The 286,941-nt window shown below is 42.3% G+C and overlaps 13 protein-coding genes, 2 long non-coding RNA genes and 1 other non-coding gene across 31 annotated transcripts in view; 7 read left to right on the plus strand and 9 right to left on the minus strand.

Annotated features, from left to right (window-relative positions):
* Nucleotides 1-12,298: 12,298 nt before the first annotated feature.
* Nucleotides 12,299-29,489, plus strand: LOC100136237 (ubiquitin-conjugating enzyme E2D 2). Of its 2 annotated transcripts, XM_021559483.3 has the most exons (8): nucleotides 12,299-12,620; nucleotides 22,385-22,448; nucleotides 22,532-22,563; nucleotides 22,653-22,730; nucleotides 22,870-22,975; nucleotides 23,089-23,182; nucleotides 23,362-23,411; nucleotides 28,664-29,489. In XM_021559483.3, exons 1-7 carry the CDS (start codon nucleotides 12,597-12,599, stop codon nucleotides 23,408-23,410), a joined length of 447 nt encoding a protein of 148 aa, XP_021415158.1. In that variant the 5' UTR covers nucleotides 12,299-12,596; the 3' UTR covers nucleotide 23,411; nucleotides 28,664-29,489.
* A 2,876-nt stretch (nucleotides 29,490-32,365) lies between these two features.
* On the minus strand, nucleotides 32,366-67,844 carry LOC110488722 (nuclear factor NF-kappa-B p105 subunit). Of its 3 annotated transcripts, none has more exons than XM_090198299.1 (24): nucleotides 67,058-67,844; nucleotides 66,490-66,530; nucleotides 60,927-60,999; nucleotides 56,047-56,087; nucleotides 55,807-55,905; nucleotides 48,065-48,213; nucleotides 46,082-46,245; nucleotides 45,785-45,943; nucleotides 42,834-42,938; nucleotides 39,241-39,332; nucleotides 39,010-39,148; nucleotides 38,680-38,823; nucleotides 38,369-38,467; nucleotides 38,175-38,291; nucleotides 37,847-37,988; nucleotides 37,511-37,625; nucleotides 37,205-37,406; nucleotides 36,950-37,119; nucleotides 35,555-35,657; nucleotides 35,288-35,415; nucleotides 34,955-35,024; nucleotides 34,661-34,827; nucleotides 33,996-34,134; nucleotides 32,366-33,856 (listed from the first exon to the last, which is right to left on the minus strand). In XM_090198299.1, exons 2-24 carry the CDS (start codon nucleotides 66,523-66,525, stop codon nucleotides 33,777-33,779), a joined length of 2,733 nt encoding a protein of 910 aa, XP_090054425.1. In that variant the 5' UTR covers nucleotides 66,526-66,530; nucleotides 67,058-67,844; the 3' UTR covers nucleotides 32,366-33,776. The 3 variants fall into 3 exon arrangements, with proteins under 3 accessions (XP_090054425.1, XP_021416720.3, XP_090054426.1); XM_021561045.3 differs by having other exon boundaries at nucleotides 66,490-66,548; nucleotides 67,058-67,553; XM_090198300.1 differs by having other exon boundaries at nucleotides 66,490-66,565; nucleotides 67,058-67,290.
* A 568-nt stretch (nucleotides 67,845-68,412) lies between these two features.
* LOC110488723 (diacylglycerol kinase theta) lies at nucleotides 68,413-91,526 on the minus strand. Of its 2 annotated transcripts, none has more exons than XM_090198297.1 (24): nucleotides 90,921-91,526; nucleotides 90,407-90,634; nucleotides 88,790-88,863; nucleotides 88,510-88,609; nucleotides 88,140-88,225; nucleotides 87,216-87,341; nucleotides 86,949-87,102; nucleotides 83,683-83,745; nucleotides 83,265-83,365; nucleotides 82,599-82,810; nucleotides 79,614-79,698; nucleotides 79,198-79,252; nucleotides 78,993-79,054; nucleotides 78,748-78,898; nucleotides 78,508-78,546; nucleotides 77,851-77,966; nucleotides 77,566-77,717; nucleotides 75,535-75,683; nucleotides 75,232-75,410; nucleotides 74,900-75,000; nucleotides 74,665-74,811; nucleotides 74,348-74,459; nucleotides 72,164-72,316; nucleotides 68,413-72,032 (listed from the first exon to the last, which is right to left on the minus strand). In XM_090198297.1, the coding sequence occupies exons 1-24, from the start codon at nucleotides 90,949-90,951 to the stop codon at nucleotides 71,931-71,933; spliced, it is 2,778 nt and encodes a 925-aa protein (XP_090054423.1). In that variant the 5' UTR covers nucleotides 90,952-91,526; the 3' UTR covers nucleotides 68,413-71,930. The 2 variants fall into 2 exon arrangements, with proteins under 2 accessions (XP_090054423.1, XP_021416724.2); XM_021561049.3 differs by having other exon boundaries at nucleotides 88,784-88,863.
* Nucleotides 91,527-94,033: 2,507 nt separating this feature from the next.
* Nucleotides 94,034-99,618, minus strand: LOC149978281 (uncharacterized). Its single transcript, XR_016486264.1, has 3 exons — nucleotides 99,468-99,618; nucleotides 94,234-94,270; nucleotides 94,034-94,154 (listed from the first exon to the last, which is right to left on the minus strand). It is a non-coding gene; the product is annotated as an uncharacterized LOC149978281 (long non-coding RNA).
* Nucleotides 95,356-97,168, minus strand: LOC149978282 (uncharacterized). Its single transcript, XR_016486265.1, has 2 exons — nucleotides 96,220-97,168; nucleotides 95,356-96,125 (listed from the first exon to the last, which is right to left on the minus strand). It is a non-coding gene; the product is annotated as an uncharacterized LOC149978282 (long non-coding RNA).
* An 8,056-nt stretch (nucleotides 99,619-107,674) lies between the features above and the next one.
* LOC149978283 (uncharacterized) lies at nucleotides 107,675-109,661 on the plus strand. The gene is made up of 9 exons (XM_090198301.1): nucleotides 107,675-108,016; nucleotides 108,313-108,383; nucleotides 108,471-108,647; nucleotides 108,738-108,799; nucleotides 108,882-108,968; nucleotides 109,056-109,097; nucleotides 109,166-109,339; nucleotides 109,419-109,454; nucleotides 109,553-109,661. Exons 1-8 carry the CDS (start codon nucleotides 107,859-107,861, stop codon nucleotides 109,452-109,454), a joined length of 807 nt encoding a protein of 268 aa, XP_090054427.1. The 5' UTR covers nucleotides 107,675-107,858; the 3' UTR covers nucleotides 109,553-109,661.
* Nucleotides 109,662-111,919: 2,258 nt separating this feature from the next.
* Nucleotides 111,920-114,588, minus strand: LOC110488724 (tubulin beta-4B chain). Its single transcript, XM_021561052.3, has 4 exons — nucleotides 114,477-114,588; nucleotides 113,640-113,748; nucleotides 113,365-113,475; nucleotides 111,920-113,123 (listed from the first exon to the last, which is right to left on the minus strand). Exons 1-4 carry the CDS (start codon nucleotides 114,531-114,533, stop codon nucleotides 112,063-112,065), a joined length of 1,338 nt encoding a protein of 445 aa, XP_021416727.1. The 5' UTR covers nucleotides 114,534-114,588; the 3' UTR covers nucleotides 111,920-112,062.
* A 1,720-nt stretch (nucleotides 114,589-116,308) lies between these two features.
* On the minus strand, nucleotides 116,309-124,401 carry LOC110488726 (lipid droplet-regulating VLDL assembly factor AUP1). 2 transcript variants are annotated; one of them, XR_016486266.1, is made up of 12 exons: nucleotides 124,130-124,397; nucleotides 123,648-123,785; nucleotides 122,326-122,476; nucleotides 121,549-121,736; nucleotides 121,054-121,126; nucleotides 120,686-120,754; nucleotides 118,110-118,176; nucleotides 117,769-117,874; nucleotides 117,490-117,633; nucleotides 117,142-117,290; nucleotides 116,907-116,995; nucleotides 116,309-116,790 (listed from the first exon to the last, which is right to left on the minus strand). XR_016486266.1 is itself a non-coding variant. In XM_021561053.3 (12 exons), the coding sequence occupies exons 1-12, from the start codon at nucleotides 124,168-124,170 to the stop codon at nucleotides 116,700-116,702; spliced, it is 1,311 nt and encodes a 436-aa protein (XP_021416728.2). In that variant the 5' UTR covers nucleotides 124,171-124,401; the 3' UTR covers nucleotides 116,309-116,699. The 2 variants fall into 2 exon arrangements, 1 of the variants encoding a protein (XP_021416728.2); XM_021561053.3 differs by having other exon boundaries at nucleotides 120,681-120,754; nucleotides 124,130-124,401.
* A 13,080-nt stretch (nucleotides 124,402-137,481) lies between these two features.
* On the plus strand, nucleotides 137,482-153,746 carry LOC110488727 (synaptotagmin-like protein 4). 7 transcript variants are annotated; one of them, XM_036942872.2, is made up of 18 exons: nucleotides 137,493-137,683; nucleotides 143,762-143,866; nucleotides 144,351-144,526; nucleotides 144,812-145,027; nucleotides 145,375-145,484; nucleotides 145,782-145,899; nucleotides 146,031-146,186; nucleotides 146,289-146,394; nucleotides 146,558-146,663; nucleotides 146,806-146,903; nucleotides 147,044-147,130; nucleotides 147,541-147,719; nucleotides 150,952-151,054; nucleotides 151,396-151,557; nucleotides 151,716-151,818; nucleotides 151,927-152,053; nucleotides 152,225-152,433; nucleotides 152,973-153,746. In XM_036942872.2, the coding sequence occupies exons 3-18, from the start codon at nucleotides 144,408-144,410 to the stop codon at nucleotides 153,113-153,115; spliced, it is 2,142 nt and encodes a 713-aa protein (XP_036798767.1). In that variant the 5' UTR covers nucleotides 137,493-137,683; nucleotides 143,762-143,866; nucleotides 144,351-144,407; the 3' UTR covers nucleotides 153,116-153,746. The 7 variants fall into 7 exon arrangements, with proteins under 7 accessions (XP_036798772.1, XP_036798767.1, XP_036798769.1 ...); XM_036942874.2 differs by having other exon boundaries at nucleotides 137,551-137,683; nucleotides 144,348-144,526; XM_036942873.2 differs by having other exon boundaries at nucleotides 137,562-137,683; nucleotides 143,694-143,866.
* Nucleotides 153,644-163,314, minus strand: LOC110487723 (sushi repeat-containing protein SRPX2). The gene is made up of 11 exons (XM_021559635.3): nucleotides 162,728-163,314; nucleotides 159,292-159,372; nucleotides 158,929-159,120; nucleotides 158,061-158,237; nucleotides 157,952-157,978; nucleotides 157,726-157,786; nucleotides 157,417-157,538; nucleotides 155,145-155,324; nucleotides 154,885-155,018; nucleotides 154,604-154,716; nucleotides 153,644-154,240 (listed from the first exon to the last, which is right to left on the minus strand). The coding sequence occupies exons 1-11, from the start codon at nucleotides 163,221-163,223 to the stop codon at nucleotides 154,072-154,074; spliced, it is 1,752 nt and encodes a 583-aa protein (XP_021415310.3). The 5' UTR covers nucleotides 163,224-163,314; the 3' UTR covers nucleotides 153,644-154,071.
* Nucleotides 163,315-166,238: 2,924 nt separating this feature from the next.
* On the plus strand, nucleotides 166,239-175,254 carry tspan6 (tetraspanin 6). 2 transcript variants are annotated; one of them, XM_021561055.3, is made up of 8 exons: nucleotides 166,239-166,800; nucleotides 170,052-170,240; nucleotides 170,360-170,434; nucleotides 170,733-170,828; nucleotides 171,218-171,373; nucleotides 171,584-171,667; nucleotides 171,822-171,906; nucleotides 174,485-175,254. In XM_021561055.3, exons 1-7 carry the CDS (start codon nucleotides 166,546-166,548, stop codon nucleotides 171,888-171,890), a joined length of 924 nt encoding a protein of 307 aa, XP_021416730.2. In that variant the 5' UTR covers nucleotides 166,239-166,545; the 3' UTR covers nucleotides 171,891-171,906; nucleotides 174,485-175,254. The 2 variants fall into 2 exon arrangements, with proteins under 2 accessions (XP_021416730.2, XP_036798775.2); XM_036942880.2 differs by having other exon boundaries at nucleotides 166,249-166,800; nucleotides 171,822-171,909.
* Nucleotides 175,255-190,426: 15,172 nt separating this feature from the next.
* mid1ip1l (MID1 interacting protein 1, like) lies at nucleotides 190,427-192,689 on the plus strand. Its single transcript, XM_021561058.2, has 2 exons — nucleotides 190,427-190,656; nucleotides 191,191-192,689. Exon 2 carries the CDS (start codon nucleotides 191,281-191,283, stop codon nucleotides 191,767-191,769), a length of 489 nt encoding a protein of 162 aa, XP_021416733.1. The 5' UTR covers nucleotides 190,427-190,656; nucleotides 191,191-191,280; the 3' UTR covers nucleotides 191,770-192,689.
* Nucleotides 192,690-204,583: 11,894 nt separating this feature from the next.
* bcorl1 (BCL6 corepressor like 1) lies at nucleotides 204,584-245,696 on the minus strand. Of its 3 annotated transcripts, none has more exons than XM_090198303.1 (12): nucleotides 245,464-245,696; nucleotides 213,359-213,449; nucleotides 210,577-213,231; nucleotides 210,055-210,191; nucleotides 209,450-209,904; nucleotides 208,764-208,972; nucleotides 208,239-208,496; nucleotides 207,793-207,959; nucleotides 207,444-207,589; nucleotides 206,877-206,954; nucleotides 206,461-206,620; nucleotides 204,584-206,255 (listed from the first exon to the last, which is right to left on the minus strand). In XM_090198303.1, exons 2-12 carry the CDS (start codon nucleotides 213,362-213,364, stop codon nucleotides 205,925-205,927), a joined length of 4,602 nt encoding a protein of 1,533 aa, XP_090054429.1. In that variant the 5' UTR covers nucleotides 213,365-213,449; nucleotides 245,464-245,696; the 3' UTR covers nucleotides 204,584-205,924. The 3 variants fall into 3 exon arrangements, with proteins under 3 accessions (XP_090054429.1, XP_090054430.1, XP_090054428.1); XM_090198304.1 differs by lacking the exon at nucleotides 245,464-245,696 and adding an exon at nucleotides 222,783-222,934; XM_090198302.1 differs by lacking the exon at nucleotides 245,464-245,696 and adding an exon at nucleotides 222,651-222,889.
* Nucleotides 245,697-248,189: 2,493 nt separating this feature from the next.
* trnav-uac (transfer RNA valine (anticodon UAC)) lies at nucleotides 248,190-248,262 on the plus strand. Its single transcript has one exon. It is a non-coding gene; the product is annotated as a tRNA-Val (tRNA).
* A 4,482-nt stretch (nucleotides 248,263-252,744) lies between these two features.
* cstf2 (cleavage stimulation factor subunit 2) lies at nucleotides 252,745-280,569 on the plus strand. 2 transcript variants are annotated; one of them, XM_021561065.3, is made up of 13 exons: nucleotides 252,835-253,101; nucleotides 253,574-253,652; nucleotides 253,809-253,978; nucleotides 262,643-262,779; nucleotides 262,916-263,035; nucleotides 263,248-263,370; nucleotides 263,996-264,095; nucleotides 265,239-265,298; nucleotides 273,878-273,977; nucleotides 274,096-274,433; nucleotides 274,620-274,744; nucleotides 274,825-274,899; nucleotides 279,742-280,569. In XM_021561065.3, exons 1-13 carry the CDS (start codon nucleotides 253,023-253,025, stop codon nucleotides 279,862-279,864), a joined length of 1,629 nt encoding a protein of 542 aa, XP_021416740.1. In that variant the 5' UTR covers nucleotides 252,835-253,022; the 3' UTR covers nucleotides 279,865-280,569. The 2 variants fall into 2 exon arrangements, with proteins under 2 accessions (XP_021416741.1, XP_021416740.1); XM_021561066.3 differs by lacking the exon at nucleotides 265,239-265,298 and having other exon boundaries at nucleotides 252,745-253,101.
* LOC110488731 (NADPH oxidase 2) overlaps nucleotides 280,092-286,941 on the minus strand; it is an 8,820-nt gene continuing 1,970 nt past the window's right edge. Inside the window, exons 2-13 of the mRNA XM_021561062.3 lie at nucleotides 285,840-285,935; nucleotides 285,491-285,601; nucleotides 285,160-285,244; nucleotides 284,086-284,231; nucleotides 283,693-283,874; nucleotides 283,159-283,285; nucleotides 282,961-283,053; nucleotides 282,608-282,849; nucleotides 282,205-282,367; nucleotides 281,852-281,998; nucleotides 281,618-281,742; nucleotides 280,092-281,287 (exon numbers count right to left, since the gene is read on the minus strand). Coding sequence (XP_021416737.2) covers nucleotides 281,161-281,287; nucleotides 281,618-281,742; nucleotides 281,852-281,998; nucleotides 282,205-282,367; nucleotides 282,608-282,849; nucleotides 282,961-283,053; nucleotides 283,159-283,285; nucleotides 283,693-283,874; nucleotides 284,086-284,231; nucleotides 285,160-285,244; nucleotides 285,491-285,601; nucleotides 285,840-285,935 — 1,644 coding nt within the window. The 3' untranslated portion in view covers nucleotides 280,092-281,160. The remainder of the gene's footprint in view (nucleotides 281,288-281,617; nucleotides 281,743-281,851; nucleotides 281,999-282,204; nucleotides 282,368-282,607; nucleotides 282,850-282,960; nucleotides 283,054-283,158; nucleotides 283,286-283,692; nucleotides 283,875-284,085; nucleotides 284,232-285,159; nucleotides 285,245-285,490; nucleotides 285,602-285,839; nucleotides 285,936-286,941) is intronic.

Here is a 286,941-nt window from a genome sequence, read left to right on the forward strand (position 1 = left end):
CCCCTCCGCTCCCATTCCGATGGAGTTGGGAGGGGCTGCGCCGAGGGGTACCGGAGGAGGAGGCCTTCCCTGCACCAACTGTGGTCGGAGAGGACACACGTCTGATCGGTGCTGGGGGGGTCCGTCTGGGAGTAGAGATGGCAGGCGGAGCGCTTCTCGGTCACCCCAGGTGAGTCAGCATCAAACTCACCCAGAACCCCCTGTTGGCCACATGTTTGTCTTAACTTTTTTCCTTCGCTTTTTTCCCTCTTCCCAGCATAGGGCGCTCGTCGATTCAGGCGCAGCTGGGAACTTTATGGATCGCGGACTCGCCCTTAAATTAGGGGTTCCGCTGGTGCCGATAGATTCTCCTTTCCCCGTGCACTCCCTAGATAGCCGGCCATTAGGGTCAGGGATGGTCAGGGAGACCACGGTCCCACTGGACATGGTGACGCAGGGGAATCATAGGGAGCGTATCAGTTTCTTTATTATTGACTCGCCTGCGTTTCCAGTGGTGCTGGGGACTCCCTGGTTGGCCCGGCACAATCCTAAAATTTCGTGGAAACAGGGGGTTCTCCAGGGGTGGTCAGAGGAGTGTTCTGGAAGGTGTTTGGGAGTTTCCATCGGTGCCACGTCGGTGGAGAGTCCAGACCAGGGTTCCACGGTGTGCATTCCCCCCGAGTATGCCGATTTGGCAATCGCTTTCAGTAAAGTGAAAGCGACTAAATTACCACCTTATCGACCGGGAAGGGATTGTACGATAGATCTCCAGGTAGACGCTGCGCTTCCCAAGAGTCACGTGTACCCGCTGTCCCAGGAGGAGACGTTGGCAATGGAGACATATGTCACGGAGGCGCTGGGACAGGGGTACATTCGGTCCTCCATTTCACCCGTCTCCTCAAGTTTCTTTTTTGTGAGGAAAAAGGAGGGAGGCTTGCGTCCGTGTATCGATTATAGAGGTCTAAACGCCATCACAGTGGGGTATAGTTACCCTCTACCTCTCATCGCTACGGCGGTGGAATCGTTCCACGGAGCGCAGTTCTTCACAAAACTGGATCTCAGGAGCGCGTATAGTTTGGTGCGTATTCGGAAGGGAGACGAGTGGAAAACCGCATTTAGTACTACATCAGGCCACTATGAGTACCTCGTCATGCCGTATGGGTTAAAGAATGCTCCAGCCGTTTTCCAATCCTTTGTAGACGAGATTCTCAGGGACCTGTGCGGGCAGGGAGTGGTGGTTTATATCGATGACTTTCTGATCTACTCGGCCACTCACACCGCGCATGTGTCTCTGGTGCGCAAGGTGCTTGGTAGACTGCTGGAGCATGACCTATACGTCAAGGCTGAGAAATGCGTGTTCTCTAAACGAGCCGTCTCTTTTCTGGGATATCGCATTTCCACCTCGGGGGTAGTGATGGAGGGTGACCGCATTAGGGCCGTGCGTAATTGGCCGACTCCGACCACGGTAAAGGAGGTGCAGCGTTTTCTGGGTTTTGCCAACTACTACCGGAGGTTTATCCGGGGTTTTGGCCAGGTAGCGGCTCCCATCACCTCACTGCTGAAGGGGGGCCCGGTGCGTTTGCAGTGGTCAGCAGAGGCGGACGGAGCATTCAACAAGTTGAAGGCGCTGTTTACTGATGCGCCCGTGTTGGCGCATCCGGACCCCTCTCTAGCATTCATAGTGGAGGTGGACGCGTCCGAGGCTGGGGTGGGTGCCGTGCTATCACAGCGCTCGGGTACGCCACCAAAACTCCGACCCTGCGCTTTCTTCTCAAGGAAGCTCAGCCCAGCGGAGCGTAACTATGATGTGGGGGACCGGGAGTTGCTAGCGGTGGTTAGAGCTCTGAAGGTGTGGAGACACTGGCTTGAGGGGGCTAAACACCCCTTTCTCATCTGGACCGACCACCAGAATCTGGAGTATATTCGGGCAGCTAGGAGACTTAACCCACGTCAGGCAAGGTGGGCCATGTTCTTCACCCGGTTCCGATTTACTTTGTCTTATAGACCGGGCTCCCAGAACGTGAAGGCTGACGCACTGTCCCGCCTTTATGACACGGAGGATGGGTCCACCGAACCTACTCCCATCCTTCCCGCCTCGAAGCTGGTAGCCCCAGTGGTATGGGAGGTGGACTCGGACATCGAGCGGGCGTTACGGGCTGAACCCACGCCTCCTCAGTGTCCAGTGGGGCGAAGGTACGTGCCGCTTGGTGTTCGGGACAAACTGATTCGGTGGGCTCACGTCCTACCCTCCTCGGGTCACCCTGGGGTGACGAGGACAGTGGGGAGCCTTCAGGGGAGGTATTGGTGGCCTACGTTGGCTAAGGACGTTAAGGGTTATGTCTCCTCCTGTTCAGTGTGCGCTCAGAGTAAGGCTCCTAGGCACCTTCCTAGAGGGAAGCTACAACCCCTCCCTGTTCCACAGCGGCCATGGTCACATCTGTCCATAGATTTCCTAACCGATCTCCCGCCGTCTCAGGGGAACACCACGGTTCTGGTAATTGTGGATCGGTTCTCTAAGTCCTGCCGTCTCCTCCCGTTGCCCGGTATCCCTACAGCCCTACAGACTGCGGAGGCGTTATTCACCCATGTCTTCCGGCACTACGGGGTGCCGGAGGACATCGTTTCTGATCGGGGCCCCCAATTCACGTCCCGGGTATGGAGAGCGTTCATGGAACGTTTGGGGGTCTCTGTCAGCCTGACCTCCGGTTATCACCCCGAGAGTAATGGGCAGGTGGAGAGAGTGAACCAGGAGGTGGGTAGGTTTCTGCGGTCGTATTGCCAGGATCGGCCAGGGGAGTGGGCACGATACATTCCCTGGGCTGAAATGGCTCAGAACTCACTACGCCACTCCTCTACTAACGTGTCCCCCTTTCAGTGTGTGTTGGGGTACCAGCCGGTCCTGGCACCATGGCATCCGAGCCAGACCGAGGCTCCTGCGGTGGAGGAATGGGTACAGCGCTCCAAGGAGACCTGGAGGGCCGTCCAGGAATCTCTACGACAAGCGAGTGGACGGCAGAAGAGGAGTGCTGACCGCCACCGCAGTGAGGCCCCCGTGTTTGTACCGGGGGACAGGGTCTGGCTCTCGACCCGAAACCTACCTCTCCGCTTGCCCTGCCGGAAGCTGGGTCCGCAGTGTGTAGGGCCCTTTAAAGTCCTGAGGAGGATAAACGAGGTGTGTTATCGATTACAACTCCCTTCCTATTATCGTATTAACCCCTCGTTTCATGTGTCTCTCCTCAGGCCGGTGGTAGCTGGTCCCCTGCAGGACAGTGAGGTACCGGAGGTCCCTCCCCCCCCGCTGGACATCGAGGGGTCCCCGGCGTACACGATCCGGGCCATTCTGGACTCAAGACGCCGGGTGAGGGGCCTGCAGTACCTCGTGGACTGGGAGGGGTACGGTCCGGAGGAGAGGTGCTGGGTACCGGTGGGGGACATCTTGGATCCCTCCATGTTGAGGGATTTCCATCGCCTCCATCCGGATCGCCCTGCGCCTCGTCCTCCGGGGCGACCTCGAGGCCGGTTTCGGCGCGCTGCGGGAGCCACGCGTCAGGGGGGGGGTACTGTCACGAGTCCGACCGAGGGTGTTTCCCTTTCCCGGGCGGGTGGCGCTCGGCGGTCGTCGTCACCGGCCTATTAGCTGCCACTGATTGTTTTTCCTTCCCCTCCTTGTATGTTGAGTGGTAGCACCTGTGAATGTTTGATTAAGTTTGTCTTTATTAGACAGCCGGCCCGCCTGGTTGTTGTGCGGGATTATTTCTATGTAAACCTTCGGCTCTGTGGTATAGGCACGTGTTAGTGTCCGGTCGGGATTGTTTCCCATTGTACATTTTGATTTCCCTGTGTTTTGGGAACGTAACGTTTTTGTGAGCACCCTGTGGTGCATTGGTGCGATTAAAAGACGCGCAGCATTGAACTCTCTGTCTCCTGCATTTGACTCCACACCCACGACACCCGGAGCATTACACTACCAGCGTTTTGGTAGCTTTCAAGGATTTTATGTAATCTATCATAAGCAATCTAGTGGTCCTTTTGGGTACTTCAGATTTTTTAAAGGTGTGTGTAAAATATCACGTTTCTAAATAAGATGATTTCCTAATAAAAAATGTTAATGACAATGCTGTAAAACAATATCCTAAATATAACCCATCAGCTTAGTGTATGCCATTGGTGTTTAATATGAGGGTTTCAATATGAAACATCCTTTATATATTTTTAAACATTTATTTATTTTACTATGTCAGTATGTATTTGTTAGTGCCGTGTCCTCAGAGCATGCGCAGAGCAGCTGGCTAGTGTGTTTACGGACATATTCAATCAATCCCTTTCCCAGTCTGCTGTCCCCACATGCTTCAAGATGTCCACCATTGTTCCTGTTCCCATGAAAGCTAAGGTAACTGAACTATCGCCCCATAGCACTCACTTCTGTCATCATGAAGTGCTTTGAGAGAGTAGTCAAGGATCATATCACCTCCACCCTACCTGTCACCCTAGACCCACTCCAATTTGCTTACCGCCCCAATAGGTCCACAGACGACGCAATCGCCATCACACTGCACACTGCCCTATCCCACCTGGACAAGAGGAATGCCTATGTAAGAATGCTGGTCATTGACTACAGCTCAGCATTCAACACCATAGTACCCTCCAAATTCTTCTTTGAGCTTGAGACCCTGGGTCTCGAACCTGCCCTGTGCATCTGGGTCCTGAACTTCCTGACGGGTCGCCCCCAGGTGGTGAAGGTAAGAAACAACATCTCGACTCCACTGATCCTCAACACTGGGGCCCCACAAGGGTGCGTTCTCAGCCCCCTCCTGTACTCCCTGTTCACCCACAACTGCGTGGCCATGCACGCCTCCAACTCAATCAAATCAAATCCAAGTTTATTTGTCACGTGCGTCGAATACAACAGGTGTAGACCTTACTGTGAAATGTTTACTTTCAGGCTCTACCCAATAGTGCAAAATAGGTGTTAGGTGAACAATAGGTAAGTAAAGAAATAAAACAACAGTAAAAAGACAGGCTATATACAGTAGTGAGGCTATAAAAGTAGCGAGGCTACATACAGACACTGGTTAGTCTGGCTGATTGAGGTAGTATGTACATGTAGATATGGTTAAAGTGACTATGCATATATGATGAACAGAGAGTAGCAGTAGCGTAAAAGAGGGATTGGCGGGTGGTGGGTGGCGGGACACAATGCAGATTGCCCGGTTAGCCAATGTGCGGGAGCACTGGTTTGTCGGCCCAATTGAGGTAGTATGTACATGAATGTAGAGTAAAAGTTACTATGCATATCTGATAAACAGAGAGTAGCAGCCGTGTAAAAAGAGGGGTTGGGGGGGGGAGGGCACACAATGCAAATAGCCCGGGTAGCCATTTGATTACCTGTTTAGGAGTCTTATGGCTTGGGGATAAAAACTGTTGAGAAGCCTTTTTGTCCTAGACTTGGCACTCCGGTATCACTTGCCATGCGATAGTAGAGAGAACAGTCTATGACTGGAGTGGCTGGGGGTTTAAATTTTTTTTTAGGGCCTTCCTCTGACATCCCCTGGTGTAGAGGTCCTGGATGGCAGGCAGCTTAACCCCAGTAATGTACTGGGCCGTACGCACTACCCTCTGTAGTGCCTTGCGGTCAGAGGCTGAGCAATTGCGGCACCAGGCAGTGATGCAGCTCTCGATGTTGCAGCTGTAGAACCTTTTGAGGATCTCAGGAACCATGCCAAATATTTTTAGTTTCCTGAGGGGGAATAGGCTTTGTCGTGCCCTCTTCAAGTCTGTCGTGCCCAATCATCAAGCATACAGTGGTAGGATTACCAACAACGAGACAGCCTACAGGGAGGAGGTGAGGGCCCTCGGAGTGTGATGTCAGGAAAATAACCTCTCACTCAATGTCAGCAAAACAAAAGAGATGATTGTGGACTCCAGGAGTCATCATTCAATAAAGTAGAGTTTAGCTACTCGTTGGATAACTCCATGTCTGTAAGAATTGTAGTCACATATTTGAATCCTCTGCAGCACATCTGTCAGCATTGGAGTGCAATTGTCACAACTGCATCCATTCTGTTGATCCTGGGGATGGGACTTCCGGCTGCTGTTGCGGCCTCAGTTTCTAAAACAGCGGCTGCCATCTTAAGCTCAATTTTCCAATATTTTTTGGGTAAGAATCAAATAAATAAGGTTCGACAACATCGACACCCCTCAAGTAAGATACTCTTCCTCTTGTCTCAACTCTTTCGTCGTCAGACATGTTCTTGGTTTGTAACGCATACGCTGGGAGTCAGGAAGCAGGTGCAGAAGGTGAGTTTAATCATAAGAAAAAGGCAGATAAACAAAACAGGATAAGCACCCTGAATGTGACAAAACCAATACTGCCTGATGAATGAGGCTACTAAGGAGCTGGATTAGGCGTGACAGTAACCACCTCCTAACGTCTGGCTCCAGCCACAGGACGATGCCGGCCAGGAGGATGGCCTCGAGGGCGAGGAGTGGGCTGGTCCTGGCAGTAGAGATGGACATCTCTGACAATGTTAGGGTCCAGGATGTTGGCCGCTTGGACCAAATAGCACTGCTCTGGGCCTTACCCCTCCCAGTTCACCAGGTACTGGAGCCGACCCCCATGACGTCGGGAGTTCAGGAGGGACCTAACAGCATAGGTGGGGGTCCCATCGGTGTCCAGGGTAGACGGAGGGGTGTTGCGGGGGACGGCACCAGCCAGGGGACCAGGAACCACCGGCCTGAGGAGTGAACATAACATAAAAAGAGGGTGAGATCCAGTAGTTGATGGGGGAATTGTAAACGTATATATTACCTCATTGACCCCCCAGAGGACCTTGAATGGCCCACAAACTGGGGGCTCAGCTTCCAGCAGGGCAGGTGGAGAGGGAGGTTCCTGGATGAGAGTCAGACTCGATGCTGGAACACGGGAGCCTCACTGCGGTGGCGGTCCACCTGCTCCTTCTGGCGGTGGACGGCACTTTGGGGTCCACCCACGCAAACAGTGTGGTGAAGGAGGCTCAACATCGCTTCTCAGAAGGCTGAAGAAATGTGGCTTGTCACCTAAAACTTTTACAGATGCACAATTGAGAGCACCCTGTCGGGCTGTATCACCGCCTGGTACAGCAACTGCACCTCCCACAATTGCAAGCCTCTCCAGAGGGTGGTGCGGTCTGCACAACGCATCAGCGGGGGTAAACTACCTACCTGCCCTACAGGACACCTACAGCACCCGATGTCACAGGAAGGCCAAAAAGATCGTCAAGGACAACAACCACCCTAGCCACTGCCTGTTCACCCTGCTACCATCCAGAAGGCGAGGTCAGTAGAGGTGCATCAAAGCTGGGACTGAGAGACAGAAGCTGTTTTTCAATCTCAAGGCCATCAGACTGTTAAACAACCATCACTAACACAAAGAGGCTGCTGCCTACATACAGACTTGAAATCATTGGCCACTTTAATAAATGGATCACTAATCACTTTAATAATGTTTACATATCTTGCATTACTCATATGTACAGTTGAAGTCAGAAGTTTACATACACTTAGGTTGGAGTCATTTAAACTCATTTTTCAACCCCTCAACAGATTTCTTGTTAACAAACTAAAGTTTTGGTAAGTCGGTTAGAACATCTACTTTGTGCATGACACAAGTCATTTTTCCAACAATTGTTTACAGTTGGTCTGAAGTTTACATACACTAAGTTGACTGTGCCTTTAAACAGCTTGGAAAATTCCAGAAAATGTCATGGCTTTAGAAGCTTCGGATAGGCTAATTGACATCATTTGAGTCAATTGGAGGTGTACCTGTGGATGTCTTTCAAGGCCTACCTTCAAACTAAGTGCCTCTTTGCGTGACATCATGGGAAAATCAAAAGAAATCAGCCAAGACCTCAGAATTTTTTGTTGTTGACCTCTACAAGTCTGGTTCATCCTTGGGAGCAATTTCCAAATGCCTGAAGGTACCGTGTTCATTTGTACAAACAATAGTACGCAAGTATTAACACCACGCAGCCGCCATACCGCTCAGGAAAGAGACCCGTTCTGTCTCCTAGAGATGAATGTACTTTGGTGCAAAAGGGCAAATCAATCCCAGAAGAACACCAAAGGACCTTGTGATGATGCTGGAGGAAACTGGTACAAAAGTATCTATATCTGTCAATGGTGTGCGTACTGGGAGAGGAGTCAGGTGCAGGAGTCAGGGAGTTGTGAACAGGCACACACTTCATTTAGGCAGGAGAAACCAACACTGCGTCGAAACCTCCAGCCAATAGGCAAAGTGCAAAACGCGCACACAGTCACAATAATTATGTACAAACAAATAACCATACCTCGTGACAAAAAACGGAATAAACGAACACCAGTGTAGCGTGTCAAAATTGACACGTAACACAAAACAATTTCACACAAAGACATGAGGGGGAACAGAGGAATAAATTCATGTATTGTGATTGGGGAATGAAAACCAGGTGTGCAGGGAACAAGACAAATGAAAATTGGAGCGGCGATGGCTAGAAAGCCGGTGACGTTGACCGCCGAACGCCGCCCGAACAAGGAGAGGAGCCGATTTCGGCGGAAGACGTGACATCATCCACAGTAAAACAAGTTCTATATCGAGATAACCTGACAGGGCGCTCAGCAAGGATGAAGCCACTGCTCCAAAACCGCCATAAAAAAAGCCAAGCTAAGGCTTGCAACTGCACATGGGGAAAAATATTGTACTTTTTGGAGAAATGTCCTCTGGTCTCACGAATCAAAAACAGAACTGTTTGGCAATAATGACCATCGTTATGTTTGGAGGAAAAAGGGGGAGGCTTGCAAGCCGAAGAACACCATCCCAACCGTGAAGCACGGGGGTGGCAGCATCATGTTCTGGGGGTGCTTTGCAGAAGGATGGACTGATGCATTTCACAAAATAGATGGCATCATGAGGATGGAAAATTGTGCGGATATATTGAAGCAACATCTCAAGACATCAGGTGCCAAGTTAAAGCTTGGTCGCAAATGGGTCTTCCAAATGGACAATGACCCCAAGCATACTTCCAAAGTTATGGCAAGTTTGTTGAAGGACAACAAAGTCAAGGAATTGGAGTGGCCATCAAAGCCCTGACCTCAATCCTATAGAAAATTTGTGGGCAGAACTGAAAAAGCGTGTGTGAGCAAGGAGGCCTAGAAACCTGACTCAGTTACACCAGCTCTGTCAGGAGGAATGGGGCAAAATTCACTCAACTTATTGTGGGAAGCTAGTGGTAGGCTACCCGATACATTTGATCCAAATAAAACATTTTAAAGGCAATGCTACCAAATACTAATTGAGTGTATGTAAACTTCTGACCCACTGGGAATGTGATGAAAGTAATAAAAGCTGAAAGAAATCACTCTCTACTATTATTCTGACATTTCACATTCCTAACTGACCTAAGACAGGGAATTTTTACTAGGATTAAATGTCAGGAATTGTGAAAATCTGAGTTAAAATGTATTTGGCTAAGGTGTATGTAAACTTCCGAATTCAAATCAAATCAAATTGTATTTGTCTCATACACATGGTTAGCAGATGTTAATGTGAGTGTAGCGAAATGCTTGTGCTTCTAGTTCCGACCATGCAGTAATATCTAACCTAAGTAAATCTAACCTAACAATTTCACAACAACTACCTTATACACACACAAGTAAAGGAATGAATAAGAATATGTACATACAAATATATGAATGAGCGATGGCCGAACGGCATAGGCAAGATGCAGTAGATGGTATAGAGTACAGTATATACATATAAGATGAGTATATAAAGGGGCATTGTTTAAAATCGCTAGTGATACATTTTTTTCATTATTAAAGTGGCTAGAGATGAGTCAGTATGTTGGCAGCAGCCACTCAATGTTAGCGATGGCTGTTTAACAGTCTGATGGCCTTGAGATAGAAGCTGTTTTTCAGTCTCTCGGTACTGACCTAACCTTCTGGATGAGAACAGGGTGAATAAGCAGTGGCTCGGGTGGTTGTTGTCCTTGATAATCTTTTGGCCTTCCTGTGACATTGGGTGGTGTAGGTGTCCTTGAGGGAAGGTAGTTTGCCCCCAGTGATGCGTTATGCAGACGTCACCACCCTCTGGAGAGCCTTAAGGTTGTAAGCGGGGCAGTTGCCGTACCAGGCGGTGATATAGCCCGACAGGATGCTCTCGATTGTGCATCTGTAAAAGTTTGTGAGTGTTTTTGGTGACAAGACAAATTTCTCCAGCCTGCTGCTGCGCCTTCTTCACCACGCCGTCTGTGTGCATGGACCATTTCAGTTTGTCCTTGATGTGTATACCAAGGAACTTAAAACATTCCACCTTCTCCACTACTGTCCCGTCGATGTGGATAGGGGGGGGGGGGGGGGGGGGGGGGGGGTGCTCCCTCTGTTGTTTCCTGAAGTCCACGATCATCTCCTTTGTTTTGTTGACATTGATTGTGAGGTTATTTTCCTGACACCACACTCCGAGGGCCCTCACCTCCTCCCTGTAGGCCGTCTCATCGTTGTTGGCAATCAAGCCTACCACTGTAGTGTCGTCTGCAAACTTGATGATTGAGTTGGAGGCGTGCATGGCCACACAGTCGTGGGTGAACAGGGAGTACAGGAGAGGGCTGAGAACGCACCCTTGTGAGGTAAGGATTCATTGAATATGTCCGTAAACACACCAGCCAGCTTGTCTGCGCATGCTCTGAGGACGCGGCTGGGGATGCCGTCTGGGCCGGCAGCCTTGCGAGGGTTAACACATTTAAATGTTTTACTTGCGTTGACTGCAGTGAAGGAGAGTCCGCAGGTTTTGGTAGCGGGCCGTTTCAGTGGCACTGTATTGTCCTCAAAGCGAGCAAAGAAGTTGTTTAGTTTGTCTGGGAGCAAGACATTGTGGTCTGCGACGGGGCTGGTTTTCCTTTTGTAGTCCGTGATTGACTGTAGACCCTGCCACATCCCTCTTGTGTCTGAGAGCTACTCGGACGTGGGCGATGTGATCCTCCAAGGTGGCAAAGTAGACCAGGTAGACCAGGATGTCAACACGACCGTCTGGTGCCCTCATTCACGAATGCCTGGAACACTGACGGAGCATTGGCTAATCCGTAAGGCATCACCAAGTACTCACAGTGCCCAAACATCGTGCTGAAGGCTGTTTTCCATTCAACCCTGTTGCAGAGTCTCCTGGATGTACTTCTCCATGGCCTCGGTTTCAGTCACTGACAGAGGGTAGACGCAGCTGCGTAGAGCCTGCAAGCAGGCTGATGACACAGTCCCAGGGGCGATGAGGAGAGAGACAGGTGGCGCAGGTCTTGGAGAAAATCTCCCGGAGATCCTGGTAAACCTCTGTGATGTCAGGCTGGAGGTCAACCACAGAACCTTTAACTGACATTGAACCGCAGGGTAAGGGAAAGCAGGTCCTCCGGCATCCGGGTTCCCAGGTGGTGATTTTCCTCCTCGACCAGCAGATGGTGGGGTCATGACGTTGGAGCCACGACGTTGGAGCCACGGGAGGCCAAGGATGACTTTGTGTACGGGTGCTGTGATGAGGAGGGGAAAGCTTTCTTGGTGTATGGGTCCAATGGTGATGGTGAATAGTGCTGTGATGTGTGTGATTGTACCAGATCCCAATGGTCGATTATCCAGGGCTAGAACCGGAAAAGGAGAGGAGAGCGGGTACAAGGGGGTGTTCAGGGAGGAGGCGAGGGCCTGGTAGATTAAATTCCCCATGGTACCGGAGTCCCCTAGAGCTGAAGTGACAACACGAGGGACGTCTAGCCAGTGAAATGGAAACCAGGAACAGTTTGGCTGAAAGCGATGATAGAATACTCAAGCCTACCGCGGAAGACGGATGATCATGAGGCCGACCCTCTGCCCCCGTGGACCCAGGGTTGGGATACACCGCGGGAGAATAATGGGGAATAATCAAGGTGATGATGAGGTCCAGGTGTGCGTAACTATGGGGAACAGGTGTGCGTAATGATGGTTGCCAGACCAGTGGTTAGTAGACCACCCCTAAAAATGTAATCTGTAACATCAAGCTTTATATACGGGCATATCATGATGTTTCTACTTAGCAGGGTTTCCCTCACGAGGGCGCTCAGGGTAGCACTGTCAAACCTTTTGAGATTTCAACAGATTTTTACTGTTTATTGTAAAATGAATAAATAGTTGTCTTTATGTAAGGACATTCCAACCTTGTTTAGCATTACCTAGTCCAATTGTGGCATGATTGAACTATTTGTATCCGTTTGCACCAGTTTCAATGCGGGACTTTTCTTTTGAAGGCGAACCGCTGATTGCACTCATCGCGAATATTGCTCACTTCACAGTCGTGACCAGAAGAACGAGCTGAGCTAACGTAATCATTCGGCTGGTCAAGTTTGTAACGGCAACGTTAAAATATCAGTGCAGTCAAAGGCTGTCGACAAAGGAAAGCCAGAATATCATTCTATATTGATACCCTTGTCTCAACTGTAAAAGTAAAATTGTCATTTTTTGTAAAGCTAGCTAGGTAACCAACACGTTAGGTAGTTCGCCTTACACTACAGCTAATTGATATATGCTAGTTAGCATCACGTAGTTAGCCTGTGCTCTCCTTCGACAACCGCTCCCTGCTACGCACTGGCAGAATGGCCTTAAAACGAATTCACAAGGTAAATGGATTGTTGTTTGACGCTTTGCCGTAAATACTGCTTAATAAATTAGATATTCTGTAGCAGGTAGCTAATGTGGTGAAATTGTTATATTTCGTTTTAGTTAGATAACTACGTTAGTTAATGTCGTACAGTGGGCAGCTGACTATAACGTTAGCTAGCTCGCTGTAACGTTAGCTAGCTCGCTATAACCTTAGCTCGCTATAACGTTAGCTAGCCAAGCGTGCTGCCTTGGCTTTTGGTTAGCAATTTTAGCTAGCAGTAGCAAAGTGGCAACAGGGCCTAGCTTAGCTAGCTAGTTTTAATCACTTTAAAGTGAGTGTGACCAAAACATTAGTAAAGAATCTAAGTAGCTAAAATCCAAGCTAAATGACTTGACCAACGTTAGGTTAGTTAGTGTAAAGTTTGTAAGCTAGTAACGTTATCCCTTAAACTTCTACTGGAGCTAAGAAGATATGGTGAAACCTGATGAGAGGGAGGATAAGGCTGTTGCATACCACTAACGTTACCAGCTCGTGGCATGTTTCGGGTTTGAGTTCCTTGCTGGAAATATAAACCTTGTCATGCAAGCTGGCCAAGTCAAGTGTTATCCTGGTGTGGGTATTTTTTTCTGGCCTCTACTATTTTAAGAAACCACGGGCATAAAACATAGACTTAGCTAGCTGCTGTGGTGTTACTACTATGTTAGTCTGGAATTGCTGTGCCCCCACCCAAGCCAAGTTCAACATTTAAACACCTCTCCTAATATTGGTTTAGAGGTGGCATTCACTGACACTTGAGTTGAAAATGTAAGTAAATGTAGTTAGTTGAACGCATACCATATTACAGAGCTTTGAATGTTATAGGGCCATGGTGTTAAGTGATAGGTATGCCTATTCTATTGTCATTGGCAAATATTCAAACTAAAACTCCATGGATGAGGTCACCAACATTACATTGCTGTAGTAGGTGTTAAACCAATGTCTACACCCTTAACTTTTTTTTTTAGGGAGGTGGGGGGGGGGGGGGTGTTATGTAAAGAGTATCTTATAAATGTTCCTTTTGAATAGATGTAAATGAATGTTGGCCTATGCTGCTAGTTGTTCACCTTAACTGGGACAGGGCCCATGCCTAAAAATAAATTGTTGGTATTCCAGGATGTTGCTTCAAAGCCCTTTGAGTCCTGCCTGAAAATAAAGGGGAACATTGGTTGTTACTGTACAAATAACTTCTAGCATAAAGAACCTATTAGAATTGGAATTTGTTTCAAAGGTACTAGTAGATTAAAAATCATGAGCTGGCGCACACCCAGAAAAATTAGTTTGTGTGGAGGTGCTGACTAACGGTGAATAAACAATAAGGCACAGTGATGCCGACACGTTGGTAAATACCCATTAAAGTGCTGTGAGTTTATATATGGAGTATGCGACTTTAATTTGATAGATTATAGTTTCAAAGATACTGACACAATTGAACTGAATTGAACCCAGCATAGTTTATGAAACCAACAACAAAATGTAGACCTAAATATTAAGTACGATGCATATAACTCAGATTTATTAATTTGCTTATCAAAAACCTTTCTAATTTCACCAAGCCTACTCTTTAGGTTTGCTCAACCACAGAGAAGTGCTTGAGTGCAGATAAACACACACTGACAGCGATGCTGCTGTTGTCTTTCCCTCCCGTTTGGGCTCGCACAGTATAACACTGGACAGGCCAATCCTCATTCTGACTCAGGTGTTTGAGTAAGACATTGCCACAATTTGTCAGGGTTAAGCTTTCATCTATCATGCAAAGTTCAGTATTCCCTATCGTTCGATGCTAATTACTTGCCTCAACTCACATACGCATCACTCAAGTCTTTACAGGCCTATGTTTATTACTGAGTTATAGCAGGTCTGTATTTACATAATGGTTCAGTGTTGATCTTTCTAACCGGTTAGTTAACCATAGTGGTGGAATCCTAGGCCAATGTCACACAGGCTGTTAGCCTGTTACTGGTTGAGTGACAGCTGTGTATCTTTAAACGCTAGCTCAGATTTGCACAGACACCACCTGTGCCTGACGGAAATACAGCCCACAGCTTCCTACCTGTTCAAGGCTTGACTTACACGTCTTTTACTAATCTATTTGATGACAAACATTGTCTCATCCTCTCCCAATCAGACTCGTATGCAATATAGACGGTAATCAACAGGACCCTGAACAGCTTCTGCCCCCAAGCCGTAAGACTGCTAAATAGTTAGTCCAGGTAGCTAGCTATTGGTTATCTGCATTGACCCTTTTTGCACTAACTCTATTGACTCACCACATATGCTACTGCTATTGTTTATCTATCCTGTTGCCTAGTCATTTTATCCCTACCTACAGTGTGTTTGGAAAGTATTCAGACCACTTCCCCTTTTACACATTTTGTTAGAGCCTTATTCTAAAATAGATTTGAATATATTATTTAACCCATCTTCCCCCTAATACCCCATTATGACAAAGCGAAAACAGGTTTGTAGATATTAGTGATATTTTCCTTGCCAAAAAAAAGCGATACCGATAACCAATATAACAAAAAATAGCAGCCTTTTAAGCATTCTAGTACAGTTAAATAGTTAAAACACACACATATGGACAAAGCGGTCTAAGGCACTGCATCTCAGTGCAAAAGGCGTCACTACAATCCATGGTTCGAATCCAGGCTGTGTCACGTCCGACCGTGATTGTGATTCCCATAGGACGGCGCACAATTGGCCCAGTGTCGTACAGGGTTTGGCCGGGGTATGCCGTCATTGTAAATAAGAATTTGTTCTTAACTGACTTGCCTAGTTAAATAAAGGTTACACACATCACACTGACCAAGTTATTGTGTTGGCATTTACGTATGTCCCCAATACCAGTAAAACATAATCAAAACCAATTTTTTTCACTTGCTGTGCTGTTTCTATGGAACGTCGTTTGGGTCTTTTCGTGTCAAAAAATATACTATAACACTATTTGGCGTGTCAAATAAGCTTGTTGACCAATCAGGACATGAATATGACTGCACGTCACATAATTTAATGCGTTCATTTTTTATGTAGTTATTACACATTGATTACACTATCACTCATATTTCATGTCACAACGATTCATTGATACGTATGCTATGATGCTGGTAAAGTTGTCTCACGCACCTACAGTGCTGGTCATAAAAAAAAGCTAGCTAGCTTATGGATGCAAACAATGTTCTTCGCCAAAAACATAGCAAAACATTGTTTCATTATCTATAGTTAGCTAGCTAACTAGATTGCTATGTGTCATCATATAAAATAACCGTCATTTATAAGACAGTTAATATTTGATTAATGGTCGGACCCATCTATGTGAAGCTAGCCACAATAAGGATTAGCCACAATAGTGGAATTTGCGGTTAGTCTTCAAAATATAAATATGGCGTAATTCTGCTGTTTCTATTCATTTCCATCACTGTCAATGACATACTTTTATTTTGAAGGCAAACCGCAAATCCCACTATTGTGCCTAATTCGTTTTGTGGCTAGCTTCACAAAACAACCCGGTCCAGTCGAGCCTAACTAGCCAGATGAAGCTAGCTGGATGCTTATAACGTTATCTTTGGGCAACAGGGTTAAGTAGCTGGCTAGCTATTTATTTTCATGAGCTGAAGTAAAAGTTCAATAGGTGAACAACAAGTGGCAACCTAGCTAATACTTACAAGGATTCCTAAATCGTTGCTAAGAATAACGGAAATGACTGCAGTTTTTACTGGTCATTGTTTTCAGGCTGGTTGTATTGGTGCTAGCTGGGTACCAAGTTAAAGCTAGCTACCCTAGAAGTTGCGGTCGAACAAATGATGCTATATTACCAAAGTGCTATTGTAAACACATCGTTCGTGGCCGGTGTTTGCTTGTTTGCAGACTTTTTCGTACAGCTTTGACAGTGCTATTTTATATTTGTTGACACGCAAAGACCCAAACAGCGTTCCATAATATGTATGTCGTGAAGCTAATAGCAGTGACGCTATCACTGTGTAACTCCGGTAGGGCAACTCCTGAAAAATAGCACACTTGGTAGTGTGTCCTGGTACAGCGCCCTTAACCACTGCGCCACCCGGGAGGCCCACGTCCATCATTCTTAAATGGAAGTTTGGAACCAAGACTCTTCCTAGAGCTGAACCTGTTTTTGCTTTGTCATTATGGGATATTGTGTTTAGATTGATTTGAGGGGGGGAACCATTTAATCAATTTTAGAATAAAGTGGAAAAAGTCAAGGTGTCTTACATACTTTACATACTTACATACTTTACTGTATATGTACATATCTACCTCAATTACATCTGCACATCGACTTGGTACTGGTACCCCGTGTATATAGCCAAGTTATCGTTATTCTTTGTGTATTTATTCCTTGTGTTATAATTTCTATTCTCTCTGCATTGTTGGGAAGTGCCCATAAGTAAATATTTCACTATTAGTTACACGGTAATATCACAGTACCAAAACATCATGATACTTATGATACCAACATTTTAGAATTCTGTACCGTTTCATATGATACTACCACATTTTTCAGCTCTTCTAAAGAACCAGCTGGCACCTATTCTAAAAGTTTTATAAAGGCAGTTTTGTTCCTAAATTCAGTTTAATTTAAGCAAAATCCACTGGTATGCGCCGGTCTAATAATATCCACTTCACTTTAATGTGCAAATCACGTGGCAGCTGTAATCCGCCAGCCGCATCCCCTGCCAACCCTCACTCACCTGCTTCTCTCCACCCGCTTTTCCTGCGCATCTGTTGCGCCACCCGTTTTTAAAATATAGTTTAACCGTGATGGCGAGCAGGGATGCAGACCCTGATGAGTCTTCTGTTATATTTGTACATTTGTGACATTGGAGCAGAGCGAAGGAAGTTGATACATTGATTAATGTAATCGCCTGTTATAACCATGAGCACAGGCCAGTCTGATTACACTGCAAATTCGCTGTCATGCAGACTCTGAGCGCCAGAGAAGGGAAATGGAGCACAGCTTTGCGGCTGGCATGCTTGTAGCTTTACAGTAGAGAACGGCTTGTCTCTAGCCTAAATGGTTTTTAAAAATGACCTGTATTACAGGTGCTACCTTTTTTTCTTCCTATTTTGATTTGCGCTAATTTATACTGGTCAAAAATCTAAATGCAACATGCAACAATTTCAAAGATTTAACTGAGTTACAGTTCTTATAAGCAAATCAGTAAATTGATTAAATTAGACCCAAATCTATGGATTTCACATGACCGGGAATACAGATGTGCATCTGTTGGTGAACCCGTTGGTGTGCCTGATGAACCAAACCACACATTTTTCTGATGATACCAACATATTTCATCACTTTGCTGCAGACAAGTTTAATATGGTTTTTCCAGGATAACTTTTCATAAATTAGAACTCCAAGGAATCTAGTAGATGTGACTTGTTCCATTTCATTCCCACCAATTGAGATCCTAGCTCAGTTTTACAATATTTTGTGTTCTTACTAGTGAATACAATGAAGTTGGATTTTGTCAACGTTTAAAGATTAACAAATTATCTGTAACCATTCAGAAAATGTGGCCATGCCTGAGTTGGCTTCATTAATTAGTAAATCAAAATTCTAGTGTGATGAAAATCGAATTGGTATCATTAGCAAAGAGAATGGGAAGTACAGTAGAAGACACAGCAGCAAGGTCATTGATATAGATTATGAATAACAAAGGTCCAATTATCGAACCCTGTGGGACGCCACAGGATATCTTGGCCCTGGTATATGCTAATGCCATTTGCCTAAAAAAAATTCTCTATCATGAAAACCGTAATAATGCAATTTAGAAAGTAATAGTTTGTCAACCATGTCAAATGCTTTGGATAAATCCAAAAATATGCCAAGAGCGTATTAATTTAAGGGCTGTAAATATTTTATCCACAAGTTGCAAAAGAGCCATATCTGTGAAATATTTTTTACGAAAACCATATTGGTGCTCACAGAGAATAGTTGATTTAAAAAAAATGTTTCAACGTTCTTTTGTACACCAATTTTTCTAGCATTTTAGAAGAACATGGTAGTACAGATATTGGGTGACTATTTGTAAAAACATCTTTGATCCACAGATTTTAATGATGGGGATAACAATTTTCTAATCTTTAGGAACAATACCAGTTTGCATAGATTTGGTAAAGAGTTGAAGTCGGAAGTTTACATACACTTAGGTTGGAGTCATTTAAAACTTGTTTTTCAACCACTCCACAAATTTCTTGTTAACAATCTATAGTTTTGGCAAGTCGGTTAGGACATCTACTTTGTGCATGACACCAGTAATTTTTCCAACAATTGTAAGCTGTCTTGTCGTTGTTGGTAATCAAGCCTACTACTGTTGTGTCGTCTGAAAACCTGATTAATTCAGAGACATGCATGGCTACGCAGTCATGGGTGAACATGGAGTACAGGAGGATGCTGAGGACACACCCTTGTGGGGCCCCAGTGTTGAGGATCAGCGAAGTGGAGATGTTTCCTACCTCCACCACCTGGGGCGTCCCGTCAGGGGTTGAGACCCAGGGCCTCCAGCTTAATGATGAGCTTGGAGGGTACTATGGTGTTGAATGCTGAGCTGTCGTCAATGAACAGCATTCTTACATAGGTATTCCTCTTGTCCAGATGGGATAGGGCAGTGTGATGGCGATTGCATCATCTGTGGACCTATTGGGGAGGTAAGCAAATTGAAGTGGTTCTAGGGAAGGCCTGGGCAACTCCAGTCCTCTGGGGCCTGATTGGTGTCACTTTTCCCCCATCCCTAGCAAACTCACCTGATTTTAAACTAATTGCATTTTTAACTGAAGATCATGATTAGTTGATTATTGGAGTTAGGTGTGTTTGATGGGGCAAAAGTGTGACACTAATCAGGCCCCCGAGGACTGGAGTTGCCCAGGCCTTGTGTAGGATGACCGGTAAGGTGGAGGTGATATGATCCTTGACTAGTCTCTCAAAGCACATCATGATGACAGAGGTTAGTGCTACAGGGTGGTAGTCATTTAGTTCAGTTACCTCTTGCCTACTTTGGTTTCTTTGCATGTGGGGACAGCAGACTGGGATAGGGAGAGATTGAATATGTCCGTAAACACTCCAACCAGCTGGTCTGTGCATGCTCAGAGGACGTGACTAGGGGTGCTGTCTGGGCCGGCAGCCTTGCGAGCGTTAACGCGTTTCAATGTCTTACCTCGGCCACGGAGGAGGAGAGCCCGCAATCCTTGTATTATCCTCAAAGCAGGCAAGGGTGTTTTATCTGAAGTGGCTAGTTTTCCTTTGGTAGTCCGTAATTATCTGTAGACCCGGCCACATACGTCTCGCGTCGGAACCGTTGAATTGCGATTCCACTTTGTCTTTATACTGACATTTCACTTGTTTGATTGACTTGTGGTGGGAATAACTACGCTGTTTCCATGGTGCAGTGGTTCGCACTTTCAGTTTTGTGCGAACATATTCCAGTCTGCGTGATCAAAACAATCTTGAAGTGTGGATTCCGATTGGCCAGACCACCTTTGAATTGCACGGGTACATCCTGTTTGAGTTTCTGCCTATAGGAAGGGAGGAGCAAAATGGAGTCGTGGTCAGATTTGACGAAGGGGGGAGGGGGAGGGTCTTGTATGCATTGCGGAAGTTAGATTAGCAGTGATCCAGTGTTTTTCTTGCGCGAGTGCTACAGTCAATATGCTGATAGAATTTAGGTAGCCTTATTCTCAAATTTGCCTTGTTAAAATCTCCAGCTACAATAAATGCAGCCTCAGGATATATGGTTTGCATAAAGTCCAGTGAAGTTCCTTGAGGGCCGTCGTGGTAACGGCTTGAGGGGGGATATACACGGCTGTGACAATAGGAGGATTCTCTTGGGAGATAATACGGTCGGCATTTGATTGTGAAGAATTCTAGGTCGGGTGAACAAAAGGACTTGAGTTCCTGTATGTTATTACAATTACACCATGAGTCGTTAATCATGTAACACACATCCTGCCATTTCTTCAGGAGATATGTTTATTCCTGTCGGCGCGACACACAAAGAATCCAGATGGCTATATCCCGAGAGAGCCATGTTTCCGTGAAACAGAGTATGTTACAATCCCTGATGTCTCTCTGGAAAGCAACCCTTGGCCTATTTTCGTCTACCTTGTTATCTAGACTGGACATTAGCGAGTAATATACTCGGCAGCGGTGGGTGTTGTGCAAGCCAACAAAGTCTGACCAGAAGACCACTCCGTCCGCCTCTTCTTCGGCGACGTTTTGGGTCAGCCTCTGGAATCAGTTCAAATGCCCTGGGTGGTTCAGACAAAGGATCCGCTTGAGGTTAGGTGAAACACATGAACAAAGTACAGAAAATATGTGTATCTGTTGGTGTGAATGCGTTTGTGTCAAATCAGTGTAATATAGCTGAGTGACTTACCATAGGCCTACGAGATGGGGGGTGAATGACCAGCTGATCATACTTCAGGTATGCGATGTTGCCTTCTTTTTGTTCTTCAATTAGTCGTGGCAGCAGTTCCTTTCTTTTGAGGTGTACCTTTTCGGAGAAGTCTTCATTAATGAAGATTTTGGTTCCCTTCAGGCACATGGCTCACCTGAGAATCTCTTCCTTGTCTTTGAACCTGAGCAGTTTCACCACTATAGATCTGGGCTGTCCATTGGGGATGAAAGTGCAATTCATATGCGTCCTCCATCTCGATGAGTTTAGGATCCAGTTTAAGTTAATCTGCCAGGAGTTTCTTGGCCTTGACAGCAAGTCTAGGCAAATTTGATTGGCACAGGAAGAAAGGAAAAGGGTCTGCTACTCATGAGATGTGCTTCAATGTAAGCTTAAAATCTATTTAAATTATCTTTCTGGTGGTTCTTAAATGTTATATGGTGCCTAAAGTTATAAGTTGGGAGCTGTGTGTGTGTGTGTGTGTGTGTGTTAACTGAGTAAAAGTTTAATGCAGTGTTTTCCCTTACCGCCACAATGACTTGCAGAACATTATACATGTATATTCCTTCATCCTATTCCTCCAGCCAAATCACAGGTAGGACTTTGCAAATCAGAAATTCTATGCAGTACTCTATTATACACTGAACAGTGTGAAATTCAATTAAGTTTGTTGTATTGAGTAGAACGTGAATTTCAGTGACAGGTTTTTGTGAAGCACATGCGCAGAACATTTAGAAAATTTGACGGGGCGAACAGAACTCTAGGCTACTCAGAATTTTTAACCCTGTGGTATTGTGACATCACTAGGTTACACCTGTTGTTTACGAAGCACATGACAAATATAATTGTATTTATTGGCCAAAGAAGTTCTTACCTAATCTGGTTTCCTGAAGTGTTTGCTCTGGCAGGGCTCTGCAAGAGACTATATTCTCTGCCACTGCAATACAAGAAACCTGTTAAGTCACTGTCCACTTTCACTAGGGCCAAGACTAGTCATTGTGAATTGTCATTATGAAAATTGATTCCTCTTTTCCTCCGTCCCTAATTAACCTTTAGAAATACTTACTGTGCAGTGCTCTTTGCAACGGCAGCAATGTAAATACAATGTAAATGCCCTTCGAAATACAACTGTGAGGTCTGTGCAGTAGCAGTATCATGGAGTTTGCTGTTTCCAGTTGTCCTATAAAAGAATCACCGATGCACATGTGTTTGCAACCACAGCCATTATGCTGGATCATCTAAATAGGTGGAGTTGAAGGGATGAGAAACTCAATAACCATGTTGGTAGGGGAACAGTGGGACTGATGGTGTCCTGGTTTGGTCCCTCTTTCAGGAGCTGAACGACCTGGCCAGGGACCCTCCTGCACAGTGTTCCGCCGGCCCTGTTGGAGATGACAGTAAGGCCAAACTAAGCACTTTTATTTGAGCGAACATTCTCAACATTGAAACATGTTTCTAACTGTATCTACTTGTTTTCCAGTGTTTCATTGGCAAGCTACAATTATGGGGCCTGTAAGTATAATGTATAAAGTGTTTGCTCGTTGAAGTTGCATTAGTTTTGGCTGGTCAGTGTGTCCGTTAAAATGTTTGTTTCTTTTCAGAATGACAGTCCATACCAAGGTGGTGTTTTTTTCCTGACCATTCATTTCCCCACAGACTACCCCTTCAAACCACCTAAGGTAATTATTTCCTCTCCTGTTCCTCTGTTCTATTACAATTAATAGTTTTCTTGATGCATGTAGACGATTGAGGAAGTATGGTTTCCGTTGATCTTATGTAATCATGTGTTTGATTGCTGCTCCAACCTTTTCATTGCAGCTAGCATTCACCACAAGAATTTATCACCCAAATATTAACAGTAACGGCAGCATCTGCCTGGATATTTTGAGATCACAGTGGTCTCCAGCATTAACTATCTCTAAAGGTAGGATGTTTGATGTTTTTCATGCTTTTGATACACATTTTTACCTTGTGACTTCATTTCAATTCACATGCCTAAGATCCACTTCTAATACTTGTTTCTAATCTTCTTTTCAGTACTTTTGTCCATTTGTTCTCTCTTATGTGACCCCAACCCTGACGACCCGTTAGTGCCAGAAATCGCCCGTATCTACAAAACAGATACTGAAAAGTAAGTATACTGTAGACCCAGCTTTGTCCTACATTTTGTTCATGAACTGCATACTCTAATATTTGTGAAAAATATTATGCCACTTTTTGATCAGAGACTTGAACGAGATAGGTGCTAAATGATAGTTAATTCCTATAATGTCATATCTTTATAATATAGGACCTTTCCTTCCATATCAGGTATAATAGACTAGCGAGAGAATGGACAGACAAGTACGCTATGCTTTAGGGTAAGACTGCCCTGCATTGTGAAGGGAGTGGACCGTGTGTGTGTCTGTGGTGGAGCTTTATGGGTTGTGACCAGGGGAGAAGGACTCCTCTCCCTTCTCATTGAAGCCACGAAGTTCAAGGGCGACCGTGGTACTACATTGCAGGCAAGACCCACCCCCCGTTATAGTGAAGTGGAAAATGGCAATCTTTGTGTAAATAAAAATATAATTTTTGATGACAATCATGGCACCAATAATTACTTTTACTACACCAGGTGTATTTCCTGATTATTTTAAAATCGTACACAGGTTATGAGGATAATTTTATAGCTAATGGCAGCCTGCAGTACCCCGGTCGGCCTTCAATTTGAGATATTCAATGAGAGGGGGCAGCACTGAGCTAGCCTGCAACGTCACTTCCCGGTGTAGCTCAAACTGCATGTTATGTCTACATAAATCTCTGACATGAGACGCCATCGCAACTGATTTATTTGACTTCAAATGCGGGAATGAGTGGTGTCATGCGATCAATAGCTTTGGCCAGACATTTTTTTTGTGGGTGGGCCTGCAGAAATGTGAGTGGGCCCCAAAAAAACCCACACATCGTCTAACTTCCTGCAATTCTACACATTTTGTCATTGGGTAGAGAGGAAACTGTGCCGTTTTATAGCTAATCTCATGCTATTCTACACATTTTGCCATGAGGTTGAAAGAATTTTGCATTTGAAAGCTAATTAAAGTTAAAGTATAAGTGTGACTGTGATAAAGGCACTGGATTATGAGCTGTCTTGTTTGCTAATGAAGTAAGCAGTGGCATGGTGCATATAGCCATAGAAGCACAGTGGTTTCTGCCTCAATGCAGTCATATTCTTGGCTTATTAGTGGTGTGGCTTTCAGTTAAATGTCATTCCAGTTCATCAATGTCATTCCAGTGCATTGCTTGCTATGAATTCTATCTGATGGTGTTTGCATGTTTAGGTAAAAAGACAAATGTCCTGTTTGGAACACTAACAAGTAGAAAGCATTAAAAAAATATACACAGTACCAGTCAAAAGTTTGGACACACCTACTCATTCAAGCGTTCTTCTTTATTTTTTACTATTTTCTATATTGTAGAATAATTGTTTAGACATCAAAACTAAAACAACACATGGAATCATGTAGTAACCAAAAAAGTGTTAAACATATATTTGATGAGATTCTTCAAAGTAGCCACCCTTGATGACAGCTTTGCACAAGCTTGGCATTCTCTCAACCAGCTTCATGAGGTAGTCACCTGGAATGCATTTCAATTAACATGTGTGCCTTGTTAATTTGTGGAATTTCCTTCCTTAATGCGTTTGAGCCAATCAGTTGTGTTGTGACAAGGTGGGGGTGGTATACAGACGATAGCCCTATTTGGTAAAAGTCCAAGTCTGTATTATGGCAAGAACAGCTCAAATAAGCAAAGAGAAATGACTGTCTGTCCTTTGGTCTAATGAGACCAAATTTGAGATTTTTGGTCCCAACCTCTGTCTTTGTGTGTGGTTCCCACCATGAAGCATAGAGGAGGTGTGATGGTGCTTTGCTGGTGACACTGTCAGTGATTTTATTTAGAATTCAAGACACTTTTTAAAATGTATTTTAAAAACTTTTATCCCTGTTTCTCCCCAATTTCGTGGTGTCCAATTGTCTCATTGCTGCAACTCCCATACAGTCTTGGGAGAGGCGAAGGTCGAGAGCCATGCGTCCTCCAAAATACAACCGAACCAAACCGCACTGCTTCTTGACACAATGCCTGCTTAATCTGGAAGTCAGCCAGACCAACGTGTCGGAGGAAACGCTGTACAACTGGTGACCATGTCAGCGTGCATGCACCCGGCCCACCACAGGAGTCGCTAGAGCGCGATGGGACAAGGACATCCCTGTTGGCCAAACCCTCCCCTTACCCGGACGACGCTGGGCCAATTGTGCGTCGCCCCATGGGTCTCCCGGTCGCAGCCGGCTGTGAACCAGGATCTCTAGTGGCACAGCTAGCAACTGCGATGCAGTGCCTTGGACTACTGCACCACTCGGGAGGGCCCAAGATACACTTACAGTGCCTTGCGAAAGTATTCGGCCCCCTTGAACTTTGCAACCTTTTGCCACATTTCAGGCTTCAAACATAAAGATATAACTTTATATCTTTATGTTTGAAGCCTGAAATGTGGCAAAAGGTCGCAAAGTTCAACGGGGCCGAATACTTTCGCAAGGCACTGTAACCAGCATGGCTACCACAGCATTCTGTGACCCAAAACACACCTCCAGGCTGTGTAGGGGCTATTTGACCAAGAAGAAGAGTGATGGAGTGCTGGATCAGATGACCTGGCCTCCAGTCACCCGACCTCAACCCAATTGAGATGGTTTGGGATGAGTTGGACCGCAGAGTGAAGGAAAAGCAGCCAACAAGTGCTCAGCAAATGTGGGAACTACTTCAAGACTGTTAGAAAAGCATTCCTCATGAAGCTGGTTGAGATAATGCCAAGAGTGTGCAAAGTAGTCAAGGCAAAGGGTGACTACTTCGAAGAATCTCAAGTGTAAAATGTATTTTGATTTGTTTAACACTTTTTTTTTTTTTTTGGTTACTCCATGATTCCATGTTATTTCATAGTTTTGATGTCTTCCCTATTATTCTCCAATGTAGAAATAGGAAAAATAAAGAAAAATCCTTGAATGAGTAGGTGTCCAAACTTTTGATTGGTACTGTGTGAGATGTATAGCAAACATTAGGAACATCTACCTAATATTGAGTTGCACCCCCCCTTTTGCCTTCAATATGTCAGGGCATGGACTCGGCAAGGTGTCCAAAGCTTTCCACAGGGATGCTGACCCATGTTGACTCCAATGCAGTTGTCAAGTTGGCTGGATGTTCTTTGGGTGGTGGACCATTCTTGATACACACTGGAAACTGTTGTGTGGGAAAACCCAACAACGTTGCAGTTATTGACACAAACTGTTGCGCCTGGCACCTACTACCACCCTCTGAATTGCACAGACACAATCCATGTCTCAAGGCTTAAAAATCCTTTAACAAGTATCCTCCCCTTCATCTATACTGATTTGAAGTGGCTTTAACAAGTGACATCAATAAGGGATCATAGCTTTCACCTGAATTCACCTGGTCAGTCTGTAATGTAAAGAGCAGGTGTTCTTAATGTTTTGTACACAGTGCGTGTATATACACTGAACTAAAATATAAACGCAACATGCAAAGATTCTACTGAGTTTTGCTAACCTCTCTGGATTAAAACCTAATTATATGTGCTATATTATGCATGGGATCACAAAAAAAAAAAAACACATTTTACATTACATGTGTAGTTTACCAATAAAATGGTCTAACGGGGATGTGGACATACTCAGTATACAAATCCCAAAAGAAAGAAATGATCTCACTCCAATAAATGTTTATAGAAAGTTAAGCTCTTGCGACCATGGAAATGCCTGTCTATTTGTGGAAAAATCACCCTGATTTAATCTTTAGTCATATCACACTTTACCTATTTGCTTATGGTTTTGCCTACACCTAGTGACCTGCTTTTTAAACTATATGAACAAAAAATATTCAATTTGATTTGGAATGACAAGCCTATTTATATAGCGAATATGAATTAGGAGGGCAGAAATGATTAAATATTAAAGCATTAGACCTCTCACTAAAGGCATCAGTCATACAAAAGTTATACTTAAATCCACTGGTTCTCTTGTAAATTGGTAGGAATGTCTCACCCCATCTTCAAGAATACATTATACATCTGCTCACTTTCGGTTATTTGAAATCAAAATCATTTCCAAAATATCGTCATATTTTAAAACAAGCTTTAGAAAGTTGGTTGCAATTTCAGTTAATCCACCTGAAAAGACAGAACAAATAATACAACAAATATTGTGGTTAAACTCAAATATACTAATTGATAAAAAAAAATAATGTTTCGATGAAATGTTTTAAAGGTATAATTTTAGTGAATGATATCATAAATAGGACTGGTGGAGTTGTCATACATGCAGCTAACACAGACATGGGAATGTCTGCTCTACCCAAAATTACAACCAACTTATTGCAGCATTACCACAAAAATGGAAGAGGCAAGTGGAAGGGGAAAAAAGTAAGGAACTTGTCTGGCGGCCCTGCATTAAATAACATAAATGTTTAAAGAAAAGTGTGATAAATACAAACATATACCAATTTAAGGACCAAAAGATTAACAGCTGTGCCAAATACATTGCAAAATAGTTGGGAAGAGATTTTCGATGTACCCATTTCATGGCAAAGGGTTTATGAAATGATACGCAAAACACCTCCCCACCCTCAGACGCTTCCGCAGGTTAAGAAGCTGGATGTGGAGGTCTTGGGCTGGCGCGCTTACATGTGGTCTGTGGTTGTGAGGCCGGTTGGATGTACTGCCAAATTCTCTAAAACGACGTTGGAGGCAGCTTATGGTTGAGAAATGAACATTCAATTATCTGACAACAGCTCTGTTGGACATTCCTGCAGTCAACATGCCAATTGCACGCTCCCTCCAACTTGAGACATCTGTGGCATTGTCTTGTGTGTGACAACTGCACATTTTAGTGGCCTTTTATTGTCCCCAGCACAAGGTGCACCTGTGTAATGGCCATGCTGTTTAATAAGCTTCTTGATATGCCACACCTGTCAGGTGGATGGATTATCTTGGCAAAGGAGGAAAATGCTCACTTAACAGGGATGTAAACAAATTTGTGCACAACATTTTAGAGAAAAACCTTTTGTGCGTAAGGAACATTTATGTGAATTTATGTCAACTCGTGAAAAATGGGACCAACACTTTACATGTTGCATTTTATTTTTTGTTCAGTGTATATATTTTTTTGCTCAATATGATTGGGTGGTCCTGGCTCTTCAGTCGATGGGCCGGGACCACCGCTGCTTTTATACAGTTGATATATACAGCCATTGGTTGTGACAGTGATATTATTGACAACACTTCAACTAACTCTAGGCAGACATATTTGGCCGCTCTAAATAAATCTGCCTTTGCTTCGGTAGATTTGGGCTTGGTTCTGACAGTATTTCCACTGTCTGGGACTGTTTATATGCCATTTTGGTGGGACTATGGGGGATTTTTATGTGTGAACATCGTAGATCTCAAGTTCAACTTGGGTAGTTGCCAACCTGTTGCTGTGTTGTAATGCATGGCGTTCTTGATCTTCACACCCCTTGTCTATTGTGTAATGATAGTCTATTTTCTTTTTGCTGATTTGTTCTATCTCCACAGGTACAACAGAATAGCCCGGGAATGGACTCAGAAGTATGCCATGTGATAATCTGTCATGGTCGTAACAACTTGCATTATAGATGGAATAAACTTTCAATTACTGTAATTATTTTGCCCATTCGGCCGCAATACTTTACCATCAGCCAATAACAGTAATTATATTTTTCGCCCCCACACCCCATAAATTTATTTACATGCTCTTAACAAGGAAAAATGTCTCCATGTGGCCCCCTTCTTTCCAAAAGATGCTAATTGATCAGAACTCTCATTGGAGCATGTATCTGTATAAAGCCAACCACAGCCACTTTGTGAAGAGCTCTTGATTTCTCTAAGTTTGCGCAGAAAGTGCCAACTAAAAGGAATAAGGATTCTCCAAATGCCACAATTTCTGTATTGAGAGGATCAACATGGTGCAATCACATTTTTGTAAGATTTGCCAATATCGTTAGAGAACTGAGGTCTGTGAATATTATACACTTACTCTTAACTGTTTGAATGGAGAATTGCTGAAGTTAGCTATATCTGCAGTAAATAAGGACAAACATTTTATGCATGTTGATAAGATAAATAATTGGTTTATGTGCTGCTGAGAATGAAAAGAGTTGAGAGCAAACGTGTCCACTTTTTAAAGTTTCACCTTTTTTGTTAATCCTTTTCCTTTTGTTGTTTTTAGAACGGGAGCCATTAGTTAATCCATCATCCACAACACTGTTCTCGCTTTTGCACTGAATACGTTATTCAAAGCTCTATGGCTGATCGATCAACTAATAGCTCTGCTATTTAATGGTTACTTTAATTTTTTTTCTCAATAAAGTTGAACAAATAACCCTCTGGTATTCTGGTGTGTTTTGTAACGTAACTACTTTTTAAATGTATGAACATGGAGATGCATTGGGACTGTTGTTGTTAGTCTGTTCTGGTTGCACTACAAGTAGAAAACGATATGCTGCTGAGAACCCCTCAACAACTGTCGGGCTATTTATATGCCCCCCATGACTAGAGCAGCTATGGCCTTTCAGATGTAATCATAGCCATGTCTTTTCCTAGACTCCTTACATCCATTTAAGCAAATCTTTGAAGACTTGGATTGGTCAGAGCAAGTCCACATCAGTATTGAGATGCACCTGGATGCTGTTCTCTGGATGCTGAATGCCTGCATTTTGAATCCGTAAATGTTTATTTACAGTTTGGTCATTTAGCAGACCTATCCAGAGCGACTTAGATACCCTATTATACTGAATACAAATATAACCTTCATGTAAATTGTTGGTTCCATGTTTCCCAGGAATGTTCCATACGTAGCAAAATCATATTTCTCTCAAATTTTAACATCCCTGTTAGTGAGCGTTTCTCCTTTGCCAAGACAATCCATCCACCTGACAGGTGTGGCATATCAAGAAACTGTAATGATCATGCTGTTTAATCACAGGTGCACCTTGTGCCGGGGACAAAATGCAACTGAAATGTGCAGTTTAGTCACACAACGCAATGCCACAGACGTCTCCCGTTTTGAAGGAGCATGCAATTGGCATGCTGCCTCCAATGTCATTTTAGAGAATTTGGCAGTACGTCCAACCGACCTCACAACCGTAAGTAACCACGCCAGGACCTTCATGTCCAGATGGAGGGGATGCCAAACAGTAATTGTCTAATTTTGTGGGGAAAATCCTGATTGGGTGGGCCTATGTCCTCCCAGGCCCACCCATGGCTGCGGCCTGTGAAATCCATAGATTAGGGCCTAATGAATTTGTTAAAATTGACTTTACTTGACTGTAACTCTGCAAAATCTTAATTGTTGCATGTTTATTTTTCTGTATAAAATATTGTCCTATTATACAGTGTACAGTTGTGAGAATGACACAAATATTAATTTCCACAAAGTTTGCTGCTTCAGTGTCTAGATATTTTTGTCAGATGTTAGTATGAAATACTGAAGTATAATTACAAGCATTTCACAAGTGTCAAAGGATTTTATTGACAATTACATGAAGTTGATGCAAAGAGTCAATATTTGCAGTGTTAACCCTTCTTATGCAAGACCTCTGAAATCTGCCCTGGCATGCTGTCAATTAACTTCTGGGCCACATGAAGCAGGCAGGTGTGACTGCGTCTGCACACACAGTGAGGCAAAGACTTTTGGAGGATGGCCTGGTGTCAAGGGCAGCAAAGAAGCCACTTCTCTCCAGAAAAAACAGCAGGGAGACTGATATTCTGCAAATGGCAGCCCAGTCTTGCATAATCAATGCTTGGAGTTTGTCAGAATTTGTTGGTTTTTCTTTGTCCACCCACCTCTTGAGGATTGACCACAAGTTCTCAATGGGATTAAGGTCTGGGGAGTTTCCTGGCCATGGACCCAAAATATTGATGTTTTGTTTCCCCGAGCCACTTAGTTGTCACTTTTGCCTTATGGCAAGGTGCTCCATCATGCTGGAAAAGGTATTGTTCATCACCAAACTGTTCCTGGATGGTTGTGAGAAGTTGCTCTCTTGTACAATCCCTGTACCTTTTGCAGAATATCAGTCTCCCTGCTGTTTTTCTCTGGAGAGAAGTGGCTTCTTTGCTGCCCTTCTTGACACCAGGCCATCCTCCAAAAGTCTTTGCCTCACTGTGCGTGCAGACGCAGTCACACCTGCCTGCTGTCATTCCTGAGCAAGCTCTGTACTGGTGGTGCCCAGATCCCGCAGCTGAATCAACTTTAGGAGACGGTCCTGGCACTTGCTGGACTTTCTTGGGCGCCCTGAAACCTTCTTCACAACAATTGAACCCGCTCTCCTTGAAGTATTTGATGATCCGATAAATGGTTGATTTAGGTGCAATATCCTTGCCTGTGAAGCCCTTTTTGTGCCAAACAACGATGACGGCACATGTTTCCTTGCATGTAACCATGGTTGACAGAGGAATAACAATGATTCCAAGCACCACCCTCCTTTTGAAGCATCCAGTCTGTTATTCGAACTCAATCAGCATGACAGAGTGATCTCCAGCCTTGTCCTCGTCAACACTCACACTTGTGTTGACGAGAGAATCACTGACATGTCAGCTGGTCCGAAATGCAGTGGAATTTTTTGGGGGGGAGGGATACAGTTCTTTTGCATGGCAGAGGAACTTTGCAATTAATTTGATCACTCTTCATAACATTCTGGAGTATATGCAAATTGCCATCATACAAACTGAGGCAGCAGACTGTGAAAATTAATATTTGTGTCATTCTCAAAACTTTTGGCCATGACTGTATACAGGTTTTTTTTATTTCTCTATAAATAGCCTCAATGTAAACTGATCCTCAATGTCTTATGTTTTTTTTCTTGGAAAGCTTTGAATGATACTATATTAGTACTTGTTGCATATTCAACTTGTCTAAAAAGCCTCATCAACTGATTTGAGCCAGGCTGTGGATTAACTGCATTGTTTGAATGGAATGTTGGAAGTGAATATGAAAAATGTATGGTATCATTCCTCAAAAACTGTTGCTAGCTCTCAGAACATAGTGGAGATAAAAATGCATATCTTAAGAGTTTATCACAGCACTGGCAAACAATGGCTGACCTTTAGACTGTCATAAGATTAATATCCATTTTAGTATTCTAATTCTATGGTCAGATACTTGCCATCTTCCCCCAACTTGTTGTGCAAGTGCGTGAATATGTACGGGCCTTTGTCCACCACTAAGAAGCTGCTAGAACATGAGGAAAAGACATGCACACAATTAACAATTTTATTAAAAAACTATTACAATAGAACCCATTAAAAAGCAAACCTTTGACTATACAAAAGTTTCACAGGGTACAGGTATAAATATTGAAGCTCCACACAAAGTGAAGCGGTGCTTGCCTATTAAACCTTTGGTTTAGGATTGATCTCAAAATGCCAGTGTTGTCAGGAAAATGTTGGAACAGCTTCAAACTTGGTTGAAACAAATCTTTCAATGTCCATCTGATGTCGATAACATAAAAGAGGGTTTATGAATACCAAATGACTCACTGAATACTTAATTGCAAAATGGGAAAGAACAATGAAGAAAATAAAGCACCACTCATTCTCCAACATGTCTTCACCGTGGTCTTGAAGCAGAACTTGATAACCTGACTATGAACGTTTGATAAAACAATTCAACTGAATCAAGTGCATTGATAACAAAAGTAAATATTACTATAAACAAATGGCTTTCAAAAGTGAGTTTAGACCCTACTTCATACAGACGTCAAGGGGTACGATGAAAAGCTTGTCTACACAGGAATGAACTCGAGGCTATTCAAAAGTGGTTTCTGTACTGTAGTCAAGGCTGAGGATTGTGCTTTAACAGGCTTCATGATTATTACAATAAACCATTATCATACGTACAAATCACTGGTAGCACCACTTCCATAGGACATTTAATTAGACTTTGTTGTATGATAGAAGAGCATGTATTAGTGGTTGCTTGGTTTCAATACAAACCACTCAACTGTAACCATTCTATCCATGTGATATTTCCACAGCTACTTTATGAGTGGGGGATATATAACGGGCTATCCTTTTGGCAACTACTGCTGTATATGGAGGACATTTTCATTTAATATCATTTATCAGACACCTTTTTCCAAAGTGGCTTACGCCTTGTAAATCAGGGGGTGTTGGAACTTATTTCTCTCGGGCTTTGCCAAGGTCCAGAGTGCCACACTCAAAATTGGTTATTTGAATCGGCTGCATTTTTGACCGCCATGCTCCAAATGAACTGTAGTGTGGGGAGAACATTTCTGATCATATCATTTTGAATCTAATAATCTCTTAAATTACAAATGATGAAAAAAGTATTTTCCACATTTATACCAAGCCTCAGTTTTCCCCTGAATAAAACACATTCATGATGTTAATTCAAACAAGATTCAAATAGATTACATTCAGGTTTCCTGAAATGTCATTATGCAAACATAACATGCATACTATGTTTACGTATACAAAGCCACTTTCAAAACATTAAAAGTAAGGATATTTAGCATGATGTGTGAGGAGACGAGCTTGCTAGAGTGTCCCTTTCAGAGAGAAATTGTCTGTAGCCTGCTTATAGGAAGTAGAAGGCTCATGAAATCCTGACAAGGTCAGGGCCCTGATGTGTGATTAACCAATCTGGCAGTCACGCTGTGGAGAGCTCCACCCCACTGTCACACACGCCACTGTCCTCCTGTCCGTCCAGCTTCAGATCCTGGACACGTCCTGAGAGACAAGTGGGGGAGGGGGTTAAGGGCAGGTGACATATGCCAGATGATTCTATTTAAATCTTATAAGGTATGCTAGTATATATATATATATATATAGTACATTGAGCTACTGGCTGAGTCCTTTTTGAGCTTACCTAAGAGCTCTGTGGTGCTTCGGGGAGCTAGAGGAGCCTGCTCCGTTTCACACAGTGCCCCCTGCAGTACTGTCAACGCGGTGGAGTTATCCACCATCCTGAGTCCCTCCAAAAGGTCCATGACCATTCCCCCGGACACCTACAGGGTAGCCTAGTGGTTAGAGCGTTGGACTAGTAACCGCAAGGTTGCAAGTTCAAACCCCCGAGCTGACAAGGTACAAATCTGTCGTTCTGCCCCTGAACAGGCAGTTAACCCACTGTTCCTAGGCCGTCATTGAAAATAAGAATTTGTTCTTAACTGACTTGCCTAGTTAAATAAAGGTCAAATAAAAAAATAAATAAATGCAGACAGGGGCATAGAAGTGTTACTTATCGACAAACTATTGAGTCCAAATTAAACAGAAGTGTTGAAAAAAAAAAAGTCCCCAAAATTCAATGAGAACATATGAATTCATTTTCTGTGCTGACTTGAATTCAAGGTGGGAGAAATCTGAGCAAAAAAATAAGCTATCAATGTGAAATGTATAATCTTACAATGCCTATGTTTCCCCCTCGTGTCTTTGTCTGAATGTTGATTAATGTGCCCTGGCACAACACCAGAGAAAAGGAGGAGTAAGTTTCCAGAGAAACATCGGCTTTCTTAGGTTGGGATAGTGTGCGTGTACCTCGTAGCTGTCCAGCAGTGTGCTGGCGGGGGAGGGGCTGAGTCTGAAGGCGCTGTTGAGGATGCCCAGCCCCAGCGTGTTTGCCAGGCTCTCCCAGCTCCCCCCCTGGCACTCAAGGGCCTGGCATAATGCCCGCTTTGTGTCTGAGCCCAGGCTCCGCATGTCGCCTACAGAAACATGACACCGTTAGCTGTACTCCACAGTGGACAAGAACCAAGATGAGACAGCAGTATATCCCTATGGCTTAGAGATTACAATGAAGGGGGTTGTTTAAACTGAAGTGCAGGAGCCAACCTTGAGGGGGGATGAAGACTGGGATGGTGGTCTCTGGCTTGTACTCTTTGCCATTCAGAATTTCCAACACCTAGAAGTACAAGGAGGAGAGAGAATATTTAGCGAACATTCAAATAGAGAAAAATGAAATGTTCTTTCAGCTCGTGAATTCACGTCAGTAGTTTCGGCGTCATAAAATGACATGCATGTTATCTTTAGAGTAAACATGTAAAGGTGTGAGAAAGGACTGTAGCAATATTAGTCAGTTGAGTGAGATACCTGCAAGACGATAGCAGAACATGGAGGAAAATGACTTCCAGAAAACACATCAAAGTGTGTGCATGTGAAACCCACCTCAGGAGTGGCAGCCATGTTAAGAGGAGTCATCCCTGGGATGTAGCCTTCATCCTCTTCCTCATCCACACAGCAGTCATCCTCTCTGAAGAACAGGGGCTCAAAGTTTTCTTTGTGAGGATTGGCACCTAGACATGAAAAGATTGATCAAGTCATGTCTGCCTTTGAGCTAGGACTATATTACCAAAGAGCAGTTACAGAGAAAACAAAGACATCAAACTAAGCCATTTTCACAAAAGGGGACAGTTTGAAGAAACGCCTTCATACCTGCAGCCATGAGGAGAGCGGTCAGTTTGACAGAGCCCCGGCCTGCTGCTATGTGGAGAGGGCTGGAGCCGTTGTAGGTGCAGCAGTCCACATCAGCATTCCCCTGCGGAGGGAGAGAACACTGTCAACACACATCTTACACCCAGTGGCGACCCGTCATTCTGACATGAGAAGTGCCCATCCATGAAGGCTCAAGGTCATTGGCCACAGATAAAATGATCAAATCATCAAATCATGTTATATGTACAGTGGCTCTGATTGGACTGATCATGTCAACATCATACTTTCAAGAGCTTAGCTAGCAGTCATCATCATGAATCAAATCGACAATCTACTGGCAAATTCTTTTCAATCCTTGTCACGTGACGATAAATAATGAAGAGAAATTCTAGATAGAACGTATCGGTGCCCATCGGCCATTGCACATAAACATTACACAACAAGTTGGAAATCGCAAATTCAACAGTGGAAGGTGGAAGGTGAGTCCAAATATGTATTGTATGCTGCTGCATAAATGATGTAATATGCCAGGGAGATATGTATACTGTAGCTAAGAAAGTAATCATCTATACCTCCATGTGGCTCACGCTAATCATTTGGTCCCTTTTCCCCTCTTAATTAGCCTATAGCCTGTTTTAGAGAAATGTAATCATCGAATATTGTAAGAGCTTTCGTTGCTTATATGCTCCCGTTATCTATCATACGGTTCTGACTTGGTGTACAGGGAGAATACTGTAAGAACGGCTCATGTCCTGAATTCTGTTGCTGTACATTTCTAAAGTGCTGAACAAGTAGTTATATCGACTACTTGCTCATTAATGTCTTAATAGAAATTACGGCTTGCCTCTTATCCGCTTGTCGTCCCCTTACGCCATAGTTTGTACATCTCAATTGTCAGTAGAAACTACATTTGTTTAAACAAGTCAGCCATATCAGCTATGTTTTTTAAAAAGACAGTAAATGAGGCTGAATGAACTGTTTCGCTGCCAGACAAGGCTCCACTGATAACCAGGTGTAGCAGTGGTAAGGTGTCAGGACAGCTTTATGTAGGCCCTAACAGTTTGTGGGAACCGGTTGACACCATTATAACACAATTAATGTATTGTTTAGTGTAGTGGCTTTGCTGGCATGCGTAATTATTATTTAAAAATGTAGTTTGCCCCACCAAGATGTGCATGCTTAAATCGCCACTGCTTACACCCATCCACCGTCACAAGGAAAGGGCTACTTGAGTTGTGCTAGTTTGTTACGTTCTAGTTTCACCTTACTAAATACACTCTAGCTCTCCCTTCCAGGTATTGACCAGGCCCAACTCTGCTTAGCCTCAAGATGCCAGCCAGTAGAAAGATGCAGGATGGTAGTTATGGAGGTAGGCAAGGCTTCTACGGTACATACCTCCAGTAGCAGGCAGCCTGCCAGGGAGACGTTGTCCAGCTCAGTGGCCAAGTGGAGTGCCGTGCGGCCGCAGCTCCTCTCCTGGCCCTCCACATTGCCCCCGCTCACCAAGAGGTCCCTGAGGGAACATAGGCTATTGGCCAGCACAGCCAGGTGGAGGGAGCAAAATCCTGGAGGACAAAAGCACTGTCATGCTCTAGTTGACTCTTCACTTTCTACTATGCATGTGTCTGTGTGTATAGGAGTGTGTTGTACCTGCTGTGTTGGGGAGGTCCACTAGTTCCACCACCTCTCTGTGTCTTAGTAGAAATCCCACCATCCCTCCCTCCTTCTGCTGAGTGGCCAGGTGTAGAGCTGTGTTTCCGTGGCGATCAGACAGAGTGACATCAGCCCCAGCCAATACGAGGGCCTCGGCCGCCTCCTTCTGCTGGGTTATTACCGCTAGGTGCAAAGGAGTCTGGGATAGAGGGACACAAATATAGGATATTACTGCCTGCTCTGTCACAGACGGATTAAGATCACCACAGAAACACAAGGCTTGTTAGTGTACGTGTTTGTTACCTGGTAGAGGTCATTCCTCATGTTGAGGACCTCCTCTCCAGGCAGGGCAGAGAGCACCTGGGCTAGACTCCTGACTGCGTCTGTCTGGCTGTGGATCACCCCTAGATGGAGACCACTGGAAAAACAGAGGACAAGTCCAGATTGGCATGTGCTACTGTAGAAACTATGCCATATCAGGGTTATATTTCCCATTGGCATCAATGCAAAGCTGAATGCTGATGGACACAAGATGGAAGCAAATCAATGCAGTTAAAAAAAGTTAGACAAATGCAGTGAAAGTCAGAATTATGTTTATGTTATGATTAGGTCTGAAGTGATAGGTTGGGGGGGGCGTACGTGTCGCCGTTCTCGTCCTGAGCCGTCATGAGGTGGCGCTGTGGAGCCAGCAGGTAGCGGACGTCTCCAGTGACGGCGTAATGGAAGAGGGCTTCAGCCTGCCTCTCAGCCACATCCACCAGCCTAGCCTCCAGCATGCATTCTGGACACAAAACCACTGTCATTAACTACCCTGGCCTCCAACACACAGTCCTACACTGACAAGTACAGTGGTCTGTTTCCTTGTCCAGTGGCCCACTCTGGCTAATCACTATACTAATTTCCCTGTTGGGCACACCGCCAGTCCTGTCCCCTGGTCCTAGCTCCACACCAGCCCCTCTCTCCTCACTTGTCTCCCCGGCAGAGGCATCCTCCTCCGACTGGGCTCGGTCCGCCACCACTGCCGAGGACGGGTCATCGCCCATGTCGCAGTCATCACCGCTGTCCTCCGCTCTGCCCTGTGTAGCTGTGTCGAGGGAACATGGTTGAGCTTCATTCCTATCCTGAACTTAAATGGAATTGCAGACAGACAAACACGCTCACCATGTTTAATGCCCGCCCCGCCACCACTCATGCCAGGGGAAAAGCCAGCGCTATAGCCGGTGCCGTAGTTATTGTAGGTGGAATAGGCCTGGAAGTAACCTAAAAGATAAAAAAAAGTTGTTCTTTTTAAGTGGTTTTACATTTCCTTTTAGCCTAAATAGACAGTAAAGCTTTTGAACTTGTACTTCGTCTCGTGTGAAGAACTTTGAGAAATTTCCCATTTGAAGTTTACATGGCTTGTCTCGTTCATCTTAAAATCACATTCCTTCTGTGTAAAAATAACGACTCATCAGAAACATTTTTGGGTGTACCTCCTCCCCCTGAGCCGGGTCCTCCCCCTGTAGCGGAGCCTCCTCCCCCTGGTCCCCGGTACATGCCCCCTGCTCCACCTTGGCCGCTGTAGTCCTGGAAATTAGGCAGGGTCTTCTGTCTTTTCCTCTGCACCTCTTCCTTATCTGAGGATGAAGACCAGGGGCAAGATGAGCCGATTGACATGACAGTTGACAGAAGAGTGGGTTATGTCCAATTTGAACCCCGTGCCATAAGAATGGCACAAACTATAGTGGGTTGGGATAGAGACCAGCATGCACAGGGGAGGGGGACTCCAGGACCAGGTCTGGGGGTGTTTCAGACCGGCTCACCTATGATCTGTGGGTGGTAGGTGAAAGGCTTGGGCTCGCTCGTCTCGTTGTCCGATTTACGCTTCAGCTGCACAAACACTGAGGTGGGCTTCTGGAGGTTCAGGTCTCTGTATTTGGGGGTCTTGAAAACAATGGCAAACTGTGGAAGGGAGTGGAGATTTTACCAGTGGTTAGGTTATAGTACTGTTACAGGGGAGGACATATAAACAGACTTTATTGTGTGTCACGGACCTGTCGATGGACATCAGTGGGGGAGAAGTCCCCAAAGGCCTCCCATGTCAGCCCTGTCTCGTCATCCTCATAGAAGCGCACCTGGATGTCATCTGTAATGACAGGGGAAACGGTACACGGTCACAACACCACTTTCAAACTAGGAGTAAAAGAACAAACTGGTGACGTGAAAGATATTGGAGGATAATAGAAGATAACAAGGAAGTGGTGCCACCCACTACTGACACACAACTACAGAAGTATTTGAATATCCTATTGGAATGTTTTAGCTGCACCGTACATGTCCTTGACAAGAAAACTCAAGTCCTGGGAGAGCTGCTGGGTGTGCAGACCTTTGCTCCAACCCAACACTAATATTTCAAAGAATCGACTAAAATCGTGATCTTCAGTATGTTTTGTCTGAATGAAGTGTCTTAGAACTGGGCTGGAACAAAAGACTGAAGGGCTGGAGTAGTATACCACTGATGGACTCTGCAAAGCATGATACAGCGAGTGGACACTCTTACTGACAGATGTGGCTGCTTTGCGTGGTGTATTGTTGTCTCTACTTACTTGCTCTTTGTGCTGTTGTCTGTGCCCAACAATGTTTGTACCCTGTTTTGTGCTGCTACCATGTGCTGCTGCCATGTTGTGTTGCTACCATGCTGTGTTATCATGTGTTGCTGCTATGCTATGTTGTCGTCCTAGGACTCTCTTTATGTCGTGTTGTCTCTCTTGTCGTGTGTTTTGTCCTACATTTTGAATCCCATCCCTGTCCCCACAGGAGGCCTTTTGGTAGGCTGTCATTGTAAATAATTTGTTCTTAACTGATTTGCCATGTTAAATAAAAAAGGTAGAAATAGACTCGAGATGAGGCCCTTTGTTTGGAGGTCAAACAGCAGAGCACAAAAAAAGACAAACTGAGGTCCCAAAAGAGGATCTTGCATTCCAGGGTTGTTGTTGGGGTGGTAAATCAGAGATTACCAGTTGATCTCTGTGATTCCTGCCCAGCGAGAATACGATCAAGGGAGGGTCTGAAAACACGATACCGTCATCGGATCTTAGAATGTGCCAATGTTTGTGAACGATTCCCTTAATTTGTTCAGCGCACTTTGAATAGTTAGAGCGCAAGAATGCTTATTTTTGCGAGACTGACCATAAAAAAGGTCATGTCTCGTTTTGTTTTGAATTTTCTCAATGGCAGCATTAATCTGACCATTTTTGTAGCCCCTCTCCTTGAATTTTCTTTCTGTCGAAACCTGAGTGTTTTTTGCTAATTCTTTTGATTCGACAGAATTGGCTGTAGGGCAAACTGTTTTTCAAGGCAAGTGGGTGACAACTATCGGCCCACAACAAACTGTTACGATCAGTAGGTTTCCTGTAAAGAGCAGTGTATAGAACATTATCTTCGCATGATGTATTGTCTCCTCTACCTGCAGTTGGAGTCAAAAGTTTACATACACCGTAGCCAAATACATTTAAACTCATTGTTCACAATTCCTGACATTTAATCCTAGTAACGATTCCGTCTTAGGTCAGTTAGGATCACCACGTTATTTTAAAAATGTGAAATGTCAGAATAATAGTAGAGAGAATGATTTAATTAATATTTTATTTCTTTCATCACATTCCCAGTGGGTCGGAAGTTTACATACACTCAATAAGTATTTGGTAGCATTGCCTTTACATTTTTTAACTTGGGTCAAATGTTTCGGGTAGCCTTCCACAAGCTTCCCACAATAAGTTGGGTGAATTTTGGCCCATTCCTCCTGACAGAGCTGGTGTAACTGAGTCAGGTTTGTAGGCCTCCTTGCTCGCACACGCTTTTTCAGTTCTGTGGGATTGAGGTCAGGGCTTTGTGATGGCCACTCCAATACCTTGACTTCGTTGTCCTTAAGTAATTTTGCCACAACTTTGGAAGTATGCTTGGGGTCATTGTCCATTTGGAAGACCCATTTGCGACCAAGCTTTAACTCTAACTGATGCCTTGAGATGTTGCGTCAATATATCCACATACTTTTCCATCCTCATGATGCCATCTATTTTGTGAAGTGCACCAGTCCCTCCTGCAGCAAAGCACCCCCACAACATGATGCTGCCACCCCCATGCTTCACGGTTGGGATGGTGTTCTTCAGTTTGCAAACATCCCCCCTTTTCCTCCAAACATAACGATGGTCATTATGACCAAACAGTTCTATATTTGTTTCATCAGACCAGAGGACATTTCTCCAAAAAGTACGATCTTTGTCCCCATGTGCAGTTACAAACCGTAGTCTGGCTTTTTTATGGCGGTTTTGGAGCAGTGGCTTCTTCCTTGCCGAGTGGCCTTTCAGGTTATGTCGATAGAGGACTCGTTTTTACTGTGGATATAGATACCAGACTTGTGGTCTTGGCTGATTTCTTTTGATTTTCCCATGATGTCAAGCAAAAAAGCACTGAGTTTGAAGGTAGGCCTTGAAATACATCCACAGGTACACCTCCAATTGACTCAAATTATGTCAATAGCCTATCAGAAGCTTCTAAAGCCATGACATCATTTTCTGGAATTTTCCAAGCTGTTTAAAGGCATAGTCAATTTAGTGTATGTAAACTTCTGACCCACTGGAATTGTGATACAGTGAATTCTAAGTGAAATAATCTGTCTGTAAACAATTGTTGGAAAAATTACTTGTGTCATGCACAAAGTAGATGTCCTAACCAACTTGCCAAAACTATAGTTTGCTAACAAGAAATTTGTGGAGTGGTTGAAAAACGAGTTTTAATGATGTTTGTACCATGTTTTGTGCTGCTATCATGCTGTGTTTTCATGTGTTGCTGCCATGCTATGTTGTTGTCGTAGGTCTCTCTTTATATAGTGTTGTGGTGTCTCTCTTGTCGTGATGTGCATTTTATCCCAGCCCCCGTCCCCACAGGAGGCCTTTTGGTAGGCTGTCATTGTAAATAAGAATTTGTTCTTAACTGACTTGCCTTGTTAAATAAAGGTTAAATAAAATAAATAAATAAAAAGGTAGAAATAGACTTGAGATGAGGCCTTTTGTTTGGTGGTCAAACAGCAGAGCCCAAAAAAAGACTTGAACTTCTGTCCCAAGAGAGGATCTTGCATTCCAGGTTTGTTGACGTTTTGCCAACAGGCCAATACGGCTAAAACAAAAAGGTAGAGAGAGGACAATACACCGCTATAAACCTCTTCCTGGAAAAGCAGGCCGGAGGACTTCCTTCTTGAACAGTCTGACGATGTCACACAGAACTAAGAGCCGGAGAGATAGTGCTTCAGACTACGTGTTGACTACATGTTGCTTCAGACGACATGTTGCTTCAGACTATGTGTTGACTACATGTTGCTTCAGACTGCATGTGGCTTCAGACTATGTGTTGACTACATGTTGCTTCAGACTGCATGTGGCTTCAGACTATGTGTTGCTTCAGACGACATGTTGCTTCAGACTATGTGTTGACTACATGTTGCTTCAGACTGCATGTGGCTTCAGACTGCGTGTTGCTCCAGACTACGTGTTGACTACGTGTTGCTTTAGACTACATTATCTTCATGATAACGGTGATAAATCACACTCGGGATCATAGATGACAAATCCATTCCAGTCACATACTGTACCTTTCTGGACCTTGTCACAGAGCAGGTAGACCTCTTCTCCTCCTGTCACACAGCCAGCTGTGCGGTCCATCCGCACAATCTTCAGGTTGGATGCATTAGGAGCTTCTACAAACAGAATAAGGGAACTCAGATCTTCTGTTTAGTGCAGGCAGAATACCGTTACTTCTCATTCATTGACAGCTAATAGGTACACTTCCTTCAGAAAGTATTCAAACACCTTAACATTTTGTTTTATGACAGGTTGAATTCAAAATGGTTTAAAAAATAATAAATCTCACCCATCTACACTCAATACCCCATAATGACAAAGTGAAAACATGTTTTTGTTTTTTTAGAAATGTTTGTTTTCATACCCGAGTCAATACTTTGTAAAAGCACCTTTTGCAGCGATTACAGCTGTGAGTCTCAAACAGCTTTCCACACCTGGATTGTGCAACATTTACCCATTACTTTTTTCAAAATTCTCAAAATTGGTTGTTGATCATTGATAGAAAACCATTTTCAGGTCTTGCCATAGATTTTCAAGCAGATTTTAGTCAAAACTGTAACTCGGACACTCAGGAACATGTCTTCTTGGTAAGCAACTCCAGTGTACATTTGGCCTTGTGTTTAAGGTTATTGTCCTGCTGAAGGGTGAATTAATCTGTCAGTGTATGGTGGAAAGCAGACTGAACCAGGTTTTCCTCTAGGATTTTGCCTGTGCTTAGCGTCACTCCGTAAAAAATGTTATCCTAAAAAACTTCCCAGTCCTTTAATGTTTAAAAGCATACCCATAACATGATGCAGCCACCACTATGCTTGAAAATATGGAGAGTGGTACTCAGTAATGTGTTGTATTGGATTTTCCCCAAACATAACACTTTGTATTCAGAACAAAAAGTTAATTGCTTTTCCACATTTTTGCAGTATTACTTTAGAGCCTTGTTGTAAACAGAATTAATATATTTATTCTGTACAGGCTTCCTTCTTTTAACTCTGTCAATTAGGTTAGTATTGTGGAGTAACTACAATGTTGTTGCTCCAGCCTCCATTTTCTCCTATCACAGCCATTAAACTCTTAACTGTTTTAAAGTCACCATTGGCCTCATGATGTAATCCCGGAGCAGTTTTCTTCCTCTCCAGCAACTGAGTTAGGAAGGACGCTGTATCTTTGTAGTGATTGGGTGTATTGATATAAGTGTAGTTAATAACTTCACCATGCTCAAAGGGATATTATTTTTTATTTTTTTGTGTGTGAATTTTACCCCCCTTTTCTCCCCAATTTCGTGGCTTCAAATTGTTAGTAGCTACTATCTTGTCTCATCGCTACAACTCCCGTACGGGCTCGGGAGAGATGAAGGTCGAAAGTCATGCGTCCTCCGATACACAACCCAACCAAGCCGCACTGCTTCTTAACACAGCGCGCATCCAACCCGGAAGCCAGCCGCACCAATGTGTCGGAGGAAACACTGTGCACCTGGCAACCTTGGTTAGCGTGCACTGCGCCCGGCCCGCCACAGGAGTCGCTGGAGCGCGATGAGACAAGGATATCCCTACCGGCCAAACCCTCCCTAACCCGGACGACGCTAGGCCAATTGTGCGTCGCCCCACAGACCTCTCGGTCGCGGCCGGTTGTGACAGAGCCTAGGCGCGAACCCAGAGTCTCTGCCCTTAACCACTGCGCCACCCGGGAGGCCCTCAAAGGGATATTTAATGTCAGCTTTAAAAAAATTAAATAAAAAAAGTACCCATCTACCAATTCCCTGCAAGGCATTGGAAAACCTCCCTGGTCTTTTTGGTTGAATCTGTGTTTGAAATTCACTGCTCGACTGAGGGACCTTAAATAAATTGTATGTGTGGGGTACATAGAGGAGGCAGTCATTCAAAAATCATGTTAAACACTATTATTGCACACAGAGTGGATCCATGCAAATGTTTACTCCTGAACTTATTTAGGTTTGCCATATCAAAGGGGTATAATACTTATTGACTCAAGACATTTCAGCCTTTCATTTTTAATACATTTGTAAACGTTTCTAAAACCATTTTTCTCTTTGACATTATGGGGGTGTATGCCAGTGACAAAAATCAAAATGTAATTCATTTTAAATTCAGGCCTCATAAACACATAAACAAAATGTGGAAAAAGTTAAGAGGTGTGAATACTTTGAAGGCACTGTAACGAAAACACTTTTCTCTTTACTGTGCATAATTCATATTGGATTCCTTGTAAATCCTTGAAATTGCCCATTGTTATCAAACTGGAACCACTATTTTACTTGTTTCTCTTCAAAAATATTTTCTAATTTCAAAAAACCACAGAGACACCAAATGTGGAAAAAAAAGACTTGACACAAACTGTGTGGATGCTTTCACACAGTAAAGGGCAGGCATCAAAATGAAATTGAAGGCCTAGTTTCAGCCTGCGAGAGGAAGCCGAGTAAGAAACGTGACGTAGCGGAAGAACAGAGCTAGGAAAATGAAACCAGTGCACACTGATGTGGTTTTTACTTCAATACATCTTAAACTCAGTGACTAATTACATGAATTCAGTATTGAGAGGCACAATAATGGTTCTATTCATTTGTTCAAACAGTAGTTCCTTCCTGAGCTTCATTAAGCTGAGGCACTACTGGGTACTATGTATCCTAATATGGTGTGTGTCTATGGTGAGGTGGGGGACCTTTGTCATTGATGGACTTCGTGAAGGGTAATGGAACATCCTTCACTGATAATGTAAAGAAGAAACAAAATGGTGGAGCACAGACAGTTCTTATTGGGTCATGGCTAAAGACTGTTTCAGCTAGCTAGCTAGAACCGTTGTCTTGTTGAGGTCACAGCACACTGGGAAACACAGCACTAATGGCCTAATCTTTTTTTTCATAAATCATGCATTGATGTCAACGGGCACATTTTCACCAGAACTGTAGTTGATTTGGTGCTTAGTGACGAGGTGGCTGTTAGTGACTTACTGCTGTCGAAAATGGGGTCTGATATGACGGGGTCCAGTCTACGGGAGAAGCCCCCGTCACTATCTGGGAGGAAGGCTGTGAACATGAGGCGCACCACGCTTAGGTCCATCTCTTTAGCCTGCTTGGTTGCTGCACTGCAGATCATGCTTCTCTGGTGATCTGAAGGCAGACACACACACGAAGGTTGAGTGTGAAGTTGGCGATGCGTATATATTCATATATATGCAAAACAACAAATATTCTTAGTGCTCTGCAGAAATACATTAATTCAATCAAATTGTCTTAAAGGTGACTGACCAGTGAGCTCCCGGGGGATGCGAACCTCTCCCTGGATGGCGTCTATCTCGGGGTGGATGACAATGCCACAGTTGTAGCCCATCCGGTAGGCCTCAGTCATGCGGTCCTCCAGTGTCTTACTCACATTCTTCTTGGTCACATGGAGGATGCCCAGGTTGGGGAAACTGTCACAAGGAATGTCTAATTTACATGTGGTACATTTTTAAGAATTACTGCAAGATATAACACCATAAGGTCAATTCAAGTTAGATGGGGAAACCCTAAGTCAGAAATCACATCATTACATATGATCTCAAAGGAAGGATCCATGATGGCCCTATAGGATGTCCAGACATTTCTGCAATGTTGTCAATAAGCAAACAGTTAAAGGTGTTAAACATACTCATTACCGGTAAGCTAACTGGTTCTGTCGGTGGTGTGTGTTAGGGCTGTGAAGATCATGGAATTTTGGTTAATGGTTTGCAAAATTAAGGCAGGTAAATCTTCTGTCCTCTAGTGGGTCAATCTATCACGTGCAGTGGTCATGCCTCTGGGTTATGTACATAGACCTGACGTTTGCTAGCCTATTTGATCTCAAATTCGTTTTTCACTTTTGCTTATACAGTGCATTCGGAAATATTCAGACCCCTTGACTTTTTCCACATTTTATTACGTTACAGTCTTATTCTCAAATTGAATGTTCCCTCATCAATCTACACACAATATCCCCTAATGACAAAACAAAAACAAGTTTTTAGAAATGTTCGTACATTATTTTTAAACAAAAATGACATTTACAAGTATTCAGACCCATTACTCAGTACATTGTTGAAGCACCTTTGGCAGGGATTACAGCCTTGAGTCTTCTTGGATATGTCACTACAAGCTTGGCACACCTGTATTTGGGGAGTTTATACCATTTTTCTCTGCAGATCCTCTCAAGCTCTGTCAGGTTGGATGGGGAGCGTCGCTGAACAACTATTTTCAGGTCTCTCCAGAGATGTTTGATCGGGTTCAAGTCCGGGCTTTGGCTGGGCCACTCAAGGACATTCAGAGACTTGTCCCGAAGCCACTCCTGCGTTGTCTTGGCTGTGTGCTTAGGGTCGTTGTCCTGTTGGAAGGTGAACCTTCGCCCCAGTCGGAGGTCCTGAGCGCTCTGGAGCAGGTTTTCATCAAGGATCTCTCTGTACCCTTCTCCCTTCATCTTTCCCTCGATCCTGACTAGTCTCCAAGTCCCTGCCTCTGAAAAACATTCTCACAGCATGATGCTGTCACTACCATGCTTCACCGTAGGGATGGTGCCAGGTTTCCTCCAGATATGATGTTTGGCATTCAGGCCAAACAATTAAATCTTGGTTTCATCAGAGGAACTCTTGAACTCTTGTCAGAGTGACCATTGGGTTCTTGGTCACCTCCCTGACCAAGGCCCTTCTCCCCTGATTGCTCAGTTTGGCCGGGCGGCCAGCTCGAGGGAGAGCCTTGGTGGTTCCAACTTTCTTCCATTTAAGAATGATGGAGGCCACTGTGTTCTTGGGGACCTTCAATGCTGCAGACATTTTTTGATACCCTTCCCCAGATCTGTGCCTCGACACAATCCTGTCTCGGAGCTCTATGGACAATTCCTTTGACCTCGTTGCTTGGTTTTTGCTCTGACATGCACTGTCAACTGTGGGACCTTATATAGACAAAAATGTCAAATAACCTGTTTTAACTTTGTCATGATGGGTTATTGTGCATAAATTGACGATTAAATGTATTTAAAATGTTATCAATTTTAGAATAAGGCTGTAACGTAACGAAATGTGGAAAAAGTCAAGGCGTCTGAATACTGAAAATGTCCACACTCACCAATAATGACATTGGATAGCTAAATTCAGCAGACAGAGTGGCGATTCAGGTCGGATTTTGGCATATTTTTGTTGGTTACATGTTTATACAATTACCTTACCAGCCCTAGTGTGTGTTAATGCGCAACGCTAACTAGAGAGAGCGGTGGAGACACACCTGATGCTGGAGTCTTTGGGCTGTTGGTCTGTGATGCAGATGCCTTTGTCACACTGCTTGCCCACCAAACTGTGGGCATGGAGGTGGGCATCTTTAGAGTTGGTCACCAGCTGTACCACCACACGTGCCAACCCCTGGTAGTTACAGATCTGCAAAGACAACACCAATGTCCTTTTTAGAGGGAGACACGTTTTAGACAAGCTATTAGAACGATAGCCTAGTGTGCCAGACTGCTTACATAGTATGGTAGTGTTTAAAAAAATTAAATAATAATCTTGTCAAATCTAAAATGTGCTCTCGGGTTTATTGGCTCTTGGCCTGTGTAGCTAGTTCAGTCATACCTTGACTGAGTGACAGTTAGGAGCTAGAGTGTTACTGTCACTTTGTGCTTTGTTTCTCATGTGGTTATTCAGACACTTTCTCTAGGGGGAAAATTAGTCACTTTTGCAACAACGAAAACAACACACACATCCTTCGAAACAGTTAAGAAAATCCCAGTCCAAATGGTAAACAATTTCTGAGTGATGAATTAACCAAATGAGGTTAGTCACACACTTTCTCTAGGGGGGAAGTGTGTCACTCATACGTCAAAAAACACACACATGCAAATCACACATAAACACACAGCATTCAAAACAGTGGAATATGCCATTAAAAATGGTAAACAATTTCTGAGTGATGCATCAACCAAATGAATACATGAAAGAAATGCTGAATGAAAACAGTTTTACACATGGCTCAGATTTTGACAAAGGGTTATATGCTGACCACACCGCCTGTGTTGTATGGGAGAGCGTTGCAAAATAAATGTACACATACATCTTATTCAATAATTTCATCCAAACGTTACCAGGCGCTAACATAGAACATGGTTCTATTTTAGACACTTGAGGCGCTGTCAAGTCCCACCTCTCCCCACACACATACACGTGGGTGATTGACAGATGAACAAGGTCCACACTTCAGTAGGTTGCAGTAATGCACCTGAAAAAGTTGGTTGCCAACCGCCATAAAAAAATCCATAGAAGAAGACTAGGAGAGATTACTAGAAACTAACTAGGTTTCCCCTATGGATTAATTGTCAGAGTAGAGAACACACGATTTTGTGTGACTCAAAAATGGGTCAAAATTCTACAAAGATCCAGCAAAAAAAATAATAAAAAAAAATAAATGTAAAAAAAAAATGGACATGTCTATATCTCAGGACAAATTAGCTAGCAACATCAAGCTAGCTAAATGTCCATGAATGTTTTATGTGTGTTTCAACCTTCTCCCAAATATAGTTGATATAGTTGAGTTTTCTACATTGTAGAATAATAGTGAATAAATCAAAACTATGAAATAACACATATGGAATCATACAGTAAACCATAAAATATTTAGATCTGTTTAACACTTTGAGATTCTTCAAAGTAGCCACCCTTTGCCTTTGACAGCTTTGCACACTCTTGGCATTCTCTTAACCAGCTTAACCTGGAATGCTTTTCCAACAGTCTTGGAGTTTCCACATATGCTGAACACTTGTCTGCTTTTCCTTCATGCTGTGGTACAACTCATCCCAAACCATCTCAATTTGGTTGAGGTCAGGTGATTGTGGAGGCCAGGTCATCGAATGTAGCACTCCATCACTCTCCTTCTTGGTCAAATAGCCCTTACACAGCGTGGAGGTATGTTTTGTGTCATTTTCCTGTTGAAAAACAAATGATAGTCCCACTAAGAGCAAACCAGATGGCTTGGCGTATCGCTGCAGAAGGCTGTGGTAGCCATGCTGGTTAAGTGTGCCTTGAATTCTAAATAAATCACTGACAGTGTCACCAGCAAAGCCCTCCCACACCATCACACCTCCTCTTCCATGCTTCACAATCGGAACCACACATGCAGAGATCATCCGTTCACCTACTCTGCGTCTCACAAAGGCAAACTAAAAATCGCAACTCATCAGACCAAAAGGACAGATTTTCACCGGTCTAATGTCCATTGCTCGTGTTTCTTGGCACAAGCAAGTCTCTTCTTCTTATTGGTGTCCTTTAGTAGTGGTTTCTTTGCAGCAATTCGACCACTAAGGCCTGATTCACGCAGTCTCCTCTGAACAGTTGATGTTGAGATGTGTCTGTTACTTGAACTCTGAAGCATTTATTTGGGCTGCAATGTCTGAGTCTGGTAACTCTAATGTACTTATCCTCTGCAGCAGAGATAACTCTGGGTCTTCCTTTCCTGTGGCGGTCCTCATGAGAGCCAGTTTCATCATAGCACTTGATGGTTTTTGCGACTGCACTTGAAACTTTCAAAGTTATTTACATTTTCCAGATTGACTGTTCATGCCTTAAAGTAATGATGGACTGTCATTTCTCTGCTTATTTTAGCTGTTCTTGCCATAATATGGACTTGGTCTTTTACCAAATAGGGCTATCTTCTGTATACCTTGTCACAACATAACTGATTGGTTAGTGAATGATTTTTCTTTTAATCCTGCTTTTGTGATTGTATCTTTTGTTCTACAAAATGGCTGCGTTTTTTCTTTGTTTTGGTGGTGGTCTAATATAAATATGTGGTGTGTTTTCGCCGTAAAACATTTTAAAAATCTGACATGCTGGGTAGATGAACAAGGTGTTTATCTTTCATTTGAGGTATTGGACTTGTTAATGTGTGGAGGTTAAATATTTCTAAGAATATTTTTGCATTCCCTGCGCCACCGTTTCAGCTCAACGAGCGGGTGTAGTTCCCGCATGGGAACCCATAGGCATAACAGGTATTAAGGAAAGAAATTCCACAAATTAACTTTTAACAAGGCAAACCTGTTAATTGAAATGCATTCCAGGTGACTACCTCATGAAGCTGGTTGAGAGAATGCCAAGATTGTGCAAAGCTGTCACTTTTTTGGTTACTACATGATTCGAAATGTGTTATTTCATAGTTTTGAGGTCTTCAGTGTAATTCGACAACAGAAAATAGTACACATTTTAAAAAAAAATAAAAAAAATAAAAAAACTTGCATGAGTAGGTGTCCAAACTTTTGACTGGTACTGTAAATGATTAACTCTGGGAGTGACGGATGCTTATGGATATCAACACATGTAATAGACACAAAACGTAAAAGTATGCCATCTAACCACTTTGAAATCTTACACAAAATAATTACTACACTGTAGACAAATGCCTTCACTTCACCTCTTTCTGGTTCTCCCAGCCAAAATTGGCCTCCATACAAAACCAACCACGTTCCAAGAAATGGTACATATGCTGTTAGGTGCAGCAGTCAGAGGGTGAGACTGAAGAGCACATTTTGAATTTGCCTACCTAGAAAAGTCTTTAGCCTGCCCTGGAGTTCAAATGTCTCGCCTCCACCCTTGTCTTTATCCACTGCATTTAAAAGAGAACTCACATCAATGTACTATGTAACTTTATGTACAGAAGCACAGCATAGACAGTGGGCTATATCTGCCTCTACAACCTATAGAACAGGTTTGAGAGACACCTCTATGTTTTACACTGAGGCAGTCAAGATTCTGAGACCGTGGAGGCGATCTGAAAACACAGTTTCCTGTTGGTGATGCCACTCGACAGTCCCTAGTAATTACCTCTATGACACAGGAGGAAATTCCCAACAGGCTTAAAACAAAGTAAATGGCAGGGAGAAGGGGGATGATGATTTATATACACTCTCCTCCATATGCATTTGGACAGTGAAGCTAAAATTGTTAATGTGGCCTTGTACTCTAGCATTTGGGATTTGAGATTTCATATGAGGTAGGGATACAGAACGTTACATTTTATTTGAGGGTATTGTTATACATATGTTTTACCATTTAGAAATTAAAGCACTTTATATACAGTGGCTTGCGAAAGTATTCACCCCCTTGGCATTTACACAACATGCCTACCACTTTGAAGATGCAAAATAAATATTTTTTTATTGTGAAACAAACGAGAAATAAAACAAAAAAACAAAACTTGAGCGTGCATAACTATTCACCTCCCCAAAGTCAATACTTTGTAGGGCCACCTTTTGCAGCAATTACAGCTGCAAGTCTCTTGGGGTATGTAAGCTCTATAAGCTTGGCACATCTAGCCACTGGGATTTTTGGCCATTCTTCAAGGCAAAACTACTCCAGCTCCTTCAAGTTGGATGGGTTCTGCTTGTTCTGATTAAAGAAGCTATAAAACTGGCCTTCTTTAGACTAGTTTAGTATCTGGAGCATCAGCATTTGTGGGTTCGATTACAGGTAGCTAGAAACTACAGGTAGCTAGAACTTTCTTCTGAAACTCGTCAGTCTATTCTTGTTCTGAGAATTTTTTTTTTTTTTTTGCTTTTCCATGCAAGAAATTGTCAAGAAACTGAAGACCTCGTACAATGCCGTGTACTACTCCCTTCACAGAACAGTGCAAAATGGCTCGAACCAGAATAGAAAGAGGAGTGGGAGGCCCCGGTGCACAACTGAGCAAGAGGACAAGTACATTAGAATGTCTAGTTTGAGAAACAGACACCTCACAAGTCCTCAACTGACAGCTTCATTAAATAGCACCTGCAAAACACCAGTCTCAATGTCAACAGTGAAGAACTCTGGGATGCTGGCCTTCTAGGCAGAGTTGCAAAGAAAAAGCCATATCTCAGACTGGCCAATAAAAATAAAAGATTAAGATGTGCAAATGAACACAGACACTCTGCCTAGAAGGCTAGCATCCCGGAATCACCTCTTCACTCTTGATGTTGAGACTGGTGTTTTGCGGGTATGATTTCATTTCAGTTTAATCCACCTGAAAAGACAGAACAAATAATACAACAAATAGTGGTTAAACTCAAATACACCAATTGATAAAAAAAATAAGTATTTATCATTTAAAAATAATGTATCATAAATAGGACTGGTGGAGTTGTCACACATGCAGCTAACACAGACATGGGAATGTCTGTTCTACCCCAAATTACAACCAACTAATTGCTGCATTACCAGAAAAATAGAAGAGGCAAGTGGAAGGGGGAAAAAGTAAGGAACTTATCTGTCGGCCCTGCATTAAATAACATAAATGGTTAAAGAAAATTGTTTCAGTTTCATTTAAGGAGCAAAATTGACAGCTGTGATATAAGTTGCAAAATAGTTGGGAAGAGATTTTCGATGTACTGATTCCATGGCACGTGGTTTATGAATTGACACGCAAAAAACTATCCCGGATTCAAAACTTTTCAATTTAAATTATTATACAAAATTCTTGCAACCAATAGAATATTATATATATGTGGGATACAATCTTCCCAGCTCTGCAGATTTTGCTTTGAGGAGGCAGAGTCATTAGATCATTTATTTTGATACTGTCCATATGTAGCTCGTTTTTTGGTTACAGGTCCAGGAATGGCTGAAGAATTGCAACATTTACCTAGAACTAACGCTGCAGATGGCAACACTGGGTGATTTGAAAAGCCATAGTCAATCGATCAATAATATAATCATTATTTTAGCAAAAACAAAAATGTATCTTTAATTGACAATCTGTAGAAGCTATGAGAATAGAAAGGTTCAGTACTGTTGTGAAGCATCACAGCACAGTTGAAAAATATATGGCAAATAGAAATCCAAAATGGATGGTGTTGAGAGATAGATGGGAGGGGTTGAATGGAGCTGAAGGGTGGGACTAATAACAAGATAACAAATGTAAAACATACAGGGTCTGTAAAATGTATATAGGTTCAGAAATGTTGTGAAATAGCACAGTTACAAATAGAAATCAAACTGGATGGACATCAGAAATAGAGGAAAGACTAAAAACAAACAAAATAACTCTTGTAAAATAGATTGTGTCTGTAAAATGTGTATAATAAGTATAAACTGAAGGTAGAAGCCTAAATGTCTTTGTTTATTAGTTTACTCCAATTGGGGGAAGGGTGGTAGGGTTTGCGGGGAATAATAAAGGTATATTCTACAAAAAAAATCCTGTGAACAGAACTTACTGAAGAAATTAAGAGGACATTCCTCTTTCCCCTGACCATTGAATGACTATCCATTCTCATGTCTTGCTCCAATAAAATATAACTTAAACCTTTTAGCGAAAAACCCCTCAGGTGTAAAGGTTAAAATGTATTGAAACAAAAGCACGCTCAGAAGAAGTGACTCATCACCAACAGACAATACCTACTCTTACTGCTTGAGGGAAATATTTGGAGGCATAACAAGAGGGGATTTCCCAGAGTACAGTCTGAACATAGTTCAAATTGCCTAAAGATACAAATAATGTATCTGTGTGTGTTTGTGTTTGTGTGGGGGAAAATTGTGTTATTTGTATGAACAGATTTCTGTCAGGATGGACATTTAAATGTTAGCTTGAAATGCAGGCGGAGCTTATTAAAAAGTTTTCAATAACACATGAAAAAAATGATTACACCTCAAACAGGTGAGACACAAAATTCCTAGGAATCTCATGGGGAATTCCTACTTCCGCTTGTTTAGTTGAAAAATCAAAAGAAGAAAGGCGAGAAGGACGGACAGCAGCCATCAAGGAGGGAAAGGAAAAAAGAAAGTAAAGGAGGGAAGGGAAAGAACAAAGGAAGGATGGATAGAAAGACAGAATGAAGGACAGAAGGTGTGACTGAAGAATGGAAGGAAAAAAATAACATCAGGAAGGACATGTTGGTGGGACCATAGAGATACATAAAGGACTCATCTTTGTATCTATGCCATTATAGCATCTGTGACAGCATGAGTCATTGAGGCAATCTCCGTTTTGAAGTAGTCAATTTTCTATTTCACAATTGGCTGATCCCTCCTCATGACCCAGTTGGACATGACTCCCACACAGGTCCCACCCAGTTAACTACATTAAAATGGTAGAATTAGAGGTCTTCACAGATCCACCTGTACCCTAAAACCCGAGCAAGAACTCTAAATAAAGTCACAGGTCTGGGTCGGATCTGATAAGTCTTGGGTATGTATAATTTTAAAATGACTTGTCCGGAAGGGCCCGTACAGATCCAAACACGACTGCTGCAGTAGAGAGAGAGACATTTGATCCTTTATGCTGCTGCTCTTGCTTTTCACGAGAGTGGAGTGTATGGCTTGTTGTTTGACAATCTTAAGTCAACAAAGCGGCAATAGGCTACAGTCATAGAGCCTCGCGCCGTCTCTGGCAAAAGTTAGGAGATATCTAATCAATGGAAGATGGAATTAAAATGACAATTAAAAGTTAAAGGAGGAAGATAGGCCACAACGACCAAGAGCCAATGTGTAGGCTGCTACTTAATTTTCTGAATGGAGTTGTTGTTATTATTAACTGTAGGATGAGAAAGCGCATGCAGCCTCAACTAGCTAACATTAGCTACCTTAACTAGCTTCTCCCGGTTTGATGCAGTCAAGACTGGTACTACGTAATCATATTGGATGATAAAAACCTAGCTATGCAGCTATTAGTCTACTAGAGCGCGCGTCAGCTTGGTTGGTTGCTGTCTCTTCCTACTCAACTTGTCACTCGCTCACACTCGCGCTTTATCAGCGCCGGTTAATAAGGTAGCTTAAATTACTTTTCTCCTTCTTCCCTCACTCGGATCGGACCAGGTCTGCATCCGACCAGGTCTATACTGGATCTAGCTGTCTTCTGGATTGCTCGAAACGGGTCTCCATATTTAAAAAAATATTTATGCATATTGAGTCTAAGTGGGAAAGACCCTGGTCCATTTCGAAACGGGTCCACCTCTACCCTCAATACAGCCTTTTGGTCACTAGAGGCCTCTATCTTTCTCTATGGGTGGGACTTACCTTGACCTGGGGATATGACTTCCTGTTCTTCTCGCTGGAGGCCCCTGGAAGCCCACCGTGAGAGGGTCCCTCACACCCATAACGGAACCTGAAGCCCCGCTGGAACAGACATGAATGATAGTCAAATAAACCATTTTTAATATCACTTTGAAATATGTTAACATTTTAATTTTGAGTGTACTTTGATTACATAGCCTATGCTGTAACTGAGAAAAGGAGCACACTGAAGACAAGGGTTACCTGTTTAGGCTGTTCAATGATTTCAAGGTAGGGTCCATCTGCTGTAATTAAGAACAAATAAACAATGGTTTACGTTAGTTTTACAGCAGGACTGGCTGACCCTCCTCCTATTGGGTGTGAATGCTTTTGCTCCAGCTCTGCTCTAACACACCTGATTCTACTAACTAATAAGCGGCCAATGAGGACATTGATTAGCGAAAGCAGGTGTTAGAGCAAGGCTGGAACAAAACCCTGAACAACCAGTAGCTCTCTAGGGCCATCCCTCTTCTTAACAAATATCTTTAATTGAGCTCAGGTGCTGTAGTAGAGGTTGTATTTTGAATCAGATAAACAAAACTAACAAAGTTATGACCTTTTAGGAATGGGGGCCTGGGCTCTGTAGTTCCATGTCAACAAAACAAAGGTTGAGTCTTTTACCAAATATGACAAAACCGCTTGTGATAGTCGTCTCATCTTGCTCCTCAAACAATTGTTAGCTGAGCCAGCCTCTTCCTCTTCCTGCCTAAAGCAGAGCCCGCTGCCTAAGCCACATCCTCCCTCCGATGTAACTTCAATCAAACACCTTATCAGCCAAATTATACTCGGCTTCGGCTCTCTATAGAACAGACGACCTTCTTCAGGACATTGAAATTCGACATTTTCCTTCAGCTCTAAGAATGGAGCAGAGCCCTCACAGGATGGCTGTATCCATACCTGTAAGATTAATGAAGTAATGAGCATCCATATAAAAGATTGAGGGGTATGTCCATTCATTTAGACTGCTCTTGAATATGCCATTTGTGGGTAAAGAGATGGGTATCCCCCGAGAAATTAGTAGTTTCCATTATTCCCATTCACACAACCATTACTCTTGCCTAACCACTAGTCTCGCTTAAACATTGGTTTTAAAACAGGCCACTTGAGGACAATGGAGAAGTGAAAGTTAGAGAAGGAGAAGTAGGCTTACATTATAACTCTGCAATATCATTGTAATATCATGACATAAAACTGAGTTTAAAAAAACGACCTTTACATAAAAGAGGTGGCGAGGAAGAGCTTACTCTTGACAATAAAAGCGCTCTCCAATTTTAGGCTACCACTGGCATTCACGAAATTACATCTTTGGATAGACCCGTTTAATCTGTATTTTGGAAACATACATACAGTGCATTCGGAAAGTATTCAGACCCGTCACTTTTTCCACATTTTGTTACGTTACAGCCCTGTTCTAAAATGGATTGAATAGTCCCCCCCATCAATCTATGTTTGCAAATGTATAATTTTTTAAAAATAAAACTGAAATATCATATTTACATAAGTATTATGACCCTTTGTTATGAGACTCGAAATTGAGCTCAGGTGCATCCTGCTTCATTGATCATCCTTGAGATGTTTCTACAACTTGATTGGAGTCCACCTGTGGTAAATTAACTTGATTGGACATGATTTGGAAAGGCACACACCTGTCTATATAAAAGGTCCCACAGTTGACAGAACATGTCAAAGCAAAAACCAAGCCATGAGGTCAAAAAATTTGTCCGTAGAGCTCCGAGACAGGATTGTGGGTACCAAAACATTTCTGCAGCATTGAAGGTCCCCAATAACACAGTGGCCTCCTTCATTCTTAAATGGCACAAGTTTGGAACCACCAAGACTCTTCCTAGAGTTGGCCGCCTGGCCAAACTGAGCAATCGGAGGAGAAGGGCCTTGGTCAGGGAGGTGACCAAGAACCCGATGAGCACTCTGACAGAGCTCTAGAGTTCCTTTGTGGAGATGGGAGAACCTTCTAGAAGGACAACCATCTCTGCAGCACTCCACCAATCAGGCCTTTATGGCAGAGTGGTCAGATGGAAGCCTGCTGTGGGGATGTTTCTCAGCGGCAGGGACTGGAAGACTAGTCAGGATCGAAGGAAAGATGAATGGAGCAAAGTACAGAGAGAGCCTTGATGAAAACCTGCTCCAGAGAGCGAAGGTTCACCTTCCAACAGGACAACGACACTAAACACACAGCCAAGACAAAGCAGAAGTGCCTTCGGGACAAGTCTCTGAAGTTCCTTGAGTGGCCCAGCCAGAGCCCGGACTTGAACAAGGTCAAACCTGTTTTTGCTTCGTCATTATGGGTTATTGTGTGTAGATTGACAATGATTTTTTATTAATTTTAGAATAAGGCTATAACATAACAAAATGTGGAAAAAGTATAAGGGGTCTAAATACTTTACGAATGCACTATATACACTAGAGGTCGACCGATTATGATTTTTCAACGCCGATACTGATTATTGGAGGACCAAAAAAAGCCGATACCGATTAAATCGGCCGATTTATATATATACAGTTTACGTCGGAAGTTTACATACATTTAGGTTGGAGTCATTAAAACTCATTTTTCAACCACTCCACAAATTTCTTCTTAACAAACTATAGTTTTGGCAAGTCGTTTAGGACATCTACTTTGTGCATGACACAAGTAATTTTTTTCAACAATTGTTTACAGACAAGAATATTTCACTTATAATTCACTGTATCAGAATTCCAGTGGGTCAGAAGTTTACATAAACTAAGTTGACTGTGCCTTTAAACAGCTTAGAAAATTCCAGAAAATGTAATGGCTTTAGAAGCTTCTGATAGGCTAATTGACATAATTTGAGTCAATTGGAGGTGTACCTGTGGATGTATTTCAAGGCCTACCTTCAAACTCAGGGCCTCTTTGCTTGACATCATGGGAAAATCAAAAGAAATCTGCCAAGACCTCAGGAAAAAAATTCAAGACCTCCACAAGTCTGGTTCATCCTTGGGATGAAAACGCCTGAAGGTACCACGTTCATCTGTCAAACAATTGTACACAAGTATAAACACCATGGGACCACGCAGCCGTCATACCACTCAGGAAGGAGACGCGTTCTGTCTCCTAGAGATAAACGTACTTTGGTGCGGAAAGTGCAAATCAATGTGAAGATGCTGGGGAAAACAGGTACAAAAGTATCTATATCCACAGTAAAACAAGTCCTATATCGACATAACCTGAAAGAAAGCTCAGCAAGGAAGAAGCCACTGCTCCAAAACCACCATAAAAAAGACAGACTAAGGTTTGCAACTGCACATGGGGACAAAGATTGTACTTTTTGGAGAAATGTCCTCTGGTCTGATCAAACAAAAATATAACTGTTTGGCCATAATGACCATCGTTATGTTTGGAGGAAAAAGGGGGAGGCTTGGAAATCGAAGAACACCATCCCAACCGTGAAGCATGGGGGTGGAAGCATCATATTGTGGGGGTGCTTTGCTGAAGGAGGGACTGGTGCACTTCACAAAATAGATAGCTTCAAGAGGAAGGAAAAGTATGTGGATATATTGTAGCAACATTTCAAGACATCAGTCAAGAAGTTAAAGCTTGGTCGCAAATGGGTCTTCCAAATGGACAATGACCCCAAGCATACCTCCAAAGTTGTGGCAAAATGGCTTAAGGACAACAAAGTCAAAATATTGGAGTGGCCATCACAAAGCCCTGACCTCAATCCTATAGAAAATGTGTGGGCAGAACTGAAAAGGCGTGTGTGAGCAAGGAGGCCTACAAACCTGACTCAGTTACACCAGCTCTGTCAGGAGGAATGGGCCAAAATTCACCCAACTTATTGTGGGAAGCTTGTGGTAGGCTACCCAAAACATTTGACCCAAGTTAAACAATGTAAAGGCAATACTAACGGAGTGTATGTAAACTTCTGATCCCCTGGGAATGTGATGAAAGAAATAAAAGCTGAAATAAATAATTCCCTCTACTATTATTCTGACATTTCACATTCTTCAAATAAAGTGGTGATCCTAACTGACCTAAGACAGGGAATTTTTACTAGGGTTAAATGTCAGGAATGGTGAAAAACTGAGTTTAAATGTATTTAGCTAAGGTGTATGTAAACTTCCAACTTCAACTGTATATATATTTGTAATAATGACAATTACAATACAATACAACAATTACAATACAACAATACTGAATGAACACTTATTTTAACTTAATATAATACATAAATAAAATCAATTTAGTATCAAATAAATAATGAAACATGTTCAATTTGGTTTAAATAATGCAAAAACACAGTGTTGGAGAAGAAAGTAAAAGTGCAATATGTGCCACGTAAAAAAAGCCATGTAAGTTCCTTGCTCAGAACATGAGAACATAAGAAAGCTGGTGGTTCCTTTTAACATGTGTCTTCAATATTCCCAGTTAAGAAGTTTTAGGTTGTAGTTATTATAGAAATTATAGGACTATTTCCCTCTATACCAATTGTATTTCATATACCTTTGACCATTGGATGTTCTTATAGGCACTATAGTATTGCCAGCTTAATCTCGGGAGTTGATAGGCTTGAATTCATAAACAGCGCAATGCTTGAAGCACAGCGAAGGGCTGCTGGCAAACTCAGGAAAATGCTGTTTGAATGAATGCTTACGAACCTGCTGCTGCCTACCATCGCTCTATAACAATGGCCGCCTTTCTCTTTTGCGCACAACTCACTCAGAGCCCCCACCTATCCACTTACGCAATGTGGTCGTTCACGCTCATTCTTCAAAATAAAAGCCTGAAACTGTGTCTAAAGGCTGTTGACAGCTTAGGGAAGCCATAGAAAAAGGAATCTGGTTGTAAATCCTTTTAAATGGTGCAAGAGAGATGCATAACAACAGAGGTTTCAAAAACTGTGGCACTTCCTGATTGTATTTTCCTCAGGTTTTAGCCTGGAATATCAGTTCTGTTTAACTCACTGACAAAATGTTGACAGTTCTGGAAACTTTACTGTTTTCTATCCTAATCTAGCATCTGGTCCTGAGAAATAGGCCGTTTACTTTGGTCAGATAGGTCAGATAAAAAGAGTATGCTCTGCCATGAAGTCATGACTTCTTCTTACCTGTCCGGAGTGAGTTGGTGAGTGACATGGGAGTAAAATTCAGAGGATCCCATATTGGCTCTATGTCATAGTACTACAAGAAAAGAAAACAAGAGAGGACAAGGTTATTGAAATCTCATTTCACTGACAAATGTAGGGGTACGACTATGAAAGAGACACAGGCAAACCTGTCAGCTCAAGATACAGTGCCTTCAGAAAGAATTCACACTCAACTTTTTGAAAATGTTGCTGTGTTACAGCCTAAATTTAAAATGTATTACATTTAGACTGTGTCACTGATCTACACACAATACCCCAAAATGTCAAAGTGAAATTATGTTTTTAGAAATGTTTACAAATTAATTAAAAATGAAATGCTGAAATGTCTTGAGTCCATAAGTATTCAACCCTTTTGTTATGGCAATCCTAAATAAGTTCAGGAGTAAAATTTTGCTTAACAAGTCACATAATAAGTTGCATGGGCTCACTGTGTGCAATAATTATGTTTACCATGATTTCTAAAATGACTACCCCATCTCTGTACCCCACACATACAATTCTCTGTAAGGTCCCCAAGTTAGGTCTCTCTTTATGGAGTGTTGTCTCTCTTGTCGTGATGTGTGTTTTGTCCTATATATAAATACAATTTTTTTATAGCCCGTGTCCCCGCAGGAGGCCTTTTGATAGGCCGAATTTGTTCTTAACTGACTTGCTTAGTTAAATAAAGGTTCAACAAAACATGTATAAATTTCAAGTACAGATTCAACCACAAAGAGTAATTGAACACTGGTCACTTTAATACTGTTTAACCCACTTCATCTGTATACACTGCGTACACACCTTTTCGAATCATATACTGTGCATAATGTCTATACACAACATCATATAAACTCAGCAAAAAAGAGAAACACCCTCTCACTGTCAACTGCGTTTATTTTCAGCAAACTTAACATGTGTAAATATTTGTATGAACATAACACGATTCAACAACTGAGACAAACTGAACAAGTTCCACAGACATGTGACTAACAGAAATTGAATAATGTGCCACTGAACAAAGGGGGAGGGGGTCAAAATCAAAAGTAACAGTCAGTATCTGGTGTGGCCACCAGCTGCATTAATCCTCCTCATGGACTGCACCAGATTTGCCGGTTCTTGCTGTGAGATGTTACCCCACTCTTCCACCAAGGCACCTGCAAGTTCCCAGACATTTCTGGGGGGGATGGCCCTAGTCCTCACCCTCCGATCCAACAGGTCCCATACGTGCTCAATGGGATTGAGATATGGGCTCTTCGCTGGCCATGGCAGAACACTGACATTCCTGTCTTGCAGGAAATCACGCACAGAAGGAGCAGTATGGCTGGTGGCATTGTCATGGTGGAGGGTCATGTCAGGATGAGCCTGCAGGAAGGGTACCACATGAGGGAGGAGGATGTCTTCCCTGTAACACACAGTGTTGAGATTGCCTGCAATGACAACAAGCTCAGTCCGATGATGCTGTGACACACCGCTCCAGACCATGACGGACCCTACACCTCCAAATCGATCCCGCTCCAGAGTACAGACCTCGGTGTAACGCTCATTCCTTCAACGATAAACGCGAATCCGACCATCACCCCTGGTGAGACAAAACCGTGACTCGTCAGTGAAGAGCACTTTTTGCCAGTCCTGTCTGGTCCAGCGACGGTGGGTTTGTGCCCATAGGCGACATTGTTGCCGGTGATGTCTGGTGAGGATCTGCCTTACAACAGGCCTACAAGTCCTCAGTTCAGCCTCTCTCAGACTATTGTGGACAGTCTGAGCACTGATGGAGGGATGGTGCGTTCCTGTGCTGTTGCCTTCCTGTACCTGTCCCGCAGGTGTGATGTTCGGATGTACCGATCCTGTGCACGTGTTATTACACGTGGTCTGCCACTGCGAGGACGATCAGCTGTCCATCCTGTCTCCCTGTAGCGCTGTCTTAGGCGTCTCACAGTACAGACATTGCAATTTATTGCCCTGGTCACATCTGCAGTCATGCCTCCTTGCAGCATGCCTAAAGCACGTTCATGCAGATGAGCAGGGACTCTGGGCATCTTTCTTTTGGTGTTTTTCAGAGTCCGTAGAAAGGACTCTAGTGTCCTAAGTTTTCATAACTGTGACCTTAATTGCCTACCGTCTGTAAGCTGTTAGTGTCTTAACGACCGTTCCACAGGTGCATGTTCATGAATTGTTTATGGTTCACTGAACAAGCATGGGAAACCGTGTTTAAACCTTTTAAACCAATGAATATCTGTGAAGTTATTTGGATTTTTACATTTGAAAGACAGGGTCCTGAAAAAGGGACGTTTCTTTTTTTGCTGAGTTCACATATTGTTACAGGTTTTGGTTTTTCCATTTATGTTTTAAGTTTGGACTTTAGCGAGTATAGCTCATTAGCACATAAGGCGCACCGATTGGAGTCACCTCAGTAGTCAGTATGTGTTACACCGGTGTTGGTTGCCATCTCTTTAGTGGGGAGGTGTTTCACCTGTGCTGGCCCAGGTGCTATTGAGAGATGTGGAGGGTTAAACACCTTTAGTTGGCTCTCCCTATTTTGATTGATAGACAAACAATCCTTTATCTGATTTCCCTGATTTTGTTTAGCGCCACCTTTTCCGTTTGCTTACTGTCTAAGTGTGGTGTGGGTTTCAACTTTTGTTTACCTCTTGTTGGGAAAATGTAGTGGGTGTCTTTTAGGTTCCAGTTGTTGTTGCTAGTCAACTTTCAGTGGGACACCCCCATGAGTATCTCAGAACCCCTCTTAAAACCCCAGTGTTTTCGTTTTGGTTGTCGGTCTGTTAGTTCCCCCTTCTGTTTGAGCGTCATTATTGGTTTTCATGCTGGGGAACGTAACACTACATATTTATATGTAATGGCTGCACTGTCAGAGCTAGAAACATAAGCATTTCACAGCAACTGCGGTAACATCTGCAAATTATGTGTACACGATCAAAAACGTTTGATTGAGCTTTTCCTATTGTTTGCAAAGAAGGTCACCAACCTATTGGTAGATGGGTAAAAAAAAAAAAAAAAAAGCAGACATTGAATATCCCTTTGAAAATGGTGCCGTTATTAACTTTACACTTTGGATGGTGTATCAATACACAGAGTCACTACAAAGATAAAGGTGCCCTTCCTAAATCAGTTGCCGGAGAGGAAGGAAACTGCTCAGAGATTTCAGCAGGCCAATCAATGGTGACTTTAAAACCGTTACAGAGTTTAATGGCTATGATAGCAGACAACTGAAGATGGAACAACATTGTAATTTATGTTAGTATTATGGGTAAATACAGAGTGAAAAGAAGGAAGCCTCTACAGAATACAAATATTCCAAAACATGCATCCTGTTTGCAACAAGGCTCTAAACTTTAGTAATACTACAAAAAAAAGTGGCAAAGCAATTCACTTTTTGTCCTGAATACAAAGCGTTATGTTTGGGGCAAATCCAACAACACATCACTGAGTAACTCTTCATATTTTCAAGAATGGTGGTGGCTGCATCATGTTATGGGTACGCTTGTCATCAGCAAGGACTAGTGAGTTTAGGATAAAAATAAACAGAATGGAGCTAAGCACAGGCAAAATCCTAGAGGATAACCTGGTTAAGTCTGGTTTCCAACAGACAGAGACAAATTCACCTTTCAGCAGGACAATAACCTAAAACAAGGCCAAATATACAATGGAGTTGTTTAACAAGACAACATTGAATGTTCCTGAGTGACCTAGTTACAGTTGTGACTTAAAATCGGTTTGAAAATATATTGCAAGACTTGAAAATGGTTGTCTAACAATGACCAACAATTTGACAGAGCTTGAGATTTAAAAAATAAAAGAATAATGAGCAAATACTGTACAATCCAGGTTTGCAAAGATTTTAGAGACCCAGAAAGATTCACTGCTGTATTTGCTGACAAAGTTGATTCTAACATGTATTGACTCAGTGGGTTGAATACAGTGCATTTGGAAAGTTCAAATAAAAACTGGAAGCGACTCCTCAGTGAAAGGCACATGATAGCCCGCTTGCAATTTGCCAAAAGGCACCTATAGTACTCTCAGACCATGAGAAACAAGATTCTCTGGTCTGATGAAACCAAGGCTGAACTCTTTGGCCTGAATGCCAAGCGTCATGTCTGGAGGAAACCTGGCATCATCCCTACGGTGAAGCATGGTGGTAAGAGCATCATGCTGTGTGGATGTTTTTCAGCAGCAGGGACTGGGAAAATTTTTCGAAGCAAAGTACAGAGAGATCTTTGCTAAAAACCTTCCAACAGGACAACAACCCTAAGCACACAGCAAAGACAACGCAGCTGTGGCTTCGGGACAAGTCTCTGAATGTCCTTTAGTGGCCCAGCCAGAGCCCAGACTTGAACCCGATCGACCATCTCTGGAGAGACCTGAAAATAGCTGTGCAGCGACGCTCCCCATCCAACCTGACAGAGCTTGAGAGGATCTGCAGAGAAGAATGGGAGAAACTCCAAATACAGGTGTGTCAAGCTTGTAGCGTCATACCCAAGACTTGAGGTTATAATCGCTGCCAAAGTTTCTTCAAAGTACTGAGTAAAGGGTCTGAATACTTATGTAAATGTGATAGTTTATTTGTATACATTTGCACACATTTCTAAAAAGCTGTTTTTGCTTTGTCATTATGGGGTATTGTGTCGATTGATGAGGGGGGGAAAAAACAATTTAATCAATTTGAGAATAGGGCTGTATATAATCAAGATACACTCAGTTTCCCGTTTATTATGTACACCACCCCGTTCAAGAAAAAGCGGCTCCATTTGGCATGCAACCACCAACATTGGACAATTGAGGAGTGGAAAATGGCCTGATCCGACAAATCCCGGTTTCTGTTACGTCATGCTGATGGCGATATCAGGATTTGGCGTAAGTAGCCGCTTCTTCTTGTTTTTAGCTGACAGGAGTGCAACCCGGTGTGGTTGTCGGCTGCAATAGCCCATCCGTGACAAGGACTGACGAGTTGTGCCTTCTGAGATGCTGTTCTGCACACCACTGTTGTACTGCACCGTTGTTTGCCTGTTTGTGGTGGCCCCATCCTGCATGGTGTCAAAGATACGTGATGGTGGTGGTGTAATGGTTTGGGGAATGTTTTCCTGGCACACGTTTGTTCTCTTGATACCAATTGAGCAAAGTTTGAATACCACATGTTGTAGAATCCATGCCCCAGGGAATTAAGACTGTTCTGGAGGCAAAGGGGGACCAACCCAAGGCTAGATGGGTGTATTTTATTATTTTCCATTAATAAAAATAAAAATGTATTGCACTTTGACACAGAGTATTTTGTGAGGGTACTTGACAAAAAAAAAATGAAATCAATTTGAATCCCACTTTGTAACAACAAAATGTGGAAAAAAGTCTGAAGGCACTGTACATCTTTCACCAAGGTTAACCTCTACTTTTATAATTATATTGTTCTGAAGAGTTTTTTTTTAAATCTATAGATTTCTGCTTCAAACTTTGTGACAAAGGATATAGCCTACAATATATAACAAATACAGAGATCCAGTGTAGACATAGCATGGACATGAAACACCTAGCCTACCTGTGGGTGAGGGAGGTAAGCCTCCTCTTCTGCCATGGCGTCTGAGAGAAGACAAATACCTTGAGAAAAGTCATGACTTGTAAAATATAATTGTAGTTTAGTGTACATATGCTTTATTACATAGCAAAATGTTTTACCGGAATTAAAGATTTTAGTGATTTTCTGCATCTCATCCAATCTCAAATGTGCCCTGATTAGACACCTCTCGTGACATTTGGATTTGCTACTGGCATGCTGTGTATAAACCACTTATCTAACAAGCTAACCAGCTAGCTAACTAAAACACAAGTGTCAATATAAATTAGCTAAAACAGCACCCTCTCTTAAGTCAATTTTTCAAGACACCAAAACAAAGACAAAGCCAACCGTCCGTTTGCTCTGGTCTAACTAACGTTCGATAGCTAACTACTCAACTTCATTTTTTAGTGGCTAGCATGCAAATAGCTAGCTAATTTGACAATGAGGAAGTGGACTTGGCTAACTAGAAAAGTTATAACAATAAACTTAAATTGGTTACTTTTTACAATTACTCATATCATTACATTTAAATATTGTAGCCAAAGCTTACCTAGGTCACATGCGATTCCTACATCCACATCAGATGAGTCGAGTTTTGCACATTATTGCGCCATGCTTAGGTGAACTGATTTGACCGAATCTAACAGTATCCTATCGTCAAACGTTCATATTATACAACACTTATATGTTAATAATTTTGCTTCAGTTATCGAGGATGAAATATGACAGTGCTAGCTAGCAACATCGACTTGTACAGTTGTTCAGAAACTTCACTTCCCCACTGGAAATTCCCAGTGACGTAGGCTTGTGAAGGTCTTTGCAGCACCTGCCCCCAGGTGGCCAAAGCTGGGATATGTTTCCTCACAACTAGGCCTCCTAAGGCAACAAAAACCCAGGCAAAGATGATCAATTATATTGACAAGATAACCGAGTGGCCGCTCTAACAATGAAAATACATCTACTCAATGACTGAGGTGAGATCAGGTGCGACCATTCTAGCCAATGAGAGGGTACAAGAACGACCCTCTCCCATGGCCGAGCCACATATCGAACAATGAGATGGATATTTTACCGGATACGAAGCACCCGCTTAGTGTTTCCACTAACTATATGGTAGTGAGAAGAAGCCCATTGGCCGGCAGTGGGAGAAGATGTAAAAACATTCTGCAAATGTTCTCATCAATTTAACATTTAATCTTAATGCAGTTCTGTTCGCAAAACTAACATCGGTTATGAACAGAGTGGACTAAGTTTGGTGGACTTCACCCTTTACAAAAGTAAAACAATTAATATAAAAAAATATATATCGTTGTTTAGAAGGACTGCAAAGGCGAATTCACATAGGAGGCGTTCCCTAAGGGAAAATGTGCAAATGTCTGCTAGAACGCGCCAATAGGATCTCGCTAGCTCGTGCTTGGCATTGCCCACCTCCTAGCTTGTTCTGCCCACTATGACTCTTTCGTTCACATTGGAAACGAGAGGCATTGGTCTATCTTGGTTTAGTTATAAAGGTATTTGTCAACTATCAGGAAACACAAAAAAACTGAATTTTGGCAGCACTAGGCCATTAAATGTTTTGTACCAAATGATGCTTTACTTAATGAAATGTAAAATACCTTGTGATTTCAGTACCGTAAAAATGTGCTACCAGTTTTTGCCTTGTATTATCAGCCCCAGACATGACACCCAACTACAATAACTCAGGTAGGTATTACATAAGAAGTCCCATTTTAATTTTAAATGGACACAGTTGTTACACGGTATCGTTTCATATATCTTTAGTTTTTGAACATTTTTTATTTAGTTATTTCAACATTAAACAGTAAACAATCACCTAAAAGCATCTGTTAAACAATATATTTAGTGCAATTTACAGTTAAAACTATAGTTAAAACTAAAAACAGCTTTTGTCTGCAAAAATATTTATTCATTTTAACATTTAACTTCCATTAAGACTTGGTCAAAAACAAAATACCTTCTATCAGGAAAACAAAATAAAAATACAGAATTGACAACATAAATCACATGAACTCAAAATGGTCTAGAAATGCAGAGATTAAGATATTCAAATCACTGCACCAGCAGGAGTGGACCACATATCATGTTAAACATTTTGACACAGGTAATACCACCAAGGTTCTAGAAGCACTTCAATGAGGCACAACGTGGAGTTTAGGCCTAATGACACCACAGAACGACACTTTGGCCTGAAGGTTCATCGCACAGGCACAATTTACGCAGAAGCTGTAAACTTACTACGAGACGCACATAAGCGACATTCGACACAGAAAAATAGTACCTTGGGCATTGACATCAACGCTGTTACGCAGTTTTCAGCGCAGCAACATTGAGGAGAAATTGAAAAAATAAAAACTATAATGACACTTTTGTGGGTAAACACATTGAAAACCCTAATCAAACTGTGTTCCGATGCATTTACCAGCAATCAGTCATCACTTCTCCCATGTCTTTTAATTTCATCCCTTGGTGTGGACATTCTTCAGTCTTATGAAACGGGTTAAAGGGGCAAACATATTGGACTATCTCCATCATTGGTGTGGATTGCTTTTGGGGATGGAGTTATGTTGTGACTTCAGCCTCACAGCAATTATTCTAAAATACTGTATTTTCCAATGGGCACTGCAGAACAGAGCTGACCATTGACACCAAAGACAGATACCAAAGATACATATTGATCTGAAACACAATACTTACCTCTACATACTGTACATGCATAAACACTTTCTGCCTCTAAATGGAATAAACATGGACAATATAAAAACTCAATGTTTACCCATGTGACTTCTGTACACATGGTGTTGACAGTACATGCATTTCACACAAAAGCTGTGTCCCCTCAGTCTTATATGGGTTCATTAACTTGTCATAAGTCTCTTGACTTGAATGGTGAAAGTATGGTACTGTATATAGTGAATACCTATCTAATCCTTTCATTTACTAGTGGTCAGGAAGGAGAGGAGACAAGGAAAGGAAGCCATTGAGAGAATTGGAACACGGCCGATGAGGAACCACAGTGAGTGTGTCTAAATGGCCATGATGACCCAACAGTCTAGGACCCTATTCATTCAAGCCTAGCTGTCAATGCACATTTGATTTCCTGTAGTCAAAATCAAGAACATCAACTGCATGTCAATTCAAAAGCTTTCACACTGCATAAAAGGACTGCAGACTCAGACTCAACCCTGACACCTGCTTATCAGCTTTGATTGAAAAGGGCCCGGAAGCTGCTAGTGGGGTGAAAGATTCAAACGTTTTGCTACACACTAGCACCAAGCCACAAAAGTGAGTCAACTTACATACGACTTCAATTTTTAAAAAATAACACAATCGATCAAATACTGTTCGAGCTGTGATGTTAAACTTTTTTTTTTTTTTTTAAGAGATCTTCTTTCATATTATGGAGTCTTTTCATGATTGCATTTTCTTGTAAATTCTACATCATCAGGAATGTGGACGAAGTGCTCACAAGAGAACAGGTACCGTACTTTCTACTATGGATGAAACATGATCTCTAGGCCAACTAAATGGCTGGAGAAATCCAATACAAGCCTCTAGTTTATAATGCATGTTTAGGATTGGCTAGTGGTCTCCTCCCTGCATTCATTCCATCAACTATAAACAAATGAGCAGCAACAGAGATACTGTAAGACAACGTATGGAGTGCAACGTTTAAGTCATGATTCCATTCAAATTTCCTACCTACAGCTTCCTCGACAGCTTTCAGCTTTCCCGTCTCGCAATGATACTTATGTTTGGAATACATTTGTGAGGCATTAAGTGTTGGTAAACACATTCTGCAGTGAGGGCGACTGCTACAGAGAAAGGCTGAGGTACTAAAATATGAGGTACTTAGCTACAGACTGAATATTAAGATGTGAGTGTGTGTGTGCGGCTGTGCATATTTCCAAGACTGTCGTAAGCCTCCACTTGAAATAATGTTTCACATTAACTTTATAAAATTGTTATTAAATGGCCACTGTGTGGTTTTAGACAGTTTTCTTTTCCTTATAATCTTATTTCGTAAGAAATTTGCACTAAGTTTGATTTTTTTTACATTAGTACTTTGTAAAACCAAGCACAAGTGTCTGGAATATTTAACATTTGAATCCAGTATTTGACTCAGAGGACTCCCTGAAGCAGCTCGATGTCTGAACTTCGAAAAAGCAACATTTACACTTTATTTTACAGTCTGGTATTTACATGGTAGCAGTGTAATTACATCTTATAAATACACTATATGACCAAGAGTATGTGGACACCTGCTCGTCAAACATCTTATTCCAAAATCATGGGCATTAATACGGAGTTGGTCCCCGCTTTGCTGCTATAAACAGCCTCCACTCTTCTGTTAGGCTTTCCATTAGATGTTGGAACATTACTGCGGGGACATGCTTCAATTCAGCAACAAGAGCATTAGTGAGGTCAGGCAATGATGTTGGGCAATTAGGCCTGGCTCGCAGTCAGCATTCCAATTCATCCCAAAGGTCAGGGCTCTGCGCAGGCCAGTCAAGTTCTTCCACACGTCTCGACAAACCATTTCTGTATGGACCTCGCTTTGTGCATGGGGGGGCTAGCCTGAACCATGAAAAACAGCCCCAGATCATTATTAGGGCATCTGCCATAACCAGATTAGTCCGTCGGACAGTGAAGTATGATTCATCACTCCAGAGAGCATGTTTCAAGTGCTCCAGAGTCCAATGGGTTTCCACTCCAGCCGACGCTTGGCGTTGCGCATGGTAATCTTAGGCTTGTGTGAGGCTGCTCGGCGATGGAAACCCATTTCATGAAGCTCCCAACGAACAGGTCTTGTACTGACGTTGCTTCCAGAGGCAGTTCGGAATCTGGGTAGGGAGTGTTGCTACAGAGGACAGAAGATTTTTACGAGCTACACACCTCAGCACCCTGCGGTCCCGTTCTGTGGCCTACCAGTTCGCGGCTGAGCCGTTGCTCCTAGATGTTTCCACTTCACTATAACAGCACTTACAGTTGACCAGGGAAGCTCTAGCAGGGCATAAATTTGACAAACTGACTTGATGGAAAGGTGACTTGATGCCACGTTGAAAGTCACTGAGCTCTTCAGGAAGGCCCTTCTACTGCCAATGTTTGTCTATAGAGGTTGCATGTATAATATATATATAAACCAACGAATTAGACAAGAAGCTAATCTGAAGGATCCTAACAGGGGCAAACCGAACCCAACAACTGTGAAATTGATAAACATTAAGATGATAATGGGAGTGACTGCTAAATGTTTTGTCAATGTACCACTCCAGGAGCTATAAGTGCTAACTACACAAACCACCTGAGAACCTATTGGGCACACAGGTCACAGCTGTTTAGAGCAGCCAACAGACCATCATGCTCTCACGGAGACACCAAGGAGCAGATGTTGGGGGGGGACCTCATTGTCCCCCATCGCTGGACGAAGGGCTTTCAGATAGCCCCTCTTTTAGGCTGGCAGACTGCTTCTTCTGCTTGTGTTTGTACTTCCTCAACATCCGCACCTGAACAAGAACACGATTACTTAATAGCTGTTGACTTTATAGAAAGGTATGCGAGGTTTGCAACCATAGTGAAGGATACAACAGTGAAATTGTAACTATTTGTCCCATTATAGTAACAAAAAAACTGTTACCTTTGGGCCTGCTGCAGATATGATGATATGTCCGGGGGCCTGGATCCAGGGCTCTCCATCCACCTGCACAGGGATGGGCTTGGTCGCTGTGATACGCACGTAGTTGCCCTGGGCGAGACGGATCCCAGAGCGCATGCCGCTCTGCACCTGGCCCTGGACAACACAACACACATTCCGTTGGCTTGCACGATTCTTTCCATTCTCCTTCGACCTCATTTCGCACGCAGGACTGCCGCTGACTGGATGTTTTTTGTTTGTCGCACCCTTCTCTGTAAACACGAGACAATGTGTGTGAAAAGGCCAGGAGGGCGGACGTTTCTGAGATACTGGATCCGGCGTGCCTGGCACCTCATTTAGCCCATTCTAACGTTCAAATCAAACTGAATGCCTCGATGCCCGTCTGCCTGCTTTATATAACAAGCCATGGCCACGTGACTCACTGTCTGTAGGAGCGATCCATTTTTGTGAACAGGCTGTACCTAATAAACATACAGTGCATTCGGAAACTATTCAGACCCCTTGACTTTTTCCATATTTTGTTAAGTTACATCCTTATTCTAAAATGGATTCAATAATTTGTTCCCCCTCATCTTTCTACACACAATACTCAGTAATGACACAAGTTTTTTTAAAGGTTTGCAAATTTATAAAAAATTCCACACTGAACTATCACATTGGCATAACTATTCAGACCCATTACTCAGTACTTTGTTGAAGCACCTTTGGCAGCAATTACAGACAAGAGTCTTCTTGGGTATGAAACTACAAGCTTGGCACACGTGTATTTGGGGAGTTGCTCCCATTAGTCTCTGCAGATCCTTTCAAGCTCTGTCAGGTTGGATGGGGAGTGTCGCTGCACAGCTATTTTCAGGTCTTTCGAGAGATGTTAGATTGGGTTCAAGTCAAGACTCTAGCTGGGCCACTCAAGAATATTCAGAGATTTGTCCCAGAGCCACTCCTGTGTCGTCTTGGCTGTGTGCTTAGGGTTGTTGTCCTGTTGGAAGGTGAACCTTCGCCCCAGTCGGAGGTCCTGAGCAGATTTTCATCAAGGATCTCTCTGTACTTTGCTCCAGTCATCTTTCCCCTTGATCCTGACTAGTCTTCCAGTCCCTGTGCAGAAAAACAACCCCACAGCATTTTGCTGCCACCACCATGCTTCACCGTAGGGATGGTGGCAGATTTCCTCCAGACGTGATGCTTGGCATTCAGGCCAAAGAGTTACATCTTGGTTTCATTAGACCAGAGAATCTTGTTTCTCATGGTCCGAGAGTCCTTTAGGTGCCTTTTGGCAAACTCCAAGCGGGCTGTCATGTGCTGTTACTGAGGAGTCGCTTCTGTCTGGTCAGTCTAACATAAAGGTCTGATTGGTGGAGTGCTGCAGAGATGGTTGTCCTTCTGGAAGGTTCTCCCATCTCTGGAGCTCTGTCAGTGACCATCGGGTTCTTGGTCACCTCCGTGAATAAGGCCCTTCTCCCCCGATTGCTCAGTTTGGCTGGGCGGCCAGCTCTAGGAAGAGTCTTGGTGGTTCCAAACTTCTCCATTTAAGAATGATGGAGGCCACAGTGTTCTTGGGGACCTTCAATGCTGCAGAAATGTGTTAGTACCCTTCCCCAGATCTTTGCCACGACACAATCATGTCTCGGAGTCGTTAAGGACAATTCCTTCAACCTCACGGCTTGGTTTTTGTTCTGACATGCACTGTCAACTGTGGGACCTTATATAGACAGGTGTGTGCTTTTCCAAATCATGTCCAACCAATTGAATTTACCACAGGTGGACTCCAATCAATTTGTAGAAACCTGATTGGATGATCAACGGAAACAGGATACACCTGAAGTCAATTTCGAGTCAATTAGCAAAGGGTCTGAATACTTAATACATTTGCAACAAAAATGTTTTAACCTGTTTTCGCTTTGTCATTATGGGGTATTTGGTGTAGATTGATGAGAAAAAAAACAATATTTAATTAATTTTAGAATAAGGCTGTAAAGTAACAAAAAGTGAAAAAAGTCAAGAGGTCTGAATACTTTCCAAATGCACTGTATCAACGAGAGTTATTTACATTTTGATCTGGATAAAACATTTTGGATCACTGGGATCATTTTTTAGCTCTGATCTCTTCTTTGTGGCAACAGGACATACTCAACAGAGTAAGGAAAGACTTGTAGTGAGTGATTAACTTACCATGTGTACCACCCCAGTCACCCCCACCACCTCCAGCATGCCATCGTCAATGCGAGGTTTCCCGTAGCGCGAGTCACCCTCTGATCCCCACAGGTCTGCCCCGGAGCCCCAGCTACACACACACACACATAGTTGTAAGTGCTGTGCTTCAGATCAATATGTACTGAAGGTGTGAGTGAGTCAGGGTCCAGTGTGTATAAGCCAGTGTGCGAGGCCATTCTTGTTCAGGAGCATGCATCTTAAAGTGAATGTCATGCGTCATGAGTGTCTGATTGTTAGCCTTGTGTATAGTTTAGCCGTTTGTGTGTATTTCCTACCTGGGGATGTTTAGGAAGATGAGGCCTTCTATGCTGGGCAGTTCTATGTCTTGCTTGTCCACCTGTAGTTTGAGGTCCTTGTGAAGGTTCCGTGTGTGACTCAGCTTCTGCAGACCCGCCTTCAGGTACACACCTTTGTTGTGAAACCTACACAGACACCAAAGATAAGTCATTTTGGAGAAATTCCTTTTTGGGGATATTTTAAAGCAACTTCTCACCGGAGGTGGTCTCTTACCTGCTGTTGAACTTCCCTGGTTCCTCTTGACGGGCATGGTGGAAATCCAGACTGACTTCAGCATCGATGCCCAGCCCAAAATAGTTGTTCATCTGCACTATCTTTAACAAGGGAGACCACCAGTTGAATGGCCACGCCAAAAAGTACACCCATGCATCGATTAAAATGGCAATGTAGTTATAACAATGGCAATAGTTATAACATAAATCATATATTTCTATACCTATTCATGTTTGTCAAGTTATTGTTTTGTGTGCATTGTTATATTGTGAAAGTAAACAAAAACTACAATTGCAAAAACATGAATCATATCTGCATTATTCTTATTGGACCTTTGGTGGTTCCAGGAAGCCGTTCTCCTTGCCGTCGTCTGTGATCTCCTGTGCATCCAGCAGAATAGTCCAACGGTCTATCTGCACCTCCTCCGCCTCGTCCACAGATACCAGGATGTGGTGGGGGTCCTCTCCGCTGTAGCCCGCCCCCCAGCGCAGGATCCGCGCCAGGTCGTTACCTGATGGGAGGCATTAGGGGGTGGGAATATTGTGAAAAAACTACTGATGGAAGCTGATTGAAGCTAACCTATGCACACTACAGCAATTAGAAGAGAAGGGTATGTCATCAGGGGTCCCACTCACCTGTGCCGAGTGGGACGATGCCGACGGGGGGCTCGGGACAGACCAGCTTGTGTCTGATGGCCTCCAAGACTCCCAGGACCCAGCCCACTGTCCCATCTCCCCCACACACCAGCACCCGGAAGCGGGGCACCGCCCTAAACGTGTGGAGTCTGTGGAGGATATAAGAAAACAAAAACTTAAGAGATTAGGTGGGGAGGGCCAACTGAATATTAGGATGATGTTCCTAATGTTTGGCACACACACACACACAGTTGAAGTCGGCAGTTTACATACACTTAGGTTGGAGTCATTAAAACTCGTTTTTCAACCGCTCCACAAACTATGGTTTTGGCAAGTCGGTTAGGACATCAACTTATTGCATGACAAGTAATTTTTCTAACAATTGTTTACAGACAGATTATTTCACTGTATCACAATTCCAGTGGGTCAGAAGTTTACATACACTAAGTTGACTGTGCCTTTAAACAGCTTGGAAAATTCCATAAAATTATGTAATGGCTTTAGAAGCTTCTGATAGGCTAATGACATCATTTGAGTCAATTGGAGGTGTACTTGTGGATGTATTTCAAGGCCTACCTTTAAACTCAGTGCCTTTTTGCTTGACATCATGGGAAAATCAAAAGAAATCAGCCAAGACCTCAGAAAAATTTTTGTAGACCTCCACAAATCTGGTTCATCCTTGGGAGCAACTTCCAAATGCCTGAAGGTCCCACATTCATCTATACAAACAATAGTAAGCAAGTATAAACACCATCGGACCACGCAGCCGTCATACCGTTCTGGAAGGAGAGGCGTTGTGTCTCCAAGAGATGAACATACTTTGGTGCGAAAAGTGTAAATCAATCCCAGAACAACAGCAAAAGACCCTGTGAAGATGCTGGAGGAAACAAGTACAAAAGTATCTATATCCACAGTAAGAAAAAGTCCTATATCGACATAACCTGAAAGGCCACTCAGCAAGGAAGAAGCCACTGCTCCAAAACCACCATAAAAAAGCCAGGCTACGATTTGCAAGTGCACATGGGGACAAAGATCGCACTTTAAGGAGAAATGTCCTCTGGTTTGATGAAACAGAAATAGAACTGTTTGGTCATAATGACCATCGTTATGTTTGGAGGAAAAAGGGGGAGGCTTGCAAGCCGAAGAACACCATCCCCACCGTGAAGCACGGGGGTGGCAGCATCATGTTGTGGGGGTGCTTTGCTGCAGGAGGGACTGGTGCACTTCACAAAATAGATGGCATCATGAGGATGGAAAATTATGTGGATATATTGAAGCAACATCTCAAGACATCAGTCAGGAAGTTAAAGCTTGGTCGCAAATGGGTCTTCCAAATGGACAACGACCCCAAGCATACTTCCAAAGTTGTGGAAAAATGGCTTAAGGACAACAAAGTCAAGGTATTGGAGTGGCCATCAGAAAGCCCTGACGTCAATCTTAGACAATTTGTGGGCAGAACTGAAAAGGCGTGTGTGAGCAAGGAGGCCTAGAAACCTGACTCAGTTACACCAGCTCTGTCAGGAGGAATGGGCCAAAATTCACCCAACTCATCGTGGGAAGCTTGTGGAAGGATACCTGAAACGTTTGACCCAAGTTAAACAATTTAAAGACAATGCTACCAAATACTAATTGAGTGCATGTAAACTTCTGACCCACTGGGAATGTGATGAAATAAATAAAAGCTGAAATCACGCTACTATTATTCTGAATAAAGTGCTGATCCTAACTGACCTAAGACAGGGAATTATTACTAGGATTAAAATGTCAGGAATTGTGAAAAACTGAGTTTAAATGTATTTGGCTAAGGTGTATGTAAACTTCCGACTTCAGCTGTATATATTAGAGTCAATCATATATTCACTGGTTGACATTACTCTGTGTTCGTGCCATGGCTCACAAACATACATGATAGACAAAACTATTTCAAAGATCTTGCGGAAAATAAACATTGCACAACACAGACCCCCCTTCTACAAACACAACAGCTGTGACATCACACTGCTGAATGAGGATAACCACCATTTGTCTCACCCAGACAATGGTCCCCCATTGGTCATGTCAAACACTTGGTGGGGGTTCAGAAGCTTCCGGAAACCATAGAGGAGTTCTCTGCCCTTCAGCTCACCGCTCTTAGGGTTGACAAACACCAGTAGGGGCGAGTCACCTTTGGGTAACTTGTTGTGCTGCAGGGGAGTTACAACAACAGCAATGTCAATAGAGTAAAGCAAGCCGGCTTCTTTAAAAAGGTTCAGTTCACGTAAATTACACATTCAACTGGGATCTGGGTTTGTTTACGTCACATTGATGTAGCATTACCATGATCTCTGGTAGGACAAGAGAGGTGAGCTGCTGGTTGCTGACAGACGTGTCTTTGGCTAACATGTAGATCCTCTCAGCCTCAGAGAAACACGATATCTGCAACACCACTGCACCTTCAACGCAGACAGATAGACAGGCAAACCTCAGAATCGATGAACTCCCACATTCAATGTTATGATGACATTTACGACTTTGTATGTAATGCACTAAAACTGCTCCGCATAGAAATCGCTTATTATAATAAAGACGTCACAAGATAAATGGCTGTGGGCCATACAGCAGGCTTCATATAAATGGACCATTTAGCTCTTGGGCAGTGGCAGCAGCAGTGGGGCACTCACAGTCTGTAAGAAAGGGACTTATGTAACACTGAATGTGGCAGGAACCTGCTGCAGTGGCCTGCGGCAAAAGAGCAGCGACTTGAGCAGTGTCAAGCAGAGAGACAGCCCAGAACAGGCCGTCTGGGGATGGATGTGGAATGAGGGCATAGGGAGGGGGACAGGGAGGGGATTGTGGGGAGAAGAGAGTGTGATACTTAGGAAGGGGACAGCAGGATTAGAGAGGGGGACGAGATGGAGGGGGGGGGGGGGGGGGGGGGGGGGTGGAGAAGGGAGGGTGGTGCTCCACTGGCTGTTTCCATGGCGACGTACACACCTTGGTTCCCGTAAACATGTGTGATGGTGACCAAGTGACCTATGGAGAAGAGCAGATTCACATCTAGTCAGTTAACAATTTTAAATAACATTTAAAATCAACTATAGTCCATTTCAAGGAAAATGTTCAGGAGGATCTCTGTGGTAAAGTGAAAGGGGGACAGCACTGAACCTTATGGGATTCTGTCCATTTTATTTCTTGCAAAGGAGCAGAATCGTGATCCGATGTGTGTAGACTCACTCTTGATAGCTAAGTGCTCCTGTAGCAGGTCTGCATATTCCTCCTTGCTCAGCTGTACAGGCAGTCCCTCTAGAAGCAGGTTGACCTGCACAATCCTGTTCCTGCTCTCCACGATGTAGAAACGGGTCTGGTTCATCTGCCTCAGGGAGATCTGTCAGAAACAAAAAGACACAGCTATAATTACACAAACACCCCCCGAATTACCCATAAACTTGAATGTCAGCTTGAAGTTCCTCATACTGTACCTTCCTTATCTCCTGCAGTTTGTCCAGCAGCAGCTCGTGGCCTGTCAGCACTTGTCTCTGAACTGGGATGTGGAGAAAGAAAAAACACACACCATCAATGAACTTTGATAAGATACAATAAATGAAGGCATATAAATAAGAGACTTCTTATTTTATGGAAAAGGACAGTGTTGATGTATAGGTCAGACATATTCCTGTTTCTTACCTTGCTTACTGCCCATGTAAACCTCCACAAGATTGAAGCTTGATGGGTCTTCATTCTGGAGAAAAGAGCATCGCCAAACAAGAGTATTGAACTAGAATTGTCATTAACAGATACATATTATAGTCAGAGCAATAGTTCAGCCATTAATTTAAACTTCCGGGTACAATACATTTACATATTAGGCATATAGCAGACACTTTAATCCAGAGCATTTTACAGGAGCAATTAGGGTTAAGTGATTTGCTCAAGGGCACATCAAGAGATTTTTACCTAGTCGGCTCAGGGATTCGAGCCAGCGAGTTACTGGCCCAAAGCTCTTAACCGCTAGGCTACCTGCCGCCCATACAATACTTATGCCAAGTTGTATTTAAGATAGAGTGGCTGTGTTATGTTGGTGACCTGCTGGAAACCTGTACCTGTTTTCCCAGTTGAGTGAGGACCTCCTTAATGACAGAATCCACAGTGCTGTTCTTGGAGATGGATATGTACGCCACAATAACCCTGTAAACAGACCCAGGCAGTAGCAATGGAAGATATCAAAAGGTATGGTTTGAGGGCAACTGTCACCTAGTCGGCTCGGGGATTCGAACCAGCGACCTTTGCATTACTGGCCCAATGCTCTTTTGACCAAAGCATTTTCTGATGCCTAATGAGTCCTTTGAGATTAACTCATTAGCGCATTTGAGATTTGTGCTAGTGATGTGATTATATCAGCTGGGCGAACAGGTTTAGGTTAATTAAATATTGTGTGGATGAAGGGCGGGTGGTTGGCAGGCGGGTTGAATAAAGAGAAAACAATATATTAAAAAATACATACATTTATAATTCTTGTGCAATTTACATCTAGCCTACATCATAGGCTACATTAAGGTTTTTCTTTAATTATTTTAGGCTATCTGGTATAAGTGCTTAAGCCTAAGCTTTAAGATCTAAATGCACATGCACCAAATAGCCTACACACCAATCACCGAATGCTTTTGGGAATGGGCAGAAAAAGTTAATCCACGGAAGCAAAAAGGACAATGTCACAGTTTAATACAAGAGAAAAGCTGCAACATGGAGAGTTGAAACTAAAAAGGGAGGGCCAGAAGAGTAACGTTTGGGAAAGATTTCGTGAAGTGGGAAAATAGAATTATAGCAGGCTATGTTATGTGATGATTGTGAGGTGCTACACAAATTCGACAGCCACAAGACAGGGACTTCAAATAGACCTATGGCAGGTCATGGGAACTGGAGCCTACTGTTCAGATGGGTTACATTGAAACTGTAGGTCTATAACCTCTCACACAGCCTTAATATGAACTCCCGCAGAATTAAGCATTTCTTGCAGTAAAATGATACACTAAATGTAGGCAAAATTTTGACTCGGGAACAGGAGTGGAGAAATATGATTTATTTCAGCATCTTGAGAGAATGCGCAGTTAGATATAGTCTGTAGTGGTGCTATCTTTACCAGAATCATAAAAGCTGACAGTATTTCAACCACGTAAAGTATGCATCCAAGCCGAACTGAAATCTTAGAAACATGTTGGGTCGTTTTCACAGCTTTCCATTTCCTTACAACCGGTCAAATATTTGTTTGCATCCCGGTTAGTGAGCATTTCTCCTTTTTTTCTTAAATTTTACCCCCTTTAGATACCAATTTCGTGGTATCCAATTGTTAGTAGTTATACTATCTTGTCTCATCGCTACAACTCCCGTACGGGCTCGGGAGAGACGAAGGTCGAAAGCCATGCTTTCGACCTTCGAAAAGGTCAAAAGGTCGAAAACAAAAATATAAACGCAATATGCAAGAATTTCAAAGATTTTACTGAGTTACAGGTCATATGAGGAAATTAGTCAATTGAAATAAATAAATTAGGCCCTAATCTATGGATTTCACATGACTGGGAATACAGATATGCATCTGTTGGTCATCTGTTGATACCTTAAAAAAATGGGCCTCAGGATCTCGTCACGGTATTTTTGTGCATTCAAATTGCTGTTGATAAAATTAAATTGTGTTCGTTGTCCGTAGCTTATGCCTCCGAAACAAAACCCAACCAAGCCGCACTGCTTCTTTAACACAGCGCGCATCCAACCCGGAAGCCAGTCGCACCAATGTGGTGGAGGAAACACCGTGCACCTGGTGACTTGGTTAGCGTGCACTGTGCCCGGCCCGCTGGTGCGCGATGAGACAAGGATATCCCTACCGGCCAAACCCTCCCTAACCCGGACGACGCTAGGCCAATTGTGCATCGCCCCACAGACCTCCCGGTCGCGTCCGGCTGCGACAGAGCCTGGGCGCGAACCGAGAGTCTCTGGTGGCACAGCTAGTGCCCTAGACAATGCAGTGCCCTAGACCACTGCTCCACCCGGGAGGCCCTGAGCATTTCTCCTTTGCCAAGATAATACATCCACCTGACAGATATGACATATCAAGAAGCTGATTAAACAACATCATTACACAGGTACACCTTGTGCTGGGGACAATAAAAGGCCACTCTAAAATGTGCATTTTTTTTTACACAACACAATGCATGCAATTGGCATGCTGACTGCAGGAATGTTCACCAGAACTGTTGCCAAATAATTTAATGTTCATTTCTCTACCATAAGCCGCCTCCAATGTTGTTTTAGAGAATTTGGCAGTACATCCAATCGGCCTCACAACTGCAGACCATGTGTATGGCGTCGTGCGGGTGAGCGGTTTGCTGATGTCAACGTTGTGAATAGAGTGCCCCATGGTGGCGGTGGGGTTATGGTATGGGCAGGCATAAGCTACGGACAACGAACACAATTTAATTTTATCAACAGCAATTTGAATGCACAAAAAAACCGTGACGAGATCCTGAGGCCCATTTTTTTAAGGTATCTGTGACCAACAGATGCATATCTGTATTCCTAGTCATGTGAAATCCATAGATTAGGGCCTAATTTATTTATTTCAATTGACTAATTTCCTCATATGACCTGTAACTCAGTAAAATCTTTGAAATTCTTGCATATTGCGTTTATATTTTTGTTCAGTAAAGATTGAAGCATTCATTCTATTGATTTATGACATTCTGGTGAGCAAGGGTTTATTTAGTCTTCTAGGGCAACATATAATGACAGAAGAGAAGCTGATGTATCTAATTATAGACAAGTTGACTAACAAATAGCTTACCAAAACTTTGGAAATTATAAGTAGAAACATATCTAAATCAGGCAAATCGTTCCGCCGTCGTTGACTGTAACCCACAGCGCATTTTCTTTATTAGCGGGTTAGGGTCAGGTGCAGGCCTCAGACTTTCCATTTATCACATATGGTTGGGCGGTTGCGGATGGGTTAATAGCAACTACAGGCGGGTGAACAAACAGCTGACCCATGCATCACTAGTTTGCGCCATAACTGAGCAGTTTCCCTATACATTACTCACTTGAGCCAGCCGGCATAGATCCTGAGGACCTCGGTTTCCTGAGGTTTGGCCCTTAGGAGCCACGCCTCGGGCACATTCTCCTTAAAGATGGCCTTATCGGGGGTGCCGTTATGGTTGAGGACGTCGTCATCGACTAGAGCCTGCTGGCCGTTGTCTTGGAGCTCATATTCCAGGGGGTCATCTGGGATGTAAAAGGCCCTCAACGCTGACTCCTGCAGACAAGGATTAGATCAGGGACTGGTGACCCTCCTCCTGGAGAGACCTATTGGATGTGCAGGCTTTTACTCTATCCCTGCTCTAAGAAACACACCTGGCCTGATTCTACTGATCTGATTCTACTGAGCTGCATGTCAGACCCTTGATTAGAAGAATCAGGTGTGTTAGAGCAGGGCTGGAGCCAAAGCCTGCTCTCCAGGAGGGTTGGCCTTGGATTAAGTTGTTCAAAACTATTGTCATTATCATCATTATTGATGTTACTAGTGATAGTAGTATTGGTGATGATAGTATAAATATTATTAGTACCCGTTGTTGCTGTAGTAGCAACAATATTAGATCAGTATTACAGTAATAGTAGTAGTAGGAGTTGTGGTAACACAAATGAATGCACTCTTAAAACAACGAAGCACTTAGTGTAAATCTGTTTTTAGTGAATGGGGAGAATCTCACCACCACTTCCACATTCTTGGTTATCCGAGGAATGGAGACCAAACGGAAGTGGCTACGCTTGACTGCATCATCCCCATCAAACACCTTGAGAACCTGCTTCCCTGCAGTTTTGCACACAACAAAAATATTTAGACCAATGTGATCAATTCTATGGACCTGTATGATTAGGATTAGGGTAGACTTGGATTTGATAACTAAGCATTAGCAAATGCTGCAGAACATCAGGAGTGGTAGGACTACTGTTAGCTTAGTGTCATGCTCTAAATAGCAGAGCTAAAGCATTTTAAAATAACTTTAAACCAGAAACGTTAGGGAATCTTTTTTCTAGCTGAAACATGGGAAAAATCATATGTTTACATGTGACTTCAATGGTGACATGCTTGGCTAAATACAGTGTGACAACTCATCCTGTACCTACCGGAATCTGGTGTGGTTCCCAGTTGGCTCTCCTTTGTAGGTCTGTCAGCATCTTCCAAGTTATCTGATGAAGCAAAGTTCAAGTTATAGGTACGTGAAGGCAAACAACGATGAAATAGAATGAACGTTACATTTGCTACATGTTTTTCCCACATACTTTACATTGTTTCACTTCTGTGTGCAAACAGTCTACTGAAGAATGGATGCCTCTTTCATTTCAGGTTAAAGCACAATTTCACCATTGCTCATCTTGTTTGACAAATGGCTTGTGACTCATCTTGTCTGACGTAGAACAAGTGACCAACAACATGTTGACACTTGCTCCAAGCACCTCTCATTCCTGGCAGCCTAGGTGCCCAAGTACGAATGTTTAAAAGGGGAGTGCAATTTGCCTGTGTGGAGTTAGCAGTGAATGAATTAGGCCTATGTCTTACACTACCAAAATGGAAACTCATTTTCTTGATTTACACTGAACTAAATTATAAATGCAGAATTCAACAATTTCAAAGATATTACTGAGTTATAGTTCATAAAAGGAAATCAGTCAATTTAAATAAGTTCATTATGCCCTAATCTATGGATTTCACATGACTGGGAATACAGACAATGATTTAATTCAGCTTTTATTTCTTTCATCACATTCCCAGTGGGTCAGAAATTTACATACACTCAATTAGTATTTGGTAGCATTGCCTTAAAATTGTTTAACTTGGGTCAAACATTTAAGGTAGCCTTCCGCAAGCTTCCGACAATAAGTTGGGTGAATTTTGGCCCATTCCTCCGGACAGAGCTGGTGTAACTGAGTCAGGTTTGTAGGCCTCCTTGCACGCACACGCTTTTTCAGTTCTGCCCACAAATTTTCTATGGGATTGAAGTCAGGGCTTTGTGATTGCCACTCGAAATACCTTGACTTTGTTGTCCTTAAGCCATTTTGCCACAACTTTGCTTTGGGTCATTGTCCATTTGGAAGACCCATTTGCGACCAAGCTTTAACTTCCTGACTGATGTCTTGAGATGTTGGGATGGTGTTCTTTAGCTTGCAAGCCTCCCCCTTTTTCCTCCAAACATAACGATGGTCATTATGACCAAACAGTTCTATATTTGTTTCATCAGACCAAAGGACATTTCTCCAAAAAGTATGATCTTTGTCCCCATGTGCAGTTGCAAATCGCAGTCTGTCTTTTTTTATGGCGCTTTTGGAGCAGTGGCTTCTTCCTTGCAGAGTGGTCTTTCAGGTTATGTCGATATAGGACTTGTTTTACTGTGGATATAGATACTTTTGTACCGGTTTCCTCCAGCTTCTTCACAAGGTCCTTTGCTGTTGTTCTTGCTATTGATTTACACTTTTCGCACCAAAGTATGTTCATCTCTAGGAGACAGAATGCGTCTCCTTCCTGAGCGGTATGACGGCTGCATGGTCCCAAGGTGTTTATACTTGCGTACTATTGTTTGTACAGGTGAACGTGGTACCTTCAGGCGTTTGAAAATTACTCACAAGGATGAACCAGAGTGGTGGAGGTCTACAATAATTTTCCTGAGGTCTTGGCTGATTTCTTTTGATTTTCCCATGATGTCAAGCAAAGAGGCACTGAGTTTGAAGGCAGGCCTTGATATACATCCACAGGTACACACCTTCAATTGACTCAAATTATGTCAATTAGCCTACCAGAAGCTTCTAAAGCCATGACATAATTTTCTGGAATTTTCCAAGCTGTTTAAAGGCACAGTCAACTTAGTGTATGTAAACTTCTGACCCGCTGGAATTGTGATACAGTGAATTATAAGTGAAATAATCTGTCTGTAAACAACTGTTGGAAATATGACTTGTGTCATGCACAAAGTAGATGTCCTAACCGACTTGCCAAAACTATAGTTTGTCAACAAGAAACTTGTGGAGTGGTTGAAAAATGAGTTTTAATGACTCCAACCTAAGTGTATGTAAACTTCTGACTTCAACTGTACCTTAAAAAAAAAAAGTGTTGGTGAATGGATCAGAAAACAAGTCCGTATCTGGTGTGAACATCATTTGCCTCATGCAGCGTGACACATCTCCTTCGTATAGAGTTGATCAGGCTGTTGATTGTGGCCTTTGGAATGTTGTTCCACTCCTCTTCGGTGGCTGTGCGAAGTTGCTGGATATTGGCGGGAACTGGAAAATGCTGTCGTACAAGTCGATCCAGAGCATCCCAAACTTGCTCAATGGGTGACATGTCTGGTGAGCATGCAGGCCATAGAAGAACTGAGAAAAGTTCAGCTTCCAGGAATTGTGTACAGATTCTTGCGACATGGGGCCGTGCATTATCATGCTGAAACATGAGGTGATTGCGGCGGATGAATGGCACGACAATGGGCCTCAGGATCTCGTCACGGTGTCTCTGTGCATTCAAATTGCCATCGATAAAACGGCATTGTGTTCGTTGTCCATAGCTTATGCCTGCCCAAACCACAACTGCATGGGACATTCTGTTCACAACGTTGACATCAGAAAACGACTTGCCCACACAACGCCATCCCGGGGATTCATCCGTGAAGAGCACACTTCTCCAGCGTTTCTGGCAAGAGCTCTGGTGGACATTTCTGCAGTCAGCATGCCAGTTGCACTCTTTCAAAACATCTGTGACATTGTGTTGTGTGACAAAACTATACATTTTTGCCATGTTACATGAGCTGAAATAAAAGATCCAACAAAGATAATGCTCACCTAACAGGTGTGGCATATCAAGAAGCTTTTTAATCAGCTTCTTGATATGCCACACCTGTTAGGTGGATGTATTATCTTGTTAAAGGAGAGATGCTCACCAACAGTGATGTAAACAAACAACAAATTGTTGTGCGTATGGAACATTTGTTGGATCTTATTTCAGCTCATGAAACATGGCATTACCCAACCAACTGTTTAAATGCTCTGTGGTTATATTTTTGTTCAGTCTTTCCATTGTGTATATTTTTTGTCCAATTTAATATTCCTTTGCATGTACATTTCTATGAGTGAAACAGTTGCTGAGAGGATGTGACTTTGGGTAGGGTAATGGATTTATTTTTTATTTTACCTTTATTTAACTAGGCAAGTCAGTTAAGAACAAATTCTTATTTTCAATGACGGCCTGTTCAGGGGCAGAACGACAGATTTGTACCTTGTCAGCTCGGGGATTTGAACTTGCAACCTTCCGGTTACTAGTCACTCCTAGTTACTAGTCCGGTTACTAGTCCAACACTAACCACTAGGCTACCCTGCCGCCCCATGGATGTTGGGGACCACAAGCTTACCCAGCTCATTCTGGTAGCTCTCAGAGATGCGGTAGCAGTGCATCTTGCTAAAGTTCCTCGAGCATATTCGCACACAAGCAGGGTGAAGAAGCATGTTGCGTAGCCGTCCCAGACCGCACTCTGGCGGCACAATGAGATAACAGGCAGCGTGTGTCTGCAAAGTATGACACAAACACTGTTAAAACAAGCACATGCAACATGCTGTCTGGCATTATTAGCTACAGTAGTTTTTTGTGGCGATACTTTTATTTTCGTTTTGAGTCTTACCGTAATACCACACCACTGACACCGCATCCCCGCCAGGACGTCTGAGGAGCTACAGGTGCGCCGGCAGATCTCACAGCGTGCACCTGAAGGAATGTTCCCCTCCCGCCAGTGGTGGGGGAACGTATCCTTGGCCAAGAGGATTAAAAAATAATTTATTTTTTATTTTTTTAAAGACAACCGACAGACATGTTACAATTACAAACAAAAAGTAGACCAGTCAAAACATAGGAAGAAACTCATTATCCTGTTGGATGTGCTTTTATGTCAACCTAAAAGGACCAAACATATTTGGTATTGCTCAGCACAGCTGTAATTTCTCTCAGGTCGTTCCAGTGTGATTTCTCAGAATCAGGCCCTCGAAGCCTCTCTATGGAACTCTCCTATGGAGGATTCCTCCCTTGACAGTGGCAGGTGATAAATGTGATTTTCCTGTGTTTTATATATATTTTTCACACTACGGAGGTTGGAATGATACTGTGAAATACTGCCTGAAATTTCAGCCTGTTTTGGTGGGATGGAGTTTTGGCCTACCTGGTGACATCAATAGGCAGTAAATTAGTTATTAGACCAATAAGAAAGAGAGTTCCAAACCTCTCTGTCAGCTAGTTTTCAGCTTTCCCCTCCCCACTCAGCCCACTCCTAGACAGTCCTAGCAAAAATATTGCTTCAGAAATGTCAATGCTTCTTTTCGACCATTGTAATTGAAAACAATCACAGTAGGGTATTTAATTGTTACCCAGAAATGATTTGATATTGAGATAAGAGTGGCTGCATTGGACTTTCATTTTAACTCAAAAGTGCACTTGTCTTTTGTTTTGCTTCTTTGCCTAATGAGTTTATAGTATCTTAACATGACACTGGGGGGAATTAAATTAACATTGTGAACAGAATGCACCTTTTAGACAGAAGGCTTGTGATACTTACAAAGTCCTGACTCCCATCCTGATGACAGAGACGGCAGTCGCCACAACTGAACGTAACACAGTCATAGTGGGCATGCAGCTCACAAACTGAAAGCAGAACCAATGGTTACGTTACTTCTGTAAAAGTCACTACTAACACTGATGGACTGGCTCCCAATCAGACTTCCCCCAAGGAAGTTGAAATACAATTTGAATGTACATAGAATGTACTTTGTGTGTAAACTTGTGCATTTACTTTGTCATGTAGCCTATCTACACATATGCTGAGGTTTAGCTTGCTACATTTCACTCATGTGTTCTACAAAAGTGAACCTGCAAAACCTTGGCCATAAGTTGTACATTGTATGTTGTGAAAGCTCTTAAAAACCAACCTTCACAACGAACGGCAGTGTTTCCCTCCAGATGCTTTCGACACACACAGCAGAATCTCTTTTTCTGCCCTGCTGGACCAAAGCAATGGGCGACAGGGACCTGGAGTTCACAAATGGACAAAAAAAAAGGAATATGACCAAAAAGACAATGACAGAGGATTGCCGTGCCAGCATGCACTCAACGGGAGCATGCACTCAACAGGAGCATGCAGTCATCCATCAGATCACAGGCAGTAACAGAGCAGTGTAACCTTATGTTGTAAGTGTCACTCACCCGCACCTGTGTTGGGGCCATGCATGAACACACAGTCCTCACCATCTTCAGGCACTTTTCATGGCACATAAAGTTACACACTAGCGGTGGGAGGAGACACCAAATAACAGTCAGTCAGTCGGGGCGCATCAGGAGCATCAGTAACTAGGCTATCCAAAATCCCATTCATATTCTTGTAATTAGATTTAGTTGTAACATCGTCTATGAACCACCTTTCAGTGTTCCCCTATATTATTTTAGCAGCCGTGCACCGCTAGCTAAGATACAGTAACTTTATGCTAGCCAAAAAAATGTTTTGTTAATATATGATTGGCTGGTGATGTCATTGAGATCAAGATATCAAATTAAATTGTCCTCAATTTTCAGATGAGTTTCAAAGGAAGATAACATAATTAAATGTTTATATATTTTGGAATAGAATGTCCTTTTACCACCCCTGCTGAAATCAATTCTAAAGGGAAACATTGCCTTTCTATAGGCTAATGCATTATAAATGCATTAGTAATGCCTTCACCCAATAATGCATTATGGTATTTGCTAAGCATTCACAGTAGCCTAATAGATATACGTATCTTCAAACTCAGTCATAGTGCATTACATAGAGCAGAGGTTTGTCACAAAGGAGCAGTCGACCTCAAGCTGGCTAGGGAGGCTTTAGGCCTTGTGCATCCATTGCCCTCTAATAAGGCAACCTGTCTAACAACAAGAGTTAATGAGAAGCATCCAATTTCATGGAGGCGACATGCAGTATACGCTTCAGGTACTAGTCCAGCATAGTTTTGCTAGAATTTGACACATTAACAAATAGGCCGTTACTGCATTTAAGTAGGCACATTAGTCTAAAATATAGCACCATTGTAGCATTATACATTTTGTATGCTGTGTCTAGGATGATATGCTTTTACAGATGCTCTGCCACTGCTCTCCAGCATCCAGGTCCCTGTTGCCATGCCGACCAGTTAAAATATATCTGCAGCTGATTGCGCAACAGAGGCTTTGCATCTCCCCTCTCCACTCTGCATGGTTAACACTGTGTGTTATCCATAATCTTCTGTTGTGTTGTGCAGTGCTGCTCCTATATGCTTTAGTGCTAGGCAAGGGGTAGCTTCGCATACTACATGTTCTATTCACGTTTTCAATCTTTTTCAAGGGAGCAATATTTTTTGATGTCAACCATGATGGATAAATCATGTAGGAAGAGGGAATTTACTAAATTCACATTAATTGATAGAATCACAATGTCAGTCTGTGCATGATATTGGCATAGCCCTAAAAGCCAGTGATTTTCCACATACAAACAAACTCATTGGACACAGAACCAAGGCACCTTTTCTCTCTCTCTCTCTCTCTCTCTCTCTCTCTCACACACACACAAGCATGCCATCACCCTGAGTACTGCTCTATGAACATACTGTACACGATGACAATATCTAGAAAAGTTGAGAACATAAAAGCTTTTATTTAAGCTCATAATGATTAAGTTTGTGCATCCATTCAACAATTCAAAGTGAATTACCCAATGTCAAATACATTTGACTTTTCAGTTGAGCGGTTTCAACTCAAATAGTCTGGCCAAGTTAAGATACAAAAACAACCGTCACGTTCTCATGTAAACCAACCTACCTTCACAAACGAATCCGTTAAGACTCCATATGAAATCACTGCAGTTGTGGCAGAACGTTGGCTTGGTGAGAGTCACTTTCCTAAAACTGTGTCCGGGTGCGCTGACCTGGTACCTTGAGCGAGAGCCAGGGGACTCTGGAGGCTTTTCCCTCACGGACAAGGGGCTAACGGGTGGACTTTCCATTATGGAATTATCATTCTTAGCTCCAGCGCTGTCTGCCATCGTATCTGTGCATCACAAGGGTCGCGTACAATGAAAACTTAGTTAGTTCAAATATGTTTCCGCTGGTAAACTAGCGAGCTCCAAGCAACGCGTTATCCCCCGCGGCTGTGTCATTCATTACACCTTGGAACCAGATGCGCCAGCTGCTGAAGCCATAGCGGGCATGACGTTAGCGAGCTAGCTAACAACAATAACGTTAGACATGGCAGTTAGCTGCATTGCAAAACATTTTATAAAAAATACGTCTTGAATGATCCAGAACGACGGTTAATTCACAACAATACACTTCACCTGAGTCTTGTCGCTCGTCACCTGGAAACATTAAAAATAAGCTTATTGACTAACGTTAGCTAGCAGGCTACATTTACTCGCAAAAAAAGGCTAGGAAGAAAGCAAGTTCAACGAAAATCCATCAAAAACAACGTGTCAAGCTGACTAATTAGCTCATTTTTGCGCCCGCAGTTTTCATAGCTCTGTGTAGTCGTTTACATCCGCCCTCCGCGTCCAGGCAAAACGAGTGAGTGACTATCGTCAGAGAATATTACCAAAGACAGCACAGTATGAAGATAAGCAGAAACTGCTTCTCCAATAGAAACCCCCGATAACGTTTGTAGGCGATGTCATGGCGACGTTGGCTAGCTAAACTCAGACGCAGAAAAACGACATCGGGTTAACTGTCGTCTCCAAGTACCCCTGACTGCAATGAATTTAAACTATGTCAACTGGGTGATGATACCGCCATATTTTTGAAAGACAGGAATGAGGTTTCTATAGCAGTTTCCTGTATTGAAGACTTTTCCTTCGTTTCAGGTTTGAAAATGTATATCAATAAGTCAGTCTTATTTCCACTCAAGGATTGTGTTTTACAGGAAGTATATGGTATCCCAATTAAAGATTAAGTTTACTTATCTTGGAATTGTTATATGCAAGGATGAAAAACAAAGGAGTGAATTAAACTTTGACCCCATTGTTGAGAAAACAAAGAAGACATTTTACCTCTGGTTGCTAAGAGATATTTCGTTACACGGTCTGGTTTTAATGTCCAAAGCTGAAGGGTTATCCAGATCGGTTTATGCCTCGTTATCACTTGAATTATCCCCTAAAAATTGTAAAGGACTTAGATAAGATTCTTTATAATTTGATTTGGAGGAACAAGCCTCACTATCTACGGAAAGATATTCTCACCAATACCCAAGAACATGGATGTCTTGAGGTTTTAGATTTCAATATTCTAAATAATACTTTTAAAATAAATTGGATATTAAGAAGCAGAACAGTATTTGGAATGTCTTCCCTAAGTATTTATTTGACTCTGTTGGTGGTTTAGAATTTTTGCTTCGATGTAATTTTGATGTTGATAAAATCCCAGTAAAATTGGCTAAATTCCACAAGAGGGCAAATTTAGCTTGGATGTTAGCGTATAAACACAATTTCCCCTCACATATTCTTTATTTGGAACAACAAAGATATACAATTTAAAAATAAGTATATTTTTTTCATAACTGGTTTGAGAATAAAATTATTTTGGTTGGTCAGTTACTGAATGAGGATGGATATCTACTCTCATATTGGAAATTTCTTGATCATTTTAAAATTCCAATCACCCCGAAAGAATATGTAATTGTTTTTGATGCGATTCCAAGGGGGGGTTGTATCTCTTTTAAATTCCTCTGTGGTTCATGTAAGTAACATAGATTAACATGAAAATATATTAATTGGCAATATTAACATCAAAGATAAATGTAGTAATAAACAAATTAGGAATATTGTTTGTGATACTACAATTCCCTCAGCAAGATTATTTTGGTCAAATATCTATGGTGATATACAATGGGGGAAGCATGGAAAATTGCTAATAAATATTGTATCAATAACAAGGTAAAGGAAGTTTCATTTAAAATGTTACATAGAATGTATACTGTGAAACATGTTTTGGAAAGATTCAAGCTGAATATTGACTATACATGTGATTCTGTGGAATGGAGGAGACCACTATGCATTTGTTTTTTGCCTGTATTTATAGTAGATTTTTTTTGGATTGACATACAGAATTTTTTTACAAAAAAATAGGACTGGTTGTACTATTTAATGGTTTTGATATAATTATTTATTTCAGAAATTCTGACATAAATAAAGAGGTAGTATATTTAATTAAACTGCTAATAATACTAGGTAAATTTCATATTCACAAATACAAATGGTCGAATTCAAAACCTAACTTTTTTCACTTTATAAATGAATTTAAACAATATGGTACTACTTTAACTAAAATGAAAAACAAAAAGGCAATTAAACTTGTTGTATTAATGAATATGATTTGTTTGTTTAGGATTCCTGGCAATGTAAATAGTTTGTATGTATGCTTGTTTGCATGTGACTATTCCTCTTGTTTGTTGATAGGGCTATTAGGGCTATTATTATACGTTGTAATTATATTGTTTCATTGAGCTCATATATATACAGTCGTGGCCAAAAGTTGAGAATGACACAAATATTAATTTTCACAGTCTGCTGCCTCAGTTTGAATGATGGCAATTTGCATATACTCCAGAATGTTATGAAGAGTGATCAGATGAATTGCAAAGTCCCTCTTTGCCATTCAAATTAACTGAATCCCAAAAAGCAATTTCCACTGCATTTCAGCCCTGCCATAAAAGGACCAGCTGACATTATATCAGTGTTTCTCTCGTTAACACAGGTGTGAGTGTTGATGAGGACAAGGCTGGAGATCACTCTGTTATGCTGATTGAGTTCAAATAACAGACTGGAAGCTTTAAAAGGAAGGTGGTGCTTGGAATCATTGTTCTTCCTCTGTCAACCATGGTTACCTGGACGGAAACACGTGCCGTTATCATTGCTTTGCACAAAAAGGGCTTCACAGGCAAGGATATTTTTGCCAGTAAGATTGCACCTAAATCAGCCATTTATCGGATCATCAAGAACTTCAAGGAGAGCGGTTCAATTGTTGTGAAGGCTTCAGGGCGCCCAAGAAAGTCCAGCAAGCGCCAGGACCGTCTCCTAAAGTTGATTCAGCTGCGGAATCGGGGCACCACCAGTACAGAGCTTGCTCAGGAATGGCAGCAGGCAGGTGTGAGTGCATCTGCATGCACAGTGAGGCGAAGACTTTTGGAGGATGGCCTGGTGTCAAGAAGGGCAGCAAAGAGGCCACTTCTCTCCAGGAAAAAAAAGGGACAGACTGGGGCATCTTCTACATCATCCTGAAATATATTGGAGGGGGGGGTTAAGTCTTTAAACATTGGTTTAAGACTATACCACTCATCTTATGACACCTACCTGTAGTGTGTTTTGTTTTCACCGCCTTTTACGATCTTTCGACCTCAGTGACCTTAGTGAATGAATGACATACATTCAATATGATAATATATTCAGGTCGTTCTGGCTACAGTTAAACAAGTGATTTTAAGGATGCAAAGGAAATGTTTTTATAATGTTTAAGACTCACAGCATGAGAAAGTTCTGCAGGAGAACTAGGCACCACCATTGCCTAATTTGCTGCATGTTTTCCTTTGAAAAAGAAAATCACACAATTGGATGGGGATCCCAAAAAACATTTTATCCACTAGTGATGAGAATTTATAAATACCTGAAATCACTGCTTCCATTGCAATGTACAGAACGTACTGTAAGTTAAGAAAGAGTAGGTTGTTAAGTTTGATAGTCATGACAACAACAATAACAACAATAATGATGATAATAGTAAATGATACCCCCCCGAATATATTTCAGGATATAGAAGACGCATGTTTTCACAACATGTATGTGTTTAGCTGGACCAGAAAATGTATTTTCGACTGCAAACACACCATTTCTCACATCAATGCACTCACATGACAAAAATATTTCCTTGGACACTGTTTCAAAGCAATGTGTATGCTTTCTTCTTAAAATGTGTTTTGAAGTTTTTCTTATTTATCTTCAGTTTGCAGTGTGGACAAGTTACAATTACTTTTCTTGACTGGCCATGCATGTTGGGACCAGGGGCCTGTTGCACAAAACTAGGATAAGGGATTAAGCCAGGATATCTTGGTGATCCTGGCTCAATTGATCCGTAATCCGGTTGCACTAAAGATGGATAGGGGGCAGGAGGATATGTTATGGTATAAATTACCATGGAGATTTATTCTGTGGAGCTAGCCTGCTCCAGACCAGGCTAAATTCCAGGATCTATTTAATCTCATCCCTAATGTCAGTCAGCAGTCACCACAAATGGAAACCAATAGTTATTTCACTGCTCACTATACATTGTTATCACATATAACTAGACCCACTGTTATTTAAACGTTTGTGATCATTAATTTCAATGATTTTGGATAAAAAATGATTTTTAGATGATGTTGCTATCATTAGATAATTTACAGTTTCCCATAGACTATAAGGCTATATATAAAATGCTAGAATATTAGGGCCACAGAGGGGAAAAAAAACACAAGTCATAATATTGTAACCAGTTGTTTTAAAGGAGGACAGTTGTTAAAATGACAGATGTGGGGCATTTCGTGAAATTGTACTTCAGTATGGTTTCATAAACAAAGACATGCTGATGTGCCAGAATATTAAGTATCACATTGTCATAAGTATCAAAACTGTAAAAACAATATGTAGCTTTTCTGCAGAAAGAACCAGCCTCATAAATTTATGACTTTATCCTTTTTCTTCAGTGTGGCCCTAGTACTCTGTCATATAAACAAATACACATTCCATATGAATATAAAAACACAATGTGTAACATTATGTTCCTTTATTGAATAAGGACAAAACAAAGCAGGTAAACCATCAGCTCCTTTCAAAACTGAAGTCACAGTGACTCTACAAGATGGAAAGCACAGAATCTAAGCATATTATACAAAATGATACATATACAGACCTTTGAATGTGTATAACACACCCTGCATGTCTGCACACTAAAATAAATGCAGGACAAATCCATACACATCAACTGAACAGACAAATGAATGGATGCAGTAGCCTCCCTGCAGCCTTGTATTACACACAGTATACCGCACAAACATCATAAGAGGCCAAATTCGTCAAAAAACGAACCCAAAAAAACCCAAATTCCTCTGCCACCGCAGGACATATTTAACCAAAATTGAAAGCACACATACTAACTAAAATAATTCAACACATATTGGTCCCTCAGCAGCCGACCACTGTCGTCATCAGGGAAGATTGACGGATTGTCCCAGTCCATGGCTGGTGGCACTCTGGGGGCCCTCTCCTTCCTCAGGCAGGCCACATTGTGGAGGACAGCACAAGCCACAGTAATATCACATGCCCTAACAGGGCTGACCCTTAATTTGTGAAGGCAGTGAAAGCGTGCCTTCAGGAGGCCAAAGGTCATTTCAACTCTGGCCCTGGTCCTGGCATGGGCATGGTTGTAGGCCTGCTGTGCTTCCCGGGGGTCTGTGAAAGGTGTCAGGAGAAAAGGCTGGCAGCCATACCCCCTGTCTCCCAGCAACACACCAGAGAATTCACCTGTCAACACAAAATCTCATCATTACTACCTCATAAACACAGTGATATTCTTGACACAGCCATGATGGTTATAAATAGGGGTTGTGTGGCTTACCTTGTGATAGGCACTGATAGATTTCAGAGGCCCGAAAGATTCTGGAGTCATGGACTGAGCCAGGCCATTTTGCCACAACATTGCTGATCACACAGTCAGCATTGCAGACCATCTGAAATCATAAGATGAGGAATATTACACCAATCAATGCACATCACTGGCAATGCAGAGTGTTCGTCAATGGACAATATCAAAAAGTTATGTTCACCTGAACATTAATGCTGTGAAAGGATTTCCTATTCACAAAATCAGCCTCATGGGCACCTGAGGGGGCTTTTATCCTTATGTGTGTGCAGTCCACTGCACCAATGACATTGGGGAAACCTGTCACACAAAGTAATGAGTATCCTACTATGTGTTAACAGTTGTCCTGTAATTTGTAGATCCTCTTACCTGCAATCCTATAGAACTCCTCTTTGATGTCACAGAGTCTTCTGTGGCCAGGGAAGGAGATGAAGACATCTGCTAATGCTTTGATAGCCAGACACACACTCCTTATTGTGCGGCAAATTGTGGCCTTGTTCAGCTGTTCTGCATCCCCCACTGAGTACAGGAAGGCTCCACTAGCAAAAAAGCGCAAGGCCACACAAACCATTTGCTCCACACTCAGTGCATGGCTCCGTGCAGTGCGGTGCTTAATCCTGGGACCCAGTAGTCTGCATAGATACCTGATGCCATCTGCAGAAAACCTGTATCTTTCATATAGATGGTCATCAGGGAAGGCCAGTGGGTCCAACCGGTCCCTGAAGACCCTTTCTCACCTGAAGGCTCTCCTCAGCACAAGTGCTTCTTCATCCACCACATCTCGCACGAATGGGCATGCCATTGTCAGAGCAGAAAGGAACACACAATTTTGGGCCTTCATATAGGCTAGTGGCCACACCTGGTGCTGGGGGGGGTGGGCAAAAGAGGGCGATGCCTTATAACGATGACTTGGTTGTACTGATTGCTGGGAAAATAAAAAAAAACTTAGAAAGATGCCACCGTCCTGTGTGCTCACAATAAGAGCTCATATGTCATGGCTCACTTGACTTTACGAGAATATACCTAATTTTTATTTTGAGCTGTGTCATCTTCTTGGAGCTGGGGGAGGAAAGAAAAATAATGATTAATACATTTGTGTTACAGTTAGCATACAGTGTACATTGAAGGCATATCTCACCTCCCTCTCAAGTTTTTTTATTTCAAGGTCCAGTTTCCTAATTGTCCTCTTTTTTATTTCGAACTCCAGTGCAAGATTTTCCATCTTTTTCTTCTTGTACTGAATGTCTATGTCTGCCAGTTCTATTTGGCACCGGAGGTGGTTGCCATACAACTTTCTGATAGCTTGTGAGCTCTGTGAACACAATACAATTAGCGCAGCTGGAATTTGGCAGGATGTGGTGTCCTTTTATTAATACGCACTATGTTGCCAGGCTGGTTTTCCCACTGTATAGCATCTGGGTCCTGTAAAAGAAATTCGATTTTTTGATTTTGATGAGGACTCCTCACCATTGTAGAGTAAATAGTACTTTCACAGTCTTAACATGATACCTCATGCCTTCTGGAATCCAGAGAGATGGTCTCCTCCTCATCATCGTCGCCATCATGTGCTGTTGCTGCTGCACTGGGGCCTTCACCCTATCACATTTAATCGGATTCATATTGAAGCTAGTAGACAAGACATGCCAGGCCTACAGTATGCCTTTGATGGAGTACTCACTGGATCAGCATCGTCTGGTGCTTGTGCTGGTGGCTCTAACAGGAACACAGTGCTGCCAGACACTGCAAGGCAATAGGTAAACCAAAGTCAGACAGTCCAAATTGATTCAATATGAATGTGGTTGTATCCCATGTAGAGATGGAAGGACATACCTTGAATGAAGCGGGTGGCATCTTGGGAGGAACCTATGCTCGTCTCTTTCCCCCCAGGGATCCCCTCTAAGACGGGCCTGCCTTTATTTAGCTCCAAGGCCATGTCCTCTGCTGGGGTAAGGTCAGCCTTTGGTGACCCACCACCCGTGCCTTGTCTGTGGGTATTCTTTTTCACTGCTAAAACAGTACAGACAATGTGTGAGCAGGCACCTTCTGGGTACAATATATGCTTGTGCTTTGTTAAATATTAGTCAGGGACCATACCATTCTGCAGAATGTTCTTGTATTTGATTTTGACCTGCTGCCATGTCCGTTTTGGCCCGTTCATGTTTAATCTACACACACACACACACACACACACACACACACACACACTTAATGGAGTCACACTGCAAAAAATTACTTGGTATTTTTGTCTTGTTTTCAGTAAAAATATCAAAAATTTTATCATAGCTTTATACAGTGTGATGGAGTTACTTTACACAATTTCACTCATATCTGCAGTGCATTTCAATAAAAAAAATTAACCGTTTCATAATTACAGTACAACTGCATTTTTGGAGATGTGAATTAAATATTTGAATTGTAATTGTGATGTTTCAGCGGAGCGGTGAGTGTGTAATTGTGCACTACTTACGCATTCAGGCGGTCTGCAATACTTTGCCACGCTTTTTCTCTTTGCTTTATCACTGTGGCGGTGTTGCCTTTCTTCTTAATTATATCTTTTACCTCCTCGTATGCCTCCATGAGGATTTGTGCTTCCGACGGGGAAAAGTACGCGGCTCTAGTTGCCATGGTAAATCAGTTAATCTGTGATCTGTGGCGGGGTCTATTTGAGTGAGCCGTGAGCGCGCACCTATCCAGGATTGGTTTCACCTGGCTTAATGAATCCGTGTCTGCTCATCCTGGCTTGGTCTTTGTGCAACCAATTAAGCCTGGACGCACATGTTTTGGCTTCATTGAGCTCAGCTGAGTCATTTATCCCGGATGTCTTAATTCTACTTTTGTGCAACAGGCCCCAGGTGATTTCATAATTGTATATACTATGTGTAGGCTGTGTAGACTCGCTATGTGTAACTAAGGGAATGGCATCAACGATACACATTTAGAGTCAGCCAAACACAACAAGGCATACATTGAAAAAAACACAAAAAAATCAACGATCTAATCGATTGCATAACTGTACATGTAAACCTAGGTCTACTGCTTAAGTAGGCAAATTTGTCCAAATAAGATTCCCTCAATGTAAGCAATTAGCTAGCTCACATGCAAATGGGTGACAATTAACGATATGCTAACATTGGTGCGGTAGTTGGTCATATAAAAATATACCACTGCACTGGTATAACATGAATATTACAAAGTAGATTATGCATAATGACATTCTCACTTACTTCCATGGTTTATATTTTTATCCATGTAGGTTAGGTTCGATTAAGATTCGCTTTCGTTGAAGTTGATACCTTCGACGCCCACATTGAGCCCGGCCCCGACGTTTGACTCCGCCCACATTGAGCCGCCCCGAACTGCACACTGCAGTCTCATCGTCTCGCGCAGAACTGTGCATGTGTATGCCGTCAAAGACACTACTACTTCGATATAAAAAATTGTTCAAGTTGTTCAATAACCTGGGTTAAGAAAATCTGTGATATTAACCCATTTAATCCCATCAGTCACAATACTGAAGAAAAAAACACTTTTGTACGTTACAGGCTCTAGAGAAGCTAAAGTTGTATTTATCAACAAATGTGTTATATATTATGCCTTATTAAGGTGTCAAGTATGATTCAGAGAAGTTTCATATGATTTCTCAAAATGGTCACAAGACCACAAGCATAAATCTCCAAGGTGTACTTTCACAGATGAATTTGGCACCAGAAGTCTAAATTCAACAGCTTAAAAAGAAAATACATTGTTGAAATTTAAAAATATTTTATTTGTAAATACACTGAACAAAAATATAAAGCAACGTGTAAAGTCCTGGTCCCATGTTTCATGAGCTGAAAAAAAAAATCCCAGAAATGTTCCATATGCACAAAAAGCTTTTTTTGTCCACAAATGTGTTTATATCCCTGTTAGTGAGCATTTCTCCTTTGCCAAGATAATTCATCCACCTGACAGGCTTGGCATATCAAGAAGATAATTAAACAGCATAATCATTACAGGTACACCTTGTGCTGGGGACAATGAAAGGCCACTGTAAAATGTGCAGTTTTGTCACACAACACAATGCCACAGATGTCTCAAGTTTTGAGGGAGTGTGCAATTGGCATGCTGACTGCAGGAATATCCACCAGAGCTATTGCCAGACAATTGAATGTTAATTTCTCTAGCATAAGCTGCCTCCAATGTAGTTTTAGAGAATTTGGCAGTACGTCCAACCCGCCTCACAACACACAGACCACGTGTAAGCACTCCAGCCCAGTAATTAAAGCAAATGAATTACTTCAAAATCATACAATGTGATTATCTGGATTTTTGTTTTAGATTATGTCTTTCACAGTTGAAGTGTACCTATGATAAAAATTACAGACCTCTACATGCTTTGTAAGTGGGAAACCTGCAGTGTATCAAATACTTGTTCTCCCCACTGTATATACTTATTTTACAGATGATTTGACTATTATCCATTAGCTTTTACATATGTTTAAATCAGTGATTTTGACTGAAAAACATCAAATGTTGTTATTCCAAGGGGAATTGGTCATAATGGACCCATAAACTGAATTAGAGTAATAACTTAACACATATTTCAAAATATGCACAATGGTAGACCTGGTGTAAGGGTTTTCCTGTGGTGAAGGAGAGGCGGACCAAAATGCAGCGTGGTGGTTATTCAACAACCACCACATTTCCACCCCGCTGATCCTCAACACTGGGGCCCCACAAGGGTGCGTTCTGAGCCCTCTCCTGTACTCCCTGTTCACCCACGACTGCGTGGCCACGCACGCATCCAACTCAATCATCAAGTTTGCGGACGACACAACAGTGGTAGGCTTGATTACCAACAACGACGAGACGGCTACAGGGAGAAGGTGAGGGCCCTCGGAGTGTGGTGTCAGGAAAAGAACCTCACACTCAACGTCAACAAAACTAAGGAGATGATTGTGGGCTTCAGGAAACAGCAGAGGGAACACCCCCCTATCCACATTGATGGAACAGTAGTGGAGAGGGTAGTAAGTTTTAAGTTCCTCGGCGTACACATCACAGACAAACTGAATTGGTCCACCCACACAGACAGCATCGTGAAGAAGGCGCAGCAGCGCCTCTTCAACCTCAGGAGGCTGAAGAAATTCGGCTTGTCACCAAAAGCACTCACAAACTTCTACAGATGCACAATCGAGAGCATCCTGTCGGGCTGTATCACCGCCTGGTACGGCAACTGCTCCGCCCACAACCGTAAGGCTCTCCAGAGGGTAGTGAGGTCTGCACAACGCATCACCGGGGGCAAACTACCTGCCCTCCAGGACACCTACACCACCCGATGTCACAGGAAGGCCATAAAGATCATCAAGGACATCAACCACCCGAGCCACTGCCTGTTCACCCCGCTATCGTCCAGAAGGCGAGGTCAGTACAGGTGGATCAAAGCTGGGACCGAGAGACTGAAAAACAGCTTCTATCTCAAGGCCATCAGACTGTTAAACAGCCACCACTAACATTGAGTGGCTGCTGCCAACACACTGACTCAACTCCAGCCACTTTAATAATGGGAAATGATGGGAAATGATGTATCACTAGCCACTTTAAACAATGCTACCTAATATAATGTTTACATACCCTACATTATTCATCTCATATGTATATGAATATACTGTACTCTATATCATCTACTGCATCTTTATGTAATACATGTATCACTAGCCACTTTAACTATGCCACTTTGTTTACATACTCATCTCATATGTATATACTGCACTCAATACCATCTACTGTATCTTGCCTATGCCGCTCTGTACCATCACTCATTCATATATCTTTATGTACATATTCTTTATCCCCTTACACTTGTGTCTGTCTATAAGGTAGTAGTTTTGGAATTGTTAGCTAGATTACTTGTTGGTTATTACTGCGTTGTCGGAACTAGAAGCACAAGCATTTCGCCACACTCGTATTAACATCTGCTAACCATGTGTATGTGACAAATACGATTTGATTTGATTTGATTTTTAATAAAGGAACTATACATGAAATAACTAACAAAACAATAAATGTGTGAAAACCTAAACAGTCCTATCTGGTGCAAACACAGAGACAGGAACAATCACCCACAAAGCCCAACACAAAACAGGCTACCTAAATATGGTTCCCAATCAGAGACAATGACTAACACCTGCCTCTGATTGAGAACCATATCAGGCCAAACATAGAAATAGACAAACCAGACACACAACATAGAATGCTCACCCAGCTCACGTCCTGACCAACACTAAAACAAGGAAAACACATACGAACGATGGTCAGAACGTGACAGTACCCCCCCCCCCCCCCCCCCCCCAAGGTGCGGACTCCGAACGCACAACCTAAACCTATAGGGGAGGGTCTGGGTGGGCATCTGTCCGCTGTGGCGGCTCTGGCGCTGGATGTGGACCCCACTCCATAATTGTCTTAGTCCACCTCCATAGCGTCCCTTGAGTGGCGACCCTCGCCGCTAACCTTGGCATAGGAAACCTAACAACAGGCCCCACTGGACTATGGGGCAGCTCCGGATTGATGTAGCTCAGGACTGAGGGGTAGCTCGGGACTGAGGGGTAGCTTGGGACTGAGGGGAAGCTCGGGACTGAGGGGAAGCTCGGGACTGAGGGGAAGCTCGGGACTGAGGGGAAGCTCGGGACTGAGAGGAAGCTCAGGCAGGTTGATGGATCTAGCAGATCCTGGCTGGCTGGTGGTTCCGGCAGATCCTGGCTGACTGGCAGATCCTGGCTGAATGGCGGATCCTGGCTGACTGGCGGATCCTGGCAGACTGGCAGATCCTGGCCGACTGGCAGATCCTGGCCGACTGGCAGATCCTGGCCGACTGGCAGTTCTGGCAGATCCTGGCCGACTGGCAGATCCTGGCCGACTGGCGGATCCTGGCAGACTGGCGGATCCTGGCTGACTGGCGGATCCTGGCAGACTGGCGGATCCTGGCTGACTGGCGGATCTAACTGATCCTGGCAGACTGGCGGCTCTGGCGGTCCTGGCTGAGTGGCGGCACTGGCGGCTCCTGCCTCAGAGGCGGACCAAAATGCAGCGTGGTGGTTAGCACAACATTGTTTAGAATCAAGGGCAATGGTGACATCATTGAGGACCTTGAAGGTTGCAGTGACACATCTATAACCTGAGCAGAAAGATTGCATACCAGAGAGAATACTATAGTCATCAAGAAAGCCAGTCAGTTGATTATTGACAACTTTTTCCAACACTTTTGATAAACAGAGCAAAATAGAAATAGGCCTATAACATTTAGGATCAGCTTGATCTCCCCCTTTATATGGGCAGCAACCTTACAGAAGAAAAGGTCTAAACCATCTGACCCAGATGTTTTTTGGGGGTCAAGTTTAACGAGCTCCCTTAGCACCTCGGACTCAGTGACCGCCTGCAGGGAGAAACTTTGTAGCAGGGCATGGATAAAAAAGGGAGGAGCGTCGGGGCTAGTAGCATTAGAAGGGGTGGGAGATGAGGAAATGTTGGATGGGCAAGGAGGCATGTCTGAGTCAAATAGGAATCCTGACTTAATTAAGTGGTGACTAAAGAGCTCAGTCATGTGCTTCTAGTCAGTAAGAATCACATCATTAACATTAAGAGACATGGGCAGCTGTGAGGAGGAGGGTTTGTTCTCCAGGTTTTCCAGAACTTCTTGGGGTTAGACGCACAGAGAGAGAACTGCTCATTAAAGTAACTAACATTGGCCTTCCGGATAGCCTGAGTGCACTTATTTCGCATTTGCCTGAACGAGAGCCAGTCAGCCCCAGTACGCGTGTGCCAAGCCTTTCGCCAAATGCAATTCTTGAGGTGGAGTAACTCTGCAAGATCACGGTCGAACCAGGGGCTGAACCTGTTTTTAATTCTCATTTTCTTTATGGGGGCGTGTTTGTTAACAATACCACTGAAGATATTTAAAAAATAAGGTCCAAGCATCTTCGACAGAGGGGATCAAGCTCACTCTATACCATTTTACAGAGGCCAGTTCATGAAGGAAGGCTTGCTCATTAAAGTTTTTTAGCAAGCGTCTATGACAAATCAGGACAGGTCGTTTCACTGAGGCTGTAAAACAGCGATCACTAAGGTTATTATAGGCCCTAAAAAATGTGCTTATCTTAGTCCTGTGACTTCTGTCCTGTATATGCTAATAATTTTAATGATAAACTCATAGTACAGTGGTATAGCACATGTGGCCCAGGGTTGCGGTGTGCCGCCAATAGCTGCATATACAATGAGCTCCAAAAGTATTGGGGCAGTGACACATTTTTTGTTGTTTCACTTAGATACAGTGCCTTGCGAAAGTATTCGGCCCCCTTGAACTTTGCGACCTTTTGCCACATTTCAGGCTTCAAACATAAAGATATAAAACTGTATTTTTTTGTGAAGAATCAACAACAAGTGGGACACAATCATGAAGTGGAACGACATTTATTGGATATTTCAAACTTTTTTAACAAATAAAAAACTGAAAAATTGGGCGTGCAAAATTATTCAGCCCCCTTAAGTTAATACTTTGTAGCGCCACCTTTTGCTGCGATTACAGCTGTAAGTCGCTTGGGGTATGTCTCTATCAGTTTTGCACATCGAGAGACTGACATTTTTTCCCATTCCTCCTTGCAAAACAGCTCGAGCTCAGTGAGGTTGGATGGAGAGCATTTGTGAACAGCAGTTTTCAGTTCTTTCCACAGATTCTCGATTGGATTCAGGTCTGGACTTTGACTTGGCCATTCTAACACCTGGATATGTTTATTTTTGAACCATTCCATTGTAGATTTTGCTTTATGTTTAGGATCATTGTCTTGTTGGAAGACAAATCTCCGTCCCAGTCTCAGGTCTTTTGCAGACTCCATCAGGTTTTCTTCCAGAATGGTCCTGTATTTGGCTCCATCCATCTTCCCATCAATTTTAACCATCTTCCCTGTCCCTGCTGAAGAAAAGGAGGCCCAAACCATGATGCTGCCACCACCATGTTTGACAGTGGGGATGGTGTGTTCAGCTGTGTTGCTTTTACGCCAAACACAACGTTTTGCATTGTTGCCAAAAAGTTCAATTTTGGTTTCATCTGACCAGAGCACCTTCTTCCACATGTTTGGTGTGTCTCCCAGGTGGCTTGTCGCAAACTTTAAACGACACTTTTTATGGATATCTTTAAGAAATGGCTTTCTTCTTGCCACTCTTCCATAAAGGCCAGATTTGTGCAATATACGACTGATTGTTGTCCTATGGACAGAGTCTCCCACCTCAGCTGTAGATCTCTGCAGTTCATCCAGAGTGATCATGGGCCTCTTGGCTGCATCTCTGATCAGTCTTCTCCTTGTATGAGCTGCAAGTTTAGAGGGACGGCCAGGTCTTGGTAGATTTGCAGTGGTCTGATACTCCTTCCATTTCAATATTATCGCTTGCACAGTGCTCCTTGGGATGTTTAAAGCTTGGGAAATCTTTTTGTATCCAAATCCGGCTTTAAACTTCTTCACAACAGTATCTCGGACCTGCCTGGTGTGTTCCTTGTTCTTCATGAACAGGCTCTCTGCGCTTTTAACGGACCTCTGAGACTATCACAGTGCAGGTGCATTTATACGGAGACTTGATTACACACAGGTGGATTGTATTTATCATCATTAGTCATTTAGGTCAACATTGGATCATTCAGAGATCCTCACTGAACTTCTGGAGAGAGTTTGCTGCACTGAAAGTAAAGGGGCTGAATAATTTTGCATGCCCAATTTTTCAGTTTTTGATTTGTTAAAAAAGTTTGAAATATCCAATAAATGTCGTTCCACTTCATGATTGTGTCCCACTTGTTGTTGATTCTTCAAAAAAAAAATACAGTTGTATATCTTTATGTTTGAAGCCTGAAATGTGGCAAAAGGTCGCAAAGTTCAAGGGGGCCGAATACTTTCGCAAGGCACTGTAGCCTCTATAGGCCAATGCAGCAATAGGCCCATGAGTTCCATTGCCAACTAAGTAAATTATAAAGGCCTAAAGCCAACAAATACAAACAGTACAAAATATCCTGATGAAAATTCTGTTTTTTTTTCAATCGCATTAAGCTCTCTACTCCGCCTATCTCCCTCCCTTTTTCTGTCTTAATTTGAGCTATCACCACTGTGCAACATTGTCTCAACTCAGCAGGTTGGGTACTCAGGCGCTCCAGCTCCCTCAATGGAGTAACCACACACATGCTCATTGCTCACATGGAGAATTTTTTTGTGGACAAAATTCCTAAATGAGGCTTATGAAATAAACCAAAACTTGTTTCTCACTAGTGTAGCAGGTTGTGAACTCTGCAAACAACGTTTCCACTTCCAGAATGATAATGGTAAATGACTCTAATACATGTATTAACATAAATAAATGTAACTAAATTCTGTGGATTAAGGGTACATTTACTAGGCCTACTATATGTAATGGTGAATTGATCAAAATAAACAATCAAAGGGCAAACCAAACACACAATGAATGTCCAATAATTGTCGGGAGACAGAGCACATTCTGGAGAGCTGAGTGCAGGCATTCTGGAGAGAGATGCCCATATCTTCACCCATACACCCTTCCCCTTCTACTTGTCTCAACATTTTAAATTAAACTCAAAACACATTATCTTCCCACATTTTAGGTGATTTTCACTGACTGACACAACTCAATAATCAGCTAGGCCTATTGCCACGCACACTGCCCAAATTGCTGGCTTCCCAAATAGACACTTTGGCCTATGCACTTGTGATTTGAAACAATCCACAAAAGAAGCTAATGGTCATCTGCAGCTAAATCAAGCTCTCTGGTAAAGTATTTTACTGTAGGGGAAGCCAGCGTACAAACAGTGCACTGTGCACCCACCAACTTTCCTTTCTAATTCGCAAATGGCTGAAACCAGAAATCTCTATATAATGATGAGATGCTCATTTCCCGCCCTAACACAAGTCACTGTCCCAACGCCGGGATTGTCATAGATTGTAAAGGGCGGAAATGCAGGCGAGAAGATAGGTCTACACATTATGCCCATAGAAACGCATTGGGATTATTCAGCACAGCTTTTTTATTTGTGAGAGAGTGAGCCCTTTCGCTTATTCTCCTCTGCTGAAACAAGCGAGCGAAACAGCGCCCGTTTTACGACATGTAGCCAATGTACAATATCATCTGAAACTGTCAATACAGAAAAAGTATGACATGCAATACTCCTTTTGTCCAGACAGCTTCAGATACATGGGGCCTGTTGCACAAAACTAGGATAAGGGATTAAGCCAGGATATCTTGGTGATCCTGGCTCAATTGATCCGTAATCCGGTTGCACTAAAGATGGATAGGGGGCAGGAGGATATGTTATGGTATAAATTACCATGGAGATTTATTCTGTGGAGCTAGCCTGCTCCAGACCAGGGGCCTGTTGCACAAAAGTAGAATTAAGACATCCGGGATAAATGACTCAGCTGAGCTCAATGAAGCCAAAACATGTGCGTCCAGGCTTAATTGGTTGCACAAAGACCAAGCCAGGATGAGCAGACACGGATTCATTAAGCCAGGTGAAACCAATCCTGGATAGGTGCGCGCTCACGGCTCACTCAAATAGACCCCGCCACAGATCACAGATTAACTGATTTACCATGGCAACTAGAGCCGCGTACTTTTCCCCGTCGGAAGCACAAATCCTCATGGAGGCATACGAGGAGGTAAAAGATATAATTAAGAAGAAAGGCAACACCGCCACAGTGATAAAGCAAAGAGAAAAAGCGTGGCAAAGTATTGCAGACCGCCTGAATGCGTAAGTAGTGCACAATTACACACTCACCGCTCCGCTGAAACATCACAATTACAATTCAAATATTTAATTCACATCTCCAAAAATGCAGTTGTACTGTAATTATGAAACGGTTAATTTTTTTTATTGAAATGCACTGCAGATATGAGTGAAATTGTGTAAAGTAACTCCATCACACTGTATAAAGCTATGATAAAATTTTTGATATTTTTACTGAAAACAAGACAAAAATACCAAGTAATTTTTTGCAGTGTGACTCCATTAAGTGTGTGTGTGTGTGTGTGTGTGTGTGTGTGTAGATTAAACATGAACGGGCCAAAACGGACATGGCAGCAGGTCAAAATCAAATACAAGAACATTCTGCAGAATGGTATGGTCCCTGACTAATATTTAACAAAGCACAAGCATATATTGTACCCAGAAGGTGCCTGCTCACACATTGTCTGTACTGTTTTAGCAGTGAAAAAGAATACCCACAGACAAGGCACGGGTGGTGGGTCACCAAAGGCTGACCTTACCCCAGCAGAGGACATGGCCTTGGAGCTAAATAAAGGCAGGCCCGTCTTAGAGGGGATCCCTGGGGGGAAAGAGACGAGCATAGGTTCCTCCCAAGATGCCACCCGCTTCATTCAAGGTATGTCCTTCCATCTCTACATGGGATACAACCACATTCATATTGAATCAATTTGGACTGTCTGACTTTGGTTTACCTATTGCCTTGCAGTGTCTGGCAGCACTGTGTTCCTGTTAGAGCCACCAGCACAAGCACCAGACGATGCTGATCCAGTGAGTACTCCATCAAAGGCATACTGTAGGCCTGGCATGTCTTGTCTACTAGCTTCAATATGAATCCGATTAAATGTGATAGGGTGAAGGCCCCAGTGCAGCAGCAACAGCACATGATGGAGACGATGATGAGGAGGAGACCATCTCTCTGGATTCCAGAAGGCATGAGGTATCATGTTAAGACTGTGAAAGTACTATTTACTCTACAATGGTGAGGAGTCCTCATCAAAATCAAAAAATCTAATTTCTTTTACAGGACCCAGATGCTATACAGTGGGAAAACCAGCCTGGCAACATAGTGCGTATTAATAAAAGGACACCACATCCTGCCAAATTCCAGCTGCGCTAATTGTATTGTGTTCACAGAGCTCACAAGCTATCAGAAAGTTGTATGGCAACCACCTCCGGTGCCAAATAGAACTGGCAGACATAGACATTCAGTACAAGAAGAAAAAGATGGAAAATCTTGCACTGGAGTTCGAAATAAAAAAGAGGACAATTAGGAAACTGGACCTTGAAATAAAAAAACTTGAGAGGGAGGTGAGATATGCCTTCAATGTACACTGTATGCTAACTGTAACACAAATGTATTAATCATTATTTTTCTTTCCTCCCCCAGCTCCAAGAAGATGACACAGCTCAAAATAAAAATTAGGTATATTCTCGTAAAGTCAAGTGAGCCATGACATATGAGCTCTTATTGTGAGCACACAGGACGGTGGCATCTTTCTAAGGTTTTTTTTATTTTCCCAGCAATCAGTACAACCAAGTCATCGTTATAAGGCATCGCCCTCTTTTGCCCACCCCCCCAGCACCAGGTGTGGCCACTAGCCTATATGAAGGCCCAAAATTGTGTGTTCCTTTCTGCTCTGACAATGGCATGCCCATTCGTGCGAGATGTGGTGGATGAAGAAGCACTTGTGCTGAGGAGAGCCTTCAGGTGAGAAAGGGTCTTCAGGGACCGGTTGGACCCACTGGCCTTCCCTGATGACCATCTATATGAAAGATACAGGTTTTCTGCAGATGGCATCAGGTATCTATGCAGACTACTGGGTCCCAGGATTAAGCACTGCACGGAGCCATGCACTGAGTGTGGAGCAAATGGTTTGTGTGGCCTTGCGCTTTTTTGCTAGTGGAGCCTTCCTGTACTCAGTGGGGGATGCAGAACAGCTGAACAAGGCCACAATTTGCTGCACAATAAGGAGTGTGTGTCTGGCTATCAAAGCATTAGCAGATGTCTTCATCTCCTTCCCTGGCCACAGAAGACTCTGTGACATCAAAGAGGAGTTCTATAGGATTGCAGGTAAGAGGATCTACAAATTACAGGACAACTGTTAACACATAGTAGGATACTCATTACTTTGTGTGACAGGTTTCCCCAATGTCATTGGTGCAGTGGACTGCACACACATAAGGATAAAAGCCCCCTCAGGTGCCCATGAGGCCGATTTTGTGAATAGGAAATCCTTTCACAGCATTAATGTTCAGGTGAACATAACTTTTTGATATTGTCCATTGACGAACACTCTGCATTGCCAGTGATGTGCATTGATTGGTGTAATATTCCTCATCTTATGATTTCAGATGGTCTGCAATGCTGACTGTGTGATCAGCAATGTTGTGGCAAAATGGCCTGGCTCAGTCCATGACTCCAGAATCTTTCGGGCCTCTGAAATCTATCAGTGCCTATCACAAGGTAAGCCACACAACCCCTATTTATAACCATCATGGCTGTGTCAAGAATATCACTGTGTTTATGAGGTAGTAATGATGAGATTTTGTGTTGACAGGTGAATTCTCTGGTGTGTTGCTGGGAGACAGGGGGTATGGCTGCCAGCCTTTTCTCCTGACACCTTTCACAGACCCCCAGGAAGCACAGCAGGCCTACAACCATGCCCATGCCAGGACCAGGGCCAGAGTTGAAATGACCTTTGGCCTCCTGAAGGCACGCTTTCACTGCCTTCACAAATTAAGGGTCAGCCCTGTTAGGGCATGTGATATTACTGTGGCTTGTGCTGTCCTCCACAATGTGGCCTGCCTGAGGAAGGAGAGGGCCCCCAGAGTGCCACCAGCCATGGACTGGGACAACTGAATGCATCTTCTGCATTTTACCCAACCCCTCAATCAGAAGTGCAGGGGGCTGCCATAATCAACATCGTCTTCAGTGCCCAGGGAACAGTTGGTTATCTGCCTTGCTCAGAGACAGAACAGATTTTTACCATGTCAGCTCAGGGATTCGATCCAGCAACCTTTTAGTTACTGGCCCAATGCTCTAACCACTTGGCTACCTGCTTCCCCGGGGAGCATACATTTGACATGCTGACTGCAGCAATGTCCACATCTGTTGCCTCCAATGTATCTTTAGAGAATTTGGCAGTACGTCCAACCAGCCTCAACTGCAGACGTGTATGGCGTGTGTGCAGTGGTGAACAGAGTGCCCAATGATATGGGTAGGCATAAGCTACGGACAACAGAATTGCATTTTAGCGATGGCAATTTGAATGCAGATACTGAGGCCTATTGTGCCATATAGCAGCCACCGTATGTTTCAGCGCAATAACGCACAGCTCCATGTCAAAGATCTGTTCACTATTCCTGGATGCTACAAATGTCCCAGTTCTCATGGCCTGCATACTTACGACATGTCACCCATTAAGCATGTTCAGGATGCTCTGGATAGACATGTACAACCACGTTCCAGTTCCCTTCAATATCCTTCAACTTCAAAGCCATTGAAGTTGAGCGGGACAACATTCCACAAGGAACAGCCTGATCAACTCTGAATTATGCGTCGCGGTGCATGCAGCAAATGGTGGTCACACCAGACACTGGCCAACACCCCCTTTTTGGGTATCTGTGACCGACCGATGCATATCTGCATTTCCAGCTATGTGAAATCCATAGATTAATGAATTTATTTCAAGTGACTTCCTTATAGGAACTGTAACTCAAAATAGTTGCATGTATATTTGTTCAGTATAGCTGAACTGCATAGGAAACTAATGTCACCATTACCTCCCTCACAAATTACTGTAACATTATAGTATACATTTCTAAGAAATCACTATTAGCTTCACTTACTGTACATTACCCATGATCATATTAAATGACAAACAAGTGTTTAACCATGTTTCTTTTATTTGAAGTAAACAAAACAAAAAATTAAAATACAAAAAAAAGTACAGCTGAAGGTTGTCAGATAAGGAAACATGAAGTGAAAAACAAACAGTTAGATGTTTCACAAGGAAAGAAAACAAGACAATTTAAGCCAACTCCTCTTCACCCTCCTCTTCAAACTCGCCCTCCTCCTCTGCAGTGGCGTCTTGGTACTGCTGATACTCAGAAACCAGGTCGTTCATGTTGCTCTCTGCCTCAGTGAACTCCATCTCATCCATGCCTTCTCCTGTGTACCAATGGAGGAAAGCCTTACGGCGGAACATAGCTGTGAACTGCTCAGAGATGCGCTTGAACAGCTCTTGGATGGCAGTACTGTTTCCAATGAAGGTGGCGGCCATCTTGAGGCCACGGGGAGGAATGTCACAGACTGCAGTCTTGACGTTGTTGGGGATCCATTCAACGAAGTAGCTGCTGTTCTTGTTCTGTACGTTCAGCATTTGCTCGTCCACCTCTTTCATGGACATGCGCCCACGGAAGACTGCAGCCACGGTGAGGTAACGGCCGTGACGAGGGTCGCAGGCGGCCATCATGTTCTTCGAGTCAAACATCTGCTGAGTGAGCTCTGGAACCGTCAGGGCTCTGTACTGCTGGCTTCCCCTGCTGGTGAGGGGGGCAAAGCCAGGCATGAAGAAGTGGAGACGGGGGAAGGGCACCATGTTGACTGCCAGTTTGCGCAGGTCAGCGTTGAGCTGGCCGGGAAAGCGGAGACAGGTGGTGACCCCACTCATGGTCGCAGACACCAGGTGGTTGAGGTCTCCATAGGTGGGCGTGGTGAGTTTGAGGGTACGGAAGCAGATGTCGTAGAGCGCCTCGTTGTCGATACAGTAGGTCTCGTCTGTGTTCTCTACCAGCTGGTGGACTGAGAGGGTGGCATTGTAGGGCTCGACCACAGTGTCTGACACTTTAGGGGAGGGCACCACGCTGAAAGTGTTCATGATGCGGTCGGGGTACTCTTCACGGATCTTGCTGATGAGTAGGGTGCCCATGCCAGAGCCGGTTCCACCTCCCAGGGAGTGGGTGAGCTGGAAGCCCTGCAGGCAGTCACAGCTCTCAGCCTCTTTCCTCACCACATCCAAGACAGAGTCAACCAGCTCTGCACCCTCGGTGTAGTGGCCCTTGGCCCAGTTGTTACCTGCGCCACTCTGACCTGTAATGGACAGAAGTAGAATGCCAAAGTAAAGATAACATGAGATGAAACTGGGCCCTAGTGATGGATTACACAAACACTAAAGCAGGAGACAACAAAGCTAATTAAGTGACATGGCAACCCTTTCTTTTGAGTAACCAATGCCAACCATTTGCCTGTGGTGCCTGTAGTCAAGTAATGAAGGTTTATTGTAGTAACATGCAACTAATCCGGGTCCATAGACGACTCCCAAGTTTCTTACCGAAGACAAAGTTGTCAGGCCTGAAGATTTGACCGAATGGTCCGGACCTCACAGAGTCCATGGTCCCAGGCTCCAAGTCCACAAGTACTGCGCGTGGCACATACTTTCCACCTGAAAAGTCAAAAATAGCACTTAAAGATATTCAAAACAATCGTACCTGGCTAACAACGGTAACTAGGAGATCCATTTGTGATTTTGTTGCATTTAACCCGAATTGGACAATTGCCAGATTTACCAGACCATTGTGGGTCAAGACATCACACCACTTAACTCACCTGAAGCTTCATTGTAGTACACATTAATTCTTTCCAGCTGAAGATCACTGTCCCCATTGTAACTTCCAGTGGGGTCAATGCCATGCTCGTCACTAATCACCTCCCAGAACTAGCATAGGGAGACGTCAATTAATGGCAATCCAGAGTCAATTCACTGTTAACATTTTTGCAGTTGAATTAAATACAAAATGGATGCAAACAAGCCATTTTGAACAAGGAAAAAAAAAAAAAAAAAAAAAAGAGTTCTGCTTTCTGGCTTCCATGCGTCAAGTGTCAAAAACAAAATGGAGTTTCAAAAGTTGGCACCCATTTTATATATATATTTTTTCTGCGTTGTCCTTCGATAAATGTACAAATAAAACATTAAAATTATGCTCAATGTATTAGTACATCGATAAGTAAATATAAGCCAAACTAAAAACAGCAAGGCTATAATGTAATCGCAAAGAGCGCGCGCTGACCGGTTTGGCGCACTCCATGACCTGAACCAGACATAACTGCGAGCTCGTCCAAAGCGCGGCAGTCAACACCCTTGAATTATATTACCTCGATCATTTGAATGGTTCCCCAAATAAAACAAGTATATACAATTTTAAATAATTGAAATCATTGAACTTGGAGCAGGAAGGCAAACGTATAATCGAGAGGATGATACTTTCCGCCAAACAATTATTGATCATCTGAGAACAAAGGGGTTACGTGTTTTCGCGCACACTTTGAAAGATCAATATCGAGGCCTCTTAGCCGTAGATTTTTTTTAACCAATAATAATTCTACACATAATTTAAAAAAAAAATATATATATATATGGCTTTAAAAGCCTAAACGTGTACAAACCTTTGCGCCAATTTGATTACCGCACTGCCCTGCTTGTAAATGAACAATCTCTCTCATTTTGTTAGTGGAGTAAAATTAATCTAACTTCCTTCTTCGAATGGCTACAATCTTCAAACTTTTGCGCTCATATGTGTATTTATATATACCTCGGTGGTGCGTACAGGGTATTTTTGTTAGGTCATTCTCTAAAAACCGTTTCAATTTACAGCAATTATATTGGTCCGTTTGGTCGCAGTGCCCGCGTTGTAAGCGGCGTGATTGGTGGATTTCTGATTGGAAGTGCGACATCACGTGTTGTAATAGGCCGAATATAATAGGACCATATGAAATTAATATAATAAAATTCTGGCTTCATTAGCCTAGTCCTACATTCAGATTGTGCATCATACTCGCGTTATCAATTTCTCAAAAGTCTAGCATGTATGCCGTGATATAATTCATTTGTTCAATTTTGCAGCATTCAATGCCTTTAATCATAATGTTTGCATCATGAAACAGCGCTCCATCATTTACACTAATTAGGGAGAAGTTATGAATAATCATATTTATATTATTTTTACCTTTGACTTGGTCTATTTTCTTGGAGGCAAACAAACCAGCAACAGACTAGATATTTGAAATGTTGAGGCTCTTGCTGAAGTGATTAAATGCCATCTTCAAGACAGTAATCCACTATCTGAATTATATGAGTAACAGACTAAATATATAGTTTACCTTTAAATTTCCACATATTTTAAAAAAATCAACATTCAACTAACCATTGTCAGGATGAAATCTCAGATTACAGATAGACCTACTCGAATAACATTTTGTGTATCACCCATTCTTCGCTTCGCTCTCCTGACTATGAGATATACACATTGGTGGTAAAAATATTTAAAAATCTAGTTACAAAGATATATTATTTTTGAAGAAATATATTGTTTTGACAATATTGCAAGATTATTTTTTGTGCTAGTTAGCTATACCTGCACCAAAACAACAGTATTTTTCCTTCATAGCTAGTTCCCCATCTTCTTAAATAGGAGCCAATTTGTTTTCAGCACTTTCATTTCATGACTGATCAAAACTTGTTTTCTCATGGCTCTCTTGTCTCTGTAGCAGACATTTGGTGAGCAATAAATTTGGAACATCAAATTGCAATCAAATCACAGTATTGAATCGCAACACATATCTTATCGGCACCCAAGTATTGTGATAATATATTGAGGTCACTGGTAATTTCCACCCCGTGTACACGATACTGCCAGTGCCCATAGTGGGGCAGATAACTATAGGTGATGTACCAGGTCAGTGGCCGCCTACTTCTCAAACAAGTGTGGGAAAGAGGGAGAACAGCTGAAGGGGGGGGGGGGGGGGGGGCTCGGCCCTATGATCCTGCAGTGCAGAGGAGCGTGATATACCCGCTGTGCCACAAGAGCCCGGGCCTCAGGCAGAGACAGAAGAACACTCATATGCCACATCTACACAAGCATAACACCCCATTCACAATGGTGTGCTATTCTTGTTTCGTCTAACTATTAAACATTTGTTTAATGTTAAGAGTTTCTATAGCTAATCACAGGGATGATCAGCCTGTCTTATCTACTGCCAATAGGAATCACTTTGAATGACCTCCCTCAAAAGCTATATGCTCTAGTTTACGGTTTTATAGTTGGGTTTTTGACTTGATAATTGCAAACGTTTATACACAAATGTATTTACTCTGAAGTAGAGTTCAAAAGTATGACATACACTGATTTTATGACCCAATGGTGCTTTGCGCTCATTGATTCCAGCCAGGGTAAATCAAAGATAAATACTGGAATTGTGATGCTATTCAAGACAATCTCTTGCATTTATAAATGACTGATTTTATTGACATTAAAAATGTATACTGCAGAAACACGTACTCACAAATCATAATGAACCTAAGACCTGAGGAGTATTCTCTGAAAGCAGAGCAAGAAAGATTTCGTTTTTACCACCACCTCTGCCATTATAAAAATAATGAGATGTTTCACGTCACTGGGTCTTAATAGAAATTGTTATCAAAATAATATTTTTACCAGGACAAACAATTAAAAAGACATGCATGATTGCCATGCAAAAAATAATAATAAAAAAATACAAATAAATCCATTGAAATCTTCAGGTCTTCTTCCTGTACGTGTGGGTCAACAAAAACTCCACTCTGCTCTGCGTACACTCCAGTACACTTATAGTCTGTACAATTTTTTGATTTTAACAACCGTCATTCCTAACACGTTTCCCAGCAATCAGATCTTGTTCAGAGGTTTCGTCCTGCTCCAGTTCATGCTTTTCGATGTAGCGTCTAGAGAAAGGAGGGTGGAAACAACTAACAGAGTTGAAAGGTGGACAACAATGACTGAGTGTAAAATGTAGGTGAAATTATAAATTAATCAGATTGAATTGCAGCTTTGATCTCACCTTCTTGCAAACTCATACAAGGCCTCTTTCCTCTCTTGTAGGGACATGTGTCTGTCTACCGGTGATTTCCCAAAAGATTTGGCAGCAGGCTATGGGTCAAAATGATCAAAATCAGACTATATAGCAAACTCCTGATAAATAGAATAGCGTAGCAAGATGGCACATTAATTACTTTGCGAGCAAGGTAATATAGACTACCAGTGTACGTAAGACATAATTTAGATCATTGGCAAACCTTAATGGTGAGAGCAGGTGCAGCTGAAGAAGAGAGGGGCCGCCAGGCTGGGCCTGGTGCAGACATGGCACCGCCTGTGACCTCCACTGGGAACACCTCAGTGCTCTCCAGCAGATTAGTGATAGTGGTGTCCACACAGTTGGTTTGCACTGTAAAAAGGGTAAAGGGAAAGATCTGGGGAAAGCTGCAAACTTCTGTGCCTTTTTCTCCCATTGATCCTAATACAAACTCCATTTGAATAAAATTCACATGCAAATACAGGACTCGAGTCAGTGCACTGCTCATCACCATTCCAAATTCCCAGTCACTGCACTGGAAATGCAAAGTGGAAATAAAAAGGTGGCATACCCAGGTCTCTGGTGATGATGCCAAGGGGGATGTCAGGCAGAACCTCCTTCACCTGCTGAGCCATCCTGCTGATCCTGAGCTCCTCCACCCCAGAGCTGCGGATCATGAAGCCCAGGGGAACTGGACGTGGTCTGGCACCCACATCTGGACAGACAGCAGCAAATACACACCATCACCAATGGTGCCAACCACCCTCCAAGTGAGCATAACAAGCACCAAGGTCATGCTGTAGGAAGGGCCTTGTCAGGGAACTTTTCTCCAGGGCTCCCCCTTACTTACTTGAGGTTGTGGTGCGCGGTGCAATGTGCCTTTTCCTCTTGATGTGCTCCGCTTTGTCTGCTTTGGTAATCTGTGTAGAGACCACGCTGAGCTCAGTGGCTAGAAGCTGAAAATGGACAACACAAAGACCAATCAGAGGACAATATAATAATTATTCTCTTTAGTGTTCCATATCATTGTGAATTTTCGGCTCCCAATGTGATAATAACTTGCAATATACAACAAACCCTTTGATAAGATACATACTTGCTTTGTTTGTTTGATATAAAATGTGGGCGGTAGTGAATAGAAGGCTGTGCAGAATAAGGGTGCAAAAATGAGAAAGGCAAAAGGTTTTATACCTCTTGGACTTTGTTGGCAAACTCTTGAAGGGACTCTTCATCTTGTCTAGATACAGGGGGGAGCCATCTGTGAAAATAAACAAAACAGGGTCTCTACAAGCCTTGTGAGCATTTATAGTGAACCTATTTTGCTTTCACAACGGTTTTACGGTATGTAAAAATAAAAAAGGCAATGTTTACATAACCCATTTTTACGACATTCTTTCCTGCATACGCCTTTTATACCTCCCGTTCGCATGCCGAGTGGTTGTAGTTGTATGAATATACACCATAAAAAAATACATGTTTAGGCAGGTCATAAGATAGATAAGATAAATAAAATGTATTTTCAAAATAATGGCATTCTGAGTTTAATTACACTACATGAACAAAAGTATGTGGACGTCGAACATCTCGTCCCAATACTTTTGGGCAATAATATGAAATTGGTCCCCCCTTTGCTGCTATAAGAGCCTCCACTCTTCTGGGAAGGCTTTCCACAAGATGTTGGAACATTGCTGCGGGGACTAGCATTAGTGAGGTTTGGGCACTGATGTAGGGCGATTAGGCCTGGCTCGCAGTCGGCGTTCCAATTCATCCCAAAGGTGTTTGATAGGGTTGAAGTCAGGGCTCTGTGCAGGCCAGTCAAGTTCTTCCACACAGATCCCGACAAGCCATTTCTGTATGGACCTCACTTTGTGAACAGGGGCATTGTCATGCTGGACCTCGCTTTGTGAATGGGGGCATTGTCATGCTGAAACAGGAAAGGGCCTTCCCCAAACTGTTGCCACAAAGTTGGATGCGCAGAATCGTCTAGAATGTCATTGTATGCTAAGATTTTCCTTCACTGGAACTAAGGGGCCTGGCCTGAACCATGGAAACCCATTTCACGAAGCTCCCAACGAACAGTTCTTGTGCTGACGTTACGTCCAGAGGCAGTTTGAACGCGGTAGTGAATGTTATTTTATTTTTGTACATGCTACGTGCTTCAACACTCCGCAATCCTGTTCTATGAACTTGTGTGGCCTACCACTTCGCTGCTGAGCCGATGTTGCTCCTAGACATTTCCACTTCACAATAACAGCACTTATAGTTGAAAAGGTGGCAGCCTATGACAGTGCCACGTTGAAAGTCACTGAGCTCTTTGGTAAGGCCATTCTACTGTCAATGTATGACTATGGAGATTGCATGTGTGTGCTTGATTTTATAAATAGCCGAATCCACTCATTTGAAGGGGTGTCCACATACACTAAAAGTATATTACGTCCAAATGAATGAAATCAATAGTTCATTATTTTGTTCAATAAACAGACAAGACACACCTACTCCAATCACAATCACACAAACAGAGTGTACAAAACATTCTTTCCATGACATCGACCATCTAGGTGAAAGCTATGATCCCTTATTGATGTCACTTGTTAAATCCTCTTCAAATCAGTGTAGATGAAGAGGAGACAGGTTAAAGAAGGATTTTTTCCCCACCTTGAGACAGAATTGTCTACACAATTCAGAGGGTGAATGGGCATGACAAAAGATATGTGACTTTGAAAGGGGTATGTGGTGCCAGGCACTGGTTTGTGCAGGGTTTCTCCACACTCAACAATTATTATTTTTTTTTTGAATTTTACCCCTTTTTCTCCCCAATTTCGTGGTATCAAATTGTTGTAGTAGCTACTATCTTGTCTCATCGCTACAACTCCCGTACAGGCTCGGGACAGACGAAGGTTGAAAGTCATGGGTCCTCCGATACAGAACCAGCACTGCTTCTTAACACATCCAACCCGGAAGCCAGCCGCACCAATGCGCCGGAGGAAACCAGACAAAATCACATTGATTGAGACAAGTCAGTGAAGTCACAGGCTTTTGGTTCGGGAGTAGGCCTAGGATACGAAGCGACTGAACAGCAAAATAATCCACTTGTTAAAACTAGACAACATAAAATTAGATACATGCTGTCAATTGCATTAGCCTACTTGATTCTAATATTTTCATAAAATCAATTATATTTATTCCCCCAGCTGTGGTTAAGAAAACAGTGCATGCTTCGTGGTGGGCTATGCAAATTTTAGAACTAGCAGGAGGATGGTTAACTGGCGCTGCCTAACATTCATGAAGAGTTTAAGAACGAAGCAGATGCCAATGCCCCCTCAGGTTTACGGCTACGATTCATACTAAGCTGTAGGCAGAAGTTTACCGAAATTATTACTAGGCTGCTAGGCGAAAATAAAAAAGTTTCGGCTTTGATACCAGCAATACCTTTCAGATATAAGGAAACGGCAAAAAAAAAAAAGTTGCCAGTGTGGTAAATTTGGCAGAAAAACTGTGATGAAAGCTTGCTTTGGCCTCTAATCAAGCTGAATGAAAAGTTATATTACAACACAAAATATACTGCTGATCCTGACAAAATAACTCTAAAACGGCAAGACCATTACAGAAACCATTGTTAATTCTAGCAGAATGTTCCAGTGAGTAATGGACTGGACTTTAAGGACATGCATAAAATGTGTCAATTATCAAAGTGATACCTTTACAAGGTCCAACCAGAGCCCCGACAAAGACAAGTAGTGAGAGACAGTAATTATTTAGTACCTTACATGGTACACTGTACATGGGACGAAAAAGGTCCACAACAGTTCTGTCAGCCAAAAGGAGTCTGGCGTGCTCTGGAGAAAGAGGAACAAACTGCATTAGTACTTTCATTTCAGGAAATCCTCTGCATTTGTCTGACAGAATTATGTAAAGGCTAAGTGAAAAATAAACACAATATCTTTAGGTCTATCACCGGAGTGAAAACCAATTTTACAAGAAAGTACTGGCCTTCTATGGACTGTTGGAGGAAACCTTCAACTTTTGAAAGCCCAACTTTTTACACAAACACTCACCAAATGTTGTTGGTTAAATATGTCACGAGTACTGCTTTTAAACTAATACGACAGAGGCAGTTTAGTTTTGATGGTATTACCAGAGCTACAAATGGCCTCTTCACTTGTAAGGCCACAGGCTGAATGGAATCAGTCATGGAGAAAGGCCAGGAGCTGAGGGAGATAAAACACAGGTTAGCTCAGTAATTCTTAGAATCAGTAATACAGGGGCAGTACAGAGCCACCTTACAGCAGTGTTGGCATTCTGCTCAGGACAGATTCTCTTCTAAAAGACCTGTTAATAAATCACTATTTCCAGTTAAATTAATAACAGCAATAGTTCTGGGTTCTACTGGTGATTAGGGAAAAATAGAAAAACGTATTTGTATATACAAATACGGCAGATATAATCGATTACAAAAAAAATTGTTGTCTTATAAACAAGATAAATCCCATGGATAGTACTGATCTGCACATTATGCTTAAACCGGTGCTGTGGGGCAGGGACACTAAGTTTGATGAAAGAACACTTCAAAACCAAAGCGAGAGACAGTGAGAACTCAATCGGCTTGATGACAGGGACAATTGTGGCTCACCTGAACTTCAGCAGGCCAGCGCGCCCATTGGTGGTGTCCTCCTCGGGGAATAGGAGTAGGGGCAGAGTTTTTGGAGAGGAGCAGTATCTCCTGAGGGACTCCTCCATCTCATCCTGGCCCGATATGGCACCCAGCTCCATGAAGCCTCGGGCCCAACACACGAAGCCTGCAGAGTCCTCCAGCATAGGCTGAGCAGAGGAACAGGTCACGGTAAAAATGAATAACAAACACTGGCTGATGGTGTAAGGTTGAGTTAACGCAGGTGCATTTTTTGAAAAATATATCTTTGTTCAGCTGGGCAAGAACAACCAATGAGGTTTACAAACCCTGGATTGCTGATACCATGTATTGGCCATTGAGCGGCTTTGACGCCACCGGTCTGCCATATTGGCACTCCCCAGTAGGACCTCTATAGGAATTAATGGAACTCTACAGTATTTCAATTACATGTTTCAAGGACAAAATCACATTAGTCATATGTAAAAAATGATGTATTTATATATTTCTTTATGTTTAGCTCATATAATATAATGTCAAAGTATGCATGAAGGTGTCTGTAATATAACAAATGTGGCAAAAACTAATGTTGACATTAAATGTATTTCTATAGCTTCCAGAATATTTTTTACAATGGTGGGAGAGTGCCAAGATGGAGGCACGGTGGCTTCAAAACAGTGCCCCCTATCAGTCATCTATTGTATATACAAAATCATTAAAAAAACTCAAGGAGCTCAAAGTGCAACACAATGAATAGCTTCACTTCAACAAAGCACTCACAGTATTGCAGGAAGTCAGAAGATTGACAATGTTGTGGTCAAACTGGGTCACGTGATTGCAGATGTACAGTTTTGTGCTTTTGTCTCTTGAACGTGGGCTGTTCTGTCTGACGTGCATACCAAGGACTGAGAACATTATTCTCACAATGAATCTGGAACAGGAAGATTTATTTGCGTTTGATCCAGTGAACACAAAACAGGATGTTTTAAAAAATGGAGAGATACTAGACAAACAGCAAATTTGCCAAGACTTCCCACAATTGGTTCCTTCAAATGTGCACCCTTCTTTGGTTGAGGCATACCCATATTGGGAGAAGCCAATAGCAGAGGTGCATAAAGATGGTGGCCCCCATGTACTTTAAACCATCAAAATAAAGAAAGTCACACACTCCATGTATAATCTCCCAGCAATTTAATGGGTATTGGGACTTTATTTTGATAGATTATTCGCCGTTAGTAAGCACATCCACACAAACTATTATTCTTGGTGTGCGCCAGCTCATGTTTTTTTTAGACCCCATTTACTTACCATAAATGCCTCGTTGTCTAAGTTTGTTGTACTGTACATTTCTTTCCTTTACTCTTTTTTTTGTGTTGTCATTACCAAAGTATACATGAACCCAATTCTAGCTCCAGGTTAACAGCAATTTGAAAAACTGAAAAAGTATATTGTGCTGATTTATTGGTGCATTGAACCATGTTTAAAAAACATTTAAAAAGCCATCGTTTAAATCCTCAGTGGACAGCGTACCCCATTTATAGACGCTAACTGCTTTAGCACCTATTGATGTTATTAGTATCTGGGGGAGTTTTTTAAAAGCCCTGACGCTTGCTTTAAACATTAACACGCATCGCTGACGGCAGTGTTTTGAAAGATAAGGAACATATCTTTCATATCAGCGAGAAATACTTTTCTAAAAACAAAAAGGTTAAATTACTACACACGTTTTATTCGGTTAATGTTCCCACACGGCCATATATCCATGCTACATCACTTGTTTACAAAAAACAGACTGTGTTTTGAAAACCTTGATTATTGACGTGTCTAAACACAGCGTCGGGATTGTAGTTCAGATGACCGAAACTAATCACTCAGAACTGTAGGGAGAAGACAGAATGCCGCCTAGAGTTTAAGCACTATGGATAGCGGTTTAACAATGACATATCTGAATTCCGACATCTTTATGCCCCTTCACCACTGTGGCAGTGCTGACAGATTTGTTTTTACTTTAAGCAGGAAGTCACCCCACTGTGTATGATGATGTCATTATGCTGAGTGAACCTAACATTTAGTAAGATAACCAGTTGCAAAACTACCCTTACCTTCTAGCAAGACTGTCTGGGAGTGCACAGCTCACCAAAAACACATGTGCACCTACGAAGAGTCGTAGTAACATCAAACACAGGCCAACTGGAGAGTAAAGTAATACCAGCAAAAGGACCAGTCCATCGTTTGGCAACCTGTTTGAGACAGACACAGCTCAGTGTTATTCTTGACAGGAAGAATATTCTGAGTCCAAGGGGACAGATTATATGCTTCTAACTAGGAAACTAATGTAACTGTTACCGACCAAACTACTTGCTAGCTAGCCGTTAATGGATAATAGTATTAATATATTGTAGGCTAATTTGCTTACAGTAACTAACAAGTTAAATGAACGCCAAGAAGACGGTGACTTAGCTAGCTAATAGCCAGAGCCGATTATGAGCAAGACTATTGGAAATCTCTGCCATGGGTATCGGTGGACTGATACTCATTTAGCTGCTAGCTAGCTTGTCTTGACAACAACACTTCTTGTTCTTACCGCTGGAAGTCAAACATCTGTTCTATTCCTCGAGTTTCCATTATTTCACCTAATCTGTAGGTTGAGAAAGTTAATTACACTCGTCACTTTCCTGCATACTAACTAATCAACCATTTAATTCGAAACGATAAAAGGTCAAACTGGTAACCATTTATTTGCTCATGTTGATGCTGGCTAACGTTTCCAGCTAGTCTAACTCAGGCGCCATGTTCAACGCTAGAAAGAGTCTCGTCAGCAGCAGTCTCGTCAGCAGCAAAAAAAGGGTACTTCCGGGTTACGGAATTTCGGAACATTTCCAAATAAAAGTCCCCATGTAATAGTAGAAAAGTGTCAATAACCTGGGTTTATTCATGATATAAAAATACTTGTCTAAACATGAACAATTATTCATATTTGTTCATATTTAAATGACATTTGCATTACATTTGTGTTTTAAAACATAAATGCCCACAATGTGAATCACTGTAGATGGTATACACATTGATTTATAGAGCAAAAACTATTATTGGTTCCGCAGTAAAAGTTGGGTAGGGAATACTCAGTAGGGGCTGTATAATCTACATGGTGTCATTTCATGGGGCTCTGAATAAACCACCCATTACATTGGCCACAATTAGGACTGGGCGGTATACTTTATTTTACGATATACCAATATACAGTATTTTACGATATATATTTACGATATAGTATTGATGCATTGACTGTTTGTTTTTTGTTTTACGTTCTATAACGGTATTTGAATGTTCGGTTTGTTAAATGTAATACGCCGTGTGTAACGTGCATTTTTGTTTTGTTTACTTCGCTACTTGAGTAATTTCTCTCCATGCTGCGTTCCACACAGACCTTGCCCCGCCCCCTGTCAATCACTGAGCGTATTTGTTGTTCCTGGAGCACGATGCGCTTGCGTTCAATATCTGCATGGTCAATGCAGTACATGCAACAATGTTGATGACCAAGAGGTTGTTTTCACTTTGCTTCCACACATACATCCACTAGCTTTCTATAATAACACTATTTCTATAATTACACTATAGCTTTCTATAATTACACTATTCTTAGCTGACTTGCCTGGTTAAATAAAGGTTAGAAAAATAAAAATAATTTGGTGTCTACTCTGTCACAATAACTCCTCCCTGGCATTTTCATTTGTTTTCACTTCAAACACTGTATTCGAATAATCATTCTATTTCTATGATTCCAACAGTTCAACAAAGTGTTTTGCTCTAAATCAAATCGCAAGATTTGGTTTAAAATAAGGCCTATATTGTTTGCCCATATCGTGCAGCCCTTATGTGGCAGTGTGGAAATGATTTCAAATGAGTGCAGGAAACCCCTAAATTATTTTGGATTGAATTGAACAGTATAAAACAATCAGAATGGAGAACAACCCATTGAAATCACTTAGAATGTATGTATTGCCACCCTAGGGTCAGGCACTACTCATAAAGCAAATTCTGAACTTTTATTATTCAAAAACATAAAATACAGTCTTAGCGTCAAAAATAAAAAATCAATAACGTTCACTTTTATACATTAAATATCGGTTTATAGAGGAAAAAAAACATTATTTGTGCTGATGTAAAAGTGGGGTTGGGATTACTCACTAGGGTCTGTAGAATCTATACAGTGCATTCGGGAAAGTATTCAGACCCCTTGACTTTTTCCACATTTTGTTACGTTACAGCCTTATTCTAAAATAAATTTAACCGTTTTTTCCCACTCATCAATCTACACACAATACCCCATAATGCCAAAGCAAAAACAGTTTTTAATTTATTTTTAATTTTAGCAAATGTATTAAAAATAAAAAAAATAGGAATACCTTATAACATAAATATTCAGACCCTTTGCTATGAGACTGGAAATTGAGCTTAGATACATCCTGTTTCCATTGATCATGCTTGAGATGTTTCTACAACTTGAATGGAGTCCACCTGTGGTAAATTCAATTGATTGGACATGATTTGGAAAGGCACACACCTGTCTATATAATGTCCCACAGTTGACAGTGAATGTCAGGTTGGGAGAAAGAGGAAATGGCATCTGTGCTTGAATCCGAAGGTGCGGCAAGTGAAGTGTGTGATAATTGAATGGAAAATAATGAAATCAAAGAATGGAACAAAATGAGCAAAAGTTGTAGTAGAAGATAAAGCCTTATTGGGCTGCGTTTTTTTGGAGGAGATTCTTTTGGGAAATCCATTTGTAATATCGAGGACTGTGAAGAAAGCAGTGGGAAAGGTGAATTCAATCAAGGGACTAGAAGCAGCCTTGTTTTGGTTAATTGTGTTGATGAAGAACAGAAGAATCTAGCAGAATTGTCCACGTCAGAAGTAACATGTATTGATCTTCGGAGCAGGGCACCTGCCAAAGGAGTTATAGCTGGAGTCTCATTGGATATACATGATGAGTACCTATGTAGAAAGTCCCAGGAGTGGTCAGTGCATGTTGCCTGACCCGTATGGTAAATGGAAGGAAGGAGAAAAGCCTGTGGATATCATTGTTGTTTGAGGAGACTACCTGAATATGTGAAGCTTGGATATGTAAGTTATGCAGTGAGAGCATTTGTGTACAAACCATTACAGTGTGGAAATTGTAAAGGATATGGTCACGTGTCAAATGTTTGCAGACAGAAAATTATGATATTGAAGAATCTGTGAATGAAAAATGTTGCCACTGTGGTGAGGATCATACTCCGGACTTCCTTGAGTGCCCTGTTAAGGGGAATGAGGTCGAGGTGTCAAGGATCAGTGCTGCACAGCCGGATCTCCTATGTGAAGGCGTTGAAGAGAGTCGAAGGGGCAAGAGGCATCAGTGTTGAAGATATGGTGGCGGATGCATTGCAACTAGTTGCTAGTGTTTTAAGTCAATTGGGTGATCTGGATACACTCGTTGTGAAGGTTTGTTATTGTGGGGTATTGTGTGTAGCTTGATGAGCGCCATCCATCATTCCTTCAATTTTCACCAGTTTTCCAGTCCCTGCCAATGGAAAAATTGTGTTCTTGGGTGATGAGAGATGTTGGGTTTGTACCAGACATAGCATTTTGCTTGATGGCCAAAAAGCTCAATTTTAGTCTCATCTGACCAGAGTACCTTCTTTCATATGTTTGGGGACTCACCCACATGCCTAATGGCCAACACCAAATGTGTTTGCTTATTTTTTTTCTTCAAGTAATTGCTAATTTTTTTCTTCAAGCAATGGCTTTTTTCTGGCCACTCTTCCTGTAAAACCCAGCTCTGTGGAGTGTGCGGCTTAAAGTGGTCCTATGGACAGATACTCTAATCTCAGCTGTGGAGCTTTGCAGTTCCTTCAGGGTTATCTTTGGTCTCTTTGTTGCCTCTCTGACTAATGCCCTCCTTGCCTGGTCTGTGAGTTTTGGTGGGTGGCCCTATCTTGGCAGGTTTGTTGTGGTGCCATATTCTTCAAATTTTTTTAATAATGAATTTCAACGTGCTCCGTGGGATGTTCAAAGTTTCAGATATTTTTTTATAACTCAACCCTGATCTGTATTTCTCCACAACTTTATCCCTGACCTGTTTGGAGAACTAGTGGTGGTGGTGCCGCTTGCTTGCTGGTAGTGGTGGTGGTGGTGCCGCTTGCTTGGTGGTAGTGGTGGGGGTGGTGGTGCCGCTTGCTTGGTGGTGGGGGTGGTGGTGCCGCTTGCTTGGTGGTAGTGGTGGGGGTGGTGCCGCTTGCTTGGTGGTAGTGGTGGGGGTGGTGGTGCCGCTTGCTTGGTGGTAGTGGTGCCGCTTGCATGGTGGTGGTGGTGCCGCTTGCTTGGTGGTGGGGGTGGTGGTGGTGCCGCTTGCTTGGTGGTGGTGGTGGTGGTGGTGCCGCTTGCTTGGTGGTGGTGGTGGTGCCGCTTGCATGGTGGTAGTGGTGGTGGTGCCGCTTGCATGGTGGTGCCGCTTGCTTGGTGGTGGTGGTGCCGCTTGCTTGGTGGTGGTGGTGTCGCTTGCATGGTGGTGGTGGTGCCCCTTGCTTGGTGGTGGGGGTGGTGGTGGTGCCGCTTGCTTGGTGGTGGTGGTGGTGGTGCCGCTTGCTTGGTGGTGGTGGTGCCGCTTGCATGGTGGTAGTGGTGGTGGTGCCGCTTGCAAGGTGGTAGTGGTGGTGGTGCCGCTTGCTTGGTGGTGGTGGTGCCGCTTGCTTGGTGGTGGGGGTGGTGGTGGTGCCGCTTGCTTGCTTGGTGGTGGTGGTGGGGGTGGTGCCGCTTGCTTGGTGGTGGGGGTGGTGGTGCCGCTTGCTTGGTGGTAGTGGTGGTGGTGGTGGTGCCGCTTGCTTGGTGGTGGTGGTGGTGGTTCTGCTTGCTTGGTGGTGTTGCAGACTGGGGCCTTTCAGAACAGTTGTGTATATATACTGAGATCATGTGACACTTAGATTGCACACAGGTGGACTTTATTTAACTAATTATGTGACTTCTGAAGGTAATTGGTTGCACCAGATCTTATTTAGGGGCTTCATAGCAAAGGGGGTGAATACATATGCATGCACCACTTTTCAGTTTCAGTTTTAGATTTTTTTTTAGATTTTTTGGAAACAGGTAATTTTTTAAATTTCACTTCACTAATTTGGAATAGTTTGTGTATATCCATTTCATGAAATCCAAATAAATATCCATTGAAATTACAGGTTGTAATGCAACAAACTAGGAAAACACCAAGGGGGATGAATACTTTTGCAAGGCACTGTATAGACTCTAGTGCTAGATCAATAGATTCTGTAGAAAATTATGTTCTTTACATTAATTTACTCATACTCCAACCATTTTCCATGTGCTCCACCTTGCTTGTAATATTATTATTTTATATAAATGAGTAATTTTCTTAAATTTAGACCCCGACGTAATTTTGTAACTTTATTTTAACATTATGCACTATACAAAGCTTCAAAAATGATTGATTTCGTATCATACACATAGCGTTTTTCCCAAATACTTTTATTTTGAAGGCAAAATCGGAAAACCGGAAGTTTTAATGTTGCTGCCATGAGCAGAAAGTGCAAGAGTGACATTTTCCACCATTTCCAGTTCCTTCTTTTTTTGTTTACAGAACTATGCTTTATTATGGTACACAAAAGTTATTAAGACATCAAATTACATAGTGCTGTTACATTCATGTTTTTAAATTCAATTGAATAGACATCCTGTTATCCCAGTGCATCCACGCCTTGTTTTCCCTACTGTGTTCAGCGTTGAACCACATGTGCATTCCTACTTTTATCTGGTTCACTGTGATGAGTGAGGAATGAAGTGAGCGCTGGAAAGAGGAACACTGAAAAATGGGAGAAAGAGCAGAGAGCAAGTGATAGTACCCTGCAGCATCACTCTTATGCACTTATTTTCCACTCTGGGACCCCTGGCTCACCCTGAACCCGGACCCAAATGGAAGTGGATCAAATAGTGATTTTAATAAATGTTCTATGGAAATATTTTATAAAATTTACTTTTTGCCCTCAAATATGTGGTCGATTTTCTTCAGTCCAGCACACCTCACTATGTAAATAATTACAGAATAAGTGTTCAATAGATTCAGTTTCTAGTTCACAAAAACTGCATTCACTGGTAACATCAGGTATATATTTAGAAATCAAGCTATTACACGGATAGAATCTATGGATAATCTTAAAGGTGATCTCCTACTTTATTGGTCATCATAAATGTGTGTGGAGTGAGCCAAGCACGGCGCCAGTTTACATCAAACGATGAAGCCCAACAAAATATAGCAGAGGGAATATAATTCCTGTAGAAAATATCCCTTAATAAACAATCATTTAATTTCTTATCTAGTACACCTATGTCATTCACCTGGATATCACTTACAATATGATATGTTCCAAAATACGCATTATCTCAGTAGAGTTTATCCCAGTAGGTATAGCTTTTATAACAGGGCCTTATTCCTTGCTGGAAACCTCAAAGTTGTATCTTTCCATAAACGATTCCTTCTTTTTTTCTTCATTACATGCTGACCAGACCATATGCGCTATTGAGCGCACGTTGATTTTGTCCACCCACATGGGAGAGGCAGGATTTGCAGCGCGTTGGGCATCACAAATAGAACCAAGTTCTATTTTAGAGCCTGGCTATGCAGACGCTCGCTCACAAGCAGTGTGGGTGCAATGATTGAATAACATATATGTGTACATTTATTTTGCAATGCTCACACATGCGACTCGTCCGGTCTGGTCAGCGTGTAAAGTTATCTGGCATCATTGTTTTCCAGTATTTTCAGGTTTTGTGATATCTCTGGGGAAAATGGATGGTAGGAGCATGGAGAGGTCGGCGATAAATTAAGGTTAATGGGGTGGTGTTTTTGTTTATTTGATCAAATAGTGGTATGTAGGCGTAGGATTAGTTGATGGTGGAATTATTTTCTCCCTTTCCCCCTTCCTCTTATTTTTGGATCACAAAATGTAACTTGTTTGACCACAGTAGGTGGCGGCATGCACAAACAAAATGCAACTTGATTGACCACAGTAGGTGGTAGGATACCGATGAAGTCAAATTGGATGGGATTCAGAGATAGATGGGAGGAGTTGATGGTAGCTGAAGGATGGGATTAAAAACAAACAAAAGATAACTATAATAAAAGACATTGTGTCCATAAAATGTATATAGTATTCATAAACTGGAAGTAGAAGCGTAGGTGTTGTTCATTAGTTTACTCCAATTAAGGAAGTGGTAGAAGGGTTAAGGGAAAATAAATCAAAATACATTTAAAAGAGATGTGTACATGTATGTATGTATATATGCAGGGTTGGGGAGTAACAGATTACGTGTAAGGGATTACAAAAAAAAGGTAATCCGTTATGTTACCAGCAAAAATATTGTAATCAGATTACAGATACTTTTGAAAAACTAGATGATTCCTTTGAGGATTACTTATAAATTCCCCAAAAAATCTATGACACTTCTCTGTTTTCTCAATGACATTCAAATCAGCATTGAAAAAGGCGCAAATTTAAGTTTGTTCCACCTGAGCGAGTCTGACCACAAATCAGAGACCACTATGATGACACACCAAATGGGTTTGATGGATCACGGGAAAAGAGCAGGAATAGGCTTTTGTAGGCTACAGTCGAAACTGCCTTCCAATGGTGCGACTGCTGTCTGCATCCAAAGATTATCCAACTTGAATAAACGCTTGGAGGTAAGGATGACAGTAGTGGTGTAGTCTAGAACCGTATGGATATCACTCATTATTGATATCTACATAGCGCATTGATGTGAATCACACTGCTGCTCTCTCATTTAGCTATTTGCGCCTTAGGGATTGTGGATGGCTGTTCACAAATCTAAATGTGTATTTGAACTCAGTAATGGTTGAGTTGTCACACAATGAGAACCCAACATATAAATTCGTTTTTCTCCAGTATTTGTAAACAAACACTGTATAGCCTCATAACATGGTTAAAACAATAATGTTGATATCATGGATGGTTAGTCCTTGCATCATAGCTCTGTCTATTAATCTGAGAGTGGTTACATTTCTCCAGGCCCAGCCCTCAGCTTTTTACCAAAACAGAGGCTTGGCGGCCATTTTGTTATTGTTTCATCTGTGGATTTGCCCTTTAAACAGCTGCATATTATCAAGATATCAAAGTGTCACCAACAAAAAGGTAAACAATAGGCCTATAGAAAATGCAGCATATGCCATTCATTTTTCACATGTACAGTCGTGGCCAAAAGTTTTGAGAATGACACAAATATACATTTTCACAAAGTCTGCTGCCTCAGTGTCTTTAGATATTTTTTGTCAGATGTTAGTATGGAATACGGAAGTATAATTACAAGCATTTCATAAGTGTCAAAGGCTTTTATAGACAATTACATGAAGTTAATGCAAAGAGTCAATATTTGCAGTGTTGACTTTTTTCAAGACCTCTGTCATCCGCCCTGGCATGCTGTCAATTAACTTCTGGGCCACATCTTGACTGATGGCAGCCCATTCTTGCAAAATCAATGCTTGGAGTTTGTCAGAATTTGTGGGTTTTTGTTTGTCCACCCGCCTCTTGAGGATTGACCACAAATTCTCAATGGGATTAAGGTCTGGGGAGTTTCCTGGCCATGGACCCAAAATATTGATGTTTTATTCCCCGAGTCACTTAGTTAACACTTTTGCTTTATGGCAAGGTGCTCCATCATCCTGGAAAAGGCATTGTTCGTCACCAAACGTTTCCTGGATGGTTGTGAGAAGTTGCTCTCAGAGGATGTGTTGGTACCATTCTTTATTCATGGCTGTGTTCTTAGGCAAAATTGTGAGTGAGCCCACTCCCTTGGCTGAGAAACAACCCCACACATGAATGGTCTCAGGATGCTTTACTGTTGGCATGACACAGGACTGGTGGTAGCGCTCACCTTGTCTTCTCCAGACAAGCTTTTTTCCGGATGCCCCAAACAATCGGAAAGGGGATTCATCAGAGAAAATAACTCTACCCCAGTCCTCAGCAGTCCAACCCCTATACCTTTTTCAGAATATCAGTCTGTCCCTGATGTTTTTCCTGGAGAGAAGGGTCTTCTTTGCTGCCCTTCTTGACACCAGGCCATCCTCCAAAAGTCTTTGCGTGCAGATGCACTCACACCTACCTGTTGCCATTCCTGAGCAAGCTCTGTACTGGTGGTGCCCCGATCCCGCGGCTGAATCAACTTTAGGAGACGGTCCTGTCGCTTGCTGGACTTTCTTGGGCGCCCCGAAGCCTTCTTCACAACAATTGAACCACTCTCCTTGAAGTTCTTGATGATCAGATAAATGGTTGATTTAAGTGCAATCTTACTGGCAGCACTATCCTTGCCTGTGAAGCCCTTTTTTGTGCAGAACAATGATGACGGCACGTGTTTCCTTACAGGTAACCATGGATGACAGAGGAAGAACAATGATTCCAAGCACCACCCTCCTTTTGAAGCTTCCAGTCTGTTATTCGAACTCAATCAGCATGACAGAGTGAACTCCAGCCTTGTCCTCATCAACAATCACACCTGTTTTAACAAGACAATCACTGATATGATGTCAGCTGGTCCTTTTGTGGCAGGGCTGAAATGCAGTGGAAATGCTTTTTTGGGATTCAGTTCATTTGCATGGCAAAGAAGGACTTTGCAATTAATTGCAATTCATCTGATCACTCTTCATAGCATTCTGGAGTATATGCAAATTGCCATCATACAAACTGAGGCAAACTCGAATCAATGAGCCCAATCAGACCTCCATGACAACAAAATCATAAACAGAGTTGGGCTGGCTAATAAGTCATTTGTTTTGGGGTTATGCTCAGGTAAAACAATTTGGCTAATCTATACTACCATATTTCCTAGTCCTATTCTTGAAGATCATGAATGACTGGAATTCTGATCGACTTCGTTTTTTAATGTAAAGATATAATTTAATTGTATTATTACATGGAGTAGAAAGAGATTGGTTAGAGGAAGCCAACATAAAAAGTTAAATGTAACATCCATATATGGCCAGCTACATAAACTTTAACATTGATTGATCCTGCAATAGATGTTGTTCAATTGGTAACATACATTTTTTTCTTCAAATGACTCTTAAGGAAAAGTAATCTAAAATCAGATTACGTTACTGAGTTTGGGTAATGCAAAAGTTACATTACTGATTACAATTTGGCAGGTAACTAGTAATTGTGACGGATTACATTTATAATGTAATCTACCCAACCCTGTATACGGTACCAGTCAAAAGTTTAGACACACCTACTCATTTAAGGGTTTTTCTTTATTTTTACAATTCTCCACAATGTAGAAAAATAGTAAAGACATCAAAACTATGAAATAACACATATGAAATCATTTAGTAACAAAAAAAGTGTTAAACAAATCAAAGTAGCCACCTTTTACCATGACAGCTTTGCACACTCTCAGCATTCTCTCAACCAGCTTCACCTGGAAAGCTTTTCCAATTGTCTTAGAGTCCTCACATATGCTGAGCACTTGTTGGCTACTTTTCCTTCACACTGCGATCCAACTCAGCCCAAACCATCTCAATTGGGTTGAGGTCGGGTGATTGTGGAGGCCAGGTCATCTGATGTAGCACTCCATCACTCTCCTTCTTTGTCAAATAGCACTTACACAGCCTGGAGGTGTGTTGGGTCATTGTCCTGTTGAAAAACAAATGATAGTACCACTAAGCACAAACCAGATGGGATGGCGTATCGCTGCAGAATCCTGTGGTAGCCATGCTTGTTAAGTATGCCTTGAATTCTATATAAATCATTGACAGTATCAACAGCAAAGCACCCACACAACATCACACAGTGGGAACCACACATGCGGAGATTCACCTACTCTGCGTCTCACAAAGACACGGCTGTTGGAACCAAAAATCTCAAATTTTGACTCATCAGACCAAAGGACACATTTCCACCGGTATAATGTCCATATGGCTCGTGTTCTTGGCCCAAGCAAGTCTCTTCTTATTATTAGTGTCTTGTAGTACTGGTTTCTTTGCAGCAATTTGATCATGGTCCTGATTCACACAGTCTCCTCTGAACAGTTGATGTTGAGATGTGTCTGTCTGTTACTTGAACTCTGTGAAGCATTTATTTGGGCTGCACTAATGCACTTATCCTCTGCATCCTCTTATCCTCTGCAGCAGAGGTAACTCTGGGTCTTCCTTTCATGTGGCGGTCCTCATGAGAGCCAGTTTCATCATAGTGCTTGATGGTTTTTGTGACTGCACTTTAAGAGACTTTCAAAGTTCTTGAAAGTTTCCGAATTGACTGACCTTAATGTCTTAAAGTAATGATGGTCTTTGCTTCTTGTTGCCATAATATGAAGAGTATTTTACCAGATATTTTTGTTTTATTTAACTAGGCAAGTCAGTTAAGAACAAATTCTTATTTTCAATAAAGGCCTAGGAACGGGGTTAACTCTGCCTGTTCAGGGGCAGAACGACAGATTTTTACCTTGTCAGCTTGGGGGTTTGAACTTGCAACGTTCCGGTTACTAGTCCAACGCTCTAACCACTAGGCTACCGCTCTAACCACTAGGCTATCTTCTGTATACCACCCCTACCTTGTCACAACACAATTATTGGCTCAAACGCATTAAGAAGGAAATAAATTAACTTTTAAGATGGCATACCTGTTAATGTAAATGCATTCCAGGTGACTACCTCATGAAGCTGGTTGAGAGAATGCCTAGATTGTGCAAAAATGTCATCAAGGCAAAGGTGGCTACTTTGAAGAATCTCAAATATAAAATATATTTTGATTTGCTTAACACTTTTTTGGTTACTACATGATTCCATACGTGTTATTTCATAGTTTTGATGCCTTCAATATTACTCTACAGTGTAGAAAATAGTACAAATAAAGAAAAACCCTTGAATGAGTAGGTGTGTCCAAACTTTTGACTGGTATTGTGTATGTACAGTATATAGATTTTTTTACCCAAAAATATATGGCCGATTGGAAATTATGCAGCTGATCTTTTTTTGGTTGCCTACTTTTGATTTGACTGCTAATTACAGTATAATAATGAAGTTAAAAAACAGAGATTTTCACAGGGGGGGGAGCTGAACTGGATTAACACTAAAAGTGTGCGCTAGCTGTTCTTCTTCTATGGCGGTCCTCAAACAAACGTTAAAGGTGCAGGCCACCAGGTGCAGTCATCTTTGGTATGACACTACAAGCTTGGCACACCTGTATTTGGGGAGTTTCTCCCATTCTTCTCTCCAGATCCTCTCAAGCTCTGTCAGGTTGGATGGGGAGTGTCGCTGCACAGCTATTTTCAGGTCTCTCCAGAGATGTTCAAGTCTCTACGGTTCAAGTCTGGGCTCTGGCTAGGCCTCTCAGGGACATTCAGAGATTTGTCCCGAAGCCACTCATGCGTTGTCTTGGCTGTGTGCTTAGGGTTGTTGTCCTGTTGGAAGGTGAATCTTCGCCCCAGGTTGAGGTCCTGAGCGCTCTGGAGCAGGTTTTCATCAAGGATCTCGCTGTACTTTAATCCGTTCATCTTTCCCTCGATCCTGACTAGTCTCCCACTGCCTGCCACTGAAAAACATCCCAACAGCATGATGCTTCCACCATCATGCTTTACTGTAGGGATGGTGGCAGGTTTCCTCCAGACGTGACGCTTGACATTCAGGCTAAAGAGTTTCTCATGGTCTGAGAGTCCTTTACGCACGTTTTGGCAAACTCCAAGCGTACTGTTGTGTGCCTTTTACTGAGGAGTGGCTTCCGCCTGGCTACTCTACCACAAAGGCCTGATTGGTGGAGTGCTGCATAGATGGTTGTCCTTCTGTAAGGTTCTCCCATCTCCACAGAGGAACTCTGGAGCTCTGTCGGCGACCAGCGGGTTCTTGGTCACCTCCCTGACCAAGGCCCTTCTCCCCCGATTCCTCAGTTTGGCTGGGTGACCAGTTCTAGGAAGAGTCTTGGTGGTTCCAAACTTCTTCCATTTAAGAATGATGGAGGCCACTGTGTTCTTGGTGACCTTCAATGCTGCAGAAATGTTTTGGTACCCTTCCCAGATTTGTGCCTCGACACAATCCTGTCTCGGAGCTCTACGGACAATTCCTTCGACCTCATGGCATGATTTTTGCTCTTACATACACTGTCAACTGTGGGACCTTTATATAGACAGGTGTGTGCCTTTCCAAATCATGTCCAATCATTTGAGTTTACCACAGATGGACTCAAATCAAATCAAGTCAAACATCTCAAGGATGATCCATGGAAACAGGATGCACCTGAGCTCAATTTCGAGTCTCATAGCAAAGGGTCTGAATACTTATGTATATAAAGTATACGTTTTTTATTTTAATTAATTTTCAAACATTTATAAAAAACGGTTTTCGGTTTGTCATTATAGGGTATTGTGTGTAGATTGATGAGGAACATTTTTAATTTAATCCATTTTAGAATAAGTTTGTAACGTAACAAAATATGGAAAAAGTGAAGGGGTCTGAATACTTTCTGAATGCACTGTAATAATAATGTTGCTATTTTAGGTAAAACATGATTTTAAAGGTTTATTCAATGTGAAAATGAAGCAGTTTTTTACCAGTTGTTTTACAACTGATTTGACAAAATGTCATCACATGCAATGACTGACTTGCCACATGGTGCCTGTCTGGGAACACATTTGTTACACATTTGTTTATAAATATTGTATCCATAGGATGAAATATCTGGCCAAATAAGGGATATAGTATACAATTACACACAAAAATTAAGTATTTGTGTATTTTGCCTCTTGCATTATTTCCACAATAGAATAATGCTCCACATTAATATTTAATTTTACTAAATTATTTGTACGGGGTTTGGTTATTTACTTGTGGAAACTACTGGTATTGAATTAATTAGCACTACTTCTGCTTCTTTCTCAGAAAAGTAGGGAAATAGAGCAGAGGGAATGCACCTGCTGCGGAAAACGTCTGTAGCTATTTGTCGCCCCACCGCTGTCACAAATTTTCCATATCTTCCGGGATGTGATGATTATAACCAACGCTGAAAGTCAACAGTTTCAGAGTGCAGGAAAGAGACTGGAAGGTAGACTGTGGGAGTCACGCTGACACATTGCAGCTAAGGGTTGAGCGGTAAGTTGAGTTTGTTGTGATCTATAACATTCATTCAAACTGTTTTATTGAATTACAGTTGCAATCAAAAAAATGTTTACACGACAGTAAATTGTTGAATACCTTTTCCTGATATGGGAAACCTCCCTTAGGAATGATTTACGATCCTCGATTCATTGACGTTGCGAACAAACGATGTACCGGTGCACTTGTTTTGTCCGCTACCAGTCTGCTCTGAAAGTTGAATTATTCCATTTGATTATTTTTCATCTCCTCCCTCCCAAGATTTGGGAACGAAAGAAAGTGGTATGGTCAATTAATTTGAATCATAATCGAAGTGCAGTTTTCGATTTTCTCAATGGAATTAAAACACCGTTTTTTTTTTAACAGGTGTTAAAATACATTTTTTGAGACTGACAAATCTTCTATGAACTATATTTGCGCTCGCTCATTCAGATACATTGCTTATGTAGTGTTGTCTTATTCAGCAGATCATGTGTGTTGATAAACAACTGCGCTTTTTCAATAATGTCCAATTAACTGGATGTGTTGCCAACACAATCTTAAATCCAGCCACATCATGCATTGTCTCTAGGCCTACAATAGATTTGTTTGATTACATTTGGGCTGTTAGAAAAAATACAGTAGGCTACAACAAAACAATCAAATGTAGCCTACTGCATTTTTTTGTTAAGTCCTTTTGGCAAATGAGGTAAATGACATACTTTGAAATAGTCCTACATTTGCTGTTAGACTTACATTACTTATTGAGTTACTGTCAAGAAAATTGCACATTAAACTATGCTATTCTCATGCATTGTTAAATTGGAATTAACTTTCCTTTTATTATAGCCTATGCCCACAATGAGACTATGTTTACACAGGCAGCCCAATTCTGATATTTTGGCAAAGAATCTGATCGGTCAAAATACCAATTAGTGGCGAAAACATCGGAATTGGGCTGTAAACACAACCTAAGATGCCCTGGAAAAGCACTTTATGTGGAGTTTTCTTTCCTGTATTCACCATTTAATTTTTAATTTTTTTTACTAACGTTGGTATTCGTACAATTTGTCCTCACTCTTTCTGTTGATATCCTTCTTAGTGTCTATTGACTCTAGAAATATCCCAGGGCACTGTCATCTTTGTTTCTGTGACACACGCATTCCCTTGAAGTAGGCAGCTGCCTGCTGAGCTGCCCTACAAGGCATTGTACACTTCTCAAATGTGAGTCAATTGGCCTCAAGCGTTAAAACAATGAGGAAAAAGTTTCTCTCCAAAGTTCTGCGTGAGTGACACAGCTTAGCACACAAACACTGTGGTAATGAGGGCTATGGAATTGAAATCAAATTTTTTTTCTCTGCTTAAACTCACTCAACATTATTAGAATTAGAAAAACTTTATTGTCCACCCAATGTGTCTTTGGCTTCACAACATAAAAACAGACATTAAAAGCCATCAGGACTCCATCATCCTGAAAAATAATAAACTATACGAACTACAAAAGTGCTAGTGCAGTTTCCCGTTAGACGGCTGGCTATACATTACATCATCATTGGTCTAAAAGCCACAATCAGCATCAAGAATTCCTAGTAAAAAATACATCATCATTAAGACTGAAGGGCACCTGATCACCTCCATGTTTAAATAATTCATTTGTACGTACATCAGGATCTGAGACCATTATCAACAACTTGGGTCAAATTACTTTTTATAGATATTCTTAGATATCTCCTCCCTGAGGGGAGCTTTTCAAACTGGAAATAGTGGATGGGTCATTAGCTATAGTCAGTGCTTTGCTCTGAGTGCTCAGCACTTGTAGTGCATTTAGAAAGTATTCATACCCCTTGACTTATTCCACATTTTGCTGTGTTACATCATGAATTCAAAATGGATTAAATAATTTTTTTCCACTCACCCAGCTACACAAAATACCCCATAATGACAAAGTGAAAACATGTTTTAGAAATGTTTGCACATTTATTGAAAATGACATTTTCACTCTAATCAATACTTTGTAGAAGCACCTTTGGAGCCAATTGCAGCTTTGAGTCGTCTGTATCAGCTTTGCACATTTGGAATTGTTTTTTTTCTCCCATTCTTCCTTGCAGATTTTCTCAAGCTCTGTTAAGCTGTAGGCCGTCACTGTAAATAATAATAATTTGTCATTTGTAAATCATTTGTAAATCATTTGTTCTTAACTGACTTGCCTAGTTAAATAAAAAATAAATAAAGGCTAGGCGGGGAGTGGTGGAGAACAGCAATCTTCAAGTCTTTCCACAGATTTTCAATGGGATTCATGTCTGGGATTTGGATGGGCCACTCAAGGACTTACATTTTCCAGCTTTGCTTTGGCTGTTTCCATTGATCATCTTTGAGATGTTTCTACAAGTTAATTAGAGTCCCCGTCCGTAGAGCTCAGAGAAAGGATTGTGTCGAGGCACAGATCTGGGGAAGGGTACAATTATATATTTTTTTCAGCATTGAAGGTCCCCAAGAACAAAATGGCCTCCATCATTCTTAAATGGAAGACGTTTGGAACCACCAAGACTCTTTTTAAAGCCTGCCGCCCAGCCAAACTGAGCAATCGGGGGAGAAGGGCCTTGGTCAGGGAGGTGACCGAGAACCCGATGGTCCCTCTGAGAGAGCTCCAGAATTTCTCTGTTGAGATGGGAGAACATTCCAGAAGGACAACCATCTCTGCAGCACTCCATCAATCAGGCCTTTACGGTTGAGTGGCCAGATGGAAGCCACTCCTCAGTAAAAGGCACATGAAAGCCCGCTTGGCGTTTGCCAAAAGGCACCTAAAGGACGCTCAGATCATGAGAAACAAGATTCTGTGGTCTGATGAAACCAAGATTGAATGCTTTGGCCTGAATGCCAAGCGGTTTTCTATTTTCTACATTGTAGAATAATAGTGAAGATATCAAAACTATGAAATGACACATGGAATCATGTAGTAACCAGAAAAGTGTTAAACAAATCTAAATATATTTTATAGTTGAGATTCTTCAAATAGCCAGCCTTTGACAGCTTTGCACACTCTTGCCATTCTCTAAACCACCTTCGTGAGGTAGTCACCTGAAATGCATTTCAATGAACAGGTGTGCCTTGTTAATTTGTGGAATTTATTTCCTTAATGTGTTTCAGTTGTGTTGTGACAAGGTAGGGTTGGTATACAGAAGATAGCCAAATCTGGTAAAAGACCAAGTCCATATTATGGCAAGAACAACTCAAATAAGCAAAGAGAAACGACAGTCCATCATTACTTCAAGACATGAAGCTCAGTCAATACAGAACATTTCAAGAACATCGAAAGTTTCTTCAAGTGCAGTCGCAAAAACCATCAAGCGCTATGCAGAAGCTTGTTCTCACGAGGACCGCCACAGGAATGGAAGACCCAGAGTTACCTCTGCTGCAGAAGATAAGTTCATTAGATTTAATTGCCCCTCAGATTGCAGCCCAAATAAATGCTTCAGAGTTCAAGTAACAGACACATGTCAACATCAACTGTTCAGAGACTGCATAAATCAGGCCTAATTGATGCAAAGAAACCCATTACGAAAGGATACCAATAATAAGAAGAGACTTGCTTGAGCCAAGAAATCAATGGACATTAGACCGGTGGAAATGTGTCCTTTGGTCTGAGTACAAATTTGAGATTTTTGGTTTCAACCACCGTGTCTTTGTGAGACGCAGAGTAGGTGAACGGATGCTCTCCGCGTGTGTGGTTTCCACCGTGAAGCATGGAGGAGGAGGTGTGATGGTGCTTTGCTGGCGACACTGTCTGTGATTTATTTAGAGTTCAAGGCACACTTAACCAGCATGGTTACCACAGCAGTCTGCAGCGATATGCCATCCCATCTGGTTTGCGCTTAGTGGGACTACCATTTTTTTTTCAACAGGACAATGACCCAGCACACACACACCTCCAGGCTGTGTAAGGGCTTTTTGGCCAAGGAGAGTGATGGAGTGATGCATCAGATGACCTGGCCTCCACAATCACCCTACCTCAACCCAATTGAGATGGTTGGGATGAGTTGGATCGCAGAGTGAAGGAAAAGCAGCCAACAAGTGCTCAGCATATGTGGGAATTCCCTCAAAACAATTGGAAAAGCATTCCAGATGACGCTGGTTGAGAGAATGCCAAGAGTGTGCAAAGCTGTCATCAAGGCAAAGGGTGGCTACTTTGAAGAATATATATCTAAACCCTTTTTTGTTTACTACATTATTCCATATGTGTTATTTCATAGTTTGATGTCTACACTATTATTCTACAATGTAGAAAATGGTAAAAATAAAGCAACCTTTTGAATGAGTAGGTGTGTACAAACTTTTGACTGGGTGTGTGTTTGTGTGTGTAAAATCTTGGTCGACCAACAGCCTATCGACCAGTAAATTGGGGTCAGCCCTAGTGTGAATACTAATGTAAATGAGATATTTCTGTATTTCATTCTCAATAAATTGGCAACTATCTAAAAACTAGGTTTCACTTTGTCGTTATGGGGTATTGTGTGGTATTGGTGAGAATGACTATATTTAATCCATTTTGAATTCAGGCTCTAAATGTGGAATAAGTCTAGGAGTATGAATACTTTCTGAAGAAACTGTATATGTTATTGAACTGCTTTTTGAGGTTTGCTAACTATCTTGCTATCCATATTTGCTGCCCTGAACAGTTGTGTCCTCTTCTTGGCACTCGGGTTTCCATACCATGTGGTCATGATGAAGCAAACAATACTTTTGTACACTATTTCTCAAATGTGCTGGCTCACACTGAAACTATTCCTGAGCAGATAAAAACGTTGCCTTGCCTTAAAAATATAGTGTGTTCACAGTAAATTCAGAGTTGTCCAAAAAATTGAAGTGCCTTTTAAAAAAAAAACAGTCAACTTGACTATTCAATGTCTTCTGAGATTCTGGATTCACCTAGAGATTGAAGCTCAGAACTGGAACATGGCCGATGACAGGCTTGATGTCAGGATTAAACAAATGGTTTAACCAGTGCACTCCACCCGCCGCTCTATGTCCTTAGAGGGTGGGAACCCTGCGATATGCTGAGCTCGTGTTGTTTTTAGCTTTCCTGTTCAAATTCCCTCAAGCAAACTTTCACCCTGTCAGAGGAGTTTAAAACCTCAAGGATCCTGGATCCTATTTGTCATCATCTATCTATTCTATATGCGTGTCAGCGTCTGTCAAAGTAAGATTAGGTAGAGACTATTTTCCCATGTCTTCCTGTTATAATTTACTATAGGATGACATGTCGAAATAATAAAATCACTATCTGTATGTCACCACATTTTTATTTATGCTTGTGTACCTGACTCAAAGCTCAATATACACTTAGGCAGGGCTGTTTTCTTTCCCTGCAAAGGATTTTCTACATGATGTAAGCATATACAGTACAACGTTATAGGCTTAGTTTGTTAAAGGTGTTGTAGTTTGGTGTTTACTCCAGTGGAAATGACACCGTACTGTACGTCCTGGTGAGATTTACACAGTATACAAAACATTAAGAATACCTTCCTAATATTGAGTTGCACCCTCATTTCCCCTCAGAACAGCCTCAATTCTTCAGGCCATGGACTATAAAAAGTGATGGCATTCCTCCAATGCTTGCCACAGTTGTGTCAAGTTGGATGCATGTCCTTTGGGTGGTGGACCATAAGGGAAACTGTTGAGCATGAAAAACCCAGCAGTGTTGCAGTTCTGTGTTCGTCTGGCACCTACTACTATACCCCGTTCAAAGGCACTTAAATCTTTTGTCTCGCCCATTCACCCTCATGTCTCAGCTTAATTAAGTCCTTCTTTAACCTGTCTCCTCCCCTGTATCTACTGATTTTTTTAAAAAGGGGATTTAACAGGTTACATCAATAAAGTATCATAGCTTTCACCTGGATTTACCTGGTCAGTCTGTCTTGGAAATGTTCCACTAGTCCACCTTCACTCTGGTTTGTCTGCAGCAGGGCCATCTCAGGGTGTTGGCTCTAAGCTAGGTCACTGTGTTGTCTGGGTCTGTCCATGTGTGCAGAGGGTCCCTGGTTCGCGCCCGGGTATGGGCGAGGGGACGGTCTAAAGTTATACTGTTACACTTGCCAGCTCCATCTTCCTAATTACCCAGCCAGCTCCAGCAAGGCGGAGTGAGAGGCTTCTGACACTGTGGCAGCAGCAGCCTCTCTGCATGGAGGCTCACTAGTGGAGGAGGTAAGGGTAACACCATCCACTAACAGTCCCCTTTGTCTGTATGTCTGCTAGTCCTGCACTGTCTACCCCTCTCTACCTGTCTCTGTCCTTTCCCCTCACAGCAAGCCCTCCCATTGTTTAAACGCGCACTCTCTCCTGCAGTGGTCCACTGTAATGCTGTGCTCTTTCTGAGTAGCCTGTACTGTATATGAGGTCGTTGCTCATGTACTGAAAGTGGGTCCTCCAATAAATGGACATTAGCTGGGGGAAAAGCTTCCGATCAGCTTTACTCCATCTTCAATGCTGCTGATGTTTGGGATTAGGACTTTCACACTGGTTTTCACTGTGATATCATGAGGGATTTCAAATGTAAACTATGGTGCTTGGTAAAGCAGGAGAAAGGCATTTTCAGGCAGAAACCACAAAGGACAAGTTATAGATGGATAAAACATGTTCCCATTTTGTGCCTTCTGAACTCAGCCCTGTTCTCTTCTTTGGCTAGCAGGAGCCTGTCTGGCCTAGGGTGATAATCCCTAAGGGGTTAGCCTGGGACGGAGGTGCAATGCCACAGGCTGCAGACATGATTAATGTGGCCTTCTTGACTGACTCGGAGCGGGAGCTGATCCTGGAGGTGCTGCGGAGGGACGAGGAACTGAGGCAGGCTGAAGAGCACCGTGTCCGGTGAGAACTCCCCTCCCGAGCTGCATCTCAATAGTCCTAAAGTGGCTTCCTCCTGACGTTGTCTCATTTCCTTAATCTGATCTAAAAAGACAGGACCGGTGAAAGCGATACAGTGCATGCTGGTGGCAATCTAGCATTCACCTCATCAACTCAGTATTTCACGAGTGCAGATGGAGGCAGTCACTAGACTTTCAACATCCAGTTATGCAAAGATGTCAACACAGACACCAATAGGCAAGGGTCTAACCAATGCCCCCCCCCCCCCCCCCCCCCCTGTTGTTTTAGGAAGCTGAAGACGGAGCTGCTGGACATTATGAGGAAGGGCGCCAAGCGTAGCAGTGGGAAGTACAGTGAGCGTAGCTGCGGCCGCTGCCAGGAACCACTTGGTCCACTATCTGCCGGCTCCAGCCAGTGTAGGGCATGCAAACACCAAGTGTGCCACAACTGCTGCTCAGTGTGCCCCAATGGATCCTGGGTGTGCAGTGTGTGTGCTAAAGAGGCGTAAGAGTCAATTTCTCTGTACTGTACATCACCCCACCCTGTCTTTTAGCATCTAAATGGTGACGATCCCTGTGTTTGCTGTATCTATATGCAAAGCGTGATGTTTTTGTTAATGTCAGACTCTCACTGTACAACGCCCACGAGGAGACGATAATACTTTCAGCGGGTTTACATTTGTGGATGCACGCTATGCATATCTGTTGCATTCTAAACTTGTGTAAAAAAATATATTTCTGTTTTTATTTTTACAACGTTTTCGCACTGTCAGCATGTCACCCTTAGAGTTGTGGTCCATATATTTGATGATGTTTTAACGTGGTGGTAATGTGTGGTGTTATTTTCTCCAGTGATCTAAAGAAGGTCACCGGAGACTGGTTCTATGACCAGCGAGTCAACCGCTTCTTCACCACCCCTGGACACGACATAGTGAGGACTTCCCTCAAAAAGAGGCCCCCACGTGAGTCCAGAAACCACCAAGTTGTGGGCTACGCTCTATACAATTGGAAACCCTAAACGACTTTCACTGCGGGTGCAGAGTGGAATGTCAGTGGCGTGGCAGCATAGCAATTTGTCCTATTTTTCTCTACTCAATTTCAATATTGAGATGTAAGAAGCTCCGTTACTGCATAGCTTTTGTTTATGCACTTTTTTTCAATGGCACTTCCCAGTAAGGAAATCCCTGTCTGAATGAATGAAGCCACTGTCAGCATATTACCAGTTGCCTGTCATGCTAAAGCTTGGTGTTCTGTTTTAGTGAGGAAGAGGGAGAACATGGAAGCGCTTCTGTTGAACAGTACAGAGTTGAACCCCAGCCAGCCCACCACCCCTGTTCCCCGACCCAGACTGAGGGACCTAGCAGCCTCCAACAAGGAGTGAGTCCTATTTTTATCTGGGGTGACAACACATGCTTTACAATCAATAGTGTGATGCAGTTACTGTAATATGTGGATGGAGTTTCAATTCAACATATAACATTTTGACACTGTTATTTCAACCTTCTCAGTCTGCTAGACGAAGTCTCCGAAGAATCCGTGGGAGTTAAGGCCAAGGAGCAGCAGGAGCAACAGCAGCACAGGGACAATGAGCCTGCAGAGAAAGCCAGCCTGAACAGTGTCATGACAGAGACCGAGTCCTCTCTTGGTACTCCTCTCTTACCAAGGTGAGTCTACATCCAAACAAATAGGCCTATAGCATTAGCGCTACATGCTAACAAAACTGCTTTTGGGATGTCTGCTCATTATGAATGGTGTTTATGATCCAGGAAGGAGGAGAGCACAGGTCAGTCTAGTCCAACAGGGTCCAGTATGAATGGTCTAGTCAAAGCTGACCTCGTCAGTAGCCACAGCCCCACCTCGGATGCAGACACGGTAAGGAGACCGTTTACCTATCAATCAGGTGTTGGGGTCAGTTCCATTTTAGTGCAGTCAGTCAAGTCTGCAAGTGAAAAGTCCACCTGTATTAGTCCTCATGTCTCCAGCCAATACATATTATACTGTCACACCTGACTGTAACCCTTGTCTCTTTCCATAGTCCTCCGTAGTAGGTCGTCGTAGTGTTAGCTCTGGCACAGGGTCTGTCGCATTGGAAGATGGCGGCCTGTTCAAGAAGAGCATCAGACGAGTTCAGAAACCCTCCGGTGAGACTCTTGTGTGTCTGCCGCCTCGGTAGCCCTGACTCCCAAACTCTATTCAAATATTGTTTTGTTTTAAGGGCATCTGGCCTGCTTGAGTTAACAAAGACATGCTCCATTTGAATGCGTCTCCATGGGTTTCACTCAGAATTCACGTCTGTGCTGGACCTGCGTGAGGAGGGGGCTGAAGCATCAGAGGGCTTTATGGGTGACCGGAGCAAGTCGGTGCCTGGGCTCAATGTGCCAGTGAGCAGTACCTCTTCCTCATTACAGACTAATGCATAAGGCTTCACTATACTACAAAATACTTCCATATGGTGCTAGTATTGGTGAGATGCAGTTGCATTGTATTTTTCATGATTTTAAATGGTTTGCTGTGCTTGCAGGATGATGAGGAGGATGAAGACATTGATAACTTGGTGAGCATCCATAGAAAGGTGTGCTCAAGTACCTCAAATCTTCGCGGCTCCAAGGTAAATGCATGCGATTCTCACTTATCCTATTTTCAAAGGTTCTAGTTAGTGTGTGATGCTATTTTTTTTAGAGTTCCTCAAGATATTTATTGAACCAGAACTTTGAGACAATTCAGGATATCCTGGTTGGTGTTGTGAGCTGCTGCCTAATTGAGTTACCATGGCAACTAAAGCTCACGCTCAAAGTTGCTTCAGGGCATGCAAATTTGACTGACCTGATTTTCATTGTCACAGGCCTCATTTGTGTGCTTTCCAGGAAGTTTATGTTACTTGATTGAATATGTTACATTTACCTTTCTGGTCACAATTTTTGCTCATTTTGAATTCCAAGTTCTAGAATTGTAGTCAATATGAATGCATTTAAACCAACTACTAACAGAAATCTGTGTGTGTGTGTGTGTCCACCACAGAGCACACTGGGCAGTCTGATGAGTATTTACAGTGAGGCAGGAGATTATGACAGCGTGGAGGTGAGCGGGGACATCGTGTTCTCTATCAGCTACGATGACACCACCCAGAGCCTGGCCGTCCTCGTCAAGGAGTGTCACTCGCTGGCCCACGGGGACGCCAGACGCCAGCGCTCAAACCCGTGAGTGTCCCCTCAGGACTAGGGTTTAACAGTTGTCTCAGTAGGAAATGATGGGTGCATCTCAATAATGTTTCCTCTCCTTCATATCCCCACATCTGAAAACACTGGGTGGATGAAAGTCATGGTGGATGCCGCTCTGGAATTTTCTTTCAACAAAGCTGCTTTACACTATTCAGATGCATTCCATCATGTCATAGTGATAGTATCCCCCACTCCTTCAAGTGAGACCAACACTATTCTACCGTAGGTTGCAATAAGTCTCGTCATGTTTTTATGATGACAGTAGATGAGATGCATTGTAGAGAATGATTCCCAGTAATCCTGTTCACACTAGACACACAGTTCAGTGTTATTACTGTATGACATAATGTAGATATGCAGGCTGAATTTGGCCCGCGGGTGGTTTTATTTGCCCCCCCCCCCAGGAAATCATCTACAAGTGATTTTAATTGAAGAAATCGGTTCAAGTATTCCCATACATAAGAGAGAACCATGTGATCGTATACAAATGTAAGCAAGGTTTGAATTGATTTTTAGTCAAACATACAGTGCCTTGCGAAAGTATTCGGCCCCCTTGAACTTTGCGACCTTTTGCCACATTTCAGGCTTCAAACATAAAGATATGAAACTGTATTTTTTGTGAAGAATCAACAACAAGTGGGACACAATCATGAAGTGGAACGACATTTATTGGATGTTTCAAACTTTTTTAACAAATCAAAAACTGAAAAATTGGGTGTGCAAAATTATTCAGCCCCCTTAAGTTAATACTTTGTAGCGCCACCTTTTGCTGCGATTACAGCTGTAAGTCGCTTGGGGTATGTCTCTATCAGTTTTGCACATCGAGAGACTGACATTTTTTCCCATTCCTCCTTGCAAAACAGCTCGAGCTCAGTGAGGTTGGATGGAGAGCATTTGTGAACAGCAGTTTTCAGTTCTTTCCACAGATTCTCAATTGGATTCAGGTCTGGACTTTGACTTGGCCATTCTAACACCTGGATATGTTTATTTTTGAACCATTCCATTGTAGATTTTGCTTTATGTTTTGGATCATTGTCTTGTTGGAAGACAAATCTCCATCCCAGTCTCAGGTCTTTTGCAGACTCCATCAGGTTTTCTTCCAGAATGGTCCTGTATTTGGCTCCATCCATCTTCCCATCAATTGTAACCATCTTCCCTGTCCCTGCTGAAGAAATGCAAGCCCAAACCATGATGCTGCCACCACCAAATTTGACAGTGGGGATGGTGTGTTCAGCTGTGTTGCTTTTACGCCAAACATAACGTTTTGCATTGTTGCCAAAAAGTTCAATTTTGGTTTCATCTGACCAGAGCACCTTCTTCCACATGTTTGGTGTGTCTCCCAGGTGGCTTGTGGCAAACTTTAAACAACACTTTTTATGGATATCTTTAAGAAATGGCTTTCTTCTTGCCACTCTTCCATAAAGGCCAGATTTGTGCAATATACGACTGATTGTTGTCCTATGGATGGAGTCTCCCACCTCAGCTGTAGATCTCTGCAGTTCATCCAGAGTGATCATGGGCCTCTTGGCTGCATCTCTGATCAGTCTTCTCCTTGTATGAGTTGAAAGTTTAGAGGGACGGCCAGGTCTTGGTAGATTTGCAGTGGTCTGATACTCCTTCCATTTCAATATTATCGCTTGTACAGTGCTCCTTGGGATGTTTAAAGCTTGGGAAATCTTTTTGTATCCAAATCTGGCTTTAAACTTCTTCACAACAGTATCTCGGACCTGCCTGGTGTGTTCCTTGTTCTTCATGATGCTCTCTGCGCTTTTAACGGACCTCTGAGACTATCACAGTGCAGGTGCATTTATACGGAGACTTGATTACACACAGGTGGATTGTATTTATCATCATTAGTCATTTAGGTCAACATTGGATCATTCAGAGATCCTCACTGAACTTCTGGAGAGAGTTTGCTGCACTGAAAGTAAAGGGGCTGAATAATTTTGCACACCCAATTTTTCAGTTTTTGATTTGTTAAAAAAGTTTGAAATATCCAATAAATGTCGTTCCACTTCATGATTGTGTCCCACTTGTTGTTGATTCTTCACAAAGAAATACAGTTTTATATCTTTATGTTTGAAGCCTGAAATGTGGCAAAAAGTCGCAAAGTTCAAGGGGGCCGAATACTTTCGCAAGGCACTGTATCTGTTTGGGCTTTTTGCGGTCAGTTTGCCGTTTACAAATTTATGTTCCGGCCCTCCGACCATCCACTCAAGAACAAATTGTCCCGCAACTGAATCTAGTTGATAATCCCTGACGTAGATCATCTTAAATAAGACCCTGTCCTGTTTACAAAATGTTTGATGTGCCCAGGGGTCATTATCAGAGTTCCAAAAGGAAGAATTGTACAGGTTACATTTAACGGAAGAAAAATAATTATACATTTGTAGTTTGGAAATGTAGGCACTTTATATTTTGACTTAAATAACAGAACAAAAATATAAACGCAACAATTTCAAAGATTTTACTCAGTTAAAGTTCATATGAGAAAATCAGTCAGTTGAAATAAATTTAATTAGGCCCTAGTCTATGGATCTCACATGACTGGGAATACAGATATGCATCTGTTGGTCACAGATAACTTAAAAGAAATGGGCCTCACAATGGGCCTCAGGTACTCGTCATGGTATTTCTGTGCATTAAAATTGCCATCAATAAAATGCAATTGTGTTCCTTGTCCATAGCTTATGCCCTGCCCATACCACAACCTCACCGCCACCATGGGGCACTCTATTCACAATGTTGACATCAGCAAACCTCTTGCCCACACGATGCCATACACATAAATTCTCTAAAACGACATTGGATGAGGCTTATGGTAGAGAAATTAACATTAAGTTCTCTGGCAACAGCTCTGGTGGACATTTCTGCAGTCAGCATGCTCCCTTAACTTGAGACGTCTGTGGCATTGTGTCGTGTGACAACTGCACATTTTAGAGTGGTCTTTTATAGTATCCAGCACAAGGTGCACATATGTAATGATCATGCTGTTTAATCAGCTTCTTGATATGCCACACCTGTCAGGTGGATTGATTATCTTGGCAAAGGATAAATGTTCACTATCACGGATGTAAACCAATTTGTGCACAACATGTTGCATTTTTATATTTTTCTTCAGTATAGTTTATTGGTATTGCAGGAGGGAATATGGCTTCATTTGAACTCTTTAACATGTAGGAAAATATTCATGTTTTTTTTTGTCCTGCAGGTATGTCAAGTGCTACCTTCTCCCTGACAAGTCTCGCATTGGCAAGAAAAAAACTACCATTAAACATAACACAGTGGACCCCACTTACAATGAGACCCTAAAGGTGATGGCCTCTCTGGAACTGCAGTAGATTTAGATGAACACTGATGAACTTTAACCCTGTATACATCCCTTATTACTCAATGGCCGGTTGATAATGCCGCCTCCTTCAGTAGGCAGTAAGATTGATATTGGCATTCAAGATAAGGAGAGTTAATCGCCGTTAGTGAAAGACAAACAAATATTGATTTTGTTGCTGCCCTTTTTTTAAACTCTGAGTATAGTGAACAAGTAACTCTGATGCAAAGGCCAGAGAGGGTGGGTGGAAAACTTTACTAAGATGTAGTTGACGGATCAGTGAGAGCAGGGTGTCACTCTCTCACTTCATCTCTTCTCCTCATTCAGTTTTCCATCAGTCGCTCCCAGGTGCTCAATCGTTCCCTCCAGCTCTCCGTCTGGCACCATGCCCGCTTGGGCCGTAATGCCTTCCTTGGAGAGGTGGAGGTGCCTCTGGACTGCAGGAACCTCGACGCAGGCCACGAGGAGTGTGTGGCGTTCGTGGGAAAAGTAAGCCTGAATAGTCTCATCACTAGGGCTCAGTTGTTCCTGGTCAGGTCACATGGTCAGAAAACATTGCAGGCCCTACACATCAATCACTAAATGTATTTCTAATCTACAGTACAACCCTGTGGTCTAGTGGTTTTACTGACTATTATCCTCTATAGGCGTCACCACTGCAGTCCTCTGCCTTCTCTCAGTACAAAGGAGAACTGTTGATTTCCCTGAAGTATGTCTCGACCAAGAATTCACCCACTGAAAAGACCAAAGGTAGGAGTGCCCCTGTTGACAGAACAAACTAACAGAAAAGCTCAGTCAGCACTATCTGTGTCAGACCAATCCCTACCAGTGGCTGTCTGACACCACCATCTCCCCTAGGCAAGAGACTCTCTCTAGGCAAGAAGACAAAGACGGAGCAGGGAGGGGAGTTGCACGTCTTGATCAAAGAGGCCAAGAACCTGACGGCAATGAAAGCAGGGGACACGTCGGATTCCTTTGTGAAAGGGTTAGCTGGCGGCATGATGTCACTAATTCTCTACGTTCACCTAAACAGAGACACATTTTGTTTCATCATCTTCACTTGAGATTGTGCAACTCCTGCTCATTTTAAGAACATTTTTCAGCCACCTAGCCTTCATCAAAATGCAATCCTTCTCACTCATGCTTTTAAACCTAGGTACTTGTTGCCATCGAAGGCCAAGTCCACTAAGAGGAAGACTCCGGTGGTGAAGAAAACTCTGAACCCTCACTACGACCACACATTTGTGTACAAAGACCTGACCCTAGACCAGCTAAGTGAGATGTGGCTAGAGCTGACAGTGTGGGACCGGGAGGCCATGTCCAGTAATGACTTCCTGGGTGGGGTTCGACTCAGCACAGGCACAGGTAATGACACAACACCTTTTTATCTTCCTGGGTGGGGTTTTGACTCAGCAAAGCCACAATTAATGACACACAACACCTTGTTGATTTATGGCGGGGAAGTCTCAGTTTATATCCATTGGCAGTATTGCTCTACCGCTTTACATGTTTGAGTTACTATTCCGTTGCAGGTCACCTATTTTTCCAATGTTAAAGTTGGTAGTAAGGTGAAGCTACCTCAGTTTAAATTACTAAGAGCAGTAGGCCTATTGTTAAAATAAATCTCATTCCCTGACATTTCTGTCCAAATGTGTGAAGTCTGGTGGACCAAAGCATCAAACTTTAGCTTTTGTTAGCCAATACAGAAAGACCGGGAGTAACTCACGGTGCAGATAGCATTGGCTTAATCTACCAAACAATCCCACAACACCTAATGGTCACACCCACTAAGGCCAACTTTGAATCATTATCCCAGGCTTATATGCGCAATAGCCTGGGGACGAGGTTAGGACAGGACAGACCTACTTTAGTTCACTGTTTTTCTGGTGCCCTTCTTTTTTCAGCCACACTGAAGGTTGGGAAGGAGGAAGTGGAGGCGGATTCTACAGGGGAGGAGGTGACTCTGTGGCAGAAGATGATGCAATACCCTGACTCGTGTGCAGAGGGCACTCTTCCATTACGCTCCTCTATGGGCAAGAGCAAGTGAAGACGCCACACTGCCTCGTAACCTGAAAGAAGAGCTATGGAGACAGGGCAATCCCTCAACTTTTTATCACCATCATTCTGTAAAAAAAAAAAAAGACTGTCTAACCGCAGGCACTATTACGACACTATTGGCCTAAAACAAGTGATTTGAAAGCATAGTGGAAATTCACCTGATAGCTTGAGGTTTTTGATAGAGGTATCATTTCATATTTTTAAATGTAAGGTTGTCAACTATACATACTTTTTGAGATCAATCGACACTAACCAAAGTTTTGATCAAATTGAAAAACTCCTGTTTAATTGACATTTTATCAAAGCTGAATTCTATCCATGTTCAGCAAACCACTCATTAACTGTGGCGCTTCATGGGGGTTACTGGTGTTTCAGTTTCAGGCAGAATCTCTGTTCCACTCTTAAGGCATTGAACCAGTTTTGGTCCATGTCACCTTGGGTTATGATTCATGGTAATTGAAAAAAAACTACTGTGCATATGATTTTTAAATATGTAAATATTACCAGTTGCACAAAGTGAAGGAGACTCATTTTATTTCTCAACTTTTATGCTCTTTTGAGTCCTATGACTGTATCAAATATTTAATTCACCAAATAAATAAAAATATGAAGTGACTGAACCTTTAATTATCCACGTTTGTTATACCCGTCTGTGCAGTATGGAAGGTGAAGTAAAGGTACCTATGTTTCATTCTCTAACAATACACCAACAATCTCTATACTTTTAGATGAAGTATATACATCTGGGATGAGTAGTGCAAGATATGTAAACATCATTAATGAAGATCTTAGCCTGTTTTTCAGGTTTATCAGCCAATGGAAACATTTGACTAGCAGAGCTGTTATCCGTTTTCTTGTTTCTCTCTCTATTCTGGGCCAGCCTTCCTCTGAGCTGATATCTTTGTAAAAGTGTCTGACCTCCAAGCCACCAGGGGGCACTCTTAGTCAGAGGTCTAACTCCAACCGCCTCTGTTCTTCTTCGTCCAAAAGGTTATTGTCGATGTATGAGAAGAGCTCATCGGATGTGGTGGGTGTGAGGAATCTCTCGTGGTCCAAACCATCCTTGTCTAGCAGCACCATGTTGAAGTAGGATCTGGAGATCCGTAAAGCCTGCCTGTACCACAGTACGAGATGACCATATCGTGTCAAGTCAGTGATGGTGTATTACATTGCCTGAAGATGCAGTGCAGCCAACATGATTGAACACTCGTAACAAATGGATCAATAGTCACTTCATTAATGATGTTTACATATCTTGCACTACTCATCCCAGATGTATATACTGAATTTTATACCGTCTATGCTGGTCGGTCATGGCCCATCCATATATTTATATGTACATATTCTTATTCCATCCCTTTTGTTAGATATTGCTACACTGTCAGAACTAGAAGCACAAGCATTTCACTACACTCGCAATAACATCGGCTAACCATGTATGTGACCAATACAATTTGATTATGTGAAGTCACCTTACCTCAGACCCTCAATGTCCAGGTGACGTCCCTTGATGTGGCCCACTTCTCGAGGAGGGGACCTTAGCAGCTCAATCACTGTCACTCCTCTTATGTCCAGACCACAATCTGCTTTCTAGGCATGAAAACACCCCAAGCATGGTCACAATTCATACAAACGAGGTGCTCATATTTCATTCACTAAACAGCTATTTATTAAGTCCTGTAGAAACTACCATTGTTGAGAGCAGAAATTCCCTGACTTGCAGATGATACCCAAATCATCCCGGTGTCTCGGACTCACCTGTACCATAAGGTTCTGGAGCTTGTAGTCTCCATGGGCTATGTTAGGTGCCGACACAATCAGAAGCCTCCTCTTCTCGTAGAACCGGTCCAGGAGGCCAGAAGCTGTATCCACATCTGTTTTAAACTCCATTGCTACAGTACATATGCACACACCATCAAAAACAGTATGGTTGTTGGTATAATCACTTTACATGTTTGGGTTCAGTTGAAGACAACAAACCAGATGGCCATGCTCTGTCATTGGTTCTCAATACTAACGGACGCACTCAGCAGGGGCCTCAGTCCAGCTGTGGTCGAACTGGCAGACACGGCTGGAGATCCCCCTCCTCTCCTGGCCCCTGTCACAGTGGTACTCGCACACCACCCCGTAGTTGTTCCCGTCAGAGTTACAGGTGAGGTAACCATGGAGAGGGGGCTTGAGGACTGGACACCTCCTGACTGGGGAGAGACGGAGAGCAGGATCTCTATTGTTCAAAGCAATAGCTGATCTAGGATCAGTTTAGGATTTAAGATGATATGGACATAGGGACATGATCCTTGATCAGCACTCCTACTCTGATACAGATACACTGTATTCTGACCTTGACCTACACTAAATGACCAAAAGTATGTGTTCACCTGCTCGTCGAATATCTCATTCCAAAATCATGGGCATTAAATATGGAGTTGGTCGCCCAGGTAATGCTATAACAGCCTCCACTCTTCTGGGAAGGCTTTCCACTAGAGTTTGGAACATTGCTGCGGGGACTTGCTTTCATTCAGCCACAAGAGCATTAGTGAGGTCGGGCACTGATGTTGGGCAAATAGGCCTGGTTTACAGTCACCGTTAAAATACATCCCAAATGTGCTCATTGGGGTTGAGGTCAGGGCTCTGTGCAAGCCAGTCAAGTTCTTCCACACAAATCTCAACAAACCATTTCTGTATGAACCTTACTTTGTGCATGGTAACATTGTCATGCTGAAACAGGAAAGGGACTTCACCAAACTGTTGCCACAAAGTTGGAAGCACAGCGCTAAGATTTCCCCTCACTGAAACTAAGGGGCTTAGCCCGAACCATGAAAAACAGCCCCAGACCATTATTCCTCCACCAAACTTTACAATTGGCACTATGCAGTCGGGCAGGTAGCGTTCTCCTGGCATCCGCCAAACCCAGATTCATCTCTCGGACTGCCAGACGGTGAATCATAATTCATCAGTCCAGAGAATGCATTTCCACTGCTCCAGAGTCCAATGGCGGCAAGCTTTACACCACTCTAGCCGACGCTTGGCATTAGCGTGAAAACCCATTTCATGAAGCTGACGAACAGTTATTGTGCTGACGTTGCTTCGAGAGGCAGTTTGGTAGTGGTGTTGCAACCGAGGACAGTCGATTTTTACACGCTTCAGTGGCCCCGTTCTGTGAGCTTGTGTGGCCTACCACTTTGCGGCTGAGCCGTTGTTGCTCCTAGACGTTTCCACTTCACAATAACAGCACTTACAGTTGACCGGGGCAGCTCTAGCAGGGCAGAAATTTGATGAACTGACTTGTTGGAAACGAGGCATCCTATGACAGTGCCACGTTGAAAGTCACTGAGCTCTTCAGTAAGGCCATTCTGCTGCCCATGTTTGTCTATGGAGATTGCATGTGTGCTCAATTTTATACACCTGTCAGCAACATGTGTGGCTGAAATAGCTGAATCGACTCATTTGAAGATTACCATGGGTTGAAGAATGTGGCAATTTCCTTTTGTGCGTAAAGGCTCTCCAAACCTCTTTTTTTATGATTCATAAATACTTACCTAAACCTAAATAATCTATGTTTTTCAGTGGCAGGGACTGGGAGACTAGTCAGGATTGGGGGAAAGATGAACAGAGCAAAGTACAGAGAGATCTTTGAGGAAAACCTGCTCCAGAGCGCTCAGGACCTCAACCTGGGGCGAAGGCTCACCTTCCAACAGGACAATGACCCTAAGCACACAACCAAGACAACGCAGGAGTAGCTTCAGGACAAGTCTCGGAATGTCCTTGAGTGGCCCAGCCAGAGCCCGGACTTGAACCCGATCGAACATCTCTGGAGAGACCTGAAAATAGCTGTACAACGACAGTCCCCATCCAACCTGACAGAGCTTGAGAGGATCTGCAGAGAAGAATGGGAGAAACTCCCAAAACCCAGGTGTGCCAAGCTTGTAGTGACATACCCAAGAAGACTTGAGGCTGTAATCCCTGCCAAAGGTGCTTCAACAAAGTACTGAGTAAAGGGTCTGAATAGTTATGTAAATAAGGTGTTTCCGTTTTTGAAAACATTTGCTAAAATTTCTAAACAGCTTTTGCTTTGTCATTATAGGGTATAGTGTGTAGATTGACAAAAAAATAACAATTTTTAACAAAGTCAATTTTAGAACAAGGCTGTAACATAACAAAATGTGGAAAAAGTCAAGGGCTCTGAATACTTTCCAAATGCACTGTTTGTTTGTCCAGTAAGTCTGGGCTTTACTCTAGTCCAAATATCAGGTCATTTTGTCTGAATGTCAGGTTACTGTGGTGCCTTACCCTCCACACGAACAATGAACTTGCAGGCAGCCCTGTTTCTGGCTTGGTCATGTGCTGTGTGCCGGATAATGTTCATCCCCTCTTTAAAGTTGGTATCTGGCCCCTGGCCTATCAGTGTTACACTGCAAACAGACAAAGAACACCACGTGATTCACCTCCTGATAAAGCACAGGGGAAGAAGGAGGGAATCTTTATTTTTTAAAGGACTGTCATACGCCAGTGTTTTATCAGCTGTTTCTGAGGCAACGGGGGGGTCTTGGTTTTGAGACAAAGACAGAAAAAGGAAATGAAACGTGGAAAGAGCGGTACTAGATGAGTATCTGTGTTGTGTTTATGTGGATGGGAGACATGCCCATGGGAGCTGCCGGGGCTTATAAAAGTTAGAAACAAAACGGCACTGGAAAAACAATTAGCTTGGATTCCAAATGGTTTTTTAATTTTTTTGCTGTGCTTACAGGGTGCATCTCATTAACTCATGGGGAAGAAAAAAAAAATATGCTGACTTAATTACCACTGACTTTGACCATTCACTTACCTCCAGGCATATCAAACCCAACACCACCTGGGTTTCACACCACAGTGAAAAAGCATTCATGAATCATGTCAGTATACTTGGACGTGCTGACTAAACATATGAGCTATACCTGCACAGATGGATTCTGCCCCACTCCAGGACCCCCCATCCAGACAGGTACGAGAGTGGTCCCCCTCGATCCGGTACCCCAGCTCACAGATGTAGCCACAGCTGGAGTCCACCACATAACCCTGGGTGCAGTGGTACGTGCCATGCCAGATCAGGTGCAGCACGTTGCAACGAACCTCTGTGGAGTCACCATAGTCAACAAGATAGACCCTGAGTATAACAAACATTAGGAAGACCTTCCTAATACTGAGTGGCATAACCCCCCCCCTCTCCCCTCAGAACAGCCTCAGTTAATCGGGGCACAGAATCTACAAGGTGTCAAAAGCATTCTACAGGGATGCTGGCCCATGTTGACTCCAATGCTTTCCACAGTTGTGTCAAGTTGGCTGGATGTCCTTTGGGTGGTGGACCATTCTTGATACACACGGAAAAGTGTAGAGTGAAAAACCCAGCAGCGTTGCAGTTCTTGATTCAAAATGGTGCGCTTGGCACCTACTACCAAACCTGTTTCAAATGTTATGTCTTGCCCATTCACACTCTGAATGGCACACATACACAATCCATGTCTCAATTCTCTCAAGGCTTAAAAATCTTTCTTTAACTTGTCCCCTCCCCTTCATCTACACCGACTGAAGTGGATTTAACAAGAGACACGAATAAGGGATCATAGCTTGCACCTGGATTCACCTGGTCAGTCTGTCATGGGAAGAGCAGGGTCCTTCATGTTTTGTATACTCTGTGTATATTACTCCCATGAAGGTTTTTTCTAAAGAAAACTCAGGGACTTTAAAAGAAAAATGAACAATAGAGAGGACATGGACAAAAAAACGACAATCAGCTGTATCTGTCTATAATCAGCCTGTACTCACGGCGGCAGTGACTGGTCCCAGACCAGCGGCGGTTGGGCATGCACTGCACCGAGGATCTGCCCAGCAGCTTGTAGCCACGGTCACAGGTCATCTCGCAGCGGGTGTCTAGGGTGCTGCGGTAGTTCTCTCCTCGGGGGAAGTGGCAGGTCACATCCCCATTGGCCAGGGTCAGAAAGTGACACCATCTTAGATCTGCATCAAAACAATATTGTTTAAACACACACTGGAACTCAGTGTCAAGACCAATGTGCTACAGACATGCCAAGAGACACTGATTTCAAAACAGTGATGTGGGGTACGTAGATTTCAAATCTGTGTTGTTGATAATGTTAGTGTTGTGACTGTGTGGTTCTCCGTAGTTACTCCTGTAGTTCAGTTGGGGAGTGTAGTACTCCTCCTCTGGCACAACCTCATTGTAGCTGCTGTGCATTGTGGTTCCAGAGCCTGAAACCAACGACACACTATTATTAGCTCTAAAATCAGTCATAGCAACAAGGCATAAACAGATAAAAACTATTTGTCAGCTACTAATGTATTTATGGGCGATATGTACTTTCTTTCCCACACATTAACCTACATGTACTTATCAGATTATTTGTGATACATATGAAATTATTTTGAGGTAGAACATGAAGAGTAGAATAAAGGTCATGCAGAGAACCTCTAATGCTAATTGTTTCCTGTTAGAGGAAATTATGGTTGAAATGACTAATTATGTATACATTCCAATCAGAACTGACTAGTCTAAATGCTATAATGTACTGTACATGTGAATTTTCTCTCTTGCTCCCATTCCCAATTGTATATAATGTAGTCAGGAGTTTAGTAACAATGAAGGTCTGTTCCTTATTTCATTCAGTTGTACAATCTCCAGGTGGCAGGAACGGCCCATCTCCAGACTGTCTAGAATGTTGATTTATACTGACTGGCCTTGACTTCGTGCTGATAACGCGAAGGCTCGAGAGCTAGAGGGCCCTCTACTTGTGAAATAGATAGAACGTTTAGAAAACGCTGACGTCATTTTCACTTTATAACCTGTGGAAATATGTGTATGTGGTTAGTACTCTCTTGAAATAAACGCTGTTACCTGGCTTTTAAGACTGGTCTCGATCTACTTCATGCATAATTAATGAACTTACAACTCATTAATGAAATAGAAAGAGTGCGAATTTGGTTTTGGCTAAAAAAACATACAGGAATTTAGAAATTCCACTAAAATTTCGCCACAAATTCTCAGGTTCGCACAGCCTGAATACTGGTCCATTCCTGAGCCATTTCCATAAAGGGAAGTTGGGGGAAAAAACCTGGTTGGGATCCAAAACTGAAGTCCAGTGAAAACTAGTACATCTCTGAAAAAGGGCCAGGCTTTCTGGTTTGCTAAAGTTTCATTCAACTCAACGTAAAAGTGTTTTAGCGTCACATGGAAGGAAAATAAGATAGCAAAGAAAGTAGGAAAAGGACTTAACTGGGCACACATTGCACTGAATGTGCACTGAGATCATGACACGTGAAGAGGACAACGTTGGAAAGCAGAGGTCCTCTCCTCCATTTTGAGCGTATTACTGTAACTAGTTAGTGTTTTTGCCTCATCGTTTTCACTGTAGCTTTAAACCAAGGAGCTGAATCTAACTTTCCATACATTACATCTCCCTTACCACACTCATTCTTTCCCCTCACTTGTGGTCTATCTTATTTCATAAACCCAATCTCTTGAAGGATATTTAAAAGGGACTCTTCTGTTTAGAAAAATTTGATTTTTTCCCCCCTTGTCTCTCCAACGGAGTACTTGTAACAACAAAGTGGTCCAGATACTAGCTTACCCAGTAGACAGGGGCTAGCCAATGTGTAATTTAGACCAATGGAAATTCAACTCATGGTGACAAATCTCAACAACGTTTCTAATGATGGTAATTTGGGCACTTGCAATAGGCTGCTAAATGTACAATGATGTTTACTTACAAACACCTTTCATCAAATGCCTTATTTACAGTCTGACTCTGAATAACACGTAAACATGCCCTCAGATTCCTAGCACCCAAGTCTCCCTCGTGCTTGCAAATCCAAGTGAGGATAAACAAACTCTTTGGCATTCAAGACAGTTTTACATTTCAGCAGCGATTCAAATCCTGTGTACCATGTCTCATAGTAGACATGCAAGTGGTATCAATATTCAAATATCTCTTTTATGTTATTACACTAATGCAGGCAGCTGCTATGGCCGCCTGCAGGTTGTAAAGCAGATAGACACAGCACGCATCACAGTGAGACCAGCCAGGGGTGAGTTTGGGTGGATCTGAGGTGACTCGAATCACTGTCTCGTAGGGGCCAAATGAGGACCTTGGCACAGCTGGTCTGTGCACACTCAACCATTTGTCTGTGATTGGAGATGTAATTACACAGGTCTGAGAAGGGGTGACATGCTCAACAGAGGAGGGCTAGATAGAGAACTCATGTGACTGTAGGCTTACTACAGTGATGACTTGTATTCACCTACAAAACTTTTTCTTAATGAAAAAATGCATAGATGGGATATTTGGGCTTCTTTGCTCTCTCTTTTTTTAACTGAAAAATAATGTTAGAAGAGTGGTTGAGTTTCTGTTCGGGAAATACTCCCTGCTCTCTTTGTAATTCCTTCAGGTCCCTCTAAAGATCCCACCTCAGCTACTTCTATTTACTGCGGTGATTGAGGTATTTCTTGATTTATTTCACCTTTATTTAACCAAGTAGGCTAGTTGAGGAACAAGTTCTCATTTGCAACTGCGACCTGGCCAAGATAAAGCATAGCGGTTCGACACATACAACAACACAGAGTTACACATGGAATAAACAAAACAAACAGTCAATAATACAGTAGAAAAAAAGAAAAGTAAAAGTCTATATACAGTGTGTGCAAATGAGGTAGGATAAGGGAGTTAAGGCAATAAATAGGCCATGGTGGCGAAGTAATTACAATATAGCAATTAAACACTGGAATGATAGATGTGCAGAAGATGAATGTGCAAGTAGAGATACTGGGGTGCAAAGGAGCAAGATAAATAAATAAATGCAGTATGGGGATGCGGTAGTTGGATGGGCTGTTTACAGATGGTGCAGTGATCTGTGAGCTGCTCTGACAGCTGGTGCTTAAAGCTAGTGAGGGAGATATGAGTCTCCAGCTTCAGTGATTTTTTCAGTTCGTTCCAGCTATTGGTGGCAGAGAACTGGAAGGAAAGGCAGCCAAAGGAGAAATTGGCTTTGGGGGTAACCATTGAGATATACCTGCTGGAGCACGGGCTACGAGTGGGTGCTGCTATGGTGACCAGTGAGCTGAGATAAGGCGGGGCTTTACCGAGCAGAGACTTGTAGATTACCTGGAGCCAGTGGGTTTGGCGACGAGTATGAAGCGAGGGCCAGCCAACAAGAGCGTACAGGTCGCAGTGGTGGGTAGTATATGGGGCTTTGGTGACAAAACGGATGGCACTGTGATAGACTGCATCCAATTTTTTGAGTAGAGTGTTGGAGGCTATTTTATAAATGACATCGCCGAAGTCGAGGATCGGTAGGATGGTCAGTTTTACGAGGGTATGTTTGGCAGCATGAGTGAAGGATGCTTTGTTGCGAAATAGGAAGCCAATTCTAGATTTAATTTTGGATTGGAGATGCTTAATGTGAGTCTGGAAGGAGAGTTTACAGTCTAACCAGACACCTAGGTATTTGTAGTTATCCACATATTATAAGTCAGAACTGTCCAGAGTAGTTATGCTGGACGGGCAAGCAGGTGCAGGCAGTGATCGGTTGAAAAGCATGCATTTAGACTTACTTGCATTTAAGAGCAGTTGGAGGCCATGGAAGGGGAGTTGTATGGCATTGAAGCTCGTCTGGAGGTTAGTTAACACAGTGTCCAAAGAAGGGCCAGAAGTATACAGAATGGTGTCGTCTGCGTAGAGGTGGATCAGTGAATCATAAGCAGCAAGAACGACATCATTGATATATACAGAGAAGAGAGTCGCCCCGAGAATTGAACCCTGTGGCACCCCCATAGAGACTGCCAGAGGTCCGGACAACAGGCCCTCCAATTTTACACACCGAACTCTATCAGAGAAGTAGTTGGTGAACCAGGTGAGGCAATCATTTGAGAAACCAAGGCTGTTGAGTCTTCCAATAAGAATGTGGTGATTGACAGAGTCGAAAGCCTTGTCCAGGTCGATGAATACGGCTGCACAGTAATGTCTCTTATCGATGGCGGTTATGATATCACTTAGGACCTTGAGCGTGGCTGAGGTGCACCCATGACCAGCTCTGAAACCAGATTGCATAGCGGAGAAGGTATGGTGGGATTCGAAATGGTCGGTAATCTGTTTGCTAACTTGGCTTTCGAAGACCTTAGAAAGGAAGGGTAGGATAGATCTGTAGCAGTTTGGGTCTAGTGTCTCCCCCTTTGAAGAGGAGGATGACCGCGGCAGCTTTCCAATCTTTGGGAATCTCAGACGATGCGAAAGAGAGATTGAATAGGCTAGTGATAGTGACAATTTCGGCAGATAATTTTAGAAAGAGAGGGTCCAGATTGCCTAGCCCGGCTGATTTGTAGGGGTCCAGATTTTGCAGCTCTTTCAGAACATCAGCTATCTGGATTTGAGTGAAGGAAAAATGGGGAAGGCTTTGGGCGAGTTGCTGTGGGGAGTGCAGGGCTGTTGACCGGGGTAGGGGTAGCCAGGTGGAAAGCATGGCCAGCCGTAAAAAATGCTTATTGAAATTCTCAATTATAGTGGATTTATCGGTGGTGACAGTGTTTCCTAGCCTCAGTGCAGTGGGCAGCTGGGAGGAGGTGCTCTTATTCTTCATGGACTTTACAGTGTCCCAGAACTTTTTTGAGTTTGTGCAACAGGATTTCAGCTTGAAAAAGCTAGCCTTAGCTTTCCTAACTGCCTGTGTATATTGGTTCCCCACTCCCCATTGCATGGAACCTATTATGGGCCATAGATGAGACTGACAGGGAAAGCATGTGTCTGTACTGGCAATAATGGTTTTATAGTTGTTTACGAGTATAGTTTCAAAGTATGTCCGGATATAATCATAACTACTTATTCAGCATGAGGAATATAATAACATTTGCATGCATTCTGTACATCAAGGCTACTGCCAAATTTAATATTTGAGTAAAGAACCTGAATAGTCCAAGCGCAATGTATCTACCCACTGGTCATAGACGTGAATTTAAGGTATAGTCTACGTTAGTTCAACTGAAATGACGTGATAACAACGTTGATTAAACCCGTGTGTGCCCTGTGGTGGTCTTACCCTCATTGTGTCCCAGCAGCTCTCTGATAAAAGGTCACCAGGAATAGTAAAAGGATATGGAATCGTGACATGACAACACGGTCTTTACGCTCAACAATTCAGATAAATGTGATCCTAGGCATCGACTTTAGCCAATGTGGAGACCATAGTCCCGCGCAGAAAAAAGTAAGGCGAGCTCTAGTCCAGACCATAAGCACGACTAAAACGTAAATTCGTTAAATCGTTTTTTTTTTTTACTGACAAAATTATTCGCGTCTATTTTCTTATCTCTCTCTCTCTCTCTCTCTCTCTCTGTGCAAAGAAGAAGCCCACCAACGCTCCAGTCAAACCAGACGACAATTTTTACTGTAGAAGTTCCTCGGTGTCCACTAGTTACTACAGCCACAAAGTCAACAGGTTATGGGTTGGCATAAGGTTAGCAGTGTGGTTACGGTTAGGTTTAAAATCACATTTTAAGAAGATACATTTTAGAAATAGGCGGGTTTATTACCTTTTGGCTGTGGTAACTAGTGACGACAAGTTCCTCCGCGTTTATCACATGCGGTTCGATAAATTACCACTAGGTGGCATTGTTGGACTAGTTACAAGGGCTATCATACAGCCCTAACCCTGATCCATCACTAGTTTAACAGTTATAGCCTAAATAATTATATTAACAGGGAAACCATTGTCCATGTGCCCAAGAACGCCAACGTTACCTGTCTAAATTATTATTGCCCAGTAGCACTCACGTCTGTAGCCATGAAATGTTTTGAAAGGCTGGTCATGGTTCACATCAACACCATATTCCCAGACACTGGACCCACCCCAATTCGCATACCGCCCCACAGATTCACAGATGACGCAATCTCTATTGCACTCCACACTGCCCTTTCCCATCTGGACAAAAGTAACACCTACATGACAATGCTGTTCATGGACTACAGCTCTGCTTTCAAGCCATAGTGCCATCCAAGCTCATCACTAAACTAAGGACTCTGGGACTGAACACCTCCCTCTGCAACTGGATCCTGGACTGCCTGACAGGCCACCCTCAGATGCTGATGCTTACACCTATCCATTTGATTAATCAGGGATTAATCCATTTATAGCTAGATACCTCAATATGACAGACATAACTACATGTATAACTAGCAACATGTAGATGGCCAACTAGCTAGATGGAAAATGGTTGTTGAAAAATGGTTGTACACAAATCAACAGCCAACAATAAATACAGTAGAGTTAACTTAAATTGTTGTAGCTTCCTTTTTCATGTGTTGTATTCATTAGACATGATAGCCCAGGCATTATTTTTCTTGTTTTCTGTTGATGAATCATGCTGTTTGTTTTCGATAATTGGGTGGTTTAACACAATTCGCTTCGAGGGGGTTTTTCCCTCTTGAAGTCACTGAAATTCTTTTAATGTGTTCTTTTACTTCTGTCCATTGTTTGGTCTAGGTGTCTTGCTCCAATTCCACATAATGCTTATGTATTAGAGTCCCATCCCTGGTTTTTGAAGTGTCCTCATGTCAGCGCCAAGTGCACATCGTTAATATAATCAGATTTCACAAATATAACTGGTATGTTCTTATTTACCTTAGTCTGGGACTCCCTAGTATATAACTAATTCATCTGAAGTTAAGCAGAGTGGCACAGCGGTCTAAGGCACTGCAGCTCGGGAGTTGGGAGTTCCATATGGCGGTGCCCAATTGGCCCAGCATCGTCTAGGTTTGCCCGGGGTAGGCCGACATTGTAAATAATAATTTGTTCTTAAATTACTTGCCTAGTTAAATAAAGGTAAGAAAAAAGGGCAGTTTTTTATCTGGAGTAATTTAAGTAGAATTTATCCTAGTCCTGATTTAAATTAAACCCTGTCCACGAAACCGCACCTGAGTAAAACAAGGAGTGATGTTCAAATCCACCTACTGAAATTAATCATGTTTACAACATTTAATTCCCCGTACAATTTTGAAACTGTTGTATTGGAAACCATAACGGACAATTAGGTCAATCATGACGTTGACAGCACACGCAAGAGCGGAAAATAAATAATACATGATCAAACACTGAATATACATATACAGCAATATTCAGTACTGCAATCAGGGCGCTAACTCTGGTCTTTACCTCATGAAACCAATAGATACACTAGTAGTGTTTTAGCCAACCGGCATCAATAGGGATTTTTTGATGAAAATTACATTTTTGTGACTAATAATATCTTATATGGCATTTGTCATTGTGTTAGGCCTAGTGTCATACGTCGTATGCATTAACTGAAGTTGTCTTTGGGAATAATAAAGTTATTATATTAAATTGTGGAACACCATAAATATTTTTTTTTTAAACAACTAGGAAATGTACTTTATTTTCACGGAGTGTGAATCTGGATCAACGACGTCACTTCTCCTTGGATTCTGTTTAGTCGAGAAAAGTTTTCCAGCACGGCGCCTTGGTCATTTTCTTTTCTTCCCTTTTTTGCAACAACGATACTTTTTGACTGACCATTTCTGCGGAATAGCCATCATGTCTCCCCCATCGAGAAGGCTTCAAACGAAGCCTGTGATTACATGTCTCAAGACCTTTCTTATTTCTTACAGTCTCATATTTTGGGTGAGTATTTACATGTAAATAACTGATGCAAGCAAGCTACCGTAACAATGGGCCAAGTTAGCGGCGATGCCAACAAGCAACCTTTCCCAACCATTGGCATTTACAAAGGAATAACGTTAGGCTACGGCTGACGCGAAAGGACTCGAGTTATTGAAAATAAACACCTCGTCAAGAAATATTTCGCCGTGATATAGCGCGACAACACTCTGGTATAAAATAATAACTTTATTGGATATTTAGCGACGCCTCGAGCTAATTTACATAATGTGCAAACTTTATCAGTAAAAGTTGGGGCCCTATCACAGTTCGTCGTTATGTTGTAATAAACTTTACTCCAGGAGCGACAAACAACCCGACCTTTTTTCTTTTGAGTGTTGCAGTCCGCGAGAAGAGGCTGCATTTCGATTGTTCACGTCGATTGCCGGGCTCATGTAGTCGATCATTTCCAACCAGCTAAGGCTCGTATAGCCCTTGATCATGGCTCTCAGTTCTATTACATTACACACATTGGAGAAAGGAGTCTTCTGTACGGGGGAGTTTTGTGAAGAGCCCAGACGCCCAGTCTGAACATTAACATGTGTCGCTTGCGGTACGGTTTTGGAAGCATTATAGACCTTATCTTTCATATCTGCGAGAAACAAAACGTTAAATTGACACACACATTTATAGGGTAACGGTTAGTGTTTCCACATGGCCATATCTCCATGTTACAGCTCCTATTTACAGAAGACAGTGACCACCTGTGCTATTTGGGAACTGTATCTAGCATGATCCGAACATCTGTGTGAAATGGAAGAAGGCCGCTAGAAACGTGTCATCACTGAAAAAATACTATCAGCAGCAACTGTGATGAAGCCGGTTAAAATGGTTTACAGTAAGTTTATATTTTGCTTTTGTGAAATTATTTCGAGGTGATATGAAAGTAAAGGGCTATGTTTCTAGAACCCTGTCGATTCAAGTTTGGATGGAACATTTGGCTGTTTTGGCTGCTAGAGCCAGTCTATCTCTGAAAATAACATATACGAACCTTCGACCTTATTAAAGGAGTAACAGTTGGCTCCATAAGAGTGAATTTTGCGCTAGTGCTTGAGCTGACAGTATTCGGCAAATTGGCAGATGTTGTAAACAGCTTTTCTAAATGGTTGTTGACTGAGAAACAACCTCAGACGGCTGGCATTCTACCTAAATAATTATTATGAGCATAAACATCTATTTAGCTGTAGTTTTAGGTGAAGATATATCTTTTTTTTTGTTGACATTAAAGACCGGTAGACAGCTTTCATTTTTCTAACCGCTTTCTTTATAAATCTTGTGAACAATGCTGTTTATTCAATTTGCATTTTTCTGTCTATGCCATTAATTGAATGTGGCTTTTTTCTGGGTACAAAGTTCACGATAACATATTTATCTTAGCCGTTTATTGATATATAGAGGGTGATGTGTATCATTCATGGCCCGGTGGACTAATGACAGCACTCTGACGAATGACTCTTGTAGAAGGAAGGGCAATACATTTTTCTAGGGAAGATGCTGAGCTCACTGATGTGAGAACTTGGGCTTTTGGTTGTGGGGGAGATGTTTAAGTTCCATGTTGACTTTGCCTTCCATGTGAGAAATCTGTAGGCCACTTATACCAACCTCAAAGCTTTTTCAGCTTTGTAAAGACCCCCAACAACAGTCACACTGAGCTGAATAAAATTGTTAGGTGCTCAAGGTGTATAATTAAGATGGTTGTTTTTGAGCCTTAAATCTTGAGTTTGTGTCAGAACTAGGCCAGACTTCTTAAAAATCCCCTTATGGACCTGAGAGTGCAGAAATATACAGTGTATTTAGACCCCTTTTCCCACATTTCATTACGTTACAGCCTTAATCTAAAATTGATTAAATCATTTTTCCCCCCTCATCAATCTACACACAATACCCCATAGTGACAAAGCAAAAACAGGTTCTTAGAAAATGTTGCAAATGTATTCAAATGAAAAAACAGATACCTTATTTACATAAGTATTCAGACCCTTTGCTATGAGACTGGAAATTGATCTCCAGTGCATCCCATTTATCATCCTTGAGATGTTTATAGAACTTGATTGGAGTCCACCTGTGGTAAGTTCAATTGATTGGACATGATTTGGAAAATCACACACTGGCCAAACTGAGCAATCGGAGGAGAATGGCCTTGGTCAGGGAGCGGACCAAGAACCTGATGGTCACTCTGATAGAGCTCCAGAATTTCTTTGTGTAGATGTGGAACCTTCCAGAAGGATAACCATCTCTGCAGCACTCCACCAATCAGGCCTTTATGGTAGAGCGGCCAGACAGAAGCCACTCCTCATTAAAAGGCACATGACAGCCCACTTGGACTTTGCCAAAAGGCACCCAAAGTACTCTGACCATGAGAAACAAGATTCTGTGGTCTGGTGAAACCAAGATTGAACTCTTTGGCCTGAATGCCAAGTGTCACGTCTGGAAGAAACCAGGCACCATCCCTACGGTGAAGCATGGTGGTGGAAGCATCATGCTGTGGGGATGATTTTCTGCAGCAGGGACTGGGAGACAAGCAGGATCAAGGGAAAGATGAACAGAGCAAAGTACAGAGAGGTCCTTGATGAAAACCTGCTCACGAGCGCTCAGGACCTCAGACTGGGGCGATGGTTCACCTTCCAACACGACAACATAACATTTCTGGAGAGACCTGAAAATTGCTGTGCAGCGACGTTCCCCATCCAACCTGACAAAGCTTGAGAGGATCTGCAGCGAAGACTGGGAAAAACTCCTCAAATACAGGTGTGCCAAGCTTGTAGCGTCATACCCAAGAAGACTCCAGGCTGTAATTGCTGCCAAAGGTGCCTCAACAGAGTACTGCGTAAAGGGTCTGAATACTTATGTAAATGCAATATTTCAGTTGATTTTTTTTTATACATTTGCAAAAATGTATAAACCTTTTTTGCTTTGTCATTATGGGGTGTTGTGTGTGTGTGTGTAGATTGAGGGGAAAAAATAATTAAATCAATTTTAGAATGAGGCTGTAACAAAATGTGGAAAAAGTCAACGGGTGTGAATACTTTCCGAATGCACTCTATATCATATATGCCATTTAGCAGATACTTTTATCCAATGCCACTTAGTCATGTGTGCATACGTTTTACATATGGGTGGTCCCAGGAATCGAACCCACTACCCTTTCGTTATAAGTGCCGTGCTCTACCAACTGAGCTACAAAGGACCAGCTGACTGTCTGTGCTTTCTCCCAGTTTACAGGGGTTATCCTTCTGGCTGTTGGAGTATGGGGGAAGGTGAGCCTGGAAGCTTATTTCCAGCTGGCCTCTGAAAAGAGCACCAACGCGCCATATGTCCTCATCGGGACTGGAGCCATCATCGTCATTTTTGGCCTGTTTGGTTGCTTCGCTACATGCCGCGGTAGTCCATGGATGCTAAAACTGGTCAGTTGCACTGTGAAAGTGTTACATTTTGTATTGCACATTCTCCTCAAATGTTTCTAGTCTTTGCATGCAGTCTTTGTATGTAAATTGATGAGAATTTGTTTTTGTTCCCCTCTCAGTATGCCATGTTCCTGATTCTGGTGTTCTTAGCGGAGTTTGTGGCTGGCATCTCTGGCTTCTTATTCAGACATGAGGTGAGATATTTTTCAAAAGTAGTGTTTCCACAACAAACAATTTACCAGGTGCTGAGGTATAAAAATGTTCATATATAAGAAATGGAATTACCCGTGCACTGAGGTATACTCCCATATAGATTATTCCAACGTTTCTGACTAGGACTACAAAGACCTTCTGGTCGTTATGTTGCAGTAAGCTATAGGCTAGTATAGAACAATGTGTGGGTACTTCTATGAGGTGACTTAAAATACACTTGCCATTACTATAGGATTCAGTTTGCCACAAATCAAACCCAATTCCCTTTGTTTATTGCAGATAAAGGCTGTATTAGGTGATGCCTATAAAGATGCTGTGACGAACTACAATACCACTGACCCCAAAAGCTCTGCAGTTGACACCATCCAGAGGACTGTAAGTGATCATTTTTGTTATTCATTGCGAAGCCTAATTCTATCTGGTTCCTTTGCAAAGACCACAAAACATTCTGTTAAGAGAAGTGATCTTTATAACAACATTTTATCAGAGACCCTGCGGAAGTATTTCTCTAATCAACTTTTACAGTACAGATGGCCACGACCCGGCCATCTTTTTTTTCAGGTGCATAGATCTTGTTGGTATACGATTGTATTAGGTTATGGTCTGTCTTTTACATTATTAAATAACTTATTGACGTACAATAGAACCACCTTTTTAAAACATTATTTGATTTGCCCACTTGGCTAAGTCCTCCATATAAGTAGGAATTAGAAGTCACTGTTGTTATTTCCTCTTGATGATTAGTAAATGTGTATTTTGTACAGTTGTACTGCTGTGGGGTGAATAGTTACAAGGACTGGAACACCACAAAGTACTTCAAAGACAATGGCGTCCCTGTCAGCTGTTGCAAAGCGAACGCGGTCTGCTCTGTCGAGAAGCTCAAGGACCTTGACAAGGCTCGTGACGTGGTGTATGACACGGTGAGAGCACTGCCTCCATATCACTATCTATCATATCACACAGAATTGTCAGCTTTGTGTCTCTGGTTAGCTAAGTTCAGACCCTGCTTTGATTCATAGTTTGTCAGTATTTTAGATCAAGTGTTTGCCAATCAGTAGGCGTAATGAACAGCTATAACCTAAAGGAACCATAGTAAAAGGTTTGTTTTCCTTCTGCTCAACATGTTTTAGGGCTGCTTCTCACTGGTGACCACTTTGATGGAGTCTAACCTGGGAATCATTGCAGGGATATCTTTTGGAATTGCGTTCTTCCAGGTACATGGGGGGGGGGGGGGGGATACAATAATGTTACAAACCTGTAACATGGATCTTGAAATGTTGTGAGATCATCAAGAAAATGCTAGATTTAACCTTGTCCCTTTTTTTTGGTTCACATCCTAATTGAAACTCTGTTTAACTTTCTGCCTAGCTCATTGGGGTATTCTTGTCCTGCTGCTTGTCTCGATACATCACCAACAACCAGTATGAGATGGTCTAGCAGTGCCCTTCCACAGGTAGTAGTACCCTACAAGGACTAGTGGTGTGGGATCCCATCCCATGCCTCCATTGCTTTCACATAGAAAGGAATGTCTTAGGAGTGCTCAAAATGTTGATTCCCGTGTATCCCATTTAGAGCGTTGCGCTTGCAGCGCCAGGGTTGTGGGTTTGATTCCCATGGGGGACCAGTATGAAAAAGAAAGTATTAAAATGTATGCACTCACTACTGTAAGTTGCTCTGGATAAGAGTGTCTGCTAAATGATAACATGTCAATTATTATATTGTCATACATAACATGACACTGGAACCCCTGTACTTGGTTTGGTCACTTAAGTTTCTGTTTATCAACGTCTTGATTCCGCCACTTCTGAAGAGAGCATTTTCATGAAAGGAAATGCCCACTTCCGGACATCAGATATGGTATTCATTACTTAGGATGGCGATTGTGTACAATACCAGTCAAAAATTTGCATACACCCACTCATTCAAGGGTTTTTCTTATTTGTTTTACTATTTTCTACGTTGTAGAATAGTAGTGATGTCAAAACTATGAAATAACACACATGGAATCATGTAGTAACCAAAAAGGGTTGAACAGATCAAATTAGATTTTTAGATTCTTCAAAGTAGCCACCCTTTGCCTTGACTGCTTTGCACACTCTTGTCATTCTCTCAACCAGCTTCACTTGGAATGCTTTTCCAACAGTCTTGAAGGAGTTCCCACATATGCTGAGCACTTGTTGGTATCTTTTCCTTCACTCTGTGGTCCTAACCATCTCAATTGGTTTGAGGTTGGGTGATTGGAGGCCAGGTCATCTGGTGTAGCACTCCATCACTCTCCTTCTTTGTCAAATAGCCCTTACACAACCTGGAGGTGTGTTGGGTCATTGTCCTGTTGAAAAACAAATGATAGTCCCACTAAGCGCAAACCAGGTGGGATGGCGTATCGTTGCAGAATTCTGTGGTAGCCATGCTGGTTAAGTATGCCTTGAATTCTATATAAATCATTGACCGCATCAACAGCAAAGCACCCACACAACATCACACCTCCTACCCCATACTTCACGGTGGGAACCACACATGCGGAGATCATCCATTCACCTACTCTGCGTCGCACAAAGACCAAAGGACAAATTTCCACCGGTATAATGTCCATATGGCTTGTGTTTCTTGGCCCAAGCAAGTCTCTTCTTATTATTAGTGTCTTGTAGTAGTGGTTTCTTTGCAGCAATTTGACCATGGAGTCCTGATTCACACGGTCTCCTCTGAACAGTTGATGTTGATCAAATTTATTTATACAGCCCCTTCTTACATCAGCTGATATCTCAAAGTGCTGTACTGAAACCCATCCTAAAACCCCAAACAGCAAGCAATGCAGGTGTAGAAGCACGGTGACTAGGAAGAAACCTAGAGAGGAACCAGGCTATGAGGGGTGGCCAGTCCTCTTCTGGCTGTGCAGGGTGGAGATTATAACAGAACATGGCCAAGATGTTCAAATGTTCATAAATGACCAGCATGGTCAAATGATAATAATCACAGTAGTTGTCGAGGGTGCAACAAGTCAGCACCTCTGGAGTAAATGTCAGTTGGCTTTTCATAGCCGATCATTAAGAGTATCTCTACTCTGTCTTTAGAGTTGAAAACAGCAGGTCTGGGACAGGTAGCACATCCGGTGAACAGGTCAGGGTTCCATAGCCGCAGGCAGAACAGTTGAAACTGGAGCAGCAGCACGGCCAGGTGGACTGTGGACAGCAAGATTTGTCTGTTACTTGAACTCTGAAGCATTTATTTGGGCTGTGGTCTGAGGTGTCGTTAACTCTTATGAATTCATCCTCTGCTGCAGAGTTAACTCTGAGTCTTCCTTTCCTGTGGCAGTTCTCATGCGAGCCAGTTTCATCATAGCGCTTGATGGTTTTTGTGACTGCACTTTAAGAAACTAAAAGTTCTTGAAATGTTCCGCATTGTCTGATCTTCATGTCTTGAAGTAATGGACTGTCGTTTCTCTTTGCATATTTGAGCATTTCTTGCCATAATATGGACTTGGTCTTTTAAGAAATAGTGCTATCTTCTGTATACCACCCCTACCTTGTCACAACACAACTGGTTGGTTCAAACGCATTAAGAAGGAAAGAAATTCCACAAATTAGCTTTTAATAAGGCACACCTGTTCATTGAAATGCATTCGAGGTGACTACCTCATGAAGCTGGCTGAGAGAATGCCAAGATTGTGCAAAGCTGTCATCAAGGGTGGATACTTTGAAGAATCTCAAATCTAAAATACTTTTTTGGTTACTACATGATTCCATATGTGTTAATTCATAGTTTTGATGTCTTCACTATTCTACAATGTAGAACATTGTAAATAAAGAGAAACCCAGGAATGAGGTGTCAAATGTTTACTGGTACTGTAAATTCAAATAATCATGTGGAAATGTAGTACAGTGCATCAATATTGTGCTCAACAGTTGAGTAAGACCAGTGGCTCAAGTCCCCAACCTGATGTAACATTGATTATTGATGCACCGATAAAAGTAATGGAAAATGTTAATGACTACAACCCATCTAACTTGTCATTTTGTCTTTTTTCTGTGTAGGTCACTGACAGGCTGCTCATGATGCAAAGGGAATTTGCATATTTTTAATCCTTCGTATACGTGTAATGGTTATCTATGACACTTTAGAGTACACTCTTGCTGATAAAATAAAAAAACACACCTTTTAGACTTCACTTTTCAATGGCAGCCAGACTGAAGGAAATACAGTTATTGGACACCATAAGGGATTTATTTCTGTCATTCTGTCATCAATGGGATAAAGCTTTTGTCTTGCTAAGACTAGTGGAATACAGTTTATTGTGCTTAAATGTTCATTTGGGATTCACTGACTTTGCTTGATGCTATTATATATGACATGTTGCAATTGATTTGGTGAACTTAGACCAAATATTAATGTATACGTTAAACGTTCTCATATGCATGTAAAAAAACAAATTATCATAAAGGCTGCCCTCATATTTTTTTTATGGCATCTTCTGTGTTAAAATGGTCTTACTGTAGCGTATGTTATTTTCATGATCGGCATTACAATATTATAAGCTGGTGACTAAATAGACCATCTGGAACACCACAGTAATTTACACTGTGGAAAACCTCCAGCAATCCAGCTATCTCTTCTGTGGAGACTGGGAGAGAAGTATTCGAAGTAGCCTTTGTGCTGTAGTTAGAGAATAGAAAATTATACACCGTGATTTTGTGTGAACGTGAAGGCATTTTATAAGCCCTTTGTGATTTACTGTGTTTAAGTTTGATATGTTCAGGTCTTGTGTTCACAAAAAAATATATAAAAAAATATCCTCAATTGAAAATAATTGTCAGTGTTAATTGTTCATTTTGTGTAAAAAAGTATGTCAAATCAAATTTTGTTTGTCACATACACATGGTTAGCAGATGTTAATTAGAGTGTAGCGAAATGCTTGTGCTTCTAGTTCCCACAATGCAGTAATAACCAACGAGTAATCTAACCTAACAATTCCACAACTACTACCTTACACTTGTGTGTCTAAAGGGATAAAGAATATGTACATAAAGATATATGAATGAGTGATGGTACAGAACGGCAGAATGGTGGTACAGAATAGGCAAGATGCAGTAGTATAGAGTACAGTATATACAGTAGGGCAAAAAAGTATTTAGTCAGCCACCAATTGTTCAAGTTCTCCCACTTAAAAAGATGAGAGAGGCCTGTAATTTTCATCATAGGTACACTTCAACTATGACAGGCAAAATGAGAAAAAAAAATCCAGAAAATCACATTGTAGGATATTTAATGAATTTATTTGCAAATTACGGTGGAAAATAAGTATTTGGTCACCTACAAACAAGCAAGATTTCTGTCTCTCACAGACCTGTAACTTCTTTAAGAGGCTCCTCTGTCCTCCATTCGTTACCTGTATTAATGGCACCTGTTTGAACTTGTTATCAGTATAAAAGACACCTGTCCACAACCTCAAACAGTCACACTCCAAACTCCACTATGGCCAAGACCAAAGAGCTGTCAAAGGACACCAGAAACAAAATTGTAGACCTGCACCAGGCTGGGAAGGCTGAATCTGCAATAGGTAAGCAGCTTGGTTTGAAGAAATCAACGGTGGGAGCAATTATTAGGAAATGGAAGACATACAAGACCACTGATAATCTCCCTCGATCTGACGCAAGATCTCACCCTGTGGGGTCAAAATGATCACAAGAACGAGCAAAAATCCCAGAACCACACGGGGGGACCTAGTGAATGACCTGCAGAGAGCTGGGACCAAAGTAACAAAGCCTACCATCAGCAAGGGCATTGAAGATGAAACGTGGCTGGGTCTTTCAGCATGACAATGATCCCAAACACACCACCCGGGCAACGAAGGAGTGGCTTCGTAAGAAGCATTTCAAGGTCCTGGAGTGGCCTAGCCATTCTCCAGATCTCAACCCCATAGAAAATCTTTGGAGGGAGTTGAAAGTCTGTGTTGCCCATCAACAGCCCCAAAACATCACTGCTCTAGAGGAGATCTGCATGGAGGAATGGGCCAAAATACCAGCAACAGTGTGTGAAAACCTTGTGAAGACTTACAGAAAACGTTTGACCTTTGTCATTGCCAACAAAGGGTATATAACAAAGTATTGAGATAAACTTTTGTTATTGACCAAATACTTATTTTCCACCATATTTTGCAAATAAATTCATTAAAAATCCTACAATGTGATTTTCTGGATTTTTTTTCTCATTTTGCCTGTCATAGTTGAAGTGTACCTATGATGAAAATTACAGGCCTCTCATCTTTTTAAGTGGGAGAACTTGCACAATTGGTGGCTGACTAAATACTTTTTTTGCCCCACTGTACATATTAGATGAGTAATGTAGGGTATGTAAACATATTAAGTGGCATTGTTTAAAGTGGCTAGTGATACATTTTTACATAGATTTCCATCAATTCCCTTATTAAAGTGGCTGGAGTTGAGTCAGTATGTTGGCAGCAGCCACACAATGTTAGTGGTGGCTGTTTAACAGTCTGATGGCCTTGAGATAGAAGCTGTTTTTCAGTCTCTCGGTCCCTGCTTCGATGCACCTGTACTGACCTCGCCTTCTGGATGATAGCGGGGTGAACAGGCAGTGGCTCGGGTGGATGTTGTCCTTGATGATCTTTATGGTCTTCCTGTGACATCGGGTGGTGTAGGTGTCCTGGAGGGCAGGTAGTTTGTTCCCGGTGATGCGTTACGGTTGTGGGCGGAGCAGTTGCCGTACCAGGCGGTGAGACAGCCAGACAGGATGCTCTCGATTGTGCATCTAGAAGTTTGTGAGTGCTTTTGGTGACAAGCCGAATTTCTTCAGCCTCCTGAGGTTGAAGAGGCGCTGCTGCGCCTTCTTCACAACGCTGTCTGTGTGGGTGGACCAATTCAGTTTGTCTGTGATGTACACACCGAGGAACTTAACACTTTCCACCTTCCCCACCACTGTACCGTCGATGTGGATAGGGGGCTGCTCCCTCTGCTGTTTCCTGAAGTCCACGATCATCTCCTTTGTTTTGTTGACATTGATTGTGAGGTTATTTTCCTGACACCACACTCCGAGGGCCCTCACCTCCTCCCTGTAGGCCGTCTCGTCGTTGTTGGTAATCAAGCCTACCACTGTAGTATTGTCTGCATACTTGATGATTGAGTTGGAGGCGTGCATGGCCACGCAGTCGTGGGTGAGCAGGGAGAGGGCTCAGAACGCACCCTTGTGGGGCCCCAGTGTTGAGGAACAGCGGGGTGGAGATGTTGTTACCTACCCTCACCACCTGGGGGCGGCCCGTCAGGAAGTCCAGTACCCAGTTGCACAGGGTGGGGTCGAGACCCAGGGTCTCGAGCTTAATGACAAGTTTGGTGGGTACTATGGTGTTAAATGCTGAGCTGTAGTCGATGAACAGCATTCTCACATAGGTATTCCTCTTGTCCAGATGGGTTAGGGCCGTGTGCATTGTGGTTGCGATTGCTTCGTCTGTAGATCTATTAGGGCGGTAAGCAAATTGGAGTGGGTCTAGGGTGTCAGGTAGGGTGGAGGTGATATGGTCCTTGACTAGTCTCTCAATGCACTTCATGATGACGGAAGTGAGTGCTACGGGGCGGTAGTCATTTAGCTCAGTTAGCTTTCTTGGGAACAGGAACAATGGTGGCCCTCTTGAAGCATGTGGGAACAGCAGACTGGGATAAGGATTGATTGAATATGCATGCTCTGAGGACGCGGCTGGGGGTGCCGTCTGGGCCTGCAGCCTTGCGAGGGTTAACATGTTTAAATGCTTTACTCACTCGGCTGCAGTGAAGGAGAGCCCGCAGGTTTTGGTAGTTAGGCGTCTTTATTTATCTTTTCATCTTTGAAACAACTGTGTCGCAACTCAAATGAGTGTTTTATAGGCTTGCCTTGTTTTTTTATTGACTGAAATGGTATGAAAATTGCATGCACCTGTGGTGTATTCATTATGGAAACCGTTTAAGAACTATTCACCCTGTAATGTCAGAGGATCATTTTTTTAGAACATTATCGATCTTAAAAACATGCTGTTTTCACACATGTAGACACGGGTTTGGTCTTGGAGATAAATTAACATGAGGTTGAAAATTGGCGGAATTACCCTTTAAGAACCGGCCTTCAGTCTGTGGTGTGTGTGGTGGGGAAATGGTGGAGGCATTGGCAAGTATATCGGTGGTACAGGACCAGACCAGCTTTCCAATCTGGGGGATCCGGTAGTTCTCACACAGTTACTGCATGAGCTACATTAAACACTGAAATCAAAACGGTGTTTATGTAACAAGTGTTGAATTTCATGTTGTATATTTACATAAAATCTGATTAGTTCCCATGCCTGATATTACTGTACATTCCTTTTGTTGTATGTGCCCTTTTTAATGTCACATTTCCTTCTCTTTCTGCATTCCTCCTAGGTAATTGAAAAATTGTCCCATGAAAGTCATAATCCTGTATGTTAAAACAGATAGTTTATATTGCTACTAACATTGTAATATTATGGTATATTATATATATATATTCCATGCATTTATGAACTTTATCTGTTGATTTGTGAATGCTGTACATGCTAGCTAGCTACAGTACATACCTACAATTCGTCATTGGGCTAGCATGGCTATTCATGTGTCCGGTTGTTAATTTATACTTTACAGAGAAGTTGATGAATACGGACAGCACAACATTTAATTTATGGATGTTGTTTGTTTATCCGGTATGGCATGTGTTTTTGTTTGTTATTTAGACGATATTTTACTGTTTGTTTGCAAGTGCACGTCATGCACTAACTCTACGTAATGCTTGGCTGTCATTTATGAAAGTTGGCTAGCCCAGTCCCATAGGCTATACTCTACATTGCATCATTATCAAACGAGACAAATGTTATTCTTATTTTCACACGGTCTATTATCCATGTGGAAGTGAGGAGTTGGTGCGCGAGGGCAGCTCAACATTTAGTTTATGAATGCGGTTGGTTTCCTTTATCAGAATAAAACATCAACCCTGATCCTTTGGTCATATGTAAACCGATCAAAATAATCTACACCAGTCTCATCTGCAGCTGCCCTCAGTGCAGAGACAAGGCCGGTGCTGAAGACATTTTTTTATGATGGTGGAGGTTATGGAGAAACTAATGACAGTCCAGCTCTCGACTTGAAGTCGACTGTTATGCTCGACCTGGCAACAAGGTGTATGATTTCTGTTGTCAGTAAGAAACAGAAAGCTGTCAAGTCCTGCCAAACTATTGTGACCTCGCTCTGTGGAACTTCACAAGCCTCACCATAAAGTTTCCACCTTGATTAAGGACAGGCCTACCCTAGTCGACACCGTTCAAATGAAGATGAAAATCTGCCATAATCACAATAGAGTACTTGAAATGTACTGTCAATGGGATCACTATGGCATTTGTTACCAGAGATGGGCAGTATTTGTGTCAGTTACATATAGTTGAACTGAGTATTTAGTCATTTGTATTTTCGGATGAACTGGCGGTAGTAGTTGGAGAACCATTGTAGTTCCTTTAAGGTGGCAGGTTTGGGCCAGTTAAACATGGCCGTGACTTTGCCTTCGTCCATGTTGACCCCTCCTGGTGTCAGCACGAACCCTAGGAAGGTTACCGTAGTCACGTGAAAGGCGCTCTTCTCAGCCTTGACATAAAGATGGTGGTCCTGTAGTCGTTGGAGGACCTGTTGCACATGCTGTACGTGTTCTGCAAGGGAGTGAGAGTAGATCAAGATATCATCAATGTACACAATGATGAACTGGTTGATCCTGTCCAGGAAAACTTCATTCATGATGGACTGGAAGACTGCGGGAGCAGTGGTGAGACCGTAGAGCCTAATCAGGTATTCCTAGTAACCCCTAGTGGTGATGAACCCTGGCTTCCACTCATTCTCACTTCGTATACAGACCAGGTTGTCAGCACTACGTAGGTCCAGTTTGGAGTAGATGGTAGCCTGTCCAACTTGTTCTAGTGCGGACGGAATCAGAGGAAAAGGGAAGCAATTCTTGGTCAGGTCATTGAGGGGTCGGTAATCTATGCAGGGACAGAGACTACCATCCTTTTCCTTCGCAAAAAAATAAACTGGATGCAGCTGGAGATGTTGATGGACGGATGAATCCCATGTTGAGGGCCTCTACTATGTAGGTGTCCATAGCCTCGTTCTCTGGGCTGGACAAGGGGTAGGACGGACCCTTAGGGGGCGGCCCCAGGAACGAGGTCGATCGCGCAGTCCTCCGGGCGATGAGGGGGCAGAATGGACGCCTTTTTCTTGCTGAAGACGCTCAAACTGGGCATATACAGGTGGGATGTGGGTTGGAATGGCAGACTCCGATCCTTCTATAGAGGTGGCTCGACAGGGTAGACTGAAGCAGTTCCTAAACAGGTGGGAGACCATGACAGCAGTTCCCCTTGTCGCCAGGAGATGGCAGGGTCGTGAAGGCTTAGCCAGGGGTGACCGAGGATGAGGGGTTCTTTAGGTGAAGACAACACCATTCACTGAATGACTTCAGAGGGAACGAGGCCAATCTGAAGGGTGATACGTTCGGTCATGCAAGTTACACGACCAGTTCCGAGAGGTTGTCTGTCCAGCGCATTAATCCTAAAGGGAGGATTAACAGGGATTAGTTTGACTCTTAACTGTTGTACCAGTTGTTCGTCAATGACATTTCCTGCCCCCCCATTTCCTGACCCCATTAGCAGAAAGAAGAGCTGGGATACCAAACCAAACAGCTAGTGAGTCGGTAGTTACTCTCCACAATAGAGGCACAGGTTTTCATGTAACCTCTTGTCTCTCTGCAGGCATGAGAGGGGTGCGGCCGAGTTGCATGGGTTCGGGGCTATTGGACCATGGTGGACGAGAGAAGGGAGTGGAAGACTCGCAGGCAATGGGCGTCTGACTGTATAGGTCTGCGGTCCACCAATGGATATGGACATCCGGATGTATTGGTTGAGGTACGTTAAATCTCCTCTGCAGCCAAGGTCCTCTACCCCTTCGGTAGACTGTAAGGAGAGCTGGTTCACTCCATCCACTGCCGGGCAGCCTTGGTGCGGAACTCAAGGGCATACTCAGTGGTGGACTGATATCCCTGTCGCAGCTCACATAACAGGTCCCCGGTGTGACGACCTGAAACTGAATGATCGAACACCTCCTTGAAGAGGGCGTGGAAACGTGATTCAGAATACAGATCAGAACTTTGAGAGGTCCACAGAGCTGTGACCCAATCCATAGCCTTGCCTGTGAGTAGGGAGATGATGAAGTCCACCCTGTCTTTGTCAGAGGTGGAGTCAGCGGGGTGATGGTCTATGTACAGGTTACACTGCATGATAAATCCTTGACATTTCCCTGGGGAGCCGTCGTATTTACTAGGCATGGATATAGGGGAAGATGAACAATCGGTATCGGTGAAGCAGGAATGGACTGGTGAAGGAGGTCGCAGAGTTCATCGATCCTTTCCTCTCGTCGGGCTCCGCTGAATCCATCTGTCGTTTTTGGTGAGGTATTCTGCACTGAACACGATAGGAGACAGAGAGCTGGTTTCAAGCGCAGAAGGTGTTTATTGAAAGGGGCCATAGGAGGAGGCAGATAGCTGGGTCCAGGGGTAGGCAGAAGGTCATACACGGTAGGTCCAAAAAATGGCAAAAACTATCATACCTGGGAGGAGAGCAGGACAGGAACAACCAGCGTTCCAAAAGAAGTGTCTCAAAACAAACAATACCTGATGGGATGCAAAGAACTGAACTAAATAGTGTGGGATGATGACTTGCAGGTGTGTGAACAGGTGATTAGAATTCCGGTGATTGGGATCTGGAGCGTGAACTGGAAAGTGGGCTGCGTTCTGGGGATCTAAGTGTTTGGGAGTGTGAGTTGGACACAGACGTTACAGGACTGAACTACACTCCTATGTATTTTGTAACAAGATACATTTGAGAGCTGTAATTGACATTTTCAAAATACTTTTCTATACCATTTTTTTTATATTGGTTCACAATTTTGTGGCTCCCTTTCACCCTGCATTGGTAGCAGAAGTCTGATGGCACCCTGGTGTGATAAGACAGTCTGCTAAATGAACTATTGCAAAGCATGCAGAGTATTACTCTGCTCCCCGACCCCGAAACAAGGACAATAGTTATACCCAGGAGTCACTCTTATCTAGACTGACTTACAGTCAGTGCATTCAACTAAGGTAGGTAAACAACAACATATCACAGTCATAGCAAGTAAAACATCTCTGTAACCGTGACTGAGAATGTCGTTGCTGTTTGAGCCAGCTACTTGCAAATTTATTTCAGCATTTTAGAATACAAAATGTATGTATTTAAATTAAATACATTTCAAAATACAATTATTTTATAGTTTATTTTGACACATTGATATTTATGGTGTTTTGTTATTTTTTTCCAACCCCTGTCTCTTACTTGCACCATGGATCAACATCATGGACAAATGGTTGTTGTAGCAGCAGGTCATGCTGTGCAACACGTGAGAATAGAACAAATTAGATCATTAGCTCATGACTTCCATGCTGGTTGTCCCTGTTATCATCTTTCTTTCTTCTCCAATTTCATTTTTTTTTTACCTGTGTATTTTGCAGGGTAGATACAAGTTGTGAGTGACTTCTCATATTATTTTGTAAAGATTAATTTCATGTAAAGCTCCACCTCACAAGTAATGTTAAGAGTTCTGTCGCTTGTCTCTCTATGTGTGTGACTCTACTACAAATTAAGTGAATAACATAGGTTAAAATGTCATTTGATTGATACTGTCTGGTGTGTAAATGTGACAAAAACATTGATAAGAGAGAACTCTGTATTTTTGGGTTGCGCACAAGAGAGCACTTTTTGGCACACTTTGGGTGCAGTGCATTGCAATACAATCACGGTTGTTGAGGTGAAGGATTCAATTGAAGCCTTTACGGGAGGAAGCGCCATCACGGTTGTTGACATGAAGGATTAAGTTGAAACATTAGCAGGTGTGAATGACATTATGTGAAACTCCAATTTAACAGTTCTTTTCAATTTATGAACTGAGCAGGAGCAAAGGCACCGAACTTCGGTGAAGTTCTACATGGTAACATTCTCTGTTCATTTCTTGAGCAGAGTGGGGGTGACAGACTCTGGTGAAGCCCTTTCTGACAAATTTTTGTACGTTTTGATGGAACTCTATATGATAGATACACTTTTTGTTTATTTCATACAGTTGAAGTTGGAAGTTTACATACACCATAGCCAAATACATTTAAACTTAGTTTTTCACAATTCCTGATATTTAATCCTAGTAAAAATTCCCTGTCTTAAGTCAGTTAGGATCACCACTTTATTTTAAAAATGTGAAATGTCAGAATAATAGTAGAGAGAATGATTTATTTCAGCTTTTATATCTTTCATCACATTCCCAGTGGGTCAGAAGTTTACATACACTCAATTAGTATTTGGTAGCATTGCCTTTAAATTGTTTACCTTGGTTCAAATGTTTCTGGTAGGCTTCCACAAGCTTCCCACAATAAGTTGGGTGAATTTTGGCCCATTCCTCCTGACAGAGCAGGTGTAACTGAGTCGGGTTTGTAGGCTTCCTTGCTCGCACACGCATTTTCAGTTCTGCCCACACATTTTCTGTGGGATTAAGGTCAGGGCTTTGTGATGGCCACTCCAATACCTTGACTTTGTTGTCCTTAAGCCAATTTGTTACAACTTTGGAAGTATGCTTGGGGTCATTGTCCATTTGGAAGACCCATTTGCGACCAAGCTTTAACTTCCTGACTGATGTCTTGAGATGTTTCTTCAATATAGCCACATAATTGTCCCTCCTCATGAAGCCATCTATTTTGTAAAGTGCGTCAGTCCCTCCTGCAGCAAAGCACCCCCACAACATGATGCTGCCACCCTGTCCTTCACTGTTGGGATGGTGTTCTTCAGCTTGCAAGCCTCCCCCTTTTTCCTCCAAACATAACGATGGTCATTATGGCCAAACAGTTCTATTATTGTTTCATCAGTCCAGAGGACATTTCTCCAAAAAGTGCGATCTTTGTCCCCATGTGCAGTTGCAAATCACAGTCTGGCTTTTTTTTTTAGGTTTTGTAGAAGTGGCTTCTTCCTTGCTGAGCGGCCTTTCAGGTTAAGTGGATATTGGACTCATTTTACTGTGGATATAGATACTTTTGTACCCGTTTCCTCCAGCATCTTCACAAGGTCCTTTGCTGTTGTTCTGGGATTGATTTGCACTTTTCGCACCAAAGTATGTTCATCTCTAGGAGACAGAGCACTTCTCCTTCCTGAGCGGTATGACGGCTGCGTTGTCCCATGGTGTTTATACTTGTGTATGATTGTTTGTACAGATGAACGTGGTACCTAAAGGCGCTTGGAAATTGCTCCCAAGGATGAATCAGACTTAAGAAAGTCTACAATTATTTATTTTTTTAGGTCTTGGCTGATTTCTTTTGATTTTCCCATGATGTCAAGCAAAGAGGCACTGAGTTTGAAGGTAGGCCTTGAAATACATCCACAGGTACACCTCCAATTGACTCAAATTATGTCAGTTAGCTTATCAGAAGCTTCTAAAGCCATGACATCATTTTCTGGAATTTTCCAAGCTGTTTAAAGTCACAGTCAACGTAATAAACTTCTGAACCATTGGAATTGTGATACAGTGAATAGTAAGTGAAATAATCTGTTTGTAAACAATTGTTGGAAAAATGTATTGTGTCATGCACAAAGTAGATGTCCTAACCGTCTTGCCAAAACTATAGATTGTTAACAAGAAATTTGTGGAGTGGTTGAAAAATGAGTTTTAATGACTCCAACCTAAGTGTAAAGACTGAATCAAGTAGATGTTTTTTGTAGAATGAGGACTCCGATCCAAAAGAGCTGATAAACTGGCACCCCCGGACGTGTAAATAACAGATTTCATATTTTGACTATTGATTCTCTCAGGGACAGGAAGTATAGACCGCAAGCCATACGTCAAATGCAACAGGCCTTGACGATAAGATGAGACTAGTGGAAAGAACTCTGGGATGGTTTCAACTTTAGTAGGTGTTATCGAGGCCTCCTGCAGTGCCAGTTGCAGCAAGCTCGATTAAAAAAAGGGAAGTGAGGTACATAACTAAGGCCTCCCAAGATAGGAAGACAGCATACACAAAGTAATTCAGAAAAAGGCGGAATTAAAATGTTTGATTAAGATTGTGAAGATTGATTAAGATTTCGCATAGTGAAAACTAACTACAAGTTTATTTTCTCTTCCAGGACTGATGGAATGTCCACTACCAAGTATTCTGATGAGTTTAACAAGGATTTTGTATCTCTCCCTTTGAAATTCTTCTAGAGGCACGCGACCTTGGGAGAACATGTTAGGTACCAGAAACCGGCTGTTAAAGGAGCTCCCAATGTAGTAAGGCCCGGGCCATTTGTTTGTAATTGTTTTGGGATTGCCAAAATTGTTTATTTCCCGTAGAGGAGTGATTGTTGATTGTGGGGGTCTTCACACTGGGGGATTTTTTTTAGCAATCTTGATTTTAAAGAAATGCATTGAGATATGTGTATGTACCAATCCCAGTTTTCCCATTTAAATGAAATGAATGAAATAAATATTAACAAACATATGCTAACTTTACATGTCTGTCTCAGAATTACAAGTGCAGCATAACAAATGCAGCATAACAGACACAATTTCTTACCTGGTCCATTTGAATGACAATATTGTAAAATTGTCCCATCCCCTTAGACCATCAAATAAAGCCATGGGCTTTTTCTCCACATACTGTATTGTGTATCTAACTCAGGCAAAAAAAAATCTGCCCCCGGCCATCTCTGACTAGCCTACAGCACATTTTCTATATTAGCGGGTTAGGGTGGGGTGCAGGCATCAGATTTTCACTTTATCACATATTGTCGGGCAGTTGCAGATGGGTTATTAGCAATTGGGGGCGGGTGCGGGTGAACAAATAGCTGACCAGCACACCACTAGTGTGGGCTATCAAGATTGCCTCTGACTGGCAAGAACTCACAGGGGGTGTGGCCCAGGGAGCACTGTTAGGTTTATTGATCTTCCTTGCAGTTATTGACAGTGCTGCCAGACACAATGACAATCGCTGGAAATATATGTTAATGATTTAAATTTAATCCATAATTGTACAGTGGATAATATCTCCACACCAAAAGCAACCTCAACTGGTCTATAAGAATAGGTCCATAGAAGTGACATTGCCCTAAACCCTTTAAAATGCAAGATCCTGTAACATTTATGAGAAACCCGCCCCCTTCATGTCCCCTTATGATAGATGAGAAAAACCTGCAAGTCTGTGAAAGTGTGTCATTGTGTGTGTTTTCATGTCCATGGGCGTGACCATGGACCAAACATTGTAGAGGCCCTCCTGCTGGCTGGTGACAAAATGTAGCTGTTTTAAAGGTAATTTCCTGCAATTCTATACATTTTGCCATGTGGTGGACATAACAGTTAGCAGTTAAGGTAATTTCCTCAATTCTACACATTTTGTCATGACTTATGCTGAGTGACTCAAACATTATAACAAAATCAATGGGGGCCCCATGCCATGATAAAAATACTCCTGAATGCTTAATTATTTGAATATGAGAATCTCCCTGTTAGGAACTGGTCCATTGTCTTTTCTACGTACATTATATCTGGTTTAAGTCATTTAAGTTTACACTGAAAAATTACTGTTTGGACATAGTCAGCACGAAAAAACACTTAGGTGGCCCAGCCAATACTTTTCTCTGCAGACAAAACCCTGATAAAATAATCTGCATAGGAAAGACCAAATCGAATCAATGATTTATAAGATTTAACGTACCACAAATGGACCTGGTAGCCATCTACACATGCTATGTTTGACCCTGCCTAGAGTCTGTCGCACCAGCTTGGCACAGCTCCTTGACTCAAGGCCTCTCTGACCAACTCGAGCGCATACAGAAGCGTGCTTGCAGAAGCAGCCTCTGCACGGCGTTTCCTGGATACAAGGATGCTCTGACTTCACTATCACTGCCCTTACTCCATATGAAAAATGTATCACTAGCCACTTTAAACAATGCCACTTCATATAATGTTTACATACACTACATTACTCATCTCATATGTATATACTATACTCTACACCATCTACTGCATCTTGCCTATGCCGTTCTGTACCTTCACTCATTCAAATATTGTTATGTACATATTCTTCATTCCTTTACACTTGTGTGTGTATAAGGTAGTTGTGGTGAAATTGTTAGGTTAGATTACTCGTTGGTTATTACTGCATTGTCGGAACTAGAAGCACAAGCATTTCGCTACACTCGCATTAACATCTCCTAACCATGTGTATGTGACAAATAAAATTAGATTTGATTAGATTTGAAGCGAAGAGAGAAACTGTGTCTGGACTTTACTGTCTTCCTGTTTAAATACGCCTTCAGACACTGGTTACCCGTCTGTCGAGGACAAGTGTCAGGCAGATCCACCCGAAGAACCCACCTTCTCTCTATTCCACAGGCCAAGACAGAGATATTAAAAGTGACCCATACCCTACCTATGCAAATTAATCAACAAAAGTCTTTCAGTTTCATTAATGCCGTGATTTTTACTTGTGATTGCAACTTGAACGTGTTTTTGTGTATGCATTGTAATGTACAGTGCATTCGGAAAGTATTCAGCCCCCTTGACTTTTTCCATATTTTGTTACGTTACAGCCTTATTCTAAAATGGTTTGAATTGTATTTCTTTCTTCATCAATCTACATGCAATACCGCATAATGAAAAAGCAAAAACTGTTTTTTTTAGAAATGTTTGCAAATATATGTATATATATATATATGTATATTATTATTTTATTTTTTTTATATCACATTTACAAAAGTATTTAGACCCTTTACGCAGTACTTTGTTGAGGCATGTTTGGCAGCGATTACAGCCTTGAGTCTTGGGTATGACTCTACAAGCTTGGCACACCTATATTTCGGGAGTGTCTCCCATTCTTCTCTCCAGATCCTCTCAAGCTGTCAGGTTGGATGGGGAGCGTCGCTGCACACCTATTTTCAGGTCTCTCCGGAAATGTTAGATCTGGGCCACTCAAGGACATTCAGAGACTTGTTCCGAAGCCACTCCTGCGTTGTCTTGGGTGTGTGCTTAGGGTCGTTGTCCTGATGGAAGGTGAAGCTTCGCCCCAGTCTGAGGTCCTGAGTGCTCTGGAACAGGTTTTCATCAAGGATCTCTCTGTACTTTGCTCCGTTCGTCTTTCCTTTGATCCTGACTAGTCTCCCAGTCCCTGCTGCTGAAAAACATCCACACAACATGAAGCTGCCACCACCATGCTTCAACGTAGGGATGGTGCCAGATTTCCTCCAGACATGACGCTTGACATTCAGGTCACAGTGTTCAATCTTGGCTTCATCAGACCAGAGAATCTTGTTTCTCATGGTCTGAGAGTCCTTTAGGTGCCTTTCTGCAAACTCCTAGCGGGCTGTCATGTAGTGGCTTCCTTCTGACCCCTCTACCATAAAGGTCTGATTGGTGGAGTGCTGAGGAGATGGTTGTCCTTCTGGGAGGTTCTCCCATCTCCACAGAGGAACTCTTGACCTCTGTCAGAGTGACCATCGGGTTCTTGGCCAACTCCCTGACTAAGGCCCTTTCCCCCCGATTGCTCAGTTTGGCTGGGCGGCCAGCTCTAGGAAGAGTCTTGGTGGTTCCAAACTTCTTCCATTTAAGAATGATGGAGGCCACTGTGTTCTTGGGCTCTTCAATCCTGCAGAAATGTTATAGTACCCTTCCCCAGATCTGTACCTCGACACAATCCTGCCTCGGAGCTCTACAGACAATTCATTCGACCTCATGGCTTGGTTTGTGCTCTGACATGCACTGTCAACTGTGGGACCTTATATAGACAGGTGTGGGCATATCCAAATCATGTCCAATCAATTGAATGTACCACAGGTGGACTCCAATCAAGGATGATCAATGGACACAGGATGCACCTGAGCTCAATTTTGAGTCTGATAGCAAAGGGTCTGAATACTTATGTAAATAAGATTTATGTTTTTTTTGTAATACATTTGCAAAAATGTCTAAAAAACTGTTTTTGCTTTGTCATTATGGGGTTTTGTGTGTAGATTGATTAATATTTTTATTTTATTTTATCAATTTTAGAATAAGGCTGTAACGTACTAAATACAGCTATGAATACCTATAACCATAGTATCCCAGCAATCACAGCAATGCAATCACTGTTCATAAATGAGCATGTTTAGTTATTATAATCATATGCTATACAACAAAAGCTGAAATGTATAAATAAAATGTTTAAATCAATGAAAAGCTAGTAAAATGCAAAGCAAAATCTGATTTTGAGTTATTTCTACCACTATGTATCTATGCTTGAATTTACCACTCCATTTCAGCATGGATGTGGCATGTGTTGAAATGAACACCAGATGACAGTATTGTAGACCCTTAGTGATTTCTAAAAGGCTGTGACTCACACAGAGCCTTTAGAAAATCGACCCCAATTATCCTATGGATCCAATTGTCTCACACAATTTGTGGCCAAGGTAACTTTTCAAGTCAGTCCACTTCTGTATTTTCATATGACAGCACGTCATTAATTATTTATGAAGCAAGACTGGTCTGTATACACTGAACACTTTCAACTATCATAGTTTCAAGCATTCTAGTTAATCATGTCAGCCGTTTCATTGTGTGCTTGTATCGTATTTAGTAGGCCTAGGCTATGAGAGCAAAAGTAGGATAGGACTCGTAATAAATAGGCACATAAGGCCTACTATATTGTGGACTATTACATAATAGGGTAATAGGCTAATAATAATAAAATATATTTTAGAAAACGAGTGCATTGAAATGACCATTCGTGATTAGAACTAAAATAGTTGCCATATACAAACACCGATTCTCTCATTATGATTTTTGAAACAATGTATCAAGCTTAAAAACACGGTAACATTACTGCGGGTCTTTGCTGCGGACAAGCTCACAAAATAATGTGCTCTCTGATTGCTTTTTATCACTGTCAGTAACCTAAAGTTAACGCCCCATTTCCTCAATACTATCCTATTGCGCCATTGAAACCGTGAAGTGGGAGAGGTCGTTTTTTTCTAGCCGGCGTGCCCACTATAAAGGTCCACGTCTGGCTACAAAAGCCGAGGAAGTATATACACATACGTGTTTTTGTACGAGCGGGTGGAGCAAGGAATATTATCAAGAAAGAGTTTGCACAGGTCAGTATTTGTTTTGTTCGAGACTTATCGTTTATTTGGGCGCTCTCAGTTTTCTGTAAATATGGCAAGGTCATGTAGATACTATACTAGATTTTACAGGAAGCGCTACCGGTTAAATGTATAACGCCTTGTTTGTTCGCAACATTGCGGGAAAATGTTTTTTTCTGATAGCGTAGGCTACCTTCGTTTTAGTGTGGACATTCTGTTCTGTCATTGGCATCCCAAAACCATAGCCTACTCTGGTACGCAGTAGTCAGATTAAGCCTTTAAACCCTGTTTGAAGTGGCTCTTCATTCTGTTCATGTCTCCATTTACTGTTGTGTAGCCACGCTTACTTTACCAGCTGAAAATGTCATAAGCAGACAATAGTGGTACATGCCTTTTTGCTGCGTTCTTAGTAGGCTGATGTGATGGCCTATTTATTTAGTAGGCCTTTCTATTAGTGTGGCTGTATTCTGTTGACCAATGGCCTTCTCTTTATAACGCTGGGATGCAATATTTTGTCTCATGGCTTCAATGTTTCTATTTCCACAGTGACATTTAGATCATCAGTCAGCCTTAACATCAAACTTTACCTTACTCCACCTGTTTCCTGCAAACCCAAGTCTTGCCAAAACCTCCACAATGATGCAAATTAGCAGTGACCCGGCCAGCAACAAGAACTCCCTCCTCAATGTGATGCACCGCTTCATCGCTGCAACCAACAACATGGATGAGACCATCATGGTACCCAGCCTGTTGCGGGATGTGCCCCTGGAGGTGCAGGAGAGCCAGCAGGTTGTGGTGGTGGAGAACGAGCCTCCCTACCCTAACAAGCAGAAGGACATGTACGAGCACTACCTCCTCCTCAAGTCCATCAAGAATGACATGGAGTGGGGCCTGCTGAAGAGGGAGATGAGCGGTGGGGCCAGCTTCCTGGAAATGGCTGTCAAGCAAGAGGAGCAGCAGTTGATAATTGGGGAGCTCCCTGGTGAAGAGGGCTCTGATCTGGAAGGCCAGTTCCACTACCACCTCAGGGGACTGTTTGGTGTCCTGTCAAAACTCACAGTGCAAGCAGACCACCTCACCAACCGCTACAAGAGGGAGATTGGAGGTGGTAACTTTATGAGATAGGGTCACTTTTGACTGACCGTGGACTGCTTGACTCACACAGTGGTGTTATCGGAGACTTAGTGCAACTGACCAGGGACCGGTGTACTGACCAGGGCCTGGTTTCCCGGGAGCATCTTAAGGCTTAGTTAATTGTTAGAACCATAGGATCTTATGGTTTTAATGATGAACTTAGCGTAAAGATTATTTTGGGATACCGGGCCCTGAGCTACTTGACTTTCAATCCTGACTTGAGTAGTGACACGCCACCCCCTCTCGTCCCTTGCTTCCCAAAACTCCACTAATCATACATTTAAACCAATCTGATTGACACCTGCACATGTTCCTGAATGTTTAAGGCCATGTCTGATTTGTTGAACTGTGCATTGTAAGTTTATCAGAGTTGACATTTCATGCTTATTGGCTGTTTACAGAGTTGTTGGTATCGTATTTGGAGTCTTGTTGAATCATGGCTCTGGTAGGTAGGTAACCATCAGTCTTCATTTCAAGTCCAAACATTCAATGTGGATTCACGTGTATGTCAAAGGAACTGGGTGTCTGTATGCCATGTCTTTTGTAAATGTCTCTAAAAAGATTTGACTGCAGGAGTATTTAGAATGCTGGTTGTTCTGTCCCTCCTTAAAATGTAAAGCACACTTTAGCATATGGGCTTGTTTTTAAGGGCCTTTTATTTAAAAAAAAGTAATGATGTATTCATGTCTCTGTAGCACTCCTGATGAAACATGCTGTGCCTTGAATTTCTATAACTCAAGTCCTGCTCCGATGCCCATCTTGTCCACATTGTCTGATTGGTATAAAAATGTCAACCTGCCCTTTTTGGAGTGATGGTATTGTAACACTTTTCCTTTCTGTGTTGTCCTTGGTTATTTCAATTTTTATATTGCGCACAAATGCAGTACAACTAAATAAAGACTTAAACTCCTGTTTTTGTATTCAGCTCAAATTTGTGTGCAGGTAATGTCAAGCAGTGGTAGTGACTAGACTTGTCAATGGGTATGCCATTTTCATTCTAGTAGTTTCGTCCCTGGTTTAGTTGTCAGTCTATATAGCATAGGCTCTCGCTTGGTCTTCATTCCAAATGTTACTTGCTGATGTTTGTGGCAGATTCCTGTTAAGACTAGAAGGTGACTTTGACATGCTATAACATGAGCACTGATTTCTGTTCTGTACAATTGCTGTTGTCTTCGTTACAATACAGGCTCCTTGAAAGTTTAAAGCAAGTCTGGGCACTAACTTGCATAGTATGAGGCTTATGGTGCACCATGAGCCCTGCCACTTGCCCTGGAATGACCTTGGGTGAACATTGATGCAGTTATTGTATATCTGTTAGTAATATTTAGCTGGAAGGGAAACTTCTAGCTGGGGTTATCTGTGGTCATTTGACCCGGAACTATTTCCTGCGTTGAGCTCATGGCTCAATTCCCTAAGGTGTGACTTCTCATGCAAGTGATGGCAGCATTTCTGCTGCAGTGGGCCTGGTTAAGGAAATGTAGGTTTATAACTGATTTACAGTGCTTTCGTATGCCATTGAGTCATAAACACAGGACTGATTTAACCTAAGAGTTCATGACTGTTTTCCTTGTTCCTCAGTCAAACTATCAATGGCTGTTTAACAAGTTTCCTCAACAATCAGCTGGCAATTGTTCAACCTGCATATCACACAATCTTGTTTGACTCGGACGAGAGATGGGCTTAATAAAAAGGAGCGTACAGCTATAAAGATTCATGGCATAAATAATCAGGTTTTTGACCTAAAGAATATTGCTCTGTTTAATCATTCAGAACACTTCTCAAAGCGCTGAAACAAGAACATTACTTTCATGACATTTTTTTTTCTTAATATGGGTCATTGAACTACTTTAATCAAATGTATGTATAAAGCTTACATCAGATGTCACAAAGTACTTCTACAAAAAACTCAGCCTAAAACCCCAAAGAGCAAACAATGCAGATGTAGAGGCTATTAACACAATGGAGTCATTATTCTGTTATCGTTTGTAAAATCAACACAAAATATATAGGTGAGCAAAAAATACATAATACACACCCTGAGCTATATTGTATGCTCAAAATGTAAATTATTTCAAGGCTCAGGGTGCTGGAGTATTGAAAACAGGGGTGCCAATACTTTTGACCCCTATCTTTTAGAGAATTTTTAGCACTTCATCTCTGAGTATGTTTTTGAGTGTACAATATAGCTCAGTATTTGTATTTTAGTATTTTTTTAGTGTACAATATAGCTCAGTATTTGTGTTTTTGTATATTTTTTTGCTCATATTTATAAAAGTTGCCAATAATTTTAGACCTCAATATATCTATCTATGCTTGATGTGTATCAAACACAAATTATCCATATGGCTTCCTCAAACGGCAATCTCCCACCTCCATTACCCTCTCAACCTCTTCCCTTAGCAACAGCTCCACCAACAACAGCTCCACCAACAGCAGCCAATAGGGTAACAATGCTTTTTTCCCCCTCAAAGGCACAGCAGTGATTAAAAGATTGCAGAGACTGAGAGGGACAGGAGGGGTGAGAGAGCACTGCTAAAAGGGCTACTCTGACCCACCACAAAGCACGTTGGGGCATGAAAGGCTCATGTATTAGGCTATGACTACGAGAGCACATTTATATGAAGCTGGGTTCCTGAGTCTTCTCTGTAGATGCTCTCAATGTATGCTGGGAAATATCTGGACAAAAAAAATCGCTGTAGCAAAGTTGGTCAATCCTTCAGCCCACTCAAGTGAACTGGGTCAACCACAAATAGTGGGACAGCTGGTCAGGCTGTTGATATGAATGGAAATTGGGTTTCTTCACGTTACGTCCCCACGACTGTTGGCTATCAGAGAGGATAAGTTGTCTGTGTGCGGGAGACACATTTTAGCACCATTTGTTGATATAGTCAATGGACTGAATACTCAAGTGGAGATTGTTGTTGACCTTTGTCTGTGGAGCGTGACTGGATTAATACAGTGATCCAAACAAAATGGGGTTCATTTCTTAGTCATTTCAGGATCAGAACTGAAATTAAATGAATGAATTGAAAATGTACTTTCAAGAATTGAAAATGGTTTTTAATAGCATAATATCTGAATCCCTTTCCTAAATGGCGTGAGGCCCCTATAGTCACATTGCTCAGCACTGACCGTTAGGACCAACTAAATGTCTTCAGAAACTCTATACAGCAAAGGGGTACGATCACACTCATTGCCTCTCAGATTTGAGTAAGTTTCACATGGTGTGGTTGTGATACATTTCACCATGGTCTGTCAGCAATTGGGACATGATTATGAACCAAGAGTCACGTTTGAAAACACTGCAATATTTCTTGTCTACATATGGCCTGTGAGTGTCCGACAAATGCAGCGACAGTTGAATGCAGTAACTGTCCAAATCTAACCAGGTGCTCGGTATTTTAAGTAACAAAGCCATCTCTATGTAACGGCAAGACAATTGGCTGTATGTCCTTGATACTCAACTCTTGACACTGGTGTCGAGGTTATGGAGATGAGTGCTTTGCCAGCTCTCTCTCTCTCTCTCTCTCTGTGAAGGGGAATGGATGCAGTGCAATGTGACCAAGGGGGAATTGGCTAGCGGAGCGACACTGACGGACACATGAGAGTGTCTGTGTTGCAAGACCCTTCTGAGGCTCTATAAATTGTGAATCTGTTGCCCATGCCGTGGGTCAGCGTGCGACGGCGTGATCACTGACACTTGGCAGGGAGCGGTCCCGTTGGCTGGCCCATCTCAGCCAGCTGCCCCAGCCATACCTCCTGTTCCCTGCTAGTAGTTGCTGACAACGGATGCTCAACTGCTGCAACACTTTCATCTGGCACGGGCTAGACATTTAACCACACAGCCACACAGACAGGGCTCTCAGATAACAATCTTCACAAGGTAGAGTGGACGAATGTATGGCCAAATCAAATGGATGACCTGACCTGAATTGTTGCTGAAGGTCAATTCATTGAGTTGAGCCCTTACTCAGTTGCAAAGCGGTGGTGTCTATCTTTAACTGATTGTCATGGCCTGTTTCTGGTTTAATCAACTGCTTGCTTGCTCAGGTATATTCCCGCCTCACTATGTCAACAGTGCTGCTCCAAGAGTAAACACCTGCATACTGAATATGTTTGATTGAAACATACTGGCATGCTTGAATGAAATATCCAAGTTCACAGGGAGTAATAGCAACAACAAAAAACACATCAGGTCTTTGGAGTCCATTGGTCAACCAGCAAGTAAACAGGTCATTCTAATTGGAAGTCATTTGTAGGGTTCCTGTGTACTGTAATGTATACAGCCTGGCTGTCTACTGTTAGTGTTTCTAGGCATTGCTATTTAGTAAAATAACCTGGCTGGATATGCTCACACAACAGCCCATGGGGCGTAGCCTTACAATACCCTGCCTTGTACTGCACAAGTCTTATGAGAACCAGCATGCTCTATCAAGTCATTACTAACATTCCTGGCAATGGGAACATCTATTAAATGGTGAGGAGGACATTGGAAGAAAATAAAGCCAAGGAAATTACAGGGAGTTTCCCTCCCTCACCAAAGTGGATAGTATTTCAGGAAGTATATTTGACAAGTTATCCATCTGCATAATGGCTTTAGCAATAAAAAGTGCCTGTCCTTGAACTATGCTCATAAAGGCACATTAGGCATTTTAAGCCTTTATACTAGAAATGAACTGATATTTGTCTCAGGTTTGTAAGTATGATAATCAATTTAGCTAACTATGCATAGTGGTTGATAATGCTAAATAAAGTCTGCATTATAATGTCAAAGGATGCCAAGCAATGTATGCTTTGAGTCAAATCATGCATTGCTTAGCAATCTCATCTATGATTTTCTCAGTGATCAATCTTTTGCATGCCATATTTGAAAAACAAAGCAACCCTAACGCTTTATCAGTAAAAAGGTCGAGAAGGCCGCCTTTGCTCAATTTACTCGGATTGGCTGCAAGTCTTTTGTTCTAGCAGCCTGGGAAGCAGTTGTGGAGTTGGGAACACTGTGTTCTCATTTGGGCAGATGCTTTCCCACTGAGGTCCTTCAGTGCCCAGCCAGGCCCCCCCCCCCCCCCCCAGCCTTCATAGAGGCTGGGCTGTGCCAGGCCCTTCTTGTACCATCTCAATCCTCGGCTGTGTGTGTGTGTGTGTGTGTGTGTGTGTGTGTGTGTGTGTGTGTGTGTGTGTGTGTGTGTGTGTGTGTGTGTGTGTGTGTGTGTGTGTGTGTGTGTGTGTGTGTGTGTGTGTGTGTGTGTGTGTGTGTGTGTGTGTGTGTGTGTGTGTGTGTGTGTGTGTGTGTGTGTGTGTGTGTGTGTGTGTGTGTGTGTGTGTGTGTATATTCGTGGTAAATTAGCTGCAGGGGACACAAGCCTAGAGATATTGAGATTCTGAATGGTCAGTTAACAAGATAAGTAAATCAAATAATGGGTTTTAAAGGTTTCCTTTGGGGGGGAAGAAACATTAGTTTGTCTACAAGGGGAATCTGGTCTCGGGCTTGTGTGTATATACCAATAGGACAGGGGGAAATCCACCCAGATCTCCCTGTTATCTGAGCGGTCAGTATTCATTGTTAGCGCAGCATCATCCCCTTCAGGTGAGTAGGAGCTTGGCCTCTCTCCTGCCTTGGACAGACTTAGCATGATCAGTATGCCTTCTTTGTGCAGAACGTATAGGCATGGAATGTTGGCGCTTACGTAACAGGCGAGTGGGCGTCGAGCCCAGCTGGCTCCGCTAACGGCCAGTGTCTGACACAGAGTGTCTCTCGCAACGCACTGAAGGCCCACCCAGCCCTGTACACACCACTACTCTATTAGCTTGATCTAATTAGGTCAATAAAAGATCCTTGTTTTCACTGGTATTGTGTACCTACGTTGATCCTATGTCAATTCTGTACTGTATGTGAGGTAAATATACCAGGCTACAGTAGATATGCATGGAATGTATTCTGTTGTTGAAACTCAGTTTTTCCCAGGGTTATCTTTGCCCACCACATATATCTATAGCACAAATGTCTTTGTTTTCTACTAGGAATCAGCTTACGGTAATTGTCAGATGATAAGCATCAGTTTCGCTGGCCTTTCAACCCCCATGTAGAGGAGGCCTGTTCTCAATGGCAGAGCTTGGAGGATACAGAGACAGATTAAAAGGCTGAGTTCTCCACAGGTCAGTGCTTGCATCCATCCTTGGTGGGGAAATTTCAATTAATCTAATCTGCAAGACAAGGACAAGACAATGGCAACGGCTATGTGTGTGCATGGTGCAAGTCAGCGATTCCACCATGAGCTCTTCCACAAGACAGGACCTGAACTCTCACTGCAGACTCACTTTTCCCCTTGTAAGATAACCCAAATCAAGGGAGCTCTCTCCTCCACATACAATACCTTATATTCTATAAAACACAATCAAGTCATTTTAAGGATTCAAACCAGCATTAATAGTCTAGCCGTTAGGGAACATGCTGCTATAAGATGCACATGAGATTTTAAAATAACTTTCTCCATTGACACGTGAACAAAATCAAGATATAAAGTTCAAAAGTGCGTCTGTGATCCATGACCTGCAAGTGGTGTCTAGACTATAAAGAGCCTGCTGTATACGTGCTGATGGATTGTCTGAATGCAACAGTCTGGCCAAGGCTGGTCAATTACAGTGTGAAATCTGATGTGGAAATATGTGTGACAGACCGCTACTCTCCCTCCTAAGTCTCCTGATATATTTATCCCTCGGGAGCTTAGAGTATGTGTCCGTTGAAGTCAAAGATAGCAGCAGATTAACCAACTACAGTGGCATCGGAGGTCAGAGTATTAATAATACCTGCAATGATGAGCAACAGTGTCGTCTTTGCATTGCTCAGCATGTCTGTCTGTGAACTGCTCGTGCATTGCTTTGCAAGACTCTGTGGAGTAGTCGACCGCTAAGAGGCTTTTTATGATTCAATATGTGGCGTATACTTGTACGGAAGTTCAAAACAACCCCTTCATACGAACCCTTAGATGAAACGGCAAAAAGAGGAAGTATATTTATAATTTGAATAATTAGTCAAGTAATACATCATAATAAGATGGCAATAAGCAGTTTCATTGCAAATCATGAGTCAAGGAATATGTTCGACTACACATGTTCTCATTTGCTAGATTTTGACTTTCACATTCATTTTCTCAATTACAATGACTGGTGAAGTAAAAAGTAATGGCTGAAAACCAGAGAACTATAATGTAAGTGTCCGCTGTAGCATATTTAAGATTCTGGGCATCGTGGAGTGGTCCTCAGCAGAGTGATATGGTAAGTCGTTTTGAATAGGAAACGGGTGAAAATTGAGTATTCTAGGCTGAGTTCTAGAGACAAGCCAAGCGAACAGGACCTCCCTTTGTGGGTTTCAAAGAAGACTATTGCATAACCCAAGGCTTGGTGAAAAAAAACTACAGACAACCTCCATGAACCTTGAGAAAGCAGGCAAAAGGGAAGGGGTAGAGGAGGTCCACAAGAAGGGAGCCTAAGGAACATTTGGGAGAACAGGTTTACCTCTTCTGTGGAAGAACATGCAAATATTTCTGAAATAATTGTCAACAGGGTGCAGCTGCAGGGAAAGACTCCTAACATGATTAGAATATTTTTTTGCAAAGAACTGGAAAGTCAGTTTATATATTTTAATGTAATGTCTTATTTTGACAAGGGTGTGATATTTAAGCAATAAGGCCCGAGGAGGTGTGGTATATGGCCAATATACCACGGCTAAGGATTGTTCATACACACGACGCAACGCGGAGTACTTGAACACAGCCCTTAGCCATGGTATATTGGCAATATACCACAAACCCCAGAGGTGACTTATTGCTATTATAAACCGGTTTCCAAAGTAATTAGAGCAGTAAAAATACATGTTTTGTCATACCCGTGGTATACGGTCTCATATACCGTGGCTGTCAGCCAACCAGCATTCAGGGCTCGAACCACCCAGTTCATAATATCAGTTTAATTCGGAGTAAAAATGAGGCCATCTCGCTGATGTAACAGTCCGTTGTTCCCCTCCCCCTAAAGCTTGACTGATATATCACATCATCTTCTGTATTAAAGCTATCCATTCTGCCCTTTTTTGTCAATAAGGTCTGCATATAGGAACAATGAAAAACCACTGCGTGCCTTCTGCGCTCTCTCTTCCTTCTCTTTTCAATGCTAGTCAGTCAGCAGGTCTTGTAGAGACTTGCCCTCGTTTAAAACCAATCAGAATTCACTGCCCTAAAACAACAGATGGCCAATGAACGCAGCAGGATCCCAGGGGCTCGGTGAATGGGTGGATCTCAAATCTGCATCCATGTATGATGTCATGACGCTCAATTTACAGGGCTATCAGCAGCTGAGCCTTCCGCCCTTGTCAAAGCATTCAAATGTATGCAATCTTTGGCATCCAATTGCCAGATTTTTGATAATCACTTACACAGTATGGATATTATAGATAAATCAAGTATGATTGTACAGAAAACACATTTTTCAAAGCAGTTGAGCATATAAAACAATGATATATCTTCACATCATTGCATGTACGTACCCCTAGACCACGGGTATTCAGCTCTTACCCTACGAGGTCCGGAGCCTGCTGGTTTTCAGTTCAACCTGATAATTCATTGTCCCAGGTCTAAATCAGTCCCTGGTTAGAGGAGGAGAATGAAAAAATGCAGTGGAACTGGCTTCGAGGTCCAGAGTTGAGTTTATCTATCCTATACTTTTTGATCTCCCATTCTGCTACAATAATGACAGAGTTAAACACTGTCATTCTATAACAGGGCTCTCCAACCATGTTCCTGGAGAGCTACTGTCATGTAGGTTTTAGGGGGCTATGTTAACTAAGGGTTCACTCTTGGAACTTTAATATCTGTAAAGAACTTGCTACCTAGAAGGAATTGACTGACTCTAGCTCTGTCAGACTGTACAGAAGAAGTGTTGCAGAAGTGCTGAACTATAGTAACTTTGGGGGTTGCAAAGTGCACAAAATGTATAATGAGGGGCTTGTTCTTTTGGTATGTCAGTGTCATGTTTTAGCCATGCTGGCTGCTGAATCTGTGTGTTGACATACAGTACCAGTCAAAAGGTTGGACACACCTACTCATTCAATAGTTTTTCTTCATTTTTACTATTTTCTACATTGTAGAATAATAGTGAAGACATCACAACTATGAAATGACACATATGGAATCATGCAGTAACCAAAGTGTTAAACAAATCAAAATATACTTTATATTTTAGATTCTTCAAAGTAGCCACCCTTTGCCTTGATGACAGCTTTGCACACGCTTGGCATTCTCTCAACCAGCTTCATGAGGTTGTCACCTGGAATGCATTTCAGTTGACAGGCGTGCCTTGGAATTTCTTTCCTTCTTAATGAGTTTGAGCCAATCAGTTGTGTTGTGACAAGGAAGGGGTGTTATATAGAAGATATTTGGTAAAAGACCAAGTCCATATCATGTCAAGAACAGCTCAAATAAGCAGTAACTTTTACAATTTAGAAAATAGTAAAAAATAAGAAAAACCCTGGAATGAGTAGGTGTGTCCAAACCTTTGACTGGTACTGTATATGTACTCCGAGGTTTTAAAAAGCTTTTCACTCATGTCTTGTCATTTTTTCTCAGTGACCAACACTTTATATGACTTCATGAGAAATCTCACGAGATATGCTATCATGGCTTAGTTGCATATCAATATTTCCTGCATTACATCCCTGGAAACCTAACCAGGATGACATCCAGGCTGTCAGATGCACCTATCATCTGGAAAAGCAACCTTGGAGACAGTGAGAGGAACACATATGACAAGGAGATATTAACAGGCAGCTTAAACCCCACTGGCACCCTGGTACTTGCAAGTTTCCAAGCATACAATGCAGACATGACATGTCCATACATCCTTTCTTCAAGACAGATCAGGTGAAGGCACACATTTCATTTATAGAAACACTGTCTCAATGGTCCCAGGAGTATTCAACTCTTACCCAATGAGTTCCGGAGCCTGCTGGCTTTCTCTTCTACCTGCTAATTAACTGCACCCACCTGGTGTCACAGGTCTAAATCAGTTTAACTCTGTCATTAGTGTAACAGAATGGGAGATGGAAAAAAAAGGGGGAAAAAAGTATAGGATAGATAGACCCTTCAAACTCAACTCTGGACTTCTAATCTAGTTCCACTGCATTTTTTAATTGTGCCCCTCTAATCAAGGACTGTCTGGGACAGCCCCAGGATAGATCATTCTATAACAGGCTCTCCAACCCTGTTCCTGGAGAGCTACTGTCCTGTAGGTTTTAGCTCTAACCCTAATCTAACATGCCTAATTCTAATAATTAGCTGGTTGATAAGCTGAATCAGGTTAGTTACAACTGGGGTTGGAGTGAAAACCTACAGGAGCGTAGCTTTCCAGGAACAGGGTTGGAGAGCTCTGTTCTATATAGATGTCTCACACATTGGCAACTTTGACACAGGTGGCATATTTGTGCAACGCACAGCTTGATCACAACTACTCCATCATTTGTAAGTGCAACTCATTCCCCATGTTTCTCTATCAACACGATGCCATCTGGTGGAAAATCTATTTTGATAATAGAAATGTATATGGGCATCACAATTTAGATACTGGATACTCAAGAGAGTTTTTCAAAGAGTGTTCTAAAATATCCTATAATGACACATTTATTATGTTACGCAGAATTATATCATCATCAGCATTGGCAGCGGCGGGTGGCAGGTAGCCTAGTGGTTAGAACGTTGGGCCAGTAACTATAAAAGGTAGCTGGATTTAATCCCCGAGCTGACAAGGTAAAAATCTGTCATTCTGAACAAGGCAGTTAACCCACTGTTCCCCAGTTGGCCGTCATTGTAAATAAGAATTTGTTCTTAACTGACTTGCCTAGTTAAATAAAGGTTAAAAAAATACAAGTATTTTCAATTGCAAAAACCAAACCCAGTTAAATTAAAACTAGTGGTGATACAGCAAGACGGCCGTGACTTGACGCAGGTAGGCTTCTACACTTTGCACCCCTCCAGCTTTACTGATTTATGGCACTAGACTGGGTCACTAGTTCTCTTTTGTGGAGATCATCAAATCCTTATCACAGCACCATGCTGGGGTTTGAGTCATGCTGTGTACCTTTGAATTTCATACGAAGATGGATATTTGCTTGACAGTGCATGTTCTGAATGATATTTCAGAGAAGTTCATTTATAATTTACAGTGGGCCTATTTAGGCTATACATTTTTTGATGTTATTGGCAATCATGGTCATTAGGTTGATGATAAGATTGGGTAGGTTACATACACCTCTTCAAGAGGTCGATTTATCACCAGTCAGAGGATTACAACCAAGTTCCAGCGAACATTCGTGTGCCTCGCACCACACCTATCTGTCTATCGGTCTTCCTTTAGACTTACACAATACGGTCTAAAATGTAAAAGGTTGTGGTAAGCGTTATCTTAAAATGAGCTCAGAGTAACTGACTGTAAATATAATACACCCAGATAGCACATAACGTTCTGAGAACCATATGTTTGGTGAGAGCGTGGTTGTCCTAAGGTTATTTCGCATACAACCTTCCCACAACTTCCTGGGAACGGTGCAGGATAGTTGCTTGGCTTTGTAACATTCTCAGCACATTTTCTTGGTATTTATTACTTTAACAGAACATTTCCTTAGAGTTCAAACATGGTTACATTTCATTTCAATTTTGGTAATGTTCTAGGAACGTTCTCCAACTGGTTTGACATTGGGAATGTTCTGAAAAAGTTCAGAGATCGTTAAGAAACAACGTTTTTCTGTGGGAATTTCAGTACTTCAGCATAATGTTTCCTACAGGTTTCCTTATGGTTCTATTTAAAGTAATGTTCTCAAATTGTTCCAAGAACATTAAGAAACAATGTTCTTCGGTGTTGAATTTCAGTACTTCAGCATAACATTTCCTCATGGTTCTATTTCAAGTCATGTTCATAAATTATTCAGAGAATGATAAGAAGACTACCCATAAGAAAACTTTAGTAATGTTCAGAGAATGTTCTAAGAATGTTATTTAAAAACATATACATTCCGTTCTCAGTATCAACAAAACTCCCTCTATCCTGTTAAGTGTGTTCAGGTGTTGGCCGCACCCAGTAATTGGCCACACCTGATTTTAATGAGTGCTTGTTTCCTTTGAAATGGGGTCTGTTTAAATAGAATAAAATGAACACCTTTGTATGTGGGGAAAAAACTTAGCATGCTAGCTCCATCCTAGTGGCGCAGTGCAAACTAATTCCATGGCTAGTGAACAAAAGATTATAGGGTTGAATCTCACTGATGCTGTGTTACAATAAAAAATATGTTTTTCCATGATTAATGCCCATCTGTGATTGGAGTTCAAAAAAAAGTTAACCCAAAATAAGATAGAATTGTTATTAAAAAGACTTGAAACATTCAGTGTAAGTTAAGGAAGTTATTCAAAAACATCCAAATAACGTATCATTTCTTTTCTCAGAGCGTAAATAAAACCTCCCAGGAAAACATTCAGGGAACCATAGCAAAACATTCTCAGAACCTCGATGCAACCTAAAAAAATTAACGTTCCCAGAACAGGTATAATTTTCACTTCCATTGTCAGAACGTTTAAAAACATTCAGGGAACCATAGTAAAACATTCTCAGAACATTTAAAAACATTCAGTTTTACCGGTCAGGAAGCGTATGGCTTCGTTCCCAGAACCAATGGGAAACCAAAAAAGTACATTCCCACAACTTCCAAGGAAGTAAATGTGCTAGATGGGTATGCTTTCAGAAGAGTGAAATGAATACCCACAAACAATACTTCACAATCATGCTTTATTCTGGTTGATTTCATAAAAAATAATCAAATAAAAGATGAACCTGTTTTAACAGCACTCACACAAAGCAGTACATTATTGTCCTCCTCTCCAGACTAGATGTATTCCACTTTCTCCATCATAGGTAATGAAACTATACTCTCTCTTTACATTTCTGTCACTTCACCTTAATTAAATATCATTTATTGGTTTTTAACTTCAAACAAAAACTTCATTGATTGTCAACACAAATTCTAGCTTAGCACCAGTACAATAAAACTGTACTTTTGCTTGTTAAAATACTGTTTGCAATAAGGGAAAAAACGAAAATCTCGGGAAGGATAAAGGAATCCTTAATTGTACATTTCAAATGAAGCACCAACCATACAAAGATTTTTTTTCAAATATATTAATGACCATTAAATTAAGCACAAACAGTGTAAATAAAACACACGCGCCACAAAGCACGTTGGAGTCCGTCTGTAGCGCAATGAGGAGGACGGAGGAGTGATGAGCAAGGAGCAGTAAAAGGATACCTATCCAATCCCTCCCATGAGTCAGTCTTATGCAGCAAAGTGAAGGTTAACCAGAGGACCCTGGACTCCACAGATACCATGTGGCACTTCCTCTCAGTTACTGAAAGTTGTCCACATGATTCTAGATCACTATGGTTCTATGGTTCTGTTAGCTGGGAAGATGTGTATGTCCGTGGTCTGTTCTCTGTGGGTCTCCCAACGGAGGGGCCATCTGGCCCCAGGGCCTTCCTGCCACTGTTAGCTGGCATGGCCTGGCTGTAAGCCTCTTAGCTGCACGCAAGAGTTCACCAAGATAAAAGCCTTGGATTATCTCCCACCCCAAAATATTTGCTTTCCCTCAGGAACAAACTGAACAAAACCACACACCAAAAAAATCCTAAAACATAATCCATCCCTTGCCACACGAATACATCACAACCAAATGTGTTCACCCTGGTGGCAAGATATACATATATTAACATAAACATATAGAATCATAAAAAAGGGGGTTTCTGTTTTTTTTTTCTTGGATTCTGAAATATACCTACAGATTTGAACCTGAAAGCTGCCCTCCAGCACTGAGCACCCATCCACGAGGTGGCGCTGCCATGGCCCCCATTTCACCTCAATGTGGAGGTCCCAGGTCATTAGTGAGGTGTGTTCTTCCCAGTGGCGTAGCCAGAGTTTGGCCACAAACACCGTTACGACGGCGCCTCCAGACATGGTTTACTTTGATCTGCTGCTCGCGGGGAGGTTAGGTTGAGACACTGGGGACGTGTAGAGGAACAGTTTGGATGTGTGAGGGGCTGAGAGCGAGAGGAGGGTGGGCTACCGGCTGCAGGGAGTGGCTGTATCCGTCCTGTCCCCTTCCTCCTCGTCCTCCTGTAGGATGTGAATGGAGGAACCCAGCAGTCCCTGTAGCTCCAGTACACAGCGTACCAGCTCCACCAGCCCCGCCCCCTCCTCCCTGTCCTCCTCCTCCTCCTCCTCTCCCTGAGGCTGTGCAGAGGATGTGCTCACCTGGCTGACTGACACCTGCCTCCACAGCTCTGTCCGCGCCAGGCTCACCACCTCCAAGTGCGGGTACCGCGCCCGGAATATCCGGGACGACATCTTCAGCCGCTTCAGAACATCCGTCAACAGGAACCAATTGCAAAAGCTGTCAGGGACAAGCATAAGCTTTGTATTACAACTAGCTGAGCCTATCCAACAATCTGAAGAGTGGTTGCAAGGATTTCAAAAGGGGCTTCTGGGTTTAAAATGACAAGCAGAGACAAAAGCACTAGAATATGGGTGGAAAAGCTGGGACTATGTATTTGAGTGATTGTGTTGACAGGTGATTTTCTGCTTTGGTGTTGACTCACCCCTGGGTTAACGACACTTGGACATGGAAGCAGGCTAAGAGGGGCTCTGAAGAAAATTCAAACAGGAGACAGTCCCCATCGGAGTCTCTCTCCTTACTCCCCTCTCTCTCCTCCTCCCGCTGCGAGAGCAGGAAGTCCCAGCATGCCTCCTGGCCAGTCTCTGAAAAAAACATTTTGTGACGTGAGCTCAGGATGGCCGGGAGAACTCGCTTCACCTTCGTTCTAAGTACTAAGAGCCTCTTGTTTGACCATGGGCTTAAGGCTCCCCTAGTGGACTGTTCTGTTCCTAACAACCACACTATGCATTCTAATCATGACATATACACTATGCATTCTAATCAAGTCATAACACAGATAACAGTGGATGCAGAGGTCAATGGTGAGGAAAAGAAACCAATCAAGCGAAGGTTTCTTACCAAACACAGAGCTGCTGTAGAATTCCCATGGCAGGCTGGGGTCCTGGTCACTTCTCCCCTCCAGGTCTGTGAAGTATTCTGAAACAAAGAACATTCAGGGTCAGATTAAAAAAAGGCCACCAAACACTACCCTGTGACGTTCTGAACCGGACAGACTCCTGAGTGAGCTCCAGAGCGGCGCAGCGGTCTAAGGCACTGCATCTCAGTGGTAGGGGCATCGCTACAGACCCTGGTTCGATTCCAGGCTGTATCACAACCGGCCGTGATTGGGAGTCCCATAGGTCGGCACACAATTGGCCCAGCGTTGTCCAGGTTTGGCCAGTGTAGGCCGTCATTCTAAATAAGAATTTGTTCTTAACCGTCTTTCCTAGTTAAATAAAGGTAAAATAAAAATCTAATGGTCTGCTTTCTGGTGTAAATCTGGAAACATCAAACAGCATCAGGCACTGATATGAATGACAATAAGATCAACAAAATGAGTAATCCTCCAATGCTAGTGATCTGTGACAATGTTGTGTGATGTCAGTCACAGGGGTCAAAGGTTAAGGAGATGACAGGTTAGAGTACCTTTGAGGAAGGTCTTCATGCTGGGGCTCTGGGCCAGTTTGACCACTGTCTGCCCAGAGTAGGTGGCCAGGGTGGGGTCTGCCCCGTGGTTCAGCAGCATCCACACCACAGGTAGATTATCACTGGCTACTGCGTCATGGATGGGCCTGACAAAATACAATTGCACAAATGTGTTACTTTTCACTTCTTCAACTAACATACAGTTCAACGGATCTCATATAAGCCAAGCTTGAATGTTATATTTTATGCAACAGATATAGTAATTTATTGCAGGCATAACCCTTCAGCTCAGGAGTGTATGGCAAACAATATCCTCATTAAGTCTGTTCAGTAGTGCTTAGAAGCTCACCGTGTTCCGTCCTGGGCGCTGCAGTTGACGTCGGCGCCGTACTTCAGCAGCACCTGGACGATATGGCTCCAGCCTCGAGAGCAGGCCTCGTGGAGAGCTGTGTAACCTGCGTTGTCACGCCGATTGACCTCCCGCACATCCTTCTCCAGACAATAGTGCACCACATCCTACAGAAAATAGAACACTTGAACTTGTATTTTCCTACTAGCCATAACTTTGCTGATAACTACTTTATTGAGGTAACCTTTAGCTACTTAGGTATTTTAAGATGAATGCATTAACTATAAGTCGCTCTGGCTAAGAGGGTCTGCTAAATGACTCAAATGTACATGTAATGTCAATTCATGTTTGATAAACTGAATTCTGTTTGGGGTTAGGGTCTGGTATGAGGTGTAGGGCCCACCACACCTGAGTAATGGCAGGGGGAAAGTGCAGTAGAGCAGTACCTGGTAGCCCAATCGGGCGGCTCTTTGTAGCAAAGTTTCCCCGGCGTTCTTGTTGACAATGAGCCGGCGAACCTCTGGAGGAACAGGTCTGCTAGGAGGAGACTCTGGTGCCCCTCCTCTTCCTTTCTTACTGGCTGGAGGGGAGGCCGGGCCCTTAGGGGTGGCCGGGAGGCCTGCTGGTTTCTTAGCGTTGGGGCTGTCATCATCAGTTGCCACAGAGGTAGGGCGCTTGCCCAAGCTGGAACGCTTGGTCTTGAGCTGCATTAAAAAAAAAAAACTGGGTAATGAGAAAGTCATGTGTGACAGAGTGTGACAGCAAGGACAAACGGCCTCACATTCTGCGCTGGAGGAAATCAGCTGCCAGAGCACAAAATACATAGTACAGATATGTGCCACAAGGGGGCACCACGAGCCAAGCTTTTAGGCTCATCACGGCCCACTGTATCTCACAACAAGGATTTGTTTGACAGGAAACAGAAACTCCAGATCTATGGCCTCTGCGATGGATGCTGCTAAACTTCCTACCTTCTTGGGCTCGTTTGTGTCACTCAAGTGCTTGCTCTTGAACTTCCTCTTCCCAGAGGGCTTGTCGCTGGGCTCTGGGCAGGCCTCTCTCTCCGGGCGCCGCACCGACCCTGAGCGGGTGAACGAGGGCCTCCTGTGACCAGGCTCTGGGCTGGCGCCACGACAGGTCAGTGTGGCACTGAGGCGTGGGTACATGCCAGTCCTCAAATCTAGCACAACACAGGAAAGATTAATGTTTATAAGCAGTATGTTGGGTGGTAAATGTTGGTGTGGTCTCATGCTGGTGAGGATGACCAGCTGTGTACAGACAGGCTCATATAAAGCCACAATATTTGTTTGGGCAGACTTCTTGTATAATCTTCACACTTGGTAGTGGATGGCAGCTAGAGGCACAAACAATGAGACTAGCCCCTTCACAGTAAACATGCCTTCCATCTCTGCTGAAGTGTGCCATCCAAAATAAAGAGTGCATGCATTAATGGCACATACATGGATGATTTCACATAATAAACTACAAATAGAGGGAAGCTACTGTATTCAAAATCAGTTATACTGTTTACAGTTATATTCAGTCACTCAACTCTACCCAACTTTGCATTGTGTAAGGCCCAGTGTGTAAGGTCCACATCCAAACAAACCTTTAACTGCACTGTCTATTTTATTTTTCATTTCCAGGTGAACCGTACCTGATCGAGTACCCTGTCTGGTGAGGACAGATCTTTCCTCCCCCTCTCCGTCTCCATCCTTGTCCTTCTCCGTGATATACTCCCCATTCTGATACTTCCTGTTCCGGCAGCGGTTCCGTTTCTTGCGTTTCGGGGTGTCTCCCTCAGTGCTGGGGACGGGCCTGGCCCTGCACTGTTCAGCCTTCTCAGGCAGGGGGTTGGTGCGCGGTCTGCCCCTGGGCCGGCGGGGTGGCTGGGGGGGTGGGTATGTAGGGGGAGGAGGAGTTGAGGGAGGTGGAGGAGAGGGAGTAGCGAAGCCCCAGTCGTCCAGCCGAGCCTCATCAGCCCTCCGCCGGCCCCTCCTCAGCCTGGGGGTGGAGCTCTCGGAGGACGCTGGCTCCTTACTGGGTCTGCCAGGGCTGCTGAGGGAGACTGGGGTCTCAGATCTCTGGGGACTGAGGAGAGGACTGCTCACGCTACCTGTGGAACCCACATCAAAAACAGACTCACTCACAGCGCTCTAAAACAAAGTGGACAAGAGGAATCGTGACGAAGGACTTCTGATTAGATCTTTGGCTGAGGTGTAGTAGGTGAAGTTCGATTCTAGACTGTCACAAGAGACAGACCTACCTGGTTTGTTGTGAGCAGCCTGCTTGTTATCAGTCGGGCTGCTCGTCTCCTTGCGAGTGTTCTCCCCCTCATCCCTGTGTGGGGATGGTTCCACCAGCGACAGACTGTGCTCCAGTACAGGTACACATGGTTTCTTCCGTGGCAACACACAGGGGACAAAGTGAGTGCACTAAATAGACCATTCAGGTAATCGATCATAAAGCTTGGATGGTGATGGAGAGCATACGGAGAAACAACTGGACTGTATAAAACACTGAATTGCCTTTTTGTATTTCAAATCAGTATACTTGAATCCTAATGCAATAACACAGGTAGGTATGTTTTGACGCGCGGTTGATATTTCACAGATTTTTTAAAATGATGTTATAAATGCGGATGAGTCAAGTGTGTGAATGTAGTGGTTTTTCTTTCTTTGTTCAGCCAACAAAAGACAATCATGCCATTGAAAACAACACATAATCAAAGCAACTCATCTAAATGGAATTCTAAATATGCAAAACAGCAGAATAGCAACTTACCTTTTTGGGACTTGGTTCTTTCTTCACTGGAGTGGCTTCCTGGTCGTGCTTTTTCTTCACTGGAGTGGCTTCCTGGTCGTGCTTTTTCTTCACTGGCGCCGCAGACTTCTCCTTTGCCGGCTTCCTTGGACTAGGGGGCTTCTTCTGTTTGCTGATGGCAGCTTTTGCTTTGGTGGGAGACTCCTCTTTAATTCCATTTGTCTTCTCCACCTCGGCTACCCCTGCACACTGCCCAGTGAGGATGGATAGGGCAATCCCCTCCAATTTAGCACGGGGAGCGAGACCAGCAGGGGCCATATTCTCCTCCTTCATCGTTCCTCCCTCCAACTCCTGGGCCAATTTGCTGTCCATCCTGTTTCTGTTAGCTGAACCACCGCTTCTAAAGGCATGGGGGTGGCTGGTGCTGTTTGCAGAGACCTGTATCTCTTTGCCACCTGCCTGCTCCCCCAGTTTAATATGTTTCTCAGTACTCTTTTCTTTGGACTCAGAGACACTTGTTTTCTCAAGTTTGTTCATAACTTGTGTGGAATCCCCTTGAAAGGAAAGTGTCTCGTTGGTCTCCACAGATCTGATAGGTGGGCATCCAAAAGCAGCAGTCTGATGTAACAATATGTCCTGGCCCGCAGTGTGGGAGCTCACCACTTCAGGCTTTCTGGATGCCACAGGTGCTAGATGGGAGTATCCCTCGCTAGTCAATGCAGTGGTCTCTAGAGCTTTCTGCTTCACTATGGACTCAAGGTTGGACAGGGGGGACTTGGTTCTGTCCCACTTTTCGGCTTCCATTCTGGACGGGCTTTGATGGGTACCCTGAAATTTGGGACCATCTGAACCTGTGGCCCCCTTGACCTTGGGAGTCCCTTGAATGACCTTTCTCTGAACAGAAGCACCTTGGTGAGGAAGAAGTGCTGGTCGCTGCCATAACGGCTTGAGGACAGTGAGGGAGTATGGGATTGCTGCTTTGACACTTCCAGATTTCTGATGAGAGTGTGAGTTGGCAGAGCCGGGCAGAGCTGTGGCGAAAGCCCCCTTAGAGGGACAGTTTTGTGTTACAGCTGGGCTGGTACTGTTAGGGTGCTTGATACCATATACATGCTGGTTGCCCTTAGTCATGAATGATGCCTTCTTTCCCCTTGAGGCCAGGTGTTCCCCTTGGTCAATGATAGAGATAGTCTCCTGTCTAGCGAAAGTCTGGAACTCGTCCTCAAAGGACCCCTTCCCATCTTTGCTACGCAGGGTGGAAGCAAGTATGGGGCTGGCCACACCTACATAGGTTCCTGGGAGGTTATTAATGGGGGCTTGAGAGGAACCTTTGACCCAGGATGAGTTGGGTTCCAAACCCTGACGAGTTAGGGGCCTACTAGCCTGCTTTAGAGTCCCATTTCGCTGGGTGTTGGGTAGGATGGGGTATGGCGCGGCAGAGCCATACGTGGCAGTATGGGGCCTCTTTGGATGGAGGGCTACTTTCTGACGTGCTTTGTTATGGAGATGCTCTGTGGTGGCAACCGTGTTTGGAGGGTCTTTGACCGTTTTTGGACGCTTCGACTTGGCGGACAGGTCGAGGGGCACATCTCTTGCTTCAGTCGGGCATGCAACTGCATGGTCATCAGCAGCAGATGGAGCTTTCAGTTTTAGAAAGCCTACGGATGTCTTGTCTGCACTGCGGTGCGTAAGGTCTTTCTCCACATAGTTCAGCAGCCTGCCCTGAGTGGTGATGCTGGCCAGTGTAGGGCCACAGCAGATGGCAGCGGAGGGAGACAACGTGAAGCGGGTTGGTGCGGCAGAGCCTAATGCTGGGTGCTGTATTGGGAGCGCAATAGTGGGAGAGGCCACCACTGAGGCGATAGTGGATTTATGCTCCCTCCCAGCTTTGGAACTCTTGCTACTGGACGTTGAGTTACATTTGAGTTTGGGTGTTGAGTTGGGTGTTTTCTTTTGAGGTGCTGGACATTGACCCACTGAGAAGTGATATGGATAAGTCTGCAGCAGTGGCGCAACACCAGCAGCTGCGCTTAGTGGTTGACTCCCCTTCTGAAACTGGCTGGCTGTGGCTTCTCTCAATGCTGCGATCTGACCCAATGCGGGTGGAAGAGTGATTTTGCAGAGTGGAGATGAGAAGTTAGTGGAGGGAAGAAAAGTAACAGGCTGGCCTGGTTTAAACAGTGTTGAGCGTTGAAACCCAGCGGGAAGACTAATCACTGACTGGGTCTGAACATGTGGTTTCTTATTGGACGTCACACCACTGTGGCTCGGGTTAACTGGGTCCTCAGAGCTGTTCTTCGTACCACACGGCCAATGATGTGTGGGAAAGACCCTAAGACCATCAGCCTTGGATTTGGGGACCTCTGACCTCTTGTTTTCTCTCTTGTCAGAGCTAATGAGGGGAGGGCCTGACGTTGGAGCATTGTTGTGTTCTTGAGGGGGAGGGTCCACTGGGCAATGGGTGAAGTTGCTAGGGTCTGAACAGACGTTGTCTGGCATTTTACAGTCTGTTGCTGTGCTGGTCTTGTTTTGCTGACTGAGGGGCACATCTCCTCTGAGCTCAGGGGGCAGCGTCTGAGGGGGATTTCCCACCATGCTAGCAGATGCTTTAATCGGAGCACTGATCTCTCTGCTCACTGTGCCTCCATCCCCTACATTCATTGGAGTGGGATCCACCTAGATAACAAGAAAGTTACATTAAGCCCATGTTCACTACTCATGTAATTATCTCCCAGGTAAAGCACCATTGCATCATCTGTGAAGCTGACAGTTCACTCGGTCAGTGTTCAGGCACAAAAATTACCTGCATATGTGTTTCATTAACACAACATTCCTTAGGTGTAGTTGACCTCAGGTCTGCAGCAATGGAGTCTTCCTCTGTATAAGACGCGATGCTGTTGAACAAACAGATAGAAGACTTAGTATGATCTGTGATGATCTGATTGTCCTTTTCTTTAACATGAAACAAAGTTGAGACTGCATTGACCTTTTTTGATCTTGTAAAACGTTCTGAAAAAGACAGTTGTTCTAAAAGAGACAATTGCACATATATTGCATTTTTATTTTCTATTTTTACCAGCCGGCTACCACCCGGTACTCCACCCTGCACCTTAGAGACTGCTGTCCTATGGAAATAGTCATCGAACACGGGTCACTTTTTAATCATGTTTACGTACTGTTTTACCCACTATATATGTATATACTGTAGTTTAGGCTCATTCTATAGAACTACTGCTTAACTCACCTTTCCTATTCATATACCATCTATACACACCATTACACTACATGTTAACGTTTTTAAATGTATATAAATTGTAAAGTATTTTGTCTGTAATGTCTTTCTCGCTATACGTCGGACCCCAATAAGACTAGCTGTCGCCATTGGTGTCGGCTCATGGAGATCCTAATAAATCAAATCAAAATGATATACATACATACGCACATACATACGCACATACGCACATACATACATACATACATACATACATACATACATTTGAAGTCGGAGGTTTACATACACCTTAGCCAAATACATTTAAACTCAGTTTTTCACAATTTCTGACATTTAATCCTAGTAAAAATGATCGGTCTTAGGTCAGTTAAGATCCCACTTTATTTTAAGAATGTGAAATGTCAGAATAATAGTAGAGAGAATTATTTATTTCAGCTTTTATTTCTTTCATCACATTCCCAGTGGGTCAGAAGTTTACATACACTCAATTAGTATTTGGTAGCATCGCCTTTAAATGGTTTAACTTGGGTCAAACGTTTCAGGTAGCCTTCCACAATAAGTTGGGTGAATTTTGGCCCGTTCCTCCTGACAGAGCTGGTGTAACTGTTCAGGTTTGTAGGCCTCCTTGCTCGTACACGCTTTTTCAGTTCTGCCCGCAAATTTTCTATTGGATTGAAGTCAGGGCTTTGTGATGGCCACTCCAATACCTGGACTTTGTTGTCCTTAATTAAGCCATTTTGCCACAACTTTGGAAGTATGCTTGGGACATTGTCAATTTGGAAGACCCATTTTAGCTTTAACTTCCTGACTGATGTCTTGAGCTGTTGCTTCAATATATCCACATATTTTTCCTTCCTCATGATACCATCTATTTTGTGAAGTGCACCAGTCCCTCCTGCAGCAAGGCATCCCCACAACATGATGATGCCACCCCTGTGCTTCACGGATGGGATGGTGTTCTTCGGCTTTTAGGTCTCCCCCTTTGTCCACCAAACATAACAATGGTCATTATGGCCAAACAGTTATATTTTTGTTTCATCAGACCAGAGGACATTTCTCCAAAAAGTACGATCTTTGTCCCCATGTGCAGTTGCAAACCGTAGTCTGGCTTTTTTTTGGCGGTTTTGGAGCAGTGGCTTCTTCCTTGCTGATCGGCCTTTCAGGTTATGTCGATATAGGACTTGTTTTACTGTGAATATAGATACTTTTGTACCTGTTTCCTCCAGCATCTTCACAAGGTCCTTTGCTGTTGTTCTGGGATTGATTTGCACTTTTCGCACCAAAGTACGTTCATCTCCAGGAGACAGAACGCGTCTCCTTCCTGAGCGGTATGGCGGCTACGTGGTCCCATGGTGTTTATACTTGCGTACTATTGTTTGTACAGATGAATGTAGTACCTTCAGGCATTTGGAAATTGCTCTTGTGGAGGTCTACAATTGTATTTCTGAGGTCTTGGCTGATTTCTTTTGATTTTCCCATGATGCCATGCAAAGAGGCACTGAGTTTGAAGGTAGGCCTTGAAATACATCCACATGTACACCTCCAATTGACTCAAATTATGTCAATTAGCCTATCAGAAGCTTCTAAAGCCATGACATCATTTTCTGGAATTTCCCAAGCTGTTTAAAGTCACAGTTAACTTAGTGTATGTAAACTTCTGATCCACTAGAATTGTGATACAGTGGATTATAAGTGAAATAATCTGTCTGTAAACAATTGTTGGAAAAACGACTTGTGTCATGCACAAAGTATGTCCTAACCGACTTGCCAAAACTATAGTTTGTTAACAATACATTTGTGGAGGGGTTGAAGAATGAGTTTTAATGACTCCAACCTAAGTTTATGTAAACTTCCGACTTCAACTGTACATACAGTGCCTTGCGAAAGTATTCGGCCCCCTTGAACTTTGCGACCTTTTGCCACATTTCAGGCTTCAAACATAAAGATATAAAACTGTATTTTTTTGTGAAGAATCAACAACAAGTGGGACACAATCATGAAGTGGAACGACATTTATTGGATATTTCAAACTTTTTTAACAAATCAAAAACTGAAAAATTGGGCGTGCAAAATTATTCAGCCCCTTTACTTTCAGTGCAGCAAACTCTCTCCAGAAGTTCAGTGAGGATCTCTGAATGATCCAATGTTGACCTAAATGACTAATGATGATAAATACAATCCACCTGTGTGTAATCAAGTCTCCGTATAAATGCACCTGCACTGTGATAGTCTCAGAGGTCCGTCAAAAGCGCAGAGAGCATCATGAAGAACAAGGAACACACCAGGCAGGTCCGAGATACTGTTGTGAAGAAGTTTAAAGCCGGATTTGGATACAAAAAGATTTCCCAAGCTTTAAACATCCAAAGGAGCACTGTGAAAGCGATAATATTGAAATGGAAGGAGTATCAGACCACTGCAAATCTACCAAGACCTGGCCGTCCCTCTAAACCTTCAGCTCATACAAGGAGAAGACTGCAAAGGAGAAGACTGCAGAGATCTACAGCTGAGGTGGGAGACTCTGTCCATAGGACAACAATCAGTCGTATATTGCACAAATCTGGCCTTTATGGAAGAGTGGCAAGAAGAAAGCCATTTCTTAAAGATATCCATAAAAAGTGTTGTTTAAAGTTTGCCACAAGCCACCTGGGAGACACACCAAACATGTGGAAGAAGGTGCTCTGGTCAGATGAAACCAAAATTGAACTTTTTGGCAACAATGCAAAACGTTATGTTTGGCATAAAAGCAACACCCTGAACACACCATCCCCACTGTCAAACATGGTGGTGGCAGCATCATGGTTTGGGCCTGCTTTTCTTCAGCAGGGACAGGGAAGATGGTTAAAATTGATGGGAAGATGGATGGAGCCAAATACAGGACCATTCTGGAAGAAAACCTGATGGAGTCTGCAAAAGACCTGAGACTGGGACGGAGATTTGTCTTCCAACAAGACAATGATCCAAAACATAAAGCAAAATCTACAATGGAATGGTTCAAAAATAAACATATCCAGGTGTTAGAATGGCCAAGTCAAAGGCCAGACCTGAATCCAATCGAGAATCTGTGGAAAGAACTGAAAACTGCTGTTCACAAATGCTCTCCATCCAACCTCACTGAGCTCGAGCTGTTTTGCAAGGAGGAATGGGAAAAAATGTCAGTCTCTTGATGTGCAAAACTGATAGACATACCCCAAGCGACTTACAGCTGTAATCGCAGCAAAAGGTGGCGCTACAAAGTATTAACTTAAGGGGGCTGAATAATTTTGCACGCCCAATTTTTCAGTTTTTGATTTGTTAAAAAAGTTTGAAATATCCAATAAATGTCGTTCCATTTCATGATTGTGTCCCACTTGTAGTTGATTCTTCACAAAAAAATACAGTTTTATATCTTTATGTTTGAAGCGTGAAATGTGGCGAAAGGTCGCAAAGTTCAAGGGGGCCGAATACTTTCGCAAGGCACTGTACATACATACATACATACATACATACATACATACATACATACATACATACATACATACATACATACATATAGTATCAGTCAAAAGTTTGGACACATACTCATTCAAGGGTTTTTCTTTATTTTTACTATTTTCTACATTGTAGAATAGTGAAGACATCATCAAAACTATGAAATAACACATATGGAATCATGTCGCAACCAAAAAGCTGTTAAACAAATCAAAATATATTTTAGATTCTTCAAAGTAGCCACCCTTTGCCTTGATGACAGCTTTGCACTCTTGGCATTCTCTCAACCAGCTTCATGAGGTAGTCACATTTGCATTTCAATGAACAGGTTTGCCTTGTTAAAAGTTCATTTGTGGATTTTTTTTTCCTTCTTAATGCGTTTGAGCCAATAAGTTGTGTTGTGACAAGGTAGGGTTGGTACACAGAAGATAGCCCTATTTGGTAAAAGACCAAGTCCATATTATGGCAAGACCTGCTCAAATAAGCAAAGAGAATAGACAGGCCGTCATTACTTTAAGACATGAAGGTCAATCAATCTGGAAAATGTCAAGAACTTTATTTTTTCCCCCAAGTGTAGTCATAAAAACCATCAAGCGTTATGATGAATGCCTGGGTCTCATGAGGACCACCACAGGAAAGGAAGACCCAGAGTTACCTCTGCTGCAGAGGACAAGTTCATTAGAGTTACCAGCCTCAGAAATCGGCAATTGAAGCCCAAATAAATGCTTCACTGAGTTCAAGTAAAAGACATGTCAACATCAACTGTTCAGAGGGGACTTCGTGAATCAGGCCTTCATGGTTGAATTGTTGCAAAGAAACCACTACTAGAAGAAGAGACTTGTTTGGGTCAAGAAACACGAGCCATATGGACATTAGACCAGTGGAAATCTGTCCTTTGGTCTGATGAGTCCAAATTTGAGTTTTTGTTCCAGCCGCCGTATCTTTGTGAGACGCAGAGTAGATGAACGGTTGATCTCCACATGTGTGGTTCCCACCGTGAAGCATGGAGGAGGAGGTGTGATGGTGCTTTGCTGGTGACACATTCAGTGAGTTATTTAGAATTCAAGGCACACTTAACCAGCATGGCTACCACAGCATTCTGCAGTGATACGCCATCCCATCTGGTGAGATGCCATCCCATCTTAGTGAGACTAGCATTTGTTTTTCAACAGGACAATGACCCAAAACACACCTCCAGGCTGTGTAAGGCTTATTTGAGTGCTGCATCAAATGACCTGGCCTCCACAATCACCCGACCTCAACCCAAATGAGATGGTTTGGGATGAGTTGGACAGCAGAGGGAAGGAAAAGCAGTCAACAAGTGCTCAGCATATGTGCAAACTCCTTCAAGATTGTTGGAAAAGCATTCCAGGTGACTACCTCATGAAACTGGTTAAGAGAATGCCAAGAGTGTGCGAAGCTGTCATCAAGGCAAAGGGTGGCTACTTTGAAGAATCTCAAATGTAACAAATATTTTGATTTGTTTAACACTTTTTTTGTTACTACATGATTCCATATGTGTTATTTCATATTTTTGATGCCTTCACTAATATTCTACAATGTAGAAAATAGTAAAAATAAAGAAAACCCCTGGAATGAGTAGGTGTGTCCAAACTTTTGACTGGTACTGGACATACACTACATGACCAAATGTTTGTGGACACCTGCTCGTCAAACATCTCATTCCAAAATCATGGGCATTAATATGGAGTTGGTCCCTCCCATGATGTTGGGCAATTAGGCCTGGCTCGCAGTCGGCGTTCCAATTCATCCCAAAGGTGTTTGATGGGGTTGAGGTCAGGGCTCTGTGGAGGCCAGTCAAGTTAATCCACACCGATCTCAACAAATAATTTCTGTATGGACCTTGCTTTGGGCACGGGGGCATTGTCATGCTAAAACAGGAAAAGGCCTTCCCCAAACTGTTGCCACAAAGTTGGATGCCCAGAATTGTCTAGAATATCATTGTATGCTGTAGCGTTAATATTTCCCTTCACTGGAACTAAGGGGCCTGGCCTGAACCATGAAAAACAGCCATGGAAACCCATTTCATGAAGCTCCAGACGAACAGTTATTGTGCTGACGTTGCTTCCAGAGGCAGTTTGGAACTCTGTAGTGAGTGTTGCAACCGAGGACAGATGATTTTTACGCGTTACGCTCTTCATCACTCTGCAGTCCCGTTCTGTGAGCTTGTGTGGCCCACCACTTCGTGGCTGAGCCATTGTTGCTCCTAGACGTTTCCACTTCACAATAACAGCACTTAGTTGACCAGGGGCAGCTCCAGCAGGGCAGATATTTTACGAACTGACTTGTTGGAAAGGAGGCATCCTTTGAAGGTGCCACGTTGAAAGTCAATGAGCTCTTCAGTAAGACCATTCTACTGACAATGTTTGTCTATGGAGATTGCATGGCGGTGTGCTCGATTTTATACACCTGTCAACAGCGGGTGTGGCTGAAATAGCCGAATCCACTAATTTGAAGGGGTGTCCACATACATTTGTTAGGTATACTGCACTGTTGGAGCTAGAAACATAAGTATTTTGTTGCACCTGCGATATCTACTAAATATGTGTTCGCAACCAATAACATTTGATTTGGATTTGATTTTTCATCATAGTGTCATTGGCTCAATACACCGAACCTGGTCAAATGCCTCATTCTTAGGTCATGAGTCTTGCCATAGAAGAGGTTAGCAAAATAGCAGTTACCTTATCTTGTTAGGGAACGAATTAGCCAGCCCTTTGCTAACGCTACTATACATTCCTAACAGTAGCATTAACTCATGTTAAGTTGGCACATCTAGGATAGACATCACTGTTTAGTGATTTTTTGCGCTTTTTATTGAGAAATTGTTCAATAGTTTTCTGTGTGAAAGAGAAGCTTGATGAGGTGAGATGCCACACTGTCTGTCCTCAGTCACAAAATCCAAGAAGGTAAATTGATTGTTTAAGTTTAAAAAATTGACATTATATTACTTTATATCATTTTTTATTTTATGTTATATTCATATTATCAAGAAACATCCAATATTGGTACAAGGCATATTTGCCAATAACTTTCACTTACTCCACATGTATACTTTGTCATTTAACTATGGGTAGGCAGGCCTATTTGCATGGACATAAAGATACTAACATAGGAGTTGGGAAATTGTCACATATGGCTTGATACTTGGAAACCATATTTCATGATCTCTCTCACAGTTCTCCTTTACTGTTGCACGGATGGACATGGTCAGTGCTGACCAAGCCATGCACGCTGCAGCAGAGTGGACTGGCTGAGACCATGGAGAGAAGTAGAAACATGGTAGGCAGGTGGGGGAAGGGGTAATGGTTTCCTCACTACCCTTCATGATACATCATTTTGAAATCCCTCTCTACCCAACTCATTCATGCAGCCTTAACCCTCAGCTCATTTCCAGCTCATGTTAGAAATCAATCTGAGGGGCAAGGAGAACCTGGGGATGATGCCATATAATGTAATACACATTCTTAATCTTAACTAGAGATACTCTATTACTCAAGAATGAATTGTAAAGTTGGTATATCTCAAAGCACCGGGAGTAAAGAAGCCTCAACATACACATCTAGCTTCTGTTTCCCTTTGCCTTGAGCCCTTGATCAAATGCCCAAATTCCAAAGTAAAGAGAACAATTAGCAGTGACATCTAAGCAGACAGGCTAAGACACTGTAGGTATCACATGCATGCACAATAATTGAAATCTTCCAGTAACGTTATTCCTACAGAATGTCAACTTCATGAATATATCTGACCGAAAGCAACATGTTAAAAGCTTTCAGACATCCACCCTACCTACACACGTCAACACACCCAATGAGGAAAGGTGAGGCAGCCACCCCACCCGACAATAAATGTGATGACTATAAATGGGTCCGGTATAACTATCCACCAGCAAATATCAGAGGAATGTGCCGGGTGTTGAAATCAGTGTAGTTGGCGAAACATACCAGTACCGGAAAACGTGAGTGACATCCCAGGTAGGCGACATATCTCCGCTGAAATCGTTAAACATGGGCTGAATATAGTTGCAAGCATATATAACTGAAAATGAGAGGCTTTTGCATTAATTATCGCGTAACCTCATGTTGCTACTTGCTTATATTGCTAGTTTGTCTTTGTGCTGCAGATACGCCGTCTCCTCCACTGAGTAGCCCATTGGAATGCTAGGACGTATTTTAGAAACATATATTTTGGGTTTAATTTCTCATGCTGTCAGTCTGCACACCATGCTGGTAAAACAAAGTCACAGCTGTCCCAACTATAATGAGGTGGCTATCCCATAGAGTCTTTCGGCTACGTCTAAATAAAAATAAAATAATCTCCCTCTGACTCGAGATGACTTGATCTCCCTCTGACTCGAGACGACTTGTCCGCCTGGTCAACTGACTGCGCAGCCTGGAGCACACATGCACAAAAGAGACGCATCCGAGTGTCAAAGCTATGCATTTGAAAATGCAGAAAATACAGTCGACGAGCGGGGTCGTTTTATTATACTATTTCAACTAATTGAGAAATTGGTTTAATCTCTATAAAACCAACATATTCATGCTAAAACTCCGGGCATCCCACTCGCCCAAAGAGCTGGGGAGCTGTAGTATGATAATCGGCAAGGACGACACTATTGCCTCTCAGGTGATCAGCCTGTCAAAGACAGACTACACATGATCAAAATGGAACCAAATTCACCCTTGATTTTTGAAGCGAGAATGATGCGATAGCACCCAGCACAATAGCCTACAATGCAAGCGTTTCCAATATCTAGAACGAAACGACTGACACGAGAATATCCTTTGCCCTATCAAATACTTACATCGTCCATCCGCACTTGCATGATACATACATTATGTGCCTAACGACTGTCACATAATGAAGCCAACATCAATCAACAGCCAAATATCGCGGAATAAACATTCCAAACTCCAATGACTATATTATTTAATCATTCCATAGACCACGAGGTACTGTCCATGACGTATTTTACTGATAAATAACATGACTGAAGAAACGATGTAATGATATAACGTTGGACTGTATTGCATAGACTAATATTGATTGTATGAGGAATATATTACACTTTAACTATTTCCTAAGCTCATTTTCTTATGAAAAGTCTTTCAGAACTAACGGAGGGTAGGGCAACAATTTGCACGTAACTTGTAGTTGGCTATTGTAACGTGCACCATACACAATAAGGAAAACAAAATGTAACTCCTGTTCAAAATACCACGAACAATTTTCAGATCCCTGCGCAGCAAAGTCTCCGCAAAGCCAGTATTGGTCTGCATTACACAGTGCTAAGCATGTTTAGACAGGCTACTGTATTTATCTCCGGCCGTGCGACACAAAATGTTGATTTGACTCTTTCATCAGCCCTTACCGAACCGCTTCTGTGTTCAAAGACATGCAAGAGTCCGACCCGAACCGAGTCTTCTCGTCCCTGATACTGAATAATTCGAAAGGTAATTAGCAAGCAAGATAACGATGTCAAATGGCACAAACAATTACAAACCCGTTCGTCCAGGGTATAAATTAACAGTATATATCACGGCTCCAGCGAGAATCAAGTCTTCCGTTCTTGTCGGTTGCTGTTCACTAATCTCGACGGTTTTCGGTTCTGAAAGTCGGGGGGGGGGGGGGTGTTCGTCAAGACAGTCCGTACAGTATCTCGGTCTACGGTCTGGTGGGAGAGAGGGGCAAGAAGGTGGACTGATAGTCTGGGACTTGTAGTGTTTGGCTATCCACGCCCAAACGATACATAGCACGCAGTGGGAGGAGTAAGGACTACAGGTACCAGCATGCAACGCAGTACACCAGCCGCTCAAGGGGAAAGGGGGATCGCAACGGTGCGCTAAACTGAAAAAGCTTACCGAATTAACAAAGTGAAAATTGACATTTTCATCATAAAGACACCGAGTTATATTGAATGAATGCACGAATAACAATAATATATAATCCAATAAATGGAAGTACCCCTACGGATGATGGTTGTATTTATGGACTAAAGCAGGCCAACAAAAAAGAGTGAGAGGTATTAGTTCTAGAGCAGCGAATTAACACGAGGGACCAAGATCTTGGCTGGTCTGTGAAGAGAAAATACTCAAATTTCACTGTGTAGTTATGTTATGGAGTCTAGAGCTGGGCGATATAGACAACAATCCATATCGCAATAAATTGCCTGAATAAATGCAATAACGATAAATAGAAAGATAAGTGTATAACATTAATGTGCACCTCCTTTAAAAACAAATAATTATCATTTAAACTACAATTACTATTTTGATGGTTTTAGCCATCAATTACTTGTCACCTTTAACAATCACCCATATTAGCAAACCTATTTAATTCTAACTTCACATTTCTCTAGTATAGGCTACATGTTGTAATGAATGATATCAGCAAAATGCCTGCGATAGGTGTTCGGTATTGGTCTGTATCGATCATTTTCGGTTTATCTTCCCAGCTCTAATTGTGTACCCATCATTATCATATGAAATTACAGTAGGCTTTATGGGTTTGATGTATGGCCAATAGGCATAGCCTTGCTGATTGTGGCAGAAATGTATTTGGACAGACTTTCCTAAACAGTATGAAACATTACATTTTCACAAAAATAATTAAGATTGATATGACCACATTATATTCTCACCCCTTGAGATCAAGTTATACATACCCTGCTTACACTACTTGACAGTACACATTGCCCCAATGCCTCTCTTTCACCCTGTCTCCTGAGTGGCACAGCGGTCTAAGGCACTGCATCTCAGTGCAAGAGTTGTCACTACAGTCCCTGGTTTGAATCCAGGCTGTATCACATCTGGCTGTGATTGGGAGTCCCATAGGGCGGCGCGCAATTGGCCCAGTGTTGTCCAGGTTTGGCCGGGGTAGGCCGTCATTGTAAATAAGAATTTGTTCTTAACTGACTTGCCTAGTTAAATAAAGTTTACACACTCTTGACAACCAGGCCTCCAATCAACGTGTACCTCAAACATACATCTTAACACTGACCTCCATCACTGCTCTGAATTCAACCCTGTTTGCCCTATTCCAGACATCTTCAATTTCAACCCCCTCCCCAATCACAATCGTCATTTACTGATATTCAGAAATGCATAATTTCTGACGACTCAAACTGAATTATTCTGCTGCTCTATGTTCGCTACATACTCAAGTCTGAGACTGCCATCGTTGAAGTCGTTTGTGGTGACAATAAAATAACAATAACGAGGCTATATACAAGGAGTACCGGGACCAAGTCAGTGTACTGGGGTACGAGGTAGTTGGGGTGATTGATTGAGGTAATACAGTATGTACATGTTGGTTTGGTGATTGATTGATTGATTGAAGTACTATGTACATGTAGGTAGGGGTAAAAAGCAGAAAGTCTGAGTAGCCATTTGTTTAACTGTTCAGCAGTCTTATGGCTTTGCGATAGAAGCTGTTCAGGAGCTTTTTGGTCCCAGACTTGGGGCTCCGGTACCACTTGCCGTGCGGTATATTTGACATAATTTAGGGCCTTCCCTGGACACCGCCTGGTATAGAGGTCCTGGATGGCTGGGAAAACGGACCCAGTGATGCAATAGGCTGTACGCAGGACCCTCTGTAGCGCCTTGCGGTCGGATGCCGAGTAGTTGCCATAGCAAGCGGTGATGCAGCCAGTCAAGATGCTTTCAATTGTGCATCTGTATAACTTTTTGAGGATCTGAGGGCCCATGCCAAATCTTTTCAGCCTCCTGAGGGGGAAGAGGCGTTGTCGTGCCCTCTGTGTTTGGACATGTTGGTGTGTTTGGACCTTGATAGGTCCTTAGTGATGTGGACACAGAGGAACTTGAAGCTCTCGACTGTCTCCACTACAGCCCCGCCGATGTGAATGGGAGCGTGCTAGGCCCTCCATGTGTTTTTGCCTACTCTCACCACCTGGGGGTGACCCGTCAGAAAGTCCATTATCCAACTGCAGAGCGAGGTGTTTAATCCCTGGGTCCTTAGCTTAGTAATGAGCTTGGAGGGCACAATGGTGTTGAACGCTGAGCTGTAGCGAATGAACAGCATTCTTACGTAGATTTTTACTTTTGTCCAGATGGGAAAAGGCAGTGTGGAGTGCAATAGAGATTGAGTCATCTGTGGATCTGTTGGGGCGGTATGCAAATTGGAGTGGGTCCAGGGTGTCTGGGATGAAGGTGTTGATGTGAGCCATGACCAGCCTTTCAAAGCATTTTATGGCTACAGATTTAATTGCTACAGGGCGATAGTCATTTAGACAGGTTACCTCGGCGCTCTTGGGCACATTGACTATGGTGGTCTGCTTGAAACATATGGGTATTAGGATCAAGGAGAGGTTGAAAATGTCAGTGAAGACACTTGCCAGCTTGTCAGCGCAAGTCCTTTTAACCCGTCTGGCCCTCTGGCCTTGTGAATGTTAACCTGTTTAAAGGTCTTACTCATATCGGCTACGAAGAGCGTGGTCACATAGTTATCCAGAACAGCTGGTGCTCTCATGCATGGCTCAGTGTTGAATGCCTCGAAGCAAGCATAGAAGGCATTTAGCTCATCTGGTAGGCTTGCGTCACTGGGCAGCTCGCAGCTGGGTTTGCCTTTGTAATCCGTAATAGTTTGCAAGTCTTGCCACATCCGACGAGCGTCAGAGCCGGTGTAGTAGGATTTGATCCTAGTCCTGTATTGACACTTTGCCTGTTTGATGGTTCATTGGAGGACGTAGCAGAATTTCTTGTAAGTTTTCGGATTTCTGTCCCGCTCCTTGAAAGCGGCATCTCCAGCCTTTAGCTCAGTTTGGATGTTTCCTGTAATCCATGGCTTTTGGTTTGGGTATGGTCACTGTGGGGACTATGTTGTCGATGCACTTATTAATGAAGCCGTTGACTGATGTGGTAAACTCCTCAATGCCATCGGATGAATCCCGGAACATATTCCAATCTGTGCTAGCAAAACAGTCCTGTAGCTTAGAGTCCACTTCAGCGGATGACTTCGGTATTGAGCACATCACTGGTACTTCCAGTTTGAGTATTTGTTTGTAAGCAGTAATTAAGAGGATGTAGTTATGGTCAGATTTGCCAAATGGAGGGCAAGGGAGGTCTTTGCATGCGTCTCTGTGTGTAGAGTAGAGGTGATCTAGAGTTTTTTTTTTTGCCTCTAGTTGCACAGGAGACATGCTGGTAGAAATGTCAGTTTTCCTGCATTAAAATCCCCGGGTCATTAGGGAGCTTCTAATCTGGCTGAGCATTTTCTTGTTTGCTTATGGCCTCATACAGCTCGTTGAGTGCGGTCTTAGGGCCAGCATTGGTCTGTGGTGGTAAATAGACCACTACGAAAAATATAAATGAAAACTCTCTTGGTAAATAATGTGGTCTACTGTTTATAATGAGAGGTATTCTAACTCAGGCAAGCAGAACCTCGAGACTTTAAATTAGAGATTGCGCACCAACTGTTGTTGACAACACACCCCCCCCCCCCCCTCACCTTACCAGACACACACTCATCTGCCGATGTACAGAAAAAACATGTAGTCCTTGTGAAACAGGATATTACAGTTATTCAGATCCCTTTGATATGATAGTCTTGAACGGAGCTCATCCTGTTTATTTTCCAGTGATTGCACGTTCACCAATAGAATGGAGGGTAAGGGTGACTTATCCATTCACCGTCGCATTCTTGTTAGGTATCCCGCAAGCTGGCCCCTATAGCGGCCCCTCCTTCTCCTCCTCCTCCTCCTCCGAGTGACAGGAATTTGGGCCTGGTCTGGGATGAGCATCATGTCCTTTACCTCTGATTCGATGAAATTGCATTCCTCATCCAAAACTAGGTTAGTAATCACTGTTTTGATGTCCAGAAGCTATTTTCATTCATATGAAACGTTAAGATCAGCACACAAAAAAAACACACAAAATAGCACGATTGGTCAGGAGCCCGTAAAATGGTGGCCATCCCCTCCGGCGCCATTCTGTAGTTCAAAGCCAATGACACATTTTCAAAACGCCGCTTTATCCATGCGTGTTCTGGCTCTAGCCCAACCCATCGGTTTCTGGGACCAATCAGAACGGTTAGAATGTGTTTCTAGAAATTGTTGGGGAGGTACTGAGATCCAGACTCATTGCGGGGAAGAAACTATTGTTTGTGGGCGTGGAGTAGCGTTTGGCCAAAGCAAGGAGTTTGGGTAGCCAGGCAACCATTTCCCCACCTCACACTAGAGAAAGACCGATACAGATTTTTTTGTGCCGATGCCAATAACGATTTTTGGGGGTCAAGGAGGTCAATGACCGTTATTTTAGGCCAAAATTCAATATCAATAAATGTGTTTATTTTTAATTTTTAAATCAAACAATACATTTGACTTTGGTAAAAACAATCTAATTACATTACAACATAATGGTAATACTTTTATTTGAATGGTAGATCTATTGATAAACTGTGTAAATTAAGATGGCCTAGGTCTATTCACAATACAGGTGAAAGCATATTCATTAGAAGTGTGTGCATGCATTGAGTTATTGAGCTTGTTTTGGCTGATCAGTGGAGTCTATTGTGCTAGATGATTAACAATCTGTTGGAGCTAGGAACACAAGTATTTCGCTACACCCGCAATAACATCTGTTAAATTATGCCTTCCATTTGGGACTGATGTTAGCTTACTGATCAACAACATTTGCATAGAAGGGAAAGGGGGATACCTAGTCAGATGTACAACTGAATGCATTCAAATGAAATGTGTCTTCCCCTCTGAATCAGAGAGGTGTGGGGGCTGCCTTAATCGATACGCCCGGGGAACAGTGGGTTAACTTCCTTGATCAGGGGCAGAACGACATATTTTTACCTTGTCAGCTTGGGGATTCAATCCAGCAACCTTTTAGTTATTGGCCCAACGCTCCTACCCGCCAGGCTACCTGCTGCCCCAATGTGTCACTCCAGCATGTCACGCCTGTATGAAAGGACATCATATACTGTAGGCACTGCTGACCCATACAAATGGGTCCAACTTAAGGTCATGATTTGTGATCACGGATGCATTTTCCGTGATCTGGGAAAAGTTTTTTTTCTCCAACTGTCAGGACACATCTCTAAACAACTCAGCTGTCAGGACAAAAATTGAAACAACTCAATTGGCTAGTTCAGCTATCTGTTAAGAAACAGGTTTTAACTTCATCCTACTGCTACGATTGGATAGAACAAGGCTGTAACTCCATTCCCTTCATATCTCTCTCCATTGCTCATATCACTTGGTGCTGTTTACTGCTACTATGAGAACTAGCTCAATGGTCGACGACATTTGCTACCAAGCCATTCATTTGCATAATATTTAACAAGGAGAGCGAGGGCAGGCAAAAAGATGAAACAATGTTGCATGTTCTGTCTAAATGACTCAAATCTGCCCGTAGTTTGAGAGGTGAGAATGCACACACGTGCACTGATCTACAGCTTTCTTGGACCATAAACATGCAGGAAGATTCTTAGGTAGCTAAACCTATTGCCAACCTTTATTTAGGCAGTTTAAAACAATTCCTTCTTTCTCTATTACGACAATCATCTAATCTGACTATCAATTGTCAATTGACGGGTACAACTGTGGCTGCACACCAGTAAATAGCTAACGTTGCACCCCAAGTCAGATGGCTCGTTGCCAAAAATGCTGCATGTTCAAAATGATAACCAGCTGTTAGCTCATATCTGATATTTTAGCACCACGTTTATCTAGCCAGCTAGCTAGCATAGTAGATAATACAGCTAGATAGCTAACACCACAGATGAAAGGATTACTTATCATAATCTTTCTAACAGGTCACATAGCTACATGCTTAGCTAGCTTGCTTATTGCATGCATGTCCAGGCACGTTGACACAAGCCTTATTATTAGTGAATTAAGTAAACTAATATTTTCAACAGGAGTTAGATTTTTGTCACGTGTTAATTTATCAATTCCTTAATACTGCACCTTTCTGTTAGAGAATGAGCTAGCTTGCTGCTGATTTTCCCAGCTAGATATTCCTCTGCATTGTACAGTGCTCGTGGCTCAGGCAGTGAGTGGCGGCTGGCATAGCAGCAGGGCTGATAGACTAGAAAAGGCCAATATGGCCCGATATATTGGCTCGGACGATTATCAGTCATTCTCTACCTCGCACCCCACATCTGTCTACCCTACATCACTTGGTACTGTTTTCTGTATGGTTATTTTAACTGGGCTCTCTCAAATTGACCTTCGCTGTCCTCCCAACTCCTCCACCTCTCTTCCTGCTCAAACTCATTCATATAGTCACAGGACAGCATATAGGCCCTAAACCCGTCCTTGACCCCTCTTGCATGGTAATTCATTTCTTCATCTTCTTATCACTGTGCAGACAGTTTTAACTGTTAGAACATTCTGATTAAAATCAATTTCTGAGGATGAATGGTTCAAATGAATTTATACTGCTTCATGACTGAAACCTCAGGGCAAATTCAAAATATAAATGGTGAACTCGACCTGCACGTCCTTACCTTTCTTTACATCTCATCTAACTTTCCCAGTTGTATCATTAATGTGTGGAGTCAATGAAAACTATGCATTAGATATACAGTGCATTCGGAAAGTATTCAGACCCCTTGTCTTTTTCAACATTTTGTTACGTTCCAACATTATTCTAAAATGTATTTAATAGTTTTTTCCCCTCATCGATCTACACACAACACTCCACAATGACAAAGCAAAAACAGGTTTTTAGAAATGTTTGCAAATTTATATAAAAAAAACCCAGAAATATCACATTTACATAAGCATTAAGACCCTTTACTCAGTACTTTGTTGAAGCACCTTTGACAGGACTACAGCCATGAGTCTTCATGGGTATGACACTACAAGCTTGGCACACCTGTATTTGGGGAGTTTCTCCCATTCCTCTCTGCAGATCATCTCAAGCTCTGTCAGGTTGGATGGGGAGCGTCGCTGCACAGCTATTTTCAGGTCTCTTCAGAGATGTCCGATCGGGTTCAAGTCCGGGCTCTGGCTAGGCCACTCAAGGACAGCCCTGGAGCCACTACTGCGTTGTCTTGGCTGTGTGCTTAGGGTTGTTGTCCTTTTTGAAGGTGAACCTTTGCCCAAGTCTGACGCTTGGCAATCAGACGAAAGAGTTCAATCTTGGTTTCATCAGACCAGACAATATTGTTTCTCATGGTCTGAGAGTCTTTAGGTGCCTTTTGGCAAACTCCAAGCGGGCTATCATGCCCCTTTTACTGATGAGTGGCTTCCATCTGGCCACTCTACCATAAAGGCCTGATTGGTGGAGTGCTGCAGAGACGGTTGTCCTTCTGGAAGATTTTCCAATCTCCAAAGAGGAACTCTAGAGCTCTGTCAGAGTAACCATCGGGTTCTCTGTCACCCCCCTGACCAAGGCCCTTCTCCCCCGATTGCTCAGTTTGGCCGGGCGGCCAGCTCTAGGAAGAGTCTTGGTGGTTCCAAACTTCTTCCATTTAATAATGATGGAGGCCACTGTGTTCTTCGAGACCTTCAATACTGCAGAAATGTTTTGGTACCCTTCCCCAGATTTGTGCCCCGACACAATCCTGTTTCGTAGCTCTACGGACAATTCCTTCGACCTCATGGCATGATTTTTGCTCTTACATACACTGTCAACTGTGGGACCTTTATATAGACAGGTGTGTGCCTTTCCAAATCATGTCCAATCAATTGAATTTACCACAGGTGGACTACAATGAAGTTGTAGAAACATCTCAAGGATGATCAATGGAAATAGGTTGTACCTGAGCTCTATTTCAAGTTCATAGCAAAGGGTCTGAATAGTTATGTAAATAAGGTATCTGTTTTTTTAAATTGTATTGTGTGTAGATTGTTGATGAAAAATGTTGTTTTAATAAATTTTAGGATACGGCTGTAATGTAACAAAATGTGGAAAAAAATCAAGGGGTCTGAATACTTTCCGAAGGTATTGTAGACCTATGTTTAAGTTTTTGACATCACTCAAGAGTACTGATGCAAGAAAAGGGTCATTTTAGAGATGCAGTATATTTCATCATTTGAAACGCATGACAACCTGGCCCTTTCATTGAGGCACAATAGGCTTACACAGCAAAAAAACATATTATTTCCACAATCCGATAGAATGGTTACTGATGTTGGGTCATTTTTGGGGGTTATTTCCTGCTTGTTGGGTTGTTTTAGCAGTAACTCAACAGGTTGGGTACAAGTAAATTAATCTCATGACAGGCATTTGTAATCAAACCCCAACAATCGGATACCGGGGGACAGCAACTCTCTGCAAAACCCATTACCACTTATTGTGCCACTGGACAGAAACAAATGGGTAAGTTAACCTTTAGTTATAGTTATTTAAATGAGCTAATTGTTTAGCTAGATAACATACCTCAATCGACTACCTCAATCGTTATTTCAAATCATTCTGGTGACTTTACAGCAATTGCTAGCTAGATAGCTTCTAGCATAAGCTAGCTAACGTCTAGGTTGAAGATAACAAAGGTTAAGACAAGTTATGATTCCATATGGAAGCTTTTCGAAAAATAAACAAATTTATGAGACCAGCGGCGTTGCTAACTACTAGTGCCATTGCTAACTACTGGTGCCGTTGCTAACTACTTGTGCCGTTGCTAACTACTTGTGCCGTTGCTAACTACCAGCGCTGTTGCTATGACCAGCGCCGTTGCAAACTAGCATAGCTGGTCCCATTGTTTCAAAGAGTTATGCAATATTAAAATCCTCTTGTCTTAACCTTTGTCATCTTCTTCTTAGGCTAATGTTAAAAGAAAGTATTCACACCCCTGACTTTTACCACATTTTGTTGTGTTACAGCCTGAATTTAAAATGGATTCTATTTATATTTTTTGTCACTGGCCTACACACAATACCTCATTAATGTCAAAGTGGAATTATGTTTTACGAAAGTTTTACAAATGAATGAAAATTGAACAGCCGAAAGTATTCAACCCATTTGCTATTGCATGTCTAAATAAGTTCAGGAGTAGAAATGTGCTTAACAAGTCACATGAATTGCATTGACTCACTCTGTGTGCAATAATGATTTTTGAATGACTACATCATCTCTGTACCCCAATCTCTGTAAGGTCCCTCAGTCGAGCAGTGAATTTCAAACCCAGATTAAACCCCGACTAGGGAGGTTTTCCAATGCCTCGCAAAGGGCAAAAATGTAAAAAAGCAGACATTGAATATCCCTTTGAGCATGGTGAAGTTATCACTACAAAGATACAGGTGTCCTTCTTAACTCAGTTAATTGACAGAGTGAAAAGAAGGAAGCCTGTACATGATACAAATATTCCAAAACATGCATCCTGTTTCCAACAAGGCACTAAAGTAATACTGAAAAGAAAATTGTCCTGAACACAAGGCCGTCATTGTAAATAAGAATTTGTTCTTAACTTCTCTAGGGTAGGGGCCAGCATTTGGAATTTTGGATGAAAAGCGTGCCCAAATTAAACTGCCTAGAAGATAGGATATGCATATAATTGGTAGATTTGGATAGAAAACACTCTAAAGTTTCCAAAACCGTTAAAATAGTGTCTGTGAGTATAACAGAACTGATTTGGCAGGAGAAAACCTGAGAAAATATCCATTCAGGAAGTAGGATTTTATGTTGTTGTAGTTTTCTATTCAATGCCATTAGTGTCCATTGACTTAGGACTCAAATTGCAGTTCCTATGCCTTCCACTAGATGTCAACAGTCTTTAGAAATGGTTTCAGGCTTGTATTCTGAAAAATGAGGGAGTAAGAGCAGTCTGAATGAGTGGACCCTGCCATGTCACAGAGCTTATTCATGCACGCGGCCGAGAGAGTGCCTTTCTTGTTTACCTTTTATACTGACAACGTTATTGTCTGGTTGAAATATTATCGATTATTTAGGTTGAAAACAACCTGAGGATTGAATATAAACATCGTTTGACATGTTTCTATGAACTTTACGGATACAATTTGGATTTTTTTGTCTGCCTGTTGTGACTGCGTTTGAGCCTGTGGATTACTGAAGAAAACGCAGGAACAAAACGCAGGTTTTTGGATATGAAGAGACTTTATCGAACAAAATGAACATTTATTGAATAAATGAATGTCTTCTGAGTGCAACCATATGAAGATCATCAAAGGTAAGTGATTAATTTTATCTCTGTTTCTGACTTGTGTAACTCTTCTACTTGGCTGGTTATTGTTTGTAATGATTTGTCTACTGGGCGATGTTCTCAAATAATCGTAAGGTATGCTTTCGCCGTAAAGCATTTTTGAAATCTGACACCGTGGTTGGATTCACAATAAGTTCATCTTTAAACCTATGTAAAATAGCTGTATCTTTTCTGAATTTTTATAATGAGTATTTCTGTATTTGAATTTGGCGCTCTGCAATCTCACTGGATGTTGGCCAGGTGGGACGCTAGCGTCCCACATAACCTAGAGAGATTAACTGACTTGCCTAGTTAAATAAAGGTTAAATACATGTTTGAGGCAAATTCAATACAACATGGTGGCTGTATCATGTTATGGGTATGCTTGTACTTGTTAATGAATGAGCAGTTTTTCAGGATAAAAACATTACGGAATGGAGCTAAGCACAGTCAGAATCCTGATTCAGTCTGCTTCCCAACAGACACTGGGAGATTAATTCACCTTTCAGCAAGACAATAACCTAAAAAAAGGCAAACATCTACAATGGAGTTGCTTACCAAGAAGACAGTGAATGCCGAGTGGCCGAGTTACATATTTGACTTAAATCTGCTTGAAAATCTATGGCAAGATTTGAAAATGGTAGTCTATCAATGATCAACAACCATTTAGACAGAGCCTGAAGAATTTTGAAAAGAATAATGACAAAATATTGTACAATCCAGGTGCGCAAAGCTCTTAGAGAATTACTCAGAAAGACTCACAGCTGTAATCTCTGCCAAAGGTGATTCTAACATGTATTGACGCAGGGGTGCGAATACTTGTGTAAATTATTTATTTCTATATTTCATATTCATTCAATTTTAAATGTTTTATAATATTATGTTTTCACTTTGTCATTATAGGGTATCGTGTGTAGATGGGTGAGAAAAAAAAATATTTAATTGATCTTGAATTCAGGCAGTACCACAACAAAATGTGGAATAAGTCAAGGGGTATGAATACTTTGTGAAGGCACTGTATTTCTTCAGTTTAAAACATTGTTTCAAATAAATATATACAGTTGAAGTCGGAAGTTTACATAAACTAGTTTTAATGACTCCAACCTAAGTGTTTCAACCACTCCACAAAATTCTTGCTAACAAACTATAGTTTTGGCAATTAGGTTAGGACATCTACTTTGCGCATGACACAAGTAATTTCACAGATTATTTCACTTATAAATCACTGGATCACAATTCCAGTGGGTCAGAAGTTTACATGAGTTGACTGTGCCTTTAAATAGCTTGTAAAATTCCAGAAAATTACAGTGGGACTGTTTGAGGTTGTGGACAGGTGTCTTTTATACTGATAACAAGTTCAAACTGGTGCCATTAATACAGGTAACGAGTGGAGGACAGAGGAGCCTCTTAAAGAAGAAGTTACAGGTCTGTGAGAGCCAGAAATCTTGCTTGTTTGTAGGTGACCAAATACTTATTTTCCACCATAATTTGCAAATAAATTCATAAAAAATCCTACAATGTGATTTTCTGGAATTTTTTTCTCATTTTGTCTGTCATGGTTGAAGTGTACCTATGATGAAAATTATAGGCCTCTCATCTTTTTAAGTGGGAGAAGTTGCACAATTGGTGGCTGACTAAATACTTTTTTGCCCCACTGTATGTCATGGCTTTAGAAGCTTCTGGTAGGCTAATTGACATAATTTAAGTCAATTGGAGGTGTGTCTGTGGATGTATTTCAAGGCTTACCTTCAAACTCAGTGACTCTTGACATAATGGGAAAATCAAAAGAAATCAGCCAAGACCTCAGAAACAAATTGTAGAAAAATGGTATCACAAGTCTGGTTCATCCTTAGGAGCAATTTCCAAATGCCTGAAGGTACCATGTTCATCTCTACAAACAATAGTACGCAAGTAATAACACCATGGGACCACGCAGCCGTCATACTGCTCAGGAAGGAGACGCATTCTGTCTCCTAGAGATGAACATACTTTGGTGCGAAAAGTGCAAATCAATCCTAGAACAACAGTAAAGGACCATGTGAAGATGCTGGAGGAAACAGGTACAAAAGTCTCTATATCCACAGTAAAACGAGTCCTATATCGACAAAACCCGAAAGGCCGCTCAGCAAGGAAGAAGCTACTGCTCCAAAACCGCCGTAAAAAAGCCAGACTACGGTTTGCAACTGCACATGGGGACAAAGATCATACTTTTTGGAGAAATGTCCTCTGGTCTGATGAAAAGAAAATAGAACTGTTTGGCCATAATGACCATCGTTATGTTTGGAGGAAAAAGGGGAAGGCTTGCAAGCCGAAGAACCCCATCCCAACCGTGAAGCACGGGGGTGGCAGCATCATGTTGTGGGGGTGCTTTGCTGCAGGAGGGACTTGTGCACTTCACAAAATAGATGGCATCATGAGGTTGGAAAATTATGTGGATATATTGACGCAACATCTCACGACATCAGTCAGGAAGTTAAAGCTAAAATGGGTCTTCCAAATGGACAATAACCCCAAGCATACCTCCAAAGTTGTGGCAAAATGGCTTAGGGACAACAAAGTCAAGGTACTGGAATGGCCATCACAAAGCCCTGACCTCAATGTTATAGACAATTTGTGGGCAGAACTGAAAACGCGTGTGTGAGCAAGGAGGCCTAGAAACCTGACTCAGTTACATCAGCTCTGTCAGGAGGAATGGGCCAAAATTCACCCAACTTATTGTGGGAAGCTTGTGGAAGACTACCCGAAACGTTTGACCCATGTTAAACAATTTAAAGGCAATGCTACCAAATACGAATTGAGTGTATGTAAACTTCTGACCCACTGGGAATGTGATGAAAGAAATGAAATCTGAAATAAATCATTCTCTCTACTATTATTCTGACATTTCACATTCTTAAAACAAAGTGGTGACCCTAACTGACCTAAGACAGGGAATTTTTATTAGGATTAAATGTCAGGAATTGTGAAACTGAGTTTAAATGTATTTGGCTAAGGTGTATGTTAACTTCCGACTTCAACTGTATTTTGTGTTTCATCAAATGCAGGGGTGACCTGTGATGGAGTTTCATCAGACTTGTTGTTGTCTTCCATAGGGGGAGAAAAGGGCAAGTGACCTGGCAAAGGATGCTGAAACCCTTCTAATGGTAAGACAATGTGAAAAATATACTAGGCCAATAATAAATATGCTTTTCGACATCATACTTTTCTTGTTCTTTATGGAAATTGACATACCAATGCCCTGATCCAATAATTTGGGATTTGTTTTCCACTTATAGACCTGTTTTGTGATGTGGCCCTGAAGGTGGTACCTGCCATCCTGCCTCCATGGTCATACAGAATGGATGGGGAAATGATTCACCCCTAATTTTTTTATTTTACCTTTATTTACTGTAACTAGGCAAGTCAGTTAAGAACAAACTCTTATTTTCAATGGCGGCCTAGGAACAGTGGGTTAGTTAACCATGTTTGTTCTTAACTGACTTGCCTGTTCAGGGGCAGAACGACAGATTTGTACCTTGTCAGCACGGGAATCTGAACTTGCAACCTTCCGGTTACTAGTCCAACGCTCTAACCACTAGGCTACCCTGCCGCCCCAATAATAATAATATTAATAATACAACATGTAAGTATACAAGCTGTGGTCTTCCCAGGGGGGTCCGGGGCCATGCCCCCCGGGAGATTACATTTTTGTTGAATGACTGTGAGAAGGTCACTACTGGGGACATTCTACTCCAAAATGCATGAACATTTTATGTTCAGTTTCATTAATTATCTCTTGATCTCAATTACCAGAGAATTCTATATTAAACCCAAATATAATTTAACTAGTGTAACGTTACTGCATCTTTGCTAACAATTATTACATAAATCTATTAATAGCGTTCTCATAGCGATATTTAGAGGACGCAACATTGCATCTGTCCCATTATGGTGTCTGTGAGAGAATGGGCAGTGCCATTGAGGCCATCTCCATTTTGAAGTAGTACATTTTTCTTCACCTACTACTTCTATGAGTTGGTAAACAAACTGAAAGGGTGCACACTGCCACCTGAAGTGTGTTGTTTGAACGGGTATAAAGACAAGGTTGACAATTTACTGCCACCTGCGGTTATGGAATGTTTGCTCACAAGTATAATTCATTGTCTGAGCACTCCCGATGAACTGGATGGAATTATGTGATCCTTCCTTAACCCATAGGAAGTCCCACCCAGTTGACAGTTTTTTTTTTAGCAGTGAGGGCAACAATTTAGCAGCAGCGATGCGCCAATGCTAAATTAATATAGGGGAAACACTGCTTTCTGGACCTTTTGAAATGTAGTGTATTTGTCTCTTTCTAACTTTTACATCCCATGTGTTAAGGAATGGGAGTGGGGTATTGATGGGTAGGGGTTTAAAGTGTAAAGCTATTAAATACAACTATTAAATATTAATAATCACATTGACATGGTATGAAAACCTTTTATTAGCAGGAAATAAAAATTATTTATGCTTGGCAATGCATTGTATTATCCATTACTTTCATCATTCAGTATCTAAATATTGTATTGTTGCTTAAATTAATGACAATAGTATTAAAATAGGGAGAAAATAAATACAAATAAGAATATAGATGGGTTATTATGAAACCAGCTATTGGGTTAGTTAACCCAAATGTTGGTTGATTAGATAACCCATTGCGTTGGGTAAAAAATTATCAATTCAATGCATTGGTTAAAATAACCAATAATACAATTCATGAATTACCCTCATTATGTATGTCCAATTGTGTGCACAAATTTGTTTATATCCCTGTTAGTGAGCATTTCTCCTTTGCCAAGATAATCTATCCACCTGACAGGTGTGGCATATCAAGAAGCTGATTAAAAAGCATGATCATTACACAGGTGTACCTTGTGCTGGGGACAATAAAAGGCCACTAAAATGTCTCTACCATAAGTTGTTTTAGAGAATTTGGCAGTACGTCCAACCAGCTTCACAACCGCAGACCACGTGTAACCATGCCAGCCCAGGACCTCCACATCCGGCTTCTTCGCCTGCGGGATAGTCTGAGACCAGCCACCCAGACAGCTGATGAGTATTTTTGTCAGTAATAAAGCCCATTTGTGGGGGAAAAGTAATTCTTATTGGCTGGGTCTGGCTCCCAAGTGGGTGTGCCATGCTCTCCCAGGCCCGCCCCTGCCCAGTCATGTGAAATCCATAGATTAGGGCCTAATGAATTTATTTCAATTGACTGATTTCCTTATATGAACTGTACCTCAGTAAAATCGTTGAAATTGTTGCATTTATATTTTATTTCAGTATATATCTGTATAGCAGACGCAGTAGCCATTAGACATAAAAAAATACATGTCGGTGTCATAACATGCCACCAACATATCTCTATCTCTCTGGGGTTAGGCCTAAGCTTCTCTTCCTTTATATATACAGTACCAGTCAAAAGTTTGGACACACCTACTCATTCAAGGGTTTTTCTTTATTTTTACTATTTGTAGAATAATAGTGAAGACATCAAAACTATTAAATAAAACATGGAATCATGTGGTACCCAAATATATTTTAGAATTTAGATTCTTCAAAGTAGCCACCCTTTGCCTTGATGACAACTTTGCACACTCTTGGCATTCTCTCAACCAGCTTCATCTGGAATGCTTTTCCAACAGTCTTGAAGGAGTTCCCACATATGCTGAGCACTTGTTGGGTGCTTTTCCTTCACTCTGCGGTCCAACTCATCCCAGACCATCTCAAATGGGTTGAGGTCAGTGATTGTGAAGGCCAGGTCATCTGATGCAGCACTCTAACACTCTTCTACTTGGTCAAATAGGCTTTACACAGCCTGGAGGTGTGTTTTGGGTCATTATACTGTTGAAACAAATGAAAGTCCCACTAAGCACAAACCAGACGGGATGGCGTATCGCTGCAGAATGTTGTGGTAGCCATTAGAGGTCAACCGATTAATCGGAATGGCCGATTAATTGGGGCCGATTTCAAGTTTTCATAACAATCGAAAATCGGTATTTTTGGGCGCCAATTAGACCAATTTCTAAATTTTATTATTTCTTTAAACCTTTATTTAACTAGGCAAGTCAGTTAAGAACACATTCTTATTTTCAATGACGGCCTAGGAACGGTGGGTTAACGGCCTTGTTCAGGGGCAGAACGACAGATTTTCACCTTGTCAGCTCGGGGGATCCAATCTTGCAACCCTACAGTTAACTTGTCCAACGCAATAACGACCTGCCTCTCTCTCGTTGCACTCCACAAGGAGACTGCCTGTTACGCGAATGCAGTAAGCCAAGGTAAGTTGCTAGCTAGCATTAAACTTATCTTATAAAAAACAATCAATCATAATCACTAGTTAACTACACATGGTTGATGATATTACTAGATATCATCTAGCGTGTCCTACTGTCCTATAATCTGACTGAGCATAGAAGCATCTAAGTATCTGACTGAGCGGTGGTAGGCAGAAGCAGGCGCGTAAACATTCATTCAAACAGCACTTTTGTGCATTTTGCCAGCAGCTCTTCGTTATGCGTCAAGCATTGCGCTGTTTATGACTTCAAGCCTATCAACTCCCGAGATGAGGCTGGTGTAACCGAAGTGAAATGGCTAACTAGTTAGTGCACGCTAATAGTGTTTCAAACATCACTCGCTCTGAGCCTTCTAGTAGTGGTTCCCCTTGCTCTGCATGGGTAACGCTGCTTCGATGGTGGCTGTTGTCGTTGTGTTGCTGGTTCGAGCCCAGGGAGGTGCGAGGAGAGGGACGGAAGCTATAAGCATTATTTAAACCAAATTGAACATGTGTCATTATTTACTTGAGGCAAAATTGATTTTCTTGATGTATATTATATTAAGTTAAAATAAGTGTTCATTCAGTATTGTTGTAATTGTCATTATTACAAATAAAAATAAAACAATTGGCTGATTAATCGGCTTTTTATTCCTCCAATAATCGGTATTGGCTTTTTTGTCCCCCCAATAATCGGTATCGGCGTTGAAAAATCATAATCGGTCGACCTCTAGTAGCCATGCTGGTTAAGTGTGCCTTGCATTCTAAATAAATCACAACAGTGCACCAGCAAAGCACCCCCACACCCTCCTCCATGCGTCACGGTGGGAACCATACATGCGGAGATAATCTGTTCACCTACTCTGCGTCTCACAAAGATACGGCGGTTGGAACCAAAAATCTCAAATTTGGACTCATCAGGGACAGGACAGATTTCCTGCGGTCTAATGTCCATTGCTCATGTTTCTTGGCCAAAGCAAGTCTCTTCTTCTTATTTGTGTCTTCAGTAGTGTTTTTTTCTTCTTCAGCAATTCGACCATGAAGGCCTGATTCATGCAGTCTCCTCTGATCAGTTGATATTGAGATGTGTCTGTTACTTGAACTCTGAAGCATTTATTTGGGCTGCAATTTCTGAGGAAATTCCACAAATGAATTTTTAACAAGGCACACCAGTTAATTAAAATGCATCCCATGTGACTACCTCATGAAGCTGGTTGAGAGAATGTCAAGAGTGTGCAAAGCAATCTCCAAGGCAAAGGGCTACCTCGAAGAATTTCAAATATAACATATATTTTCATTTGTTTAACACTTTTTGGTTACTACATGATTCCATATGTGTTATTTGATAGTTTTGATGCCTTCACTATTATTCTACAATGTAGATAGTTTTGATAGTTACTGTATATATTTATTAAATTGTTAATATCATACAGTGGACACCTAAGCCTATAGGCCTATGCATACAATGCCCTGATACAAATGAACCGTGAGGTGGACAATTATTGTTTTAGGAAAGTAGCCTAAAAACAGGTTTAGCATATGCTACACATCGAAACACAAGTAATAGTGTTTTTGTAATTTGTTATAGGCTGTTTTTAAGGATACGTAAATGTGGCTCATTTGGCCAATATCCCTCATATATTGATGGCACTGGTTGCGCCAGGTTGGATCTGAATGCATATGGATGTCCGGTAAATTCCTCAAATGTCCGGTAAATTAAAATCTTCCCGGGCATGTTGTCCGGTGCAACATTTTTCAAAAGGTAACTCTGAAATGGCATATTGTTTTTATGAAGATTTCCGAAAATCTGTCGCCAATTGGATGAAAACATAGCTAGTGCGCTAGTCCAATGTCACTTTGATTATGCTTGTACATCATGGTTCACAAGCAGCCCCAAACATCTAAAGAATAAGCTACCAGCCATACAAGCTTTTCCCTCATACTCATCTGGCGGTTGAGCATTTTTTCGGCTCTATCTATGTAATTGTATATGTAAAAAATATTGACCACAATGGAAATAAGTCCCCAAAGCATGATGTTTCCACCCCCATGCTTCACAGTAGGTATGGTGTTCTTTGGATGCAACTCAGCATTCTTTGTCCTCCAAACACGAACAGTTGGGTTTTTACCACAAATTGTTCTATTTTGGTTTCATCTGACCATATGACATTCTCCCAATCTTCTTCTGGATCATCCCAATGCTCTCTAGCAAACTTCAGACGGGCCTGGACATGTACTGGCTTAAGCAGGGGGACATGTCTGGCACTGCAGGATTTGAGTCCCTGGCGGCGTAGTGTGTTACTGATGGTAGGCTTTGTTACTTTGGTCCCAGCTCTCTGCAGGTCATTCACTAGGTCCCCCCGTGTGGTTCTGGTATTTTTGCTCACCGTTCTTGTGATCATTTTGACCCCACGGCGTGAGATCTTGCGTGGAGCCCCAGATCGAGGGAGATTATCAGTGGTCTTGTATGTCTTCCATTTCCTAAAAATTGCTCTCACAGTTCATTTCTTCAAACCAAGCTGCTTACCTATGGCAGATTCAGTCTTCCCAGCCTGGTGCAGGTCTAAAATGTTGTTTCTGGTGTCCTTTGACAGCTCTTTGGTCTTGGCCATAGTGGAGTTTGGAGTGTGACTGTTTGAGGTTGTGGACAGGTGTCTTTTATACTGATAACAAGTTCAAACAGGTGCCATTAATACAGGTAACGAGTGGAGGACAGAGGAGCCTATTAAAGAAGAAGTTACAGGTCTGTGAGAGTCAGGAATCTTGCTTGTTTGTAGGTGACCAAATACTTATTTTCCACCATAATTTGCAAATTCATTAAAAATGTGATTTTCTGAATGTTTTATCTCATTTTGTCTGTCATAGTTGAAGTGTGCATATGATGAAAATTACAGGCCTCTCTCATCTTTTTAAGTGGGAGAACTTGCACAATTGGTGGCTGACTAAATACTTTTTTGCCCCACTGTATGTTCTGTTTGTCGAAATTTACATAGTTTATTTACTGTGGTGCTGAAAACGCAAACCATGATATTGAAGTGCCTGAAGTTGATATGCTTTGTTATTGGTTGTGTGGTGCATTGGCACAGAAACCTGTCGCTGGAATATTGTTTGCATATATTTTATAGAATTATAAATATGGCATCATAATGTAAAAAATCTGCTTCCCCATAGCTGATCATTGTATGCAGCTGGCTCTGATTGTAGTGTAAAGAAGCAGGCAGGGAGAGTGAGCTCGTCTATGGTGGTCAGCGAACCCCTAACCTTCTGGCTCGTAGCCCTGCTTGGCATCGACCGGGCCACAAAAGCATGCTGAAGTGGCAAAGTTGATATCCACCTATATAAACAAAGGGTCGCTACAGTTATTCTTATTTGTGGTCTTAAACATTATTTTTAGTTACTTCTGAGGAAGGAGGGATTTCAATGTATTTTACTGTACAAGGGGAAGGTCATGTGAAAACATTTGTAACGTTGGGGAAGGGAAGTGCATTGAATGTGAGATGAATCAATTTTTGAAAAATATGCATTATGTGTTCAGAAATTCGACCTTTATCCCATACAATATTAAATACTATTGGCACCATGTGATGTATGAACGCCTTTTTATTGAGTGATTATCATGATGACCAATATATGTGCATACAATAAGAAATGTTTGATGTTTGAGAAGTGTATCAGCCCAAGTTGTTGGCTGATAGTTCAGAGAGATAAGAATTTCAATATTTGAAGTGACCTACACATTTTCATGATGAAATATGATGCTGATAATCACTCCTCTCATATACGCCATTACAGGTGGTAATTAACAATTAACAACACATCTTTCACGTTTTGGACCATTGGTTAGTTATTTTCATAGTTGTAAATGCTGAGGTAAAATAGGTGTGAATGATCAAGGTTAGAGGATCAGCATTTCCACCAATTTAATACCGGTTGCAAGTGTCAACGAGTGTCAGGTGGATGGATACATCTTACAGTTAACTTGAACAGGCTTGTCCTAAAAATACACTGGAATGTTTCGCCACTCGATTATAATGAGGCTATAATATGCGAGCTGAGAACCTATAAGTTCTATTGCCTTGCAAGGTCAAACCGCCTAAAGACAGGTCTCGAAGCCTGTGTTGTCTGCTTAATGCAGAATAGACACAATAGCGTACGCCAAAACATTCAGCAGGCCACGCGTTCATACAGTTGACATCTAGAAAAAAGCTTTTGGTACATCTGGCTTTCCCAATTTCGGATACCTTTAATCAGGCCAGCGCAGGAATCTTACCTAAATCATACGCAGGTATAAACTAAGTAGCTTATGGAATACAATATCACAGACTTGTGAATGACATAACTGGAATATATACACCCGGTTATAGCAACTGTCTAAATGTCTGGTAGTCTAAATGATAATGGAAGTAAACAAGTTTGTTGTTTAACAATGACCTATTTCTTTCCTCTCTCCCGGCCGTTGCTGCACGGTGATGCACCCCACCGGATACATTTTCGTCTTTCTACTATTTCGCAGCCTTCATCTCGGTGAAGGTAGCTAGCTATTGGAGTGTATGATCATTTGTCCATTGCCCAACACCATTCACTCGCGAACAGCACTGAGTGTTGCATGTCGGCTGACAGACTAGTCGTTGACATATTGCCAAATATCAAAATAGAACCAATATACACATCACACTACCCGAGCTACGGAATAACACGACTGATTGTTGTGCCTCCCTATCGAGCACAAGAGGAACCAGGTTGTCTCCACATTGCATTGTGTCAGAGCGGGGTTACCCAGAGACCTTAACGACAGAGCGAAAGCAATCCCGGTTGTGGCTGGCTGCTCCGGTCTTCAGCTATCGACTAGTTTTGGTCACTGCCACGACCAGTGAACGTTTGACGCCATAGGCTCAAAAAACGTAAATACAGTGACTATACATTTGCACACTCCAGTGCACATTTGACTGGTGATTAAAACAATCACACTCAAAACAGCAAGTTTACAGTGAATGAAGCCACAATGTTTTGTTTGAGGCCTCGTCAAAATTACTGTCGTTCCCTTTCAAAATGGGGCTTAGGCTACGGAGAGTAAATTTGGTCGATTTATGGAATATTCGAACGCCTCGTCCAAACAACCTAGGCCTGGGATACTGCTGCTATAGAGTAGTAGCTACAGCATGGCATGTCCCGTCTGAGTTCGCGGTTGCCATTACCTGACCAAATGTTTACGTTGCGAACGTAGTAAATCATGCAAAGCATGAAATATGTCACCACCAACTATGTAAAAAGACGATCACTTTTGTTCGTATGTGCGTAAAAGGATTGGACCTGATGTAGGCTATACCATGGAGGCAGGGAACAAGTTGGAGACGATGCTCTGAGTTGGCAGGTTGAGGATGCCACGATGTGTAAACTCATGGCAGATGGAAGATTAATGTTATAATGAAATAAGGTGAAACTAGAATTCACGACCTTTTTTGGTTATAGTAGCCTTAGCAAAATATAATGTGGGCCACTGCCGACTGAGACAGGAATTCACCCCAAGAAACATGTGACACGTTTATCCTCACACTTGAAGACTTTACGTTACCAAAATGCATACCTTGAATACCGTTAGACAGGTTTGTTATGGCCTGTACGTGGATTTACAAACTTTACTGTACACAATTATTCACAGCAAAAGTTTGGGAGAGTTGACTGTTGCCCTCCATGCCGTTGTGCAATGCCCCCCTTATTGCCCCCTGCTCTCCAGTATGTACGCCTTTGTTATTAGTAATCGCATGGTATCGCACCGCCTTACCTTGCGCTCCAAACTGCCCTTTCAAAGCTTGCAAATAGAGCTTTTCACACCACGACAAGTGATTGTTTGAGACTTGATGACTTCTGTTAAGGGTCAGGAATGTGCTTTTGTGGTAGAATAATTCCAGTGTGACATGTCGGCTTCTCCTCGCGATCTTCTCTCATCGCCCGTTTTCAGACCGCAGCAGCTGGAGATGAAAATCGCGCACCCTGGGTCCTAGCGCCGACAGAGGCCTACAGGTGAATAACAGGTGGTGACCGTAGTCGAGCCCTTATATAATTGTAAATTCAAAACATGGACATTTTTGGAATCATCTTTGGAAATTAGAATCATCCCTTCTAATACGGGAATAGGTCTACCACAACAGCCAAACTCTGATGACCCAAGTGATGTTATGGCTGAAAGTGTGTGTTTATGAACCATCATTAGATAGCTGACAGAATGGTAGTTATTAAGCATAGGCACATCATACGATTTGGCTACTGGATATTTCCTCCTGACAATGATATGAATGTAAGGAAAGATACTAAACTATAAGTATAAAACAATTGTGGCACAAATATGGGATTTTTTCCCTCTGCAATGCATAACACACGATCACTATGATGACATAAAATACGTGTTGTGTAAAAGCTTACATTGTTATCATGAGGGTTTGGACAGGAGTGTCCTTCTTCATATTACTGTAAAGTTATTATTGCCATTCAATAAGAATGCACATTTCCTTTACGTCGCATTCTAGTCCCCTATAATTACACCCAAGACACAAATAACTTCGGCAGAATCCGTCTCAACGTTGCTGTCCTGTTTCCACTACAATGTCCCTAAATTGCGTTATTAAATATGCGATGTGAATAGAGGACACCTCGTTTAGTTACTGAGTTTTAGAGACTTGAGTGAAGCTAGCCACAATAAGGATTTGCATTTCGCCATCAAAATAAAAGTCCCTGTTGAAACATCCAAACGGATACAAATAGTGGAATAAGGCCATATTTGGACTAGATAATGCTAAACAAGGTATGTTGTTATATAAGGTAAAAAATTAAAAAAAATACAATAATGTATTAATTTGACAATAAACAGAAAAAACATTGGATTTATTAAACTGTATAATTGCATTGGGTGTGCTGCAACCTATTCTGTACATAAATCCGAGGACACTCCCATTTAGTGTATGCTACGTTTGTAGTTACATTAGATAGATGATTATTTCAGGCAAAAACGAAAGGAGTGTGGTTAACACGAACTTCTAGCAACTCAAAGGTTGCGAGTTCAAATCTCATTACAGACAACTTTAGCATTTTAGCCAAATAGCAACTTTTCAACTACTTACTACTTTTTTTTAAAACTACTTAGCATGTTAGCTAACCCTTTCCCTAACCTTGACCCTTTTAGCTAACCATATAACCTTAACCATTTAACCTAACTCCTAGACTTAATCCTAACCCATAGCCTAGTTTACATTGGCGAGTTAGCTAATGTTTGCAATCTAACCACCTAGCTAAAATTCGTAACATATCATACGTTAGCAAATTCGTAACATATTGTATGTTTTACAAATTCGTAACATATAATACGAATTGTAAATAGTAACATATATTACGAAATAGGTGATGGTCATCCACAAATTAATACATGCCATCGTACTAAATGTGGTGCATCAGATTTATTTACATAATAATACGAACTGCTCTGAGACCATGTTGGGCAAACATATACGCACTGTACAGCCTTGCGATTGGCGCCTTACCTACTATTGTGACTAATCCTTATTGTGGCTAGCTTCACACAGGTAGATTATAGACCTTCCACTCGATACGGGTGACTAGAGTGGAAATCCAAGAAGCCAGTCAAGTATAATGTAGGCAACCAGTTTTACCTCCCCATAAACAAGAACCCTGTCAATAGCCTGTGTGGTGGTCACGAGGGTGTGTCTCACGGTGGGTGCCCTGCTTTCCTCATTTGTACAAAACAGGCGACGGAAATGGATAACAGTTTGTCATACTGTACCAGCATGAGTTGGTCCGACGAACGTGCTGTCGAGACTGGAGAGCCTTTCAAATGTTCTCCAATTTATAAAACCGTTATTATTGGTCAATTCACTTTAAATAAATAACCATGTGGCTCAAATTATGTATACAGACCCATTACACAATCCGTCATAACCAATGCATTCCGGACATTTCACAAGGGGAAAGAAATATGGTGTCAGTTGAGCCTGGTAAAAGTTTCGGTTTTGCACAACATTGTGCGCTAAAAACCTATGGATCCAACTCAACGAGAGGTATGTCAGTGCCGGTACGGATTAAATACAGTTTATTATAGGCCGGCATTTTAATGTTCATGCAACGTGTACATTTTGACATTTTTAGATCAAGTTTGTATTTGGTGACTATTTATGGCGCAGATTTAATGCCGCAGAAGGTGCTGAATCAAAGCAGAAAGCTATAATACTAACATGACACAACTCAGCACTAAACCAAATAGCTTGCCATTGCAAATGCAGTTATACACACGACTGCACTCCCCGATGCCTATACAGCTAATCAATTCCAACAAGACTGCAATTCCATGCGTGTCTCAAAAATGAAGATATCATCTCATAATATTCCAAGCAGTTAAATACATCTAATATAGGTCAAACAATATTAATTAATGAAAAACATTCAGAACTACTGTGGCGTCGTCATCTACAAGAACAGTGTATTTGACCAACGTTACCACCTGGTTCCATAGTGTAGTGGTTATCACGTCTGCTTTACACGCAGAAGGTCCTGGGTTCGAGCCCCAGTGGAACCACCACTTTTTGTTGACCTACAGAAAACATTAAACGCTCCATACTGATAGCTAAATGTAGGCTAATACACACATCACGAATAAATATCTAAGATCTGTTATCTCATGAAAATTTTAGACATATAGGAACAACATTTGTTCTCAGATAATCACAGATTTATTGGTCACTGGTCTATAGTGCATGCCAGTATGGTACCGATGTATTATCGATGTATTATCTCAATAACAAACAAGCTGCAAACTGCATTGTGCCAGTGGTTCCCAAACTTTTTATACTCCCGTACCCCTTCAAACATTCAACCTCCAGCTGCATACCACCTCTAGCACCAGGGTCAACGCACTCACATTTTGTTTTTTTGCCATCATTGTAAGCCTGCCACACACACACTATAGGATACATCTATTAAACATAAGAATGAGTACAGGTTTTTTGTCACAACCCGGCTCATGGAAAGTGACAAAGAGCTCTTATAGGACCAGGGCACAAATAATATAATAATAATCAATCATTTTGCTCTTTATTTAACCATCTTACATATAAAACCTTATTTGTTCATCGAAAATGGTGAATAACTCACCACAGGTTAATGAGAAGGGTGTGCTTGAAAGGATGCACATAACTCTGCAATGTTGGGTTGTATTGGAGAGAGTCTCAGTCTTAAATAATTTTCTACACACAGTCTGTGCCTGTATTTAGTTTTCATGCTAGTGAGGGCCGAGAATCCACTCTCACATAGGTACATGGTAGCAAAGGACATCAGTGTCTTAACAGTGTGATTTGCCAAGACATGATACTCTGAGCACAGCCCAATCCAGAAATCTGACAGTGGCTTCTGATTAAATTTTTGGGCCTCCTGGGTGGCGCAGTGGGTGCTGTACTGCAGTGCCAGTTGTGCCATCAGAGACTCTGGGTTCGTGCCCAGGCTCTGTCGTAACTGGCCGCGACCGGGAGGTCTGTGGGGCGACACACAGTTGTCCGGGTTAGGGAGGGTTTGGCTGGTAGGAATATCCTTGTCTCATCACGCACCAGCGACTCCTGTGCCGGGCACAGTGCGCGCTAACCAAGGTTGCCAGGTGCACAGTGTTTCCTCTGACACATCTTTCAAGCTGTCAGGCAGTCCCTTGGCAGTAAAAGCCTCTCGGTGGATGCTGCACCAAGTGGCATCGGGAACAACTGCTTGCACGTGCGTTATGTCTCCCTGTCATGGCTTTTGCGCCATCAGTACAGATACCAACATGAGCAGCAGCTACGTTTGGCTAGTGGAATTCCCGCAAGAGAGTAACGGTTCATGCGATTGGATGTTAATTATTTGACTAGACTAGCTGTATTTGACATTGTGTTGTTATTTTGCTGATGGTTTAATTTTATTTTTGGCAGTGAAACGAGGCTACTCAGGCGAGAAAAAAACCTCACCCAAATGTATAGCACCATTCGAAAATATAAACGGACTGTTTGAAAATGTCAAGGGGAAAAAAATTAAACCCCTCTTAAAAATGTGAATCACATTTTTATTTGGCGTACCCCCCGACGGCGTACCCCCGACGTCTGAAGACTCTTGTTTCATGATGACATTGGTAATCATAGTAATTTAACTGATAATTCACACCTACGATATCCAGGCAGGTGAAATATTTCTGAATGTAACATGAGTAGGCTATCAGTTTCTTTTCAAATATTACAAGGTCAACACTTGACTTCATAATACTCATTATGCCATACTTCTATTGAAAACAGAATTTAAGCACCTTTGGCAGTGATTACAGCCTCGAGTCTCCTTGGGTATTGACGCTACAAGCTTGGCACAGCTGTATTTGGGGATTTTATCCCATTCTTCTCTGCAGATACTCTGAAATGTTCAGGTTGGATGGGGAGCGTTGCTGCAGCCATTTTCAGGTCTCTCCAGAGATGTTCGATTGGGTTCAAGTCCAGACTCTGGCTGGGAATTCAAAGATTGTCCCAAAGCCACTCCTGCGTTGTCTTGGCTATGTGCTTAGGGTTGTTGTCCTGTTGGAAGGTGAACCTTCGCCCCAGTCTGGTGTCCTGAGCGCTTTTGGAGCAGGTTTTCATCAAGGATCTCTCTGTACTTTGCTCCGTTCAATATTGAGTCTCATTGCAAAGGGTCTGAATACTTTTCAATATTTTACATTTTTAATACATGTCTAAAAACCTGTTTTCGCTTTTTGATTATGGTGTATTGTGTGTAGATTGAGTTTTTTTTTGTTATTTAATCCATTTAAGAATAAGGCTGCAATGTAACAACATGTGGAAAAAGTCAAGGGGTCTGAATACTTTCCAAATGCACTGTATTGAATCGTATCGTGAGGTCCCTGGCAATTCCCAGCCCTACAACATACCCAATTAAAAAGTCTCAGCAACAATAACTATATATCCAAAGCAATTTATTTACATTGTGGTTGTATTGTCCGTGTTTTTCTAATAGGTAGTAAGTACCAGTAATTACAATAATTGAATCCTTGTGGACTAAAAGAAATTACCAATGATCAAGCTGTTTGTTTTTTATCTTGTTAGTTAGCACCCCCTACTGTTAAATCTGTTCTTTACAGGGTCCCAAGGCCTTCCAAGATAATTGGTGAGTTAATAAGGATACAGCACTCTCTCAGGCTAGCCTTGTAAAACAGACAGTGGTGACTGGATATTTGAAAAACCACTTCTAGCTGATCCAGGTTGATATCCTTGCCAACTGTGCTGCCACCATGCCCATGTCCTCTGCATTGTGGCCCAATCCCAAATGGACATATAAACGTTGGTTATACAATTATTGCATCTGAGCTCCTAGAGTGAAGCTCTCCTTTTCTTTTTCAATTGATTCATATAAGCAACATGGTGAAACTTCCACCTAGCATATCAAAGGGCAAAGTGGCGCTATTACCATATTGCTTACACCTGTCAAATCCTCTCAGATCTCCACAAGTGCATAGGGCATAGGCAGGTTATGGAGTCCATTTGGGATTGGGCCTATCACTTCCTCAAAGACTTTCTCCACTCTCTCATAATGCATTTGATTCCATAATGAGTATTCTAGAAGAATCATGACTAAACACTGATTTCAGATTAAATCGTTTCAATGTGATAAATCCTGCTGGGTATTGTGACTCTGCATAAACATATACAGCAGATAGTTATGACCAATTATCAATTGACTTACAATGGTGGCTTTTCCTAAATAAATACACACTATGGGCAATAAATAGACACTATGAGGACATCATTTTAAAAAGCCTTCCATTCATAAACTAAACTCAACCTAAATTGACATGTTTGCCCGTTTTGAAAATGAAACACAATGACTTAAACTAGCTAACGTTACCTAACTGCTAAGAAAATATTTGACTGTGTCTGATAACAGCACTGACATCTATGATAATCTTAGACTTGCATACTAGCTAGTTAGTTATCTTGGTCCACATGGAGGAACTGTCTAATAATTCAATCTTGCTAGTTAGGTAAACTAATCTAGCTAGCTTGTTCGCAAAATTCGGATAGATACATGTTGCTAGCTTATTGCTAGCTATCAATTCAAGCGCGTTGTAGTCAAGGAAGTTAACTAGAATGGCAGACGTTAGATAGCCAGGGCGAGGCTAATGTTAGCAATATGCCTACACTTAGCATTCATTCATCTCAGCTTTCACATTAGCTACTTACCAAATAATTAAATGTATATGTTCTGTGTTCGCACACTTGACTTGACCCATTTGTTTAGCAAGCTATATAAAAGCGCTTATGAAGTTGGCACCCAGAGGTTCCTGAACTAAAACGTTAGTCAAGGCGCATGCATGTTACCTGCTGCAAGAAACGATGCCCCCTATTGGACAAAGAAACTGGTGTGTTTTTCCCGCCAAATGTGAACGTTATGTATGCAAATAAATTAATAGTAGTGCTGTTATTTGATTGAAATTGTACATTTTCAGTGGACAACACCGGAAACATGTAGGTACTTTCATTAATTGAATCAATGACTCCTCACTTCAAGGAGGAAGGAATGAACGATCATTCAATGATAGTTTAGTATGAAACCAGGGAGGAAGAGGCGAAGCGAGAGGGATATATGGGCCCAAATATGGTCTTCTCCAGAGGGTTGCGTTTTTAGTTGTTTTTTCGCTCAAGCCAGGAGTTTTTGCATGGAGGCCAATGGCAGAGTATCGAATTTTGCTAACAAAACATTGAATGGCTTATTTGCTACGTGTGGCTTACTTGATCAAATATACGTTTCGTAACGATTAGGTTGTTACCAGTGTACTGATATAAGTAGGACACGTAACATCCAAACACAATAACCGGAGTTGTCTGGTCGTTACTAGTTACCACAGCCACAAAGTATTACACCTCACCCATTTTACACTTTATATTATTAAAATGTGATTTTAAACCTAACCGTAACCTTATGCATAACCATATTCTTACATGAAGACCAAAACGCAAATTGTTACGATATAGCCCATGTTGACTTGGTGGCTGTGGTAACTAATGGAAACCGTTGTGTCTGTTGTTCACACGCTTATCTGCCCTCTCATTGGCGCGAATGGTCCCACCTGATCTTGCCTCCTCCCAACTGCCTTTTATTTTATGATTTATTTTCATTGTTAGAACGGTCATTAGAGTATCTGGTCAATATGCAACCTAATGGATCATCTGTGATGAAACGCTGATGCATTGAAACACTGAACGAGCCCCCCTCGTAAACCGGATGGTGTTACACTTTAAAGTTTAGCATTTCCTGTTGTTACACTTGTTATTCCCTAAAATGGCGAATTTAGCAGCTGCTGTTGTTGCTGCCGCTGGTAGAGATCCCGCTGTTGACCGTTCATTGCGCTCTGTCTTTGGTAAATTTATTGATGGGGGAATACTGTTTCAAAAGTGTATGTCGGACAATACGTTTGTACTCACAGCTAGCGAGCTGGATAGCTTACCGCGCTAGACATAGCACATCAGCAGATAACTAACTAATGTGTGCAGGATTAGTATCAAACGCATTTTTATAGCTAGCAAGTGTGCCTCACGTTAGTTAGCCAAGGTATTCCTCTGTCTGTATCACAGACGTAAGTGGCAAGTTAGCGAAGTGTATACCTGTGTTAACAAGTTTTATAGTTAACTAGAAGGTTGGTAATGGTGTCTGAATTATCATCACACATTGCTACTAGCAACAGGTGGTTCAGCCATAGACAACAGTAACGTTAACTAAGAACTCTGCCGCTCATGTCTTTTGCATGTTAGTTGTTTAGGGTTCTTGCATTCTGTAAGTTTTTCCACAACTCAGTCGAGTTGCTGTCTTGAACTCTTAACTCAATTTAACAGTGGGAAACATTCCATATGAGGCCACAGAGGAGCAACTGAAAGACATTTTTTCAGAAGTCGGGCTTGTTGTCAGCTTTAGGTACGTAAAGCAGTCTTAATTAAGGCAACGTTCACCGTTTCATCTGCCTAAAACAATTGCTGCTGTGCACTAGGCTATTCTTCAAGTAATTACATGCTAATATGTATTTTTGGTCACCTTTTGAAAATGGTTTTGTAACCGTACACTATTTTTCAGGTTAGTGTATGATAGGGAGACAGGCAAGCCAAAAGGATATGGCTTCTGTGAGTATCAAGACCAGGAGACCGCCCTCAGTGCCATGCGGAACCTGAACGGAAGAGAGTTCAGTGGCCGAGCTCTCCGTGTCGACAATGCTGCTAGTGAGAAGAATAAAGAAGAGCTCAAGAGTAAGTATGCACTGCAATGCACTATTAACCACAATGGAAAGTGTTCACTATTAACCGCAATGGAAAGTATGCACTGCAGTATTATCCACAATGGAAAGTATCTACTGCAATGCACTATTAACTACATGGATTAGGTTGACATACACAGTAATAATTCAATATTAACCTGATTATGCAATAATCATGTAAACACCTTGGTCTGTTTATCTTAAACCCTGTTTTCTGAGCGATCTTTTGAATTATTAGGACATGTAAACACCTTAATTGGTGTTACAGCGGCGTATTTGATCTGTGCATGTGCTAGCACCAGCTGAGCGAGCCACCCTCTTTATCTAGAGTGAAGTGAGTTCGGAACAACTGAATGTATGCTTCTTAGAAGTAGTTCTAGCATACAAACTTTATATACCTGAACTCATTGGCGATGTTCTGCATTTATCAGATGGCCATCAGGTGTCCATGTAAACAGGATTCTTAGGGAAATAGTTCTTCTTCCAAAGTATTACACCATTTTAATTGAACTATATTGGAACAAAAATATAAACGCCACATGCAACATTTTCAAAGATTTTACCGGGTTTTACAGTTCATAAAAGGAAATCAGTCAATTTAAATAAATACGGCCATAATCTATGGATTTCACATGGCTGGGAATACAGATATGCATCTGTTGGTCACAGGTACCTAAAAAAAAGTAGGGGAGTGGATCAGAACCATTTGCCTCATGCAGTGATGAGGTGATGGCGGCAGATGAATGGCACGACAATGAGCCTCAACTTTTCACGGTATCTCTGTGCATTCAAATTGCCCTTCGGTAAAATGCAATTGTGTTCATTGTCTGTAGCTTCGCCATACGCATTGTTACCTAAACAAATTGGGACACTGCAAATTTTAGGTCTTGTGAGCAGAAACTTGAACATTGTGAGAATTTTGTGCAACTGCTCTGAGGATGTACCCTTACAGTTTTAGACAGTTGCCAATAGACTATTTGAGCATAGTGTAGGCCTACCAACAAAAGCCCATGACACATCTTTTCAGCCTCCTGAGGGGTACTGTCGTGTCCTCGTCACGACTGTTGGTGTGTTTGGACCATGAATAGGTCAGCAAGAATGATGAGAGCAGACACATGACCTTTCTCTTGAGCTACGCTTTGCATATAGGATATAGCCTACCTTTTTTTAGGAGGATGATCTGGAGGCAGAGACAAATGAGTCATCGATATTTATTTAAAATGAAAAGGCGCAACACTTGCTCACCATGGTAGCCTGTGCGCCTTTTCACTGGTTCTCAAATTATTTGATTGCACTTCAACTCACGTTGGTTGAGTGCCCTCCACTTATTTCCATTCATCAATATTTATTTACAGACACTAACCACGTTTCCATCCAACCATTTTCATGCGGATAAATTACGACCGGGCTGATGAACAATTACAATTTTATAAATGCAGACAGACAATTTGTTGGTTCCACATGGTGGGATCTTTTTGTGTCTGTAAAATGAGTTATTATTATTATTATTATATTTTTTTTATTTATTTAACTAGGCAAGTCGGTTAAGAACAAATTCTTATTTACAATGATGGCCTACTCCGGCCAAACCCGGACGATGCTGTGCCAATTATGCGCCGCCCTATGGGACTCCCAATCACGTCCGGATGTGATACAGCCTTGATACGAACCGGGGACTGTAGTGTCACCTCTTGCACTGAGATGCAGTGCCTTAGACCGCTGCCCTGCTCGGGAGACCCAAATTCTGTGAGAAATGGCGGTGGAATAACATATCGAAGTAAACTTGGAGTCACGTGATGATATGTTGTGTGGTCCTCCCACTACGACTGGAAAGCATGCAGTTTATTAGGCTACAGATTACATAAGTTATGATGAACTTCACAGGCGAGTAAGTGCATGGTGACGAACTTGATGTTGCTTTCCAATAAATATCGAGGGTCTTGTTTTGGTGACATGATCATCAATGCTTGGCTGTCGTTTGATAAATATAAATAATATCACTCTTATCCATAATATGTAGGTAGCCTACCCACACTGTACCTGCAAGCTGTTGGCTAGAGCGCATGTGCCAAGACTAGTGGGCACATTTGATATACCGTGCATTCAGAAAGAATTCAGACCCCTTGACCGTTTTCTACATTTTGTTACTTTACAGCCATATTCTAAAATGGATTAAATTACATATTTCCCTCATCAATCTACACACAATACCCCATAATGACAAAGTGAAAACAGGTTTTTAGACATTTTTGAAAATATATATTACAAATAAACACCTTATTTTACAGTACCAGTCAAAAGTTTGGACACCAACTCATCCAAGTGTTTTTCTTTAAAGTACCCACAAGGATCGTAAAACAAGGAAAATTCTCCCTCGTGGGACATTTCCCACATCCCACATCCAGGGGCTCCGTTCATGTGCATGCCCCACTGACGACCACACATACACAACCAGACATTAGGACAGGGAACAGCACACATGCATCATGTAACAATTATTAAATGTACAGTACCACTAGTCATTCAAGGGATTCTTTTCTGTTTACTATTTTCTACATTGTAGAGTATTTGTGAAGACATAAACTGTGCAATAACATGGAATAACATGGAATCATGTAGTAATCAAAAAAGTGTAGCCACCCGTTGGTTACATGATTCCATATGTTATTTCATAGTTTCTACAATGTAGAAAATAGTAAAAAAAATAAAGAAACCCTTGAATGAGTGTGTCCAAACTTTTGACTGGTACTGTAAGTATTCAGACACTTTGTTATGATACTTTGAAATTGAGCTCCGGTGCATCCCGTTTCCATTGATCATCCTTGATGTTTCTACGACTTGCTTGGAGTCCACCTGTGGTAAATTCAATTGATTAGACATGATTTGGAAAGGCACACATCTGTCTATATAAGGTCCCACAGTTGACCGTGCACGTCAGAGCAAAAACCAAGCCATTAGGTCGAAGGATATCAAATAACATTTTATTGGTCACATACGGGTTTAGAGATGTTATTGCGGGTGTAGCGAAATGCTTGTGCTTCTAGTTCCGACAGTGCCGCAATATCTAACAATTTCACAACAAATATCTAATGCACACGCCTAAGTAATGGAATTAGGAATATATAAATATATGGATGAGCAATGTCTGAGCAGCATAGACTAAGACACATTAGATAGTATAGAATACAGTATATACATATGAGAAGAGTAATGCAAGATACAGTTGAAGTCGGAAGTTTACATACACCGTAGCCAAATATATTTCAACTCAGTTTTTCACAATCCCTGACATTTTAATCCAAGTAAAAATTCCCTGTTTTAGGTCAGTTAGAATCACCACTTTATTTTAAGAATGTGAAATGTCAGAATAATAGTAGACATTTATTTCAGCTTTTCTTTCTTTCATCACATTCCCAGTGGTCAGAAGTTTACATGCACTCAATTAGTATTTGGTGGAATTGCCTTTAAATTTTTTAACTTGGGTCAAACGTTTTGGGTAGCCTTTCACAAGCTTCCCACAATAAGTTGGGTGAATTTTGGCCCATTCCTCCTGACAGAGCTGATGTAACTGAGTCAGGTTTGTAGGCATCCTTGCCCGCACACGCTTTTTCAGTTCTGCCCACAAATGTTCTATAGGATTGAGGTCAGAGCTTTGTGATGGCCACTCCAATACCTAGACTTTGTTGTCCTAGAGCCATTTTGCCACAACTTTGTAAGTATGCTTTGGGTCATTGTCGATTTGGAAGACCCATTTGCGACCTGCTTTAACGTCCTGACTGATGTCTTGAAATGTTGCTTCAATATATCCACATAATTTTCCTACCTCATGGTGCCATCTATTTTGTGAAGTGCACCAGTCCCTCATTTTACTGTGGATATAGATACTTTTGTACCTGTTTCCTCCAGCATCTTCACAAGGTCCTTTGCTGTTGTTTTGGGATTGAGTTGCACTTTTCGCACCAAAGTACGTTCATCTCTAGGAGACAGAACGCGTCTCCTTCCTGAGCAGTATTATGGCTGCGTGGTCCCATGGTGTTTGTACTTGCGTACTATTGTTTGTACAGATGAATGTTGTACCTTCAGGCGTTTGGAAATTGCTCCCAAGGATGAACCAGACTTGTGGAGGTCTACAATTTTTTTCCTGAGGTCTTGGCTGATTACTTTTGATTTTCCCATGATGTCATGCAAAGAGGCACTGAGTTTGAAGGTAGGCCTTGAAATACATCCACAGGTACACCTCCAATTGACTCAAATTATGTCAATTCGCCTATCAGAAGCTTCTAAAGCCATGACATAATTTTCTGGAATTTTCCAAGCTGTTTAAAGGCACAGTCAACTTAGTGTATGTAAACTTCTGACCCACTGTGATACAGTGAAATAATCTGTCTGTAAACAATGTTGGAAAAGTTACTTGTGTCATGCACGAAGTATGTCCTAACCGACTTCCCAAAACTATAGTTTAACAATACATTTGTGGAGTGGTTGAAAAACAGGTTTTAATGACTCCCACCTAAGTGTATGTAACTTCTGACTTCAACTGTATGTGAATATTATTAAAGTGACTAGTGTTACATTTCTTAAAGTGGCCAATAATTTCAAGTCTGTATGTAGGCAGCAGCCGCTCTGCTAGTGCCTCTCGGTCCCAGCTTTGATGCACCTGTACTCGCCTTCTGATGACAGTGGGGTGAACAGACTGTGGTTCTGGTGGTTGTTGTCCTTGATGAGCTTTTTGGCCTTCGTGCGACATTGGGTGCTGTAGGTGTCCTGGGGGGCATGTAGTTTGCCCCCGGTGATGCAGTTGCCATACCAGGCGGTGATATAGCCCGACAGGATTCTCTAAATTGTGCATCTGTAGAAGTTTTAGATGACAAGCCAAATTTCTTCTGCCTCCTGAGGTTGAAGAGGTGCTGTTGCGCTGTCTGTGTGGGTGGATCATTTCAGATCGTCAGTGATGTGTACACCGAGGTACTTGAAGCTTTCCACCTTCTCCGCTGCTGTCCCGTCAATGTGGATAGGGGGTGCTCCCTCTGCTGTTTCCTGAAGGTCACAATCATCTCCTTTGCTTTGTTGACGTTGAGAGGTTATTTTCCTGACACCACACTCCCAGAGCCTCTCGCCTCTTCCCTGTAGGCTCGTCATTGTTGGTAACCAAGCCACTACTGTTGTCTGCAAACTTGATGATTGAGTTGGAGGCGTGCATGGCCACGCAGTCATGGGTGAACAGGGAGTACAGGAGGGGTCTTAGCACGCACCCTTGTGGGGGCCCCAGTGTTGAGTATCAGCGAAGTGTAGGTGTTGTTTCCTACCATCACCACCTAGGGGTGGCCTGTCAGGAAGTCCAGGACCCAATTGCACAGGGTGAGGTTCAGACCCAGGGCCTTGAGCTTAATGATGAGCTTGGAGGGTACTATGGTGTTGAATGCTGAGCTGTAATCAATGAACAGCATTCTTACATGGGTATTCCTCTTGTCTAGATGGGATAGGGCAGTGTGATGGCGATTGCATCGTCTGTGGACCTTTTGGGGTGGTAAGCAAATGGAAGTGGGTCTAGGGTGACAGTTAAGGTGGCGGTGGTATGATCCGTAACTAGCCTCACAAAGCACTTCATGGTGACAGAATTGAGTGCTAGTCATTTAGTTCAGTTAACTTTGTTCCTGTACCCAGGAAAGCAATGGTGGCCATCTTGAAGCATGTGGGGACAGCAGACTGGGATTTGGAGAGATTGACTATGTCTATAATCGCATTATCCAGCTGTTCTGCGCATGCTCTGAGGATGCGGCTAGGGATGCAGTCTGGGCCAGCAGCCTTGCAAGGGTTAAAATGTCTTACTCACGTCGGCTACGGAGAAGAGCCCACAGTCCTTGGTAGCTGGCCGTGTCGGTGGCACTGTTATCCTCAAAGTGGGCAAAGAACGTGTTTATCTTGTCCGGAAGCAAGGCGTCAGTGTCCACAACGTGGCTGGTTTTCCTTTTGTAGTCCGTGATTGTCTGTAGACCCTGCCACATACGTCTCGTGTCTAAGCCGTTGAATTGCTACTCCACTTTCTCTATACTGTCATTTCGCTTGTTTGATTGCCTTGCGGAGGGAATGACTACTACGTTTGTGTTCTGCTATATTCACAGTCACCTTGCCGTAGTTATATGCGGTGGTTCGCACTTTCAGTTTTGCATGAATGCTGCCTTCTCTCCACGGTTTCTGGTTAGGGTAGGTTTTAATAGTCACAGTGGGTACAACATCCCCTATACACTCCTTGATGAAATCAGTAACTGTCTGTGTATTCTCGGAAGCTACCCGGAACATATCCCAGTCCTCGTGATCAAAACGATCTTGAAGCGTGGATTTCGATTGGTCAGACCAGCGTTGAATAGTCTTTAGCATGGGTACATCCTGTTTGAGTTTCTGCCTATAGGAAGGGAGGAGCAAAATGGAGTCATGGTCAGATTTGCCAAAAGCAGGGCGGGGGGAGGGCCTTGTATGCATCCCGGAAGTTGGAGAAGCAATGGTCGAGGTGTTTTTCCAGCGCGAGTACTACAGTCGATATGCTGATAGAATTTAGGTAGCCTTTTCCTAATTTTCTTTAAAATCCCCAGCTACAATAAATGCAGCCTCAGTATTTATGGTTTGCATAAAGTGCAGTGAAGTTTGAGGGCCCTCATAGTATCAGCTTGAGGGGGGATATACACGGCTGTGACAATAACCGAAGAGAATTCGATCGGCATTTGATTGAGGTATTCTTGGTCGGGTGAACAAAAGGAATTGAGTTCCTGTATGTTATTACAATTACACCCTGAGTTGTTAATCATGAAACATACACCCCGCCCTTCTTCCTGGAGGCGCGTTGAACTGAGAATCCAGATGGCTAGACTGACTCGGACAGAATATCCAGAGAGAGCCATGTTTCCGTGAAATGGACTATGTTACAATCCCTGATGTCTCTCTGGAAAGAAACCGTTGCCTGATCTCGTCAACTTTGTTTCCCATGGACTGAACATTGGCGAGTAATATACTCGGATGCGGTGGGTGGTGTGCGCTCCTCCTAAGTCTGACTAGAAGACCGCTCCGAATTCTTCTTCTCCACCAGTGTTGTTTTGTGTTGGCCTCTAGAATCAGTTAAATTGCCCTGGATGGCGCAAACAAATGATCTGCTTCGGGAAAGTCGCAATACTGTTAGTGTTGGTGAGTTACCGCCGCCCTGATATTACATACAGCCGGGAATAACTATTGCATAACACAACATTTTCTGGGCTAACAATGTAAGAAATAATACACAACAACAAAATACTGCAAAGTTTGCTAAGAACGAGAAGCGAGGCAGACAGACCCCTCTGTCGGCGCCATCACGTGTCATGAGTTCCGAGATTGTCCTGCGAGACGCTCCCCAAATACAGGTGTGCCAGACTTGTAGCGTCATACCCAAGAAGACTCGGATGTAATTGCTGCGAAAGGTGCTTCTACAAAGTAGTGAGTAAAGGGTCTGAATACTTATGTAAATGTGACATTTCAGTTTTTTATTTTTAATAGATTTAATAGTAGATTGAGGGGCGGATACTATTTAATCAATTTTAGAATTAGCGTTAACATAAAATGTGCTAAAAGTCAAGGGTTCTGAATACTTTCCGAATGCGCTGTATAATGCAACCGTTTTTTTGACAACCAGAGTTCCCGAGTTGCACAAGGCACTGCATCTCTGTGCAAGAGGTGTCACTACAGTCCCTGGTTCGTATCAAGACTGTTTCACATCCGGCCGTGATTGGGAGTCCCATAGGGCGGCGTACAATTTGCCCAGTATCGGCTGGGGTAGGCCATCATTGTAAATAAGAATTTGTTCTTAACTGACTTGCGTAGTTAAATGAAGGTTCAATTAAAACATTTGAAAAAGAGATGAAAATGCGATGGAAACCCATTTAACTTGTTTTTGTGTTTTTTTTTTTAACAGCAAAAGTGTTTTTATGTGCACTACGTCATCATGCACAGTCTTTTTATCCGCAAAAGGTATGTTTGATGGAAACATCTCTGGTGGGAAACCGTGCAAATTGTTTAATGCAGATTTTAAAATATTCTCATGATAATCTGTCGCAAATTGGAGGGCAACCCAGCTACTGTAGGAAAATATAGTCAAATCATATTTAATTTCCTTGGAAAGTTAATGCCACGTCAATCTCCGTCCATGCATAGGCAGTCTACTCTATTTCATTGAGACTAAACATGCTATGCGCACTTGATCTAGCACGCCCAACTAGGAGATATGCTACTTAACTTGAAGCAGCGAATTCTGAGTGCGAATAATGCGACAGATGTGCTTTTAATACAATGGGTAGGCTAGCGCATGCAAAGCAGATAGATGTCAGTTTTGAAATAATCTGCGGGACGACAACAAATATTTTAATCCCAAAGGTGTCTGTCTTTGTGACCGCCCACTCACAACCGCAGCATAAAAAATGCAGACCGCACCGTAATGATCTCTGTCAGAACCCGCAGGTCTATTGGCCCGCTACACTGCAGTGCACGATTAACCACAATGGAACGTGTGCAGTGCACTATTCACCATAACAAACATCTGAAAAGGGGTTGGGACATGTTTTGCTGCTTCTCAATAATTGGTAGTGTGAAGCTTTCAGCATAACTCTTCGGACATAACTCCTGTTGTCTCCCCTAGGTTTGGGGACAGGGGCCCCTATCATTGAGTCTCCCTACGGGGACAACATAATACCAGATGAGGCTCCAGAGTCTATAAGCAGAGCTGTGGCCAGTCTGCCCCCAGAGCAGATGTTTGAGCTCATGAAACAGATGAAGGTGAGTTTTCTCTCTTTAGACCCCAGTTTCCTTGTTTTGAGATGTATATCATCACATCCATCCATAGACAGTCACTTGTGGATAATCCAAAGACAAATTCATTGGACTCCCATTGTGGTGTAATTATCCCCTCCAGCTGTGTGTGCAAAACAGTCCCCAGGAGGCCAGGAACATGCTGTTGCAGAACCCCCAGCTGGCCTTTGCCCTGCTCCAGGCCCAGGTGGTCATGAGGATCGTAGACCCTGAGATCGCCTTGGTGAGACCTGGTTACTCGAAACTTGGGTCAGTGCAAATGCACTCCAGTGATATGGGGTTAGGTGTCTTACTGACTTTAGAGCGTAATGGTTAAGATTGTATTCTTCATAGACCTTGAGCATGAACTCATTCAGAGATCTTGTTGCACATGTTGTCAAGAGAATCGTCAACGTTTAACTTGATGTTCCTCTGCTCGTTTGACCTCTGCTGTAGAAAATGCTTCACCGTCAAACCCCAGTGCAGCCATTGGTTCCCAACAGTCAAGCTGGACCAGTGCCAGTGGCCAACCAGCCTATTCCACCGCCCAACGCTCCAGTCTCCCAGTCACAGCCAATGGTGAATCCACTTTGGCAGACCCATAACTAATTGTTTAATAGCTAATCGTTTAATTTATTAGGATTTAGGTCAACTGAAGACCATCTGTCAGTTTCCTACATCTGAGATCAACCTACACAATCTCTAATGCTAAATCTAGAACCATTCAAAAGTTTGGACACCTACTAATTCCAGAGTTTTTCTTTATTTTGACTATTTTCTAAATTGTGGAATAATAGTGAGGACATCAAAACTATGAAATAACACATGGAATCATGTGTTAAACAAGTCAATGTATTTTAGATTCTTCAAAGTAGTCACCCTTTGCCTTGATGACAGCTTTGCACACTCTTGGCATTCTCTCAATCAGCTTCACCTGGAATGCTACTTTGAAGAATCTCAAATATAAAATATATTTTGATTTGTTAAACACTTTTTTTGGGGGGGTTACTGCATGATTCCATATGTGTTATTTCATAGTTTTGATGTCTTCACTGTAGAATAACGATGTAGAAAATAGTACAAATAAAGTAACTCTGGAATGAGTAGGTGTCAACTTTTGACTGGTACTGTACATTTTAATAATTGTTACATGATTCATGTGTGCTATTCCCTGTCCTAATGTCTGGTTGTGTGTGGTCGTCAGCCGGGCATGCACATGAACGGAGCCCCCCAGATGATGCAGCCCCCTCCCATAGGTGGAGGACCTGGGCCCATGCCAGGGCAGGGACTAGTGGGACCACCAGGTAAAGAGAGACCCTTTATCACTCACACACACGTTTATGTTCTATCCTCGTGGGGACCTAAAATACATTTTCTTAAACCTAACCCCTAAGCTTAAAATAGCCTTTGTCCTAATCGGGATGTGGGAAATGTCCCCTCAATGGAGAATGTTCCTTGTTTTACTATCCTTGTGGGGATTTTAGTTCTCCACAAGGATAGAAGAACCAACACCCACACCCATAGACAGCCTCTCGGTATCCATAAGTCAAAGGGGCACCCCTGTTGTGCTTCACCTTGCCATCTTACCCCAGGTGGGATACAGCCACCGATAGGAATGCCTCAGGGAGGTCCCGTTCCTATCGATAGGGGACAAGGTAATCTAACATGCCTGTGTCTCCAATGAAACTAGTTTTAATGGCATTACAATCCATCCATTCCTAGCCGGGGCTTCAATTGAAGTATTTACCAGTTAAGTCTTAGCATTACCTGTTCATGTCTTCCTTTCCTCCTGTGCATGTCATTACTCCTTGTTGACACTTGGTGGCAGAGGAAACTAGTGGTCTAAGTTCCTCAGGACATGGGGCCAACTCAGGTGGATGAGATCATAGCATTGCAGTTAAAGTAATAGATCAGCCATGATTTTATTTTGGATTTATTTATTTAACCTTTATTTAACTAGAACAAATTCTTATTTACAATGATGGCCTACACCGGCCAAACCCGGACGACGCTGGGCCAATTGTGTGCCACCCTATGGGACTCCCAATCACAGCCGACTGTGATACAGCCTGGATTCGAGGTGTCTCCCATGACGCCTTTAGGACTGAGATGCAGTGCCTTAGACCGCTGCTCCACTCGGGAGCCTGATGATTGTCCAACTATGTAAAGATTACCGAGACTATTTCCTTGGGGGGATTAAGTACATAAGTACATTTCTATCTGCAATATATACATTTGTACATTTTAACCACTAAACGCACCTCTGCCACCTCATCCACTTCAGCCATCCATGTCAGTAGTGCTGCTTTCTGTGTGTGTTCTGAGCTCCTGCTATGAAGTCTGTGGGCTTCTCTGTCAGTGTGGCATGCGGTGGGTGCACTCCTATGTGTTGCTGCTTTGCTCTCTGAGTTGTCTCCTGTTTTTTTTTTCACTTAATGCTGGCTCAGGAAACCTCCAGCACTCTCCCGTAGGATCGTCTGGGCAAGCTGCTATCGAGCGGCCTCAAGGTATCACTCACACCCTAGCCCCAGGCTCTGGCCTGTCCCAGACTCCAGCCAAGCCAACAGGGCTGTTATAGGCTGTCTCATGAGCGCATGCATAATTTTTTTATATATTTTAATTTCAGGTGGTGGATCGGCTTTAATATTGGGGATAAATTGTTGCTCCCATTAATGTAATTGTTTGTATCATTTCCAATCCCCCATATGTTCTTTTGGGTAAAGTATGTATGTATGTTAGGGCTGGGCAGTATACTGTATTTTACGATAAACCTGTATTGATTCATGGACCGATTTGGGTTTTTACTTCACCTTCTATAACGATATTTGAATGTTTGGTTTGTTAAATATGATGCGCTGTGTTTAACGTCCATTTTTATAGTTTGCTTCTTGAGTCCTCTCGCTCTCTCAATGCCGGTTTCCATACAGACCTAGCCCTGCCCCCTGTCACTCAAGGAGCGCATTTGTTGTTCCTCGACCACAAGACACTTGTATTCAGTCTGTTTTCACTTTGCTTCTTCATATATTCTTCCAGTAGCGTTCTATAATTACACTATTAGTTTGTGTTGCTTACATCTGCTAGTTTTTCTTAGCAAGTTGGGCCTAAAGCCGCTAATCGCTAGGTAGCTAGATAATGTACTGAGTTAGAGCAAACATAATTAGTTATACAGCCTGATAATACCAGTGACGGTGTACACCTAAATCAACATGCTGTTTGTGCAACAGTACCTTCTAAATCAAAGAGGAATACAAGAAGCATTAATAGGTTAGCTACATTAAGTAGTTAAGAGAGAACAGACAATGTAGCCAAAGATTATAGGGTCCCCTAGGAAACAATTATCAACACTTTGGTTCCTATTCTAACTATAGAATTAGAATAGTCATTCTATTTCCATGATTCCAACATTTTACCCAAGTGTTTAGCTCTAAATCATATCGCTATTGCAACATTTGGTTCAAAATAAGGTTTAGATTGTTTTCCCGTATCGTGAAGCCCTACATGGCAGTGTGGAAATTCTCAAATGTGTACATGAAATCAAGAAATGTATGAAAATGCAACAACAACAAAATTGTTGAATTTAAAATCTTCTGAAACAATAAGAATGGAGAAAGACCCATTGAAATCACTTAGAATGCATGTGTTGACACTCTGAGGTCATGCACTACTTATAAAGCAAATTTAGACATTTTATAATTTAAAAACAATATACTGTCAAATACCATTTGTATACCGTGACATGAATTTTGTCCATATCGCCCAGCACATACATGCATACATACAGTTAGTCGGAAGTTTACATACATTTAGGTTGGAGTCATTAAAACTAGTTTTTTAACCACTCCACAAATTTCTTGTTTAACAACTATTGTTTTGGCAAGTCGGTTAGGACATCTACTTTGTGCATGACACAAGTAATTTTTCCAACTATTGTTTACAAACAGATTATTTCCCTATCACAATTCCAGTGGGTCAGAAGTTTACATACACTAAGTTGACTGTGTCTTTTAAACGGCTTGGAAAATTCCAGAAAATGATATGGCTTTAGAAGCTTCTGATAGGCTAATTGACATAATATGAGTCAATTGGAGGTGTACCTGTGGATGTATTTCAAGGCCTACCTTCAAACTCAGTGCCTCTTTGCTTGACATCATGGGAAAATCAAAAGAAATCAGCCAAGACCTCAGGAAAAAAAATTGTAGACCTCCACAAGTCTGGTTAATCCTTGGGAGCAATTTCCAAGCGCCTGAAGGTACAACGTTCATCTGTACAAACAATAGTACGCAAGTATAAACACCATGGGACCACGCAACTGTTATACCGCTCAGGAAGGAAACCTGGTCTGATGAAACAACAAAAATAGAACTGTTTGGTCATAATGACCATCGTTATGTTTGGAGGAAAAAGAGGGATCCTTGCAAGCTGAAGAACACCATCCCAACTGTGAAGCATGGGAGTGGCAGCATCATGTTGTGGGGGTGCTTTGCTGCAGGAGGGACTGGGTCACTTCAAAAAAATAGATGGCATCATGAGGATGGAAAATGATATGGATTATATTGAAGCAACATCTCAAGACATCAGTCAGAAAGTTAAAGCTTGGTCGCAAATGGACAATGACACCAAGGATACTTCCAAAGTTGTGGAAAAACGGCTTTAGGACAACAAAGTCAAGGTATTGGAGTGGCCATCACAAAGCCCTGACCTCAATCCCATAGAAAATTTGTGGACAGAACTGAAAAAGCGTGTGTAAGCAAGGAGGCCTACAAACCTGACTCAGTTACATCGGCTCTGTCAGGAGGAATGGGCCAAAATTCACCCAACTTATTGTGGGAAGCTTGTGGAAAGCTACCAGAAATGTTTGATCCAAGTTAAACAATTTAAAGGCAATGCTTCCGAATACTAATTGAGTGTATGTAAACTTCTGACCCATTGTAAGACAAGAACATTTTACTAGGATTAAATGTTGGGAATTGTGATATTGAGTTTAAATGTATTTGGTTAAGATATTTGTAAACTTCCAACTTCAACTGTGTGTCTGTCGCAAGGAGTTTGTATAATTTAAATTGAAAAATTAGACGTTTTGAATCCGGCATCATTTTGCTTGTCAATTCATTAACCATGTGCCATAGAATCGGTATATTGCAAATCTCTTCCCAACTATTTAGAAATGTATATGGCACAGCTGTCATTTTTTGGGGGTCCTTCAATGAAATTGGTATACATCTTTTTATTTATCACAATTTTATTTAACCATTTTTGGTATTTAATGCAGGGCCAACAGACAAGTTCCTTACTTTTGCCTCTTCCATTTTTATTGTAATGCTGCATTTAGTTGGTTGTAATTTTGGGTAGAGCAGACATTTCCATATGTGTTTGTTAGCTGCATGTATGACAACTCCGTATATCCTATTTATGATATAATTTACAAAGATTGTAGTTTTATTTTTTGATAAATGTAGAAAAGGGGGATTTAATTTATTTTTTTATCAATTAGTATATTTGAGTTTAACCACTATTTGTTGTATTATTTATTCTGTCTTTTCAGGTGGATTGAACTGAAATGTCATCCAACTTTCTAAGGCTTGTTTAAAAAAATAATGATATTTTGGAGATTTAGTTTTCAAATAACCGAAAGCGAGCAGTTGTAATCTGAATAAAGGGAAAAAGGCCATTCTGGAACATGGGGTGAGACAGTCTTAACCATTTCGGATTTCTCTATTAAATGACTAAGTATAACTTTTGTATGACTGATGCCTCTAGTGAGAGGGCTAATGCTTTAATATTTCATTTCTGCCCTCCGAATTCATGTTCATTAAGTAGATAGGCCCTTTTAATTATGTCTGGGTTTAAAAGAGATTTTTTTTTGTTCAAATAATTTAAAAAGCTGGTCACTAGGTTTAGGCAAAACCATAAGCAAATAGGTAAACTGTGATTTGACTAGAGTTAATCTGGGATTTTTCCACAAATAGACAGCTATTTTCCTTTCAATGGTAGCAAGATCTTATCTATTTTTGCCAACTTTCTATTAAAAGTTGTTGGAGTAAGATTATTTCTTTCTTTCAGGATATGTATAACAAGTATGTCCACATCACCATCAGACCATTTATTGGTAAACTACACAGTAATGTAAAAGTTGCATTTTTTTTTATTGATCCACTATGTAATATACTCTTATCATAATGTGGTTTTAATCCAGAGAGGTTAGAAAAACTATCTAGATTCTCTGAGGTTGTGGAGGTATTCTAATTGTGGTTTTAAAAGAAAACATGAACCATCAGCGTACGGATTTCTAATCCCTTAATATTATTGTTGGGTCTACTTTTAACAGCTAACATTTCAATGGAAATAATACATAGATATGTGGAAAATGGACAACCTTGTTTTACTCCTCTTGACAGTTTAAAACTTTCTGAGATGTAGACATTATTTACTATTTTACACCTAGGGTTACTATACGTAACTTTAACCCATTTTATAAGAGATTCTCCGAAATTGAAATATTCCAGGCATTTATATATAAACTCCAGTCGTACTTTATCAAAAGCCTTTTTAAAGTCCGCTATGAATACCAGGCCTGGTTTTCTATTGTTTCCATTACTTCTCTTATCTCCAATGTGTCGTCCATGTTAAAAACCTGTCTGATTAGGATGAATAATATCTGACAAAACCTTTTTTTTTAAATTCTATGCTCCAAGCATTTAGCTAGAATTTTTGCATCACAACACTGAAGTGTAAGAGGCCTCCAATTTTTTAATGGACTGGTTCTTTATATATACACTGCTCAAAAAAATAAAGGGAACACTTAAACAACACAATGTAACTCCAAGTCAATCACACTTCTGTGAAATCAAACTGTCCACTTAGGAAGCAACACTGATTGCCAATAAATTTCACATGCTGTTGTGCAAATGGAATTGACAACAGGTGGAAATTATAGGCGATTAGCAAGACACCCCCAATAAAGGAGTGGTTCTGCAGGTGGTGACCACAGACCACTTCTCAGTTCCTATGCTTCCTGGCTGATGTTTTGGTCACTTTTGAATGCTGGCGGTGCTTTCACTCTAGTGGTAGCATGAGACGGAGTCTACAACCCACACAAGTGGCTCAGGTAGTGCAGCTCATCCAGGATGGCACATCAATGCGAGCTGTGGCAAGAAGGTTTGCTGTGTCTGTCAGCGTAGTGTCCAGAGCATGGAGGCGCTACCAGGAGACAGGCCAGTAGATCAGGAGATGTGGAGGAGGCCGTAGGAGTGCAACAACCCAGCAGCAGGACCGCTACCTCCGCCTTTGTGCAAGGAGGAGCACTGCCAGAGCCCTGCAAAATTACCTTCAGCAGGCCACAAATGTGCATGTGTCTGTTTCTGACCATTTGTGCAGACTCCATGAGGGTGGTATCAGGGCCCGACGTCCACAGGTGGGGGTTGTGCTTACAGCCCAACACCGTGCAGGACGTTTGGCATTTGCCAGAGAACACCAAGATTGGCAAATTTGCCACTGGCACCCTGTGCTCTTCACAGATGAAAGCAGGTTCACACTGAGCACGTGACAGAGTCTGGAGATGCCGTGGAGAACGTTCTGCTGCCTGCAACATCCTCCAGCATGACCGGTTTGGCGGTGGGTCAGTCATGGTGTGGGGTGGCATTTCTTTGGGGGGGCCGCACAGCCCTCCATGTGCTCGCCAGAGGTAGCCTGACTGCCATTAGGTACCGAGATGAGATCCTCAGACCCCTTGTGAGACCATATGCTGGTGCGGTTGGCCCTGGGTTCCTCCTAATGCAAGACAATGCTAGACCTCATGTGGCTGGAGTGTGTCAGCAGTTCCTGCAAGAGGAAGGCATTGATGCTATGGACTGGCCTGCCCGTTCCCCATACCTGAATCCAATTGAGCACATCTGGGACATCATGTCTCGCTCCATCCACCAAACGCCACGTTGCACCACAGGCTGTCCAGGAGTTGGCGGATGCTTTAGTCCAGGTCTGGGAGGAGATCCCTCAGAAGACCATCCGCCACCTCATCAGGAGCATGCCCAGGCATTGTAGGGAGGTCATACAGGCACGTGGAGGCCACACACACTACTGAGCCTGAAGTTGTGGTTTTCCACTTTAATTTTGAGTGTGACTCCAAATCCAGACCTCCATGGGTTGATAAATTTGATTTCTATTGATCATTTTTGTGTGATTTTTGTTGTCAGCACATTCAACTATGTAAAGAAAAAAGTATTTAATAAGAATATTTCATTCATTCAGATCTAGGATGTGTTATTTCAGTGTTCCCTTTATTTATTTTTTGCAGTGTGTGTGTGTATATATTTATATTAATTAGAGGTCGACCGATTTTAGGATTTTTTCAACTCCGATAACAATTATTGGATGACCAAAAAAGCCGATACCGATAAATCGGCCAATTTTATAAAACATTTTAAAAAAAAAACATTTTTTTTTAAATATATATATATATATATATATATATATATATATATATTTTTTTTTTTAACTTTTATTTGTAATTATGACAATTACAACAATACTGAATTAATACTTATTTTAACTTAATATAATACATCAATAAAATACATTTTGCCTCAAGTAAAAGTGCAATATGTGCTATGTAAGAAAGCTAACGTTTCAGTTCCTTGCTCAGAACATGAGAACATATGAAAGCTGGTGGTTCCTTTTAACATGAGTCTTCAATATTCCCAGGTAAGAAGTTTTAGGTTGTAGTTATTATAGGAATTATAGGACTATTTCCCTCTATACCATTTGTATTTCATTAACCTTTGACTATTGGATGTTCTTATAGGCACTTTAGTATTGCCAGAGTAACGGTATAGCTTCCGTCCCTCTCCTCGCTCCTCCATGGGCTCGAACCAGCAACACAACGACAACAGCCACCATCGAAGCAGTGTTACCCATGCAGAGCAAGGGGAACAACTACTAGAAGGCTCAGAGCGAGTGATGTTTGAAACACTATTAGCGCGTGCTAACTAGCTAGCCATTTCACTTCGGTTACACAAGCCTCATCTCGGGAGTTGATAGGCTTGAAGTCATAAACAGCGCGATGCTTGACGCACAACGAAGAGCTGCTGGCAAAACGCACGAAAGTGCTGTTTGAATGAATGTTTACGCGCCTGCCTCTGCCTACCACCGCTCAGATACTTGTATGCTCAGTCAGATTATATGCAACGCAGGACACGCTAGATAATATCTAGTAATATCATCAACCATGTGTAGTTAATGTGTGATTATGATTGATTGTTTTTTTAAAGATAAGTTTAATGCTAGCTAGCAACTTACCTTGGCTTACTGCATTCTCGTAACAGGCAGTCTCCTTGTGGAGTGCAACGAGAGAGAGGCAGGTCGTTATTGCGTTGGACAAGTTTGTAACTGTAAGGTTGCAAGATTGGATCCCCCGAGCTAACAAGGTGAAAATCTGTTGTTCTGCCCCTGAACAAGGCAGTTAACCTACCGTTCCTAGGCCGTCATTGAAAATAAGAATGTGTTCTTAACTGACTTGCCTAGTTAAATAAAGGTATACCATTTTTTTTAAATCGGCGCCCAAAAATACCGATTTCCGATAGTTATGAAAACTTGAAATCGGCCCTAATTAATCGGCCATTCCCGATTTAATCAGTCGACCTCTTTTATTTATTTATATATATATATATATATATATATATATATATATATATATATATATATATATATATATATCAATCAATCATTTGGATCCTGTTTCAGTAATAATGAAATCCAACCTTCTTGTTGCGTATCCTATAATCTGTTTATATAGGAGTGCTTCAAACATGCTAATATTGGTCCACTAAGTATATTTAAAAATACATGTTTTCCCAGCCATAAAGGCTTTAATTGCATCAAGATGTTCCTCCTCTGCAATTTGGCCTTCACATGAGTCTTTCTGTACAGATGTTAATTTTACGTTATTAATAGGGAAAAAATCCATACAATTAGCTTCGGTTAGTGGAGATGGAGGAAACTGAAATGAAAACATATTCCTAACGTACTTTACTTACACTGAACAATATTTTGAAAGAGTATCATGCGTGACTCCATTTAACATGTTTCAATAACATTTTTTTGGTAGCATTTCTATGTTGAAGATTGTAAAATAATTTTGTGCATCCCCCCCATATTCCATCCATTTTGCTTTATTTATATAATATATTACACTTGCTCTTTCTTGAATAAGTTCCCCCATTTCTTTTTGTTTTTCCTCTAACTTATTTTGTACGTCTATGGTACAGTTTTTTTTTTATTGATATCTAACTGTACTGTTAGTCCTTCAGTTTCCTTTTGTTAATATGGACTCTTTTTAGACCATGAGAGCATAAATTATGTCCTGTTAGAGTAAATACATTTTTGTCATTTAGAAATGTATTATTAATCTGACTGGTCATGCAGTTGGTGTTTACTTCAGGCTAAAAATACACATTGCCCTAAAACCCTATCATGTCATAGAGGAGTGTGATGCAACTGCAAATATGAACAATAGTCCCAAGATACAAGTGTGATGAATGATTAGAGTGATTGACAAAGGCGGCCGGCCGCATGAACAAATAACCTCAATTGTAATTACCTGTTAGAAAATTCCATGACGAGGAATGGGATTAATACATTTATTGTAGTCAACAAAATAGATTTGTGCTAATGCTGTTTTAGCAATTTCATGTTAACACCCATGGCCTTTTTTCATGTCGCTAACACATGCCTCTTCTATTGACGTGTCCGGTCCAACAATACCAGATGTGCAAGTAGGCAAACGACTTGAAAACGGAACATTTTCAAAGATATGCCGTGCTCCTTTTGTATAAAACTCCTTGTTGTTTTTACCTCGGTCCTCTGTCTGTGGTGTGATGGTGAGCTGTGTCATTACTGTGCTGTGGTTATTGTGTCTCTCTGTGTGACCTATGGGAGTCATTGTGAAATTAAATCACCATGGTCTGATGAGTGACATGACCATAGAATTAGAACTGTAGTTCTTTGGATGCATTACGGTGTAGTGATGTTGTGTTCTGTGATAGATGGTGTCCCTCCGACATGTCTATAGCTGACTGATGTATACCCCCCTCAGGACCAGGTGGTATCCCCCCCAGAGGCCTGCTTGGCGACGGCCCCAACGACCCCCGAGGAGGAACCCTGCTCTCAGTCACAGGAGAGGTCATCGAACCCAGGTGAAAGAGGAGGCATTGTTAGTGTAGTTTTACCGTCATTGAGTTAATCAATTGCATTCTTATAGCACCTTTTCAATTTCTGTGAACGACTGGCTTATTCTGTTCTCTTTGTGTCCAGTCGTGGAGGAGCCTTCATTGGCGCCCCCCCACCACACCAGGGGCCCCCCATGCACATGAACCAGATGGTTGGCGGGCCTCCTTCGGACATGAGGCCACCTCATGACATGAGAGGACCCCCCATGGGTGAACCCAGAGGCATGATGGGAGAGACCCGGGGACCCCCCATGGGTGAACCCAGGGGCATGATGGGAGAGCCCCGGGGACCCCCCATGGGTGAACCCAGAGGCATGATGGGAGAGCTCCGGGGATCCCCCATGAGTGAACCCAGGGGCATGATGGGAGAGCCCCGGGGACCACCCATGATGGAGCCCAGGGGACCCCCCATGGAGACAAGAGGTATCCACATCACAGTATTAACATCAAGTCCAATTAAGTCTCTTTTATTAGCAGACATTTTATTAGAAGCATTATTGCCATAATTTAGAATTGTGTGGAAAACAGGTGGAAAAGCTCCTGTGCTTAGACTAGTTAGATCAGATCTGTAATGAGTAATCACGTGAGGAATGGCTGTTGTTTCTAAAGGTCGTGACCCCAGAGCGGTGGACACCCGTGGACCAGTGTCAGGCCAGAGGGTTCCCATGGCCCAAGGAATGCAGGGTCCCCCCCCCCACTCCATGAATCCTAATGCCCCTCCAACTGCCAGACCGGTACTGCCTACCTACAGCAAATGTCTTCAACATTAGGTCTTGTTGTCAATGAAAACAGTTCTAATAACTGTTTTTTTCAGGGTCCTGGTGTACCACAGTCTGGAGGTAGCTTCAGCCCAGGGCAAAGCCAGGTGACCTCACAGGACCATGAGAAGGTGGGTTTGTCATGTCACCATTGTGTCACGATTAACTTTCAGTTTCACCTTAAAATGCCTGGCTAGTACTAGAAGATATTGGCTCAGATTAGTGTTGGCTGTCTAGAGAAACTAGAGCATCAAGTACCTTCAGGAAGTATTCACATCTATTGACTTTTTCCACATTTTGTTGTGTTAAAGTGTGATTGAAATCTATTTAATTGTGATTTATTTTGGTCAATGATCTGCACAAAATACCCTAATGTCAAAGTGGAAGAAAAATTCAAACATTTGTATAAAAAAAAAACACTGTCTTGATTACATAAGTATTCAACCCCCTGAGTCAATGCATGTTAGAATAACCTTTGGCAACGATTGCAACTGTAAGTCTCGAAGAGCTTTGCACACCTGGATTGTGCAACATTTGCCCATTATCTTATTTTCAAAATCCTTCAAGCTCTGTCAAATTGGTTGTTGATCATTGCTAAACAATCGTTTTCAGGTCTTGCCATAGATTTTTATGTCGCTATAAAATGGCCACTCAAGAACTTTCAAGGTCTTCTTGGTAAGCAACTCCAGTGTAGATTTGGCCCTGTACTTTAGGTTTTTGTCCTTCTGAAAGGTACGTTTGTCATCTATTGTCTGTTGGAAAGCAGACTGAACCAGGAGTTCCTCTAGAATTTTGCCTGTGCTTATCTCCATTCTGTCTTTATTGTTTTATCCTATAAAGCTCCTGAGTCCTTAACGATTACAATCATGCCCATAACATGATGCAGCCACCACTATGCTTGAAAGGATGGAGAGTTGTACTCGGTCATGTTGTATTGGATTTGCCACAAACATAACACTTTGTATTCAGGACAAAAGGTTAATTGCTTTGCAACATTTTTTGCAGTATTACTTTAGTGCCTTGTTCAAACAATGCAGGTTTAGGAAAATGTTATTCTGTACAGGCTTGCTTGCTTTTCACTAGGTTCAGCAGGTTAGTATTGTGGCATACATGACCTTTGGAAAGTATTCAGACCCCTTTACTTTTTCAACATTTTGTTACGTTACAGCCTTATTCTGAAAGGGAGAGAAGTCCTCAGAAATCTACACACACAACCCCATAATGACAAAGCGAAAACAGGTTTTTATAAATGTCTGCAAATGTATACAAATTAACCGATGCCTTATTTACATAACCATTCAGACCCTTTGCTATGAGACTTGAAATTGAGCTCAGGTGCATCTTGGTTTCCATTGCTCATTCTTGAGATGTTTCTACAACTTCATTGGACATGATTTGGAAAGGCACACACCTGTCTATATGAGGTCTCACAGTTGACGGTGCAAGTCAGAGCAAAAACCAAAACACGAGGTTGAAGGAATTGTCCCTGGAGCTCCGAGACAGGATTGTGTCAAGGCACAGATCTGGGGAAGGGTACCAAAAAATGTTTGCTGCATTGAATGTTCCCAAGAACACAGTGGCCTCCATCATTCTTAAATGGAAGAAGTTTGGAACCACCAAGACTCTTCCTTGAGCTGGCCGCCCGGCAAAGCTGAGCAATCAGGGGAGAAAGGCATTGGTCAGGGAGGTGACCAAGAACCCGATGGTCACTCTGACCGAGTTCCTCTGTGGAGATGGGAGAACCTTCCAGAAGGAGAAATATCCCTGCAGCACTTCCCTACGGTGAAGCATGGTTGTGGGGATGTTTTTCTTCAGCAGGGACTGGGAGACTAGTCAGGATTGAGGCAAAGATGAGGTACAGAGATCCTTGATGACAACCTGCTCCAGAGCGCTCAGGACCTCCGACTGGGGTGAAGGTTCACCTTCCAACAGGACAACCACCCTAAGCACACAGCCAAGACAACTCAGGACTGGCTTCGGGACAAGTCTCTGAATGTCCTTGAGTGACCCAGCCAGAGCTCGGACTAGAACCTGATCGATCATATCTGGAAAGACCTGAAAATAGCTGTGCAGCAACACTCCCCATCCAACCTGACAGCGCCTGAGAGGATCTGCAGAGAAGAATGGGATAAACTCCCTAAATACAGGTGTGCCAAGCTTGTAGCGTCATACCCAAGAAGACTCGATGCTGCCAAAGGTGCTTCATTCAACAAAGTACTTATTTTTAAGGGTTTAAATACTTATGTAAATGTGACATTTCAGTTTATTTTTAATACATTCACAAACATTTCTAAACCTGTTTTTGCTTTGTCATTATGGGGGGAAACAATTTAATCCATTTTAGAATAAGGCTGTAACATAACAGAATGTGGAAAAAGTCAAGGGGTGTGAATACTTTCCGAAGGCACTAACTACAATGTTGATCCATCCTCAGTTTTCTCCTATCACAGCCATTCAACTCTGTAACTGTTTTAAAGTCACCATTGGCCGCATGGTGAAGTCCCTGAGCGGTTTTCTTCCTCTCCGGCAAATGAGTTAGTAAGGACGCCTGTATCTTTGCAGTGACTGGGTGTATTGATACACCATCCAAAGTGTAATAACTTCACCATGCTCAAAGGGATATTCAATGTCTTTTTTTCTTTCTTTTTTTACCCATCTACCAATAGGTGCCCTTTGCGAGGCATTGGAAAACCTCCATTCTTTGCGGTTCAATCTGTTTGAAATTTACTGCTCGAGCTGAGGGACCTTCAAAATTGTGTGTGGGGTACAGACATGAGGTAGCCATTCAAAAATAATGTTTAAACACTCTTGTATTCAAAGTCCATGCAACTTATTATGTGACTTGAAAGCATATTTATACTCTTGAACTTATTTAGGCTTGCCATAACAAAAGGTTTGAATACTTATTGCCTCAAGACATTTCAGCTTTTCCACTTTTATTGATTTGTAAAAAACACAATTCCACTTTGACATAATGGGTTGTTGTGTGTAGGCCAGTGACAAATCACAATTTTAAATTCCGGCTGTAACGCAACAAAATGTGAAAGTCAAGGGGTGTGAATACTTTCTGAAGGCACTGTACTGTGCAGCTGTCTTCATCGACCTGGCCAAGGCTTTCGACTCTGTCAATCATCACATTCTTATTGGCAGACTCAATAGCCTTGGCTTCTCAAATGACTGCCTCGCCTGGTTCACCAACTACTTCTCAGATAGTTCAGTGTGTCAAATCGGAGGGCCTGTTGTCCGGACCTCTTGCAGTCTCTATGGGGGTTCCACAGGGTTCAATTCTCGGGCTGACTCTTTTTTTTTTCTCTGTATATAACAATGATGTCACTCTTGCTGCTGGTGATTCTCTGATCCATTTCTACGCAGATGACACCATTCTGTGGACACTGTGCTAACAAACCTCCAAATGAGCTTCAACGCCATACAACACTCCTTCTGTGGCCTCCAACAGCTTTTAAATGCTAGTAAAACTAAGTGCATGCTCTTCAACCAATTGCTGCCCTCACCTTCCCGCCCGACTAGCATCAATCACTACTCTGGACGATTCTGACCTAGAATATGTGGATAACTACAAATACCTAGGTGTCTGGCTAGACTGTAAACTCTCCTTCCAGACTCACATTAAGCATCTCCAATCCAAAATGAAATCTAGAATCGGCTTCCTATTTCACAACAAAGCCTACTTCACTCATGCTGCCAAATATACCCTTGTAAAACTGACTATCCTACCGATCCTCAACTTCGGCGACGTCATTTACAAAATAGCCTCCAACACTCTACTCAGCTAATTGGATGTAGTCTATCGCAGTGCCATCCGTTTTGTCACCAAAGCCCCATATACTACCCACCACTGTGACCTGTATGCTCTCGTTGGCTGGCCCTCACTACATATTTGTCACCAAACTCAGTGGCTCCAGGTCATCTAAGTCTTTGCTAGGTAAAGCCCCGCATTATCTCAGCTCACTGGTCACCATAGCAACACCCACCCGTAGCATGCGCTCCAGCAGGTATATTTCACTGGTCATCCCCCAAAGCCAACACTTCCTTTGGCTGCCTTTCCTTCCAGTTCTCTGCTGCCAATGACTGGAATGAATTGCAAAAATCACTGAAGCTGGAGTCTTATCTCTCCCCCTCTAACTTTAAGCATCAGCCGTCAGAGCAACTTACCGATCACTGTACCTGTACACAGCCAATCTGTAAATGGCACACCCAACTACCTCATCCCCATATTATTACTTACCCTCTTTCTCTTTTGCACCCCAGTATCTCTACTTGCACATCATCTGCACATCTATCACTCCAGTGTTTAGGCGAAATAATTACAATTTAGCATTTTTATTACCTCCCTACTCTTCTACATTTGCACACACTGTACATAGATTTTTCTATTGTGTTATTGACTGAACGTTTGTAACTCTGTTTTTGTTGCACTGCTTTGCTATATCTTGGCCAGGTCGCAGATGTAATTGAGAACTTGTTCTCAACTGGCCTACCTGGTTAAATAAAGGTCAAATAAAAAAAGATGCTCAATGACAAGAAGCTTAAACCCCAACTTTTAAATGAAAGGTCTGTCTGTCCTAACCTGTCAGCAGTCTGGGAAGGAAGTTATTGAGGAATGGGGTGAAAAGAGGATTGACATCTCAAGCACTTGGGTTTGTGGAGACAACTTGGGGCTCAGTGCTTTCTTTGGCTACCTGAAGAGTAACGAGTCAGGGCAACAAAATAACCAATGCATTAGCACTCAATGAAAAGCCATTTATTTCAATGCAATAACAACCAATGGAATACACTACATGACGCAGTGGAAAATTTTTAACGTGTTCTGTGTAAACTATTTTGAAAGATCTGACTTTCCTTCTGTATCCAAGCTGTGCTTTTGGCGGTATTTTGGTTTTAACATTACTGCCTGCCTGTCAATATCTGATCTGAGAGCAGTGTGGTTCACCAGTTTGTCTATTGTTTTCCAGGCCGCCTTGATCATGCAGGTGCTGCAGCTGACCCCAGAACAGATTGCCATGCTACCCCCAGAGCAGAGGCAGAGCATCCTCATCCTCAAAGAGCAGATCCAGAAGACCGCCGGGGCGCCCTAAAGAACAACCAACTCCCTGTCCCCTATAATGTCGACGTCACCTCATCCTAATTTCAAACATTTTGTAGATTGTTTTGTATTATATTGTCTTTTTTTAATGGAAGATTGAAGTGAGTGCTTGTGATTTGAAGAATGTCAGTTCATCCTCAAATGGCAACACTTCAACAGAAGTATTGCTGGATGTTATGGGTTTTTATATTGTCTATCAAAACAAATAGACGAGAACAATTTTTCAGTACTGTATTTTATTCAGATGGGATGTTGGTATGTACAGGAGAGGATTTAAAGTGTCCATTGTAGATTTAAAATAAACTATTTGCTCATAAGAAAAAGGACATACAAATGAAGTGAAACAATTGTGTAGGTTGAGGGGATACACAGAGTGAAAGAGTCCTTGGAATTATTTTGTAAATGTGAGGAAAGTACATTTGTATACATGCTTCATAGGATTGTGACTCATTTGTTCTAGAACAGATTATGTAGCTTTGACTGGCAATGCCTCGCCCTCATTTAACACTTCAGTGCACCTGTATCGTTTACAAGGAAATGGATATACAATAGGGCTTTTGTAAAAACATTGCTATCATTTCCTTCTCTGTAGCTACACCTTGAAAGCGTGAAACTCAAAGGCCTCAGTGTCATGTTCAGCTATAAGAGCCATTGTTGATTCTTTATTCTACACTGAATAAAACATATTTAAAGTGTTGGTTGCATGTTTGAGTTGAAATGAAATGTTTCATATGCACAAAAAGCTTATTTCTCTCATTTTGTGCACATTTGTCTAAATGTGCAAGGCTTGTCAGTTTTCTGTGGAGGAAGCAGAATCTGAAAAGGTATTAAGGGCTGATATATTCTACAGCATCTGTCATGTTCAGATTCTTGTAAAAAAAAAAAAATTCCCTCAATTTCTTGATATCCATTTGGTTATAGTCTTGTCCCATCGCTGCAACTCCACTACGGACTCAGGAGAGGTGAAGTCAAAAGCCATGCATCCTCTGAAACGTGACCCTGCCAAGTCGCACTGCTTCTTGACACGCTGCTCGCTTAACCCGGAAGTCAGCCGCACCAATGTGTCGGAGGAAACACTGTCCAGCTGGCGGACGAAGTCAGCTTGCAGGCGCCTGGCCCACCACAAGGAGTCGCTAGAGCGCGATGGAACAAGGAAATCCCGGCCGGAAGTACCGCTGCACCACTCAAGAAGCTCCCAGATGAATAGTTTTAAAAACAACTCTTTGCAAACATTTTGGAAGACCAAAGAGCCAGCTTTGGTCGGGGGGCAGATTAGACATGGTTTTGCTCAGAAGTTCTCCTTGTTGAAGTAGAATTTGGTCTTTCGGGGATCGACGTCCGTGTATTTGACACATTTCTTTGACAAGACGGTAGCTAAGACCACAGGGCCACACAAGAACGTGCCCACCACTGACCTGTAGACATTGATAAGAGAGACATATATAGTAGTTTAGTCAATGAAGGGTACAGTCCAAGCTATATGTAATACCCCTGTTTTTAAAGATGCAGAAATCGCTCTGCCATTTCTTGGTTGCTAAAATTCTAAAAAGTTTATTTTGTCTCATTTTGTGCACATAAGAATGGGAAGCATAGAAATAGCGCCCATAGAACAGATGTACAGCTTCTTAGACTTGTGAATTTGGTAGAGTCGCCCCAAAAAGTTACACATTGCAGCTTTTACTACTGTCCAGAACTGATTTATAAAGGAATATTGTCATATCAAGACGTGTTGTAAACAAACGTACGTCGGATTCTCTTGGCACACTTGTTCAAACTCCTTATCCCAGTTCGGCCTGCCGTAGTTGGTTTTCTGCTTCAGACCAGTGACCACATCCGTGTCCGCATCCGCATGAACCATCACATGAGTTGCCTATGGGGAAGGAAGATAGTGAACAGACGCTACCACAACTATTGCATGTCTCACAGTGGAATATGGTAATACAGATTGTTGGTGGGTGTATGTATGCTGCCTCACATACATGGCTCTGATCCCATCCAGTGAGGTAGAGTTTGTAGGTGAGGAAGTCTCCCATGCCTCTCTCCTCCATCTCCCTCTCCAGCACCTGCAACAGATCTGCAAACCACTCGAATGCATGCGTCTCCCTGCACAGCCAATAGAAGTAGATCTGCAACCAGGAAGTAAATATGAGGATGTGATTTCAAACAATTCAATACCGAAGCTATAACATGCTATGCTGGCAAAAGTCCATGAAAAATACTAATGTTCACAGAGACATTCAGGTGCATCATGGAATTAGACTGGTATGCAGGACTAAAGGTGTCTGGTTAGTAGCTTCAATGGAAAGCCAGAGAGTATCAATATGTTCCCTACCTTTCTGGTGCGTAGCTTGGGGTTGGAGTCCTTGAATTTGTACCAGATGGACTTGAGGATGGAGGCGAAGGGGGTGACTCCGATTCCAGCGCCAACCAGCATGGCGACTTCGTAGTCAAACACATCCTCACTGGCCGTACCAAACGGTCCATCCACACCCATTCTGAGGGACAGGTCAAAGGTCAAGCCATCACAAACAGGATAGGAGGGCAGAAATATTTGACCAGCTAAACCTAATTCCTATGCATTCAGGAATGGTTTCCAACTTAATCTGTGCATGTAACTTGGACCTTTCACAGAAATCATGCATTGATGCCCCTTATCCTCCCCATCAACAAAGATGAGGAGCTTGCTGCTTGCTACATTATAAGCCATTGTCTGCTTTTCTATAAAGAAAACTTACTTCGGTCCCTGAGCCCCCTCAGGGAGCTGCTCCACGATGCTGATGAGTTTCTGGGTCCAGTCACCTACAGAGCGAATGTGCACGCTGAAGAAGTCCTCCTCGGGGGCAGAGGTCATGGTGAAGGGGTGCCACTCCAGCTGGGAGATGGCTGGGCAGTTGAGGAAGACGTACTGGCCCACGTCCATTTTGAAACCATTCTTCACCAGCTGCAGTTCCAGTACTTTGGACGGCCGAATCACTATCTAAGAGGGGAGCGTTAGAGAAACGGATATTCATTATCTGGTCATGGAAAGGAAAATACAATTATTGTCAATTACACAGAATAGTTAGTAGTTACTGCAGTGCACACTTACCTTTCTGTATTTGACCGCCTGAATGTAGCGGATGAAGCGCAGCAAGCGCTCACACACATAGAGGACCATGGGACCGATCACCCACATCCAGGTCTATAAGGACATGGGAACACAGGACATACTGTATCGAAGACGATTCTCTTTAAGTTATTTTTGATTGTAGGTGATATTATTACGTGTCATTGAGGAACCTCTTACCTGTGGGAACCCCCCTGCAAACTGAGGGACGGGACACATCTTTTTCTTCCCCCAGTCTTCTATATGATCTTTACAGAAGGTGATATTATATGGTGGATTGGCGTTTGTTTGACTTCGAACTATGCGTCTGTAGGGACAATGGACATAACCATTGACTTCTAATCCAAAACAAACCTTTACTCTTCAAGGTGCACTATGCAGAAATCACTCCACCATTTCCTGGTTGCAAAAATTCTAATACAGTAGTTCGCATAATTTATGTTTATGTGACAAAACTAGCAGGTATAGTGTAGAGAATCATTGCACCATCTAAACCTCTGTGAAATACCATTTCCATAACAAAAAACATTGTATTGTCAGCTGTTTGAAGCTGGTGTACTAAACCACTAAACTTAAAAACAGGAAACATAGAAATAGTGCATATAGAACAGATCTACTGCTTCTTAGCTTTGCTTTCAATTAGAATGAGATTTCTAACTGCCATTTCTATGTGAATTTGGTCAGATATTGTAGCTTTAAAAGAGAGTGCCTTACCCGGCTCCATGGATGACCAGCCCAGCAAAGAAGACAATGAAGAGGTGGTGTGTGAACCAGAAGACCTCGAAGTAGCTGCGCCTGATGACCTCCATGGACGAGGTGATCATAAGGATGAGTGCCAGCGTGATGATTACGCCCGTGATCCCAGCGATGGTGGTGAACACCAGGAGGTTCGGAGTCTGAGGCAGAAGGAGCCAATCAGAATGCACCCAAGTCATTCACATGACCTCTAGGCCTATATAAAACTTCTACAAGGACTTGTGCCAGGAGTTTGTTTGGTATACCAGACCTGACTAGGAAAAACTTGGTGCCCTAATTACAATAACATACAAAGAATTATAATACAGTACTAAACAAGTGATTAAAACTCCAATGGCTTGCAAGCCGTACAGTGGTTGTAGAGCGGATTGGGTTCAGGTAGGTGGTGTTGCCCGAGTCGTTAAGTCTGGACAGGGCCATGCTGAGGGCATCATACTCTCCATGCCAGCTGTTGTAGTACCGCTCCACGTTCAGCAAATGGGCAATGATGTGAACCGCTGCCACAAAACAAGAGGAAATACAGTTTAACGTCTAATTTAGCATTAGGAATAGACTCGAGATTCCTATGTGTTCAACAGGATCATTCCACCCCAGGAAGAATAGCTGCTGCTTTGGCAAAATCGAATGGGGATCTGAATAAACCACCCCCAAGGGCAGCGCAGGTAAATTAGTTGAACTTTGGATCGGAGTCACTGCCTTGATTGGATACCACTACTCCATTCTTTCGAAACACTATTATTTAAGAATAGAAAAGTGTAGAAATTGGCACAAAGATAATGGTACGATCTATGTTGAAATGGTTTAATCTACTTTGAACCATGTACTGGTATGGCACAGGGATAACGGCACAGGGATAACGGCACAGGGATAACGGCACAGGGATAATAACATGAAAGAAGCCGTGTCGGAATGTCGTTCTCCATTCCTCGAGCATTTCAAGCTATGTTGAACCATGTACTGGTATTTAAACCGAAGCTGAGGTTTTCAATGACCTCTTCAACATAGCCTGAATACTCCATCTGGCCATATCAAAAGATACTGGATGAATGTTCAAATGTTCTATCGAATGTGACAAAAATGTTTACTCGGTTCTTCTTGAGAAATACTTTGTCAGGCCTTTAGTCTCTCCGAGGTCAGGATCTCCCCATCCAACAACCCTAGTAAGTCCATTTCCAGCTTCAGTCTCCTGGTCTTTTTCACCCCTTGACCTTAATTGTGCCGTTGCCACAATAAGAAAGTGTCATATTTTGTGTTGACCAAATAACACTGGTAACAATTTCAAATAAATCTTAAACGTTTCATCACCATTGTCACCTAAAATCGAACTTTGTTTACGAGTAGATTACTTATCAGTGCATGAGAAAGTAAAGGCTTCAGGTTAGGGTTTTCCGCTGGTTATCTGACCAGGAAGCAAGCGTCGCATACCTGTCATCAGGCCAATCATGTAGGCCACCAGCTTGTGGAAACTGATATTTTTGTCCAGCTGTTTCCTCATAGTTCGCCCACAGCACTGAAACAGCAACACAAGGAAGTTCAAGACAAATTAGGAAGATGACAATGAAAGTCCATTAAAAGCCATGAACCTTTAATATATTGGCAAAGCACTTCAACCATACAAGTCCGTTCCGTTATAGTTATCATCAGACAATATAAGTATACAGTAATGTACAGAGGAATGTTTGCTACAAGATGCTGTGATGACAAATTAGACAATAATTGCATGACCCCTTGGCTAAACCCTGAGGATTAGTTTTACCACGAAGGAGCCGCGGACAAGAGACAGCAGGTTCCGACACACAGGCAGCAGAATCAGCAGGCAGTTGAAGTTGAGGACGGCTGCAGGGGCTCTGGCCCAGGCCAATGCAGACTGAAAGCCCAAGGACACCCATGTCAACCTCTGCAGTGTGTTATCCTATACATACCCTCTGTGACATCTGTCCTATCATAAGGAATGGTGTAAACTACTAAATAGAAACAAATTCAACAGACAAAGTCGGATACTTCATATTTGTCCTATTTAAATAGTAGGAATGCATTATTAATTGAGCATGTACACTATACTATGTTTATACTGCCCAAGGCCTAAATATTATGGTAAGACTCACCCCTAAAAGGTGTCGCGTGTAGAAAAACCGATCCCCCAAGTCGTACAAGAAGTAGAACCAGACGAAAATGAATATGTTGATGGCCATCCAGACCACCTGTAAATCCAGCCATGAAAAGATGTCCAAAACAGCAGGATTGGGAATATTGTAGTCTTCTATTTATTACTCTTAAAAAGAACATGCATTCCTCTCAAAATAACATATCTTGCCGTTGTCTAGACTTGACAGTTCATGCAGCTTTAGTATTCTGATCATAGTTCTGCCTTTACAAAAAAAGATTGCAGTCAGAGTGCAGTATGTTCCAAATACTGCGTCCAAAATAACACTTTTTTTGACTACAGTAATTTTGCAGAGTAACTGCAGTTACATTTAGTTATTCTGCAATGTATTTATTTTACCTTTATTTAACTAGGGAAGTCAAATTCTTATTTACAATGACGGCCTACCCCGGATGACTCTGGGCTAATTGTGCGCCGCACTATGCGACTCCCAATCACGGCCGGGTGTGATGCAGCCTGGATTCGAACCAGGGACTACAGTGACGCCTCTTGCACTGAGATGCAGTGCCTTTAGACCGCTGCAATTACTGCGTCCGAAATACCACAGTCGACTACAGTTTAAAAACGGTAATCTTTTTTTGTAAGGGTGATCATGGAATTCCCGAACGAGTCATGCACGGACACTACATTTTAAATTATGTCTACCCTGTCCACAGTGTGTCCGGATTCCCGCGCTATTTTCAAATGACAGTATGCGTTCTACGAACAGTGGAATAGGCTAAATACAACAACACAACAACAACTGGTGGCAGTAACTACCTCTGTAGCTAGCCAGCAAGCAACGCTAAAGCGATTTCAAACGGGTTAGCGTAACTCTAGCCAAACCAAACATATTAGCTAGCGTGTATGAGGCCAATAGACACGTGCCTTCACACGCTAAGAACGTTTTTCCTCCAACTTAATAATAAAAAGCTGCCTCTCGGTCCAAAACGCAAGTTTTCTGGAGCCTTGCGGGAGGATAGGTGATGAGCTCGCCCAATGTATGCCCTTTCGGTAGCTTGATTGCGTTCAGACTAAGGAGAAATCCGCACACATCCCTGACC

Source organism: Oncorhynchus mykiss, chromosome 14 (genome assembly GCF_057628025.1).
Source record: "Oncorhynchus mykiss isolate SJ-2025 chromosome 14, ASM5762802v1, whole genome shotgun sequence".
Lineage (NCBI taxonomy): Eukaryota > Metazoa > Chordata > Actinopteri > Salmoniformes > Salmonidae > Oncorhynchus > Oncorhynchus mykiss.

Bases quoted from the DNA above. Each gene is read 5' to 3' on its own strand.
- LOC110487723 (XM_021559635.3), bottom strand. From the start codon at position 163,223: ATGCAATCTGGTTTCAGAGCTGGTCATGGGTGCACCTCAGCCACGCTC. The intron at 159,373-162,727 runs GTAAGTCTAAAT...CGTTGGTTTCAG, and splicing joins CCAACTGCTCTTAAATGCAA to GCTCTGGAACCACAATGCAC. The intron at 155,325-157,416 runs GTAAGGCACCAC...GTCTCTCCCCAG, and splicing joins GTTCATTGTTCGTGTGGAGG to TCAGGAGGTGTCCAGTCCTC.
- tspan6 (XM_021561055.3), top strand. From the start codon at position 166,546: ATGTACTTTATTTTCACGGAGTGTGAATCTGGATCAACGACGTCACTT. The intron at 170,241-170,359 runs GTCAGTTGCACT...TTCCCCTCTCAG, and splicing joins GTCCATGGATGCTAAAACTG to TATGCCATGTTCCTGATTCT. The intron at 170,829-171,217 runs GTAAGTGATCAT...TATTTTGTACAG, and splicing joins TTGACACCATCCAGAGGACT to TTGTACTGCTGTGGGGTGAA.
- LOC110488722 (XM_090198299.1), bottom strand. From the start codon at position 66,525: ATGGCAGAAGAGGAGGCTTACCTCCCTCACCCACAG. The intron at 35,658-36,949 runs GTATGTACCGTA...CTCCCTCCGCAG, and splicing joins CAGGCTGCCTGCTACTGGAG to GGGAATGCTGATGTGGACTG. The intron at 35,025-35,287 runs GTGGGTTTCACA...TTGTACTTCTAG, and splicing joins ACATGGCTGCCACTCCTGAG to GTGTTGGAAATTCTGAATGG.
- cstf2 (XM_021561065.3), top strand. From the start codon at position 253,023: ATGGCGAATTTAGCAGCTGCTGTTGTTGCTGCCGCTGGTAGAGATCCC. The intron at 263,036-263,247 runs GTGAGACCTGGT...CCTCTGCTGTAG, and splicing joins TAGACCCTGAGATCGCCTTG to AAAATGCTTCACCGTCAAAC. The intron at 274,745-274,824 runs GTACTGCCTACC...TGTTTTTTTCAG, and splicing joins CCCCTCCAACTGCCAGACCG to GGTCCTGGTGTACCACAGTC.
- LOC110488724 (XM_021561052.3), bottom strand. From the start codon at position 114,533: ATGAGAGAGATTGTTCATTTACAAGCAGGGCAGTGCGGTAATCAAATT. The intron at 113,749-114,476 runs GTTTGTACACGT...TCCCTATGCTAG, and splicing joins GTAATCAAATTGGCGCAAAG to TTCTGGGAGGTGATTAGTGA. The intron at 113,476-113,639 runs GTGAGTTAAGTG...TTGACTTTTCAG, and splicing joins GTACTACAATGAAGCTTCAG to GTGGAAAGTATGTGCCACGC.
- LOC110488727 (XM_036942877.2), top strand. From the start codon at position 144,408: ATGCCACAGGCTGCAGACATGATTAATGTGGCCTTCTTGACTGACTCG. The intron at 146,187-146,288 runs GTGAGTCTACAT...TTTATGATCCAG, and splicing joins GGTACTCCTCTCTTACCAAG to GAAGGAGGAGAGCACAGGTC. The intron at 146,904-147,043 runs GTGAGCAGTACC...CTGTGCTTGCAG, and splicing joins TGCCTGGGCTCAATGTGCCA to GATGATGAGGAGGATGAAGA.
- LOC110488723 (XM_021561049.3), bottom strand. From the start codon at position 90,951: ATGTTTCCAGGTGACGAGCGACAAGACTCAG. The intron at 87,342-88,139 runs GTAAGTATCACA...CTCTTGGCCAAG, and splicing joins AGGATGGGAGTCAGGACTTT to GATACGTTCCCCCACCACTG. The intron at 83,366-83,682 runs GTAGGTACAGGA...GCAAAACTGCAG, and splicing joins GGGAACCACACCAGATTCCG to GGAAGCAGGTTCTCAAGGTG.
- mid1ip1l (XM_021561058.2), top strand. From the start codon at position 191,281: ATGATGCAAATTAGCAGTGACCCGGCCAGCAACAAGAACTCCCTCCTC.
- LOC110488726 (XM_021561053.3), bottom strand. From the start codon at position 124,170: ATGGAAACTCGAGGAATAGAACAGATGTTTGACTTCCAGCG. The intron at 121,737-122,325 runs GTGAGTGCTTTG...TCCTCTGCTCAG, and splicing joins TTCTGACTTCCTGCAATACT to CCTATGCTGGAGGACTCTGC. The intron at 117,291-117,489 runs GTATGCCACCTT...CCCTTTTTACAG, and splicing joins CATCATCACCAGAGACCTGG to TGCAAACCAACTGTGTGGAC.
- LOC100136237 (XM_021559483.3), top strand. From the start codon at position 12,597: ATGGCCTTAAAACGAATTCACAAG. The intron at 22,564-22,652 runs GTAAGTATAATG...GTTTCTTTTCAG, and splicing joins AAGCTACAATTATGGGGCCT to AATGACAGTCCATACCAAGG. The intron at 23,183-23,361 runs GTAAGTATACTG...CTTCCATATCAG, and splicing joins TACAAAACAGATACTGAAAA to GTATAATAGACTAGCGAGAG.
- bcorl1 (XM_090198302.1), bottom strand. From the start codon at position 222,676: ATGTCTTTGAACACAGAAGCGGTTCG. The intron at 213,450-222,650 runs GTAAGGGCTGAT...TTTGTTCAACAG, and splicing joins TTGAACACAGAAGCGGTTCG to CATCGCGTCTTATACAGAGG. The intron at 213,232-213,358 runs GTAATTTTTGTG...CTTGTTATCTAG, and splicing joins TTAATGAAACACATATGCAG to GTGGATCCCACTCCAATGAA.
- LOC149978283 (XM_090198301.1), top strand. From the start codon at position 107,859: ATGGCAACTAGAGCCGCGTACTTTTCCCCGTCGGAAGCACAAATCCTC. The intron at 108,969-109,055 runs GTATCATGTTAA...TTTCTTTTACAG, and splicing joins TGGATTCCAGAAGGCATGAG to GACCCAGATGCTATACAGTG. The intron at 109,098-109,165 runs GTGCGTATTAAT...TTGTGTTCACAG, and splicing joins AAAACCAGCCTGGCAACATA to AGCTCACAAGCTATCAGAAA.